General features: G+C 41.4%; 2 protein-coding genes, 2 long non-coding RNA genes and 1 pseudogene across 7 annotated transcripts; 3 read left to right on the forward strand and 2 right to left on the reverse strand.

Moving 5' to 3' along the window:
- The first annotated feature begins 36,674 nt into the window (after positions 1 to 36,674).
- LOC144027459 (uncharacterized) lies at positions 36,675 to 38,196 on the forward strand. Of its 2 annotated transcripts, XR_013285466.1 has the most exons (3): positions 36,675 to 36,986; positions 37,684 to 37,927; positions 38,028 to 38,196. It is a non-coding gene; the product is annotated as an uncharacterized LOC144027459 (long non-coding RNA). The 2 variants fall into 2 exon arrangements; XR_013285465.1 differs by having other exon boundaries at positions 36,675 to 37,927.
- A 42,523-nt stretch (positions 38,197 to 80,719) lies between these two features.
- Positions 80,720 to 197,502, reverse strand: LOC144026874 (contactin-associated protein-like 4). Of its 3 annotated transcripts, none has more exons than XM_077533956.1 (24): positions 197,291 to 197,502; positions 186,327 to 186,437; positions 160,439 to 160,632; positions 155,222 to 155,369; positions 154,382 to 154,576; positions 140,611 to 140,786; positions 140,079 to 140,222; positions 139,489 to 139,756; positions 137,413 to 137,556; positions 133,012 to 133,183; positions 128,173 to 128,279; positions 124,186 to 124,305; positions 122,635 to 122,832; positions 121,529 to 121,691; positions 121,253 to 121,377; positions 120,314 to 120,484; positions 111,329 to 111,547; positions 108,188 to 108,427; positions 102,368 to 102,592; positions 100,263 to 100,396; positions 99,957 to 100,044; positions 86,673 to 86,888; positions 82,847 to 82,918; positions 80,720 to 81,689 (listed from the first exon to the last, which is right to left on the reverse strand). In XM_077533956.1, the coding sequence occupies exons 1-24, from the start codon at positions 197,364 to 197,366 to the stop codon at positions 81,493 to 81,495; spliced, it is 3,903 nt and encodes a 1,300-aa protein (XP_077390082.1). In that variant the 5' UTR covers positions 197,367 to 197,502; the 3' UTR covers positions 80,720 to 81,492. The 3 variants fall into 3 exon arrangements, with proteins under 3 accessions (XP_077390082.1, XP_077390084.1, XP_077390083.1); XM_077533958.1 differs by lacking the exon at positions 80,720 to 81,689 and adding an exon at positions 86,008 to 86,190 and having other exon boundaries at positions 82,853 to 82,918; XM_077533957.1 differs by lacking the exons at positions 80,720 to 81,689; positions 82,847 to 82,918 and adding an exon at positions 85,719 to 86,190.
- LOC144026875 (uncharacterized) lies at positions 90,560 to 92,768 on the forward strand. The gene is made up of 4 exons (XR_013285324.1): positions 90,560 to 90,778; positions 91,455 to 91,509; positions 91,615 to 91,663; positions 92,143 to 92,768. It is a non-coding gene; the product is annotated as an uncharacterized LOC144026875 (long non-coding RNA).
- Positions 197,503 to 248,555: 51,053 nt separating the features above from the next.
- LOC144027245 (uncharacterized) lies at positions 248,556 to 251,770 on the forward strand. Its single transcript, XM_077534633.1, has one exon. It carries the CDS (start codon positions 248,765 to 248,767, stop codon positions 251,663 to 251,665), a length of 2,901 nt encoding a protein of 966 aa, XP_077390759.1. The 5' UTR covers positions 248,556 to 248,764; the 3' UTR covers positions 251,666 to 251,770.
- Positions 251,771 to 260,871: 9,101 nt separating this feature from the next.
- On the reverse strand, positions 260,872 to 264,553 carry LOC144027134 (uncharacterized; annotated as a pseudogene).
- Between the last annotated feature and the right edge of the window lie 5,921 nt (positions 264,554 to 270,474).

Below are 270,474 nucleotides of genomic sequence, written 5' to 3' on the forward strand. Positions count from 1 at the left end.
GGGGAGGGGCCGCAGGGCAGACAGGGAAGGGGGGGGGGGGGCGGGGGAAGCGGGGAGAAGACGACAAGAAGGCGAAAGGGCGGCTGCAGGGCAGGAGTCGGGGGGGGGGAGGAGGAGGGAGGGCGACAAGGGAAAAGGGACCGGGAGGCAGAGGAGGATGGGCGGGAGGAGGCGAGGAGGGAGAGGCGACGGGGGGGAGGAAGGGGGAGGGGAGAGGGAACCACGGGGCACACCGGAGGCCCACCCACCCCGAACCGCGCCGCCGGGCACGGAGCAGCGGACCGCGCCGGGACGGCACCGCCCCGGGCACCAGGGGAAGCACCCCAACACCGCACCCCACAGGGGGCCCAGGGAGCGGCCAAGACGCAACCGCCACCGAGCAGACAAGGGGGGGGGGGGGGCAGAACCACCCCCGCCCGACCACAGGGGACGGCGTCAAGAAAATTGACTAATTAGCATGCAGTAACACCAAGTGTTGATGCTTAGTGCCCACTAGAAATAGATCTTAAGGAGTTATTGAGTATAGTGTCGTATAGTGTGGTATGCTCGAGCCCACTAGCAGCAACTAGGTTCCTGACTATATAAAAATAAAAACAATCAGATACAAAATACCAAATACAGGAGCAGCGAAAACAGAAGTTGTAACGATGTGGTGGCTCTCGTTAACAGGCAGAATCTTGGCAGGATTAAGTTGCCAAATTGAGATTAAAATATTCTATGTACATAGACCATATTTGTTTAAATCTTGATACTTGATTTTTATTTAAGGCAGAGATTTTTTCCATTGAGATATAATTTATTAGTAAGTTTAACCAGTGGTCGATATTTAGAGATTGTTTATTTTTCCAATTGACAAGGATTATTTTTTTAGCAATAGTAAGGGCTATAAATATAGATTGAGATTGTTTACATGGTAGCTCAGTTATTGTTAAGTCACCTAGTAAACACAATCTTGGAGATAAAGGAAGCCTACAGTTTAATATATCAGCGAGCTTTTCCAAGATTTTAGTCCAGAAATGCAGCACTGGAGTACATGACCATAAAGCATGAAGATAAGTATCGGCAGTGTTTTGTGAGCACTGGAGACAAATGTCGGAGTCAGAGAGTCCCATTTTTTTCATCATATATTGTGTAATATATGTTCTATGAAGTATCTTATATTGGATAAGTTGCAAATTTGTCTGTTTGGTCATTTTAAATACATTTTCACAGATTTGGGTCCAAAAGTCTGGTTCCGGAACTATAGACAAGTCTTTTTCCCATTTTAAAGTCGGTAAATACGTTTTATTTGTGTATAAAAATAACTTATATATTTTTGATATTTTCTTTATTGTTGTTGGAGAAAGCTTTATGATATCTTTAGCTAAGACAGGCAGTTGGAGCGTATCCTGAAGTGTTGGGATTTGTTTCTTAACCATATTTTTAACTTGCAGATAATGTAAGAAATTTCCCTTTTTTATTTCATATTTCTGGACCAAGTTTGTATACGACATAAACTTATTATCTGAGAAAAGATGATGAAGGTGTGTAATTCCTTTCTGCTCCCATAGGCTTAAATGGAACGACTGATTATTAAATTGAAAGTCGGGGTTATGCCAAATGGGAGAGAGCCCACAGGGCGCCAATTGGGAGTTTGTAATTTCTAATGCCTTCCACCAGGCAGTCAGGGTGGCGGCTATCATTGGGTTTTTAAAACAATTATGTCGTCTTATTGATTTTGTAATAAAGAGTAAATCTGACAGTCTAAGATTATTACAATCCTTCTGCTCCAATTCCAACCAACAGTTAGTATCTCTGTTGGGTTGTGTCCATAGCACAAGATATTGTAGTTGATTAGCTAAATAATAGTACATAAAGTTTGGTGCCTCTAAACCTCCTTTAGATTTACTTTCCTGAAGAGTAGATAGACTAATTTTGGCTTTTTTTTTATTGCAATAGAATTTTATGATAGCAGAGTCCAGCGATTGGAACCAGTTAGACGTAGGTTTAAATGGAATCATTGAAAATAAATAATTAATCTTTGGTAAAACTTTCATTTTTATAGTAGCTATCCGTCCTATTAAAGAGATCGGAAGATTATTCCAGCGCTCCAGGTCACTACGGATACTATCCAATAATGGTGAAAAATTTAAAGAAGTTAATTCAGTTAACTTAGGTGAAATTTTAACACCTAAGTATTTTAAATTACCTGTAGGAAAGGAGTAGTGTGGATCCTGACTTGTAGGATTCCATGAATTTTCTGTAATAGGTAATAATGTTGATTTTGTCCAGTTAATAGAGTAATCTGATAAGTGAGAGAATTTAGTTATTAATTTAAATGCTTCCCCTAGCGAGATAGCAGGTTCTTCTAAATAGAGTAATATATCATCGGCATATAGATTAATTTTATGTTCTATTGTCCCGGAGTGGATTCCTTGGATCCGTCTATCCTGACGTATAGCTAATGCAAGCGGCTCAATAAATATAGCAAATAATAAAGGAGAAATTGGGCACCCTTGTCTTGTTCCCCTTTGTAAAGTAAAACTCTGTGATGTAATCCCATTAGTAGTAACTGTAGCTTTAGGAGAATCATATAATATTGAGACCCATTGAATGAATGACTCCCCGAAGCCGAATTTATTTAAGACAGCAAAGAGGAAGGACCAGTTAACTTTATCGAATGCTTTTTCTGCATCCAGCGAAATAACAACTGCCTTTTTATCATACCGCTGTGACATACTAATCAAGTTAAAGAGTCTCCTAATATTATTAGTAGAATGACGACCTTTAATAAAACCTGTTTGATCACTATGAATAATTGTCGAGATTACCGTCTCTAATCGAGATGCCAAGGCCTTAGCGATAATTTTAATATCGGTATTAATTAGTGATATCGGTCGGTAACTTGACGGGAGGGTAGGGTCTTTTTCTGGCTTTAATAAAAGTTTAATTGCTGCTATATTCATATCTTGACGTATATCACCTTTACTTTTAATTTCAGTTACTACTCTTAGAAATAATGGAGCAAACATTAACCAGAAATGTTTAGGCATACTATCTAAAGCACGATACAACTCATCTATAGTAAGCGGGGTATCGAGAATATCTTTATGTTCAATAGATAACTGAGGTATATTTAAGCTGTTTAGGAATTCCTCAATATATTCAGGGTTAGGTCTATTAATTTCTGTGTATAGATTTCGATAATAGTTATAAAAAATATGGTTAATTTCTTCTGGTGATTGTGTGCATTCACCATTTATATCTTTAATAGCCGTTATAAGAGATTTTTCCCGATTCCGTTGAAGTTGATTTGCCAGGAATTTACCTGATTTATTATTATGTTCAAAATTATTATATCTCAACTGTTGTATTATAAACTCTGTCTTTTTAGATAACATGTTATCTAACTGTATTTTTATATTCTGTAGTTCTATCCATATTTGATTATTTGGGTTTAATACATATTCATCCGTTAGTTGTTTAATTTTATCTTCCAGGTATTTTTCTAATTTTTGATCCTGTTTCTTTTTATAAGTTGAATATGATATAATTTTCCCTCTGATTACCGCTTTCCCTGCTTCCCAGAGAAGAGATGGAGATATATTTGGAGAGTCATTTATTTCCAAAAAATCTGCCCACTCCCTTCTAATAATTTTATCAAACTCTACGTCTTTCAGTAATGAGATGTTAAAACGCCATATCGGGGGAGGTTTAAAGGTAGAGTCAATTTGTAGAGTGAGGGAGACTGGTGCATGATCACTTATAATTATAGAATGTATTTTTATAGCAGTTTTATCAACAATAGAATTATTATTAAGGAAAAAATCAATTCTTGAGAATGATCGGTGCACAGCAGAGAAGAAAGTAAATTCCTTCTTAGTTGGGTTTTGAAGTCTCCAGCCATCGCTGAGGCCAAAATCCTCCATATATTCATCTATTACTTTAGCGGATCGTAATCGCCTTGTATATATCGTATTGTTAGAACGATCTATTAACGGGTTCAAGACCGTGTTAAAATCACCTCCAATAATAATAGTAGAATTTGTTGCTAAATCGAGTAACCGAGAGAAAAATTCATGGAAAAAATCAGGGTCATCATTATTTGGGGCATATAAATTACCAATTGTATATACTTTATTAAATATAGTTACCTGGATAATAATATATCGGCCCTCTAAATCTGTTACTATATTATTTAGAGTAAAGAATAAATTCTTATGTATAAGTATAGAGACACCTCTTTGTCTACTATTATAGGAGGCAGAGTAAACTTGACTAAAATTTTTATCTATAAATAATTTTTCTTCTGATTTTTGTAAGTGGGTTTCTTGTAGGAGACAAATATCTGCCTTAAATTTTGAGAGATGGTCTAAAATTTTTATTCTTTTTGCCTGGGAGCGAGCGCCACACACATTCCAGGAGACCAGAACTAATTTCTGCATACAAGCAATATAGACTCAGTCTTATGTATACATCTATATAAGCTGCTTATTAATATTAACATATTGTAGGATAGCAAAAGAGTAATTAGGCAATTTATATAATTTATATAAAGAGAGAGATAGCAAGTAGATAAGTATAATAGTGAAGAAACGTGGGGGGAAGTGAGTGTGAAGGAAATCTGTGGGGGATTCAACATAACAATACACCAGTAAATGGTGACCTAAGCGAGATTATTATTATTATTATTAATTTATTTTTTTTAAGAATATATTTTTATATTATTATTATTATTATTATTATTATTACTATATAGCCTATGCGTAATATAAATTCATATTCTATTTCGTAACCCATTATCCATACATATACATATACATACATATACATATACATATATATACATATATACACATATACATACACATACATATACATATACATACGTCAAATAATCACACAATGCTCGGCTCTACCAATTGTCAGTTAGAACAGCCAAGGGGTCGAGGTTGGGTTTCGGAATAGCTGGCCGTCGATATATAATTTATCAACGACCATCGAAGTCCGTTTACCCTCCTGTCTATTTTGTTTCATTATAGGAAACAGTACTTTTCGCCGCTCGTTTATCTCTCTTGGGAATTGATCATTCATCCCGAAAGATGTCCCTTTGAGCTCCCGTCCTTTACTTTTTACCAATTCTTTATGTTTAAAATGTTCGAACTTAGCAATAATAGGACGGGGCTTATTGCCCTTACGAGCTCCGAGCCGGTGTACACGGTGAAAAGAGATATTATTTACCGTCTCCTGTGGGATCTTTAGCGATGATGTCATGAATTTTTTTATCTCACTCTCTGGATTATCTGGAGAATTTTCGGATATACCTGAGAATATTAGATTTTCCCGCATACTACGGGATTGAACATCTAAGACCGTTTCCTTTAGCATTTTATTTTCCTTTTTAATCGTCTCCAACTCGGCTGTGACAGCGACGAGAGAGGAGCGTAGCTCGGAGTTATCGCATTGGAGATCGCTTACCTGTTGGCTAACGAATTCCAAACTTGCCTTTAATTCTTTGACGTCCTCGCGGATAAGACAGAGGACGTCAAGTTTTTTATTTATGGAATCCAGCATACTCACCGATACGTCGGCGGTTGCTAAATCGTCCGTGTCTGTTGACGAGTCATTTTTCCTTTTTTTTTTCGAAGGATTATCCCGACTAGCCGCCGGCTCATCCATCGCGCAGCTATAAAAATAATCGTCAATAAAACGTTCGAGGTCGTCCACACTGGATAATATTTCCGATCTTTCTTAGAAAAGAAAAAAATCGAATTTATCTAATCATTAAATTCGGGTTTAATTAGAAATATAAAGCTAATTCTATTTTAGCAGCAGAGCGCCGCCATGTTAGATTTTCCCAGTCTCGCTACCGGTCACGCGATAGTCACAGCATCTCGCGATGGGAAATGTAGTTCCTATCCCTGTTCTCCACTTTTTTGCTTCCCTGTTCTCCTCTCAGCTTGAGAGGAGACACCTGTTGGCCGGAAATAAACCTGCTGCCTTGGTGGGTTACCTTACGCCTGCGTCTGAGTCCTACCTTACCTCGTCGTGTCAACATGTATTTGTTAAATAAGCAAAACGTCACCATCACAGTGCATAATACAATTTTTTCCCATAACACAAATAAGTCCTTTGTCAACACTATCAATACCACATAGAGCATGACGTAACATTTCTCTTTCCATCATAAAACCCCATATTAGTAAAATTATCATAAACACAATATAATTCAAAGTGTTGTCTTCAAAGTGCAATCAATTGGTTGTTGCTCTAATGTGTGTACATTATCCAATGTTTATAATCCAGTGCGCGCAATGTCCAATGTTTCTGTATGTAATTCTCAGCATTAATAATTCAACCAGCTGTCTCTCTTCCTCTTCAAGATGGCCCCAAAAACAAACATCAAAATAAAAAAGACAGCCCCAACTGAGTCTGATCGCATCTTACTCTCCATTTGATTCAGGAAAGGGACTCGTCTCCTTGAATTGTCCCTTCTGACACATCATGCACAATAGACAGGCCCTGGACTTCACAGCGGTTGGGGAAACTTCGAGGGTACCAAACAATGTGCTCCCAACCTCTTCACTGACTTACTTGGTCAGACTTTCCACAGCTAGTCAAGCTGCTTGTTTCTCCTCTGACCTCACTTCAGTCAGGCTTTGCTCCGCAACATGGCAAGCTGTTAGTCAATGGTACCTGTTTTGTGCCATGTGATAGGTGAATCCAAGAGAGTCGTTCAGCGATCTTCACAACCTTCGGGGCCAACAACACTTACAAAGGCCTTCCCACCTTGGGCTGGACCTTTAATCAAAGTCAGTCACTACCCTTGATGGGAGGCTTGCCTTCCTGCTGAGATAGAGAGTCATCTGGCATTCGATTAAACATTTTCACTTCCTTATCATTTAAACAATCTTCTCATATAGTCACTTAAATCAATTTCTTTCATCTGTACGGCTTAACAGGTTATTACATTAGGCAAATTTAAATGGTCTACCACACGAAATTTCAAACGAGCTTAACTGTCTTATTCCTTTTACAATTTCCCAAATTACTTAATCATCAATTATCTTATCTCCATGCTTTGATCATGTATTTTTCTCTCTTTTCTGTTTTTCCCTTAACAATGTAACATATAAAGTGACTTTCATTCATTACTCCACATAACTAGTATGTCATATTAGAGACATGATCTATTCACACAATGCTTCTACCATAATAACAACAACCAGTTATTTTTCTGGAACAATTTCAACTCATTGTTAAATTTTTTAAGAAAATTTAAGAAAAAAAGAATTTTTTTTTACTTGTTAATATTGACATTGTCTTACTTTTTGTTTAATTCCATAAAATCCATAGCCACTAACAGAAATTGTAGAATATTAGAAACATCAATTCCATGTATAACAAAATTCTAAAACAAAATTCCAAAAACGTAAAAACATGAAAAATTAAAAACATAAAATTTGTATGCGGTATTGCAGTATTGTTACAAACTCCCCCCTTTTGAGACATCTTTATGGCTCACAACTCAAAATCATTATCCAACCCACTTAAATGTTCACTTCATATAATCTTATGCTATTTACATGCAATTTAAAATAATTTCACAATATTTCCAAAAGGTTTTCATTTTTCCCTTTTTTTCCCACTACAGTGTTCCCTCGTATATCAGTGGGTTAACCTTCATTCAGTCATTTTCCTCTTCTCAAAAAATTACACAGTTGTTAAAAAATCCACAAAATCAGCACTCCCCCCCCCAAAAAAAACAAAAAAACAAAAAAACTATGGAATTTAAAAACAATAGGGACCCCATAGCCTTCACTGCTCTGGCCCTAATTTGCGAAAGAACACTGTCGTTCACATGTCTTGGAGGGGTAGAACGTTATAATCTGCCCATAGCATACTAGTAGTCTGGCATTTCTTCAAAACTAATTGTATCATACTACATCTTGTATTGTTTACAACCATATAATCAAATTTAAATGTAACACATCTTTCCCAAAGTTATATGTAGTCAATAACAAAGCCACCATGAATATCAATCATCTTTGTAAACAATTAATATAAAATACTGGCTTAAATTCTACTTCATGCATTCTAAACAAAATTCATAACCATGTCAGCAATCAATTGTCTGTTCAAATGGCCTTCCAATATCTTCGTAAAGCCACTACTATCATTGTTCAATTTAAATCACAAACTGCATTTTTCACATTCATCTATCTATTCAAATTTGTCAAACATTGTCGTTGTCATCAGTATCTCAATTCAATTTCAGTAGTAACATTGTTAGCATAATTATCCACCCAATTCATGTATAATTGCACAGCCCCAAAAATCAACCTGTGGGTGTTTTCGTTTTAAGACAGCATAATCACAAACATCAAAAGTTCATAATAGGTCACAATTTCACTCAGGAATTTAAGATATCATTTTGTAATTTGTTTCAAATCTTAGGGCCGACAAAATTACTTCGTTTATCGTTGGGTCGCCATCATAACCACTTTACAATCAAAACAATCTAAATATTACACCCTTGTTGCACAAAAGTGTAATATACCTTTATTTACATCAATCTCCAATTTCTTCTTTCTTTTTAGCCGTTGCTGGTGTTCATTTCACAGCTCAATTTTCTATCATGCCATAAAAGAATTTTGTCCATGCAAGTCAAAATCTGACTTCCCAATGTACCCAAACAATTTCTAATTGCTTGAGAGGGTATTGTGGGACATTCACAATATCCTTGTAGTAACAATATATATATATATATATATATATATATATATATATATATATATATATATATATATACGTATGTATTTATATTTTCCTTCCAGTGCAAATTTAGACCAGAATATACAATTTGGGTGTACTGTTATAGTACTTATTCATTGCTTAAATTTTCATCAAGAATCCAAATTATCTAATAATATTTTTAGTCAGTAAGTTTAGTATTTTCAATCAGCACTCCTGCCCTTTACAAGTCCTTAATCACTAGTCTAATTTATCTCCAATTCAGCATTTTAATTCAATAAATCATCTTTAGCATATATGATATCTGATCTCTTTGCTCTGATTTCCACTTACTCACATGTTCTCAAGAAACTCAACATCAGAATGAATGAATGAATGAATGATGAATTCATAAGGAAGCAGGTTAAACAGTTCCTCATATTTAGTTTTAAAGAAAAACAAAAGTTCTGTCATCTCTATTTGTTCTGCCATAATTGTTATATGCGGTGTCACTGCATCAAAATCATCATCAGTTTACAGGTAGTCAGTCAACTGTGACACTCGTAGGTGTCAAGAACTCGGAAGTGTGGTGGTGGACCCAAATGCAGGAGGCGGACGAGTCAGGGAGGCAGAGGTGCGAAAAAAAAAAGAGTAAATTTAATCCAACAAAAACTAGAGTGGCAAACAGGGCTTGGTGACAAAGAATACAAAAATACCAAAGGGAAAAACTATACAGGAGCAGACTAAACTATGACAACATGAACGTGGGGAAACAAGAATAATGAACCGACAAACACTGAAACAAAAACCGATAACTAAGTACACACACTAATTACACACGACGAGTCACAGCTGGGCAAGACACAAGTGGAAGGGGGTGCTGATTGGTTGGCACATGAGGAAGGGCAGGCAAACACAGGTGGACATGGAAAGGCTTAACGAGACTAGGGAAGACCAGGAAATCAGAACATAAACATGACAAACTAAAAACCCAACAGACAAAGCAAAACCCACCCTAAACAGAACCAAAACATGACAGTACCCCCCCTTCAAGGGACAGCTCCCAGATGTCCCATAAGGTCCATAAACAACAAAAACAGGCGGGAGGGTGCACGGCCCACTATCAAGGGCAGTCCAAAAAACCAAACAAAATGCCAAAACCCTAGAGGTGGCCAGACGAGGAGTGCCCAGAGGGCCAGTCAGGTGGGCGTACCGGACGGCAGACGAGGAGTGCCCAGAGGGGCCAGTCAGGTGGGCGTCCCGGACGCCAGACGAGGAGTGCCCAGAGGGGCCAGTCAGGTGGGCGTCCCGGACGCCAGACGAGGAGTGCCCAGCGGGGCCAGTCAGGTGGGCGTCCCGGACGCCAGACGAGAGAGTTCCGTCGGAGCCGGTCAGGAGGGCGTCCTCGACGCCCGACGAGGAGAGCCCGGCGGGGCCGGTCAGGAGGGCGTCCCCGACGCCCGACGAGGAGGGCCCGGCGGGGCCAGTCAGGAGGGCGTCCTCGACGCCCGACGAGGAGGGCCCGGCGGGGCCAGTCAGGAGGGCGTCCTCGACGCCCGACGAGGAGGGCCCGGCGGGGCCAGTCAGGAGGGCGTCCTCGACGCCCGACGAGGAGGGCCCGGCGGGGCCAGTCAGGAGGGCGTCCTCGACGCCCGACGAGGAGGGCCCGGCGGGGCCGGTCAGGAGGGCGTCCTCGACGCCCGACGAGGAGGGCCCGGCGGGGCCGGTCAGGAGGGCGTCCTCGACCCCGATGAGAAGGACCCGGCGGGGCCGGTCAGGAGGGCGTCCCTGACGCCCGACGAGGAGCAGAGGTGGCGGCGGGGTGTTCGCTGCCAGACGAGGAGCAGGAGGCGACGGCCTCAAGTCGTGCGCCGCCAGGGTAGAAGCTGGTGGAGGTGGCTGCTGACCGGGCGCCGCCGGAACTGGTGAAGGCGAAGGCGGCCGCTGGCCGGGCGCCGCCGGAACTGGTGGTGGAGATGGCGGCCGCTGGCCGGGCGCCGATGGAACTGGTGCAGGCGAAGGCGGCAGCTGGTCGGGCGCCGCCGGAACTGGTGCAGGCGAAGGATGCCGCTGGCCGGGCGCCGCCGGAACTGGTGGTGGAGATGGCAGCCGCTGGCCGGGCGCCGACGGAACTGGTGGTGGAGATGGCAGCCGCTGACCGGGCGCCGCCGAAACTGGTGCATGCGAAGGCGGCCGCTGACCGGGCGCCGCCGGAACTGGTGCATGCGAAGGCGGCCGCTGACCGGGCGCCGCCGGAACTGGTGCAGGCGAAGGCGACCGCTGGCCGGGCGCCGCCGGAACTGGTGCAGGCGATGGCGGCCGCTGGCCGGGCGCCGCCGGAACTGGTGCAGGCGAAGGCGGCCGCTGACCGGGCGCCGCCGGAACTGGTGCAGGCGAAGGCGGCCGCTGACCGGGCGCCGCCGGAACTGGTGCAGGCGAAGGCGGCCGCTGGCCGGGCGCCGCCGGAACTGGTGCAGGCGAAGGCGGCCGCTGACCGGGCGCCACCGGAACTGGTGCATGCGAAGGCGGCCGCTGACCGGGCGCCGCCGGAACTGGTGAAGGCGAAGGCGGCCGCTGGCCGGGCGCCGCCGAAACTGGTGCATGCGAAGGCGGCCGCTGACCGGGCGCCGCCGGAACTGGTGCATGCGAAGGCGGCCGCTGACCGGGCGCCGCCGGAACTGGTGGTGGAGATGGCGGCCGCTGACCGGGCGCCGCCGGAACTGGTGGTGGAGATGGCGGCCGCTGGCCGGGCGCCGACGGAACTGGTGCAGGCGAAGGCGGCCGCTGGTCGGGCGCCGCCGGAACTGGTGCAGGCGAAGGCGGCCGCTGGCCGGACGCCACCGGAACTAGTGCAGGCGAAGGCGGCCGCTGGCCGGGCGCCGCCGGAACTGGTGCAGGCGAAGGCGGCCGCTGGCCGGGCGCCGCCGGAACTGGTGCAGGCGATGGCGGCCGCTGACCGGGCGCCGCCGGAACTGGTGCAGGCGAAGGCGACCGCTGGCCGGGCGCCGCCGGAACTGGTGCAGGCGATGGCGGCCGCTGGCCGGGCGCCGCCGGAACTGGTGCAGGCGAAGGCGGCCGCTGACCGGGCGCCGCCGGAACTGGTGCAGGCGAAGGCGGCCGCTGGCCGGGCGCCGCCGGAACTGTTGCAGGCGAAGGCCGCCGCTGGCCGGGCGCCGCCAGAAACTGGTGCAGGCGAAGGCGGCCGCTGGCCGGGCGCCGCCGGAACAGGTGGTGGAGAAGGCGGCCGCTGGCCGGGCGCCGCCGGTCGAGGAGCAGGAGGTTGCGGCCCAGGCGAAGCGGCCAGGGGCTGCGGCGGCACAGGCGAAGCGGCCAGGGGCTGCGGCGGCAGCGGCACAGGCGAAGCGGCCAGGGGCTGCGGCGGCAGCGGCGCAGGCGCAGCGGCCAGGGGCTGCGGCGGCAGCGGCGCAGGCGCAGCGGCCAGGGGCTGCGGCGGCAGCGGCGCAGGCGAAGCGGCCAGGGGCTGCGGCGGCAGCGGCGCAGGCGAAGCGGCCAGGGGCTGCGGCGGCAGCGGCGCAGGCCGCGGCTTGGGTCGCCTCTGCCTCCTCCTTTGTTTGCGGGGAGCTGGGGCTGTCGTCACACCAGCCTGTTGACCAAGGGACCGGGAAACTCGAGACAACGGGGAACCATGTGACGCGGAAACAGGTGCTACTTGACGTGACGGGGAACGTGAACACAAAAAACTATAAAAGCTATCACTCGCACTCCAACCAAAATCAGTGTGCTCACTCACTTCACATTCATCCTCTAAATCTGAATCAAAATCAAACTCGGGAACGTGGCCTACAAAAACGTGGGGTGACAAAATTGTGTCATAAAGAAGTGCACTGGGGGAACTACTTGGTGAACAAAAACTGGTGTCCAAATCAGAATAGTTTAACTCGGTGTCTGTGAGCTCGAAATCAGAATCACTTAAATAACTGTAAAGGGAATCACAAGGTGGTGAACTGGGTGAATATGCTTTAACGGGTGAGGAGGACACGGAGACACAAGAACCAGAAAAGAAAGCTGAACCTACACAGAGGGAACGGGGTTGGTCAACAGGCTGATGGGTCTGTCAAGAACTCGGAAGTGTGGTGGTGGACCCAAATGCAGGAGGCGGACGAGTCAGGGAGGCAGAGGTGCGAAAAAAAAGAGTAAATTTAATCCAACAAAAACTAGAGTGGCAAACAGGAATTGGTGACAAAGAATACAAAAATACCAAAGGGAAAAACTATACAGGAGCAGACTAAATTATGACAACATGAACGTGGGGAAACAAGAATCATGAACCGACAAACACTGAAACAAAAACCGATAACTAAGTACACACACTAATTACACACGACGAGACACAGCTGGGGCGGCACGGTAGTCGAGTGGTTAGCACGTCTGCTTCCCAGTTCTGAGGTCTTGGGTTCGAGTCCAGGCTCGGACCTTCCTGGGTGGAGTTTGCATGTTCTCCCCGTGCCTGCGTGGGTCTTCTCCGGGTACTCCGGTCTCCTCCCACATTCCAAAGACATGCATGGCAGGTTAATTGGGCGCTCCGAATTGTCCCTAGGTGTGCTTGTGAGTGTGGATGGTTGTTTGTCTCTGTGTGCCCTGCGATTGGTTGGCAACCAGTCCAGGGTGTCCCCCGCCTACTGCCCAGAGCCAGCTGAGATAGGCGCCAGCAGCCCCCGCGACCCTTTGTGAGGAGTAAGCGGTCAAGAAAATGGATGGATGGATGGAGACACAGCTGGGCAAGACACAAGTGGAAGGGGGTGCTGATTGGTTGGCACATGAGGAAGGGCAGGCAAACACAGGTGGACATGGAAAGGCTTAACGAGACTAGGGAAGACCAGGAAATCAGAACATAAACATGACAAACTAAAAACCCAACAAAAACAAAGCAAAACCCACCCTAAACAGAACCAAAACATGACAGTAGGTGTGGCATTGTTTTCGTTCTCACATTTATGCTCAGAGTGACATAGTTTGTCATCTGCCATTCTATCTCCCTTCTTTACAATCAATTCCCTCGCTTTTTGTAATAAGGCGTCAGCTACCATTTAAGAATTTATTTAGGATATAGACTACGTCGTAAAAATGCAAAGATCACATAGAGATATCCCTTTTTCTACTCCCATCTAATGTAGACACTAAGACTAGCCTAATCCAATTTAATATAATTCTGCTTACTAGTTTCGTTTCATCTTTGTTTTTATGTTCACCTTATTCAAATAAATGGGCGTTTTTCCACCAACAACAATTACCAGGGTAATTAAAATTCCCCAGGGGGCATCCAAGTACTATCTTGGCAGCAGGGTCTCACTAACCTAGGCTGGTTACTTTGAGGGGTCAGTATTTTTACATCAGCTCGTCTCAATCAAACTCATTTAAATTAATTACAGAGAACTCCAGGACACTGTAAAAACACTTTTCTTAATTCCCTGCTGAACTTTTACAACCAAAAACTCACTTTACCCAGAACTAAAAAATCCTGAGCATGTTGGTGGAAAAGTAGCTATTAATAATTGTGCTCTTTTAAGAACATTCCAATTCAATTATAAATGCCATTTTTCATTTTAATCAAATACAAATCTCAGCTATTCATTTATTTTAAATAACTCACCACTAATAATATGTTTGCCTTCTAAACCATTTTAATAATCTTTTCCCTTCAATGCCTATTTTACTTATCAGGTTCTGGTGAGGGAGAATTTGTTAAATTTCACAGTCAATCACAGCAGGAGCTAAATCAGAATTCAATTAGGAAAACATAACTCCGTGTAACCAATCTTTTATACAAACTTTAGGACTATATTCAAAACAACATTGTAAAGGCTCTTTCTTACAATTTTATGTTGTTCTCTAATCTGGATCTGCATGAGTCACACCAAATCTATTAGTAAATGTAAACACCACAGTAATGAACTTTTAGAACATTTAACTCCTAGTAAGTATTTTCAACTTCAGTCAATAAGGTTTAAATTACTACCTGTCTTACTTTGTTAGAAAGTCATGAAATCATTGCATTTCCATTTAGAAGCTTCTACTATCAGTGTGATATCAAGGCCTTCCCCATTTGGCAATCTGACAAATGGTGCCTCTACACACTTTACAATAAAGTCATAGCTGAAAACCATCTTTACTTACTTAATTCAAAGTTTCAGATTTCTTTAAACTAGTATTTAGTAGACCAGATTTGCATTATTTATCAAATAGTCTATATAATTTGCCTTAACTTTATACACTCATTCGAGGGTTCATTACCATAATTTAAACATACTCTTCTAACCAAAGTCTGTAATCAAGAATTGTTCTGCCTCTTTACATATAGGAATTTTCCACTTAGATCATAAATCTTTCACAGGAAGGAGAGACTTGCTAAATTCTTGTTCACAGAAAGTGGAGGAGGGTCACGCTCTCTGAGGGGTCAGACTGCACCTCCCCACTTCATGTCTTGTGCCAAATGTTTCTAATTTAATTACTCAGCCTTATTGTCAGTTGTCTTCTGTGTAAACTTTTATTAGTACATTTTCATAGGCACAATATAGTTTTAGTTTAGAAGTGACTTTTCCCTCTTAGCTATCCTCTCTTTTGGAGTGCTTTTAATTAATTTTATTTTATAGCCTTTGCTTTTCCCTCAAAATGAAGTGTTTTATATCCATAAAAGGTCAATTCTTATCTCTGCGCCTGAGTCCTAATTTTGCCACTCCCTGTCAATCTTTAACATCTGGAAATCTATCCATTTTTATTTAATTTTATCAACATTCAAACGTACAACCATCAGAGCTCCACATCCACCTAATGTAGTGAGGTAGCATAATATTAGGTATAAAAATGTCTTTATTGCTTAACTGTCACGCCGCCACCGGCGTGACGGCCCATGCTTTTATTTTTCATAGTCATGTTTCCTGTTTTATTTTGATATTTTGATTCCCTTCTCACCCCAGGTCACTTGCCCTTCCTGCCGCTCCCTAATTACCGGTTCCCTCCCATGATTATCACCACCTGTCACCAATCAACCCACATAATAAAAGCCACCTGCATTCTCCCCTCAGTGCCGAAGTGTCACACATCTCAGTGCATGGAAGCGTCCTCACAGCCCTCGTACCACAGTCCTTGTTTTATGCCTTGCCTTGCCTTGCCTTGCCTTACCTTACCTTGCCTTGCCTTGCCTTGCCTTGCCTTGCCTTGCCTTGCCTTGTCTTGCGCCCTTATTTGCCCCTTGTTTTCCTCCCTAGTGGAGCGCTTTCTGTTGTCCCTGTTTTTGAGTGCCCTTTTGGTATCTCCAGTTTGGAGCTCTTTTTGTTCAGCCTTTTTTCCCTCTTTAAGAGGCGATTTGAGTCTCCAGTCATTAAAGCTGCAGCCTTGTTGGCCAACTTTGATTGATTTGATTTGATTTGATTTGATTTATTTGTTCATTTTTCCTTTTGGACAGCATTGTGACAAACAAACATTTCAACATACAATTTTAACATATGATAACCGAAAAGAAAAAGGGCTGGCAGGAAGAAGCAAAAAAGCTTATAAATTCCCGCCCCCATACTAATCTAGGACGCATAAAATCAAGAGTAATAGTTAAGGATCAGCAGAGATTATAAAATTTCACACAGTTCATCAAGTCCATGAAGTTGATTATCCAGTTGATTACATTCGGAAACTTTTGATTCAGGCAAATGGATTATAGAAAGTTCAATCAGTTCATCTTCACCAGTGATTTGATCGTAAGTAGTTCATGAGAGAAGATTCGTTCAAATTAATTGTTGATCACTTGTTGATTAGTACCATGTGGATTATCACAGTCCAGCAGCTTTAGATCACTGGGCATAGTGAAAACCATGTGTCCGACACCTCCGTCACTCAGATCCGTCTTCATCACGATTTTGACTCATCGCGACTTTTTTCTCCAGCTCGAGCAACCTTGAGGCCATGTCTCTCCTCATTCCGTTCATGGCGAGGTTGAGTGCTGCAAGGTCGTTTTTCACCAGAGAAGTGTCATCACAGGCCTTGGTTCGGCCGGCTTGCACGCCAGTGATGGCTCTCAGGGTGGCCGCAGCCATTTCCTCTGCATTCTTCTGCCGATCAGACATTTTTCGTAGCGTACGAAACAGCCAGTGGAATCCAATCCCCAGCAGCATCAGCATAACCACCAGCACAGCCAGCAGGTACAAATCTTCGACATCCTCCAAATCCAGAACTGTCAGACACAATGGTCTCCACTTAGCCCAGGAATCTTCAGCATATCCAGACATGTGAGTTCCACTTGGACATGAACGCTGAGTAGGTCCAGGTCTCATCGTAGAAAAGATTTTGTCAAACGCACTTAGAGACCAGCTAATTAGATCCATACTGGTTTGTCGAAAGTTTTTGGAGCAGAGTGTCCTTTTCTCAGCACTCAGCACAGATGCTGTTTTCAAATAATTCAAGATTGAATGTCCTTGCACTTCAACAACATAGTCAGACGTGTTTACATTTTGGTGTTCCAGCTCCTTCCTTGTTATTAACCCAAGAGTTATTGCTCTCACACACAAAAATAAAACAAAAGTCAGGTTAGACACTTTCTTCATTATAACTAATTAATACCAATTCTTTATATTTTTTCTTAAATCCAGATAGTGTCTGTATTCCAGTTAGTCCACAATCTAATGAGTTCCATAATTTTACACCCATACAGGAGATCGAAAATGACTTTAGTGTAGTTCTAACACGTCTCTGAACAAATACAAATTTCTCTCTCAAATCATATTTCGATTCCTTCTCCTGAAAGCATGTTTGCAAATTATAAGGGAGACAGTGTCTAGCCGCCTTATACATTATTTGAATAGTTCTATAGTTTATTAGATCATATAATTTCAATAGTTTAGCTTCAATGAACAATTTATGTGTATGTGCATTATAAGGAGCACTATGGATAATTCTTACTGCTCTTTTCTGTAATACCATCAACGGCTGCAATCGACTTTTATAAGTATTTCCCCAAATTTCAACACAGCAAGTCAAATAAGGCAAAATCAATGCATTATAGATTATTTAGAGTGCCTTTTGACTCAATATTTTTTGAGTTCTGTAGAGGATGGATATACTTCTTGCCAGTTTTTTTTTTAACTGTGTTATGTGAGGAATCCATGTAAGCATCTCGTCAATAGTTATTCCCAACACATTGTGTTGGCTTACCCGTTCAATATTTACATTAGAAATTTGTATGCAGATATTTTCTTTAGTTCCTTTTTTACCAAATAAAATAAACTTAGTCTTGTTAAGATTAATAGACTATTTGTTGGCATTAAGCCATTGTTGTAGTTTATGTAATTCCTCATTTATTATTTGCACTAGCTTCTGTATATCCTCACCTGTACAGAAAATGTTTGTATCATCAGCAAAGAGTACCATCTTTAGCACAGTAGAAACTTTACATATATCATTTATATACAGTATAAACAATTTAGGGCCCAAAACCGAGCCCTGAGGTACACCACATAAAACTTCCATTTTATTAGAAGTACTCCCTCCAAATATCACATACTGATATCTTTTGGTTAGATAGCTTCGTAACCAATCTAATACAGTGCCCCTAATCCCCATTCTAATTCTAATTTATTCAATAATATTTTGTGATTTACAGTGTCAAACGCTTTTTTTAGATCAAGAAATATTCCAATAGTATATAATTTTCGGCCAATAGCATCTGTGATTATTTCCATAGATTCAGTCAGGGCTTGGGCCGTAGAATGTTCTTTTCTAAAACCATATTGGCTATCATCTAAGAATTTATGATTGGTTATAAATTTATCAAGTCTATTATTAAAAAGTTTTTCTAAAATTTTTGACAACTGTGGCAAAATTGAGATAGGTCTATAGTTACCATAATCATGAACATCACCAGTTTTATATATAGGAATAATTTTTGCTATTTTCATTTAATCTGGGAATATCCCAGTCTGAAATGAAAAATTACATATATAAGTTAGTGGACATAGAATTTCATTTATTATACTCTTAATTAACTTCATATCAAAACCGTTTGAGTCACAGGAGTTTTTTGCTGTGCATTTGGCTACCAAGTGTCTTATCTCGGCGTCCATGACTGGCTCCAAAAACATAGAGTGTAAGTTTCCTGTATAACTGTTCTCATCGTGAGAGGAGGATTCTGGAATTTTCTTGGCGAGATCAACTCCTACAGTTACAAAGAACTCGTTAAAATTATTAGCAATAATTTCTGTATTCACTACTTTTTTATTATTGACATTAAAATATTCAGGATAAGATAGTTTATCCTTTTTATTCTTTCTTATAACTTCATTCATAATATCCCATAATTTACAAGTAAAGTTTTTGTTTTCGTCTAATAATTTAGTATAATATTGTTTTTTACAGACCCTTAAAATAGAATTTAACATTTCTATATCTTTTATATCTATCCTCTGTCTGTTTAGTTCTTAGATTGATAAATATCTTGTATAAATTATTCTTTTTTCTACAAGCATTTATTAAAGACTTACTCATCCATGGTTTAGATTGTAAATATTGTTTCAAATAAACCTTTTTTACTGGACAATGTTTATCATACAATTGTTGAAGTTTGTTTATGAAGTAGCCATAAGCCATATTCACATTTATTGCATCATAAACACAACTCCAGTTTTGGGTCAACAATTCATTTCTTAATGCAATAATATTCTCTTCTGTCCTAAATCTTTTATACATAGCTCGTACTTGTCTAATACCATTTTGATACCATGAATAATTAGCAAATATTGGAAGATGATCAGTTATATCATTGATCAGTATACCACTATTAATTTCATTTAACTTTATACCTGCGTCTGAGTCCTACCTCCTCTCGTCGTGTCAGTACACTTCGGCCAGCATGGACTCAGCAGATAAGTTGGAGGCCGCACTGCGGAGGCAGGCCACTCGCTTGTCGCACCTGGAGGAGATCCAGCAAGCCATGGCCACCCGGATAGGTGAACTTGCTGGACAGGTGCAGGGGCTGATGAGCCACCTGCAACACTCCACGCTACCCACCACGAGACAGGAAACCACCGCTGAACCACCGACCACAACTCCAGCATTGGCCGGAGTAGGTCTGAGACTGGCTCCCCCGGAGCGTTACTCGGGAGAACCAGGACACTGCCAGGCATTCCTGACTGAATGCGATATCCATTTTGAGCTTTCACCACAGGCCTTTCCAACAGACCGTTCCCGCGTGGCCTTCAAGATCTCGCACCTGACTGGACGAGCCAGGGACTGGGCCACCGCGGAATGGGCACGAAACTCCCCGACCTGCTCAACCGCAGCCGGGTTTTGCATGACTCTCCGCCAAGTTTTCGATCCAGTCAACATGGATCGAGAGAAGACGCGAGAACTCAGCTATCTCAGACAAGGCAGAGAATCGGTTAATGATTACGCCATCCGATTCCGAACTCTAGCAGCCAAGAGTGGCTGGACAGACACAGCTCTTTTTGACCACTTTTTGAAGGGGCTCACAACCTCCATGCAGGAACTCTTGCTTCCAAGTGATTTACCCGGCGACCTGGACTCATTGATTTCGCTTGCCATCCGCACTGATCATTGGAGGCGGGAGCTCAAGCAGAGCAGCGGACTCCAAAGGATACCTGGTTCGGGACCCCTCCAGCATCCACTGGCAAGTGAGTCTTCAAGATATGCATTTCCCCAGTCATCCACCGCAAGGGAGGTCAGTGGAAATGACGAGGAACCCATGCAGCTTGGTCGGACCCAGCTAACCATCGAGGAGCGACAGCGTCGCCGCCAAGAAGGCCGCTGCTACTACTGTGGTGAACTTGGTCATCTGGTGGGATCTTGCACCGTGAAAAGAGGTCCACCGGTGAGTTTCCCGTCACCCCGTCCTGCTAAGACTCAAAGAATCACGCAAGTCCGGATAAGCCACCATGCTATGACCATAGACCTGCCAGCCCTCATCGACTCCGGTTCCGACGAGAGCCTCATGGACTGGGGCCTCGTGAAACAGCTACGGGCCACCACCGAACCCCTTCCCCTAACCGTCCAGGCCAGAGCGCTTAATGGCAAGGAACTCTTTTGCATCACCCATATCACCGAACCCCTAGAAGTACTAATTGGACAACATATCGATAACCTCCGTTTCCATGTAATCCAAGCTGCGTCACCCACCTTGGTTCTGGGACACCCTTGGCTACGTCAACACAACCCCCGAATCGACTGGAACTCCGAGAACGTACTGGAATGGGGAAAGGACTGTATGGATCACGTCTTGGACCAATCAGCAACCAGTGCATTCTCAGCCGCAGTCAACCAGTTGACTCTTGAACCTCTCATTCCCGAGCCTCGCCAGGCACCGCCTCAAGCCCCCGAGCCTCGCCGGGCGCAGCGCCAAGACCCTGAGCCACGCCAAGTTTCTGCATCATGTCACGCCAAGTCTCTGCATCAAGTCACGCCAAGTCTCTGCATCACGCCGCCCAAGCCAAAGCCGTCAAAGCTGTCAAACCCAAAGCCGTCCTCGCCAAAGCCGTCCTCGCCAAAGCCGTCCTCGCCAAAGCCGTCCTCGCCAAAGTCTACCATACCACACCAGGTCGGCCAAGCCTGACACGCCTCGCCAAGCCTGCCACGCCTCACCAAGTCTGCCAAGCCTGCCACGCCAAGTCTGCCACGCCTGCCAAGCCTGCCACGCCTCGTCAGGTCTGCCAAGCCTGCCACGCCAAGTCTGCCACGTTTGCCACGCCTTGCCAAGTCTACCAAGTCAAACCGGTCCACGAGATTCCCGTGGTACTTTCCGAATCTGATCCTGCGTTAAAGGTCTTCTGAACGGTCCCGACGGGACTCTAGTCTGGCGTCATGGACGCCCTCCCGAACTGCCTTTTTGTCGGGGACGGATGGGTGGGTCGTGTTCCCACCTCCGTGCCCCCTTCCGCCCGCCCTTGTTTTTGGACTCTTTGTTGAAAGGCCGTCAGGAGCCGGCCATTGAGGGGGGGGTTCTGTCACGCCGCCACCGGCGTGACGGCCCATGCTTTTATTTTTCATAGTCATGTTTCCTGTTTTATTTTGATATTTTGATTCCCTTCTCACCCCAGGTCAGTTGCCCTTCCTGCCGCTCCCTAATTACCGGTTCCCTCCCATGATTATCACCACCTGTCACCAATCAACCCAGACAATAAAAGCCACCTGCATTCTCCCCTCAGTGCCGAAGTGTCACACATCTCATGCATGGAAGCGTCCTCACAGCCCTCGTACCACAGTCCTTGTTTTATGCTTTGCCTTGCCTTGTCTTGCGCCCTTAGTTTGCCCCTTGTTTTCCTCCCTAGTGGAGCGCTTTCTGTTGTCCCCGTTTTTGAGTGCCCTTTTGGTATCTCCAGTTTGGAGCTCTTTTTGTTCAGCCTTTTTTCCCTCTTTAAGAGGCGATTTGAGTTTCCAGTCATTAAAGCTGCAGCCTTGTTGGCCAACTTTATACCTGCGTCTGAGTCCTACCTCCTTTCGTCGTGTCATTAACATTAAATCATTCCTCCACTACATTTCAAATATAGTAATATTTGAAATCCGACTCAATATCTGTACCACTTAGTTATTATCCCAATAATAACCAAAAATCTTCTCAAATGCCAGTCATCAATGTAACACTTAATGCCATCTATACCAAATTCAAACGTACATTTTTCATATCTTAAAGTTGTGTGATTTAACTACACCTCATACTGACTCAAATTAATACTGTGTATCATATACATCCAAAAACCATAACAATGGAAAAATTATGTTAAGATCTCTTATAGCCCTTAAGAACTACATTTAGTTATTAAATTCTATGTTATAACACCTTCTTCTTCCTAAAGTTATTGGTTTTTTTTTGTTTTTTTTTAAAGAATCATTCACCTAAATAATCATCACAACTACACATTTTGCCTGTCATCTGATCACAATTTTTAATCACCATTTAAACCTAGAATAGAAATTGTATAATTGTGTAATCAATCACTTACATTGCTTCCTATCACTGTCAATTTTCCATGAAAATCATATTATTTCATTTATATGACTAAAACAGCAGTCCTTTACCGGTTCTGTGTTTTTCTAACTCCTCTAATAATTTTAAACTATCCATTTTATACTTTTGAGGCTAAACACTTCACAAATCGCACTTTAAAATCATCCACTAATTCATCTTCTCTTCGTCCAGTTGTTCTAATTCTATCATAATCAATTCTACTTTCACGTTTCTCTCTTACTTTTATCATTTCCCATGCTCAAAACAATCCAACAAAAAGGATTTTTTTTTTCTTTTGCTGTCACAAGCTCAACAACTTTTCATCAGTCACCTACTTCACTCACTCTCAAACAATTAGCTTTGCCATCCAAAAACAAAAATACACCATTTTCACCTGAGGACCAGGTGATGACCCCTTCTGGGACCAATTTTTTGGTCCACGCACCTCATATTTGATACAGATCAAAATTTCTCAATTTCACCGTTTTAACATAGTTATGTTAGAAACGATCTAACAACCCCTTATACACAATTTAAACCCTTTTAGCCGTCATCTTTAGACAATATGACACACAGACACATACACAAGAGCTCACAGAGACAAACACAGTGAGAAGCCACACACATACACTTTTACAGACAATACACTTATGCCTCGATATCATTAGGCTGTTAAAGCTCCAACTTTCCATTGCATTTTATTCCTTATTTCATATTGTAGTGGATTACCATTATTATTGTTATTATTTTTACTCTTGTAAATTAAGCTGGCCAGCAAAAGTATATCTTGTAATCCACGTATTTAAATGCTATATTTTAGATGGATCAAAATTTTCTATGAACTCCTTACTCCTTACTGGATAGTTAATCTTATAGCTCACTTTTCCAGTTTATTTTCCCCCATTTTATATGAATTTGGTACAGTCCGCGAACCTAGAGTTTCCTAAGGACTGATATGTTCGAATAACAGGGTGACAAGAAATTTCCCACTGTGGTAATTCTCAAGCTTCTACCCAACAGGGCGGAGAATTCTTGCCTTTGCTTCCACAATGAGTTGTCACTTACATTCCTGTTTGTTTAAAATGAAGTGAGTATCAAGTGACACTACACTTCCATTCCCTTCACACACTCACACAAGGCCTTTTCAATATATTTTTTTTTTCCAGCATTTCACGGAATTTAAGTACGCACACGACTCCGCCATCGTCTCTTTACACGGACGTTACTGGGCTCCGTTCCCTTTACTTGCCATTGACTAGTATTCACAAGGTTTTTCCTCCCACACAGTACCTTCGTGCAGGCTGCGACAGTACCTTCGCGCAGATTTTACGTCGACATTCATTCACACTTTCCCCCGGAAAGTAAACTTTTTCTCACCCAGATGTCTTCTCTCCATCGGAAAGCCGTCAGCCTGAAGATCCCAGCTGGCGGGCAGAATTTCCAGTCCTCAAAAAAGGATCTTAGGCTCACTCTAGGGAGCCTGTGCCATGGCCATGGTCTTTCTGGAGTCCACCACACCCGCTGGAATCCTTAGGCATCTTGGCTTCCGGCTCTTCGAAGGACCAAATAAATGTCAGGTTTAAACACCATCTTTGACATTTTTAAACTGCACAAATAAGGAGACAGACATTAAAATGAGAAAAACAAGGCCTTTACTTGTACAAGGAGAGATGAGCAAGAGATGTGTGCTTTTCACAATCCTCTGGCCCACTCTGGCACACATTCACATTTCTTGTCTTTTCATGGAGTTCGCTAACAAATGGTCACAAAAGGAGGTGGAGACATAGCAGCGGTGTGGCATCACAAAATAAACACAGGAGGCATCCTCTAACCATAAAGCAGATTTTTGGGTATGTGTGGGTATTATCGCGGATTTTGTCTGAACTTTCTGATGTGGTTTCTCCATTTACTAGCCTAGTAAGCCCAAATGTTGCTTTTGTGTGGTCACCTGATTGTCAGTCTGCGTTTAAGGCCGCAAAACTGTTGTTGTGTAGTGCTCCTGTTCTTGCAGTGCCATTTAAGTTGGAAGTAGACGCAAGTGCTAGTGGCGCAGGCTCAGTCCTCTTAAAAGAGGATGAGCATGGTTTAGACCATCCCATTTGCTACTTTTCTAAAAAGTTCAACCGACATCAACTGAACTATAGTACTATTGAAAAAGAGCCCCTTTCTCTGCTTCTGTCACTGCAACGTTTTGAAGTGTATCTCGGGTCCGCTGTACATCCAATTTGTGTTTACACCGACCAGAATCTGCTGGTTTTCCTTAATAGGATGCGAAATTCTAACCAGCGGTTGATGCGCTGGTCCCTGCTGTTGCAGGATTTTAATTTAAAGATCTTGCACAAGAAGGGATCTGAAAACGTCTTAGCTGACTGTTTTATCTCTGGCCTTGCTTATTAATTAAACATGGGTGGATGTTTAATTTTTGGGAAGGGGGGTGTTATGGATTATTTTAAGTTCTGTCTGCACAGGTGCACCTAATAAGATCGAAGTGGCTCAACATGCTGCTCACCGATTGGTGGAGGATGGAAGTGCTGCCTTTTAAGACCACTGACATCAGGAGCCACCAGAACCCTTCTCCCTCTCCTCCCAACCAGGCACAACTGCGAATTGTTTGTTTCTTTTGACAGTCCTGTGTTTGAGTAGGGGTGAACTGCCATTTCTGTTCATTGCGTTTTCCTCTGTTTTTCTCAGTTAGAAAGGTAAGATTGCGTTCTTCTTTTTACTTAACTATTTAGGTTAGTTTTTTTACTTTCCTAGATAGGGTTGTTTTGTTTATTTTGGCCTTGGTTCACCCTGAAGCCTTACTTCGATTAACTGTGTATGGATGAAAGATATGACAAACATCCTGGAATAAATTATTGTTTATTCTATTTTGATGACTTTGAGTGGCTGCTTGGGATGTGAGGGAGTTGGGCCCTAGTTTTTTATGTTGCGCACTGCATCCTCTAGGTGGGGTGTAACAGTTTTTACAACAGTGTTCATCACATCGCCCAGCTGGACAGTCTTGGCACACAGTGCTTCTTGGTGGATTATACAGTGCATCCTAACAGCCTCACCTCCGCTCTCTTACTTTTGCGCACACCATGGATGCCATTCCTTTGCGCTCACCCGTCATGGCCGGAGCTCCATCCGTTGTTACTCCACAGAGCTTGTCCCATTTAAGCTCCATCTATTCAACTGCCTCCGACACAGCTTCAAAAATATTTCCACCCGTCGTTGTGCCTTTTAGGCTCATCATATCAAGCAGCTCCTCCGTACAGCAAAAATTATCGACTCCCCGCAAAAAATTAACAGCTGTGCAGTTTCTGTGCTCTCATCGCATGCTATCTCGTAAAAATCAAAAGCACAAGCTTTGTCTCTCAGCTGAAATTTCACGTTGGCTGACTAGTACTCGATTCTCCGCACCACTGTATTTCTGTCTAAGCTTACGTTGTTAAAATCCTGCACCTTTTCCGGGCACATTACTTTTGTGACTTTGAGGCACTGCTTTATGAAATCACCGTCTGAGAATGGTTGACCATGCTGGGCAAGAAGTTTAGTGACTTCATAGCTTGCTGTGGTAGCATTTTCCTGTATTTTGTTAGCACGAAAAAAAAAAACTGAGCTTGCAGGCTAGCTGCCATTTCCTTGAATTTTTGTGCTCGTTCGGCACCTGTGTATGATGCGTACCTCTGATGCTTGGTCTCATAGTGCCGACGGACATATTCATCATGGCAACAGCTTCAGTGCAAATCAAACAGACACACTTTCCGTTGATTTGTTTGAAGAAATATTCATTTTCCCACCGTGTTTGAAATATACACTCTCTTGCTATCTTTCGTTTCTTCTGTGCCGCCATTTTTTTAATTTTTTTTATTTTTTTTTAGGTTGATGTTTTTTTTGTTTTGTTTGTTTTTTTATTATTTATTGAAAGAACAGTAATATAAAACACAACAGCCAGGGGGAGACAAATACATATGAAAATAAACTTCTACGAAAATAAATTGTACAGTTCACATAAATATAGGGTTTTGCTTGCTTTCTTATTTGTAGAATGACCAATATACTTAATATATTGTTTGACTTCATTTTCGAACATGAAAAAACTAGGTCTCTGCTTAATGTATCGACATTTGTGTATGTGCCATTTTGCCAATATGAGAACAAAATTAATTATATGAAAAGCATCTTGAGATTTAGATGGATAACTATTGAAGCCTAACAATATATTTTCAAAACAAAGAGAAAGTTGTGGTTCTACAATAATGAAAACAGAATTATAAATATCTTTCCAAAATGTTTTGGAAAACGGGCAATCCCAAAACAAATGAAATATATCCTCAGGAGAATTTTCACAAAAAGAGCAGTCGGTGTTAATATTTTTCTTCATCCGCTGTAGAAAAACTTTGCATGGATAACATCTATGAATTATTTTAAAATATACTTCTTTCACTTTGTTATTGATCAAATATTTGGAAGGCAAATTCCAGATTTTGGTCCAGTCAAGGTTATTAACAAGATTATTCCAATAAAACACAACATAAGGTACAGAAGCGACATCTTTCTGGAACAACTTTTGTACATTGCAATTATTATTTCGTTTATGGGAAAAACAAATCGCACCAATTTCTGTTTTGGTTGGATCAACAGACAGAGTTAGGTTGAAGTTGTAACCAACTAAACCTTTAAACAAGGTAATAACACCAGTAGGAATTGCATTTACAACGGCATTAAAGTCAGAGACAGAAATCGTGACATTATACTTCAAAACAAATTCCTGGTAAGTCAAAAACAAGCCATTTGAATTAAACATTTGACCAACAAAAAGAATATTATGAGAGAACCAAACGGGATCAAATAAGGATTTACGCTTATGTATAATATCTGCATTATTCCATAAATAATATCCATGGGGTGAGAAGTTATGTTTATAAATCAAAGACCATGAAAGAAGCATCTGCTTATGGAAATTAGACAATTTAATGGGAAGTTTTGGAATGCTGTAGTTGCAAAACAAAAGAAATTTGAGGCCTCCAAGCTGCGAAAAAAACAAAATTTGGGATCAAATTCCAGATTGAAAATGGGTTCCTTAAGAATTGTTTCAACCAGTTTATTTTGAAGGTATTATTTAGAGTTCGAAAATCCAAAAAATTAAGGCCACCTCTATTATAGGAGTTCATCATTACAGATTTTCTAATGTAATGAGTTTTATTTTTCCAAACAAAATTAAAAAGCATTTTGTCTATAACACTCAAAATCTTTTTGTTGACATCAAGAGACAGAGCAGCATATATGAGGCGGGATAATCCTTCAGCAAAATTCTTCCTTTTAGTGATAAGTCGCGTTGCAACCACTGATTCAGTTTTTTCTGAGTTTTGTCAATAATCATATTACAGTTCAAGTTGCACCTAGTCTCTTCATCTTTGGAGATGGTAATACCCAGGTAAGTAATAGAGTCTTTTACAGGTATATTACATATAGCAGGGGTGTCACAGTCTTTGAGCGCAAAAAGTTCACATTTCTTTATATTCAAGCAAAGGCCGGACGCAGCAGAGAATGTATTAATTTATTCAATAGATAAAGGTATCTGAGAGAGATCTTTTAAGGACAATGTTGTATCATCTGCCAGCTGGCTAATAATAATGTTGTTATCTGTTACTGAGATACCCTGCAAGGGACTAAGTTTAGTATAATCAGTGAGTAATTGCGTACAAAGTAAAAAAAAAAGATAAGGGGATAGTGGGCACCCCTGCCGGACTCCACGTTTCAGAAAAAAATGTGGAGTAGTACCAGAATGCAACTTGATTGAGCAATTACCATTAGTGTACATTGTTTTGACAGCACTGCAAAAATATCTCCCAAAACCAAATTTTTCCAAGGCACAATAAATAAATTTATGTTCTATTGTGTCAAAAGCCTTATAGAAATCTAAGAATAGGATAAAACTATTATCAGGACATAAATATGAATAATCAATTAAATCTAATACTAATCTAATATTATTGGAGATATGTCTATTTTTCATGAAGCCAGATTGAGTTTAATCAATTATGGAATCTAGAACAGTTTTAATTCTATGAGAAAACACTAATGCAAAAATTTTATAGTCATTATTTAATAAGCAAATTGGACGGCAATTATCAATTAGAAGAAGATCTTTCTTTGGCTTCGGAATTAAGGTTATTAGACCTAGAGTTAGAATAGGAGGTAGAGATCCCTTATCTATACATTCTAAAAACACATCATGGAGGAAGGGTGCCAATTGTTTCGAGAACATTTGATAGAATTCTGATGATATTCCATCAGTTCCAGGAGATTTATTAAGTTTGAGATTATCTATAGCTTGGGTGATCTCCTGCAACGATATTGGTTCATCACATGAAGCTTTAAAACCGTAATCAATTAATTTGGTTTCTGTGAGAGATTCCAAAAATTGACAAGTGACATCTTCATTATACTTTGATTCATATAATTTGGAATAAAAATCAGAACAATATTTTGTAAATTTATTATAATCATCTGTAATATCCCCATTAATATTCAATTTATGAATTGTGTTATACTTGGCATGAAATCTTTCCAGTCGAAAAAAGTAGGCAGTGTTCTGTTCTCCTTCCTCCAACCATCTTCTTCTACTTTTAACAAAGGCCCCATCAGCCCGCAGTTTATAAATGTCATCCAATTTGTTTTGCAAAGTCATTAAGCGTTGTAACTCGTTTTCAGACAAACTTGACGGTGCTTTTTGAGATATTGCAGTTATTTCAGAAATTATACTTTCTTCTTCCACTTTTTTAGCTTTAGTTACAGAACTCCCATACTGTCTTAAAAATTTAGCCAATTCAAATTTAAGAAGTTCCCAATTACAGCAAAATTCCTTTTCTAACAAAGACTTATGTCTAAAACGATGAATTAAAGATTGAACTGACTTAAACACTACCTCATGCTTTAAGAGAGAGTTGTTCAACTTCCAATATGAGCTCCTACGCTGTGTGTTAGGACATAAGACAATATGGATTGTGATTGCTTTATGGTCTGTTAGTGGGGTAGGGAGAATATTCACATTAATAGCATTGCTATCAAAACAATTGGAAACCAACCAAAAGTCTATGAGAGATAGAGAAGAATGTGTTTTATTACTCCAGGTATATGATCTCCCATTGGGATTTTTCTCCCTCCAAATATCCACCAGATTAAATTTATGCATAAATTGTTTTAAATTGGCAGCCATGTAATTACCAGCTCGTGGAGGCCATCTGTCTCGGAGACCGTCTAAAGTAATATTGAAGTCCCCTCCCATTACTATTGTCGCATTGGGGTATTTGGATAACCAGTGTATTAAACGGGATTCTAGGGTATTAAGTAGCATGTCATTGTCAGACTTTAAATTATACCCATGTAAATTGGTTAAAAGGACAAGAGTATCACAAGTATTGATAATCAAAATAAAATAATGCCCTTCAATATCTCCTTCAGAATGTAGAATGTCACCGTTAAAAGAATTTTTCAAGATAGCAGTACCTGCCGCTCTTTCTGAGCCATGTGAGAGCCAAACATCATGACTCCATTGTGCTCTCCAAAGTTGTTCATCATTTTTAACTGAGTCTCCTGAAAAAAAGAAAAATCAGACTTTTGCTGTTTAGCAAATAGAAATAAGGCTTTGCGTTTAAGATTATGTCTCAAGCCCCTGGAACATATGAAAGAAGTACTACGAACAGGTACTATGAACAATAATGAGAGAAAAAAAAAGATGTGAGGTGCTTAAAAGTTTCAGAGGCACCATCACTATCCCTTACCATTAAAGCATAGATAAAAATAAAACAAACATTCTTGTTTCTCAACAGTATAACAGCAAACGGTGATTGCATAACCTCGGTTCTTACAAAAATAATAATAATAAAGGAACAGAGGGTGGTGGTGCACATCCACACAGTCTGTCAGTCTTTTAAAGTCCCAATCGCGATGTGTCATTTTCATCCAGTTGTCTTTACACCTTCTCAGAGCACAGCCGGTGTCCCAAAAGTCCGAACTAATGTTATCTTCTTTTTTCGTCCTCTTCTTAAAAATACAAAAATCATAAATGTCAAGTCAACACCTGCAACATTTAAAATACACAGAAGAAAGAATGAGAAGACACAAGGATTTGATTACTCGCGAGGAGAAGCTGACAGAGAGTTGTGCGCAGATCACAAGCTCCCAGCCCCTTCTGACACAACTCCCTACTTCTCCTCTTTTATGTGGGATTCTCTAACATACACAATAGGCCACACACTTGCCTCTGAGGAAAATGGGAGTACTGGCAGCAATGTGATAAGCAACTCCAGCAGTCGTAAAATACAGAGGACATCCTTTAAATCGTCACGACTACTAATCCTTGAAGGCTGTAGTTCTTCATTCCCACATTCCAGATGTCCTCAGGTTGAATAAACATGCAGCAGCTCCACACCCATAGTGAAATACTGAATTCATAGTTAAATACTGAATACATAGTTTACAACTAACTCTGTAATAAGAGAAAATATAGAATAATATATACACAATAACTCTAACAATAAAGCATAGATAATAACCTTGTCTTGTTTTGTCTATGTCTTATGTGTAATTCTGAAAAGTTTCCATCACTCGATCGTTCTTTGAGAAGACAAACAGGAAAAAAAATGAAAAAAATAAAAATATTCAAAAAACAGTTCAAAGTTCAAAAACAAAAATAGTGGTGGCGAACAGGATCAACTTCTGCAAAGGCAAAATCAATCAACTTCTTCAAAGCTTCAATGCCTACTGCATTCCGGGTAATCATGCCCTCCAGGTTATCGGCACGTTCATTAATTGCAGTGAGAATGTTGCTTTGTAATTCTTCCAAAGAAATTTCAGGTTTCTGCCGTTTTCTTTTTGGTTTCATCGGTGTGTCTGGGTCAGATTGTAACAACGGAGTATCCTCAGGAGCTGAGCTACGCGTGTCAGAGCTGCATAATCGTGGTCTTTGGAGAAAACAGCCGTTGAAAAAGTAGTTGAAGAACTTTCTTGGGTCATTTCAGCGTTTAAGGGCACTCCAAAAATCGTATCTTCCTTGCAAAAGCTTCCTGTATCCTTTCGTTTTTTTTCTTTGTTCGTTTGGCATCGTGTAACGCAGTGTAGCACAGCAAAACTAGCACAGTAGCTATTTTAGCATAACTGTGCAACGCGTCAGGAAAAAGGCAAAAGTCAAAAAAATCGCGAGAGAACCAAAGTTTGCAATATGGTGAGATTCTTAACACATTATAGAAGGATCATGTAAATAGTAGCAGTACTGGTAAGGGGCAGAAATGTAAGGAAATACTCAGCCACTGAAATGTGCGTCTACCTCGGTCGCCATCTTGGCCCCTCTTCTTCTGTGCCGCCATTTCTGGTGACTTGTGGTAAATATTTTTCTTTGCTTAATTTTGTGTAGTGGGAAAGCACCTTTTTATCACTGGCGCCATCTAGTGTTGAAACTGAGAAGTGCAACCGAGTTGAGCTCAAGCGCCATGTGCGGGCCATATTCAACTATATTTTCAGAATTTGCTGCGGGCCAATAAAAACAGACCGCGGGCCGTAGTTCCGTTTTTATTGGCCGTAGTTTGGACACCGATGCTGTATTTAGTTTATTCTAGCATCCGGATGATGATTATTGTAGCATGAATTTGTTTGGGCACGTTAATTTTTACGATTTTGACACGTTCACCTCAAATGTACAATCATGCACTAAAAACGCATTTGGAGCTATAAAAAGATGATTATGGCTGTCAAACCTATGCCAAACTTTGTGCACTTGTATCGCTTGCTATATTTAGTTTATACTAGCATCCGGATGATTGTAGCATGACTTCTTTTTGGGGGTTGGGCACATGTTAATTTTTAAGATTTTGACACATTCACCTCAAATGGACAATCATGAGCTAAAAACGCAATTGGAGCTATAAAAAGATGATTATGGCTGTCAAACCTAGATGCTAGAATAAACTAAATACAGCAAAAGATTTGAGTGCACAACATTTGATTTAGGTTTGACAGCCATAATTAGCAATTGTGAGGTGTATGTGTCAAAATCTTAAAAATTAACAGGTGCCCAGTTTCATGCTAGAGTCATCATCCGGATGCTAGAATAAACTAAATATAGCAAGAGATATGAGTGCACAACGTTTGGTTTAGGTTTGACAGCCATAATCATCTTTTTATAGCTCCAAATGCGTTTTTAGCGCATAATTGTACATTTGAGGTGAATGCGTCAAAATCTTAAAAATTAACATGTGCCCAAATAAATTCATGCTACAATCATCATCCGGATGCTAGAATAAACATAACAATACAAGATGTCATGGCTAGTGGCTTGCCATCAATCTCGTTCATCCAAAAACAAAACAAAACGATATGAAATGTAGACCGTAAGGTGTTTTCACTTAACCTCCACTAACAGAGTATAAAACTGAAGTGTGCAAACTGAGTAATTAAACTCATTTCATGCATCTCCAGTTTGTGATCCAGCAGACATTATTCACAATTAGTTGAGATGCCCCACATGCCCTCCAGTTATCAGTCAGCAGGCCACCTTTAGCCCCCAGTGCCAAGCGGCTGAGTATTGTCTGCATTTCTCGGCAGGCCATTAGCTGTCAGGATTTATTTCCTGAAAAGTGTAACGCCTCCGTAGGGATGAAATTAGGAACTTGGACTGTCATTCACCTTTTCCACCCAGGCAACCACATGCTTACATTCCAGTCTACATGGAAATAGCACCTTGTCCACCTGCTGTTGTGGACTTCACTAAGTTCTCACCTATCTGACACAGAATCCTCTCAGGTGTCATCTATTGCAAGTCACGAGTACATAGTCTCTTGCTTCTACAGTGGTATGAAAAAGTATCTGAACCTTTTGGAATTTCTCACATTTCTGCATAAAATCACCATCAAACGTGATCTGATCTTTGTCAAAATCACACAGATGAAACAACAGTGTCTGCTTTAACTAAAACCACCCAAACATTTACAGGTTTTCATAATTTTAATGAGGATAGCATGCAAACAATGACAGAAGGGGGAGGAATAAGTAACTGAACCCTCTGCCTAAGGATACTTAAAGAGCAATTGAAACCAATTTTTACCAAACAATTTAAGTCAGGTGTGTGCCCAATCACTGATGAGTGGCTTAAAGCTGCCCTGCCCACTATAAAACACACACCTGGTCAGAATTGTCTTGATGAGAAGCATTGTCTGATGTGCACCATGACTCGCTCAAAAGAGCTGTCGGAAGACCTGCGATCAAGAATTGTTGGTTTGTATAAAACTGGCAAAGGATACAAAACCATCTCTAAAAGTCTGGATGTTCATCAATCGACAGTCAGAGAAGTTGTGTACAAATGGAGAGAGTTTGGCACTGTTGCTTCTCTCCCAAGGAGTGGCCGCCCACCAAAGATGACGCCAAGAGTTCACCTCAGACTACTCAGAGAGGTAAAAAAGAACCCTAGAGTGTCTGCTAAAGACTTACAGAAATCACTGGCACAGTCCAATATCTCTGTGCATGCATCAACTATATGTAAAACATTGGCCAAGAATGGTGTTCATGGGAGGACTCCACGGAGGAAGCACTGCTGTCTAAAAAAAACATTGTTGCTCGTTTGATGTTCGCAAAAAGGCACTTGGACACTCCACAGAAGTTTTGGCAAAATATTTTGTGGACTGATGAAGCCAAAGTTGAATTGTTTGGGAGGAACACACAACGTCATGTGTGGAGGAAAAATGGAACAGCTCACCAACATCAACACCTCATCCCCACCGTGAAGCATGGTGGAGGGTGCATCATGGTTTGGGGCTGTTTTGCTTCCTCAGGGCCTGGACAACTTGCAATCATTAATGGAAAAATGAATTCAAAAGTTTATCAGGATGTTTTGCAGGAAAACCTGAGGCCGTCTGTCAGACAGTTGAAGCTAAAAAGAGGATGGATGCTGCAACAAGACAATGATCCAAAACACAGAAGTAAATCAACTTCAGAATGGTTTCAGAAGAACAAAATACAGGTTCTGGAGTGGCCAAGTCAAAGTCCAGACTTGAACCCCATTGAGATGCTGTGGCATGACCTCAAGACAGCAATTCATGCCAGACATCCCAGGAATCTGACTGAACTACAGCAGTTTTGTAAAGAAGAATGGGCCAAGATTAGTCCTGATCGATGTGCCAGACTGATCTGCAGCTACAGGAAGCGTCTGGTTGAACTTATTGCTGCCAAAGGGGGGGCCACAAAATATTAAATGTGATGGTTCAGTTACTTATTCCTCCCCCTTCTGTCATTGTTTGCATGCTATCCTCATTAAAATTATGAAAACCTGTAAATGTTTGGGTGGTTTTAGTTAAAGCAGACACTGTTGTTTCATCTGTGTGATTTTGACAAAGATCAGATCACGTTTGATGTTGATTTTATGCAGAAATGTGAGAAATTCCAAAAGGTTCAGATACTTTTTCATACCACTGTATTTATTACAGAAATGCATATACGGTATATTAATCCCAGGGTTAGGACTGAAGGGATTACTTTTCAAATGTATTCCAATACAGTTACTAGCTACCAGTTTAAAAATTTGTAAAATTACCATAATAATACAGTAATGTAACTTTTACATTAGCTTCTACTTTACATTACACTTTTAATTGTTTTTGGGTTACTCCTGTCATGGCCTGGGTCGCATGCGCCAGAGTTCATGACCTGTTATGTGTCTGTTTAGGTACTAATGTAACAAGTGTGTTTACAAAACGTGATGTTTGTGATGTCAACCTTTAATCCTTCAGGTGTCGTCTGGACCTATGTGATGTCATTCTTTCCTTTACGATTCACTGTCTGTGGGTGCAGTCTGAGAATTGTGTGTGGTTTGCCGGATTATTGTCCACCTGTCCTGGGAACTGCGTCTCTGAGTTTCTACCTCTCGATGTGAATAAACAGATAAAATCTTATTTGTGTCTGCATTCTGGGATCCAACCCTTCAGCACACAACAACTCCATTAACAAATAAATACACAAATGAAGACGAAATAAGAATACATATCGCTACAGTATATAATTGTATACATTTGGCCACCGCTATATGCGGGAGGGAGCTAGCCTGCAAATAGCGAAAATCTGTATCTAATTGACGCCCAATGATAGAAAGGAAGGAAGGAAGGTAGGTCATGGAACAAGAAACAAATCACACGAGACAAGATGTCTCACAAAATTGAGTCGACAAGACTAGATGTATTTATTTTATTTTTTTTTAAATTGTAATATAAAAAAATGGCTAATATAAATTTGAAAAGACTGAAAGAAAATGTGTGTTCTAGCTCTATGGTGTAAATGTAAATATAAACAGGAGAGACACTAAGTTTTAGGGTTATACAATAACAGCTGCAGCTGAGATCTTTCCTTTTACTGAATAGTTTTAGGGCTGCAGCTATAGAATATTTTGGTATTCAGATATCCTGCTGAAAAATCTTTTGAATATTTTTTGCACAAAGAACACAATTCAAATTATAAAAAAAAAAGGCAAAAAAACCTTTCCCATTTTTTTTTTTTTTTTTTTTTTAAACCAAGTGCTTAGCAGTGCACGATTTTCCTGTCTAGGAATTTTTCTCCATAGATTTTAGTCTATGGGACGAGGTGATGTGAGAGCTACAGTAGCAATTTTGCAGGCTATCAGCACAGTTAAGTAAGCCTGGTTTGTTAAAAGGTGATCAGCACGTCATGTGAGTCAGGCTGTCGGCGTCAAAGTGCGCACAATCATTTACACATTTCAAAAGTAATCAAACGCCCCTCGCACATGCTGAGCAATGCTAGCTGCGTTAGCATTAGCAGCACTAGCTGATTTAAAGGTACACTCAGTATTATACAGTGGCATCTAGTGGTGAAACAATAAATCATTCGAAAAAAAAAAATTTTTTGTGTTAGTAGTATGTAAAAAGATATGTTGTATCGCATAGACGTACTTTTTTAAAATATAACGGTTAGTCTAGAAATAGCAAATTATCTTACATGTCCGGGCCGCGGCTTCTAGTGTCCGCCATGTTTCGCCGCCATCTTTCTGCTACGGGTGCCGTCAAAGACAAATTTCAGCGCTCCATTTCTTAACGCGTTTTTGGAACGCACTTCCGGTTTGTATGGCGACCGCATGTCCACGAAGAAGAAGAGTTTCCGGTCCCCGAAGAGAGCATTATCAAGCATCACACTTACTTTGGGAATGTATTTTATTTCAGCGCGACAAAACAAGAGTTTATATTGTAGCCGCATTTGCCAGATGGAGAGAAATGAGGAACAGACTAGGTTTGGGACGTGCCGGTGCCTTCGACTGCTTTCTACTTGACCGGTAAGTAAGAGTACATTTGTGTTTACGTTTTGAGAGTGAGAGAAAAAGTATACACCGTACTAATTAATACGATGTTCGTACCTTTGTTTTACGATCACTGTATCTGTTGATTAGCAACTCCGCACCACTCGAACGATTTCGTTATGTAGCTACTTGCTTTGAAAAAAAAAAAAAGATTCCCGCTGGCACGTTATATTTAGAGTAAATGCGCAAGTTATTGTGTAATGTAATGTAACTGTGATTTCGGAGGTATATTTGCCCATAACTTCAATGGAGAATCTAAAGCATACTGTATTAGTGGAGGAGTTGAAAATTATTTTCGTTGTGGTTGGTGAAAATAGTGTTCTCGAAATTAATTTTCGGCAGGGAATAACTTTCTGGACTTAAATGCTGGCTGTACCGTAAGCACTGCTTGAGTCTGAACTCTCTCACTCAAGTGTGTACTGGTCCATTGTGTAATTGGGTGCACAAGAATTTACAGGCTGCCACGTTTTCCACGGAAATTCAACAAGCAAGCAGCCTTTGCATATTCTATGCAGTCAAGTTACTTTTATCTAGCTAATACAATGTTTTGGGCCCAAAAACTAAAGATCTTACCTCTATTTTGGGGGCTTTGTTGGAAAGTTGGTGACATATAGTAGTATCATCAATTATTTTATTTTATTTTATAATTTTGTTTTTGTTTGTGTCACACTAGATCAACAGCCAAACTTGAGGGGTTCCAGAACCATATTCTGATGTATACAAGCATTCATGCACCGTTTAAATACATCACCGACCTGCAAGAAAAAAAAATATCAAGGGGAGAGTCAGCAGCCATATTGGAATGCCCCGAATGAGGACACTTGAATGGAGGACCCCAGAAGGCTTCGGTGTTGTACCACCAGTATCTCCACCTACCATATCTGAGCTGCAACAAACTGAAGTCAGCCGACGTCTTGGTATGTCATTTACATATGGACGGCATTGCACACTACATGAACTTTTTGTGTGAAGCAATACGGAATGGTCACATGTACAAGCACCACTTGTTTTACACAGGACCTGCTGACCAGGTGTCTGAAGCCATGGAGTGACTCCTCCCTCACTTTCCTCAGCAAGCCTTTGAAGAATATGATATCATCGTTGGTGGGAACATGCCCTCACTCCATAACATGTACTTGTGCAGTCAAGGAGCATGTCAAACTTAATAAAACCAGCAAACATTGAAGTGGCTTCATTTTTACTGCAGTCTGTTCACACAATCAATGGACAAGCCTTCCTTAATTTTGCCCCAATAACATCATAGAGTAGGCGAAAAGTAGTGTTACAGATCATACTGTGGTCGGGAGAGTTTGAGGAATGTTGCAATGTTAATGGGGGGCAATGTCAGCACACACACAAAAAAAAAAAAAAAAAAAACATCATGGTATTGAGTTAATCAGTGTAACGATTATCGGCCGGTTGTAACTTTTTGCAACCTCAGTTCCAAAGGAATTGAGCTCCTGTGGCCTGAACATGCCACTGTGGGGGGTGGGGAGCACAAGAACATCCCCCACAAACAGCCACAAATGCTCTGATTGACACGCGCACGCGCACACACACACAAATCAGAACAGTAAAAGCCTTCTTAGAAACTTGACTTTCTTATTTTGCAACAGAACAATGAATTATGAAATGTTATGTTTGCCATTTGTGAAATGTTGACTCCATGAAATGTCATGAAAATGTTCCATTGCAGTGGCAGATTCTCCACTAAACTTTCATGTGTATGCACGTTTTAACAGTGTAAGCTAGGTAACATTTCATTTGAGGTATTCAATTGTACGTGTTGCATTGGTTGAATTCTGACCTTAGAATCTTAACACACATGGGATCCAGATTCAATCTGATTAGTCTACCAAAAATCTCCCCCAGCTGGTAACTTTCCACTGTGGTCTCAACCGGCCCCCCTGGTGTGGAGGCCGCCGCCTTCCCAATTTAAAAGCACGCTCCCTGCGTGCTGCTAGCTCTCTTTTCCGCTGCTTTGGCTCCCGCTTCTTCGCTGCTCCTTGGCTCCTTCCTGGTCTCCATCGGCGCGGCTGCCAGACAAAGGGCTAGCCCAGCTAGCTTAACCTCCAGCACACGGCAACGCACAGAAGCCATCGCGTGTTGCGACAGGCGCAGCGAAACACGCTGCTTTTGGTCCCTGCACAAGGCTCAAACGGATGGTGCCTTTCCAGGCACACTAGGCCTCAAACCAAAAAGGGCCCTTCCCAGCCAGCAGGTTGACCCCGTGACGCTCAGTTGGCCAGCCGGACGACCTGTCTCTCCCTCTCCTGAACTGAACCTTCTTCATCCCTTCTTCAAACGAGCTTGGCGAGTCTCCATCCAGGGTCCTGCTTCTCAGACCAACCCCATCTGTAAGTGCAACTTTGCAGGCCTTTGCCCTAGTACAAATTGGTGCAAACTAGGTTGATTGTGGGTCCCATGTTGGTTTGATTTAAGAAATCTATCACCTTGGTTAAGACCGTTTCTCTTTTCTTCTTTTCTTCTCCTTTGATTATTTTTATTATTTTAGTTCTCGTTTCATTTCCTATCATAGTAGTTAGTTTTGCTTCTTGAAATTCTAAGTAGATTATCCCACCTAGGTTAGAAAATAAACGTGCACAAAACTCAACCCCTGGTTTACTGTGTGTGTGTTTCATCAATTTATAGTGACCTCTAAGCTGAACAAAGAACTCACAAAATTGTAGTAAGGGCACAACCTTCATTTTAATGACTGATTCAACGAGGTTCTCATCTGTTATCCTGATAAAATTATCAAAAAGAGATGTGGTGCTCCGCAGGCAAGCTCAACTTAATTTAAATATTAAGTTTGAGTCTCCTTCAATTAATGAGCCAATTGATTATTAATTTAATAATTAACAATTATTGATTTAATAATTAATTGGACCGATTTCCCTTACATAATGGTGCCCCGTGTGAGGCCAATTTATGTTACATATTTTGTGAAACACACACATGTAACAATCCAAAAACAGCTTAGTGCAGCGTGTTCTTCTGGGAAAATTTCAGCTAGTTTCCATAGCAATCTAACTACAACTTTATGCCAGAGCCAATCCGCTGTATAAAAGCAGTGTATTTGAAGCGCTAAATAACAGTCTAACGACTAGTTATTGAGAAGAGAATGAATTTGTCGACTATGTGAATGTTACACACACAAAAGTGGAAGAGTAACGATCACATTTTTTCTATTGCATGCAAAACTTTTTAGGCCTGGGAATGTTTTTTCTAACTCGTCACGAATTCTGATTGGGTTAAAAATATATTCCAAACCTCACGTGGCGCAATCAGCTTAGCTACCTGATTACGTACAAGCCTTTAGGCTGAGGAAATAGTCTAGTGCACGAAATTCTGCATTCAGACCACCATTTGAGTCACAGCACATTTCTCAAGGTGTTAAGTTGACTCCCTTTTGTCGGCTTTAGCGTAAGGCACATGGTGCTAAAACTGCTAGCCTTTTGTGTAAAACACACGTGTTAAGATCCGCCATCTTTGGAGGCGGATCCTTAACTTAACTGGGATTCAGGTAACCACCCCTTGAAACCAGTCGACCAATAAACTAATTTGAGGGGCGGGCCCAACGGCCAGACTTCCAAGTCGCTCCTCATTTGGCTGTGGCCTCCAAGAGAGGATCACGTCTCACCACGTGACCCCCCACTGAGAGCCCAGTCTCTGCCAAATTGTAGCACTGAATAACTAGTTATACAGTTCGCTTAAATTGTTGAAATTAGATTTCCATCTGATTAACACTAAAGTGTACTGTTTGCTTAATACTCATATTGCTACACGGCCAGCTGCCAAACTACAGCTAGTATAGTTGATTCCTGCTTTGTAGCAACTCACGTGTGAAGAGGGACACATCGCAGCCCCCTCTCCCCCCGTGAGCCTACTGTCTGCCTTCTTCAACATCGCATTCAAAGCACTTTATAATTTAAATAATCAAGTTACCGTGATTTGAAACTAATCGAGGGATTTAAATTACTACTGTACCGTCCTAACCTATGATTCTTACTGGATTTAAGACAATTTAACATCACGTGTCTTCGCCACTCTTAAACGTTACATTATAATATTTTTCCTACTCCTGTTTCACCAAGTGTTTACACTGAGTTTAGGGTTAATATTTTTGTACGTTTTGCACTTTTTAATCTTCATTAATTCCGTCGTGTTTAATGAATTAACACCGTTTTACAGTAAGTAGTAGTTTTTCCCTTTCCCCTCGGCGCGAGTCCTTACAGGATACTAGCATCGCGATATAAACCCATGGGAATTAAAACGTTTCCGTGGTTTCCGCTCCTTGATTTATTTAAATTATAATTATTAGTGTCTTCTTGATAATTCGGCGTCAGTGCCGCGCATAACAACACGCGCGATTATCCGTAAGGAGTGAATTTAACGTGTTTGACAGATTGACAGCTGGCGACACACGCACGCGCAACTTCCGGTGACGTGCCACTCATTGACAAAGTTTACGTTAGCTGCGTGTTGCTAACAACTTTGCTTGCCAAGTGCTACGATTTTAAAACTTGTGCAAGGTATTTAAACACTCGTTTTAAGACACATTCTGTGTCACTTACGAGCGACGGAGTTGTTTTGTCTATGCGGTAAAGTCATAAAACTTTATTGATCGAACAAAAGTACGACTCTATACTACACACAGGAGCCTCGTTGCGTTTTAAACGCCGACGGCGTCCTCCTGTGGCTATTCACGGTACCGCAGCCGAGGAACTTTTGCCAACAAAATTAAAACGCTTGATAACTTTAATTATTGACTAACCAAAGAGTTTGTTTAAATAATTAACCACCGTTTTCAAGTACTTAATTTTGTTTTAATTAAAAGCAACACTCAACTAGTAGTGTATAGCTTTTCTCGTTGTAGTAAAAGTGTTTACCCAATTTTTAGGCACTTTTGGAAACCTCTATTGAATTAAATGTAATTTTAATTTAATGTGACTGTCCTTAGTAGAATTTTGTTTCCTAAAACCTGTAACCTCAAACGTATGCTGTGGTTAATAGTAATTTAACAGACTAAATTGCTTAACATAATACTTTGTTGAGGGTCCTCAATTATTTAATGCATTGCCATTTAAAATAATTGGTAACATATTTGGATACCATCCTTTAATCTGTGCCTTAAGAATTTTGGTAAAACATTTTGAATCAACTAATTGGGCCCAAAAAGCCAATCTTTAAGCATTAAGCATTTCCAGCATTGTCTAATTGGCTAACAATTAGTCCTTCCAAATTGAGTAAAGTGAGCTTACGCATATCTTTGATATCATAACGCTACTTTTAACAATGGATGCTTTGGAAAATGCCCTTGCGACCGTGACTAACAATCTCATTCCAGGCTATGCCGACGCGACAGCCAGCGCTAGCACAGAGATTCTTGACACCAACATTGCGCAACTCGTTTGCGACGCTCAACAAGGGTCGTTAACCCACGAAGATATGGCACAAATCCTCAGCCGACTAATGGTGAATTTAGTGGCTAGGTGGAAATTGAGTGACCATGAACTCGAACAAGTGAAAAGCGTTCTGACAGCAGAACAGCAAATTCACGCCCAAGTTAGCAGCAAGCTAACAGAGTTGGAAGCATGGTTGCATGAATCTGACCGCGTGAACTTGGGAAACCAAGTTACAAAATTGACACAGGAACTTAAAGTGAGTACACAAACTGCCCGCACGCATGAACAAAATTGGCATAATGCCACATCTGAAATTCGTGAGCTAAAAGAATGCATTGTAGAACTATCAAATCAGCCCACTGAAGCCCATTGGATTGATCTCCAAACTGAGCATGAATTTGACAAGTACTTGCTAGCTCTCGCGAATGATGAAATTGCGGAATTAACTCAAAAGATTAGACTTTTGAAAAATGAACGCATTGAAGGAAAAAGGCAGACGTTTCGTTTGAAATCTGAGTTGATGGCAATGGAAGAAAAACTCCGGCGATTGCAGCATCCATCCTTCAACACTGGCCGGGATGACGAGTCACCCCATGCTGAACCAAAATTACAGCAAGTCCCACAAGGTAACACCAGGTGTCCATTGACGCCGTCCCAAACCACTGCTTTGGAGGTCCCCGTTCAGGACCTGTCTCAGGTGAACTCTCCTTTGCATTTTGATCCACTTGTGGTGCACGCACCTGTTCCTTTTTCAGACGCTGCCACGTTGTCTGATGTGCTGCAGACTTCCTCTGCAAATCTTGGACCTGTTTCTCAGCCACCTGTGCTACTTCCGCTTCCTACTCGCTCCATGGCAAGCACGTCTCCAAGGGCTGCTCAACACACACAGGGGCCCCCTCCCTCTGCAGTGTCACTGAGAGGAGCAAGCCCACCTGTCTCTGTGCTTCTACCAAGAAGCACACTTCTTGTTTCGGCACCCCCGCTAGGCGCCACGCCTTCTTGTGTGTCTCCAGTTGCTGCCAACCTTCCTTCTCCTGCTCAACAAGCAGATGCTTCTTCACCTCATCATGTGGCGCAACCAGGCATGTCTACAAAAGAGTTGGACACGATTGCCAAGCACATTCAGAAATTTCAGCCAAAACAAGATTGCTCTGATAACACTTCTGTGTACCTCAAAGACCTTGATTTTCATTTGAGGAGATTCCCACAGGCAACAACGGAAGACAAGATTTACCTCATGAAATTGACGTCCACTCGAGAAGTAAGTGATTGGATCGACCGCCAGCCGATCCACATCTTGAATGATTATCGAGCACTATGTCACGCATTGTCTCGTGAATTTGATGGCCCAGTATCAGCAATGAGCTTTCTTGCTGCCTGGTCAGTAAAACAAGGCCGAAAGGAATCACCCAGCCTGTATTATAGTCGCCTGCGCAAGGCATACTTTGGGCATCGTAACGAACCCAACATGGAAGAACAGGTAGAATTCAAAACACTATTTTTGAACAACCTCCACCCAAACACAAGCCGCCTCTTGGGTGTGACAACTTGTCCTCGCACGCTAAGTAGCCTAGAGCTACGTGAACTTGCATCCAAGGCCTTTGTGTTTTTACGCGAAAACGCTGCTAAATCAGTGGAATCCTCTGTTTACCATGTTGCAGGTGGTTCAGACGAGGTCGAACGACAGTCCGAATCACAGCAAAGCGACGATGACATCGCCGCTTCCCCATCAAATCCTGCACAACGGCCTCAAAATGGTTCTCATCAGAAGCACCAGTACGGCCGCAGTGCACCTGCGCGGTTGAGTCATAGCTCCAGCCGTGGTTGTGAACGGGAGAAACCCTTTGCGAAAACAAAACCTCGCAAAAAGAAACCTCCCCGCACAAATAGTCCTCAGGAGCCCCCATCCACGTCAGGTGACTCCTCAATTGACAGCAGCGTCTGGACAAAAGTTCGTGATGGGCTGCGCAAATTGTCCAACGAAAGTCAGCCGACAGCCATCAATGAGCCAGAGGTGTCGGACAACACCGTTCTTTCAGTCCAACTGGATCCAGCACCTTCTTTGCCTTCTGCCAGTGCACCTGTTACCGAGTCGAATCAACCATTCAAACAGCTCTTAGGTAACCTCAAGATTAAAGGTGCATCGCGTAAGTTCTATTTGAGGACGACACTTGAACAAACATTAGACTATGACGCTTTGGTTGATCCTGGCGCTGACATTACAGTAATGTCCAACACGCTCTTCAACCAACTTCAAGCCATGCTGAAGAACAGTGGCCGGATGCTCCGCCTCAACCACTGCTCATTGGAGATCGGTGCGTTTGCACTGACTAACACCCATCTGGACTCCATGGCAACGTTACACTGGACGATTGGACCACACACATTGGTCCACCCTGTGTACGTGTCTGCTGTGGAATCAGTCCCGCTCCTCATTGGTCAAGATCTGCTGGGCCGCTTCAAGCCCCTGATAGATTACGACCGACGCAAAATCTGGTCACAGGTGCGGCAGCCTCTGCCTGCAGCACCGCTGACCAAAACTGCCAATTGTTATGCACTAAGCCTAACAGAGCCTTCTTGTGAACCGGTTCTGAGTGTACAAAACTTACACCAGGACTCTCACCCAGCTCAAGGGGGGACCATGCCTGTTGTCTCCGAGATGCCCTCAAGAGGTCACCTTCGCAACACCAGCTCTCCCCTCGGCCAAGTTGAACATCCCACTCAGGGTGTACAACTCTGCCACCTTACGGAATGCGACTTGGATTGCACCTCCGAGCTACGCATGACACAAATTGAGGCCGTTGTCCTCACTTTTGAAGCAAACCATTCAGCTTCACCGCGGACTTTGAACTTGAAATCGCACTTGAAATTGTCATCGAACAACCCAAACAACACAGTGGTTGTTCTTTGCAATCTGCTTGCCGCGTTGTGCCTATTTCTGAGCAATTTGTTACCCACCCTGCCCACCCTTGCAATGCAGATGGTGCGCACCACTGCCCTGCCATTCACTGCCCCCGCGTTCGCGCCTGCAGTACTTCTTTTGGGCCACACGTTGTCAGCCTTTGTGCTCAACAACACTTATCTGATTTCAATGAACTTGCAGTCCATTGATCTTCTCTTGCTTTTGCTCATTTTGTGGCTCACCGCCACCGCGTGCCTTCCTCGTTCGCCTGTCGACGGCTCACCTGTTCATGCCAAGACATTCGCTTTTGGTGGTCACCTTTTGCTTCCTGTCATGGGCTTTCTTCTTGCTCCTCCGTGGACCGCACATCTCTGCCGTTCGTGGCTCCACGTAGCCGAAGGGGGGGTCATGACATCATACGCCCATGACATGACACATAGCTGTCAAAGGGAGGTCATCACAACAGGACTGGACCAGCCAATCAGGTCCAACCTCCATGACCTCACTTCCTTGGTTACAATTGAGGGACGAACCTCGCCCATCTTTGTTGACCATCATCAGCAGGTACAAGATACACTTGTGATTCTTCCTGTGGTTCATCCTCAAGATGACTTGGAGCTTTTGGCTCCCACCCATCAGGCACCTATGGGTGTATTTGCCTTTCCAACTGATGCAGGACCCGAACGGTCCCTTTCCAAACAGTGGTTTCAGACACCCTGGCGCCTAATGGCTAACAAATTTTTGCTGCTGTTGTGTATGAATGCGCTCACGACATATTTAAAGTGGCTAGGGCCAAACCTAACCGCCATATCGCCATTGAATAGCCAATTAAATTTGTGCTTCACCCATTCGCACACCTGCACTCATACTTATGACACCATGTGCATAAACAAACACCCTAGAAAGTGTACAGTGACTCAAATGAACTTCAGCAGACTCCCCAAACAACTAAAGTGATTGGTAAGAAATGTGCCTTTAGCTACTGCTTTTATTAGCTTCTTATTTAAAATAAGAACCTTAACTGTTAACGCTGTTAGTCCAAACACCGTTAACTTGAAAATGGCGAAACACGCGAGTCACGACCGAGATTCCTTTTGCCTAACAACGCGTAGCAAACAAATTACCAATCTACCGTCTCCCGACAAAACAACCAAAAGGACTACGCTAGTCCTCAATCTGCCTAGCATCACGCTAAGCTGAACCAAACTAACCACAAGACTTTGTTTCTTCTCGGTGTCCCAACCAGAGCACGCTCACACGCAAGATGTGACCGCGCTGAGACTTGACATGCTGCACTAATCTGTTTGATACATCAACAGCTCAGTTGTGAGAATGCCTTCTCAGCCTGCATGCTCCCTGAATACAGCTCTCTTTTGCCCTAGAAAGACCCAAAGTCATAGTAAGAACCGAAAGTGCCCCCCTTTCAGTCACATTGACATGACATTCCTACACAGGCCTCTAGACAACTATTGGACTTCTATTTTTCACTCTCGTGTTCTTCTCCTGTTGCGTCTGTTACTTTCCCCTTCCACTCTATACACGACACGTAGTGTAGACCTAGAGGGAAAGATAACATCATAGCCAACTGCCGAGTCTAGCTTTAGCAAAGGGAGGGGAGGGGTGGGTTTGCACCAACTTTGTACTCTGGTAACTGCATTGTTGTGCTTCACCTGTCCACCTGCCGATGCCACGTCTAGAAGTGCCGACCGAAACGTTCTGTCGAAGAACGTTTCCATCGCCAAAGGGAGGATCTGTAACGATTATCGGCCGGTTGTAACTTTTTGCAACCTCAGTTCCAAAGGAATTGAGCTCCTGTGGCCTGAACATGCCACTGTGGGGGGTGGGGAGCACAAGAACATCCCCCACAAACAGCCACAAATGCTCTGATTGACACGCGCACGCGCACACACACACAAATCAGAACAGTAAAAGCCTTCTTAGAAACTTGACTTTCTTATTTTGCAACAGAACAATGAATTATGAAATGTTATGTTTGCCATTTGTGAAATGTTGACTCCATGAAATGTCATGAAAATGTTCCATTGCAGTGGCAGATTCTCCACTAAACTTTCATGTGTATGCACGTTTTAACAGTGTAAGCTAGGTAACATTTCATTTGAGGTATTCAATTGTACGTGTTGCATTGGTTGAATTCTGACCTTAGAATCTTAACACACATGGGATCCAGATTCAATCTGATTAGTCTACCAAAAATCTCCCCCAGCTGGTAACTTTCCACTGTGGTCTCAACCGGCCCCCCTGGTGTGGAGGCCGCCGCCTTCCCAATTTAAAAGCACGCTCCCTGCGTGCTGCTAGCTCTCTTTTCCGCTGCTTTGGCTCCCGCTTCTTCGCTGCTCCTTGGCTCCTTCCTGGTCTCCATCGGCGCGGCTGCCAGACAAAGGGCTAGCCCAGCTAGCTTAACCTCCAGCACACGGCAACGCACAGAAGCCATCGCGTGTTGCGACAGGCGCAGCGAAACACGCTGCTTTTGGTCCCTGCACAAGGCTCAAACGGATGGTGCCTTTCCAGGCACACTAGGCCTCAAACCAAAAAGGGCCCTTCCCAGCCAGCAGGTTGACCCCGTGACGCTCAGTTGGCCAGCCGGACGACCTGTCTCTCCCTCTCCTGAACTGAACCTTCTTCATCCCTTCTTCAAACGAGCTTGGCGAGTCTCCATCCAGGGTCCTGCTTCTCAGACCAACCCCATCTGTAAGTGCAACTTTGCAGGCCTTTGCCCTAGTACAAATTGGTGCAAACTAGGTTGATTGTGGGTCCCATGTTGGTTTGATTTAAGAAATCTATCACCTTGGTTAAGACCGTTTCTCTTTTCTTCTTTTCTTCTCCTTTGATTATTTTTATTATTTTAGTTCTCGTTTCATTTCCTATCATAGTAGTTAGTTTTGCTTCTTGAAATTCTAAGTAGATTATCCCACCTAGGTTAGAGAATAAACGTGCACAAAACTCAACCCCTGGTTTACTGTGTGTGTGTTTCATCAATTTATAGTGACCTCTAAGCTGAACAAAGAACTCACAAAATTGTAGTAAGGGCACAACCTTCATTTTAATGACTGATTCAACGAGGTTCTCATCTGTTATCCTGATAAAATTATCAAAAAGAGATGTGGTGCTCCGCAGGCAAGCTCAACTTAATTTAAATATTAAGTTTGAGTCTCCTTCAATTAATGAGCCAATTGATTATTAATTTAATAATTAACAATTATTGATTTAATAATTAATTGGACCGATTTCCCTTACATCAGATATTTTAGCTGTGTACAACACATACCTGCTCTGTAACACTACTTTTGGCCCAAACCTGTATGTCTATTTTCCATATTTTGAAATGCACAGCGTATTGGTAAAATTCTGGAACAACTGCAATTCATGTAGCTCATTATATTCTAACAGCATTTTTATTTATTTTTTAGTTAATATGTTCATTTCATGTAGACTTTTATTTTACTTTATTTTATTCATTCATTTTCATGTACTGTACCTTACATTCATTGGCCAATGAAGAATTCCTTGTCATTGCAAGCATTTATAATAATTCTCCAGGCTTTTGATGTTTTACATTTCTGGTCATGTAAAATAGTGTTAGGTTAGGTGTCGAATGAAAACTGCATGTTGACGCCAAAGGAAATAGTATTTTTTTAGTTATTCAAAATGTACAAATTAACACACAACAACAATATACAAGTTATACAAACTACAACAACAAGTGTCAGACATGGACTAATTATATGCCAGGTAAAAAACCTTTGTATTGTCCTCAAGGATCTGGGAAAGTGTCACTTATTTGCTACAAGTCCACCAAGGTGCTGCAGTCTGGGATCCAGGTACAGGAAATCATGGTGGTGCTGATGTGGGATCCAGGTACAGGAAATCATGGTGGTGCTGATGTGTCAGCAATGTGTCAAAAAGTATTTCTTGGTGTCAGTCTATCAGCTGGACTTGGATATCTTCATGTTCCTCCATGGTCATTTCCTGTACGAGTCTCTGCAAGAAGGTAACAATTGTATGTCAGATGAGGTACCAAACAATGAACTGAAAGTCACTGAGCCAATGAAGTACATTATTACATGAGCAAGACTATTTGTGAAAGCCATGTAAATTCCTGCACATCGAAGTACAAGGAAGCTGTTGTATCTTCAATCAAAACTAATTAAGTTGCTTAGTGATATTTATTAGGTAAAATTGTTCAACATGGTGACAAATCGATATCTGAGTAAAGGGTTTCAAATGTTTTTGTAAGCAGCACTTTTCTGAGTGGTTAGTAGCAACAAGACACGGGGGGGTTACGAGTCTGAGTTGCAGATGTGTAGTTCAGTTAACACTAGGGGTGTCACGATTCGCCAACTCCACGATTCGATTTAAATTTCGATTTTGGGGTCACGATTCGATTTTTTTTTCGATTTTTTTTTTTTTTTCCGCTCCCCCACTTTATAACACAGAGGCATATGCTTCTGTAGGCTAAGGCTAGTCTATGATCATTGGTTCTATTCATTGTACAGTAAATCTTATTTCAAAAGATCGGCTACATATAGGTGATGCAATTTCCATATTATTTTTGTGTAAATTTATGTAATATATGATAATTGACATTAGGCAGGAATGATCAAATTCAAAGAATTTATTTACAATATAAAGTTAACCGTCTTGTTCTTACTGAAGTGTAAAATAAAAAATAAAAAAACAAAAACAAAAAGTCACAGTGGGTGCCTGCCATCTATTGACTGTTTTTGGTTACAACAGTGTGCTGTGCGTTCCTCTTAAAATAATGTGCAATGTGCAACAACAACAAAAAATATATTGTATCCAAAGTCATGGAACAAATACAGCCTGAACAAACTATATCCCAACATTTACAGTTGCTGGGCATACTGTAGCGTGGTTCAAGTACACTAATTAAATGTTTGAATCCAGCGTTTTCCAAGGCTGCAGGTCTGCTGCTATAAATAGACCTATGGATCTGGCGTTTCGCGCGAGCTGAAGTGTGTGGAAGTTTCACTGTAAATGAGGATGAAATAGTTGGTTGGACCGTTGTTTTCCCACTTCTAGTTGAATTTGATAAATCTAAATCTTTGTGATGCCTGCGTAAATGTCCCGTCATGTTTGTCGTGTTTCCCGTTGTTACGGCTGGCGGCTCGGGCCCGCCGCCGGCTCCGCTCCCCTAGTATGTATGTGTGTGTTTGTGTCGGCTGGTGCCCGTATAATGGTACTTCAGTTTGAATGCGCCAGCGCGACACTCTGATTGGAGGACTGTGCCAGCGCGACACTCCGATTGGACGACTGTGCCAGCGCGACACTCCGATTGGACGACTGTGCCAGCGCGACGCTATTGTGTATCCGTGTATTATACCCCTATTGGTTATTGTTGTTTCTCCTCCGTTCTGTCAGTTCTGTCAAATGCGGTTATTATTTGTTCACCTTCCACTTTCACTCCCTTGTCAAACCCCTGCCTGAAATTTCAATTAAAACTACTCAGATGTTAAAGTCGACCCGTGTTTATCTACTCTATATTTTCTGTTATTGTGTTACTTCCCTTCCCCTTGACGAGCCGGGCGTAACACCGTGGCCGAGTACAGTACGCGCACATAGCATATCTTGCAACTGTGGTCTTTTTATCGACAACGTGAACGTTGTCGACATAACTCACCGGGAACGCAAAATGTTTCCAAACTGGTGACGAGAGAAGCGGGAGCGGCTTGAAGCACCATTGCTGTGTCTGTCCGCGCTTGCCATCATGACTGCAGGAGAAGTCAGCTAACAAGTGCCGTTAGCTAGTAGCTGAATGGCTGCGTCTCATTTGCTTTCCTGGGAGGTGGCGGTGGCGGCGGTGGCGGCGGGCGCGGGGGGGGGGGCATCGAATCGTGTGTCCTCTCTTCTATTTCGATGCTCGAAATCGTGACGTAATTTCGATCGATTTCGATAAAAAATCGAAATCGTGACACCCTTAGTTAACACCATTATTTTTGCACGATATACTAAACATATCAGCAAACGATGTAATCTAAATACCACATATTCCAAGCAAAGGTATGTTTTGAGCCATTCACATGCATGCTCGAATGGAATTATTTTTCCATGATGACATAATTGTACGTTACGAGACACCGCGTTCTCTTCCCCGTTCTCTTCCTCGTCGTCTCCCTCGCCTTCTTTGAGATGGTCCACATGTCTATAAAACATAACATAACTGTGTGTTCTCTGTTGCATGGTTTAGTTGCACTAACAAATATGAACATAGATAGCCATTATCATTAGCTGACGTACAGTATTTCCAAACAATGCCGACAAAAATATTAATTCTGAAATTAAATGACTAAATCACAATTATTAGGGATCTGTACAGTATGTCTAACAAATGCAATTCACTTACGTCATCACTCGAGGGATACCAGAAGTTGTTTGCGTTCTGTTACGGTGAAATTGGTGGTAGGCTGTTGAAGTAGGGTCTCTCTGGGACGCCGTAGTTCGTGTGCTTAAAATCATTGCATTATCTTGTTTGACCGATAGATGGCGGTCGTGAGCTACACACTGGGGCTTTAAGTATTAGTGATGGGATTTTCGTCTCTTTTCGGTGAGCCGGTTCATTTGGATTGGCTCAGTGAAAAGCCGCGTTTGTGTGTCGTCCTTTCCTCTCCTGTTCTCTTCTCCTCCTGTCTCTCTCTGTCTGCGGCTGCGCAGACGAGGCGGAACGTGCTCCACGTGCATTACCACCTCCCCCACCCCCACCTTACCCTCTCCTCCTCCTCCCTCTCTGAGCACAGCAGCTGAGATACTGGCAAACCTTGCTTCGGACACGTGCGTGAAAGAGAGAGAAAGAGAGAGAGAGAGAGAGAGAGAGAGAGAGAGAGAGAGAGAGAGAGAGAGAGAGAGAGAGAGAGAGAGAGAGAGAGAATGACGAAGCCGGCTCTCGAGGGAGGGTGCTCTCATCGTTCACTTCTTCGTACCAGCTCGTTCGCGACCGACACATCACTAATTAGCATTGAGGCGCTGAAGCTGGCAACAGGGTATGTATAATACAGTGTCAGCGTAATTAAATACATTTTTTACCGTCTGTAAATATCGATTGAAATTGATTTCATTTCAAGACTCAAGTAAAGAGAGCGAACACTCGAGGAATGAGGAAAACCAGGGATGCGCGATAATGCTGTTTTCAACCGATAGTGGTTAATCTATAATTCAGAAAGTGCCGATATAGATAACCGAAAAGCCAATAATTGTTTGCAAAATTAGCTTGAATACAAACATTCTTTCGAGTCCTACTATAAGTCTAACATGTACAAATAGATTGAAACATTGTGTAAAAACACCATGAAGCTGAATGTTATTGATCTCTGCTTCAAAAACAACCAGTAACTCATTTTGAGTTTGCCAAAACAACACAGTCCTGTTTTAAAAATGCAACAAAAAACTGCAAAGTTAACATTTTGGGAAGACACAGTAAAGCCCACACTGGCGACTACCATGTCGCAATAATGCATCTTCTGTGACCACGAGGTTGCACGCATTATGATGTCATAAATATGTGACACTACTATAGGAGGGGGGAGAGGTTGAGGAGTTGGGCGCCACTTGAGCCACAACCACAACAGATGGACCAGCGCGGCAAGTCGATTATTATCGGCGGAATTCTTTATTATCTGGTTTATCAGTATGATGTCAAATTGGTCGATAATTATTGGCGGATTTCTTTATTATCTGGTTTATCAGTTTGACGGCAAATTGGTCAATAATTGCCGATAATTATTGGCCACCGATATTATCGTGGATCCCTTAGGAAAACATTCCATGTCTTAAAGTATTAAAAGCTCAACTTAAAACAACTACATATGCATCAAATAAATAATTTTTATTTATACAATTTCAAATCAATTTTATAAAATTACATTAAAGCACCTACGATTGGCTGGCAACCGGTCCAGGGTGTACCCCGCCTATTGCCCAATGCCAGCTTAGATAGGCTCCAGCAGCCCCCGCGACCCTTGTGAGGAATAAGTGGTCAAGAAAATGGATGGATGGATACATTAAAGCAGAGCTTTTTAAAATTTTTATCTAACTTTACTTCTAGACAACAAAATAAACTACACAGTGTGAATTTAAAGATACAGTGTGTAATAAGTGACTACTAGATGTCATGCACAGAATGCAGCGAGACGCATGCATTTAGAAGCACGCACACTACGCTGGCACAGAGAGACCACACGCCGCAAGCCTAACACTAATTCTTATTTTGCGTGAGCAAACGAGCATCTCGGCAAGGCACGCCAACATGGCAGCCATTGTGAAGCTCGGCAAGTGAGGCCAAAAGCCCGAGCAAGCCAGATTTAGCCAAAGCAGCTGACAAGAGCAGCTAGCGGAAGTTAGTCGGCACCATAAGCTGGAGTGGCTAACAAGACTAGCGGGAGAAGCAAGTGGGGGAAAAAAAAGGCTAGTAAAATCTTGAGAGCAAGGCATAAAGTGACAAGTGATGGGAGCCCGAATCACAGGACTATTATAGAGATGCACAAGTCTTCCTCCACGTTCCCGTTGAAATTCAGCAGCTCCTGCAAACTGTGAGCCAGCTCCAGCATGATCTGCTGCAGGTCGTCCAGGGTGAGTTAGTGATTACTAAACCTAATTATAGAAAAAATGTACGTAGATGTGATAGAACTTTTTTGGGGGGGGGGAAATTATTGATATCAATAGTTTTTTTTATTTTTATTGAATGAATTATTAGCGGGCGGCACGGTGATTAGCACGTCCGCCTCCCAGTACTGAGGACTCAGGTTCAAGTCCAGGCTCCGGCCTTCCTGGGTGGAGTTTGCATGGTTTTCTCGTGCCTGCGTGGGTCTTCTCCTGGTTCTCCGGTCTCCTCCCGCATTCCAAAGACATTACATGGTAGGTTAATTGGGTACTCCAAAATGGTCCCAAGGTGTGCTTGTGCCTTGTGGATGGTTGTTTGTCTCTGTGTGCCCTGCGATTGGCTGGCAACCAGTCCAGGGTGTCCCCCGCCTACTGCCCAGAGCCAGCTGAGATAGGCTCCAGCACTCCCTGCAACCTTTGTGAGGAATCAGCGGTCAGGAAGATAGATGGATGAATTATTAGTTCACTACTTAAAGATTACACACTGTGGCTTTAAGAAACAAAAACTATTGATTCTAGAAAAAGGAAAACCAATCGTTCAGTATGTTGTCACATTTTTATTATTTAATAAAACCCTTGCTCTGGTTCCCTGGGATTAACCTGCAAAAAGATCAATTTAAAAAATTGCTCCTGAAATGATGTAATTAATTCGCAAAACTTCTTCGCAAGGAAAACAATTATTCTAACTTTGCCTATGTTTACAAGCTGTGGGTCATGACTGTAAATACAAGCACTCGAACAAGATATAAGAGGCCGAAATGAGTTTCCTCCGCAGGGTATGCCGGCTCTCCCTTAGGGATAGGATGAGAAATTCGGTCATCCGGGAAATACAGTCAAGCTGCTGCTATTCCACTTTTCGAAGATCCAGATGAGGTGGCTTGAACATCTGGTTCGGATGCTTTCTTAATGTCTCCCTGTGGTGAGGTGTTCCGGGCATGTCCCACTGACGACTGGAGACACGCTGAAGAGACTCTGTTGGGCTGGGAATGTCTTGGGATCCCTCAGGAGGAGCTGGATGAAGTGGCTGGGGAGATGGAAGTCTGGCCTTCCTTGCTAAAGCCGCTACTCCCGGGACCCAACCACGGATAAGCGGTAGAAAATGGCTGAATGGATGCATGGACTTGACAATAAAGGAAATGATATTCAAATAAGGGGGTAGTCCTAAGTGTGTCTTAGGTTGAACTATTCGTTTATTGTTTGATTGAATGTAAGTGCAGATATCAGCCACAGTAAGACAAAATCAGTACATGACTCTCAGTGGTAAATATGAATGCAATTTCAAAGGATCTCCATTTGTTTTTGGATATTGCTGATAAATCGTCCCAGGATTGTCTACTGTTCCATTTTGACCGGTTAGTGCCGTGCAAAGGTGACGCAAACCTTTCATGAATATGCCCCTGAGTATTTCTCAGGAGGAAAGCAATGGCACATTATCAATGTATTCATGCCAAAGCGAACAAACAAATACGTATTGTTTCAAATTTTGGAAGAATATTTATTGAATTTATTTAAGGGCTTGAGTTGTGCGGACCAAATGTTTCAAAATTCATTTTATTACTCATTAGTATTTGCTCCATCATTTAGATTTTAATGTGACCTTCACAGTATAAACTCATAACATTTAGACTAGGTTATTATGTCCCACTGGGAAGCTTCTGGCTTGCTTTAGGTCTGACAGTTGGCCTTTGATAAGTATGCTGCTTAAAGAGCAGAATAATAATCGCTTTAGAGTTCAGCGTACACCCAGATGGGGGACATTTCAGTGCCACTCATAATGAGTTCAGAGGCAGGACAACGTATTCATTGGCAAGCTTGACAAATGAAGTATCATAATGAGAATACTCTTTTTTTTTTTTTTTTTTCTTTTTGTGGAAGTGGGGAATACTGTAGGCTATCTTGTAAAATGCACTCTTCCTTAGTATTCCTTCAGAAAAGAAAAGATGTTTGACCACAGTGTATGAAAAAAACAAACAAACAAACAGGTTCACTTATCTTTACAGTGTAGCGAGCAGTGACGAGAGTCGGAGGCAGAGTGTTGAAGTCCGGAGCCAAAGACCGGCGGTTTATTGATATCAGCTTCTCATCGTTTAACAGCAACAACAACACACTCTGTGTGAGGCTCACAGACCTACCAACATTTTGTTCTTTTATCCTTTCATCCTTTCATCCTTTCATCCCAACAAACTCCCCCTTCGTCCCAACGTTCCGTGGGTGAATTATGTTCTAATCACTACACAAGCCCCCCCAGAATTCACCCACAATCAAACTCCGGATGACGGGGCGGCAACTGCCGGGCCCCTGCGGGTACATGACCCAGGGAGCGAGGGCGGGAGGGACACAGCAGAAACACCAGAACAGTCCCGCGCACCAACTGGCGGGGATGCAGGAACAACTGGAAGGGACCCCACACGGACCACAAGGCGCAGCCCAGGGGGGCGGCCGCGGCGGGGGGGCGCGGGGCACGTCCAAGGGTCCGGCCAGGTCAACATGAGCCGGTTTAACTTGCAACCCGGTGTCGGAGCCCCGAAGCGACTGGGTGTCACGGTCGGAAGCCTGGTCGGCCGCCATCCGGGAAAAGTCGAGGCCCAGCTGTATCGTGTTGACGGCTGCTCTGGACAGACAATCCGCGACCACGTCGTCCTTGCCAGCGATATGTCGGATGTCCGTGGTGTATCCAGATATGAACGGCAACTGTCGCTGTTGCCGCGCGGACCACGGCTCGGACAACTTCGACATGGAGAAGGTGAGCGGCATGTGATCGACGAAGACCGTGAACTCACGGCCCTCCAGGATGAAGCGGAAGAGGCGGAAGAACCTGTGGTAAAAAGTCACCATCCCGAGGAACTCCCGAAGACCCTGGGCCGTCCGGGGTCGAGGAAAAGCGGCAACAGCTTCCACTTTTGCCGGGAGCGGGGTGGCGCCTTCCTCGTTGATGAGGTGGTATTGGATGGAGGGCACACCAAAGACACATTCTGTCGTAGTGCCGTAGGTCCGGATCGGTGCATCGTTGGCCGCTGACAGGTGCGGGCCGTGAGCGCCCCCGGCAGCATCTTCAGCCGAGGCAGGCAACACGCTTCTGCGGGCGCCGGAGTCACAGAGGAACTTGAGTCTGGAGAGGGTGTCCATGATAAACAGCAGCCGGCACTCTGCGCCCCCACTCACAGCTGCAACTGAGTGGAGGCGTCGCCGTTTCCCGACGCAACAAAGGAGCAAGGGGTGCGGCACCTCTTCGCCTTATGAGGTGCCCTTGCGGCCGCCGGGACTGGGAAGGCGCGTGCAGAGGCCAAGACCTCGTGGTTGTGCCGCTGGGTGGCCAGGAAAAAGCGGTCGGCTTCTTCCGCCAGAGCACGTGGCTCGGAGATGGTAGTGTTCGCTAGCGCCGTAGCTCTGGCCGCCGTGGAGCTCCCGAGCGCGGCCTCGACGTGGTAGTAGCGCGTGGAATCGTCCGTAATTCCCCGGATGGCAAACTGAGCTTCAGCATGTACAAACCACGTCGCCGCGGCCGACTCCCAAAACTCCGGTAACTTGAGATCAGCGGAGTTCGCCATGTCGCTCAATTCGATCAAATTCTCAGCCTCGGAAACGTCAACGAGGCGGATGTCGGGGTCACCAATGTAGCGAGCAGTGACGAGAGTCGGAGGCAGAGTGTTGAAGTCCGGAGCCAAAGACCGGCGGTTTATTGATATCAGCTTCTCATCGTTTAACAGCAACAACAACACACTCTGTGCGAGGCTCACAGACCTACCAACATTTTGTTCTTTTATCCTTTCATCCTTTCATCCTTTCATCCCAACAAACTCCCCCTTCGTCCCAACGTTCCGTGGGTGAATTATGTTCTAATCACTACAACAGATCCTTGTGATTATTTTTATGGCATTGTTTTGTGTAACAACTATGGCCGATGGCCCAATCCACCCTCTAATTTTTTTTTTTAAAGTTTGCTTCTCCTAAAGCAAATTCTCTGCAGTCGCATAAATATTCCACTGCCCAGACAGGATCCAGGCTTGGCTAGCTCTGCAGGTGGTCATCCAACCACCAACAAGGCTCTTTTGAAGCCGCTGACCAGGTGACAAAGGAATTTATGCGTCTGCCAAAGGAGTGTATTCAAGCCGGCTTCTCGGAGCCCGAACAAATGGCTCCAATGATTTGGAATACACAAATGACCGATCAAAGGAATGTTCATGACTTCTTATCAATCACAAAGGGTATTCTGGCGCCTCGCCCTTCCTGGAACGTCTAGATGGAGCAACAGCACCGCCAAGTGGTGAAACTTGGAACTATCCTTAGTGACAATTCACATAAGTAACCGCATTTTACACATTTATACCATGATAATTCTTGACAGACAACTGAACTACGAATGATTCATGTTATATCTTTGTGTGTATGAACATCCTATTTCATTTGTACTCCATAAAGAATGAAAGACAGTCAATATCTCTCAGTTCAGTCAGATTAGACAAGTAGAAGTTACCTCACAAGTTAGTTTATGATGCATTAATTACGATGTGTGTTAAACGGGTTGTGTGGGAAAACTGATTTGCCAGACTGACCAAATTTAATGCCAAATTATTAATCTCTTTAATAATTTTTTTCTTAAAGTCTGCCCGAGCGAGCAGAAGGTTGTGCCACCACCCACTGAAGCCCCGCCCAAAGACTTTAAAAGGGCGAGGAGACCCTCGCTCATCCTCTTCCCTCTTCCTGCTCTCCCGCCTCTCCCCTCTGGCTTCCAAGCCTCTTCCAAAAACTCTCTGGCACGACCTGCAAGTGTCCCAGCCTGCTCGAACTCTTTGTTCCAAGAAACTTGCCAACCACGTGGCCTTTTCTTTTCTGGCAGCAACCGTTGCCGAGAGCGGACCCTCGCTCCACGCCACGCCAAAGCAGGTGCAAACTGCAACGCTGACTAAAGACTCTTTTGCTTTTTTTTTGTTTTGTTTTTTGTTCCACCATCGGTGCTTGCCCGCCCGGACTCCGCGGCCCCGGCGTACACTTGCAACGTATAGCCGGACTCAAGGTTGTGCACCTAAGCCGCGCACCTCACCTGCTATTCGGTGGCGCTCCGCCGCAGTGCCAACGCACCTCCAACGGCTGGCCTTCCCTGTACGCAGGCGCGTACTGACCGAGCTGCAACACCTGAACTCGGACAGCTGCCAGGCAGAGCCAACCTTGGCGAGAATCAACCTCGCCGGATCGCCGACCAATCAAGGGACGAGCCGCGCAACTACGTCAGGCCCCTGAGCGGCTTTCCCTTGCTCACCTGTGGAATAAATCCCTTTTTTTTTATTTTCTTGCCTTTTTGGAACGAACATTGACTATTTTTCCCCCTTTTCTTTTCAAGACCTTTCTGCTCATTCGACGCAAACGATTCTCGTAAGTGTGCGTTTGATTTCTAGCTCGGCGTATCCACTGTGTGCCACTTACGTTTGAAACATATCACAAATCTGGCAGGTCAAATTTCTCTTTTCCCTGTTTCTTTATTCATTTGCATTCCTTCCTTATTTTCATTCGCTTTATTTTATTCCTTTTCTTCTGACGGTAGAATAGTTAGATAGGCAGTGTTTTGATTCTGTAGTGTAGCAATCGTGAATAAATGCATGTTTTATGAACTCTATTCCGCCTAAGTCATCTGTGTTTCCGAGTGGATTATTATTCTTTTGTTAGTACAACGAACCACTGAATATCGAGTGTGGCGACTTTAGATTATCAATGACTGATGAAAGAAGGATTTTGGTCGTTGTTTGCTCCTGTTAACCCAAAGCAAAACCAACGTGGTGCCCCAGAGGTTATCGAGGTAAATATAATTTACCTCTGTAACGTCCAGATTATTAATTCGTCTAAAAGACGACCCAATTATCGCTACATTTGCATAGGTTACAGATCATGTAGTAAATATGGCTCACTCACTTAACTTCTATGCAGGCAACATGGTGCAGTACCCACTCGGTGGTATATGATATTAATTGGTTATCTGAATGTTTCCAGTGATTGATTTGCTGCCAATCCACCAGGGTGGACTTTCACAATTAGCTGGGATATGCTCCAGCTTCATAAAATCATGTCCTGGTACAATGGAAATATTGGGTTTTTAGAAAATGTTCCACATGAGGTCAGAATGTATTTGTACTGAGACAACAAACATAATGACAATATTTGACAATTTCAGTTCATAAAGTAAGGTTATCAAATTCATTATGAAGGGTCACATCATTGTAGTAGCGGTCACAGTGCCAACTGTAGTTAAGAAACCACAATATAAACAACATTCGTCATTATTTATAAATAGCGCTAAACAAATCAAGCAGGTTAAGCAGCAAACAAAAAAGGTGGCAAAATATTGCTGAGCGGTAGACTTCTTTTAATTGGTTCGAAGGGTTTTCTCATAGCTTTCTTCGGGGTTTGAATATTGATCTATCGTTATCAAATTTGTATGAAATGACCCATTAATGGTCTAAATAATGCATATTAACTTGAAATATAGATTTTCTTTTATTTATTTATTTTTGTGTGCACCCGCCCAATAAACGCCCCCCCCCCCCAAAAAAAAAAAAAAAAGAGTCTCATTTCATTGTAAAGAAGTATAGGCCAGGGAGTACGTTCCATCGACCATGCTTTTACTGTGCAAAATATCAATTTTGTGTATTTAGGAGTGGAGCCCAGTCAGAGCCCACTTATTATTGCTCATTCTTCGTTTGGTTTAGCCCACCTACTTCTCAAGTGCAGCCCAACAACAAATCCCACTCTAGTGCCGTGGCAACCCTCGATAGGACTAACCCTAAAGTCGCAAAACTGAAAGTTAATAGTATATGAGTTCAATGTTTGCAATGCATTTTTCCCCACAAATTAGTACAAAGTAGACCGAGAACAAAATAAAATGGTATTCTTCAAACAGAACTATGCCTAACAAGTCAACTGAGTTTTTAAAGGGATCCAAGTACAAATCAGTCATCGACACAAAGTTATTAAATGACTCTTATTTCAGGTAACTGTAGTGTGCATAAATTAGCTAGATGCATTTGAATCCCCTTTATAGACACAAGTGTACCATTTTGCTAGACTAGAGCCTCCCTGTACAATCATTAAAACCTGACTGTTCCGATTATTAAAACTAACGTAAAGCTGTTAGCATCTACTCGTCATTAGACTCAACCAGGGGAATTGAGTGTAGGCAGAAGCATCCTGGAATACAACTTACATATGCACAATAAAGAGAAAGAGAGAGAGAGAGAGAGAGAGAGAGAGAGAGAGAGAGAGAGAGAGAGAGAGAGAGAGAGAGAAGCATGATGCACTGAGTTTGATTGTATAATATTTATGTCACAACCTAAAAGGGCATATGGAAATTGTACTTTTTAATTGCTTGTAAAGTGTGGCTGGATCAGTGGAGTGCCTGTTCATCAAGTACTAAACAACCCAGTAAATTTGTTATCTACCTTTTTGTCTGTGATTGAACTGTTCTGAAATTCATTGTATACATTAGGGTTGCCAACTGACCCGTATTATCGGGACACCCCGTATTTTTGGGCTAAATTGTTATGTCCTGTCGGGACCTCAAAAGTCCCGTAAAATAATTCTCAATTCTTACACGAAATGCAGAAAATGGCATCTTTGCCATTTTTGGACCACAGCTGCTCCCGAAGGTTTGACAAGTAACAAGGAAGTTGCTCGTAGCCAATAAAATGAGTCGCTTGGTGTGACGTTATGTGGAGATCTTGCAAGGTAAGAGAGGCAACTAGAGAGAGACAGAGAGAGGCACTTCCTGGTTTCGTCACAGCTTCATGTCGCCTAAACTCTAAATGCCGATCTTAATACGTCGGCTGCGAGCGTATCAGCGGGAGCAATACAAGATGTATTCTCGCACTATTTATGAACAAATACTGCGAGAATTTAGCTTGCTGGCAAGTTTCGCAATCAGCACTTAACACAGCAAACCGCACTCTACAGGTCCTAGATCAGCTAAAACGACAATGTCAAGAAGCACGGCACCTGTCAGCCAATCACAGGCATCAGGCATCATCACGTGCATTTGTTGTAGTGGCTTCTACTGCATAAGTGGCTAGAATATAATAATAATAATAATAATAATAATAATAATAATAATGTGTAGTGTTGTCCGGTCGGTTAGGAAGAGAGAATGGATAAACCTGGAAGAAAGAAAAGTCTCCTGGAAAAAGTAAATTTGGTGAGTCACGCTCCTCTTTTGCATTTCATTTTTTTCACCAGGTTTTTTTTTTTTTTTTTTTAGGTAAAGAGATAAATTGTGGTTTCTTTGAGGATTTGTATGAGGTTACATAATGATGGATTGCAGTAAGGATTAAAGGGAATGTACAAACTTTGTGCATTTCAAATCTAATCAGAATATACACTGATTTCACACGTCATGCTTGCACCACTATTGACACCGGGCCGTGCACCTGTCCCTTATTTCGGGATGAGAAAGTTGGCAACCCTGGTAAACACCCATGATATTGACCAGGTAGGCCACCATTGTGGCCAGAGTCCGTCACGTGAACGACACAGAAGCACAGCAGAGTTAGCATAGGTTAAGGCCTCAGTATGCTTCTGCGAGAGGCTTGCGCGGAGGCGTCACGGCGTAGCTCCGCTCGTGCGTTTGCCTTCCGACTTGTGCGCAATACACATCTGTGTTTGCTGGAGTTTCACACCAAGTCCCGCTGTTGCTATGGCTGGGACGCCACAGAGTGGCCTCTGCATTTTATGACGGATTCAGGAAGTTCAATTTAATTCAGAAACACGAAACAAAGCCGGGGGGAGAGTAAGTTCATCACCGTGGCAATTAATTATTGCCAATTTGCACCGGTGTCGTCCGTAAACTCGCCAAAACGCAACAGCCATGCGCTTAGCGAACAGTTTTTTGTTTTTTTTTTAAGTTATTGTTGTTTCCGCCTCTCGTCCCAGGCACATATCCACATGCACAGCCGTGGTCTCCGAGCAGGAAGTCGATTTGCGCCGCCAGTTGCCTTCACGGAAACTATCTGGGCGGGGGGGGGGGGGGGGGGGGGGCAGGGAGAGCGAGAGAGAGAAAAAAGAAACGCCATCAAACGGACCAATCAGAAGCGAGCTACGCCCCGCCATCTACGGCGTTCAAGGATTGGCAACGTGTGCACTGGCCACGAGTGACGCGGCACTTAAAATTCATGAACGCCATAGATCATGTGATCTACGGCGGTCATCAACGCGAGAGCAAACGTGGAGGCATAAATTAGGCTTTAGCGTTAACAGCGTTACCAGTGTTAGCTGCTTCTAACTGGCACATACTTGTGTGCGTATTGGAGTAGGCATAGGGGTTATTTGTGTGTGGCAATGCATTGAGCTACTGCACGTTAATTGTAAAAGTGTAATTCACTGGCTTTGTGATGAAATATTGCCTATGAGAAAAAACTATGAAATCATTATGGGCTGTTGCATTATGAGGTGGCATATGGTTAAATGTACAATCTGGAGGCGGAGGTGAGACTACTTTGTTGGCCTGGACGGTATCTCAGAACCTCAAAAAGTCTCCAATAACGCCACACAAAGTTGCTGGCCCATTTACGAGTGTTAATGGATTAGCATAACTGCAATAGGAGCTGTACAGACTAGTTGAGTAGGCCGAAAAAAAGCCAGGCTCCAGCAGGAATTATAACATCAAAGTCAAAGAAGAGCAGGGAATTATCCCAGTGCTTAAAAAGAGTCCTGTGACTGCAAGCTTTTTGTTTTTTTAAACACTGTAAATTCCCACCCAGACTGAGGACAGGTTTACCATTTGGTCAAGTTGTGCATACATTACCTGTCAGTCTCAGCATCCAGTACGGCAAGTGAAAAAAGTTTTTTTTTTTTTTTTTTGTCTGCCTGTGTCAAAATCCCATCACATCATCGGTGGTAAGCCCAGACCCGGCGTCATGGGTGGGCATTGGGGGTCTCTGCCTGCCCTGAGAGTCAGCCGTCCCTGGCCTGCATTGGAAACTGTATGTAGAGGCCAAACCTCTATTACTCTTCCTATCTTGGTCCGTCATCCTTCAATTCAACCAATCCAACTAGCAAATGAAGACAACTGCTCGCCAATCACAGATAGAGAGGGTGCGCGTTCTAAAGTCATTCATTCACTGACATGGTTGTTTGCAGAAATACCGAATGGCTCTGTTGCTAATTTAGCATGCACATTCGGATTTTGTTTCTACAGTTTTTTTTCCAATTGCTAAAACACAAAAATGACTTGCATAGCACAATTATTTAAACTGGCACACAGAGCGCAAGACCTCTTCTCAAGTCTGTTTCTGCTTTACACATATTTTCCATTTCAAAATGCCACTTTTTAAATGGACTGAACACAATTCACCTGCAAAAGACACAACAATCTGGCACAAGGTCACGTTTGCCATTGCAACACACTGCCATTCAAAATCACAATACATGAGCTAATTGGCTAATATATGTGCCTCCTGGCCAAACACCTCAATGGTTAATTGATTGTTAGCACCTCAATCAGGAAGTATAAGCAATTCACTATACAAAGGCCACAGATGAACAATTCTTTTTCTTGTTTTATTTTTTTTACAAAAACAATGGAATACATGGCAGAGAGAGAGAGAGCGAGTGGAAGAGAAGCTAAGAATGAGGGAGTTGGGGGAGGGGTGTGTGTGTTTAATAGAGCTGTTAGAGGATTTCATGGCCAAGACAGCAACTTTCAAATGAAATCAAAGCAACCTTAGTTGATCATCTCATCAACCATGGGCTGACAATGCGATGCGAGAGGTTGCCTAATTTTTGGTTTTGAATGGATGGATAGCAAAATACCAAAAGAAGAAGAAAGAGGAAGTTAATGGGTCATTATCCCAGGCAAGGAAAAGCTCCCAATTTTGTTGAAAATATGCACTGTTCTGATAAAACTATTTCTCTGACAACTTCCACCTCAAACATGAAATATGTTCATGATTGGCGCGTTCAAGTGATATAGAGATATATTTTCCTGCAATTTTCTTTCTGTTTACTGTTTTGTGAACATATATTTGTTCACTTCAATGTAAACATATCTGCTGTGCATATGTTGTACTGACTTGTGAAAATAAAAAAAGTAAATTTAAATTGTTAAAAAGTTTGAACAGCATATATGTATATTGAAATATGTCTGTGCTTGTGAACAATCTGACGAATGTTCTACATTATGAACTATTTTAGTATTATGGCTGTTACGGCTGGCGGCTCGGGCCCGCCGCCGGCTACGCTCTCCTAGTATGCATGTGTGTGTTTGTGTCGGCTGGTGCCCGTATAATGGGACTGCAGTTGAATGCGCCAGCGCGACACCCGGATTGGACGACTGCGCCAGCGCGACACCCGGATTGGACGACTGTGCCAGCGCGACGCGCTGATTGGACGACTGTGCCAGCGCGACGCGCTTATTGGACGACTGTGCCAGCGCGACGCGCTGATTGGACGACTGTGCCAGCGCGACGCGCTGATTGGACGACTGTGCCAGCGCGACGCTCTGATGGGACGACTGTGCCAGCGCGACGTGCTGATTGGACGGATGTGCCGGCGCGACGTCCTGGGCGGTGGTCGTCCTCCCCTACGCCCTCGGTGGAGCAGCTCCAGCCCTCTCCGCCAATCGCCGACTACCACCTGGCCGGACTGCTCCACAATAAAAAGCGCTGCATTGCCGCTCCTCGGGGCGGCTGGAACTTCTCAGTGCAGCTCGCCTCGTTCGTGTCTCTTTCGTTTTGCTATTGGTGTGAGACACTCGCTAGACCCGTGAGCTGGGTAAACCCATTTTGTGCTCTTGTGTATCCTTGTATTATTCCCCTTTTGGTTATTGTTGTTTCTCCTCCGTTCTGTCAGTTCTGTCAAATGCGGTTATTATTTGTTCACCTTCCACTTTCACTCCCTTGTCAAACCCCTGCCTGAAACTTCAATTAAAACCACTAAGATGTTAAAGTCGACCCCGTGTTTATCTACTCTATATTTTCTGTTATTGTGTTACTTCCCTTCCCCTTGACGAGCCGGGCGTAACACATTGCGGGCTCATCCGGGACCCAAACTCCCGCGACAATAATAATAGTAGATTTAATTTCCGGGTAGGGGACAAACATTATTAAATATACATTAATTGTAACCGGACAGGCCAAAGATGGCGTCTTTTGATTTAAGAGAGTTTTTATTAAATCCCTCAATGGAGGATCTGCACAATTGTAGGAAAGTGGACCTAATAGAAATTGCGGAACATTTTTCTATTTTTGTTCCGAGCCAAATTCGAAAGGATGCATTGAAAGCCCTTGTCAGGGAGGGGTTGGTGGAATTGGGCACTTTGCCAGCAGAGGAACCACTCCCTCCACCCAACACAGGGTTCACAACACCTCCTCAGGACAGTACGAGGCCCGTCCTGGGCCCCCCCATGGCTGAGGCAAAGTCCGAGGGTGATGGACGGCCCGATCAACCGTTCCTTCGCTCTCGTTTAGACCGCTCATCCAGTGGGACAACCGGCCACTCGTCTACTGAGGCGCGGCTGAAAGTGCGCCTAGCCCGCCTCAGAATAGAGGCCGAGGAACGGGAGAGTGCAAGAAAAGCCCATTTGGAGTTGGAGGTTCGGAAAATGGAAATTGAGGCGGATAAAGCTGTTAAATTTAAACGGCTGGAGCTTGAAGCTCAGCGTGGCCTCCCGAGCCCCGGTCCTGCTGCAGCCCCGCCTTCCACCTCTCAACCCTGCTCCGCTTTCGATGTAGGCAAATATCTTCCCCTCATGCCCGCTTTTAGAGAAAGCGAGGTGGACTCATATTTTTTCGCTTTCGAGCGTATTGCAACGGCCCTGCAGTGGCCGCGTGAAGTTTGGCCTCTCTTGTTACAATGCAAGATACAGGGAAAAGCCCAGGAAGTGGTTGCTGCGTTGCCACTGGAGGATAGCTTATGCTATGAAACGGTGAAAGCAACTATTTTACGCGCATATGAACTCGTACCTGAAGCCTACCGTCAAAAATTTTGGAACTACAAAAAAGCCCCAAACCGCACCTACGTTGAGTTTGCCAGGGAGAAGGGAACCCTTTTTGACAAGTGGTGTTACTCAGCCAAAGCCGATACTCTCGCTACTGTGCGGGAGCTGCTCTTGCTTGAGGACTTTAAGAAAAATCTCCCTGACCGGGTGGTGGTATATCTAAACGAACAAAAAGTGAAAACCCTCGCCGAAGCCGCTGTGTTGGCCGACGAGTTTGTCCTGACACACAAAAATGTATTTAATGTTTATGTAGACAGACCTCGTGTTCCATTTACGGGTTCTGCTGAGAAACCCGCTGCCGATAAAGTCAAAAACACTGACCGAGAGTGTTATTACTGCCACAAACCTGGGCATGTCATCGCGTTCTGCCCCGCGCTAAAACGTAAAATGGGTCAGCCCGCTTTAAACCCAAAAGGCGTCGGGTTGATTAAATCAGACCCGTGCACCTTAGTACCCGACGCCACCAAAAATCCTGACCCTTGTTTTAAACCATTTATTTTTCAGGGATTCGTTTCTTTTTCGGGAAAAGCCTCTGACCAGCGCCCCATCCATATTCTTAGAGATACCGGGGGCTCACAATCCGTTATTTTAGCCAGCGCCCTGCCTTTTTCTCCCGAGTCAGCATGTGGTTATGGGACGGTACTGCGGGGGATAGAGATGGGATATATTCCTCAGCCTGTTCACCTTATTCACGTGCAATCTGATCTCATTACCGGATTTTTCCCAGTTGCGGTGTGTCCCGAGTTGCCCATCGAGGGAATACAAATGTTAATGGGAAATGATATAGCCGGGGGTAAAGTTACTCCAGCCCTGCAGGTAGTAGATTCCCCTCAAAGAAACGATGAGGGTCCCCCAGAACTATACCCCATCTGTGCCCTCACGCGCGCGCAAGCCCGGAAAAATCCTGATATTGATTTGTGTGATAGTATTTTTGCGTCTACCATGTCTGACTCATCCCATTTTATACCTGATTCTAAAAAGTCAACGACCGTGTTGCGTTTGTTGCTTCCATTTCCACAGCAGGGATGGCACGCTCGGAGTTAATGAATGATGCTCATCAGACTTCAGGGATAGGGATCTTTTGGTATTTATTTTTCGTTCACACAGTGCTAGAACAATACACCTGCAGCCGTGGCGCGCTCAGCTCGAAAATCAAACTTCCGCTGTCGCTTCTCTGCTCAATAAACGTAAAGTGTCCGCACGTACATGACGAATGTTACGAACTTACGACAGTGACGTAATATTCATACATTGCAGTACATAACCAGTACAAAATAAATGTACAACAATTTAACATTCAAGCATATATATACATGTATTCAACATAATAACACATTTTAATAGAATGAGAGCACATAACTTAACACCCTCCCTTGCTCTCATCATCTCAAAACAAATACACCTTTAACTTCCAAAGAACCAATTTTTGAATTTGGCAATCCTAATCCGAGATGTTGGTTTTGTTAGTATATCTGCCATCATGTTCTCTGATGGGCAGTACACAATATCTATCTTGCCATCATTCAGTGCTTCACGAATAAAGTGAAATTTAACATCTATGTGTTTGGTCCGTTGTCTGTTCACCGGATTTTTACTCAAAGCAATGGCACCTTGATTGTCGCCAAAAATCTGTGTACAATTGTATCTTGTCTTATCCATGCCATTTAACAGCTGAGTAAGGTACATGCTTTCTTGAGTAGTAGTTGCTAAAGCAACATACTCAGCTTCACAAGTCGAAAGTGCCACTGTAGGCTGTTTCTTCGACTTCCATGAGATTGCAGGTCCATGTTTGGCCATGCTGAAGCAGTACCCTGTAGTACTTCGTCTATCATCCACAGATGAAGCCCAATCAGAGTCACTAAACGCAACTAGGTTTAAATCTTCATCATTTTTCTTGAAAATTAATTCGTAGTCAATTGTCCCTTTTAGATATCTCAAAACATGTTTGGCCGCCACTAGGTTGTCGGTGTTTGGCTTTGCCAAAGTTTGTGACAACTTGCTCACTATCCAGCTGATATCTGGTCTTGTACAAGTCATGGCATAAATCAGGCTGCCTACAATCTCATGGTACTCTTTTGGATTGTCAACATCATTTTTGTCATGTTCATTCATTTCTAGTTTTGGTTCACATGGTGTATATCTGGGTTTACACTCAGACATTCCAAACCTTTCAAGCATTTTTGTAATGTACCTTTTCTGACTCATTTTGATTTCATCACCCTCTTGTTCAAACTGAATGCCCAAGAAGAATGAGATTTTGCCTAGATCTTTCATGTTGAATCGAGATTTCATTGTCTCTTTGAACCTACTGAGTAAATCACTATTGCTCGCTGCAATTAGTAGATCATCCACCCAAATGATGATAATGATCATATCATGTCCAATGTGTTTTCTATATACACAGTGATCAGATAAATTTCTCACAAAGTTTTCTTGTTCCAAGTGATCATTTAGAAGTTTGTACCAGTTCCTCCCAGATTGTTTAAGACCATAGAGGGATTTCTTTAGTTTATACACCAACTTCTCTCCTTCCTCTGACATCTTTTCAAAACCCTCTGGTTGCTCTAAGAAAATTTCTTCATCTATTGGTGCGTGTAAATATGCGGTTTTGACATCCATTTGATGGACGGTGAGATTGTTTTGGACAGCAATTTGCATTAAAGCCCGTACTGATGTAATGTTTGCTGTTGGAGCAAACGTCTCATGGTAGTCTATTCCTTCTGTTTGATTGTAACCCTTGGCGACGTATCTAGCTTTATAGACCTTTCCTCTTTCAGCATTTTCTTTTAAGGCATATACCCATTTCCCTCCTATTATGTTTCTGTCTTTTGGTAAAGACACCAGTTCAAATGTTTCGTTTTCTTGAAGTGATTGGATTTCTTCCTTCATTGCGTGCATCCATCTGGGAGCCTCGACTGACATCTGGGCTTCACTGTATGTTTGCGGGACTCCACATATGGCCCTGTAACAATAATCAACATTTGAGTTGATTATATCATTATCACTGATTTCAGTTAGATAGTCATCTAAGTATTTTGGAGTTCTCTTTTCCCTTCTTGGATAGCGATGGCTCATACTGTATTCAGGGCCTGAATCTGTCTTGTTTTCATTGACTACTTCTGAAGTCTCGTTATATTGTGAGGCATCTGTGTCTATCATGTCCTCGTTCTTATTTAAGTCCTGACTTTCTTTGCTAACTTCATTATGCGGTTTATCTTCCCTCTCCTCTGTACTAGACTTTCTAGTCATGCGTCCCAGGATTTCTGATTCATTCTCATTTGTCTGTTTGTTTTTCAACACTGTTATTTTTGATGAATTTTATCAGTCTATGTTTTGACACTTTTTCTGTTTGTGGATTATACACCAGATATGCTGGGCTGTTCCTACTGTATCCAACAAATATCCCTTTCTCACATCTGGCATCTAATTTCTTGTGATCATGCTTGTATGCATAACAGTCTGATCCAAAAACCCACATTTTGGAAAGATCGGGTTTTCTTCCTGTCATCAGGAAATATGGAGTGTTTTTAGTCCTGTCATTGTAACATCGGTTACGGATATGAGCAGCATTTTGAACAGCATAAGGCCACAGCACTTTTGGTAACCCCTTTTCTAACAACAGGCACCTCCCCATTTCAAAAAGTGTTCTCCACTGTCTTTCGGCAGTACCATTTTGGTGTGGGGAGTATGGAGATGATGTTTCATGTCTAATGCCTTTATCCCTTAAGAGTGATTGAAATGCATTGCTGGTGTATTCTGTACCATTATCTGACCTAATGCATTTGACATTGCCATATGGTGCACTGTCTGCAAAGAATTTTTCTGTTGCTAATGTTGCGTCACTTTTGTTTTTGAGAAAATAAACAGACACTGCACCTGAAAAATCATCTGTGAATGAGATTGCATTTTTGTAGCCATCTTGACTAGTGGGTTCAATGGGACCTGATAAGTCAGTATGTACCAACTCAAGAGGTGCACTAGCTTTTGCATCCGATTTCTTATTTCTACTGTTGATGAATTTTCCCTCTGTACATACATTGCATTCTATTTTTGTGTTGCCTGTAATTTTCATACCATCTACCACATTTGGTAATTTCAACACATCATCCACATTACAATGTCCCAAAATCTCGTGCCATGTTTTGACATCACACGTTAGACTCACATTGTCCTTTGACTCCATGTCATTATATGACTCACCAAAATGTTTGTGGTTATTTACCGTTCTCATGTAGTATAGTCTTTCATGTTCCTCAATGTTGAAGATCGTTCCATCTTTGGTTATAAGTTCATTTTGTCCCTCTTCAAATGTCACTTTGGCTCCATCCATCGTAGCTGCTTTCACTGAGATGATGCTTTGTGGATACGTTGGTATGTATAAGGCTTTCTTCAAAGTGACGTCCAAACATCTTCCTTTCTTGTCCTGCAGTACCACCTTGGCATCTCCTCTTTTCAACGCCACATTGTTTTGTCTTTTTCCGTCGGCTAGTTCCATATAATGTTTTGCTGGGTTGAAAGTCTCATCAAATGTTGTGAATTTGTCTTCCTCATTTATAATATGTGATGTTGCTCCACAATCCACCATTAATCCATTTTTCTTAATGTTGTCTGGCAGGTATTGTTGACTGACCTTGAATACGAATGTCTTTTCCTCCTCTTGATCCTGTTGTTTTTCTGCTGCTTGTTTTGCTTCATCTTTCTGTTTGCTTTTTCTTCTGCATGTCTCATCGCTGTGTGTAGCACTTCTATGGTAGTTGCACCATTTCGTTTCTCCTTTTTGACGGCAGTCTCTCGCAAAATGTCCAGGGTTTCCACATGCGTAGCAGGTCACCGACGATATGTTCACTTTCATCACATTGTCCACTTTAGGTTTGTCGTTGAACTTTTCTGTCTCCTCGTAGCTTCGTAGTTTACTTTTGAACTGTGTAAACGTTAAGTCATCGCTGCTTTGTGTTGTGTGAATGCAAAAAGGCTTGTATGATTCTGGTAGACCCTTCAGAATCATAGCTATTATCAGCCCATCACTTATTACCTCCTTTGCATTTCTCAGGGAGGTTACTGCCTTTTCAGCACGGATGATATAGTCAGTTATAGTTTCTTCAGGCTCTTTCTTCAAGGAAGTTAATTCTGTATACAGGGCGATAATTCTTGGCTTACCCTGACTGGCGTAATGGCTGCGTAGTATTTCCAGAGCCCGCCTTCCGTCATCCGCCGCTTCCCTCATTACCAACGATAAGCTTGTGTCGTCGAGGAACTGAATTAGCTCCGCGTAGCATTCTGCATTCTTTTCCGGGTCTGGTGCGGCGGTAGATAGTATAATGTCCTTCAATCCAAGTAGTCTTAAATGTCCGAGGAACTTTACCTCCCAAAGTTCATAGTTGTTTTCGTTCCCGTCGAAAACTAACCGTTGCCATCTTCCTCCTCCCGCGCCGTGCCTGGGCCCATAACCTGTTGCGTTTGTTGCTTCCATTTCCACAGCAGGGATGGCACGCTCGGAGTTAATGAATGATGCTCATCAGACTTCAGGGATAGGGATCTTTTGGTATTTATTTTTCGTTCACACAGTGCTAGAACAATACACCTGCAGCCGTGGCGCGCTCAGCTCGAAAATCAAACTTCCGCTGTCGCTTCTCTGCTCAATAAACGTAAAGTGTCCGCACGTACATGACGAATGTTACGACAGTGACGTAATATTCATACATTGCAGTACATAACCAGTACAAAATAAATGTACAACAATTTAACATTCAAGCATATATATACATGTATTCAACATAATAACACATTTTAATAGAATGAGAGCACATAACTTAACAGACCGCATCCCGGATCCAGGCTGAATCTCCAACATTCACTCGTCTCCTGAAGGCTAACGAAATAGCCAAATCCTCCCTTGCAAACGTTCAGTCAAAAATGAAAAGTCGTTTTGACAGAACAACTGTGAACCGTAGTTTCAAGGTAGGTGATAAAGTACTCGTGTTACTTCCTGTTTCGAGGGGCGCGTTATCTGCAAAGTTCTCCGGTCCTTACATGGTGCAACAACAACTTAATAAAACTGACTATGTAATTAGTACGCCGGATAGGAAACGAAAAACCCGTATATGCCACATAAAAATGCTAAAACAATATCATCCCCGCGAACCCAACATAGAAACGGCCAAAAGTGGCCCGCCCCCAAAACATATCGACGTACCGGATGCAAAACCTATCCGTCAACGTTCCTATCGGGTAAATCCCACCAAACGCCTTCTAATGAAACAAGAAGCTGAATACCTATTGAAAAACGGATTAGCCAAACATAGGTTTAGTGCATGGAGTTCGCCTTGCTTGGTATCTCTATTGCTGTCTCTATTGCTCGCTCTCCAACACTTCGAGGTATACCTTGGGTCCAGCTCTTTGCCGATTACTGTGCATACCAATCATAACCTACTTGTCTTTTTTGTCACGCATGTACAACCACAATCAACGACTTATGCGGTGGGCGTTGCTAGTACAGGACTTCAACCTCACCATCCGCCATAAAAAGGGGTCGGAAAACGTTTTTGCTGATGCCCTGTCCAGGTTGTAGGTATGTTTTGTTGCACGGTGTTTATTTGATGTACTTTGACTTGTATCTTAAGGGGGGGAGTGTTACGGCTGGCGGCTCGGGCCCGCCGCCGGCTACGCTCTCCTAGTATGTATGTGTGTGTTTGTGTCGGCTGGTGCCCGTATAATGGGACTGCAGTTGAATGCGCCAGCGCGACACCCGGATTGGACGACTGTGCCAGCGCGATGCGCTGATTGGACGACTGTGCCAGCGCGACGCGCTGATTGGACGACTGTGCCAGCGCGACGCGCTGATTGGACGACTGTGCCAGCGCGACGCGCTGATTGGACGACTGTGCCAGCGCGACGCGCTGATTGGACGACTGTGCCAGCGCGACGCGCTGATGGGACGACTGTGCCAGCGCGACGCGCTGATGGGACGACTGTGCCAGCGCGACGCTCTGATTGGACGGATGTGCCGGCGCGACGTCCTGGGCGGTGGTCGTCCGCCCCTACGCCCTCGGTGGAGCAGCTCCAGCCCTCTCCGCCAATCGCCGACTACCACCTGGCCGGACTGCTCCACAATAAAAAGCGCTGCATTGCCGCTCCTCGGGGCGGCTGGAACTTCTCAGTACAGCTCGCCTCGTTCGTGTCTCTTTCGTTTTGCTATTGGTGTGAGACACTCGCTAGACCCGTGAGCTGGGTAAACCCATTTTGTGCTCTTGTGTATCCTTGTATTATTCCCCTTTTGGTTATTGTTGTTTCTCCTCCGTTCTGTCAGTTCTGTCAAATGCGGTTATTATTTGTTCACCTTCCACTTTCACTCCCTTGTCAAACCCCTGCCTGAAACTTCAATTAAAACCACTAAGATGTAGGGGTGTCACGATTCGCCAACTCCACGATTCGATTTAAATTTCGATTTTGGGGTCACGATTCGATTTTTTTTTCGATTTTTTTTTTTTTTTTTTTTTTCCGCTCCCCCACTTTATAACACAGAGGCATATGCTTCTGTAGGCTAAGGCTAGTCTATGATCATTGGTTCTATTCATTGTACAGTAAATCTTATTTCAAAAGATCGGCTACATATAGGTGATGCAATTTCCATATTATTTTTGTGTAAATTTATGTAATATATGATAATTGACATTAGGCAGGAATGATCAAATTCAAAGAATTTATTTACAATATAAAGTTAACCGTCTTGTTCTTACTGAAGTGTAAAATAAAAAATAAAAAAACAAAAACAAAAAGTCACAGTGGGTGCCTGCCATCTATTGACTGTTTTTGGTTACAACAGTGTGCTGTGCGTTCCTCTTAAAATAATGTGCAATGTGCAACAACAACAAAAAATATATTGTATCCAAAGTCATGGAACAAATACAGCCTGAACAAACTATATCCCAACATTTACAGTTGCTGGGCATACTGTAGCGTGGTTCAAGTACACTAATTAAATGTTTGAATCCAGCGTTTTCCAAGGCTGCAGGTCTGCTCGTGTGTCCTCTCTTCTATTTCGATGCTCGAAATCGTGACGTAATTTCGATCGATTTCGATAAAAAATCGAAATCGTGACACCCTTACTAAGATGTTAAAGTCGACCCCGTGTTTATCTACTCTATATTTTCTGTTATTGTTACTTCCCTTCCCCTTGACGAGCCGGGCGTAACAATGGCAAAGCATACTAAAGATGACAGTGTTGTGCATTATGCCCAACAGTGTGTAGTTGATGAGACATAAATCTGGTGACATGAATGACTCGTGTGCCACTTGGAACAAAAGTTTGATTTTGGCAAAGCTATATGTAGTTTTGGTTGCAGTGCTTCATTTTGGAGGATATGAGAGGGGTTTTGCAATGTGTGTGGTTTTGTGAATTGTGTTATCATTTTTGATAAAATGCCTAGTTTGCAAAATGGTGTTTTAGCAATTGGAAAAAACTGTAAAAACACTGGACAAGATGTGACAAGACCGTGAACGAGAGCGAGCAGGACGTAGTAGCACTGCTATCCCCTCCTAAAAGCACGGATGTTGAACTGAACACTAGGGTGGCCAGACGTCCGGACTTAGGGAGACAGACCTAATTTTCAGTGATGTGTCAGGCGTCATGAGCAACCCTAAACCGGACGCTGGTTTGTCCGCCTTTTCAGCCGCGTTGAGTTTATTAGTGATGTGACGTTCACGAATGAATCGAGTCTTTTGAACGGCTCTTCAATATGAACGATGTGAAACATGTCTTTATAGAGAGCCTTATTCTCTGGGGTCCTGCAGAGCTTGCTGATGAGAAAACAAAATGTGTTGAAATAATAACAAATAAAATCACAGTAGCGTATTTGAATTTTGTAGAAATAGCGGCACAATTAAACTACAGCTTAAATATAATATTGTACCCCCAAAAAAATATCAGAACTATTCAGTTCATGACCTGTTATGTGTCTGTTTAGGTACTGATGTAACAAGTGTCTGTTTACAAAACGTGATGTTCGTGATGTCAACCTTTAATCCTTTAGGTGATGTCGGGATCTATGTGAAGTCATTCTTTAGTCCTTTACGATTCACTGTCTGTGGGTGCAGTCTGAGAATTGTGTATGGTTTGCCGGATTATTGTCCACCTGTCCTGTGTCTGGGTTTCTGCCTCTCGATGTGAATAAATGGAGAAAATCTTATTTGTGTCTGCATTTGGGATCCAAACCTTCCAGTACACAACATTCAGCTCCTGCAAAAATCCATCAAAAATGTTTATCTCATAAACTTTTTATAAGAGTTTATTTTGTTCTCTGCCCCAACCTTTTTCCAGTTCTGACATTCAGTTTGAGGTGAGTTGATCTGATCTACTGTATCTGAGGGATGAATTCCAACTGTGTGCATGCCGAATATCAATAAAACATGAGGGTTTTATCTATGGAACTTGTTCTGCATAAATATGCTGAAGATGTAATCAGCGGTGCGGCAAGGCCTGGTAAGCTACTGTGCGTTGGTGCCCTTGTCACTAGGTTGAATGTTGGACACTCGGGGACGAGATTTATTAAAATTAAAAGTGCAGTGACCTACGCTAGTAAGTATGTATGCAATGGCAAACATGAGGGCCCATATTCATTAAATTCTCTCAGAGTTATCCTATCTCTTAGTCTTGGTGATTTTGCTCTGTGGCTTAAGTAACCACTGCGCTACATTGGGGGATGCAGGTGGATGATGACCCTCAGGCTTCCATATTGGTCCTCATGCTGAAAGTAGCATTAAACTCCTGTCTGATTAACCAAAAGGTATTCACATAATTCTGCCATTCTTCACTGTAAATAAAAACATGAAAAGCTGTGTTTATTGGTTTGACTTCTACGGAGCCCCTAAGGTGACATGGTAGGGGAAAAAAATGTTTCGTTCTCTCACTAAGATTGCGAGATAAAGCTTTTTTCTTTTTTTTTAAACGAGTTCATGTACTTCCGGGTCATCTTCCGTGCGACGAAATGCGACGAGGATGGAGGTGTAAACATTAAACAAAGCAGTGGGAAACTTTCCCAAAGCGACGAAGATGGAGCGTGTCAAGATCCGGTCCTCGAGGGCCAGAGTCCTGCATGTTTTCGAGGTTTCTCTACTCCAACGCACCTGATTCAATGATCAGGATAATTCTCTGGCTCCTGCAGAGCTTGCTGCTGAGCTTAAATATGAATCAGCTGTGTTGAAAGTGGGAAACCTCCAAAACCTGCAGGACTGCGGGCCCTCGAGGACTGCAGTTTGACACCTATGGTTTACACGATCCTCGTCGCTTTTGGTCACACGGAAAATGACCCAGAAGTACATTAACTCGTTTACTTACTTAGCCATTTTTGGCAGTCAAACATTAACATTTTGCCTATAACAAATGTGATATTTTCTTTATTTTTCATGTACAATTAGTACCTTTAAAAACACATTTTGCAACTTGCTGTCGACTGAAAATCACATCACAAGGGCTCAGGGCCACTTGACCAAAACTAGAAACCAGGTGAGCTGTGTTTGGTTACCTGAGCCCTTGTGATGTAATTTTCAGTCGACAGCAAGTTGCAAAATGTGCTTTTAAAAGTACTAATTGTACGTGAAAAATACTGAAAGTATCAAATTAATTATAGACAAAATCTTACATTTTTATTGCTATAATATGGAAGCCCATTCCCGCCAGTAAAAAAAAAAAAAAAAAGGGGAGTTTATTTTTTGTTTTGCTCCCGGCAGAAAAAAAAAAAAAAAATCTTTTTTTTTTTTTTTTACACCTTCGAACGAGAATCCGCCAGTGGGGGAAGAAAAAAAAAATCTAGCGGACTTCCATGCGGCACCTTGCACCCTCCAGTGCCGAGGAAAGTTTGAAACAATTATGAATACCACGTCACACTCAACGACAATCTAAGTCGTCTTTATTATTTATTTTATTTTATTTTTTTTTAAGAGCTCAGAATTGTTCATTCGGTAGTCTTACCGATTCAACGTCTTATCATCATTGCTCTTTTTTTTTTTTTGTGTGTGTATGTGTGCGTGCGTGCGTGTGCATGCAAATATGTATATTTATACTAATTAATTCACCTAAAACCTTATAAAAATCCCATTACCCTTCACCTTAACCAGGTACTTCAGAGTCTCGCCAGAGTCGTGAGGTTCAAATGGTCAGGAGACCAGAGAAAAGGTCAGAAAAGATAAAAAGAAAAGAAAGATAAATCAAAGTGAAATCCAGAACCGACCAAACACTTCCTGCCTTCCCCATGGTTACAAAAACAAGGTCTTACGCCAACACCAGAAGCCTCTAAATTCCAACAAATGAACGAGATCTCAATAGACCAGAGGAAAAACTAAAGAGAGGAAGGAGGGAAGGATCGATGAGGCAGAGTGAGATCCATAGAAACCAGTACATCCAGTCCATCAAAGTGAAATTCAGCACCAACCAAACACCTCCTGCGTGGTTACAAAACCAGTCTTATGCCAACCCCAGAAACCTCAAACTTCCAATAAATTGAGGAGATCTCAAGTGACCAGAGGAAAAACTAAAGAGAGGAAGGAGGGAAGGATAGATAAAGCAAAGTGAGATCCACAGACACCAGCACCCACTGATTCAACGAGCTGCGGGAGGGAGAGGCGAATTCTGTTTGAGTTTCAGTAGATGCTGTGTGATGGATCTGGCATGTATAAGGACTGCCACCAAAGAAAGAAGCTGTCAACCGCGGCCCAGCAAAGTGAGCACCGCCCCCCCGGAACCCCCCAGGCCGCGGCAGCACCAAGGCCACCCCCACGCCACCCGAGCGGACACCGGTCGGCGAGCCGACCCAGATGAACACCCAGCCCCGGCCCCCACCCTCAAGCCCAAGGCCGCAGAACGAGGCCCAGCGGGCCCCCACAGCGCCCCACCGGTCCCCAGCCCCCCGCACCCCACCCAAACCCGCCACAACCCAGGCCCGGCGCCCAAACCCCAGAACACACCCGACCCCCAACACCCCCCCCCCCCCCCCAAACAAGCCCCCCCCCCCAAACCACCACCCGCCAAACCCCGCAAACCCCCTCCCCCCGAACCCTGCCCCCCCGGAAACCGGCACCGGGCAGCGGCAGCACCAAGGCCACCCCCACGCCACCCGAGCGGACACCGGTCGGCGAGCCGACCCAGATGAACACCCCCGTCCCAGCCCTGGCCCACACCCTCAAGCCCAAGGCCGCAGAACGAGGCCCAGCGGGCCCCCACAGCGCCCCACCGGTCCCCAGCCCCCCGCACCTCACCCAAACCCGCCACGACCCAGGCCCTGCCACCCCCCGGCACCCAAACCCCAGAACACACCCGACCCCCAACACCCAACACACCTCGCCGACTGGCGAGCTCTACCCTTACACCGTGAATGTGGCCCCACCCAGTGTATATACAAGTGTGTGTGTGTGGTGCATTAAAATTGGGAGCAGGTGAGTTGGAGCAGAGGGAAAAAAAAAATTCCCCTACTCCAATCCACCCGCATCCCAAAAAAAATGAATATGTATATATGGGACCACAGCGCTGCCAGGCACTGCAGTCTATCCCCCCTGATAGCTCCCCACCCCAACTCACCCCTCCCCTTGGACGTGAAGTGTATTAAAATTGGAGGGGAGTTGAAGGGTGAAGACGGTGTTTCCACCCTTCCCCACCCCACCAAGAAATGTGTTGTGTGCCCTATGTGTATATTTACAAAGTGTATAGTGCAAAACTAGTGAAGTGAGTAAGAGGAGCGACCAGCGGGGCCTCCCCCAACCCGGCGGGTGTAGGTGCCCCCCCCCCCCCCCACACACACACACACACACACACACACAACCCCCCCACCCCACCCATCCGGCACCCAGAAAGGCGGACAGGGCCAGAGCAGCAAAAAAAACAAAAAACTATCAGACTTCCATGTTGCACCCTCCATTGGCGAGCAAAGTTTGAAACAATTATGAATACCACGTCACACTCAACGACAATCTAAGTCGTCTTTATTAAAGCGAGAATGGGTTTCCATACCATGCGGCAAGCGCAAGCCCTCCATCGGATTCAACCACACACGGATTCAAATTTCAGGGCATTTTTACGTGCTGACGATGCAGGCGCATCAACCAAAATGAGTGTAATGGCAATCTGAGGAAACCGAAACCGTGGGTCAATGGTCACCCGTCCAGTTTGTGCAACCTTGCTTCAACGTGATGGGCTATTATCGCATATAGGTCTATAACACCACAAATCACATCATTATAATACATGTTGCCAAGTACAATTGTACAATCATTTAATACAGTCGACTTTTAGATGCTCGTTGAGTGTGACGGGGTCTTTATAATTGTTTCAAACTTTGCTCGCCACTGGAGGGCGCAACGTGCCGCATGGAAGTCTGATAGATTATCATTATTATTATTATTATTATTCCCCCCCACTGGCGTTCAAACGTATTTTGAAAAAAAAAAAAATCCACTGGCGGTTACTGGTGGTGTAAAAAAAATAAAATAAAAATAAAAAATTCCACTGGTGGTTTTTCTGACGGCGAAAAAAAAACAAAAAAAAAACTCCCAATTTATTTTTATTTTTTTTTACTGGCGGGAATGGGCTTCCATACTATATAATGGGCTAAATAAGTGAAGTATCCCTAAAAAAAAAGCGTCCTTGCGCATAATAAAAAAAACAACAAAAAACAAAAACCTGCGTTATCTCGCAGTCTTTCCATTATCCCGCAATCTTTGCGAGATAACACAGTTTTTTTTGCGAGGGAACGCAAAGCTTTTGTTTTGCATTGATCATTTTCCACATGCAACGAATAACGAGCCAAACTAAAATAACCAAATTTCTGGGATTCTTTATTCATTTTACATTTTCATCCAATGCACATTTATATTATATAATGAACCCAAGAGACCCTGAAGTATTATAAACAAAGAACACCACCCCACTTTTACTTTTTAGGATGTCATAACAAATATAAATACAAATACTTGTAAAAAAAAAAAAAAAAAAAAAACCGAACTAGACAATTATGTATGATACAGTATGTATAAAAATAGTAAAGATAGCGAACCAAGGTACCCGATCTGATAGACACAGTGTGTATATGGGTTAGCACACCTCCCACACAGTTTGAAGTTGTGTGTTTGAACCTTGGCTATGACCTCTCTTAATGGAGTTTGAGAGACTCATGACAGTCCATAACTGGATCTCCACTGCAGAAGTAGCACATTCTGACCAGATGCCTGTCACATATTCAGCTTGCAGAAAAACATGACAACATCAAGACACACATTCATTGATAAGACAACTTGAATCCTCCCTGTTATGTAACAATAATAGTTGTTTTGGAATAATCTCAGACACTATGCAACTGGGTTGGTGCCAAAGTGTTGCTTTTATGGAGATCCACATGATTAAAATGAGAATAATGACATCTTAGAATCCACGTATAATTGATATTTTACCAGTGTGTGCAAAACATACAATATGTACAAATCAAGTTGGAAAACGTATAGATAATAGATCCATGGCTCCTAGAAACAGTGTCTTATAAAGGACATACGGACGAGGGCCGCTTTGTCTTGTCAGTCATAAGTCCTTTATATGTAAAACTCCCTTTGGTTGTCACTGCGAGCACTCTGATAATTAGGCTCACCACTTAAGTGGACATCGTTGACAACGTCAGGCTGTGATGATTTCACATCCGTGTTCCGGTACGTCTGAAGTCTGCTGCAGGTGATTCTGCCGATGATGGCCATCGCAAACACAGTGATAAAGATCACCAGTGCTATAACACCTACAAACAGTGGCACGTGGTAAACAGGAATAAAAGCAGGCTCAAAGGAACCAAACATCCATCCATCCATCCATTTTCTTGACCGCTTATTCCTCACAAGGGTCGCGGGGGCTGCTGGCGCCTATCTCAGCTGGCTCTGGGCAGTAGGCGGGGGACACCCTGGACTGGTTGCCAACCAATCACAGGGCACACAGAGACGAACAACCATCCACACTCACACGCACACACACACCTAGGGACAATTCGGAGCGCCCAATTAACCTGCCATGCATGTCTTTGGAATGTGGGAGGAGACCGGAGTACCCGGAGAAGACCCACGCGGGCACGGGGAGAACATGCAAACTCCACCCAGGAAGGTCCGAGCCTGGGCTCGAACCGGAGACCTCAGAACTGGGAAGCGGACGTGCTAACCACTCGACTACCGTGCCGCCCAGGAACCAAACAGCCAGATATATTTTGTTCAGATAGATCAGCATCAACATGTTATTTTAGCATGGCCATGAACATACCATATCTGGAGAGGTCCACGTACTGTAATGCGAGATTCTCCACATGTACTTTATGTTTTATACTGTACATCATTAAGCACATGTGTAGAATTTCTTATGTACCTACTGTACGTAAAGCATTTACCAAACTTTTTTTTTTCTTAATTCTGATACAATTGCACTGATAGATGCATAACGTATGTACTGTTACACAAGTATTGCCTATTGTTTACATTATAAAATTGTGATACATATTATTTATGCTTCTGTATTGTCATATGTATACAATTAGTCAAGGGACAAGAGGGTTACAAGGGTTGTTTTTAAACTTGAAAGAATTTATATTATTCAGTACATTACAAAATTCAGATTTTGCTGACAAAACACATACTGAAAACATACCGAACTGAGAACCTATGGCTGCAAAATTATAGCTATGATGTACTTACAATTTTAGGTAGTTTTTGCCCTTGAAAATGGTATTCAACTGCAAATTCAAAAATTCAAAAATGGCATATGCGATCTATTGGGGCAGTTGTATAAAATTAACGTCATAAAACTCTGTCATTGTCCAAATACTGAATGTAACTATGTTTTATTTTCTTTATGATAAGCAATGCATCCTCCTGACATTATTGCTTTAGAACTTTAAAACATCTGTTATGGTACCTCCAATTAGAGCTGTGCCACTCCTGATGGTATTGACTAAGGGTTGACTTGGATCCAGTGAAGCAGGTGGGTCTGGACACAATGAAAAAAGAAAGATGAAGACAAAAAAAGTCAACAAAATCTGTAGCTCTTAGCAACAACAATGCTTCCAGCAGAAGTACTGTTGCTGACATTATTGTATATTTTATTCAGATATACTATGGTGTGAATGATTGTGTATTTGTATGCCCTAAGATTGGCTGGTGACCTCAACTCAACTCAACTCAACTCAACTCAACTCAACTCAACTCAACTCAACTCAAGTTTATTTATATAGCGCTTTCAAACAGCCTGAACTGTCACAAAGCGAATGGATACTATATGTTTTCATTTCCCAGAAAGAAATATTTCGCATCTTACTTACATATATTATATCTTACTATTAGAGACAGGTAAAGCGCAGGGTTGAATAGTCATCAAATGACATATGGTGGGCTAGTGAAACATAGACCTCCTGATTTGGTTGTCATACATGGAACAATAGTGTGGTAAATACTACTACTACTACTACTACTACTACTACTACTACTACTACGAATAATAATAATAATAATAATAATAATAATAAACCCTTGGGACCAAACCAATGAAAGCCTGAACTGGAACTGTAGCATCCTGGGTTGAAATAAAGGTGGTCTCTCCACCTGATAGTTCACAATCTTTTATTTTACCTTCCCTTATTGTGAACACACAGTAAGAGCTACAATACAAAATAAAATAAAATACCATTAACAACTCAAACGACATGTTCTGTGCACACATTTTACCTTATTTAAACCCTGTACTATAAATGAATTGCCTTATTGTTCTATAGCCTTTACAATATATTTTTGCCTATAATTAACATAGTATATACAAACAAATTTTAACCTTCCCCTTTGTCATTTCCTTATAACAAAAAATAAATAAATAAATCATACAGAAATACAAATTCTCGGGAAACAAAACAATCTTGAGCAATAGCATTGTGCGTTAGCGCACCCTAGTGGGTGAAAGCGGTAGTGATTTACTATGCCGTGACTCACACAAACAACGTGAAATGTAACAATAGTTAAACAATAAACATGACTATTACGCACCTCGTTCCCTTCTCAACCAGGTGCTAATAGGTTGGTGAATCTTATAACTTTAGCTGTTCTCTCTGGCGCGCACACGTCTTTCTTGACCTTGGAAGACGACGCTAATGGCGGTATGTCGGTTAGTTACGTCATTTCCTATCGAATTATGACACCACTTCCTGTTTACTCAAAAATAAAATCGTCACCTATATTACAATAGCACAATGCAACAAAACAATTCTATAGTACAAAAAATGCTATACCAAAAAATAGCAGGTTCATTTACAGCAGTGTTTCTCAATTCCTTTCCTCAGGCCACCCTAACCCCGGGTTTTCACCGGATGCGGTTGCGGTGCGGTTGCGGTGCGGTCCGGCGACGCAAGCAATTAGATTCCATTCATTCGAATGGTGCAGTTTACACCGCTTGCGGGTGCGTTGCGTGTCGACTGCGGAAGGCCTGCGGCGTGCCGCAAGCCTTCCGCAAGGATAGACCTATTTTCTATTTTTGCCGGACGCCGCAGCGGTAGGCCTCCGGCAAATGGCAAGCTAGCACAAAACACATCGAGCGGGACAGGAAGACCGAGGCAGTTTCAAAATAAATTTCCGGTTACCTTTCAGAATAAAACACTCGCCAGCTCCTATTTCGCAAGTTTTTCAGCAAAACGTGACGTGGGCGTCGCCGGGCCATGTGCTCATTCACGGTTTAGACACCAGCGAACATGGACGAGGAGAGGTTTATATTGGAGGTGGAAAACCACAAAATAATATATGACACGGCACATCCTTTTTATAAGGACTGTAATGTATTGTGAGTTTGATGTTCGCGATTGCTTGTTGTGCCCGTCTCGCTTGCCGTACTGAGCGGCAGCCGGACGCGGAAGACAGAAATAAAGAGTGGACCCGCACTGACCCGACTCTCGTTATTAATATACTTTACAAGGACAACCAAAAAAAGGATGCTGCATGGAATCTCATAGCAGAAGAAGAAGAAAAGGTTAAATCAAAAGAAGTCCACCTCTCGTTATGAAATGCCACATGATCGCGCGCGCGCGGTCCCGCGAGACACGTTGGGAAGTGGGCGGCGACGGAGCTGCCGGACCGCAGCTGTGCGGAGCCGGTGTGGATTGACAAAAAAATTGACCCGTCCGGAGCACGCAGTCAAGACGCACCGCACCGCAACCGCACCGCAACCGCACCGCAACCGCACCGCAACCGCACCGCAACCGCATCCAGTGAAAACCCGGGGTAAGCCAGCCTGTTGTCCATGTCTCCCAATTGCAACGCAGGTGAGGATCATTATCAGGCTTCTCCAGAGCTGGCTGATTAGCTGTCATTGGAATCAGCTGCATTTGGAATTGGGAGACATGGAAAAAAAGGCTGGCTCGGGGGGCCTGAGCACCGGAATTGAGAAACACTGATTTACAGGTGTCACGCCGCCACCAGCGTGGCGGGTCATGCTTTTATTTTGTCCTCATGTTTCCTGTTTATTTTGAAAATCTCTAACTCCCTTCTCACCCCAGGTCACTTGCCCTTCCTGCTGTTCGCTCATTACCGGTCCCATGATTACTGCCGCCTGCCACCAATTATCCCCTGCAATAAAAGCCATCAGCCTTTCTCCCTCCGTTGCCGAAGTGTTATGTCAGTGCATGGAAGTGTTCCACAGTCCTCAAGTCCTCAAGTCCTCAAGTCCTCAAGTCCTCGAGTCCTCGAGTCCTCGAGTCCTCGAGTCCTCGATCCTGTTGCCTTTTTGCCTTGCCTTTTTGCCTTGTTTTTGTGCCTTGTGCCTGTTTTTTCCTCCCCAGCGGAGCGCCTTTAGTTGTCCCCTGTGCCTTGTGCCTGTTTTTTCCTCCCCAGCGGAGCGCCCTTAGTTTCCCCTTGTGCCCTGAGCCTGTTTTCCTCCCCAGCGGAGCGCCTTTAGTTGTCCCCTGTACCTTGTGCCTGTTTTTTTCCTCCCCAGTGGAGCGTTTTTGTTCTCCACTTTTTGATTCCCCCTTCTCCTCTCAGTCTGAGAGGAGACTGCTGCTGATTACTGTGGCCTACCTTCTCCCTGCGTCTGAGTCCTACCTCTCCAGGTCGTGTCAACAGGAACTTCAGATGCCTCAACAGGTACAGCTCACACAGACTGGCCCATAAAGCTGTGCCAGTTAGACAATTTGAGTTGAGTTTTGGCTTTCCAGATGATCCGTCTAGCCCCCACAAAAAAGGTCACGTAGGATGTACAAATTCTTGATATCACACCATTTGAACCTTTGGATGTGGAAGCCAACATGTTATCGATTTGTCTTAGTGGGTATCAGAAAATATGAATATAGGTTAATTCTCAATTCTCTGGCTGTTAAAAGCAAAAGCTCCTTAGTCTTTTGTCTTTCCATTTGGAGGTTTACTGAAATAGATGATTAAAGAGGGAGGAGACCAGACCTAATGAGCACAACAGAAAAAAAATGATGTAAACAAGTATGAAGAATGATAGAAGGGAAAGGTACTTTCAATGTTTGATCACCTGATAGTGATGCAGACATCCAGCATGCCATTCATTCATGCATCCGTTAGCAAAATTGGATGTTCTGTGATAAGGTATGAGGTGCATTGTACTACTAGAACCACTATGTCCGTTTATCAACATACAGCACTAAAAACAAGACACTGTACATTCCTAGAAGGGAAGACGGGGGTTCACTTGCATACACAGAAATAAATATGGGTTGCAGTGCACAACAATACTTAAGTACCTGGTAACGAATGTGTCATTTCTGATGATTGGGGATTAGCAGAGGACAGAGAACCACAATTTGACTGTGTCAGTGGGCCTGTGACGGCTACATGGCTGTCAGGTTGGAGAAGAGCTGCTTTCAGAGGACTGATGGAGTTAAATTCAACTGCTGACAGACAGCCGGTGAAGCCAAGAGTGGCCAACCTGGCCAGCTTCATGTCAACCATATCAGCCGCTGGAGACACAGACGGATAAAAACAGACAAGGGGATATGAGTTTGCATCACCCGGTGATTTGTTTTTGACTGGCTTCAGTCACTATATGAATAGTAACTTTTCAAATGTAAAACATGTTTTAAACAAGCAGATTTTAGTCAAAATTGAAATTAGGAAGACAAAATATTATCAGACAATACAGGGAAAAAAACAAACTAGGAACTGTCTTGGTTTACTAACTTTTATTACACAGCAGAGTTTTCTCACCAATGAATGTGTCTCAAGTACAGGTCGGTAATATGGCACGTGGGTGTGCGTGTTTTTATTACAAATACTGTAAATTAATTGTTTGAGGTGCGAATTAGATGATATGCATGAAACAGTAAATATTTCATCGTATGCCTATTCTTAATATGTAGAAAATAAAACAAAAAAACATAACTCTTTTGAAGTCTTATTTGACCAGTGAATATTGAGTAAATAATAATGACATTAAGTTGTAAGACCAACCTTTCTTGGTCCCACGATAGACTTAAAAAAACAAACAAAAATTTAAATGGGGGTGAGGGGTTTGGGATCCAACCTGCACCTTGACCATGCCTCCAGTTTGTGAGTGCACTACCAGCTTAGAACCTTATTTGAACGCTAAGGAAGCGACGTACAGACTTCTTCCTATTAAAAACATAGTCTTTTACTTTTTTTTTTTTTTTTTAATTAACATGCACACACAAAAAACACAATTTTTACCCCTCAAACCACTTGTGTTTATATTTCAAATTCAAGTCTCATTATTTCGTATTGTAGCGTTGCAGAATAAATCGGCTATGTGCCTAACCAGCAACAAACTTTTTAATGAAAAGAAAAGAAAAAGACTACTGTTGGCCGTAACCGCGCCAAAACAACACAAACTGGTGCATAGCTTACAGTTTCCTCTCTCCCTTACCTCTTCCCTGCCCTCCAATGTCCTCTCTCTTGTTACTTCATGGCCCTTGAGATGATAGGAAACCACCAAACTTGTGAAGCTTGCTAGAAAATGTATGTATTTTGTTTTGAAAGAGAGCTCAGTATTGTTCATTCGGCAGCCTTATTGAATCATGTCATTATCATCGCTCTTGTGGGGGTGTGTGTGTTGGTGTATGTGGGGGGTGTGCTTGAGTTTGTGCTCTTTCATTCACCTAATACCTATAAAAAAAAAATCCCATCCCCTTTACCTTAACCAGATACTTTAGAGTCTCGCCAGAGTCATGAAGTTGTCAGGAGACCAGGGGAAGGATCAAAGGAAAGAAAGATGTAACAAACTGAACATCAACACCAACCAAACACCCCCTACCACCCACAGAGTTACACAACCAGAATCTTTCACCAACCCCAGAAACCTCTACATTCCAACACACTAGGGAGACCTCAAGAGACCAGAGGAAAAACTAAAGAAAGAAAGGAAGGAAGGATAGATGAAGCAGAGTGAGATCCACAAACACCAGCCTCCACTGATTCAGCGACCAGTGGGACAAGAAAATTCTGTTGGAATTTCAGTAGATGATGGTGTGGTGGATCTGGAATGCATGAGAACCTCCACCAAAGAGGGGAGCCACCGAACCCGGCCAAAGAGGCAAGCACAACCCCCCAAGGCCTCCCAGTCTGTGGCAGCATCAGGGCACACTCCCCCAGGCCCCAGGCTGAGTCCTCTGAAGGCCGAATTTGTCGGCTGCATGACGTCACTCTCGGCGTAACTCGACAGCATGCACAGACTTACACATGAATGGATTGTCAATGCTGCTTATCGGGAGCACGTTGACCAACAGTCCATTCATGTGTAAGTCCACGCGAGTTACGTTGGGAGTCACGTCCTGTAGCTGACAAATTCGGCTTTTGGAGGACCCAGCCTTGTGAATTTGGACACAGGAAATGTCTCCCTTTTTCTCGTTAAGTATGATCTTGTCTACCTATGCTTGTCTTCCCTCCTCTGTATGTCAACCAATCAGTGCCCTCAGCCACTTGTAATCACGTCCAGGTGTCTCCATATTTGCCATGATGGGCAATTATGGGAAGTGGCTGCTTAGTCTTGGAGAATTAAAAGGTGCTCTATGGTTCGGCCCATGGTCTACCACGGCTTCCAGTATTTAATGTCCTGGACCGTCACGTTCTGATGATGTCCCTCACATTTTGTCCTAGATTTTTACAGCTGAAACATGGCCGCTGGCCTTGGCAGAGGTATGTATCAGAAAGATGATCCAAAGTGGGTCATTGTATGGAAAACAGAGGCACTAAAATACAGTTAGGGCCTTCTTTTCATGTACAATAAATTGTAAATTTTCATGGACAATAAAATTAACCTGTCTTCTATTACAGTAAATTTGTTAATTATTGATCCAGACATACATTAAAAAAACACACCAATAAATGTCAATAAAAAGTTTGAAAAAAGAATTTAAAGCAGCAGATTCCTCATATATCTAACTGTATACTGTACTGCCTAGCTCATTTTTTTTGCTCCACCTGTGTCTCTTCCTGTGAAAACCTTTTCTTTCCTGGTTTATGAATTAATCTGATAGGTGACAGGAATGGCGGGGACTCACAGTACTGCATATCATTTCAGCATATTTGATATTGATGCCAATATGACATCCTCAGTCTTTTGGCTCAAAAATGGAAGGCAGGGTGACATGAACTAACTGGGTCCAAAGTACAGAACAACTCAGATTTTTTTATAGGTTACATTTCTTGTTTCAAACATAAGTAAATTATTGTTGCGTTTACTAACAGACTACCCAAATAAAGTTAGGACTTGATGGTGATGGTGGGAAAGAACATGTATGACGAGAGATGTATACACTCTTTGAGTGCTGCCAGCACATACAATACTCACAAATTATTAGAATCATAATCATATTACGCATTTGGTGCGAAGTTTTATGATGAATCTAAAATACATTATGACCACTACAGGTGAACTTCATTTGATTGACGATAACATTTTGTGGAACTTGCTATTCTCAGACAAGTGCTGAACAGCAAAATGTGTTTGGTCCAGAAATCAACCCCACAAAAAAACTGTAGATCAATTACAACTGTTATTCAAATAGTCATCTTAATGCTGTTCTCATTCTTACGCCATGTGACCAACAGTTGAACAGTACTCGCCATTGTGAGGCATCAAACATGATATCTAAAAGGCAAGTGGCCACTGTGAGTGTCACGGGGGATCAGCAGTAGGTTGACAGAGATATAGAGATGCATGAGTCACAGAATGTCATAAACCCAAATCTATTGAATATAAACTTAATATCTATGTTATGTTCATTTTGTGCTTGCCTAAGTATGTACAAGCAATACTTTAACTGTCGTCTCATGGTCTTTGAAGGGCTTATTAGGACTAGCTGGTCCATGGCTGCAGTTAACTCTTTACAACCCGCAGACAAGAAGTCTCGTCACGTGACACCCGGAAGTTGTCAGCCGCAGACAAGAAGTCTCGTCAACTGTGTGTGGGGGTTCGTGTGTGTGTGTGTGTGTGTGTGTGTTTTAAGAAAGGGTGGATGAGACTCTTGGGCAACTTCCCTCTGAGTATTGAGCCTGGGAAGCACTGTAGTAACTAACTGTGCCCTCTTGATGGCAGTGGTGGTGTCTTTCCATAAGAAGGATGTAATTTCCTAGCAAAGAAGAAGAGCAGAGTTTTGTGGAGTTGTGGTGTGGTGGGGAGGAGAAAGGACAAGTGCTAACTGGAGGACGCTAAAAACAAGCCAACTACTACTTTCAAGCAGCTCACGCTTTTGAGCAGAGCCTTTGTCACGATCAGTCAAGAGGTGACGAAGAGAAAGATCAAGGAGCGGATTCAGCAGAAGAAGGTGTGAATAGTGACAGACACGTCAGACGGGCGTCCACTTCAAAAGCCACCGCCTCCGGCGTTCTCAAGGCACGTTTGCATCGTCGTATCTCTTTCTTTTTCTTTTTTTTTTGTATGTGTGCGTGCGCGTATGTGCGTGCGTGCAAATACGTGCAAATTGATACTTAAACCTAATAAAAATCCCATTGCCCTTCACCTTAACCAGATACTTCAGAGTCGTGAGGTTCAGACGGTCAGAAGACCAGAGAAAAAGTCAGAAAAGATAAAAAGAAAAGAAAGATAAATCAAAGTAAAATCCAGCACCAACCAAACACTTCCTGACTTCCACATGGTTACAAAATCAGAGTCTTACGCCAACCCCTGAAACCTCTAAATTTCAACAAATTAAAGAGATCTGCATCGTCGTATCTCTGACGATTCAATGTCATCTGACGAAGAATCCGATGACGAATTTGGCGAACTCACGCCGCATTCATCAATTGAAAGGTTCCCTTCAAGTCTGGCAGCAGTAGCAGCAGCAAAGATTTATCCCCGGAAGCTTTTGGAAGCCGCGGAGTTAAGCTAACGTGTAGCATTTTGCTCTGTGCTTCTGTAAATCAAGTGATCACAATTGTACTAGTTCAGTATATTGAATGTCACGGGAATGAAATGACTTGTATGGATGAGAATATTCACAGTCATGCTTCTGTAAATGTGCAATGTCTGTACCACATACTAATGAAAATTATGCAACATTCAATTACAGTTTGTGCAGCGTACACAGATGGCCCCTTCGCGGTCCCACGCAGTGCGACCGAGAGGTAAAAAAAAAAAAAAAAAAAAAAAAAAAGTACAATACCTTGCAACAATAATGAAAAATTACATATTGCTGGAAACTATATACAGTATTTTTCTGTAATTTACAGGTAGACCCAGAAGCAGGACAACACTCCCCTTCGTGGCAGAGGCACAAAGGTGTGCACATCTTGCAATATCCCCTTGCACACAGGAGAATGCTTCACACGCTATCACACAAAAAGACACGATTGAGTTGCATGCATATATATTTTGTAAATAACCAAAAAATTTTAGTTGATCAAATGTGAAAATGTTGCTGTTGACTTTGTATAGTATGTAAATAGCAAACGCACGGGCATCCACACACGAGCACTAACCCCTCCCCCCCCCCCCCGGCACACACACACACGCACGCACACCCCTTCCTGTAAATGGTCAACATTTTGTAAATATTTTGTCAAATGTGAAAATATTGCCGTTTACACACTTTATCAGATATGTAAATAAAATCCTTATTTTGCTATCTAAAACACATTTTCATTGTTTTTGTTCATGTTTTCTTGAAGGCAAGAACTGTTAAGATGTTGAGATATTTGGGATGTCACTAAACCTGTCATGGTTCGGTTCTCAGCCTGTTGTGCTTCTCTCTCTTCCAGTGCCAATAACGAGGGAGGCGTTCACCAGCTCCGCACCTGCTTCGCGTTAAGCAATCAATGCTTTAAAAGGACTCCGAGCTGCCCTCTCCGGTGTCGGATTATTATTTGCTCACCATTGTGTCCAAGTGTTCTCCGCGTTCTCCAGTTTGGTAAAGTCATAGTATCTGTTTTTGTCCTCGGTTAATTCTGTATTCACGTGTGTATATCCGCGTCGCTTTCTGTTGTTTACTCCGCCTTTGATTGTTTCCGCATTCTATTTCGTGTAGTCCTTGCCGGGTGCAAGTGTTTTGTGTTTGCTATTCTGTCCTTGCCTTTTGCAAGTGTTTTTTGTTACATTCGCGTTCCTTGCCTTTTGCAAGTGTTTTATGTTACATTCGCGTTCCTTGCTGTTTGCTAGTGTTATGTGTTACATTCGTGCTCCTTGCCTTTTGCAAGTGTTTTTTGTTATATTCGTGCTCCTTGCCTTTTGCAAGTGTTTTCTGTTACCTTCGGGTTCCTTGCTGTGTGCAAGTGTTTTTTGTGATTCTCGTTATCTTGCCTGCGAGCAAGATTTGCTTCTTCGGTTTAACCAAAGAATAAATCAAGATTGTTTTCCTTCTCTGAGCCTGCCTTTCTGGGATCTGTTTTTCATCGACTCGGTCGAGTCGTGTCAGAATAATCCGACCATGGATCCCGCAGACTCAGAAAAGGTGAGAAGGGCATTGGCCAGTCAGGGACAACGGGTCGGGCAAACCGAGACCACCTTGGCCGGTCTTCAAGAGGTGGTGGGCAGGCTTGTTCATCGTTGTGAGGAGATGTTCGGGAGGCTCGAGCAGCTCAGTTCCCGCGGGGTGCAGAACCCGGAACTTCCGCGTTCGGACACTGCCATTTCGGCGCTCCCGGTTACACATAGAGAACCCGTTTTGCCCCACCCGTCACGCTACGATGGACAGCCTGGAGGTTGCGGTCAGTTTTTGCATCAGTGTTCGCTCATTTTTGACCAGCAACCATTTACTTACGCTCGAGATCAGTCCAAAGTAGCGTTCATTATGAGCCTCCTGACTGGTCAAGCCGCTACATGGGCGATGGTGGTGAGCAACGCGCGACCAGACCTTCGGTCCTCTTTCCCCAATTTTGTTGGTGAATTTCAACGCGTGTTCGATCATCCGGTTAGGGGGAGAGAGGCCGGGGGTCGGTTGCTAGATTTAGTACAGGGGGTGAGATCGGTCGCTGATTATTCGATCGAATTTCGTATTTTGGCCGCCGAGAGCGGGTTTGGGGACTGTGCGTTGCGGAGTATCTTTCGTCGGGGACTGAATACGCAACTTAAGGATGAACTGGCAGTTCGCGATGACACGAGCTCTCTAGAGGGACTTATTGAACTAACGATCCGTTTGGATAACCGGGTACGGGAACGTTGCCGGGAGCGTGCTGTTGAGCGGCGTGGAGCGGCCGTCAACAACGACACGTCCAGACTCACTCTCAACGACGTCGCTGAAGCACGCACCCTTCCAGGACCTCCGGACGACGGAGGGGAGCCCATGCAAATGGGTGGTGGACGCCTGCACCCTGAGGAGTGTCGTCGCCGGTGGCGCGCTGGAGCCTGCCTCTACTGCGGTCAACCTGGGCTTCGAGTGGCGTCATGCCCAGCGCGACCTTCACGCAGGACGCGGCCGACCGCTCGATTGGGGTGCCGTGCCGATGAGTCCCTGGAGTCCGAGAAGGATGCAAATCAATGTAAGCATGAACCGGGGGGAACCGAACCAAGCCCGTCGGCGGAGTCTACTCTCAGTGATAAACGGCTAGAATTGTCGGGGGAGCTGTCAGGATACGGGTTGAGTCTTAGGGTAAGTGCGCTAATCGATTCAGGGGCAGATGATTGCTTCATAGACCCGTGTGTTGTAGAAGCGTTAGGAAGCCCGGTAGAGACCTTAGAGAAGGTCAAGAAGGTTTTCGACCTCAACGGGCGCCTGCTGGCGGAGGTACGACTGTCAACTGGTCCTCTCATTTTGAGACTCTCGGGTAATACGTGGAGAGAAGGAGGTTTTTTATTATGCCGTCCCGTTCTGCGCCCCTAGTGTTGGGCCTTCCCTGGCTAAAAACGCATAATCCTGATATCGATTGGGAGAAGCCGGCTTTAGAGAACTGGAGTCCCTTCTGCCATGCCCACTGTCTGAAGTCGGCAGGAGGGGCAACATCGGTGCCAGCTAGCTTAACTCCCGAACCGGTATGCCTTGACCACGTCCCCGAGGAATACCATGATCTTAGTAAGGTCTTTAGCAAAGATCGTGCGCGAGCATTGCCGCCCCATCGGCCGTATGACTGTGCGATTGAGCTGATTCCCGGTGCACCATTGCCTGGTTCACGCTTATATCAGGTGTCCCAGCCGGAACAGGACGCTTTACGGGAGTATATTACCGAGTCGCTAGCGAATGGTCAGATACGGCCGTCAAAGTCTCCCGTAGGAGCTGGATTTTTCTTCATCGAGAAAAAGGATAAGACACTCCGTCCTTGCGTCGACTATCGAGGTCTGAATGATATCACTGTTAAGAACAAATATCCCCTTCCCCTGCTTGACTCAGCATTCGCCCCGTTGCAGTCGGCCCGAATCTTTACGAAACTAGACCTGCGAAGCGCCTATCATCTGGTGAGGATACGGGAAGGGGACGAGTGGAAGACCGCATTTAAGACACCACTTGGACATTTTGAGTACTGTGTAATGCCCTTTGGTCTGACTAACGCCCCAGCAGTGTTCCAATGTTTGATTAATGATGTCCTCCGGGACATGCTGAACATTTTTTGTTTTGTTTACCTAGACGATATCCTGATTTTCTCACGCGACGTACACGAGCATAGACAACATGTCCGCTTGGTCCTCCAGCGCCTCTTAGAAAATCGACTTTATGTTAAAGCAGAGAAGTGTGAGTTCCACGCTAAGTCGGTGCAATTCCTGGGTTTTATCATTGAGGGAGGGCAACTACGGGCAGATCCGGTTAAAACTCAAGCCGTGGTCGATTGGCCGACTCCCAAAACTCGTAAGCAGCTACAACGTTTTCTGGGATTCGCTAATTTCTATCGTCGCTTTATTAAGGATTATAGCTTACGGGCAGCCCCCCTTACTAAACTGACGTCTAGCAAAGTACCTGTTAGGTGGTCACCTTGCGCCGAAAATGCATTTTTGGAATTAAAGCAGCAGTTTGTAAACCCGCCAGTGCTTATCCACGCTAATACGGATTTGTCCTTTGTGGTCGAGGTTGACGCGTCGGATTCAGGAGTGGGGGCGGTCCTGTCCCAGCGGTCGCCAGAAGACGGGAAGCTCCATCCCTGCGCCTTCTTCTCCCGGCGACTGAGTCCCGCAGAGGCCAACTACGACGTCGGGAATCGGGAACTGTTGGCGATTGTCTTGGCTCTGCAAGAATGGCGACACTGGCTGGAGGGCGCCAAGGAACCCTTTAAGGTTTTGACGGACCACAAAAATCTGGCATACCTTCGGTCAGCCAAGAGACTCAACTCGCGACAGGCACGCTGGGCATTGCTATTCACACGGTTCAACTTTGTCGTGGACTACCGCCAGGGATCCTGGAACCAGAAGCCAGACGCTTTGTCCCGGATACACGAGGCCGCCACGCCTGAGGCCGGAACTGAACCGGTCCTATCCGCACATTGCTTCGTGGGTGCAGTTCGATGGGAAGCCGAGAAGAAAGTCACGGAAGCACAGGAGGGGATCGCTGTTCCGGAAGGGTGCCCGGCCGAGAAACTGTTCGTCCCTGACCCAGTGCGGGCGGAGGTCCTACGGTGGGGTCATACCTCACAAGTTGCCTGTCATCCAGGAATTAACCGGACTCTTGCCTTGATCGGCCAGCGATTCTGGTGGGCCGACATGAATAAAGACGTTACGGAGTTCGTCAAGGCATGTACCGCTTGTGCATGCGGGAAATCGTCCCACCAGCCGCCGATGGGACTGTTAAGGCCGCTACCCATTCCGTCGCGGCCATGGTCGCACATCTCACTGGACTTCATCACCGGTCTTCCTCGATCCAGGGGAAATACGGTGATTATGACCGTGGTTGACCGGTTTTCAAAGCTGTCTCACTTTGTTGCCCTCTCCAAACTGCCGTCATCCTGGGAAACTGCACAACTCCTCGTCCGTCATGTCTTCAGGCTTCACGGCATCCCGGTGGACTTGGTGTCCGACCGTGGACCACAATTCATCTCCCAGGTCTGGAAGAAGTTCTGCAGGCTGTTGGGCGCCACAGCCAGTTTGTCGTCAGGGTATCATCCCCAAACCAATGGCCAGACTGAGAGGGCCAACCAGGACCTCGAAGCTGCCCTCCGGTGTGTTTGCCTGCACAATCCTGAGTCCTGGTCTTCGCACCTCTCCTGGATCGAGTACGCCACGAACACTTTGCCGTCATCGGCGACAGGACACTCACCCTTTATGGCAGCATACGGCTATCAGCCACCCCTGTTTCCGTCTCAAGAAGGTCCCATCGAACTACCCACTGTGCAGCACCATCTACGGAGGGCCCACAAGGTATGGCGGGAGACCCGAGCGGCGCTATCCCGTTCAGCTGCCCGTAACAAGGAGATTGCGGATCGTCGGCGGCGACCGCAACCCACTTACCGGCCAGGGGACAAGGTTTGGCTCTCATCCCGGGACATGCGCCTGGCAGGGTGCTCAAAGAAATTGGGTCCGCGCTACATCGGACCCTTCGAGATACTTACCGTCATCAATCCAGTGACTGTGAAACTCCGTCTTCCACCTTCACTCAAGGTGCATCCCGTGTTCCACGTTTCCCTACTCAAGCCAGAGACTCCCAGCCCGCTGAACCCACCTGCACCAGCTCCGCCTCCTCCCCGTGTGGTCGATGGGGATCCGGTCTACACGGTCAAAGAAATTTTGGACTCAAGGCGCAGGGGCCGGGGCTTCCAGTACCTGGTCGACTGGGAAGGTTACGGACTTGAGGAGCGGCAATGGGTCCCTCGCTCCTGGATCTTGGACCCATCGTTATTAGACACCTTCTATGCTGCTCACCCAGATAAGCCAGGTGGTCCGCCAAGGGGCGTCCGTTAAGGGGGGGGTACTGTCATGGTTCGGTTCTCAGCCTGTTGTGCTTCTCTCTCTTCCAGTGCCAATAACGAGGGAGGCGTTCCCCAGCTCCGCACCTGCTTCGCGTTAAGCAATCAATGCTTTAAAAGGACTCCGAGCTGCCCTCTCCGGTGTCGGATTATTATTTGCTCACCATTGTGTCCAAGTGTTCTCCGCGTTCTCCAGTTTGGTAAAGTCATAGTATCTGTTTTTGTCCTCGGTTAATTCTGTATTCACGTGTGTATATCCGCGTCGCTTTCTGTTGTTTACTCCGCCTTTGATTGTTTCCGCATTCTATTTCGTGTAGTCCTTGCCGGGTGCAAGTGTTTTGTGTTTGCTATTCTGTCCTTGCCTTTTGCAAGTGTTTTTTGTTACATTCGCGTTCCTTGCCTTTTGCAAGTGTTTTATGTTACATTCGCGTTCCTTGCCGTTTGCTAGTGTTATGTGTTACATTCGTGCTCCTTGCCTTTTGCAAGTGTTTTTTGTTATATTCGTGCTCCTTGTCTTTTGCAAGTGTTTTCTGTTACCTTCGGGTTCCTTGCTGTGTGCAAGTGTTTTTTGTGATTCTCGTTATCTTGCCTGCGAGCAAGATTTGCTTCTTCGGTTTAACCAAAGAATAAATCGAGATTGTTTTCCTTCTCTGAGCCTGCCTTTCTGGGATCTGTTTTTCATCGACTCGGTCGAGTCGTGTCAAAACCAAAAAATATTAGTGTCAAAGTCACTGTTGTGCAGAAAATGCATCACTTCACATAAAACTTATTTTCTCTTCATTTTGCCTGAGATTGTTGATTTATGTCCAACTGAGCCATTTTCAAATGATAATCATGATTACTAAAGAATGGAATGAGGTAGAACCATACTATTTTTTTTCTTTGCTTTTACACATACATACATATATATATATATATATATATATATATATATATATATATATATATATATATATATATATATATATATATATATATATATATTAGTGCTGTCAAAGTTAAAGCGTTAACTAGTTAATCACAAAAAATTATCGCATTAATCATTGTATTACCACAGATTAATCACACTATTAATTTTGACCGCAGATGATCCTTTTTAGCCGCCAGTGGATGGTTACATTAAAGGTAGCTGTTGGAGTTTGAGCAATAAACATAACTACATGCATTAAAGTAAAGCATTTAATACATTTTTACATCTGCCATAAGTCTTTTTTTCCCCCCATTTTAAATTATGCAAATAATTGATTAGAAAAAGCAGGATGAGCGTGTGTAGTGGATATTAATTTTTGAAGACGTCCTCATTTCAAAAATATTAATAAGAGGTGCGCTTCAAATTTAGCGGGCAAAATATGTTGGGAAAAAAAAAGCCTATTTAAGTCAGTGATTAATCATGATTAATCAAAATTCTAAGATGTGATTAATCTGATTAAAAAATGTAATCGTTTGACAGCTTTACTATATATATATATATATATATATATATATATATATATATATATATATATATATATATATGTGTGTGTATATATATTAGTGCTGTCAAACGATTACAATTTTTAATCTGATTAATCACTTTTTAATTTTGATTAATCACGATTAATCAGCTAAATTACTCGCGTAATATAAAATACAAAATACCGTAATATTTTGACATTAACACATTTTATTATCTGAATGTCATTTGCAAACATTGATTAAATGCATGTACGCAATTGCATGCATGCGCGTGTATTGCTCAAAACATAACAGCATCATATCAATTGGGTGCCATTCAGCAATTATTAATTAATTAAACACAAATTACTTTTGTTTCATCTAAAGTCCCGTCGAAGTGTTTTTTAAAGCGAAAATTACCACCGAGCACTCCAGCTGGAGTCACCCCGCTCATCTTGGAACAACAGGCGTAGGAAATGCCGTGCATTTACCGAATCACTGACCTGCGCAGCCTTCAATGTAACCATCCGCAGTTATGTTCAAGGCTCAAGTGCGGTCAAAAAAATAGTGTGATTAATCTGCGTTAATACGTGATTAATGCGACAATTTTCTGTGATTAATTAATCTATTAACGCTTTAACTTTGACAGCCCTAATATATATATATATATATATATATATATATATATATATATATATATATATATATATATATATATATATATATATATATATATATAAGGCCTGGCAAAGACATTTATATTTTAGAGGCTTCTTGTCCTATGTGACAGTACCCCAACGTGGCCAGAGTTGCGAGGACAATTTCCAGCTGCTCGCAGCTCTAGTCTAAGGTTATTATCGCAACCATTATTATATTGAAAGCCACTCGTAGGCAGACATGAAGTACAAAGACATTGAAGTTCAACACTAACATAACATAACAGACAAAAGGCCACTAACATAGAGTACACTCATTATGTCTGAACTTTTGCATTAGGGGAAAAAAAATAACAGTGCTGTCATATGCTATGTACATTATTTCACTCTTCCACGTGGGTAAAAGAGCTTTTAATGCATAATTAATGTAAGGGGGTGGCTCCATCTTCAGTGGTTTCTTTGTTTTCTTATGTCATCTTTTTGGAGTGAAGTGCTTCTTATGTGACCATGAACGTGTTAAAAGTGCCTGCTCTATTTGTTGCCGTTACTTTTACTGCTAGACTACAACAGCAAGCAGCAAAAAAAAAAAAACGAACAGTAACAACTTATATAGCCAAACAAAAAAGTGTACTGTACATCAAAATTGTACAAGACTTCCTCGCTTACCACGTGCTCTTCCCAGAATAATCACGTTGAAGCTGTTGAATTCGACATCAGATGCCAGCATGAAGCTCTCACTGTCATTCTTGTCAATCTATGAAACAATATCTCATTATTTCACCTTCAAATGTTCACTCAAGGAACTTTAAAAGACAGCTGTGAAGAAAATCTCCAATGTAACCTGAACTGTTTCCATAAAATGGGCATTTTCCTATATCTCCTTGTGTATGATAGCAGAAACAACAGGAAAGAATAAGGCGACTGCATATGGAGCTATTGTTCAGTTAATTTATGGGAAGCAGCTGCATGTACCTGAATGGAGATGGAGTCTCCTTGCCGCTTAATAGCCACCGCATGCAGGCTTCCATCTGCCAGGTTCATGACATTGCTTGCAAACACTTCCACGTCTCTGCTGTTGTGCAACTTGTACCTTAACTCCAGTTCACCTAAAAAAAATAAAAAATTAAAAATTAAAAATAAAAATAAAAAAATAAACAAACTCATATAACAAAAACATTATGTAGTGTTCAAAACGATATAAGTGACTATTCAGCATGCATCATCAGAATTGTTAATGGATGGATGGATGGATGGATGGACAGAAAAGAAACCACAAACATCCTTTCAACAAATCAATTAACCGAAAAAGGAATAGCCTGAAGCAGTGTCCCATACTGTCCCATGTATCACATAGAATTACAACAGGGAAAATTAAATAAATACTACACTCACATTAAATATATTACTTTAATTTTTTTTCTTAAACCCCAACAGAGAAGTACACAGCTTCAACGCACCATCCAGTCCATTCCACAATTTCACACCCAAAACTGAAACACGTGTCTTTCATATTGGCCCTCACTTCACGTTTCAACTTTCAAACATAAATAAACGTATATTACAGTTTCCTTCTCTTAATTTAAAGAAATTCTGAATGCAAACGCAAATGCGAAGAAGCATTTCCAGTGTCTTCACATAGGCTACATGATGTCCATAAATTTTAAAATACCAGATCCTATAAATGATTGATTACCGGTAGCACTTTTTCTGTAATTTAATAATTGCGTCTGTATTTGTTTTATATACATTTCACATTTCTCCAAACTTCAGCGCAATATGACATGTGAGGGAACACGAGAAGAGTCCAATATATTTACTAGGGGTGTGCTCAAAAAATCGATACGGCAATATATCATTGCGAGTAGGGGTGTGAATTGCCTAGTACCTGACGATTTGATTCGTATCACGATTCACAGGTCACGATTCGATTCGATATCGATTAATCCCGATATGAATTTATAAGTCGATTGTTGCGATTTTTTTCATTCAAATTTAGAAAATGCTAATCAGTAAACTTGTAGAGTGTAAGATTTGTATGAAAATGTATTATTTATTTATCTGAAACTTCAGTCTTATACAGGTTGTAATCTGTTTCATGCTTGAACAGCATTAAAATTAAATATTAAGGCTTAATGTTACGTTCATAAAGCATTCTTCCATGCTTAAGGTGTGAACCCTAACCCAAAGTAAGATGTTTTATTGAATATTTTTCCATTAAAAATGGAAGTTTAAAAATCGATTCAGCCGCCTATTGAATCGATTCGAGAATTGCGCGATGTAGTATTGTGATATATTGCCGAATCGATTTTTTTTAACCCCTAATTGCGAGTCTCATTACAATACACGTATGGATACGCAGGCGTCAGAATCAATATTGCTCGTTAATGTTTAAATACGCAGTTTACGTTTGCCTTTGCAGCTTGCATTATACCTAAAAAATAAAAACCAGCTGCGTCTTTGAAGTTAATTGCCTTCAATTAATGCAAAAATAGCTCACCGGTGATTGGACACTGTGTCTTGCTAAGAAAAATGAAAGCAGAGGAAGAATATCAACATTTATTTACTTATAAACTTAACATGGCACGTGTCTCAATATACCAATTTTCCTATATTTTGTTTAAAAAACAAAATAGAATGTGTTACATGAAAAAAAATGTTTTTATTTCCCCAAATATTTCAAATAAGCACATTTTAGAGCTGTAATTTTAATACTTTGATATTTTTGCTCATATCGGCTCATACCTATTAATAAATTTTCCCGGTGTGTCTGTGAAAACTGCTCCTTGCTCTGCAGTACATACATATTTATACCAGGCATGCCGCTTGGTGGTAAACCAGAAGAGCTACTAACAAAAAACATTTTTGTCATCCAGCATAATAAACATATCCTTTAAGTTTACGAGTCCACAAGAAATGCACAAAATTTTTTGTTTTATTTTTTATTTTATTTTTTTATGAAAATTAAACATATTCTAATCACCTTGAGGGATGAGTCAATACAGTAGTGAAGCTCAGGCGTAAATAATCCCCAAATAGTGGGGATCCATTTTACTTTAGCAAGCCATGAATGTCCTTACCATATCTGTTGATGAGCAGGGTGATGTATTCCCTGTAGAGTGACTTGACAAAGAGCAGCAGTGCAGGAGTCTGTCTAGTCCTGAAGTTCAGCGAGATATTTTCTCCTCTCAGTGTCATTTTAGAGAAGATAGATGAAGGCAAGGCACTATGGTTTTGGCTCCGCTCAAAGGGCTCCTTAAGAGTATATCTTATGGATGTCGTCGACTCAAAGTTGGCAGAAATCACTAAAACAGATTAGAATTTCCAGTAAATTGGGCCTCCCATGCATTATGTTGTCAGACAATTGTAGCTTGGACTATGCTCAAAGAATAAGTCATGCAGGAAATGAATTGCTTTCATTTGTCACATGGAATTTGCTGAGCCGAATCTGTTTCACTGTAGGATTTTTCTACCCTTGAGTGACGTATCTCAACAAAAAGAAATGCATAATGTAGTTATAAGTTGGGTTAAGTTTTAGTAGGTTAATACTAAATAGCATTACTCATAATTTGATGTACTAGGGCCCGACCGATTAACTCATTTGCTCCCAATAACGTGTAAATACGTTTTTTTTAATGTTCTAAGTGTCCCAAAGACGTATTTACACATTTTTTTTTTTTTTTTTTAATGCTAGCTAGAGCATACAGAAGGCTTTGATTCAGCCTCTCAACTGCAAAGATCGGTTGCAGAAATGGTAGTTATTACACAAACGGCCAGCAGGTGGCAGCAGAGCAAAGGAGATCAACCAGGGCCATGTAGAACAAAAGCTCAATTACTTACAATTTTAAATAGATTTGTGAAAACTGATGAAACTTAGCTCTCTTTGAATGCTAATTGCTGCAAAACGGAAACAGATAGAAACATACTTTTTTTTTTCCTGATGAAAGAAGAGACTTTAATCTTTCTTTTGATAGGTTCCATGCTCTTATAGCCATAAAACACAATATTCTGTGGGCCTTGCAAAATCAGTCAAAATCCAGTAAAACAGCCGGGAGCGAACGGGACTACTTCTGTGAAAATGGCTGGGAGTGAATGAGTTAATTGGCCACTGATCATAATCGGCCGATTATTGGCCTTCAAACATCGGCCAAAATAAATCAGCCAATTGGGCCAAATGGCCGATTATTACCGTTTTCGAAGAAGTCTGAAGTTTCCGACACTGTGAAAGTATCTTGAATGCACCATTTTGCTTATGTAGCATTAGCAACTAGCAAGTGTGTAGCGTATGTTATTCTGCTTCTTCTGGTGTCCCTAAGCATCCGCAGTTGGCGTTAACTGTAAAACTAAATACACAATGTTAAGAATCACATCCACTGTATATTAAATACAAAACTTGCTTCGTTTTTAAAACATCGCTAGCCTAAATCAAACAGGAAGTTAGCAAATGCTAACAGGAAGTTAGCTTCGACTTTGGGAGTGTTTTTCCTTCAAATAACGAATATCCACACACAAATCTTGTGAGAACACATACCCACAGATGAGATAACACTACTCAAAGGCACACATTCTTCCCAATGTGTGAAAAACGATTATTATTTTAACAGAATTCAATCGCAACTTTCTTGTGTACTCACTTCAAGTATGTATGCCATGGATGCACGGCACCACACTTCCCCCAAGAGGCCAAAACACACACGAACAGTCAGTATTTGTTCAGTTTTTTTTTTCAGTTGCTATTGGTTGAGTTTATTCTTATTATTATTTATTCTTATTTTACTTTTATTATTTTTATTTTGTCATTGTCCTTTCAAGTATAATATATAATCGGTAGATTAATCGGTATTTTTTTTCTGCCAAAAATTGATATCGGCATCGGCCTAGAAAATGCGTATCGGTCGGGCCCTAGTACATACATACTGTAAGTCATATATAATTACTATTTTTTTAAACTGGAACATTCTGACACTACTGTACAAACCTTGATAATTATTACTATTAAATTACTCCTAGTAATTATGTTTAGTAAATTAATATTAGAATTGACCTTATTTCTCACCAACCCCAGACACTACTGTGCAGCATTTGGACATTTTGTTGACTGTCTCGTTAGACCAGTGAAGAATTGCATTTTAGGTAAAATGGCATAATGTATGGAGGACCAAAAGTGCCAACATTAAATAAATAAATACACCATTAAATAATTAAATAAAAGTGTCATTAATTAATTACCCTGTGATTATTTAATTATTTATTAATTTATTTATATATTTATATATTTATTTATATATTTATTTATTTATTCATTTATTTATTTCTCTATTTAATTATTTCATTGTCGCTGTTTTGCGGTGTTTCGTGAATTTATTTTATCTGTCAAGCTCGCCCGTCAAAGTTAGTGGGCGGGGCTGAGGCCTGATTCACTCAAATCTTGTCTAAGCGACTGCTTCGGCCTGAAGTGGTTGTCAACATGGCGGCTATGGTGATAGATTTTTTTGCTGATATAGAGTGATAGAGGCTTGTTGTGCAAAACCAACATCAAAATAAAAGCGATATTTCTTTTATTTCGATAAAGTACAATTTTGCCTTGTAGGCATTTCCATTCAAGAGTAATTTGCTTCTGAGGCGTAGTTCTCGTAATGTCCCGCCTCAACTCTCGCGAGATCTCGCAGTTCATGTAGGCGGTCGCATCATGCAACGTCACGAGAATAAATTGTTTGCGTGTTTCAGACTTGATACATTTAAGGGATTTTAAATATATCTCAAATTCTATTAGAAAAAATATTATAGATAGATGCAGGGAGATTTAAGAAGTCTTGTTTATGATGCCTGGAAACAACAGTGGCGCGGGCAGCAAGTCAAACAGCGACATCTGCTGGCTTTTAGGTACACACGTTTGGAATGTGATAGAGTTTACTGTTTGTATGTTGTTAATTTAATGTTTTAATTGTTTTCGTATGTTTGATTTGTATTCCATGTTGGCGACAGCAGTTTTCATTGCAGCGATTTTTTTAAGTGATCTCAAAATAAAGGTGAGCTGAATTTACTATTGTTAGTAACGTTTTACATACATAAATGCAAATTTTGTTTTGTGTGTGTGTTTTGTTTTGTTTTTTTCAATGTTTTGATTGCTTTGGTGATGTTTGTTGTTGGACTTGCAGCAGTTGTTCAATCGAGCATTTTGCACCGTTGTGGCTTCTCGCTGAGCCACTGATCCTGTACTTCCTTTTCTCCGTGACCGGGCGGAGTCACATGACTAGTAGGAAATGCGGGAAAAAAAGTGTTTCCGTTAAAATTTTGCGAAGAACTACCATTTCAGCACGTCTCAAAAAGCACCTAATGAAAGCGTAAATCTAATGTCTAATGGAAACGCACCTATTTAGGTGAAAAGCGCCACCCAGCCTATCAATTGTGTTTACTAGCCACGAACACTGCATCAATTGACTATTCTGAAATGGATTTGCCTTGACTTGATGAGCAGATTGACCAATCAGGTGTTAGGACCCGCCCACTAACTTTGACGGGCGAGCTTGACAGATAAAATAAATTCACGAAACACCGCAAAACAGCGACCATGAAATAATTAAATAGAGAAATAAATAAATGAATGAATAAATAAATATATAAATAAATAAATATATACATAAATAAATACATAAATAAATACATAAATATATAAATAAATAAATAATTTAATAATCACAGGGAAATGAATTAATTAATGACACATTTAATTAATTAATGGCACTTTTATTTAATTATTTAATGGTGTACTTATTTATTTAATGTTGGCACTTTTGGTCCTCCATAATAATGAGGTAGAAGAGTCCTTTAAAGTAAGTTTTATGCTTGACCTTGTGAAAAGGGTTTTCATGTTGGTGTTTTCAAAGCCTCTCTTGAAAAACTAGACAGTGTCAAAGTGAACAGGACCGTGCTTCAGGGTCAGTCTGACATCTGCTGACTGAAGGATCTCCTTCTGACGGATCACGGTTCCTTTCATTAATGCACCGGGTCATGGTAACTTAACATAATTGTGTCTTGTGCTAATTTAACCTGACTCAGTTTGTCACTCAAATGAATATTAATGCTTCTTAATTTTCAATGAGTTTTAAGACCTCTACAGAAGTACAGTTTGCATGCATCATTGGGTGTAATGCAATCTGAGGGAATTATAATTATATCAGCATAAAATATCAATATGTAAATACTCTGGCTGCAACCAATGATTATTTCAATAATTGATTCATCTTGATTATTACGCCAATTAATTAATGAACCAGATTAAAAAATTTTTTTGTAAATTCCTATTCCTTTATTCAAAAAGGATATTATTCAAATTGACTGTGCAGAATGTGCAAAAACAGAAACTAATTATAATTCAGTTCCTGGTTCAGCCTTTTAACTCCTTTACCCCCATATTTTTTCCACTGGGCAATTTTTATTTTATTTTTTATTTTTTAATTGATTTTGACTGTGGGTGGCACGGTGGTCGAGTGGTTAGCACGTCCGCCTCCCAGTACTGAGGACTCCGGTTCGAGTCCAGGCTCCGGCCTTCCTGGGTGGAGTTTGCATGTTCTCCCCGTGCCCGCATGGGTCTTCTCCGAGTACTCCAGTCTCCTCCCACATTCCAAAGACATGCATGGCAGGTTAATTGGGTGCTCTGAATTGTCCCTAGTTGTGCTTGTGAGTGTGGATGGTTGTTCGTCTCTGTGTGCCCTGCGATTGGCTGCAACCAGTCCAGGGTGTCCCAAGCTTACTGCCCAGAGCCAGCTGAGATAGGCGCCAGCACCCCCCGCGACCCTTGTGAGGAATAATCTCAATAAAAATAAAATCTCAGCTGGCTCTGGGCAGTAGGCGGGAGACACCCTGGACTGGTTGCCAGCCAATCGCAGGGCACACAGAGACAAACAACCATCCACACTCACACGCACACCTAGGGACAATTCGGAGCGCCCAATTAACCTGCCATGCATGTCTTTGGAATGTGGGAGGAGACCGGAGTACCCCGAGAAGACCCATGCGGACACGGGGAGAACATGCATACTCTACCCAGGAAGGCCGGAACCTGGACTCGAACTCGAGTCCTCAGAACTGGGAGGCGGATGTGCTTTCCACTCGACCACCCATCATCTCCAAACATTTTTGTTTTATTTTTATTTGAACTGAGTCAAATGCCATTTTTAGCATATGTCGCAGGCCACTGAAAAATAGACGGTGGGCCGCAAATGGCCCCCGGGCCGTAGTTTGGACACCACTGGGTTAAATCCATCAGAAAATGGGGAGCAAAATGTTTTTCGTTGTTTTCCAAAGTAAAAGCAGATGATTTCAAACATCTTATTTTAAACACAAAGATAATCAATCTGCTTTCATGGAGGACGACAGGAATGTGATATTCACTGGAGAGGCTGAAATTTTGATTATTAGGGCAATTCTAAGTTAAACAAGGTAAATAAACAATGAACTGATTATCAAAATAGTATTTGATAATCAATTGTTGATTCATCACTTAATTCTTGCATCTTCTTCTGATAGAAGTGTCGACGTACTTATATGGTAAGCCATGTTTGAAAGTCTACACTGTAGATTCTTACCACATTACGGTGGTTGTTACCCCCCTTCATTTGTAAGATTGTGTTGCAACTCAGTTTTAGACAATTATTTTAACACTTTTAAATGTGAGGACATATTTTTTTATTATTATTATTTTTTTTTTCGTGTTGGAGAAGATGCATGCACTTTTAAAAAGAAGTTTATCTAATACAAAATAATCATGTATTAGTTCCAAATTTATCAGTAATTGGTTACGAGAAAATCACCATGTTGTCTGTCAACTGAATCAACTGATAATTTCTCGACAGAATATGATGTATTAATATCACAAAGTCATATTTGAACATCCATACCTTTATGGCAGAAGGCTCCAGTGTAGGCCGACTGACTACAATCACAGTAGAAACCGTTGTGTTTTTCCACACAAAGACCCTGGTTTTGACACAGAAACTCATAGCTGTTGCAGTGACCTGGGCATCCAGGTTGAGCCCCGGGAGTGACCCTTGCCCTCTCCTCCAGATCAAGAGTGATCCCGTTTAACTGCAGAGAGCGGATACAACCTAGAAAACCCTTTTGTCTGGAAGCAGTACCTCCTAAAAAGGGGAACAAAAGAAAAAAAAGGCAGTGGTTACTCTTTATTTCTGTGCTGATGCAGGCTTTATCAGAAATACAGGCTTGTCTGTGTTACAATGCCAAGAAACAGGCTGATGGATGTGCCATCTGGCAGCATTGCACAGTTTACTCTTTTTACAAAGTGAGCCTTTTTCCTCAACAATAAAGATTCTACAGCCTCACATTTTAAGATGTATAACAACCCACCATTATGGCATCGCAACAACTAACAATAAATCCCAATCGCTTGTGGAGTAATAAAAGGTTCTTTCTTGCCTAGTTTCACGTTCCGGATAGTATAGAAGTGTGCTGACAGACATACACATGCATTGCTTGATTAGATGATTGACACATTAACAAGCCTTTCACAAAGGGCAGCAGATGTGTCACAAAATAAATATATTGCGCAAATAGAAACAATTGACAGGTGTACCAAATTACAATGGCACTCAATAGAGCTCATCGCTGGCACAACAAAGACTCATTATGTTTCTTTACTCATTGATTTGGTTTAAACACATTATGCATCTTTTTTTTTAAAAAAACTTTCAAAAAAAAAAACATTTGCACGTGTCTTTTTTTGTGTGTGCTACCAAGATGACCAGGGGCGGAGCTATGGGATTGTAGTAAGGTAAGTAAGGGCTCTGTGTTCAGACGGCAAATCAGTAGTATTAAAATCGCCATATCCCTCACACAAAGTGAGTGCCCAGATTTTCCCTCTTTGAGGCAGCACTCCACCACCCTGCTACCACATTACATTTTTCATTAAGGTTCCTATTTTGGTGCCCAGTGCAAGTTTAGCACAATGTGCAGTCTAACTGTCCACATAGGTGCTTGACTAGCACAGATAGCATAAAGCGTTTTGCACCATTTTGCTCCGTTGTGGGGGATGGAATGCAGTCAACTGCCGGCCAATCGAAGTGGCTCCCCTCATTCCCATTAAATGCACACATGCTAGATATTGCAGAAGCAAACTGACCGGCTGGACTCTGTGCATGAGATTTGTGCGAGCAAATAGCGTTGACTGTATATAGGTAAACTAGAAGATCTCCCCTTGATTTATTCGGCCACACATGATGCTGACGTGGACATTTGAAGATCGTCTTGAACGACCTTATGCATCTATGTTAAATATTGGTACTTTACTTTGCTATTTATATTTCAGGCAACTTTCATTTTTATTCCACTGCATTTCCATTAATCCATTAATTAATTCCATGTAATGGAGGTGTTGGGAAGGAGACCCCCGACTGATTCAGACTGATTCAAATATTCTCAATCTCCTCAGGTGGTCCGGCCTGGCCATTAAATAAGACTTTTCACACTCTCATGCCACTCTTTATTGAGGAGTTGCGTTGATGATGATATTTATAATTGTGATGAATTACTTCTTGAAGCCTCTGATGGAAGATTTGTGTGCGTGTCTGGGTGTGTGTGTGTGTGTGTGGGGGGGGGGGGGGGGGGGGTCGTGTGGGTGTGTGTGTGAGAGAGGAGGATGACGACGTGCCGGAGGAGTCACCAGATAGTCATCAAGATAGCGAGGCCGCTGTACTTCACGGCGAGGACGAGTGTTAGCCATTGTAGAGCTGAGGAAACTGAGAATCCGGCGCAAAGGACCATATGATGGAGGTGTCGGGAAGGAGACCCAAACTGTAAAATGTATACTTTTACTGTGAAGCATTTATCGTAACCATCTTTGTTACTACAAAATAAATCAGAAGAAAACGTTAATTGGCAGAATGCCTGAACTGTTGAGAACAAAGCAGAATAGTCGTGCCCAATGTGAATTGATAACAGTAGAGGGAGGTGGAGACCGATGTGTTCATTTTTTTATGGCAGATACTGTTAGTATTTGTAGTCAAAAAGACACCGACATTTGGAGCCAATATTCATTTGAAGTAAAATGCGTCCCAATTTTTTATTTTTAAACTCCAACTCTTGTTAAAATGACTTCCAACATGTTTATTGAACAAACCTTAAGATTTGCAAAATGTTGACGCTTTAAGATATTTGGCGCCCTGTTGTACAGTAAATAAAGTTTTCCAAAATTTCAAAAACACCGTAATTTTAAACTTTCACATTTGTTGGTTTTTATTTCAAACAAAAACAAAAGTTGCAGAGTTCTCATAGTACCAGTGGTTTAGCTTGGAGAAAATCAGTGGGGTTGGTAAATATGGATTCTCAGGGGGTTGTGAACTTACAAATACTGTGAGAATTCAGCTTGCAGGCAAGGTTAGAATTAGGGATGTAACGATAAGGGCAATATCGTGATATCATATCATGATATTAAAACTGTCACAATATCGTCATTGTCATGTTCACAATATTTAAAAGGAACACATCTGTTAAAAAAGTCAGGTTGATTTTCATTTGTGCATTTCTAGCACCCTCTAGTGGCTAGTTTATTAGTGCAATTTAATTTTCATTAGGGATGTTTTGGCCTTCTATGTTTAAAATCTATGCTAATTGTCAAATGAAGGGGAACCTAATTTGCTTGTGAAGCGATCAATGTGTGCTTGCATTAGCATGTAAGTGCTTCAATATTGTTACGAGAGATTGTTATTCGAGATATGCATTGCTGTTATGTACAAAAGCACAATATTGTTTTTTTTTAGTATGAGCTTCTTTTTTTTTTAAATATTGTGATCTTTTTTTAAATATCGCCATACCCAGCCCCCCCCCCCCCCCCCCCCCCCCCCACACACACACACACACCACACACACACACACACTCACACCCACACAATATCGTGATAATTCTCGGATCGTGACCTTCATATCGTGATAATATTGTATCGTGATCTTTGAATATCGTTACATCCCTAGTTAGAATATCGGTGCTGAGAATCAGTCTCTCCCTGAAACACACAGTGTCACCTCACCTATAAACAGTTGGCTGTTTAGCTGCAGATGAATTTGTCCATCAGATGGCGCCACCTTTGTGGCCGCGGGTAGGTCATCAACGTGAAGCGTCGCCTCTTTTACATTTCGCTCGGCTCGGACGCTGTGCCAGCGGTTGTCATTCAGAGCGACCCTCGTTTCCACTTGGACCTCGAGTGGCCCGTTCCCCACATCAAAAGAGAAGACCACCTCAAAGGGGGCTGCAGTTATGGGAAGAGTTCACAGAATAAAGATGATGATGATGCCAACACACTTGAACTCAATTTAACTGTAATCTGATGTTTGACTTGATTTCATATTCCTGTGGAATCACAGTGAACAGATCCTACCACTGCACTTGCAATGGAATCTCTTGGGTCAGCCCTTTGAAGGGAAACTCTTCCATTTTATTTCACATTTTAAATACGACCTTGTGTTCGAGTGACGATGTGATGTATGAGGATTAATAGTCAATCATTTCTTGTCATGTGGCAGGTGTTAAATTGCACGCTTGCTCAAACAGAATGCATTCACAGTTGATGGGAATGTTGCGCGTTCGGGTTCTGCCCTCAGTTCTGTTATCCTGTTGTGTTTCAGGGGTGGCGTGTCCTGCTGCACTGCACCTGCAGCGCGTTGGCAATCAGGGGACTACTTAAGGCGTGAGCTCCGGCTCAACAACTGTCGGATTATTCTTGCTCTTGCTCACTGCGTATGCTTCAAGTTTATCATCCGTCTCCTCTTCTTGTGAATCTTGGTATTTTGTGTGTAAGTACTTTTGTTAAGTACGAGTTTGTAACTTGTGCTAGTTTATTCCTTGCTGCTTTTTGCAAGTGCTTTTTCCATCCATTTTCTTGACTGCTTATTCCTCACAAGGGTCACGGGGGGTGCTGGAGCCATATCTCAGCTGGCTTTGGGCAGTAGGCGGGGGACACCCTGAACTGGTTTCCAGCCAATCACAGGGCACACAGAGACGAACAACCATCCACACGCACAAGCACACCTACGGACAATTCAGAGCGCCCAATTAACCTGCCATGCATGTCTTTGGAATGTGGGAGGAGACCGGAGTACCCGGAGAAGACCCACGCAGGCACGGGGAGAACATGCAAACTCCATCCAGGAAGGCCGGAGCCTGGACTCGAACCCAAGTCCTCAGAACTGGGAGGCGGACGTGCTAACCAATCAATCACCGTGCCGTCACAAGTGCTTTTTGTCACTCATTATTCTCTTTGCAGCTCGTGTATTTTTTATTTTTTTTTCAGCTTTTTTTTTTTTTTTTTGTTCTCTCTCGTCGTATTCATCCTGGCCTTGTGCACCAGTGATCTTGTTTGTTTTTCTGTAAATAAACATTGTATTTGTCCTTATTTTGGTCTATGTTTGTGGAATTCCCTTTTGAGGTGAATTCAAGTATTTGTAGCACTTCAAGCAAGCAGTGAGTTATGCTGTGAGGCGGAGCTATTTTTATTTGGAAGGTCATTTATTTGGGAGTTGTAGGCAAAGAGGCCAGCAGACCAGCTTGCCATCTCTGTGTGATGGTTTGGCACATGTTTTGGTCATGGTGGTGGAACGTTTGGGGAAAGCGTCACAAATGCAAAAATGTAGTTTGATAGGATGGAATTGGAGTGCTAGTGGAAGAGTAAGACAAACATAGCTATTACAAAATCAATGTCTGATCATTTTGGGGAAGACAACAAATGCATTAAAGCCATGGCTTTGTTAGCTAAACCTGGCCTGTGTGCATGGCAATTGGATGTCGAGTTACATGCCCATCCTGTTTTACGTTTTCAAACTCGAGACAGCACATTTAAAAAAAAAAAACTGCTCTGGGAAAAGTGAACACTGTCACTGGGAATTGAAATGATCCAGATGCATTAAACCCAAATAATCAAATATGGATAGAACTACAGAATATAAAAATACAGTTAGATAACATGTTATCTAAAAAGACAGAGTTTATAATACAACAGTTGAGATATAATAATGAATCAGGTAAATTCCTGGCAAATCAACTTCTACGGAATCGGGAAAAATCTCTTATAATGGCTATTAAAGATATAAATGGTGAATGCACACAATCACCAGAAGAAATTAACCATATTTTTTATAACTATTATCGAAATCTATACTCAGAAATTAATAGACCTAACCCTGAACATATTGAGGTATTCATAAATAGCTTAAATATACCTCAGTTATCTATTGAACATAAAGATATTCTAGATGCCCCGCTTACTATAGAGGAGTTGTATCGTGCTTTAGATAGTATGCCTAATGGCAGAGCACCTGGTCCAGACGGCTATCCGGCTATTCATTCAATGGGTCTCAATATTATATGATTCTCCTAAAGCTACAGTTACTACTAATGGGATTACATCACAGAGTTTTACTCTACAAAGGGGAACAAGACAAGGGTGCCCAATGTCTCCTTTATTATTTGCTATATTTATTGAGCCGCTTGCATTAGCTATACGTCAGGATAGACGGATCCAAGGAATCCACTCCGGGACAATAGAACATAAAATTAATCTTTATGCCGATGATATACTACTCTATTTAGAAGAACCTGCTATCTCGCTAGGGGAAGCATTTAACTTAATAACTAAATTCTCTCACTTATCAGATTACTCTATTAACTGGACAAAATCAACATTATTACCTATTACAGAAAATTCATGGAATCCTACAAGTCAGGATCCACACTACTCCTTTCCTACAGGTAATTTAAAATACTTAGGTGTTAAAATTTCACCAAAGTTAACTGAATTAACTTCTTTAAATTTTTTACCATTATTGGATAGTATCCGTAGTGATCTGGAGCGCTGGAATAATCTTCCGATCTCTTTAATAGGACGGATAGCTACTATAAAAATGAAAGTTTTACCAAAGATTAATTATTTATTTTCAATGATTCCATTTAAACCTACATCTAACTGGTTCCAATCGCTGGACTCTGCTATCATAAAATTCTATTGGAATAAAAAAAAAGCCAAAATTAGTCTATCTACTCTTCAGGAAAGTAAATCTAAAGGAGGTTTAGAGGCACCAAACTTTATGTACTATTATATAGCTAATCAACTACAATATCTTGTGCTATTGACACAACCCAACAGAGATACTAACTGTTGGTTGGAATTGGAGCAGAAGGATTGTAATAATCTTAGACTGTTAGATTTACTCTTTATTACAAAATCAATAAAACGACATAATTGTTTTAAAAACCCAATGATAGCCGCCACCCTGACTGCCTGGTGGAAGGCATTAGAAATTACAAACTCCCAATTGGCGCCCTGTGGGCTCTCTCCCATTTGGCATAACCCCGATTTTCAACTTAATAATCAGTCGTTCCATTTAAGCTTATGGGAGCAGAAAGGAATTACACACCTTCATCATCTTTTCTCAGATAATAAGTTTATATCGTATACAAACTTGGTCCAGAAATATGAAATAAAAAATGGAAATTTCTTACATTATCTGCAAGTTAAAAATATGGTTAAGAAACAAATCCCAACACTTCAGGATACGCTCCAACTGCCTGTCTTAGCTAAAGATATTATAAAGCTTTCTCCAACAACAATAAAGAAAATATAAAAAATATATGTTATTTTTATACACAAATAAAACATATTTACCGACTTTAAAATGGGAAAAAGACTTGTCTATAGTTCCGGAACCAGACTTTTGGACCCAAATCTGTGAAAATGTATTTAAAATGACCAAAGAGACAAATTTGCAACTTATCCAATATAAGATACTTCATAGAACATATATTACACAATATATGATGAAAAAATGGGACTCTCTGACTCCGACATTTGTCTCCAGTGCTCACAAAACACTGCCGATACTTATCTTCATGCTTTATGGTCATGTACTCCAGTGCTGCATTTCTGGACTAAAATCTTGGAAAAGCTCGCTGATATATTAAACTGTAGGCTTCCTTTATCTCCAAGATTGTGTTTACTAGGTGACTTAACAATAACTGAGCTACCATGTAAACAATCCCAATCTATATTTATAGCCCTTACTATTGCTAAAAAAATAATCCTTGTCAATTGGAAAAATAAACAATCTCTAAATATCGACCACTGGTTAAACTTACTAATAAATTATATCTCAATGGAAAAAATCTCTGCCTTAAATAAAAATCAAGTATCAAGATTTAAACAAATATGGTCTATGTACATAGAATATTTTAATCTTAATTTGGCAACTTAATCCTGCCAAGATTCTGCCTGTTAACGAGAGCCACCACATCGTTACAACTTCTGTTTTCGCTGCTTCTGTATTTGGTATTTTGTATCTGATTGTTTTTATTTTTATATAGTCAGGAACCTAGTTGCTGCTAGTGGGCTCGAGCATACCACACTATAAAAAAAAAAAAAAAAAAAAAAAAAAAAAAAAGAAATGATCTCAGACTCACAGAAATGTAGTTTTTTTTCATTTTTGACATTGCATGACTTCTTCTTGTGATTGACTCAAGTCATTATGATCATTCAGAAGCTATGTTATTGATTTGCTGAATAAACCATGATCATTTTTATTGGCATTTTAAAAATATGTACATGAGCAGAAACGCTCTCATTTTGCCTGTGCGACACTGGCAGCACTTTGTAAGTGGCTTATGCTTGCCTATCAGACCCATTATTTAAAGACACAAAATCATCTCACAATTTAGCTCGGGTTTGCATGCTAAATCAACCTACTAGCATAACAAACTGTGCTGCAATGTCGCATGTTATTCAGACTTGTGCCATGTTAGTAGATAAGATTCCACTTAAGACCAATATGTTTGTTTGTTTTTTCTCTTCGATACCAATTATTAGTAGTCATTGAGGCCGATATCAGATATTCAAGCTGATGTTCATCTTCAGTAAGTGGTAGGGATGTAACGATATCCAAACATTATGATACGATGTTATCACGATATGAAGCTCACGATACGATAATTATCACGATATTGTGGGGAGGTTGGCGATATTTACTCATTCACTGCCTTTGACAAGTATACTTGTCAATTGTATTTTTTAGAGCGGTGTTAAATGGGGGCGAATCTGAGCATGCTCCACTGTAAATATCAAACTTGGAAACAACTTTACTGATGCCCAACCACCGGTAGATGACATCATTGCCCCATTTTATACGAAATAAACACAGTTTCAGAGTCCATAGGAGAAATGGCTGTATTTTGGCAAACCTACATTTTTCTGCTGTCAATTATAAAAGAATGGGACGGGGCAAAAAGTAGGGAGTCTATTCTGTTATTTGGTAGATTCGGTTTATATATAATTATTGAATGTAATATCACGTGAGTATTGGAAATGTAAAAATTTTCTATAATGACTGGCAGTGAATGAGTTAAAAAAGGTCACAATATTGTAAAAAAAACAAAAAAACAAAAAAAACAGAGCTCATACTTTAAAAAAAGCACAATATCGTGCTTTTGTACATAACTGCAATGATATATTATTGTTTTATTATTATGTTACGTTATGTTGTTAATGCACGCACACATTGAATTTCTCCACATATAGGCTTTATCCCTTCATCTGACAATTAGTGTAGATTTTCAGCAAAGAGGGGCTAAAACATCCCAAATGAAAATTAAATTTCACTAAAAAAATAGCCACCAGAGGGTGCTAGAACTGCAGAAATGGAAATCAACCTGACTTTTTTTTTAACAGCTGTGTTGCATTTAAATATCGTGAACATGACGATGACGATATTGTGGCAGTTTTAATATGACGATACTGCACTTATCGTTACATCCCTAGTAAGTGGTAATAAAATGATTTTTAAAAATATGAATTCCAACGCTTAACTTTCTTGAAATGTCTTGAAGCATATTTTTATTGAAAAAGTTTTCAGAATTTTACAGTGATTTTATTTTATTTATTTTTAATCTTACACAATATGTTTTAAAATTCGAGAAAAAAGTTCAGGGGCTTCCCAGGGTCATCAATACGAGTGTCCCGAGCCAATATTGACTTTCAATTGTGGTCTGGTATCTGATTATTTTTTATCTAAATCCAAAATCTCCAATATTAACACTCATATAAAAGCAGTCCATTCCAGACTCCGCATTATTAAGGTTATTTCTCAGGGGCCTTTAATTTTTGTTGTGTATATTTTATTCAAGTTCATTATATTATGGTTGAGGTTGAATTTATGTAACCTAAATGTTTAGAAGAAATGTGGCATATTTTCTCATACCTATTACTGGCTATTGTTTGTTTGAATAGTATCACTTGATCAAGTCTCTTCTAATATTTCATGCTAAAACATAAAAGCATCTAACATTCCTGCTGATAACAGATCGGTACCAGACAGTACTTTGGGCTGCAATATCACTATCTTATCGGAAATGAAAAGGGTGTGTCGGGACAACTGTAAGTCACCATCAGTATATCTTAAAATTGTTATGACTTGAGTCATACATACATACATACGTATGTTTGGGTTTTGTCTCGAGTCATGCAGGAGAAATGTTTGGGTCTCGTCTCATGTCTGGGGTCACGCTTGGGGTTAGGTTTGAGTTCATGACCTGTTAATCTAGTTTCAACTAGATTTAGGCTGTGTGATGCTGTAGGATGTTTGGAACTATGTTATGTCAGGAATCTTTAATCGCGTTACTGAAGAATCTTTTATGCTATAGGATGTTTGTTGATGTCAGGAACTATCTGTAATTACTGGGTTAACAGTCAATCAGAGAATTCCATGTCAGTACTGGTATTCACATGTCTAGCCACAACCAATGAGTTTGACTGACTGTCTATATAACGGTATGAGAAATGTGTGTGGTGGCCGGATAATTGCTCCCTGTTCCGCTTCTCCGCAGCCCAAGGGGGCCTGGCGTCTCGTGGTCTCAATGCATTCTCGTTGTTTTTCGTTTCGTCGTTATGTGACTAAATAGTTAAAACCTTATTTGTGTCTGGGTTTTGGGATCCAACCCTTCAGCACACAACAGAATAATCCGGCCACATTGATCCTGCAGACTTAAATAAGAGGTGCCATGCGCTTGGACAACCTCTCGAGGGAGTGTTGGAGAGAACGTCTCATGGAGCAGGTCCTGTGTCGTTTCGGAGAGTGCAACGACCAGTGGAGACCCAGTCATCCTATGCCAGCACCGTTTCCCAATGCTGATGCAATGGCTTCCGGGTTGGGAGAAGGCTCCCACCTCGCGGCGAAGGTGCCGCCGCTTCAAGTCAGCGACCACCCCCGCTCCAGTCACGGACGCTCGGAGGCGTCCGGCTAGAGGCCAACTCGCTCTTGTTCCTGTTCTGGCGACGCTCAGCAAGCGTCCGCCCACCACTCCAGTTCCAGAAGCCATCCATACCAGTCCATACCAGCGGTCATCTCTCCCACGCTTCCGTTCCGGCGACGCTCGGCCAGTTATGTTTGCTGCCGTGACTAGGGTCAGATGCGAGTTGGGTTATGTTTACTGTCATTACTGGGGACATGTACATTTTATGATATGCTTATTTCTGTGACTAGGGTCACATACGGGTTATTTTCATGCCTGGGGTCTTGTGAGGGTTATGTTTAAACCAGTGTTTCCCAACCCTGGTCCTCGGGGCACACTATCCAACCTGTTTTCCATGTCTCCCGATTCCAACGCAGGTGAGGATCCTTATCAAGCTTTTCCAGAGCTTGCTAATGAGCTGTCATTGGAATCACCTGTGTTGCAAATAGAGAGCCATAGAAAACAGGCTGGATAGTGTGCCCTGAGGACCAGGTTTGAAAAAATCACAGCCACCACCATGATTTATTTATAGAGGACAACATTATGATATAAATAGGATGGTGCACTGAATATTCTATTGATATTTTACATTTAGATGTATCAACCAGATGATAATAATAATAATAATAATAATAATAATAATAATAATAATAATAATAATAATAATAATAATAAACACTTTGAAAGCTGGGATCCATCCTGCCTGAATGCTGACGTTGGTGTATTTCACTAATGCTGGTGGGTTAACTGTATGGATGTGGTCATTGAGTTCACTGTAGTGAAATGGTCTCTGAAATGAAGAAATCTCAATTTAGAAATTGAAGTTGAAATAAGCCACAAATTGAATTAGTAAAGAAACTTATTTCTATCATGTGCCAAGTAGAAAAGCAGGCCTTTCTGTGGTCCCATGAGTGTGAAGTGACTTCTTCCCTCTTGTCCATCTGTTGGCAAAACTGGACAGCAGCTGGGCTAGCTATAAGAGGATTTGAAGAAACTGTAGCTCCAGGCGATTATCTGTGCCAGTTCAGTGAAAAAAAAAAGTCTCCATTTTACCATACTTTTGGGACATCAGTCATGTCAATTATCTTCTTTAGTGCAGCTTTACATGACCAACAGGGAGGTAAATATACCAATTGACACAAGCCTCTCAGGTTTGACTCAGTTTCACAAAATGTGGCATTCACACTTGGATAAGGTAGATGTAAAACCTCTGAAATGTATTCTTTTATCTTACAGATTCACACAAATGATTTTCAATATAAATCAGACCTGAGACTCCCCTCCTAATGTGGATTGGTTTCTAGTTCTACACATTAAACATTTAAACTCTATTATTATGTGATAAAGACAGCCAACTTAAACAAGTCTTCTCCATTAATCTTCAAAACTGCATGTTTCGAGATGAAGTCAGCACAGTGTTGACTTGTTTGACACCTGTCCTCTCATGTGGGATGCAGAAAATGGGGGGAAATTGTAGTTAAGGGCTTGTAAAAAATAAATAAATAAATAAAATAAAAAACAAGAACAGAGGCATGTCTTCTAGTGATACTTTAACTTCTAACCACCTGCCGCCTTAATTTCACCCAAATTGGAGGCATACTCTGTTGTGTTTTTGAGTGAGAGAAGGAAATGGAGAAAGACAGAGGAAAAATATATGTAGACACTAGAGGCAAGCTTTGTCACATAACATTGAAACTAAAAACATTCAAATGTTTTAGTGAGGGGAAAGAGCTGAGCTTTCACTTACATCTGAGTTCAATACGGATAAAATCTTTGATGCCCAGATTTTCCAGGAAGACCCCAGAGGAGGCTGTTGTTTTGAATAAAAAGGAGATGTCTGCATTCAGTTCTCCATGAAAGGTAGGGAAGTGAACGTAGGATGTCTCTTTATCAAATAGTGCAGCATTCCAAAAACTTTCTGGAACAAAAAAATGGCACCGGTATGCAAAGTCCCCTTGGTACATATTTATCACAAGGGCAATTTAATACTTGCATTCATGCTTAAAACTAATTAAAATAGGCCTAATAGTTGTTAATGCAATTACCGTATTTTCCGCACTATAAGGCGCACCTAAGAGCCTTCAATTTTTTCAAACGCTGACCATGCGCCTTATAATCCAGTGCGACTTATATATGGATCAATATTGAGCCGCAACAGGTCTCGCTGTCAAGACGCTATCGGTGACCCTGCACGATCGGTGACGCGCTTGCGCAGAAGATCCCGCCATCTTGGATCGCTAGCTAATACTAATACTTTACCTCAGAGAAAATAGTAAAACAGCTGTTTATTCATTTTGGGAGTGAATGGAGTTGTCAGAAAGCTGGTTTGTAATCTATTAATAAAGTTTGACGGATCTATCTGACTGTTTTGTTGACATTCCCTTTAGCGCAGCACCATCTAATGGATGCATAACGTAACCCCAGCCTCTACTGTAGCGCCTTATATATGGAAAAAGTTTTAAAATATATCATTCATTGAAGGTGCACCTTATAATGCGGTGCACCTTATAGTGCGAAAAATACGGTAGTTGGGAGCAAAACAGAAATAAATAAATAAACATGTAGTAATTCAAATACACATAAATTTGAGGGTTACTTGAACTAAAACATATTTTTATTGTGCTTATTGTTTAAACAAGTGAAATCTTCCAATGTTGAAAAATTACATACACGAAATGAAACCTACTGTCTCCATGACAACGTAGAGGTCCCACCTTGTAGGCTGCTTCTGAGTCTGGCTGTATACCGCCCAGTACCAGAGCTCGAACTGGGAGAGTCTCCTTATGAGTGAGGAGACCCGAGTCATTATTCCTGGGGATGGTCAAAAGAGATGGAGAAGCACAGAGATAGAAACAAAAAAATAAATAAGGTGATGATGTGGATTATTTAGTCATCAGAACAAGATTTAAATACAAATGCATTCCTCAAACACTGCACAAAGGAGTATTATAAATGACAACACCATTGTTCATTGTCAGCATCACAGTTGCACTGGACATTTAAATTCAGACAGTTCTTGTGCAGGGCGCAAGCACACTGTCTACTGCCAGGCACATCTCCAGCCCAGTGTGTTTGGATCTGTCCAGGAGCTTGGCCTCCAAACCACCAGCTCAGTTGCGTACTGTCTGAAACACAGAAAACATGTACCTGTATTAATTGCACTCGTGGCCACAGTGGTGGGTAAACCTGCACAACACAATGGTCATTATTATCTTTACAATTTTCATTCTTACATTTTCTTTTAAATAAAGCTTTACAAGTGGTGTGCAAACATTCTGATTTTTTGCAACAAGGGGAGAAAAATTAGTGTCTTTGTCCTAACTGCTCTTTGTGTGTGGTGAGATAACCAACAGACCACCACACACATAACATCTCCACTAGCAATTGTATCTCCCTAAAACCAGATGTCTGATGACTGACTGGTTAGAGGTAGCATCATGCCAGGCGGCCACATTGTGAAGAAAAAGAAAACAACAACAAATACAAATGGCTAAACTAACTGTTAGATACTTTGAAGCTCCAACAAGTCCTCCATCAATAATGACAATTTTGGTCGTTTTACCATGCACCATAATACGACCATGTGTCACGTACTGTAGTTTAGCAACCTCTGTCAGTATCGATCATGTTAAATAGCGAAAAAATACCAAACTGAGACTCGAACCCGGATCATCTGTGCAAAAGACTGACATCTAACTTACTGAGATAACCGTCCAGTGACAGTCACCATGTTCATTTTTATTGTAATGGTTGGGATTAGGATGAGGTTTGAGGTACAGTACATGTTACGTCTTTACATGGGACACTAATGGTTAAGATTAGGAAAAGGCACAGTGAGGTTGTAGATCATTAGAAAACATTTACTCAACACTAAGAAAATATGTAGTCAACACTAAAACAATCACTGCACTTCTTTACATGGAACACAGATGGTTGAGATTAGGAAAAGGCACAGTGAGGTTGTACAAAAGATGTAGTCAACACTAACTTGCTGTTTAATTTTTGCATGTTTACCAAATATTGTGTGCAGTACATTATACTAATTTGACAGTCATCTTAAACATTTACCTGGTTTGTTGAGGAGACGAGCATTCTTGCAATAGTACGACAGTTCCTGCTCACAAAGCTCTGATGCGTTGAGGATCACCGCTAGCTGCTCCTCTTCTGAAGCGTAACGGAAATGGGCTGTATGTTGCTTTATTTTAGAGCTTGAATGCAGTGTGGTCAGTTCTGTATTATTGTGCTTGATCACCATCCATGCCCTGTCTTAAGTGGTCACACAAGACAAAGCATTTCCAAGTGAGTTCATGTAGAAGTAGCACTTCAGAAGCAGAAAATTAGAGAGAACAGATGAAGGAACTTCACTATATTGACACAATTATTCACTCACCTGTCTTGATTTACTTATTTACTTAAATGACATCAATTCGATCCAATTAGATGTGGTTCCACCCTTTGCAGCTCTGACCTCTCTAACTCTTTTGCAAAGTTTGTCCACAAGGTTTAGGAGTGTGTTTATGGGATTTTTTTGACAATTTTTCCAGATGCTTAAATTGTGAGTTCACATACTGATGTTGGACGAGAAGGCCTATAAGTCTATACTCTAATTTATCCAAAGATCAGGTTGAGGTCAGGACTTTGTGCAGGCCAATCAAGTCATTCTCAGCAGATGCTGTCATCCATGTCTATGAGCATTGCTGTGTGCTTGGCAGTCATGTCGGAAGTGGGAGGAGCCAGCTCCAAACTATTCCCACAAAGTGGGGAGCATGGAATTGTTCGAAATCTTGTGGTAAACTTTAGTGTTTACAGTTCTTTTCACTGGAACTTAGGGGCCAAGCCCAGATTTTCACAAACAACCCCACACCATAATCCTCGCTCAACCAAACTTGACACAATTCAGCCAGACAAGTACCGTCCTCTTGGTAACCGCCAAACTCTGACTGGTCCATCAGATTGTCAGATGGAGAAGGTCACTCCAAAGAATGAGTCTCCATTGCTCTATAGAGTCGAGCATCATGCTTTACACCACTGCATTTGATACCTTGCATTGCACTTGGTGATGTACGGCTTGGGTGCAGCTACTCGGTCAGGGAAACCCATTCCATGAAGCTATCCTAAGGTTACACGAGTTTGCAGATCTGTAGCAACTGATGCAACCTTTTCACAATATGTTCCTCAGTAACTGGCTCCGCCAATCACTTGGTGACCGAGTTGCTGTCTTTCCCAAACACATCTAGATCCCAGCTGACAGTTGACTGGAATATTGAGGAGTGAAAAATAATTCACAACTGGACTTGTTGGACACGTGACATCCTTATCACAGTTGCACGCTGGAGTTGATTGAGCTCCTGAGACCGAGCCACACTTTCACAAATGTTTGTAAAAACACAGACTGCATGCCTAGGTACTTGATTTTATACACTTGTGACAATGGGAGTTATTAGAATACATGATTCCGGTTGTTTGCATAGGTAAGCAAATACTTTTTGCAAAATAGTACATGTAATAGTAAAATAAAATAAAAATGTGCAACTTAAATTTAATTTAGCAAAGACGTGATTTAGTAAAATGTAGATTAAAATTGTGTGAATAAATAATGCCATGGTGCGTGCATGTTACCTGTAATGTTACAGTATACGAGTTGAGGTTTGATTGGTCCACTACCATCCACATCCACATAATAATGTCCTGATGTTCTTCCTTTGTATTTGTATGCCTCACAGGACTGCTCATAACTTGCTGTGGAGAAAAATAGGAGAGGTGAGCATGCCGACAATATTGACCAAAGGTCCGTCAATCTATCAATGATGGATGCCCATTTTGACAATAACCGATTCATGAGAAACTTAGAAAAATTGACGGACTAAGCATTGGTGGAAGTAGATGTTCATTTGTAAATGTCATCATCAATAACTAGGTCAGGACTAACAGATCTGGATTCATCATTTGTCAGAAAAGCGATCGAGGCTGAATGGTCCCGACAGGAGGAGCGAGCCCAGCCTTCGAGAGCACTCCAGGAGCAGCAGGCACATCCTGCAGCTGGTGGTGCCTTGAAGAGGGAGGAGGACACCTCCAGCAACAGGAGGCGAAAAGTTGGCCCGGATTTCATGGGTGCACTATGGAGACTGACAGCATGGGCTCCTTCAGTGCCCCATTGCCATCATACACAAAACTGGAGATGTGACGGCAACTGCGTCAAACTACCATGCTACAACATAAAACAATTACCATTGGTGTCACGCCGCCACCGGCGTGACGGCCCATGCTTTTATTTTTATAGTCATGTTTCCTGTTTTATTTTGAAAGTTCTAACTCTCCTCTCACCCCAGGTCACTTGCTCTTCCTGCAGCTTGCTAATTACCGGTCCCCGCCCATGATTACCACCACCTGCCACCAATCAAGCCACAATAAAAGCCACCTGCATTCTCCCCTCCGTTGCCGAAGTGTCACACATCTCAGTGCATGGAAGCATCCCACAGTCCTCGAGTCCTTGTTCCCGTTGCCTTGTTGTCTTGCCTTGTTTTTGTGCCTTGTCCTCCCCAGCGGAGCGCCTTTAGTTACCCCTTTTGCCTTGAGCCTTTTTCCTCCCTAGCGGAGCGCCTTTTGTTGTCCCCTGTACCTTTTGCCTGTTTTTTCCTCCCCAGTGGAGAATTTTTAGTTCTCCACTTTTTGATTCCCCTTTCTCCTCTCAGTGTGAGAGGAGACAGTTGCTGACCGGCAATAAACCTGTTGCCTTTGTGGCCTACCTTTATCCTGCGTCTGGGTCCTACCTCCCCTCGTCGTGACAATTGGCAGCGACAAACCGGGTACTGCAACCACTTGCCGCCGAGACCAAGCAAGCCATTGAGTAGTAATACCATCAGAGTTTTGAAGGCTTGAATGAGAACCAGAGGATCCGACTTCAGAAGCTGTTGGACCCATTCATTGACATCTTTGCTGCCAAGGACAAGCACTGTGCATGTACCAATTTGGTCCAGCACAAGATCGACACCGGGGGATCAGCACCCATCCGGCTCCGGCTACACCACTTACCGTGCAAACAGGAGGCAACTGAATTAAAGATCCAAGAAATGCATAGGCAATGTAATTTTGGTCCAGAAGAAAGACTGGTAATGCCGGTTCTGTGTGGATTACCATCACCTCAACAAGGCCACTTGAAAGGACTCATACTGACTCAACTCAATGACGCCTTTTATTACATCGTAGTGTCCTTGCTGGTTCAGCCCAATTGACCTGCAGAATGGCTAATGACAGGTGGCGTCGGCACCAGAGGCACATCCCAAGACTACATTCTCCATAGGCCAATGACTATGGCAGTTCATGGTGGTGCCATTTGGACTTTACAATGCCCCAGTCAACTTCGAATGGTTGATGGAGAGGGTACTGGGTGACATTCCATGAGATCTGGTCTGCATGGTGTACCTGAATGACCTCCTGGACTATTCTGCCAGCTTCCAGAATGCGTTGTGTTATGTGCTGAGAGGTTTGGATCCCAAAGGCACAGACACAAATACGATTTTATCTATTTATTCACATCGAGGGGCACAGAAACTCTGAGACGCTAGGAACAGTTGGACAATAAGCCGACAAAGAACACACACTACTCAGCCTATATAGAGAATCTCTCAATCTCATCATAGAGCGTGGCAAGACATCGTATGACATGAATTTCTCCTATTGGCTGTCGACCCATACATCACACAGTACCAAAGATTCCTGACACCATACAAATCATCTAAAGGATTAAGGATTGACATCACACAGCCTAAAACTAGTTGAAACTAGATAATGGTTATATCACGGTTATATCAGTACAAAACGGACACTTGACCCCCAAGGTCGCGAACCCAACTTAACAGGACATGAACTCGAACATCACTTCAGTTGAAACTTGATGATGGCCACATAAAACAAAAACATCTCATGAGACAAAACATCATTCAAACATCACCCCTTCATGACACTCTGGACCATTTAAAAGAAGTCCTCATCATGATCCCAAAGGCTGGACTTTTCCTGCAACCGAAAAAGTGCTCCCTGTTCCATGCAAGAGACATCCTGGGACACATCGTTAATGTAGCCGGGCTAGCCACAGTATCCTGAAAAGAGTGAGGTAGTAAAGAAGTGGACCGTGCTAAAAGACCACAGTGAACTTAGCAGTTTTCTTGTCCTGGTATCATACTGCCGCCACTTTGTTAAGGACTCTGTCTTCATCGCCACCCCAGAGCATCGACAGACACAAAAAGTCAGTCCAGTGCAAAAAGGCCTACCGAAACATACAGCGGCCTTTCAACGGAGATACTGACGCCATTACTAGGGGTCTTGAGGATGTGCTGTCCCAGGACGAAGAACACAGGAAGCTCATCTTCCACTACTATAGCAGCGCACTCAGCCAATAAGAACGATCAGCTGACTCCATGGCATGCTGGATCTGTCGACAAAGGCCCTGTACTCCCAAAGGTCCAGCCTTTCACCTGAGACAATCTTCTCCATCTCCAAGCATGAGTTTTAGAAATATCATTTCACAGGCTGCTTTAGTACCGACTAGAACTCTGAGAAGAGGGATGCAATTCTACTATGACGGATATGAATGTCCATTTTTTTTTACATATTGTAGGGATCATGAAGCCACACACTTCCCAGCATGCTTAGCTCCATCCATCCACCAGTCCATCCATCCATCCATCCATCCATCCATCCATTTTTCTTAACTGTTTATTCCTCACAAGGGTCGCGGGGATGCTGGAGCCTATCCCAGCTGGCTACGTGCAGCTGGCGGGGTACACCCTGAACTCGTTGCCAGCCAATCACAGGGCTTGTTAATATTTTTATTACGATAAAAGATGCTCTATTTGCTCTGAGAGAAGTGTGTCTTTGGAGATGGAAGCGCAAAGGAACTGAGGAATAACGGAAATGAAAGGGTAGGAGCGCTATACAGTAAAGCTTGAAGGTTGGCTTAAGTGAGGCAGTGGCCGAGCCCAAGTCTTGAATGTACTTTCTGTACTACTTGTGGGAATGAAGCATCTGAAGAGCATCAGCACAAGGGTGTGACAATATTTAATAATGTAAATTAAAAATCTGAGGACCTTCCTAATTGCTTCCTCTTCATTTGGTCAAATATAACAAATGATAAGCTTGGATCATGTTGCACAGTGAAGTTTGAAAAAAAGTAAAAAGGTTTTTCAAGTAATCCTGAAATATGAGTGTGCTGTGTTAAAATGAACAGCTGTTGTGTGTAATTGTGCGTGTGTGTTTGGGGGTGTGTGTGTCTGTGTGTTGTTTTTTGTGCGTGGAGTAAGCATCACTGTTTACACTCCAGGGCATGTATTATTTTTGCATAATGGCCTTTTGCATTATGTCCCAAAAATATGTTGCAATGTAGAATGTGTATTTACATTAATATACATATTACCCTACCCTAATGCTAATGTTGCTGCATGCCTGCTGAATCTTAATTGGGTTTAATAGAAAGTTTCCCAGCCTCAAAGTAAGCAGAAACAATAATGCAGCTCTTGTATTCAATTATTTGTTTGTGTCTCTTATCACATATCACATTATTCTATACATTTGCAACTTGCATTGCATTGGTCGATATATGTCGCTTACAGCTGTGGCAGGTGGCCCCTCTGTAGCCACTGTTGGAACAGTTACAATGGAAGGTGCGCCACGACTGAGTACATATTCCTCCATGTTCACAGTGACTGGGGGAGCACCTGAGAGGCAAACAAAGGAACAATGAGGAAGGGTTAGAAATCTGTTACCTTACCTCTCACAAGTTTTGCAATAATTTTAGGAAGAAAGATACTGTTTTCAGTTGCTCTGGTAAAGATAAACTAAAACTACACACAAAACCAAAATTATTATTATTATTTTAAGTTTAGTATAGGTGACTGACCTAAAAATTCAACAGAAAGCTGGCCTTGAGTCTGTTGTAACTGTCGGTCTATCACTAAGAGGCTAAACTCAAACTGCCTGTCTCACTCATGGTATTCACGTGTTACATGTTTTCATATTTTTAAGAGCGCAAAGCTAGCTTTTTCTTTATCACATCCGATGAATTGCTTCCAATTCAGGGCACAAGGTACCCTAGATATAAAAAGTTTACACACTGCTGTTTGAATTTCAGTTTTGTTTTGTTTTTTAATACATGTACTGTTTACAAAAAATAAGATAAATCATTTCTAATCCTTTTCCAACGTTAGTAATTTTATATATTCTTGAAAGTGAGGAAGTAAGAATAAATTGAATAATCTGCTGCTCAAAATTAACATCACATTCAACCTCGACACCTTGCACCATCTAAAGCAGGGGTAGGGAACCTTGGTCCTCGAGAACCACCAATAGGGTTTAGCTGCAGACTCCTGGGTGAATTGAGCTGCACAGCTCTACCACAAGTCGCCTCCACTTGTAAGAAGCACCACATACAACTCCACTTGAACAAAGTGTGCAACAAACAACATACTCAAAGTCGGAAACTTGAGGATATATCGGTATTTGGTGGCGCTGTGTCACAATTTTGGTGTTCAAAGTGGAGGTCAGTGTTTCCGATGGCACTCTCGTTGACGAGTTACTTATTTAGTTACTTTTACCTTGCCAAAAGATGGTGAGATGCTGGACTGGTTGCCAGTCAGTCCTGTTTAGATAAAAAAAAAACACTCACGTCCACATTAAGAGCTATGATCAAAGTAGTCTTCAACTAATCTCAGAAATTCCACGTAAGGCGAGAAGTTTCAAACACCATATGCTAGCACCTCTCACCAGAAGATCCATCGAAGAGAGAGGAGATTGACAGAGGCTGAGAATGCTCTTTAATGTCGTCATTTGATGGAGATGGAGACTCTCCTAAAGATGACATCACACCATTGAGAGCATTTGGTCTGTTCCAGGTGTCTGCAGTGATGCGGACTCTGTATCGGTCCGTTGTGATGAAGAAAGAGCTGAGCCAAAAGGCGAAGCTCTCGATTTGCCGGTCGATCTACGTTCCGACCCTCACCTATGGTCACGAGCAGTGGGTCGTGACCGAAAGAACAAGATCCCGGATACAAGCGGCCGAAATGAGTTTCCTCCGCAGGGTGTCCGGGCTCTCCCTCGGAGATAGGGTGAGAAGCTCGGTCATCTGGGAAGGACTCAGAGTCGAGCCGCTGCTCCTCCGCGTTGAGAGGAGCCAGCTGAGTTGTCTCGATCATCTGGTTCTGATGCCTCCTGGACACCTCCCTGGAGAGGTGTTCCGGGCATATCCCACCGGCGGGAAGCCCCGGGGAAGACCCAGGGCACGCTGGAGAGACTATGTCTCTCGGCTGGCCTGGGAACGCCTTGGGATCCCGCCGGTGAAGCTGGTTGAAGTGGCTGGGGAGAGGGAAGTCTGGGTTTCCCTCCTAAAGCTGCTGCCCCCGCGACCTGACCTCGGATAAGCGGTAGAAGATGGATGGATGGATGGATGGATGGATTAGATATGTTGCTTGTGCCTTAATTTGAGTGCAAGAAACTGAAGAATTATCAAAGCTTTTTAAATTTTCTTTCTGTGACCAAATGCATTTGAGAATTAGCAGCCAACAAACCTTAGAAACAGAAGTACGTTCAGCCTAGTAATCATGAGCCAGTGCAGTCAAGTCTTATTGGTATCAATTAATGCCCCAAATACAAAAAAAGTCAAACTGTCAAACAAAATCAAAACAATTCAAACTAAAATGATCAAGAAACGACAAAGGGAGACAGGGATTATGACTAGTTAATTTGAAGTCCTGCGTCATTAACAGTCCATCATACGTCACCATCGGATAGCTGCAAGACTTCCGCAGAAATGTCTCTCGATTTATGGTGGAAACTCCTCGGTTCTCTATCCTCGCACCTCCATGGGCGTTTAAGATGTTGGTGCAAGAACGTCGAGGTCGCTATCGGTGTTTTGAGGAGTGAGGAGCTAGGTGCTATGCAATTAAGAGAGATGAGATGAATCCACTGTCCTGCCTGTTTTCCATGTCTCACTCTTCCAACACAGCTGACTCCAATGATCAGCTCATCAGCAAGTTCTCTAGGAGCCGGATAATGATCCTGTTCATCAAATCAGGTGTGTCGTGGAGGGAGACATGGAAGACAGGCAGGCGGCGGCTCTTGAGAACCAAGATTCCCTTCCCCTGATGCAAGTATCTTTGCTTAACCCAGTCCTTCTTCACAGGGGGGCGCGGTGTGATGCCAGCTGTGGCATGTGTGACAAAGGGTAAAATTTTTTTTTCTATATTAGAATAAAGTGCATATAAAATGCATATCCACTACAGTAGGGGGCAGTGGTGCTCTCATTGTCAGAGAGTAAGCAAGGAGTATTAGCTTCTCTGCAAAGGTGTAATTACAGTTTTAAGTTGTAAAAAACTTTGAACTACAAATTTGCATGAAAAGTGCTTTCTAAAATTTTGATTGATTAATTGAACTAAAATAATCGAGAAACACAGGCTTAACCCCAAATATATTTCAGATGTTCCAGTACCAGTTTCTGCTTGAACTTTCATTTAGGGCTGGGCGATATGGCCCAAAATTCATATCACGGTATAAACTGCATCCCTTCACGGTAAAGGTAGGGATAGAATTAAGTGGGTTTTTTTTTAATATAAATAATTTGCTTCCTGGTTTACATAGTCTTTTTATAAAAGCTAAGTGGATAAAAAAAATAATAATAATAATAATAATAAATTTACTTTGGATAACAACATTTTGTGTGCAAATCTCAAATCATATTTAAAAGTCAGCACTCGGTGTTGACGCCATTGTTATGCTGAGCGTCAGATACGATGATGTCATCAACATGCGGCATGTAATGACATCATCAACATGCGCTCTGGGATGATGTCATCAACATGCGCTACCGCGGTATGACGGTAGAGTCAAAATCTCTACCTTTGGCAAAATTTATACATTGAATATACCGTTTATATTGTCCAGCCTTACTTTCATTTCAAAGTAACTCTTTTAGTTTAAACTATTTTTTCTTCAGTTTCATTTTCAGACTGTTTAATTAAGATATGGTGGCCAAAAGATATGAGGAGTCAGCAGCTGGATAGGGTAATTGTCAGGCAGACCACTACTGCCACATTCAATTATTGAGGTCCAGAGATACCTGGCAGAGAGCAATATTCCAAGAAGCGAGTCTCCTTCAAATATTGGGACAACCAGTACACATGCCAAAATCTCTTCCAGCGGACAATTTTCACACAAGCCTGATCAATGTGATGTGAGTGGCTGTTCACTGTTCATTAAAACTGGAGGACTTGAATCAGAAAAGTGTAATTACCTGCTGATGCTTGAGCATAACTTCTGGAATTATGGCCCAAAAGTCCAACCTTGGATTCATCTGACCATTTTCCGACGTTTGTAACTTTTTTAACACTTTTGTTGTGGCGGCCCTCATGCCACCGTATATACTGCTAGACCAAGTCAGCTTTCGTTACGTACCAGTGGGCTGGATCTCAGCGGGAGAATGTGTACCTTCTCTTCTGAGTCATTGGGCAGTGAGTGTGTGGCGACCAGCTGCTATCTTCTACTTGTAGAAGCAGAATGCGTAAAAAAACAAAACAAAACAAAAAACGTAACCCGTGGAGACTGTATTTCACATGTGTATGTGACGCAGCTCACCTGACTACCTCATTTCCTCATTTATTGAACCACGCAATCGAGTAGGCTCTGCTTCTCAGAAACTATTGATATTAGTTAATAACGAATCTGTGTGTTTAAAACCCTTGTGTGGTATGTGTAGCATGCGCCTTTGGAGATTTCATTGTATTTTAACTCGTGGTGACATTTTGTTTCCAAGCTACCAAATTTGTCAATAATGGAGTGCTTTGACCACTGACACTAACACATTCCAACACCCCACACACCTACGTCGACAGCTGAACATTGTTTTGATATTATCAGAATCTAATGCCGATAACAGTGTTAGCTAATGCTAATTAGGGATAGCAAAATAACACAATGGACATAATGAATAGAGGATGAAACTGAAAACCACTTGACATATAGGGCTCTATTTTCATGACTGATGCAAATCCGGTACAGAATGCGATATAAATATGCAGAGAGGCATGTTAGTGGCTCAATTCAACTTGCGCATATAATAGGTGCAAGCAATCTCCAGTTGACCATTCCCAAATGTTTTGGTTTTGTCCCAGGCTTGCACAAAGCTGTGGGAAGAAATTTTCGATACACTTAAAGTTGCTCTATGTAAGAAGTTGAATTTTGAATCACTACTGCTACTACTAATAATAATGCATCAGATTTATATAGTGCTTTTTTCAATGGATACATTATTCACATTCACATACAACATTTTGTATCACTGGGTTTGTCAAAAAAAAAAAAATCAGCATTTCACTTGTTTTTTAAGTTAATAATAACTATCCATTGTATCGTGGCTTGGTTTTGCAAGCCCAGTGGAATCAATGTATTTTGGAGTTTTACCTGTCGGTGATGCCGCACATATCAATCTGCAAGTGGCTGTAATTTCCCAACAGCCTTTCCTGCATCTTGATGAAGTCCAATGGATGTTTATCCAGAGTCACAAGGCGCATACAACCCTGGAAGGTTGTAACAGGGTTGCTACACTTGTGGTGACCACCTTGTGGAGGGCAGCCTGAGGAACAGCATGCAAGACAATACGGTTAATGGAATACAGGCTTTGCTACCACTATGTATTGTTGACTATTATCTCTTCTGATTCTGGTGCATCATTACCATAAAATTCAACTGAATGATGGTAATTATCTAAGTGTTAAATAGCATCACTCAACTCTGAAATATGCTTATGCTGATTGAATTACTCAAAGAGTGTTCACTGGGAGGCTTTCTGTCATATTACAGTATGTGAATGTGAGCAGACGAAACCTGCAAAAGAGAAATTTCGATTCAAAAATGGTTTACCATAATCTTGAACGGTGATAGTTTTCATTGTTTTGAAATATGATCTACAGCTTGTCTTTGTGGGGGGGGGGGGGGGGGGGGGGGGGAATAAGTGTATGTCAAGCATCATTGGACATTTGCATTTGACAAGAGGGGGCCATCCAAATATATGGTAATTTTCCTGAATATTAGTGGCAGGAACAGCCAAACTATTTTTTAAAAAAGCGTCATTTATAATCCATTTGGTTTAATGGTCTGCCTCAGCTGGGTTTGAATATCTTTTGGAACGTACAGTATCTCTGTGGAGTTTGCAACTTCTTGCCTTGCTTGCATGGGATTTCTTAGATTATTTGAAGACTTTACTTTGATCTATGGCTGCTCGATTATGGACAAAAATAATAATCACGATTATTTTAGAAGTAATTGAAATCGATTATTTTTTTGGTGCAAAACAAGAAAATGTGCATTTAAAAATATTAAAACTTTTTTTTAAATATATATAAAAGTAGTTCTTTTGGACCAAACATAATTTATAATATTTATTTATTTTATTTCTTTATTTATTTATGTTGACAAAAACTTGAAGTTTGAGTGCAGGATGATCTTTTTTTTTTTTTTGGTACAAAACAAGAAAATATCCAGCTTACAAAAAAATATTAAGACAAATAAAATTATTTGAAACACTATAATTATGCAAGTTATTTTGGATGAAACAAAATGTATTAAATTAGTTATTGTAAAATAAAAAAAAAGATTCAAATGTATATAGTCACACAACTCAAAAAGAGTATTAATAATCTTTTTTTTGTTAACGATTATGCTGATTTTGTAATTGTGGTGTGTAATAATTGAAATTGTAATTGAATTCCGATTAATTGCACAGCCCTACTTTGATCATAGCTCTTAAAGTGGAATATGAGTAGTTGTTTGTCTAAACAGGACTGACTGACAACCAGTCTAGCATCTCGCCATCTTTTGGCAAGGTAAAAGTAACTAAATAAATAATAATTATCAAATTTAATCAAATCATTTGCTGAAAATAAATAGCTAAAAATGCAGGTCAGCAACAACTGACTTTGTTTTGTTGTACGTTAACCTGTTACACCTGTAACAAGTTGTGATAAATATTTTAAAAAGTGATCAGAGTTGCAGCTGCTACAGAGGGCTTTAAATTTCCATTAGTGTGGGACTTGCGGGACAATTCAAAATCAATTCAAAATCAGCCACAACACACGACATTTGTTTGTGACACGTCTGTTGGATCAAAATTGGGCTTTGTGTAGTCTGAACTTGGCATAACAAAAACTCCCATGCATGTATCCCCATTCTGTACTTCTGCCGGATTGGCTTTGTTACCTGCCTACCACAGCTCCGTACCTGTGGACCTCTTGCTACCCCGCTGGATCACATTATCCTGGTATCCTTGAGCTAACAATAATCATTCGTCACATTAATCAATCTTTTTGCCTGTGTCTGCTCTTGGGTCCTCTTCCCACGCCACAAATCATAACAAATAGTGCTTAAACTCTTAGCATGGGCTTCGTCAGGTTGATAGAGATCACATCATTAACATGACTTGTATGGTATTAATTAATGAATCAGCTACAGTAGGTAAGGCTACACTGTAAATGTGCTTTCATTTACTTAACAGAAAGCATGAGTGCAGGAAACATAATAGCTACAACAATTTTATTTAGTTTACATTAAATTTTTTGGCCTTATTCGTATTTTGTTTAATTTAATTCAAGTCACTAATACCAAAAAAAATATAAACAGGAAACAGTATGTATGATCTGTCAGATATTTTTTCATGAGTTTGATAGGAGTCATCACACACATTAATTGCTATTCAGGCTACAGGCTCTGTGTTACTCTAATTGCAGTCAGGCCATTAGGTGCAGTTTGACAGCTCCCAGCAGAAAAGGGGAGAGCGAGAGAAAATATTAATTGTGTATTATCACTTTAAATTTAAGGCACTCAAACAGAGTGACGGCAGGGGCGTCTTTGTGACTGTGATACATAATTGCTGTTTTTATATTTCATGGAAATGAGATGGATCATCATACTCATTACACTTTCATGCAATATTCTTACTAATAAAACATTATATGTGCACTTGAAAAGTCCACATGTAAGATATAAAATGTGTTGTCAGCTAATTTTATTCAGTCAAACACACGCTTCAGAGTGTCAAGCAGCAGTCTGGCAAATTAGAGAGAGAAAAAAGTGCATAGAAAAATGACAGGTGGTGTTAGAAAAGTCAAGAAAAATGTTGAAAAAAATAAAGATGACAAAAGGGACACACAATTTCAACGCTAAAGAAAATTGTAGTTTAATATTAAGGAATTCATTTCCATTGAGTCATGTAACAGGCCACTGCATTCTAGATTTAGACACATTCATACAACACTGAAAATGTACTTAATGTGATAAAATAGTAGACATACTGAATCAATAATTTGTCTATATCCGCTTTTAGGCTTTTACTACTACATTTTCTAGTTCTTATTCCTCACACTTTTTTGTCCTTCTACGACTTTCACATTTTTCATCTGAGTAAATTTCATGGAGAATTTTTCTTGAAAAATACTATATTCTGTCCCAGTCTAATCAGATTAATCACATCTTAGAATTTTGATTAATCACTTAATTAAAAAGGTTTATCATCAACATTTTTGCCTGCCAAAGCATCAAAGAACACCTGTTATGTGTTAATTCTTTCAATATTTAATGTTATGAGGATGTCTTCAACATTTTTAAACCACTGCACATGCTCATCCTCCTCTTTTTCTAATAACTTAATTATTTGCATAATTTAAAATGGGAAAAAATGTCCCAAGTAGTTTAACATGAACAAATATTCTAAATGTCATACGCAAACATTTATGAAATTTTTTAACTTTAATGCATGTAGTTACATTTTTTGCTCAAACACAACCTGTGCTACCTATAAAGTAACCATACGTTGTCAAGCTAAAGGATAATCTGTGGTCAAAATTAATAGTGTGATTAATATGCGTTGATACATGATTAAGGTGATTTTTTTGTGATTAATTAATTAGTTAACACTAACTTTTTTTTTCTTCCCTCAAAAACACTCAAGGGTTGAGTAACATCGCAGAACATTCAGGTTGGGAGACTTCCAATCTACTCGCTAAATCAGGTGGAATCCTCGTACCTCCGAGACCATTTTTGGTCTCCTCTTGGACACACCAGCAATCTGTTGACAAACAGTAGGCGTGGCATAGCTCAAGTTGTATATAGTGGTTGCTGATTCTGAAGGTTGTGGGATCGTTCTTCAACCCTTGAGTCATTTTGTATTTTTATATTATACTCTCTTCCATGTGTTAAAGTTTACTATGTTTTAACTGGAACCGAATAGTCTTTTTTTTTCTTTTTTTTTTGTTAAGAGTCAATTTTACGAAATTTACTGTGACATTTTGCAAGCACGGAATAATGAACAGATTGATTGATTGATTGATTGATTGAACATATAAACATAAAAAAAACAGCAGAGAAACAAAAGTTAAAAAAGAAAAGAAGAAAAGAAAAAACAAAAAACAAACTCATCATAGTTTACATGTTCAAAAGGGAGTAGGAAGAAGTTAAAAACTTATCTAGTCCTACCCCTCATACATTATACATTTAAACTTATTTCATTATTAATACAATACTAATTTACTATTATTTAAAATAAAATATTGCATGCATTATCCAGCAACATATATACATGAAATTCCTAGACATATACCATAATACATTTAGAAATCATATACTCATACTCATTATATACAATTTTCATGCTCTTATTTGACATAAGTAATTTTTTTTAACTTTGCTTTTAAACAATTTTTTAAACTCAACAAGTAAGTCACATCTTTTCGAGTCAATTCCCAAATTATTCCACAAATTAACACCTGATACAGAAACACACAGATAAAACAGTATATCTTGTTTCCTTACCACCAAAGAATAGCTGAGCATCAGGATGTGGGATGCCTGCAGTGTGAGCAGTACTTCCTTCATCATTGTCAACTGTGACGCTGAGGTGATCTTGTCCACAGCTAAGCTCCACTGAATGCCACTGACCGTCATTTAGCCCCAAACCTGACAACAATAAATGTCATCTTAAAATCAAGTTTCCCGGTGTGAAGCATTGTTTATTGTGTAAACCCACATCTGATCAAAAGCAGTTAACGTGACATTTCTGAGATATGATCAATAATAGATTAACTTTTCCCACATGAATAAAAATAATCTTTTACAAAGTTCACTCATCATGAGAAGGTTAAGGTACATCTGATTTTAATGTCGTGTGTGACAGAAAGTGTTGGCATGGAGATTGAAAATACAAAAGTTGGATAAATGCTGGAAAGATGACATCAGACTTAACTCAAACCCCTTGACAAGCAAATTAGGTTCCCCTTCATCTGACAATTAACATAGATTTTAAACATAGAAGGCCAAAACATCCCTAATGAAAATTAAATTGCACTAATAAACTAGCCACTAGAGCAGGGATGGGCAATCTCGGCCCTCGAGGGCCGGTGTCCCTGCAGGTTTTCGATGTTTCCGTTTTCCAACACAAGCTGATTCCAATCAACGGGATCGTTATCAGTCTTGTGCAGAGCTTGCTGATGAGCTGATCATATATCAGCTGTGTTGGAAAACGGAAACATCGAAAACCTGCAGGGACACCGGCCCTCGAGGGCCGAGATTGCCCATCCCTGCACTAGAGGGTGCTATAACTGCACAAATGGAAATCAACCTGACTTTTTTTTAACAGATGTGTTCCTTTTAAATATTGTGAACATGACGACGACGATATTGTGGCAGTTTTAATATCACGATATTGCCCTTATCGTTACATCCCTAGTTATCGGCCGCCCTCACAAGTATCCGGTAGCTTGAAATAAGTCCTGTTTAGGCCCAATACTGATACGTACCTTGACATCGGTACTCATCAGTCCCTAAACTTAAAGGTGTATTTAGACCAGAAAAGTCCTTTAGTCCGCTTGGTTGGTCCGGACCAAAAGCGGACTTTCTTTTTTTTCGTTCGTATTCACACCGTGCTTTTTGCAAGTGGACTATATTGCCTAATCACGTCAACCCACGTGATGATCTGTGCTCCCATTGGACAAAAATGAGGAGCGCTGAACGCAAAACAAAACCCGGAAATAGAGGAAAACATGACATTCCGACGTGCTGCATTACTGCGCTGCATATTTGTTGCATTATTAGATGTAAGATATTTGTGAGCGTCAAGGGCAGCTCATTCAACGGAGGTTTCGCCATGCTAATTTTGGAACAAGTCGTCAATTGTGTGCAGTAAACGGAGGAGCAGTTGTGTTCCGTTTACCCCGGCCTCACTACAACATGCTGACAGCAGCGTGGCTAAACAGAATACGGATGATTATGAATGAATTTAGCACAATATTCACTACCGAGCAAAATTCCCCCCCGCGATACTTGACTACGATGCCTTGTCAAGCCCAAAAAGGCGCATATGTCCAGCAGTTGGAGCGGATCAGCCGTGGTTTGTATTCAGACTGCAAAGCGAACCGCGCCGAGTGCGTTTGGAAGCGGACCGAGACCACCTCGAAAAGTTGGTCTCAGTCTGCTTGTTTGGTCCGCCCCAGGATTCGTTTGTGTGTATTCCGACCTGCACAAAAGGTCCGGACCAATGTGGGAAACGAATTCTGGTCCGTTTAAAGCGGACCAAACAATGCAGGTCTGAATACACCCTCAAACAGAATGTAAAGTGCCGGTAAACTGGTTTTAGAAACTGTATGCTGACACGTAGAGTCACAGCAAAAAATTTAAAGTGTGCCATTAAGGAGCGTTGATAACCGAGTGACAGGAACATCTTCGTGTGGGCCTCGAAATGCGTTTTGACTTCCTGTAGCTGAGTGTTCCATTTGGTATTTGTGTATTTGAGTGAATCGCTCAATCATCTCCTTTTATTCACTTCACTCAAGAGGTGGTTTATTAAACTTGTTTTTAAGTCAAACTTTGTCTCGCGGTATACGTATGACCAACCTGTATTGAGGTGGAGCGGTGCCCCGACCGTGTCGTTGATCTGTAGTTGGAGTCTAGCATCACGGAGGTACAGCCAGAGAATTCTGTGCTGCTGCAGAAAGTTAAAGGTGAGCAGCAGTCCCTCCTCGTTCCACGTCCGGAATTGTAAAGCTATAACGACGAGCACCGATGACCCCGCGGTGCGTCCAGGCAACTGGAGGAAGCTCTGGGAGTCTGTGAATGTTACAGCCACTGAAGCTGGCTCAGCACAAGAAAAAGTCACATTGCCCTGAAAAGAAGAAGGTAGCAATGAGAGCGCAATGTGACAAAACAAATGTGACCTTTTGATGACACGTCTCATTTGGCGCTCTCTGAGGAACACATTTACTGTCACGTAACAGGCTCTCTATGTTGCACATTCCATTGTAAACCAACATATTTTTTCCATAGTACATTTCATACATCTCCTGAGAAAAGTGCCTCGTGATATTAGCTGAAACCAGAAATACTACATCTATGTAAAAATCAACAAACCATATACAAGATAAACAAGTCAATAACTATTGTTTTCGCAGTTGAAGCACACAAAATGTGAGAAGATGCAAACTTACCAAGACAATAACATGTGGGTTGTTTTGCTTTACCATGTCTATCAGGTTGAGGTCATTGTAATGCAGATTTTCCACACAGCCATTGAAATTCTTCTTATTGGGGGATGACTTTAGTCCAGGGCGTTGGACAGCTCCTAGACTCAACTGCATAAAATAATCAATACATAAAGAGTTAGCCCATGTAACTTCAAATTGCAGGAGCTACATGACAGACCCTTCTTTGCCATATTCAACAACAAACAAAATATCCATCCAATCCATCCATGTTTTACTGAGTATTTTATTCAAGAAGCTGGAGTCAACCCAAGCTGACTACCAATCACATTCACATTCACACCTAAAATCTATGTAAAGTTCAATAAACACAACACATGTTCCTAAATGTGGGAGCACAGAAGAGTACCCGAGGTGAACCATCATCTCTCTGCTTCCCATAATCAAAACATATAAGACCTCCTTTTAAACAAACAGAGTGAGAGGAGTGTATGACATGTCAAAGCGTGTATTTACTTTGCTGTGTAGTTTTTCTCACCCAGTGAATGTCCCAGTGACTGAGCTCAGCTGGTATGACAACCTGCTGTGTATTCTTATCCACAGTGAGGCGTAGGTGGTGGCCAATTCGCTCTAGCTTTACATGGTGCCATTGTTGGTCGTCAAGCAGACTACCCATTGTTGTAAGGACATGACCACCAAATGATGAACTCAAACCTGCAGCATGGATGACAAGGAACAGTGCACATCATTGGGATGATATTTTCAACTGAGTACAGTACATTTATTTTCTGAAAAGTATGCCTCAGAAATGAACACTCCTGAGCGTATAGACTGGTTGCTGAGTCAAAACAGAATGTACATAGAGAAAAATACACACATTTACACTGAGTGGGAATGGAACACACATGCCTGCGCTATAGGCGGTTTTACAGGATGGTAAGAGATGGCAGATGCCACCTTCACCAAATGCCTTGCCAACCCACATTGTTGAGAAATATGCGTGCTGAAGTGACATGAACCTGCCGCTGGGACTGGCAAAACATCATGCTATCATGTTTGAGGTGGTATCAGAGGGATGTATCACAAGATCGATGTAACAAATTGTGATGTTTAAGATGTTTCAATGTCATGTCACGGGAAAGAACAATATAAAGATGGAATATGAATGCATTGTGATAACGTGGGATGAAGCTTTCAGTTTGAAGCCTCAGAACATAAATCTAAATTGCTTGTTATTCACACCTGACGTAAAGACATATCCCATCCATCCATCCATCCATCCATCCATCCATTTTCCTGACCGCTTATTCCTCACAAGGGTCGCGGGGGATGCTGGAGCCTATCTCAGCAGGCTTTGGGCACTAAGCAGGGTACACCCTGGACTGGTTGTTAGCCAATCGCAGGGCAAACTGTCACGACGAGGAGAGGTAGGACCCAGACGCAGGATAAAGGTAGGCCACAAAGGCAACAGGTTTATTGCCGGTCAGCAGCTGTCTCCTCTCACACTGAGAGGAGAAAGGGGAATCAAAAAGTGGAGAACTAAAAACGCTCCACTGGGGAGGAAAAAACAGGCAAAAGGTACAGGGGACAACAAAAGGCGCTCCGCTAGGGAGGAAAAGGGCTAAAGGCAAAAGGGGTAACTAAAGGCGCTCCGCTGGGGAGGACAAGGCACAAAAACAAGGCAAGACTACAAGGCACCGGGAACAAGGACTCGAGGACTGTGGGACGCTTCCATGCACTGACTGTGTGTGACACTTCGGCAACGGAGGGGAGAATGCAGGTGGCTTTTTATTGTGGCTTGATTGGTGGCAGGTGGTGGTGGTAATCATGGGCGGGGACCGGTAATTACCAAGCAGCAGGAAGGGTAAGTGACCTGAGGTGAGAGGGGAATCATTATTTCACAACAAAACAGGAAACATGAACACAAAAATAAAAGCATGGGCCGTCACGCCGGTGGCGGCGTGACAGTACCCCCCCCTCAATGGCCGGCTCCTGACGGCCATCCGACTCAAAGAGTCCAAAAACAAGGGCGGGCGGAAAGGGGGCACGGAGGTGGGAACACGGCCCACCCCTCCGTCCCAGACCAAAGGCAGTTCAGGAGGGCGTCCACGACGCCCGACGAGAGAGTCCCAGCGGGGCCAGTCAGGTGGGCGTCCTCGACGCCCGACGAGAGGTGAAGGCAGCCGCAGGGCTTGCGCCGACGGGACTTTGGGCGGCGCCTGGCGAGGTTCCGGGACTTTGGGCGGCGCCTGGCGAGGTTCCGGGACCTTGGGCGGCGCCTGGCGAGGTTCCGGGACTTTGGGCGGCGCCTGGCGAGGCTCAGGGTCTTTGGGCGGCGCCTGGCGAGGCTCAGGATCTTTGGGCGGCGCCTGGCGAGGCTCAGGGTCTTTGGGCAACGCCTGGCGAGGCTCAGGGGCGAGAGGCTGCAGCAGGCGAGGTTCAGGGGCGAGAGGCTGCAGCAGGCGAAGTTCAGGGGCGAGAGGCTGCAGCAGGCGAGGTTCAGGGGCGAGAGGCTGCAGCAGGCGAGGTTCAGGGGCGAGAGGCTGCAGCAGGCGAGGTTCAGGGGCGAGAGGCTGCAGCAGACGAGGTTCAGGGGCGAGAGGCTGCAGCAGGCGAGGTTCAGGGGCGAGAGGCTGCAGCAGGCGAGGTTCAGGGGCGAGAGGCTGCAGCAGGCGAGGTTCAGGGGCGAGAGGCTGCAGCAGGCGAGGTTCAGGGGCGAGAGGCTGCAGCAGGCGAGGTTCAGGGGCGAGAGGCTGCAGCAGACAAGGCTCGGGAACGAGAGGCCGCAGCAGACGAGGTTCAGGGGCGAGAGGCTGCAGCAGGCGAGGTTCAGGGGCTTGAGGCTGCAGCAGACAAGGCTCGGGAACGAGAGGCCGCAGCAGACGAGGTTCAGGGGCGAGAGGCTGCAGCAGGCGAGGTCCAGGGGCGAGAGGCTGCAGCAGACGAGGTTCAGGGGCGAGAGGCTGCATGTGGCTCACCAGTTCATGGACCTGGCTTGACACCTCCACCAGCTGCGAAATCACGGCTTGCTGAACCTTTTCCCGGTTGGCAAGCCGGACCTCCAGGCTCTGTAGCCTAGCCTCGACCTTTCCTGCTGGGTCCATGCTGGCCGAAGTGTACTGACACGACGAGGTAAGGTAGGACTCAGACGCAGGCGTAAGGTAAGCCACCAAGGCAGCAGGTTTATTTCCGGCCAACAGGTGTCTCCTCTCAAGCTGAGAGGAGAACAAGGAAGCAAAAAAGTGGAGAACAAAAAGCGCTCCACTAGGGAGGAAAAAACAGGCAAAAGGTACTGGGGACAACGAAAAGCGCTCCGCTAGGGAGGAAAAAGGGCACAAGGCAAAAGGGGTAACAAAAGGCGCTCCACTGGGGAGGAAAAAGCACAAAAACAAGGCAAAAACACTTGGCAACATGAACGAGGACATAAGGACTGTGGGACGCTTCCATGCACTGACTGTGTGTGACACTTCGGCAACGGAGGGGAGAATGCAGGTGGCTTTTTATTGTGGCTTGATTGGTGGCAGGTGGTGGTAATCATGGGCGGGGACCGGTAATTAGCAAGCAGCAGGAAGGGTAAGTGACCTGAGGTGAGAGGGGAATCATTATTTCACAACAAAACAGGAAACATGAACACAAAAATAAAAGCATGGGCCGTCACGCCGGTGGCGGCGTGACACAAACAGAGATAAACAACCATCCACGCACACAAGCACACCTCGGGACAATTCGGAGCGCTCAATTAACCTGCCATGCATGTCTTTGAAATGTGGGAGGAGACTGGAGTACCTGGAGAAGACCCACGCAGGCACGGGAAGAACATCCAAACTCCACCCAGGAAGGGCGGAGCCTGGACTCGAACACGAGTCCTCAGAACTGGGAGGCGGATGTGCTAACCACTCTATCACCATGCCGCCCTGGGTTTTCTTTTTATTATGAAGTGTGATGTAATACAATGTATTAAGAATAGGCAATAATGTTAAACTTTGAAGAAATACTTTTGAGTGGGCGGGAGAGAGCCATAAGTGCTCGAGAGAAGCAGCTGAAAAGATGACGTCACGAATGCAGCGAGGGTAGAAGCAGCAGTGACAGGAGGAACAACCAAATAAGGAAGATGCTCTAGATTTCTTGTGAGAAGGGACTTCTTGTGTCAAATACGACTTCCAGTAAATTACATCATACAGCTTGCCGGCCAAAGAATATAAAAGGCGTCGGTGAGACGGTAGCGATCACAGAAGTTGCACCGGGCACAGGGGCAAAAGACTGCTGCGTCGGCCAGGGACAAAGAGGCCAGGGGCTGCGTCGGCCATAGGGACGGAGAGTCCAGGGGCGGCACAGGCGAAGCGTCCAGTCAGCATAGGCAAAGCATCCAGAGGCAACACAGGTGAAGCGTTCAGAGGTGGCACTGGCGAAGTGGCCCGGGGCTGTAGCAGCACAGATGAGGAAGCCAGAGGCTGTAGCGGCACAGGTGAGGAAGCCAGGGGCTGCAACGCCACAAGCGGGGAAGCCAGGGGCTGCCGAGGCACCGGGATGGGGACTTGAGGCCTCCGAGCAGCCAGAACAGCGACTTGAGTCTGCCAAGTAGCTGTGACGAGGATGTGAGGTTTCCGCAGGGTGGTTAGACCATTCTGTCACGGTTGGTGGGGAGTGAATGTGGTGGATGGACCCAATTGCAGAGACACATGACAGGAAGGGAAATGTGAGGAACCTTATTGACCATAAACAGGTAAAAGACAGGACGGGATGTGAGAGTACTGGTTGCCAAGACTTGACTGGGCAAGGGGAAGCTGGTCGCCATGACTGAACTGACTGAGAGAGGACAGGTTGCCATGATGAGATGTGAGAGGACCGGTCGCCATGATAGGACAAGATGCGAGACGACTGGTCGCAATGACTGGGACGAGATGCGAGAAGACCGGTCGCCATGACTGGAGTGAACGAGAGAGGGATGGAACGTAGGGCAACTTGGCAGAACATGGGCGACTGGACCGTGACAACGATGATGTGATGAAGATGAGGTGGAATTGGACGGAGACAAAGAAAACTTGAGGGTGACAAGGTTAATGATAACGAGACATGGGGAGAACTCAGAACAAAACACTACAAAAACACCCAAAACCAAGAAAATCCAACTACACAGAACCAAAGACATGACAAAAGTGTTTTTTTTATATATATAATAAAGACGAACACCGCCTTGAGAATCGAGCTAGCCATTTATGAAGATAACATGTTTAGATGAGAAGAAGATGATGATTACAATTCTTATGTAGATTGCTGTAGTATTGGATCACCTTGAGCAACAGTATTGTTATTATCTCTACTTTTAAACTAAGATGAAGTAAAGAGCAGAAGCATCAAGATACTTAGAGTTTGTTATTCTCAATCACCTCTATTTCACCCCTATAACTATCTCAGCCATACTTCTAATTACCACTTAGATCTTTTAGCAAACAAACGAATCACCCGTACTATCGGTAACTCATTCCCTGAGCCTATAGTTACTTTGGCTTAATTAAGGTTAAAAAACAAGTCAACAGGTTTTACAAAACCAGCTAGACTTATCTAGGTCTTAACAAGAGCAACCGATCATTCAGTGAAGGAGGCGTTGGAAAAAGCGCATGTTCAGATTTTATCCTTATTTCAAACGGGTTACTCATTAAGGGTTTTATCTGAAGCGAGACCGGGCTGACATTCTAAAATCGGGGCGGTGAGAACCTAGACGAATTCTTCTCGCAGCCGGCTTGGAGAGTTCCCGTCAGCTCCAGAGACTTCACTGCGTTACTGCGGGAGGGAGATAAAGAGGAGCTTTAAACCAATGAATGGAGAGTCGGCAAGGTAAGCGAGATCCGACATGTAAATCCCAAATTTAAGTATAAATGTTCCTAATACTATATCCAAAGAGTGTAAAAAATGTATATAGAATTCACTCTTACTCCGACCCACCCTCCTTTCAAGAAGATAATGGTTGCATCCTACTGTGCCAGTGGTGTCACCAATTAAAGAAAAAAGTCAAGTGTGTTTTAACGTGATCATCCTCAGCTCACCACAGGCAGTCGGGTAAGCTGTAACATATTTGTGGTTGCTCTTGTCCATGCTATTTGGTATTTAATGAGGCACTGCAGTAGGGCTAACTATATGGCTTACTGTACATCAAGGCTTCAGATGCCTGACCATACTAAATACTTTGATTATATATTTTCCAAGGATCATAGGAGATGTTAGTCAATAAGCTAGTGTTTATTAACACCAAAACACAGTTACTGTATGGTCGTAGTGATGACAAAGCTCAAGGAGCATACACATGATCGCTTCCTTGAGACACTCTCTGCCTCCCTCATTCGCACATACTCGGAGTGGTGCGTTCACTCGTAAATAGGAGTACTAAAAGTAAGAGAACATCACACGCTTGCCACAACCCCTCAACAAAGCTTAACAGTAAAATGCAGGTACCCCAGTTTATTAGAATATGCTACATTACATTGCTACCAAAAAACAACAAAACAAAAACATTCTTCCTACCCTTATATTAAAAAGAAAAGGAAAGCAAAATTCAACCTCCAAGCGATATGTGGCTCCAATGGATTATTTTTTCAAGTGGCTCTCGAGTTGCAGACATTAATGTAGTATGTCCCTACTCACTTGCCATACACTGGTTGTGCGCGCCAGCATCCTCGGAACTCCTTATTTACTCAACTCTCAACTCAAATTTATAAAGCACTTTAAGAACAAGCATTGCTGTATACAAAGTGCTGTACATAAACATAAATATCGGTTGTGCAGTAAGAATAAGGTAACAAAACAAGAACAAAGAAAACATGTTGAAGTGCGTATACAAGTTGTAGCTTTTTTTAACAAGTAAATACATTTTACATCAGTAAATTAATGAGAAGTACGCGAGTGAAAAATAAATAAATAATATATAAGTAAATATAAATAAAGTAATATAAATATATAAAGTAAATATATAAAGTAATATATAAATAAATAATATAAAAATAAATAAATACATAGATGCAAACATCATCCTCATACATACCACAAAACACCAAGAACAAGTCTCAAGGAGCGCCAAAAGCCAAAGAATACAGATCTGTTTTAAGACGTGTTGTAAAAGAGGATAACGAGAGGGATTGCCTAATATTTAGTGGAAGGTCGTTCCAAAGGGAGGGACCTGCAACTGCAAAGGCTCGATAACCTCTAAGCCTCCGCTTGGCCCTCGGTACCTCCAATTGAGTCTGGTCTGCTGACCGGGAGGCACCGGGCAGGTGTGTAAGGGTGCAAGAGCTCAGCGGGATAAGGGGGGGCAAGACCATTGAGAGATTTGAAAACAAATAGAAGAATCTTAAAGTGGACTCTAAATTTCACGGGCAGCCAGTGAAGAGAGGCCAGCATAGGGATTATGTGTTCCCTCTTACGGGCACCAGTAAGGAGACGAGCAGCAGCATTTTGGACAAGCTGGAGACGCTGGAGGGAGGACTGGCTGATTCCAAAATAAAGTGCATTACAGTCATCTAGCCGAGATGTAACAACAACAACTATGTACATGTTATACTAAGCCTCCGCTTGGCCCTCGGTACCTCCAATTGAGTCTGGTCTGCTGACCGGGAGGCACCGGGCAGGTGTGTAAGGGTGCAAGAGCTCAGCGGGATAAGGGGGGGCAAGACCATTGAGAGATTTGAAAACAAATAGAAGAATCTTAAAGTGGACTCTAAATTTCACGGGCAGCCAGTGAAGAGAGGCCAGCATAGGGATTATGTGTTCCCTCTTACGGGCACCAGTAAGGAGACGAGCAGCAGCATTTTGGACAAGCTGGAGACGCTGGAGGGAGGACTGGCTGATTCCAAAATAAAGTGCATTACAGTCATCTAGCCGAGATGTAACAACAACAACTATGTACATGTTATACAGACATGTTTTGCCACAGTACACAATACCAAATAAAACTTTCAGCTTTGAAAAATGTGCATGATTCTCGTCAGCCAACACTGACATATTCATCACATAACAGGGCTCGACACTGCGACCAATTCACCTGCAAATATGGCCAACTGTACAGCCTGTGCTGGTAAAAAAAAATCAATCCAGTCGCACTGCGCGAGTAGGCCTACATGTTTTAATTAATGTGGTGCAACGGCTCATCCTTGAGCCGTATGCATCAAGCTGCACGCTTTGGGTCGTTCATACGTAGTCTACGGAATGCGCTGCTGAGGCCAACATCGATGCAATTGCCTTGTTGGTTGTATTTTGAAATTGACCCACGCAGCATGGGGAAGGAGTCGCGGCACAAGGCGGCCAGCTTGATTCGTCCTCACGCGACTGTCGACGTCCAACATCAACACAACGCCACCTCAAAATTATATTTAATTGCCAATTAAAGCTACTATATGGAGGATTTCCCCCCAAAAATATCTTAACAATAGCCTTTTTATTTGACCATTTAAGACTAAAGCATATTATAATTAGTAGATCAACATCTTAGCTGTTCACAATGGGTACTCCTACAAGCCTCTGGCCAATATTATTTAGGAAGCGTCTGGTCCAAATCCTTCGAATTTCCCGCCCTCTGTCTGCGGGGTGTGACATCATGCGTGGTCTCGTCAGTTGTTTCCTGTCGCGCGAAGACGGAACTAGTACAGATTTTCGCTGCCCCAGACACCCGCTGTTACTTCGTGGAAGGCGGCTTAAAAAAAATAAAAATAAAATGAAAACAATGTCAAGTGACACGGAAAAAAAATCTAAACTTGATAGTGACTGACACCGGGCAAGAATGAGAGTGAACATCAGGTTGACATTTCAGCAGTGGAGAGAGCTGAATTGGACTTGGATTTGAAAAGTGATTCACAGCTGGCTTTCTTTCTACTCCAAAAGGTATAGCGAGTGTCTTGAAATAAAAAAATAAAATAAAAAAAAAATGTGTTGTTTTCAAATAGCAGTAACCTCAAGATCGATCACTTCTCGGCCGTAACTAGGGGTGAAAGGAGGTAGACGGCAACATTTAGCGTGAAAGGGCAAGGTTGAACGAAATAGAAAGGAATGACTTTATGAAGAAGATACGTTCCATTCCGCGGCGTTTCAATCAGGCTAAATGTTGCATTATTTTCCTCTTTGACGACTGCCTATTGTAGCTACATCATGCTAGCGGAATGTGAACGCTACTACTGAATGGCGATAACATTCACGGCCGTATCACAAAGCATTGAATGGGTCTATATGTTTTTCTCAATCGTCAGTTTCCATAAATGATGGACCACCTTTCGGCTAATGCACAATGACACTAGCCTCGGGGCGACAAACTAATAATGACTTGAATCAGATTGACGTCTGTCGAGCGGGGTGACTACAATATGAAACTGCATATTGACGTCGGAATGAGGTCCAATTAATTGACGTAATTTGCACATCATTTTGGAGTACAGCACAGGACTGGACTTCGGCCGACTAAAGCAATATGAAAGTCGTTTTATTTACCTTTGTGATGGTAGTTCTTAAGGATGGTAGCAATGGTAGACTTACTTCATTCGCGAGCGTTTCATCGCATAGAGTGTTTATGGAACGGTTGCCGCTCATTCGCGCTTTCGTGCTCACCGGAGCGGAGGAGGTGTGTCCCTTGGTGAACAAGGAAGTGGAGCACTTTAGCGAGTCAACAAAAAGTGAGCACCGCCAACTACTTTCACCTCTTTCCTGAGACTAAACAGCCGTGGCACTATTTTCTCAATTTTTGAGGTACGTGATAGCGCTTTCGCTTTTTTTAGTGGCGCGAACTCCATTGACTACAATGCAAACGCGCCGCCATCCCTCGCCGTCCCTCGCTTTTGGTGAGAACGTAGCATTAGGCTTAACACTAGCCTGTGGTGGGGTCTTTTTCGGTCCCATAATAGCAAAAGTACACTCAATATGGTCCAAAATGTCTATCAAACACAAACCACGTCTGCACTCAAAGAAAGGGGGTGACGAACTGGGACGCAGTGAGCGTGCGTCAGCTTCTTGTGGCCGCCACCGTGGCGCTGTTCGACCGCGTGGTTTGGTTCGTCCGCCGAAAACTAGTTCGTCAGCAGAGACTATATGCTCGCGAATTTAATGTTCTTGAGGCGAAAAGTTCGTGAGTTTAAGCGTTCGTCAGCGGAGGTCTTACTGTATCTAAACAATGTTGGCTTTCTATCAATCTATAAAGGCTAGCATTAATAAAAAATTTTTTACCTTACAATCAATGGTCCAACTAGTTCTGTTTACAATTCCTAATAATCTACTAGGCTTCTATCCTCCATTCTAGTTGTTGGTATGTCTATGAATCAAAATAAAAGATAAACCTGCTATTTTTATATTATTCTTAAATTTGCCATCAAAAACAGGAACACCTTTACAATAGTCCCCTTTAAATAGGTATTAAACAAAATCTTGAACAAGAAATACTCAATCATTGAACAAACTAATGTTCAACAAGCAAAGCCTTTTTTTAAATTTCTTTTAAGTATTATAAAATAATTGACCTTTTATTGCAGATAAATCGAGTTACAGTAAAGTGTTTTGCAGCTATAAGTTGAGTCGCTGTCAGTATTTACGTGATTTGAAACTACACTATGCAAATTGAGACAACTATACATCAGCAAATACGGTCATGCCGTATCTCCCCCAAAAAGGGTGCGACCAAAACCTGTGTGGTGCCACCAACTGAGAAGTTGGTAGCACCAGTGCTACCAGTACAAAAAGTTAGTGTAGAGCCCGTGTACATAAAATTATTTTCAGTAAGATCATGATGACTGTTGCAGATAAGACTGGCCATCCATCAAACAAAATCACACCACTGTTTATTCATATTTTTAATGTCTTATTGATAAAAAACTCAACACTAGTATTTCAAAACACAAAATGATCTACCGATACTATGCTAAAATATAATAACATAAAAAGGTTATTTTTACAGATCCGTCTCTCAAAAGGGGGCAGGGCACAGCCACCTATGGCCCACCCATGGCACTCTAGACCTAGTTTAATCTAAAAATCTTTGTCCAGATAACCAGGGTGACATCATTGGAAACAACATGAACATTTAAAAGTGTCTGTTCTGCTTTTATAGTCAGATACTGTGTACAAAAAACATCTTTCTACAAAACATGCAAAAATAGTCATTGTTTGCATCTCGAATTTGGTCAGCAACACTTTCCACAAAAGCAATTTTCCATAAAGTACAGAGGCAGGACACACTCACCGGCTCGCTGTGTATTTGCTACTGTGTATTACAACTTCACTTGACAGCCAAGAATTGATCTGAATTGGCAAGCAGTGAAGTACATTATAGCGAACTGACATTTTGATGAATGCAAAGCAATGGAGAAATGAGAGTTTTGAAGAGAGGACATAAATCTTAATGAGCTAGTCATTTTATTTCACCTTCTTGGCATATTGAGACGTGCCGTTGCATGAAAGTGTTCGTTTGTCTGTTGTCCTGTTCTCATTTCTGTCTTTCTATGCATGCATGCAATCATCGTTGGCTGGCGCACAAACAAACAAATGCCCTGTTCTGAAATTCCTAATGGACTTTTGTTTAAATGTCTGGGTTAGTTTGATTTCTATGCTAAATTTTGTTTTGCAGCCATCATGTTTTCCACATGATGTGAAATATATTACTGTTAAGAGTGCCTTAGGACAGAGCAGAAAATAAGGAGCTCCTTCAAAGTTCTGATATGCTGCTAGCAATATAATAAATGTCTATATGCTCAGGGTTTTTTTCTCTCCACTCACTGGTGAGCTGACAACAGACAGTGTCTCTGGATGGATGCATCAAGCTATTGAGCTAAATTACACTGTCTGCCGTCTGTAAGCCCGTGGGAGAGTGGAGAAACAGATGTGGAGAGGGGCTCCGTACAAAGAGCATGCAGCTGAAAATGGCCAATAATAAACCTAACAAGGATCAGGGACGGAGCTGGTGCAACATATGAGAAAGGTTGGTAAGCAAGGATAGAAAGTATAGAAAACAAAAAACAATGCAGTAAAAAAAAATAAAAAAATAAAAAAGCTGTCATGGTGATATACTGTAATTGAGTTACATGATGTGTTTTTCTCCCTCTACCATGGAATGCATCACTGCATTGTCATAACTCGTTTCTATTTAGTGACAAATGTATTGTTTATTTTGCCCTCTTCTATCCAGGTTAGCAAAGCTGACAAACAGATTTTGTCATGGAGGGAAATGTGATGGGCATCACATGCTGATAACAGCTAAAATCTCAATAAAGTGGAGTGACAGTTGCTAAAGCCAGCAGGGAATTACAACTCCTCCCACGCTGGGTGAATTCAGAAATAATCTCATTTTATTTTCTTGTCAGGTTCTTTTGCCCGTGTGCACAGTATGGAGGACCATGTCAAGTCACACACCCTCCCTAGTGACAACTATTCAGTTTGCTTGATTTTTATTCCATTTGTGCATTATGATGTCAAATAAAAGAATTCAAAGTTTGAGCCTCCTTGCCCATACAAGTTACGGCCCTTCAAAGTTTGGGTACCACGCCCAATTTTGGCATCTGGAAAATTGTACACTAAATTTGGAGGCCCTCATCTTTTGTTTTAAAGATCCCCTGATATAAGCTTTGCAGTAGTGACACGAACCATCCTCTGAACGCCCTAATACTGTATCAAAAAAAGTGTTCATGAAATTGTACCTTGTTGTAGAGTTGCAGTCTCCACAAGGAAGGTCTACTGTTAGCCTAGCATTAAACGAGCGGATTTTGGTGGCCAAGGCTCGCCAGACTTACGTGTGTTTTTGACAACAAAATGAGTTGGGCGTGGCCAAGTCTCATCTGCACCTGAAGTAATATTGGCTAATTAGTTTCAATAGTCGGTACTGATTCTGGGGTAAGTGAAAGATGTTCTGCTCATCCACGTTTGTATTGTCCCAAATTCCTGAAGCAGTTGTCAGTAAAACGTTTGCCACAAACTGTCAGGGCTGCTAACCCTCCTCACGATGCCCATTTTCCGGGTACAGCTACTGGGATTGACACCCCCGTCCCGGTCGAACCCTAAGTCCTACGGGGAAAATGAACACATCCCCAGAACCGACTCGACCTCGGCTTTCCAACTGCGTCGGTGCCGGCCCTCCACGACCCTCCGGGCCGGATATACGGGACCGCGAAATCGGCCACCCCACTCGCGGGAACTAACACGTTTTGGGGAGTTGCTTAGGCACATTTAATGCATAAATACAGTCCAACCACAAGCCTTTCTGTGGAAGAAGAAAAATGTTTTTCTTGTCCTCTGTACAATCTGGTTCAGACCAGTTCCGCGTAAAACCGACCTGCTGAAACAGCCCATTTGAGAGTGCTGTTTGAGCTAATGTGATACAAACGCCCATAGGAAAGGGAAACATTGGTCGTTTATCTCACAGCTTTGGGGACTTAGTCAGGCTGTGGTAAAGCATACTTATGTCAAAAACACCCCAAAACTGAACATTTCATATGAGGGGACCGTTAAGGTAGGTAGAGAACTGTAAATTGCTATATCTATTTATTCTGGTGATGTCTATTAGAATTTATACTTAAAATACTTTTTTTTTCTTTTTTCTTTTTTTTTTTTTCTTTTTTTTTTAAACATTTTGTGGTTCCATAACTTGAAAATGTTTTGTATTGGTGGGATTTCAACTAATTTATCATTATATTTCAGAACTGTACTATGTATTTAGAGAACTTCATGGCACTCGGGCCTTTGGTGGGTGTACAGGTGGGCTCCAAATATAGCTAAGGGACAAAATTACCATTTACACCACCTACTTCCGGCCAGTAGTTGGCCATGTGGGCAACATTCTGAGTTAATAACAACTTTGAACATCCAACTCCTTCACTATGAACTACATCTTTGCAAATGGTATTTTCTAATAAAAAAAAAAAATCCTAAGTACGGAAACTAGCTAGTGTTTTTTTTTTGTTTTTTTTGTTTTTTTAACTCCTTATTCATGTTTATGGTAGTAAAAACAGAACCCCCCCCAAAAATAAATAAATTAATTAATTAAATTGATAAATTGAAATACTAAAATATGACATTAAATTTGATCGAACCACGATTCATTCATTAAGGGGATACAAGTTCTGAATTGAAAATTGAACTACCAATTGAACCATCACAACCCCAAGATTACAGGACTTAATGAATATACTGTAACATGTTTCAATATTTTGATGGTGATTTTCAGAACTATAGAATGTGCAAAATAGTATGCAGTACATCTACCTAATTACATTATTCATGACTCTTGTCAATTTTGTGCTACATTCAGAATATAAGACAGATATGTCTAATCGTATGATGAAAGAAGAATGTACCTTGTTGGTGAAAGAGAAGCAGCTTCCCTTTTTCCAAAGCCAGACTGAGGCTGTGATCTCCCGTTCCCTCAGCATGGAGCAGGATTCCACAATTCTTCGGGGTTTTCAAATTCAGAGAAATGGCCATCAGGTTGGACTGAGCACTAAGCCTGTACAGCACACTGCTGCTGCCATCAAAGTTTGCTACATCAGATGCTACAGAATTCAAACAAAGAGCAACATCAATACAATATTTTTGCCTCTTGGCACACAAAAACAAATCACAGCTCACAAAATGATCATAAAAAAATCCAATGGATCCTCTTATAAAATATTTCCAAAAATAAAGGCATTGGACCTGAAAATCTTATTGAAGGGGCAACAACAATACAATATTCTGTATAACCATAAATAAATACTGTGAATCATGATGTTAACCCTTTAAAAAAAAAAAAATGTTTATCAGATCAGCATGATGAGTAATCCGAAAAATTCAGATGTTACCATTAAAGACCACTGAAACCTAAAGGGAGAAGTTTTTGGTTCACAGATGGCGCAAGGGAACTTCAAGGTAGTGATTCATATACATTCCAATACAATTAGCATCTCACTTACGCTACATACCCAGTTGCCATTAGGGGTTAACAAATGTCTTGGTCATTCTAAAGTAGTTCCAACCATATCTACCGCATCAAGTGCAATAGTAGTTCAAGACTGTGACTTATTGAGACAAATATATGATATTTATTATGTGATGATCAGTCTAATTTAGCTAGAATCCATAAAAATAATAATCCATATTCTTTTCTGGGAGTAATATGCATAACCTAGAATTTTGATCAGTCAGGACAGGACACTTACCGTAGAGACATCCGTATATTTCTAGTCGAAGTCCAATCCTCCCATTCGGGTTCCAGGCCAGAGGGATGAGGCGGACAAAACGGGCTACCGCTGTCTGTTCAAGTTTGTACTGGACCACAGTGTCAGCGTTGCTGTTGCCTGGCAGAGCCTAGAAAAAGCACATCAAATCAAATGGGACACATTTCACAACATGGAAATATTTACTTCATTTATTTATTTAAATGGAACTTGTAGGTATAATTGTAAATAATAAGCTATCATATATTTGCTGCAATGAAGAATTGCTTCTGCTTGCAATAAAGAATGCTTTTTGCTTTGCACTCAAATTCACATAGCCTAGCCATTTATGTTATCTTATCATATATTTGCTGCCATGAAGGACTGCTTCTGCTTGCAATGAAGACTGCTTTGTGCAAAGAAGAATTACTTCTGCTTGCAATGAAGAATGCTCTGCTCTGTTCCCACTCACAATCACAAGATTACTCAAAAAGCTGAAGAACCACAACATCTAACGCAGCAGAATGGATCAAGCCAGACTGCTGAGGTTGCCTGTTTTCTGTTAAGTAATTATTGTAAACTTGACCACACATGTACTCAGCAATCTTCCACTCACATGCACAACATATAGACAAACAAGTACACTGTGTTCCAACTATGCCTTGCATTTGCATTTTTAGGGTTGGAAGCATGTAACTAGGGGCGTGGAAAGGGTGTGGAAAACCAAATAAATAGAGAGGGTGAGGAGAGGAATCTTCAGAGGGTGCAGGAGTGAATTGTATCAGTCAGTTCCTCTCCTTTCTCCTCGCGAGCCCTGAAATGAGTGTCTTCTCTCCTGTTTGTGTCGTATTTAATAGATGTCAAACAGGTAACCCTGACAGAACTCAATTTAAAGCAACACTTTTTTTTTTTTTTTTTAGCAGCCAAAGAAATATCATAGCATCATATATGGATGAAATAGGCATTCGAGTTCTCAGAGAAACTAAAAGTTTATCAAAAGCTCTATAGGGGATAAGGCATGGCTCTTTTTGACTGGCTCCAAGACACATTTAATGTCACTGTAAAGTGAAAATAAATATATCTTGTAAATTTGATGATACACTACAAAGAACGTGGTGGCCTGAGGATTCCGCCTTCGATGTGGTCAGAGTAGTCAGGTTTGTGGAGTGTACAACACACACACACACACAAAAAAACATTTTCTTTTTAAAAACAACATCCACCCATCCATCCATTTTCTTGACCGCTTATTCCTCACAAGGGTTGCGGGGGGTGCTGGAGCCTATCTCAGCTGGCTTTGGGCAGTAGGCGGGGTACACCCTGGACTGGTCGCCAGCCAATCGCAGGGCACACAGAGACAAACAACCATCCACACACACAAGCACACCTAGGGACAATTCGGGGCGCCCAATTAACCTGCCATGCATGTCTTTTGGAATGTGGGAGGAGACCAGAGTACCCGTAGAAGGCTCAAGCGGGCACGGGGAGAACTTGCAAACCCCACCCAGGAAGGCCGGAGCCTGGACTCGAACCCGAGTCCACAGAACTGGGAGGCGGACGTGCTAACCAGTCATCTACCGTGCCGCCCTTTAAAACAACACTATATTGAAAATTCTGATTTTCAAATGTCAAAGTCATGAGCAACTTGAACACCAAGTCAAAATCATTTGCCTTCGAAGTTTTGGCCAAGCAAGTCGCAAACCCTCAAACTGGCAACTCCAGTCAAGTCAACTGACTGGACTGGCGATTTGACACATCTTTGGTAAATTGTGCTGATCCTGCTGATCACTCTTTCCCCTATGAGATCAATGACTCCATAACCCTAACGCTATCATTTGGTCAGTGTGATAATTGCTTCTAAAATTGTGAATAAACTTTGCAACTGTGAAATGAGACTCTGTTTGACATGAATTTTTTTTTTTAAAAAGACCACGAAAATAACGCATAGAGAGTATAATAGTGTGAATGTGCCATACAATTATTCCAGCTCATGACCTTTGTTTCAAGTATCTTCTTCTCTTGAGAAGTAGAGTGTTTGATAATGTGCGCATGGATGTCTGTTGAGTACAAGTGATGTGCTGCTCTGTGGCTGAAATTGGCTTATCTGGTAGTGCGTAATTGTCATCTCAGTGCCGTCTTCAGCATTCTGAAGGGCTTATCTGTCTGGGCTGCGGAGCGTTAAGTTCACCAAATAGCTCTGAGTAGCATCTCATTTAGTTTTTCACAGCATTTTTGGAGAGATGGGTGCCCTCTGACAAGCCTTCAGTAAGACAGGTCGAGGGTAAGAGCAGTAAGTAAGCAGCAAGAGGAAGAATCACAGATTAAAGATGTATTAAGATACCATCCGATATACACCAACGAGAAAATGTGCTCTTAAACATTAGTAGGATTATTAGAACATTATTTTTTTTTTAGCAATGTTCAGAATTACAATCATGACAGTCTAATCACCATGATTTCTATATTACAGACTATATTTCACTCAGTCAAATTAAAAAATAAATAAAATGAATCAACAACCTCTCAACTGTGAGGCAGATATGCTAACTCAGCTACCATGCCACCACCATTATTTTTATTTCATTTTACATTTATATTACTTATACATTTACTGATAATACACAAATAGAATACATCGTACATACATCATGAATGTTCCAATGGAATTGTTGCTCACCTCTTGGATTTAAAAATACGTATATTAGTCACTTAGTGTCCAAACAACTATTTCTGAATGTATTCAATATTGTTGTGTTGTCAATGGAAGGAATTCTTAAACTTCGACCAATTGTTTACTTCTTCTGCGATAACTGCCTTATTTACATCGACACCGGTGTCGGTGCAAGATGTGATTGGGTTGCCAGGTTGTATCAGGGTCGTCCGCAGATGACTACATGCTACAGGATTGTCCGTTTACAATTGTTCAAAATAACAAAATATATGGACTAATATTGGGCTGCACGGTGGATGACTGGTTAGCACGTCCGCCTCCCAGAATGAATTTCATAGCTTAGTGCTACTGTTGCATTTTTTTTTTTATTGTGCATATGACAAATAAATATAATTAATCTTGAACCTTCACTACGGGTCACCTTGATGACCCCCTTGAGCTTGGGAAATATGTCCAGGAAATACATTTTAGTGGTTATTTCAATAAAAGGGATAAAAGAATCACTTGAACTTAAGAGAGCAAGCAGAAGTGGTGTGGTTAATAATCGATAATAAACATCTGATAATTAGGATGTTAAAAAAACATTGTGCTTGAAATAGTACCTAAGGAGGTAGAAATATAAATGTTGATTAAATTTACTTTTTTCTTTTTTTTTTTTCACAATCATGATTTGATAGCTGACGACTCACGTTCGAGTCCAGGCTCCGGCCTTCCTGGGTGGAGTTTGCATGCTCTCCCCGTGCCCACGTGGGTCTTCTCCGGGTACTCCGGTCTCCTCCCACATTCCAATGACATGCATAGCAGGTTGATTGGGAGCTCTGAATTGTCCCTAGGTGTGCATGTGAGTGTGGATGGTTGTTCGTCTCTGTGTGCCCTGCGATTGGCTGGCAACCAGTCCAGGGTGTACTCGCCTACTGCCCAGAGCCAGTTGAGATAGGCTCCAGCACCCCCCGGGACCCTTGTGAGGTATAAGCGGTCAAGTCAAGAAAATGGATGGGTGGATGGATGGACTAAAATTGTAAAAATGGATATAAACCTAAAAATATAAAAGCATGATACTTAAGAGTGAAAAAAAAAATAGATTGAAGCGCCTTGCCGGTGACATCAGTACAGCAGCGCTAACGTAGTTAGCTTTGATTTGGTTTCTTTTTTAGCTGTTCACAAATCAATCACAATAACAAAAATCAGTCTTAATGATAATAGGAACACATTAACAATCTAAACTGACAATATTTGTCACGTCTGAGACAATATTTTGTGTATTTATCATTTATTCAATCTATTATTTGTTCAATATATTTTGAGTTTATATTCTTAGGTTTATTTACGTTTTTACAATTTGAGTCCGTACATTTTGTTATTCAAATTACATTGATAATATTTTCTTTCCAATGTTTGACGTCAACTGGATAATTTCCAGCCAAACCTGTAGCGGAACGTGTTCATTAGGCAACCCCGATACAGGCAGCCCGATCACATCTGACACTGACACTGGCTAGTCTTCTTTGTTCACCGAGCTGCTCACTCCACCAATGACAGGCAGTTTGTAACGGCAGAGTCTAACCCAAGACGCTTAGGACCGACCCCTCATTTAAATAACATTTCGACTTGGCAATACGGCCCAAAACTGCCAAATTCCAAAATAAATGACTGAATGAATGAATGAATAAATAAATAAATGAATAAATAAATAAATAAATAAATAAGTGACTAAAAGTGAAAATAAAAACAGATATAAAAAGTATAATTCAAAAATTAAATACAAATGTGTTTATTTATGTATATATATATATATATATATATTTGCTCGTTTTATTTCCATTTTTATTTATATATTTATTTATTTTTGGGGATGTAATTTTCAAATTACATTTTTTATATACATTTTTATTTTCACTTTTTGTCATTTATTTAGTCATTTATTTATTTTGAATTTTGGTAGTTTTGATCCTCTTTACTGATCCTGCTCATAACCTTTAAGGATAGTGATAGATCTAACTGCCACTAAGGCATAGAGTGTGTCTGGTTTGGTGGCCTCGGTAATGTAGCTCTGTATTTTGTAGAGGATGTGTTTCTGTTGGATTCATCAAGCCACAAACTCTCACTGGAGCAGTTCACAGCTGATTGTGAAGTGGTTGGGATGGAACTAAGCACCTCCACATCATTCAAATCGAAAGGCAAAGCTCTCAATAAAATTGAGGCTGTACAGCATGGATACATAGATACATTGGGGATATTCAATTGGCTGGTTGAGTGAAATGCATAAACAAAGGACAATTCCTTAGGCAGAATATAAGATCGATTACAAAACTACTGTGGACTAGGACAAAAGACGGATTTAAAGCCATGTTTCTTGTTTACAGTTTGTCACAACATACTGCGCTTTACACTGTCATGTTTATCTTCTATTTTTCCCGAATTGATGTCTTTCTATTATGATGCCACACTATATACAATATGGAAACATCGCTAATGAAAGCTGATCAGAATTTACCAATCCAAACAGCTAGTGAAATAAACATAACCGTATAGGATGGAGACCAAATTACCCCAAAACTGTCTTCTTGACGATGCTGTCTCCAATTGTGGCCCGTGTCGCTAAACATCAACAGGTAGGCTGTCAACCAGTCAGAGCTGCCATAACGTCCCTGAGTGGCAACAGTAGTGATTTGTGTCCTCCTCCCCAGGTCCACCTCCAGCCACTGGTATCTGTCTGAGTTGAGAGGAGACCAACCTCCAGCTCCTGCAAAAGGAAAATGTATCATTTCCTACATTCGTATGAGATAGACAGCAAGGAGTTGTGAAGAGGTCGTTAAAGACAGTAAAGAACTTCAGTGGTGAAATTTGCACTTTTTATTAGGTACAGTTCAGAGGGTTTAAAAAAATAACTAGCACATAGGCCAATAGCAACATTGCCAAATGCCACTCATTCACTATTAATTCTGCAGTAAACATTTCCTGCTTCCTGCCGAGTTGCTACATGGTGCTCATCAGAAAAACAAACTCTATTGCTTTGAATCTCCACCTACGTCCTACGTTTTTACTTTTTGGGAGACTATTATTACTTTTTTGGAGACTATTATTAACATTTGTGAGTTTAAAAAAACTGCACTGTCAAATGAGGTTGGAACAACAGAGGTTCCACAAACACTGGGGTTAAACAAGGCAGCCACATTTCTGGATTCCTATTTTAGCTAGTAACACAAGAAAAACCACCTTGAATGGGGAGAATTGAATAACGATGGGAATTCATAGAAAAACTGGATGGCTGAGATTTTGCATACAATATAGCATTGCTTTCACCAACCAAATAGCAAATCCAGGACAAAATGAAAAGGCTAATGATGAGTAGTGAACGGACAGGACTGAAAGCCAATACCAACAAGTGCAAGATCCTGCGTATGAATACAAGAAACTGTCATATTTTGGTTCTGTGGGGCTGGGTTTTTGTGTAATTTGGGGTTTTCATCTTTTCTTTGTGTGATCTGTGTTTTGTCGTCCTTGTCTCGTCAAGCTTTATGTGGTCCACCTGTCCTTGTTCGCGTGTCAACCAATCAGTCCCCTCAGCTACTTGTGTCTTACCCAGGTGCGTCTCGTCAATTAGTGTTGGTGTATTTAGGCCCCGTCCACACGAAGTCCGTTTCTGTAATGACTCGACAGAGTCGATGAAGAACAGATCCCAAAAACGCAGGCTCAGAGGAGGAAAACAATCTCGATTTATTCGTTTGGATAAACCGATGGAACAAAGCTTGCTCGCAGGCAAGTCAACGAGATTTACAAAAGTGCTCTTGCGCACATGCAAAGAACACGGAGGTAACACAAAACACTTGCAAAAGGCAAGGACGGAATAGAAAACACAAAACACTTGCAAACGGCAAGGAACGCGAACGTAACAAAAAACACTTGCAACAGCAAGGCGGAATAACATAACCAAAACACTTGCAAACGGCAAGGAGAACTAACGTAACGAAAAAACACTTGCAAAAGGCAAGGACTAGAAAAAACTCAAAACACTTGCAACCGGCAAGGACTACTCGGAATGCACACGGAATCAATCAACGCGGAAATACAAACAAAAGGCGACGCGGAAATACACACGTGAATACAACTTAACTAAGGACGACAGCAGATTCAAAAAACTTTACCAAACTGGAGAACGCGGAGAACACTTGGACACAATGGTGAGCAAATAATAATCCGACAGCTGGCTGTTGCTGGTCGGAGTCCTTTTATAATCCTGATTGCCAACTTGATGCAGGTGTGGGGCTGGGGAACGCCCCCCTCGTAATTGGCACTGAAAACACACACACAAGAGCACAACAGGGCTGAGAACCGAACCATGACAGTTTCAATGTTTTTCCACCAACAAGCCCAGGAACTTTGAGGTCTGGGTAAAGGGAGTTCTTGGTTGTTAACGTTCTGCAGGGAATTTATGATTTGTGTTTCCACTGCGCCTTTGAGTTCTTGATAATTGATTCAAATGAGTTTGATGACCTATAAGTGTAAAAACACACCCTCAAATTTGACCAACCAATCAGCTTTGGTCATTGCAGCCCGCCCCCTCAAAGTTCCTGCCTGGCACAGAAAGACCCTGCCGCTGAGGTAGTACTTGGATGGCCCCTGGGGAGTTTTAAATACTCTGGTAATTGTTGTTGGTGGAAAAACGCGAGAACTTAATTTTACCAAGGTAAACTGCAAAGTTCTCCTAAAGTTCCAGCGGTGGAAAAATGCTTAATGCGTCCACACAAGTTTCTATCAATAGACCCTTCCAGCTGAGGTCACTTTACCCAGAATGCTTAGCGACCGCTTACCCTCTTTGGGGTCAAACAATCTATAGAAAGACACGGAGGGAGCATCGTTTTCGGTGAACGATTCGTCTAAACATGACAAATGTACCAAAAAACGTCCATAGTCATCATAGTTACTGCGACACACTAGAACCAGCCGTTCTCAGCCGGTATTGGCAAAAGCTGGAATTGGTTGGAGGGAAAGATCCGTATCTACTTTCACCATCGGCCTGGTCAAAGCAAGCCACAATGTTCCCCCAAGTAACTTATCACAATATTTTAAATTATCTCATTGTACAGAAGAGTGCCTACACATGGGAGGACTTTGACGCCATCAAGATCCTGTATTCTTAGAACTATTTTGTGTCTGGATGGGTGAAGGATGTCGGCTGCGTTCAACACGACAATGTTTGTCTCGTAGCAGCAAAGGTATGTTCTATTTATCTTTTGGTTGACACGGGTTACTGGTGTAAAACGTTATTCATGAAATCGTTTGTGTCCGGATAAACTCGTCTTGCTGTACGTCCGCGGCGCCTCTCAGAACGGTAAACATCCCATAACAAATGAATATAGAGAGCTTGATTTTCAGCGAGCGTTTTCGTTAAAAGGTGGGAAATATGTCAAGTGTCACAAAATATGTCCCGAGTAGGACACTTACATTACTGCGAATCATTGAAACCAGTTGTTTGAAGCCGCTAGCAAAAAAAAAAAAAATGTTGCGTCGTATTTTCATGCTAGCCACCGTGCTAGTCTTTTACTCCTCACTTCCGACTGGTTTAGAATCGCTGCCGGCAGCCGAAAGAATGATCTCATCTCTGTTTGAGCCATTAGAGCATCCATTGGCCGCGCACAAGTTCACCATAGCATTGGTCGCTGATTTATCAACTGTTTGACCTATTTTGTAGCTCACACTGATTGTTTTCTAATTCACTCGCATTGACGCGCTGCCCCCCACTGTTTGGGGCGCACTTCAACGTGACGTCACACTGGAAGGGTCTATAATCCTGACTTGACTTGGGAGTGACTATTACCTGGCTAGCTATTGATAAAACCAAGATGTTAATTGTCAGAGGTGGGCACCTCCGTCAATCGTCAATTCCCATCAATGACGATGCCCAACTTTCACTGGGTGCTTCTGCATTTTTGGTGAATGCTTTATGATGCAAAGCCTTGCAAAAATACATGGAATGCAAAGTGTCATAAATACATATATTCATGTAGGTTCAACAGACTTGGAGGGCAACAAAAGCGGAACTGGCCAAGACATATCAGACTGTTGAAAGATGTGGCTAACTTCCATAAACAGGTAGTAGCTTCAGTTGGGGCTCATTCCGTGTATTTTTTTTAGACTTGGCAAGTTTGCGTCATAGTGCACTCGCCCAAAGGTGGGCATAGTCAGCATTGATGATTGACTTTAGTGCCCATCTCTGTTAATTGTTGACCCTGCCCGAAAATGAAGATGCACCCCAACGAGCACCAGCCTACCAAATTAGGGCCCTTGGTCACCGTTGTGTCATATGCGCATGGTGTGTAATTAATAACACCATCGGTCCACCGGAGCACCCGTGAGGCACAAGCGCAGGCTGCCAAATTCCCAAACACAGTAAAATAGACTTGCCCTAGCAGGAAAATGAAGATTCACCCATTTTTACATTGTAGACGCCTGTCTATGTAAATAGGGCCGTCTGTGTTAAATGCTGCTGACTCGGCAACTGTTGCAGCTTGGTTTGGTCATCCTGCAGAGAGGATTTCCCCCATCTGTGGTCCCTTCTCAAGGTTTCTTCTTTTGTCCCCATATGGGTTTTTTTTAGTTTTGAGACAAACCTTTGAGTTTGAGTGGGTTTAGAATTAGGTCAGGGTATATACACCATTATTTATCAACTATAGTCCTGTGAAGCCATTTCAGACTCGTTTGTAATTAAAAGCTATATAAATTAATTGGTCTTGACTTGAAACACTGAAAAAAAAAGAAAAAAAAGCTTGACCAGGTGAAGCCGGCAGGGCATTATCCGTCAAACATTCGCCCCGCACTGGATAGATTTCAGTTGTAAATTTGACGGAGCAAGGGCTCATTTCATGGAAACTTTTTGTAGACCCCAAAAAAGGTTTACGTGTAGCATTTCACACAAAGTTGGAGTTGCTCCAGCGTAGATCTCTAAAATAAACAAAGATGTGCTGGTAAATTCTCTTGTGGAAGAAATGTCCGTGGTGTAATGCTTGCTGCTTACAGGCAGCTTTTGTGTTAGGATGCATGTTTTGCCTGTTGAATTCATCTTAGCCACGAGTAATCAGACTCCCTGGTTCAATCCCTAGCTCCTTGTGAGGCTGTGCCAAAGTGTCCTCAAGCGAGATTTGCTATCAGTGTGTGATCTGTTGTTAAGCACGTTGAGTGCTTGGCAAACTAGAAAATCCATAATAACATCCCCAATGCACCAACACATTCCACCCAATGCAGAACACTCCTTTTACAACAGCCTACTGCACCCACAGAACCAGAGGGGAAATTACCTGCACTTGTTTCTTCCAGCTGCCATCAGAGGTGAATGGGGATTATTCAATACAGTTCCCAATTGACAACTGCCTCCTTGTTTTATATACTAGCATCTGTGTCATGCAGAACTGATTGCACAATATACAGTAGGCAATACATCAGCTAGCTTTAGCTTGTTTGTTTGCACTTACTTTCTTAGCTGATATTTATTCTTCAATTCTTACTACTGCTATTTTAACATTATGAAACTGTTAAAGTATTAGCTTACCTGGGCTGTTTTCGTATAAACAAATGGCTGGAAGAAAAAAAAGGTTAGACTGCAAGTAAACTATAGTCTCTCTTACTGTCGGATGTGCTTTCAACAGGTGTATACATTATAGAAGTGTAACAGTTTATCAATAAATCAACAACTAATCAATAATCAAATTCATCTAATTATTTTTCATAATTTAATAATCCTTCTGCAGTGTTGAATCAAACTCAAACCTTTGCAAACATTCCTTTTACTTAAGAAAACAGTGATCAACATTTTTGTTGATTTTTCTGATTATGTTGTGGGCTAAACCACTAACTAAATTTTAATTAATTAATGCAGGATGGAAATTATAACATGTTTTGCTGTTTTTGTGTGTGTGCAATTCATCAATTAATTGACAAAGTAATCCACAGATTAATATATTTTTTTAAATGATCATTAGTTATGACCCCAAAATATCATGAAAAAGTTATGTGATCACATCCAGATGGATATGGACAGATATCTATTATAAAACTCTACAATTGCATGTTGTCCTGCATGGTTCCATTTCACAACGCATGTTCAACAAACACGAGACTAACCCTGAACAGCGAGTTGACATACATTGAAAGAGGAAACCCTGTGTTTTCCTTTCCAGGACAGCTGATTTGAGGTAGTTTTATGATCGCAGAGTAGTTTCACCTGGAGTTACCACTACACTGAAAAGACCACATCAACGGAGCCCCGATTCGTCAAGTCACCATGGCAACGGGGAAGCAGAGTGCGGCGCCGCCCTCTGTTTCCGTTTTTTTACCCCTCTTATCTGGAAATCCAAATGCGATCAAACTGCGAATTTGAACGTCTTTAGAAAAATAAAGTGCAACACCGCAGCGCTCCTCATAGAGGAACTGAGGCAGCGTGGGAGAATGTTGCTGCTCGGGTCAATGCGTAAATTTCAATGTAGTCCTCTGCAATCACAATAATATTACAGGGGAAACCTGTTGATATGGTAGCTCAGTAACTCATTTCATTTAGGTGCAATCCTTCGGGGGAGAAGCGCACTTGACTTAAAGGGAAATATAAAAACATTATTCAAACGGTTATACAAAAAAAGCGGAGCACAACACACAATATAGGCTGTGATGTAAGCGCATGACTACGGCGCCGGTAATGTTGCAAATGGAAGGACGGATAAAGTTGTGTATGTAGATGATGGACTGTGATGTGAAACAGTACCGCTCAAAAAGATAACTGTCCCGCATATCTATGCGCGGTCTCATAATCGCAGGGCGAATATTTAATTCCCTGCACCTTCATCAATAGGGTCATTATCAAAAGGACATGCCACGTTCGCGACAAAAGTGGACTTTTTGATTTTTAAAACTGTATTACATATGGTTCTGTTTGACTAAGAAGCCTGTTAACGATTTCTCTTAGCGATACGATGACATATTGTAGATGTCCCCTATATATCAAAAAAGCACTGTTTCATAATGCAGTGCTATTTTCTTTTTCATTGCATCAATTCGCATTTAATGCCACAGTCTCTTGATTTTATTAGTATACTTGTGTTTTGTCTGTGTGCGTGTCTGTGCGGGGGTGGGTGGGGGGTTGCGAGCGCGTGTCTGTGCGTGCTTGTATATGTTGTTGAAAGGTCTAAAACCTTTAGAATATTAAGTTCCATTTTGTTTCTGTTGCAAACTAACTAAATTGTGATTGATTCAAGTGAAAATTGACAAAATTAGTCAAAGGGCATCGTCTCTTGTTTCAGTATCACCAGCAGCAGAGTTAGTCATACACTTCCTGTTCATTAGGAGAGTATCTTAAGGCCACAGCTAATAAGTGCCTCAACAACAGACAAGCCCACTGACAGCACAACAAGAGAGAGCAGACACGCTTGACCTTTGCTTGTTACAGCTGAGTTAGAGACGGAATTGTAGAGGAGTTAGAGAAAGACAGCAACTTACAAAGACACCAAAACAGACTGAGCTCGGTAATACATGAAAATGAACATAACAGAATGTGTTTGATTTTATTTAGGAATAAACAACTCTTTGCTATTTCCCTTTCAATTGATTGATAACTTTGCAGACTGATTAAGTGTGCTTGCAAAGTGCATCTCAAAAGATTGGCTTGAGTTTTGTCATGATTGGAGTCATGCAGGAGTAATGTTTGGGTGTTGTCTCATGTCTGGGGTCATGCCTGGGTTAAGTTTGAGTAGAGTTCATGACCGGGCGCCAGAGTTCACGACCCGTTACGTATCTGTTTTGGTATTGATGTAACAGCATCCAGTTTCAACTAGTTTTAGGCTATATGATGTCTGGACTATGTGATGTCAGGAATCTTTTATGCTATATGATGTTTGTTGATGTCAGGAACTATTATGTAATTACGGAGTCAACAGCCAATCAGAGAATTCCATGTCAGTACTAGCCACAACCAATGAGATTGACTGACTGTCTATTTCAGGGTCTGAGAAATGTGTGTGTTCGCCGGGTTATTGCTCAACTGTTCCTGTGTACCGCTCTCTTAGTTTCTGCCTCTCAATGTGAATAAATAGATACAGACTTATTTGTGTCTGCGTTTGGGATCCTACCTCTCAGCACACAAGTTTACCCAAAATGCTAAAAAAATAAATAAATAAATAAATAAATATTAAAAAGAACAAAAAACAAAGGTTGTGCTCATACTCTACGGGTATGGTGGATGGAAGGTGGTCCTCATTGAAGGTGCTTGGTTGACATTGTATCACATGCTTCGGTGTTCTTTGATGCCCTTTGGTTGATCATTTGTGTACTTTGATTGTGCTGTACTCCTGACAGTGAATGATACAAGTGTCTCCGAAACAGAAACAAAGTTCAACAGAGCTCAGAAAAAAAAGGAAATACAAGGCAAGTGAGACTCACATCTCCTGAGAATAAAGCTGATAGTGTCAAAGACTTTCACACATATTGAGTGATATATACTTCTTTGAATCCACTCGGTGTTTTCTTGCACTCTGACTCCATCTATGTATACGAGTATTAACTCTGTGTGCGTGCGTGCGTGTGTGCAGGCAGAATATCCACAATGTTTGTGGAGTGTGTTGCACTGGGATTTAGGGGGTTAGGCATCAGCAAGTATAGTGTTGTTCGAAATGTTGGTATTGAGTTCTTTATCACTCAGACATTAAAAATATAAAGTATTTTTAAAGTACAATGTTGCTTTGATTGGAATGTGACCTTGCAACAGCCTGTCACACTGCAAAGTGGGCTTGAATTTTGTGTGCATGCTTGTGTTGGCAATATACAGTATATCCCTCTGATGACCCCATCAACAGCACCTGCTATAGCTGGTCATATTTTCTGTAGGGCTCAGTTACAGATATAATCAAAATATTAATAGCCATCCTCCATTAATTCTTTGACCGCCAAAAATGTTTAAGTAAAATCACTATGTATACTGCCATAAACGTTAAGGGATGTCAATAACTTTTTTTAATTTTTATTTATTTTTTTATTATTTTTTTTAAATATATCAGTGTTCAGTGCAACGTCCAAGTGCAGCGCAGCTATGGAGAGAAATTGGTGTCTTTATTTTCAATCAAACAAAAAAGGAATTTGCAATCAAAAAAAAATTTCAATCAAACAAAAAGAGGATTTGCAATCAAAAAAAAATTTCAATCAAACAAAAAGGGGATTTGCAACCTCAAATAAATTTTAATCAAACAAAAAAGGGTTTTCATATAAAATAAAAATTTGCAAACAAAAAAAAACATTTCAAACATGGATTTGTATTTTAATAAAATCTTTTGCAAACATTTTTTTCGTTTTGTTTGCGAATCTGTTTTTTGGTTGCAAATCTGTTTTTTGGTTGCGAATCTGTTTTTTGATTGAAACCTGTTTTTTGGTTGCGAATCTTTTTCTGTGTTGTGTGGGCGGGGTCCTCCGTTCAACCGATGATAGAAGCCTTGTCATTGGTCAGCTTGGAAGCCGCTGCGACAACTTTCATTGGTCAGATAGGAATGGGGGTGTGACAATGTTCGTCTGACTATTTCCTGGTTCATTTTGTCCAGTCGCCGCCAGCATCGAGGTAAATATACCCCCCCCCCCCCCCCCCTCACTTCTAGTTTTCCGTTTTGTTTATCTGACATTTATCTAAAAGCAACCCTTGATCTATCGTTTATCCGGTGATTTGTTCTAACCATTACAATTAACGTAATCACTCACTCAGCATTGCTTAGCCATGTTAGCTAGCTAGGTAACTGATGGTCCGATACATGAGTCAGTCATGAAGCTATGTTGTTGGCAGTCAAAACACAAATATACGACTCATTGGGATAGCGGTTAGCATGAAGGTTTTTGTTTTGTTTTGTTTTTAACTCCGAAAGAAACCTTTGCATTTGCTTTACATACAAGCAGGACTGGGAATCGAATTTATTTACACTAGCTGCTTCCCCTTAATTTTGGATGTTTGAAGTAGAGATTAAATTCGTGATAATTCTGTGATTATTATTTATTGGTCCTGGTTGTTTACTGTATGAGTCAGATTGAAACAGAAGGGGAATCTGAGTTGTAGGTGTACTTTTGCAATTACACTGACTAGATTTTTTATTTTAGAGTGCGAGCAGGCCAAGGGGTAGAAAATGTAGACATAGCGAGATGCATGTTTACTGTAAGAGGAGCAGGCCAAGGCAGTTTTATTGCTGGTAAAAGCGTACATAACCAGAGGAAAAAACTTTATATGAGTAAAAGTTCTTAGAGTTACTGTAGCTTTCATAAATGTATTTGATATTACAGATCCAGCAAGCTGAAGAGGCACTACCCTTGGACCATCACGGTGAACACGGGATCGTTATACCTGACATCCACTGTCGTTTACCTGAGGAAAGACTTGTTGCTTTACGGCAAATCAATCCAAACAAGGAGTCCTTGAGTTTTGGTCGCGTCATTTATTTGCAGACTCTCAATGTTGCTTCTAGTGCTAGTGTCTCGCGGCCCAAAGGGTCATTTAAATTTATGTAAAAAATGAAAATAAATTCCTGTGTAAAACAGTTTGACTTTTATTTCATAAAAAAAAAGCATGCATATGAACTAACAACCAGTCAATTATTCAGCATTTTATAGATTTTATACAGACATTTTTCTCAAGAAATGATTGGCCTGCCAACAAGAAATCAAGAAAGCTCAGAAAATGAACTGTTAAACTTAAAACAAACATTTTGGTAGGAACAGCCTGTAATTACTAAAAAAAAATGAAATGGATGTGATTTTTTTTTTTTTGCCCTTTCAATTACACTGTGTCAAATCTGGCATCAAAGGTGATAGCAGTCAGTAGATGTGATTTAAAGGAATGGTAATCACTCATATGAGCAGTTGGAAATGTAATGGTGTTTGTGCAGGGGGTAACATAATGTGTGACCTGGCATTTGTACCTCACAATTGTGGTCAAAGTTTATTGATATTTTAAATTGCTCTCTGTCTGACATAAGCAGGTGCTTGTGGCCCTGCTCAGTTATCCACAGCATCACCTCATGAAGAGAGGTGACCAACCACCAACTTCATCTTCTGCATCTAAAAAGTAAAGAAAAGTGTGCTTGAATTAAGTACCAAACATGTAAAAAATAAATTCTGACAAAGTTATGTTTGACACATGTTTTGAACATTATTGAAACAGGAAAACTACAATGAAACAATCACAGGAACTAAATGTATTTATATTACGTAATCTCAGTCACTTCCTCTGTATTTCAAACACCCAAGACATAATAAATGTAGCAGAGGCTACTTATTTCAATGACCAGAACTTCTCATAAGTGATTAATAATTAGCATTTTATTAATGTAATGATGTAATGTAATAAAATAATCAGGAATAAGCATAATAACAGCTATCTCAGCAGGCCGTTTATTTGGGCCGTTTCTCGTACCAACAAAACATCACGATTCATGACTAGACTAACCAAAATCAAACATTTACGTGGCCTGGATCCTAGTAGTAGCAGTGTCACCGCTTTGACGGTGCATGAGTTCCCCCTCTTTTTCAACCTGACTCGTACAGTAAACAACCAGGACCAATAAATAATAATCACAGAATTATCACGAATTTAATCTCTACTTCAAACATCCAAGATTTAGGGGAAGCAGCTAGTGTAAATAAATTCGATTCCCAGCCCTGCCTGTATGTGAAACAAATGTATGTATGTATGTATGTATCATGTATCGGACCATCAGTTACCGAGCTAGCTAACATGGCTAAGCAATGCTGAGTGAGTGATTACGTTAATTGTAATGATTAGAACAAATCACCGGATAAACGATAGATCAAGGGTTGCTTTTAGATAAATGTCAGATAAACAAAACGGAAAACTAGAAGTGGGGGGGGGGGGTCATATTTACCTCGATGCTGGCGGCGACTGGACAAAATGAACCAGGAAATAGTCAGACGAACATTGTCACACCCCCATTCCTATCTGACCAATGAAAGTTGTCGCAGCGGCTTCCAAGCTGACCAATGACAAGGCTTCTATCATCGGTTGAACGGAGGACCCCGCCCACACAACACAGAAAAAGATTCGCAACCAAAAAACAGGTTTCAATCAAAAAACAGATTCGCAACCAAAAAACAGATTCGCAAACAAAACGAAAAAAATGTTTGCAAAAGATTTTATTAAAATACAAATCCATGTTTGAAATGTTTTTTTTTGTTTGCAAATTTTTATTTTATATGAAAACCCTTTTTTGTTTGATTAAAATTTATTTGAGGTTGCAAATCCCCTTTTTGTTTGATTGAAATTTTTTTTTGATTGCAAATCCCCTTTTTGTTTGATTGAAAATAAAGACACAAATTTCTCTCCATACGCAGCCGGGTCGAAGAGTTGTTAAATCAAAAACACCCACTAACTATGGCCAGCAGATGGCAGCATTGTATCTCTTTTTAATGGGCTAGTATGGAATTGCTCAACTCAAGTTTATTTAACCTCGCAGCGGTAGCTGCTTGGGCCCTAACTAGAGCTGTGAATTACAATGAAACGGAATCTGATGAAATAGAACGTTTTCAAGGCTGACGTGAATGATCAAAGCGTTTGTAACAATAAACCTAATTTGACAGAACATCACTAAACAAAAAATATTAGTATCAAAGTCACTGTTGTGGCGAAAATGTATCTTTTCTTTTCAATTTTCGCTCAATGTCACTCAAATTTCAAATAGTGATTACTAAAGAACGGAATAAAGTCAAAATATTTTTTTTCTAATGAAAGAATGGAATGCGATCATTCATGTGGTACCCATGTCGTATATGTCGCAAAAGAACACAATATTCTGTTTGCTTCGAAAAATGAGTTAAAATACTCATACTAAAATGCTCGCTGGCATTGGGGGTTATTTTTTGATAACGTGTGGCAGTAAAAGAGTAAATGAGGGTATTTTGGATGTAAATTAAAAAAAAAAAAAAGAAAAAAAAAAAAGACTAAACTGGAGCGAGTGTGCAAATCATGCTCACTTAGCAAAAATTGCAACAAAGCACATTATATTCTACCATGAATATTTTTAGCACATTGGGCAACATTGTTGACGGCACGGTGGAGCACTGATTAGAACGTCCACCTCACAGTGTTGCGGTGCAGGGTTACATTCCGGCTCCGGACTTCCTGTGTAGAATTTGCATGTTCACACCATGCCTGCGTGTATTTACTGTAGGCACTCCGGTTTCCTCCCACGTTAAAAATAAAAACAAAAAACAAAACATGCATCGTTAGGCCGATTGATAACTCCAAATTGTGGGTGCAAATGTTTATTCGTCTATGCATGCCCTGTGATTGGATGGTGACCAGTCCAAAAATAAAGACAAACCACCGTGTGTGTTGTGTGAGGATATGCCATTAAACTGCCTGTGCCAACCCATGTGCCTGACCTGACCGCACGTCCTTGATATAAAGTGATCTTGATTGGTCAATGCAACAAAATGTTTCAATTCATTCACAGAATATTATATAACACAAAAGACCCAAATATGTGATTTTGTGCACACTTCAACAAAATTTAACAAAACAACTAATGAGCTGTAGAAATTTAAGTTTCACGAAACTGTTTTTGACTCATAGTATATGTATAAAGATGTAATGTACCCAGATAGTTTGTTTTTAGTATTTTTTTTAAGCTCAAGTAATTATTGTACGGTTTTTCAGAATTTAATTAGACATACCAGAAAATTAAGTGAGATTAATGGGTAGTTATGAGCATAGTCCACTGAAGTACACAAGCCATTTGGAAGTTAAATACCACGACTGACATTTTCTTATAAATGTTAAGTGCATTCATTAACATTTGGCTGTAACATTGAATTAAATTATCTCAGTGTTTTCCATGTACATTTGGGTGTAATGATGAATAAAACATATTATTACAGTATGAATCAGAAGGAAAGGTAGGAAATAATGGAAAATTCAATTTAAATGAGATGGTCAGGATTTACCAGAAGTATGGCGCTTGCCTTGGTTTTTTAAAAAAGAATGTTAAAAATCTCAAAAAGATGTGAGAGATGAATAGCTACCAAAGAATTAATACTCAAGCCACAGTTTTCATGCAGTAGATGTAAACGGTAAGATTTTGTATTGTCAAAAGGAAAGATTGGTGATATTATGCACCATGATGAATGTATACGAGATGCAAAAAAATGTCAATAAATCAGACTTGGCATTAAAAAAAAAAAAATGTAGATTTGCCTGGATCACAAAAACATGTCCTGACCTTTTCAAACGATCGTCACGGAGGCAAGCCAAAAGCAATTGGATCTGTTCCATTGGAGCATTAATGCAGCTATTATAGCTGGGGTGACTGTGTTATCATCGTAATTACCATAAGCTCAGTGACCTCCTAGCATGGGAAAGGCTTGAGTCTAGGGACAAGGATTTTGCTCACATAAACTTGGATCATACTCATTGACACGACGTGGAGAGGTAGGACTCAGACGCAGGGAGAAGGTAGGCCACAAAGGCAGCAGATTTATTAATCAGCAGCAGCCGTCTCCTCTCAGACTGAGAGGAGAAGGGGGGGTCAAAAAGTGGAGAACAAAAATCGCTCCACTGGGGAGGAAAAAACAGGCACAAGGTACAGGGGACAACTAAAGGCGCTCCGCTGGGGAGGAAAACAGGCTCAAGGCACAAGGGGACAACTAAAGGCGCTCCGCTGGGGAGGAAAACAGGCTCAGGGCACAAGAGGAAACTAAGGGCGCTCCGCTGGGGAGGAAAAAGCACAAAAACAAGGCAAAAAGGCAAGGCAACGGGATCGAGGACTCGAGGACTCGAGGACTCGAGGACTCGAGGACTCGAGGACTCGAGGACTCGAGGACTCGAGGACTGTGGAACGCTTCCATGCACTGACGTGACACTTCGGCAACTGAGGGAGAAAGGCTGATGGCTTTTATTACAGGGGATAATTGGTGGCAGGTGGCGATAATCATGGGCGAGGACCGGTAATGAGCGGGCAGCAGGAAGGGCAAGTGACCTGGGGTGAGAAGGGAGTTAGAGATTTTCAAAATAAACAGGAAACATGAGGACAAAATAAAAGCATGACCCGCCACGCTGGTGGCGGCGTGACACTCATGAGTTTATTGTGTACATTAGTCAGCGTTCCAAGCCTTTTCCCTTTTTATTTTACATAATCTGAAAATTAACTTTTTCCATATATTCTTTGTATAAAGGAGAGCAAAATAATGAATTTCATAGCTTAGTGCTATTGTTGCATTTTTTACTGTGCATATGACAAATAAACAGAATTAATCTTGAACCTTCACTACGGGTCACTTTGATGACCCCCTTGAGCTTGGGAAATATATCCAGGAAATACATATTGGTTATTATTTCAATAAAAGAGGTAAAAGAATCACTTAAACTTAAGAGAGCAAGCAAAAGTGGTGTAGTTAATAATCGATACTAAACATCTGATATTTATGATGTTAACAAAACAATCTTGAAATAGTACCTAAGGAGGTAGAAATATAAATGTTGATTAAATTTACTTTTTTTTTCACAATCATTTTTTGATAGACGAGGACTCAGGTTTGAGTCCAGGCTCCGATCTTCCTGGGTGGAGTTTGCATGTTCTCTCCGTGCCTGCGTGGGTCTTCTCTGGGTACTCCGGTCTCCTCCCACATTCCAAAGACATGCATGGCAGGTTAATTGGGTGCTCCGAATTGCCCCGAGGTGTGCTTGTGAGTGTGGATGGTTGTTCGTCTCTGTGTGCCCTGCAATTGGCTGCACACAGTCCAGGGTGGCCCCTGCCTGCTGCCCAGAGCCAGCTGAGATAGGCTCCAGCACCCCCGCGACCCTTGTGAGGAACAAGTGGTTTTAAGAAAATGGATGGATGGATGAATGGATGGATGGATGGATGGATGGATGGATATTTGATATTTGATAGACTTTTAATATGATTAACTGTGTCACGCCGCCACGCTGATGGCGGGCCATGCTTTTATTTTCATTGTCATTTTTCCGTTTTTATTTTGAAGTCATTAACCACCCTCTCACCTCAGGTCACTTGCCCTTCCTCCTGCACAGTAATCACCGGTCCACACCCATGATTGTCTCCACCTGTTACCAATCACCCCGGTCATAAAAGCCATCAGCCACCACCTGCAGTTGCCGAAGTGTCACATCTCAGTGCATGGAAGCGTCCTCACAGCCCTTGAACCAGAGCCCTTGTTTTATGCCTTGCCTTGCCTTGCCTTGCCTTGCCTTGTCTTGCGCCCTTAGTTTGCCCCTTGTTTTCCTCCCTAGTGGAGCGCTTTCTGTTGTCCCCGTTTTTGAGTGCCCTTTTTGTCTCTCCAGTTTGGAGCTTTTTTTGTTCAGCCTTTTTTCCCTCTTTAAGAGGCGTTTTGAGTTTCCGGTCATTAAAACTTCAGCCTTGTTGGCCAACTTTATATCTGCGTCTGAGTCCTCCCTCCTCTCGTCGTGTCAGTACACTTCGGCCAGCATGGACCCAGCAGATAAGTTGGAGGCTGCACTACGAAGGCAGGCCGCCCGCCTTTCGCACCAGGAGGAGGTCCAGCAAGCCATGGTCACCCGGATGGGAGAACTTGCTGGACAAGGAGCTGGTGAGCCACCTGCAACACCACGCCAACCGTCACGAGACCGGAAGCAGCAGCTGAACCACTGATCCCAACTCCAGCCTTGGCCGGAGTAGGACTGAGACTGGCTTCCCCGGAGCGATACTCAGGAGAACCAGGACACTGCCAGGCATTCCTGACAGAATGCGACATTCATTTTGAACTCTCACCACAGGCCTTTCCTACAGACCGTTCCCGCGTGGCCTTCATGATCTCCCATCTGACGGGACGAGCCAGAGACTGGGCCACCGCGGAATGGGCACGGCCCTCCCCGACCTGCTCAACCGCAGCCGGGTTTAGCGGGGCTCTCCGCCAAGTTTTCGACCCAGTCGACATGGATCGAAAGAAGACGCGAGAACTCAGCAATCTCAGACAAGGCAGAGAATCGGTCAATGATTACGCCATCCGATTCCGAACTCTAGCAGCCAAGAGTGGCTGGAACGACACCGCTCTCTTTGATCACTTTTTAAAGGGACTCACCACCTCAATGCAGGAACTCTTGCTTCCCGTGGACTTACCCGGCGACCTGGACTCATTGATTTCGCTGGCCATCCGCACGGATCATCGAAGGCGAGATCTCATGCAGACCAGCGGACACCAACGGAGACCCGGCTCTGGATTCCTCCGGCACCCATCGGCAAGAGAGTTTCCACAACGTGCACTTCCCCAGTCGTCCACCGCGGAAAAGGCCAGCGAGAGTGGCGAGGAACCCATGCAGCTTGACCGCGCCCGACTGACCCAGCACGAACGTCAGCGACGTCGCCAGGAGGGGCGGTGTTACTACTGTGGAGAACAAGGCCATCTGGTGGTATCCTGTCCCACCAAGACTCCCCGGTGAGTTCGGTGAGTTCCGACTCTCCCACGCAAGTCAAGAATCGAAAACTCATTCACGTCAGGATTTCTTGCCATGCCACCACCACAGACTTGCCAGCCCTCATCGACTCCGGGGCAGATGAGAGCCTCATGGATTGGGGACTAGTGGAGAAGTGATTGAGCACACATTTTGCTTTAATTTCTTTATAACTTGAACTGTGTTAAAACTATACAGTGTTCTGGGGAGAACAGCTCAACAAACAGCAATGCTATAATTGGACAGTCAGTTGGGAGGAGATCAAAAAATATGCTTCCCATCTTTAACAACCTTCTCTGCTTTTTTTCTAATTAACATTGGATGGTTGTTCAGTTTTAACATAATTGCTCCAATAGAATGACCCATGCTAAACCTTTCAGGCAGTGCCATTGTGTAAAAGCTTGCAATCATGTCTTGCTTTTGACACATCGAAACGGCACTCATTCTCCAAGCATATCTCCTTATAAATGCTGACTGGTTCACTATGCAGCATCCGTTCACCCCGCTGTATATCTATTTATCAGGTCTACATGCATGCAAAAGCATTTTTCACACTCTAAACTATCTTAACCCTTGTGCCTTGGAATCAGTGACACCCTCTAAGAGTACATTTTAGCCAAATAAGTAATTCTACTTTGAGGTGTGATAACTAAGTCAATTTTTAACATTTTTTTTTATTTCAACCACTCAAAATGTTCATTGGCATCAGAAATATCCATACATATGAAGTTTTTTTTTTTTTTTATGTATTCCCCCCTCTTAGGACAATACAAGCCCAAAGAATGGACTATGAAGAAAACGAACTGTGCTGTATACATGTATAAAAAATAAATAAAAAATTAATACTTCATATGACATAATTAGAGCTTCGAATAAGGCAATAAGTTATAACAACAATTTTTTCAATGCATGCCAAATTTTTTGACAATGGCAATTTAACTCAGAACACCCTCTAAGAGTACATTTTAGCCAAATAAGTAATTCTACTTTGAGGTGTGATAACTAAGTCAATTTTTAACATTTTTTTTAATTTCAACCACTCAAAATGTTCATTGGCATCAGAACTATCCATACATATGAAGTTTTTTTTTTTTTTTATGTATTCCCCCCTCTTAGGACAATACAAGCCCAAAGAATGGACTATGAAGAAAACGAACTGTGCTGTATACATGTATAAAAAATAAATAAAAAATTAATACTTCATATGACATAATTAGAGCTTCGAATAAGGCAATAAGTTATAACAACAATTTTTTCAATGCATGCCAAATTTTTTGACAATGGCAATTTAACTCAGAACACCCTCTAAGAGTACATTTTAGCCAAATAAGTAATTCTACTTTGAGGTGTGATAACTAAGTCAATTTTTAACATTTTTTTTATTTCAACCACTCAAAATGTTCATTGGCATCAGAACTATCCATACATATGAAGTTTTTTTTTTTTTTTATGTATTCCCCCCTCTTAGGACAATACAAGCCCAAAGAATGGACTATGAAGAAAACGAACTGTGCTGTATACATGTATAAAAAATAAATAAAAAATTAATACTTCATATGACATAATTAGAGCTTCGAATAAGGCAATAAGTTATAACAACAATTTTTTCAATGCATGCCAAATTTTTTGACAATGGCAATTTAACTCAGAACACCCTCGAAGAGTACATTTTAGCCAAATAAGTAATTCTACTTTGAGGTGTGATAACTAAGTCATTTTTTAACATTTTTTTTTCTTTCAACCACCCAAAATGTTCATTGGCATCAAAACTATGCATAAATTTAGTATATTTATTTATTATTATTATTTCCCCCCGCCATAGGACAACAGAAGCCAAATAATAGATTATGAAGAAAATTAACTGTGTTGTATATATGTATAATAAAGAAATAAATTTGAATCTTTCATATGACATAGTTAGAGCATCAGGCAACACGGTAGCTTTGATAGAAAACTTTGGGGAAAAAAGTACTTTTTGTGGGGCTCCGGAGCGGCACCGGGACCCTCCGTGACTTTAGCCGCAAATTGTGTTTGATTTTCGGGTACAGGAAGGCCCGATTTACACCCCCGTATCCGGCGTCGCACTTCAACGAGCCACGTATCTCTTGTGCTCACGGTTCCAGATATGTGTCAGATATGTGTCATTTTCCCCGTAGGACGTACGGTTCCGGACAAATAACGGAAAGAAAAAGCTCCATTACACCGATCCATCCGTTTACTTTACCCGGAAATCGTGCGTGTTTTTCGGATAAATTTACACCGCCTGTATCCAATTGTATCCGGCGAACGGAAGTCAACACAGCGACGAGCTACATACCGTTGGGAAGCTACACGGCCCCCGCGGCATTCCAGGACGTGCTCATATGTTCGTTTATGTTTATTTTGTAGAAGTACTTACTTGCCAACTTGCATTTGCAGCTTTTTGTGTCTCCGATCGCCGTTCTTTTCCTTAGATCCAGGAAGCTCATGTCTCGTGCACGTTAGCCTCTTAGCACGTTAGCACGTTGTTGTGAATACAAACTAGCCGAATAAAAATCGAAGCTTAGCACTTTCACACGTAGAAATGCAACGGCCAGATAAGATAACCGACGAGGAATTCATCTCGACAACCGTTACATGTTACACTTCATAAGTTGCAAAAAAAAAACGTTTTTTTTGTTTTGTCTTATCCCTTCTGCTTATTGTTTTCACCGATCCATGCTCCTTGCCATGTTTTGAAGAATGCACGAAGGGAAATACGTCACCTCCACGTTGCACGCACGTTTGGCCACAATGGCACGCCTGCCCCCTGCAGCCTTGGCAGAGCAAATGTCAATGCTCGGCTGTTCAAAATGGATGATCGAACTGTGCATGCGTGTGGAATATGCACGCTATTAATTCTGAAGTTCTGAAGTGAAGAAAGAGAAAAAAAAAATTAAATAACAGCCTTCACACACTGAGGAAAACCGCTGTATTGCAACGACGCCCACCTCTAACAGTGGCTCATTTTGGGGACATAACAACGGCAAAGAGCATTGCCATTCGACCCCTCCCACTAGGGAACGTGCTTCCCACGTCCATGCAGACAAACAAACAGCATATCCCAACACGAAACATAAGTCAATAGCTCGCAATACCTTTTTCTGCACAAAAATCTAAGTGGCGCGCGTGTACGCGCATCCACGAACACGCACGCGCGCCCACTAACGTGCACGCGCATCCACTAACATCCTGTCGAATGCACAATCAGTAAAAAGCACGAAGAAATAAGTCTGTGTGGAATATGGCGTGCTGGAATCAGTGCGGCGTTTGCAAGGAAAATCATTAATTGGCCTCTACCGCCACCTGGTGGATTTGGGGTGCGAAATCTTTCTCATGGCCATGGCACCGTCGAGGAATGTCCATAGAAGGATTTCATGCAGAAATCACGGAAATTGCAATAAAATACATGCAGTGTCCAATCGGTCCAAAAATGTCACTTATAATGTACATTAATGTTACGCGGTTGGCTAACGCCGATTCCAGGGATATTATAATAGTTATCTCCCTCATGCAATGGCTGAGAAATGTTGGCACACTCGCATTTTGACGGTCCCCCAGTTTTCCAAAGCCGTGGCTCATTTTTTTTTTGTTTTTTTTGTTTTTTTGTTTCCCCCCTGCACAATCAACTCCTAATTTACATATTTGGCTAAGCAAATGGCACAAGGGTTAAACGGTGTGAACGCAGCACATTTGCCTTTGAAGTGTTGTTCCCTGTGTCCTGGAGAGTCAGAAACTCTCTCACTTCTGCAACCCACATCACAGAACAAATCCGTCAGGGGGAACAGGACAGTCGGGGGGACATTGCCTTTCCAACAGCTCAATTTTCAGTCTGTTCACATCAGTTCACTGGCCTGAAGCGTCTTCTTGACAGTCAGTGTCAGCAACTCAGCCAGTGCAAGAAGTTTAAAACGACAAAGGGCAAAACTTTTTATTGATGTTCGCGACTGAAACAATTTGTTCTTTCCATGCACACAAGAGAGAGTAGAGTTAACCACTGAATCAATTTGATCAAGAAAAAACCTTTTGCATATTTGTTGTAATCAGTTCAATACAGCTCCAGTTCTCTTTGGTTTGATAGACTGTGAAAATGCTTAATTCACAAGAGACAAAGAGGAAGGCAGGTGGTGGGAGCAGTGACCACGTCCAACCGCTACTCTGAGCAACTTTAATTAAAGTTGCACACAACAAGTAATAGCTGCTGTTTTAGTTTATTTTCTTGTGATATCTTTTTCTTACATACAACAAACGTTTTGGGCCAATAAGGCATACAGGTCACCTGTATTGCATGTCAAATTGTTACGGTTTGTAGGTGGCATAAGTGATGTGGACCCAAATTGAGGAGACAGATCAGACGACGGGAATGGGCAACTTCGGGTGATTTATTTACAACTGGGCAGGAAGACAAGACTTGACAAGACAAGACAATGCAATGCAATGCAATGCAATGCAATACAATACAATACAATACAATACAATACAATACAATACAATACAATACAATACAATACAATGCAATGCAATGCAATGCAATGCAATACAATACAATACAATACAATCAGCATGACCCACATAACACCATCAATGCGCCCACACCGACTGGACAAACACAACAGGCTAAATACACTAACACTAATAAGCTAAAGAGACACACCTGGGGGAAAGCACAAGTGGCTGAGAGCAGTGATTGGTCACACACTGGGAAGGGAAGACACACTCAGGTGGATGTGGTTTGACATTACAAAACCACCAACCACAGACAAACACACTCAAAAACACCAAAAGAAAACAAAATCCCAACCCCACAGAACCAAAACATGATTGATTGATTGATTGATTGATTTGTTCATTTTTCCTTTCGGACAACATTGTTGACAATCAAACATTACCTCATACAATTTTGACAAACAATAACCGAAAAGAAAAAGGGCTGGCAGGAAGAAGCATAAAGCTTATAGATTCCCGCCCCCATACTAAACTAGGACGCAGTTGACGTGCATTTCTTGCGATTTCTGCATTCTTTTTGGTCAGGTTTTCATTTAGAAAGACATTCTTGCCTTTCAGTTTTGGGCCTTGCTTGAGGAGTGCGATCTTGCTTTTTCTGTCAGTAAGTTTCATGAAGACCATAGGTGGTTTTCTCCCTCCAGATGGAAGTGTATAACACTCTTGAATATGCTGCGATTCCACCGTTATTTCAAATTCCCGTAGCTTGTTTATCACCTGTTGCTCCACAGATTCATTGTCAGGATTTAGGTCAGAATCCTCATCACTTCTCCTGGCCGCGGCTTGTGCATACGTGCGCGGCCTGACTTTAATGCCAGTGATAATGACATCATTGATGCGAGATTTTTGATCAAGCTCATCTACCTGTTCCTGCAAGGTGACAATTTGCAGGTCTTTCTTTTTCATCTCCACCTTCTGGGCTTGAACCACGTCCCGCAGTTGCATCACCTCATCCAGCAATTTCTGGTTAGATTCCTTTATGTTTTTGTCCATTTTTTCCATGGTTTTCTCCATTTTTTGGATAATAGTCTTTAGCTCCTCAATTTCTTCCGATCTTTTCCCACTAGGCATGTTGTAAAAACAAAAAAGTTGCTGTTACAGCTGCGCCGCAGGGAGTAAATCGCAGAGCAATTCAAATAGGGCTGGGTATCGATTCTAATTTCCTCAATCGATTTGAATTCGATTCACAAGAGTTCAATTCGATTCAACTTCTGTATTTTCCGATTCGATTTGATTCACTTCAAATCAAACCAATATTGATTAATTATGGAAACATCAATTATTTTTAAATATCAAGGACATGATAAAAACTCCACAAACATTCATTTCCAAATTTTTGCGGTGGCAGTTGCTGGTTAATAAACAGAACAGGTTAAGGGGGGAAAAAGTAGGATCACACCTTGCTTTTTTTTTGTGCCACTTCTTTCATTCGAAGTAGCAGATGGGTGTTAAGTAGTGTTGTTCCGATACCGATACTGGTATCGGCAGAGGCGCCGATACTGCATTAAAACAGTGGTATCGGCATCGGTGACTACTCACAAGTAACATGCCGATGCAATTAATTCCAACGCTAATACAGGACTTTGGATGCAGCATCTTGTGTCTGGCTCGTGCATGACATTCACTGATATGTGACATGTTCACTGCATGCCGATCTAACATATCCTATTGGCCCTTGAATGCTCTGAACCAATGGAAGGACAGCTTTTTCATGTTGAGGAAAAAAAACCCTTAGGTATCAGTATGGTACCGGTATCGGACGATACTGCAAAGCTGGGTATCGGAATCGGTATCGGGGGCCAAAAAAACTGTAACGGAACAACACTAGTGTTAAGCGAAGAGAAATGTAAGAAATGAAGTGGAGGAATGTACCAGAAATTAAGTCATGTTAAAGGGATGGCCTTCACATTAAGTATTATTAGTCACTAACAGGATAGAAAATAGATGAATTTATATTAACAGGGGACAAAATTTCAAAATATGTTTGACCTCAGAGTACCTGCAATACCATAAACACAATACAATAATAATAATAATAATAATAATAATAATAATAATAATAATAATAACAATAATAATAATAATAATAATAATAATAATAATAATAATAATAATCAACTAACGTTTATCATAGACTTAAATTGGAGAATATTAAAGCCATTTGCTTTTTGTTGATTATGGCGGTACCTTTGGACAAAAGCAGTATTGTTTTCCCTTGAATTTCCATTGAAAGAACCACATTTCCCATGAGGACAAGCGTATACCATCGTGAAATCCGGATGCCAGGTGGCCACAATTGGACTGAATTACATTGTTTCCAGTGGCTATTTTCTATTTTTTCTTTATACAGCACTATAACGTTTCTCAAGTATGTTAACAGCACACGATGGTTGCGATCTTACCTTCTTTATTGTATGCACACACAAACTCTGTGCTCCCCCTCCTTTCCTGCGATGCATTCATAAGCATTCGTAAACAAGAAAGTACTTTTGAGTTGTGCGTGGCTGGTCGGGACAGTGTGGAATGGCGAACTATCAAGCTGATGGCTATTTATTGCTACCATGCAATTTTCTGATAGCTAACATTAGCATCATTATTTTGATTTGAGCATGGAAAGCTACCTACTAAAAAGAGCTGAGTTCCTACAAAGGCAGAGTTGGTTGGAAATCTCGTCTTTGACCTCATGCCAGCGAGTGAAATCCTGTACTGTGCTTTTATCCACATCCAGGTAGGCATTTTATCATTATTATTGTCGCCTCAGACAAAAATTTTCGTTTTTTGGGGTGTTTTGGAGCTTCTGCATGATAACAGAAATCGTGCGTAGACGTTTGACTCGACTTGCCTCTGGAACGACTGGGGAAAGTGCCGTAAAGCAGTCTGCACGTTTGTAGTTTGTTTTGTGTGTTCACACCATCCACCTCAAAGTTATTTATTGCCAGTAAAAATGATACAGACCCGCTCAGACCATGACAAAGGTTTCATTCATCCAGCTGTAAGTCAATGTTTCATCAGCAGAATTATGAAAATATGAATAGTTCACAAAGCATTTAGTGTTATTTTAAAATGTTTAAAATATGCCTCACTCAATTTAGTGACAAAAAATAGCAAAGCGCCCCATCACAGTGAAACCAAAAACAGAAATCAGTTCACCCTAATGAAATTCTGGTCATGGCTGTGTGCAGTCAGCCAAATACATTCTTCCCACCAAATGACAAATTTAACAATGGATCGCCGTAAATAGGTTCTTAAAATAAAGTGACAAAGCGCCTCTTTCTCCGGAAAGTTGGACTCGACTATTAATTAGTTTCATCACCTTTCCCACTTGCTCACTCACTCTTGTTAGCAGATTTTCCTGCTGATGTTAGAAAACTGCAATTCTGAGAAATGACTCAAAGATTAAAAACAGAAAAAGAAAAAAAGTCAGACTTTTAAACCATTCTGATAATCCCAGTAAGTGCCACTTCCTAATATCTGTATATTTTTTTTAAAATCTTTTACTGCCACATGTTATCAAAACGTTATCATTCACGTCATCCTTGAAAACGTTCTATTTCATCAGATTTTGTCATATTTCATTGTAATTTGATACACGGGCAGCCCATTGAAGAGATACAATGCTGCCATCTGGTGGCCATAGTTCATGAGTGTTTTTGATTCCACAACCCATTGACCAGGCAGCGCTGAACTTAGATGTTGCACTGCCCATTGATTTAAAAAAAAAGAAAAAAGAAAAGAAAAAAGTAGTTGACGTCATTTAACTCTTTCACTCCCAGACATTTTCACAGAAGCAATCCCGGCTCTTTTACTGAATTTTGACTGATTTTGCAAGGCCCACAGAATATTGTGTTTGCTATAAAAGCATGGAACCTATCAAAAGAAAGATTAAAGTCTCTTCTTTCATCAGGAAAAAAAAAGTATGTTTCTATCTGTTTCCGTTTTGCAGCAATTAGCATTAGAAGTGAGCTACGTTTCATCAGTTTTCACAAATCTATTTAAAATTCTAAGTAAGTTAGCTTTTTTTCTCGATAGCACTGGTTGATCTCCTTTGCTCTGCTGCCACCTGCTGGCCGTTTGTGTAATAACTACCATTTCTGCAACCGTTCTTTGCAGTTGCGAGGCTGCATCAAAGCCTTCTGGATGCTCTAGCATAAAAAAAAATAAAAATAAAATAAAAAATGTATAAATACGTCTGCGACACTTAAAACAATATTAAAAAATTTATTTACACGTTATTGGGAGCAAATGAGTTAACGTCTATGGCGGCATACATCGTGATTTTGTTTATCGTAATTAATTTTGGCGGTCAATTAATAAGAAATGGTAAACATAAGCATGTCTATTTTTACAGTGAACCATCTTGCATCAATAAAATGATTTCTTTCAAATTGAAATATTGTATTAATCGTGTTTGTTCAGTTCACCCTGATTGTTCCCTATAGATTGCATCATCTGATTGGTAGTCTCACCTTCTCTCTTGTTGACCTTCGCGTAGACCGGTCCATGGCTGCCAGACAGCTGTGAGGAGCTTCGGAATGATGAGTGGGGCAGATTAGACACCAGCGGGCTGTCACAAACATCTGTTGACAAATCAAAAAGGGACGGATGTGGGTTGACAGGAATGCACAAGTTGCATGCAGGTTTTATAAACCTAGCGTTCGAGGAAAACCATTCACTGGTTACTTTCAGGTTACAATGCATTCTCACTGGAGCATGCCACAGAGTTTGCATTTTGCAACCTACGTGAATATTGTAGCGTAACCTGCATGGCAGTCTGACTCAGCATTTATGTATTTCTTTCATAAATGACAATCATCTTTCAAAGAAACGGAGCCCATTTAAATCCAAAACCAAATAAGTGTAATCATAATTAAATCGAAGTCTAGCAGCGTTCTCCGCACGCACACGTCATTGCAAATGTGTGACAAATAACTCATGCCCTATTCAATTTGCTAAGCCATCTGCTAAGATTGGATTGGAATACCTCATATACTTGTTCACTCTTTATTCTGTTTTACTGGGAAACCAAATGGTTTAAAAATAAATAAATAAAAAAAATGCCTCAATAAAGAAAGCTGATTTATCCTTGTTTAATGCTTCCTCTTGCTTTAGTCAATTTTAAAGTGGAAAGCCTTAAAATGGCTCTAAAAGTAGTCAGTATGCTGGGTTAAAAAAACAAAACAAAACATAGAAATCCAAAACGTTGGCCTAATAAAAAAAAAAAAATGTGCAATTTTACATTGTCTGGTTTATGACTGATAGACTATGATGAAATTTTATCCCTAAAAAATGTATTAAACTTACAGAATGAGACTGTCCCCATTATTTTAACGGACTACAAAGAATTAGCACAGCTTCTCAACTGAAGAAACCACGCTGAATATGGAAATTGTGCTTATGCACAGTCTCATTCATTTGGCCGCATCACCAATGCTGGCTCGGCCGTACATTTATGGAGTTAAATTAGGGTAAAAATATTTGCACTTGAAACTGAAAATAGTTATGTTGATCTTAAATTTCGCAAAATATTAAAAAATATTCTTTTTTTTTTTCTTTTTAGATTCAGATTTTGCACAGTTTCTTTATATTTTATTTTTTCAGTTTAAAACTTTTTTTTCCAGTTTCAAATCATTTTCACACTTTCAGATCTTTTTTTCTCAGTTTCAAATCTTTATCAGTTTCAAATCTTTTTTTTTTTTTTTTTCTAGTTCTATACTTTTGACTTGAATTTTACATGGGGCATGTTATCATGGAATCATGAGTGACAGCTGCCCAAAAGTGCTTTGGGACATCCCCCCAGTAACAGTGCCTTGGGGAAACGTAGGAAATATTAAAAATAAAATTCAAGGTCAACACAACAATTTTCAGCTTCAAGATTTAGTTTTCCAAGTACAAAACTTTTGACCCTAATTTAACTCCATACTCATTCAAGTGAATGACGCGGCATGGTGTGTGCACTCGCAATTTAAAAAAAAAAAAAAAAAAAAAAAAAAATACAATCATTAAAAAAATAAAATAAAATCAAAAATCATCCACTAGTACATATTAAATTGTAAATATCGTTCAGCATTGTTGTAAAACACTATTATGCTTATTGTAAATACTGTATTTTTATTTATACCTTTGGCCATGGGTGAAGGGTGACTGTCTCGTTTGCGTAAAACCAGGAAATGGATGTGTGCAACGGAGTTGCTCCATGATTTGTTTTGTATTCTGTATTTGCTTCCGGTCTTTCCGTTGCACTTTTTGATATAGTGCCTCCATAGTGGCACAACACTGCAACTGCAGTTAAAATACATTGCTGCAACGCTGTGTTGAGCGATATCAGTCGCGCAAAATTAGTTGGAGGTGCCCACTTACAAATTTTGAACGAGGACAAACCCTGTTTACATCCAGAATCTACACCTAAATGCCGGAAGAGAGCCAGCAGGTGCTAGATACAGATAATGAATTGAGGAGGCACTGTGAAAACCTCACGTCTTTGTCTTGTCATGTGTCTGTGCCACTGGTGTGTGTCCTTGGCAGGGGAAAAAACTGTTTAAAGAGAAATAAGAGGTTTTCTCACTGGAGTAGTGACACTTATAAGATGAGTGAGAGAAAAAAATTAGGCCTAAAGGAAGCAGCCGACGGGGAAATTTGGCTAAAAGGTTGCTGAACTTGCAGAAAAAGAGTCTGCAACTTTGCCAGGCATTTATAAAGCAGAGCTGAAGGGAATTCAATGATTCACTTTGAAACCCTTCACTGATGAGAGAATAGAACTGAGCAATTAACTCATTGAATCCCAGCCATTTTCTTTGGAGCAACGCCTTCAATACCAGCTGACTTACTAGATTCTGCCTGATCTTGGCCCACAGGATATTGTGTTCTATTGCTATATAATCATGGAACATACCAAAAGAAAGATTAGACTCTTCTTTCATCAGGAAAAAAATAAGTGCATTTCTATCTTTTTTCAATCTTTAGTTATCAGTGTTAGAATATAGCTAAGTTTTGTCGAAATTCCAATTCCTGAGAAAAAAAATGTAGAAAAAGAGCTTTTTGTAAAACAAACATGTCAGGCACAACTTGGACTTTAACGCTACTTTTTTTTTTCTTTTGTGACAGCTCAAACATTTAAATAATGTTTTCCTGCAATAAAACAACATTCCATAAAGTACTTTTTATAACACAATAACCATTTATTACACATAGGGGTGGCATGACTCAGTGGTTGAGTGTCCATCCGGCTCCCATCCGTGAAGTTGTGGGTTTGATTCTCACCCCTGGTGAACATGTCAAAGTGTCCTTGAGCAAGACACTGAACCGCGATTTGCTCCAAGTGGACGTGGCAGCGCCTTCCATGTCAGCAGCCGACCGCTGGTGTATGAGTATGTGTGTGGATGGATGAATATGAGGCTGAAATTGTCAAGTGTTTTGGGTACCATATGGTGTAGTTAAAGCGCTATTTAAAAAAAAAAAAAAAAAAAAAAAGCCATTTACCATGAAAAAAATAAAAATAAAAAATAAATAAATAACAATTGGCTGGTGTGACTCCAGCTCTGCCACAGCATCCAGTGGTCCAAGGGTCGACGTGACCGGCGAAACGAGCCGTTAACACCACGGAATATTGCTCGGCAGCTGCTCATTGTGTTTGCTCGACAAACAAAGCATCATTTCTTGACGTGCAGCAACTCGATCGCCGCCATCATGCTTTGATGAGCTGACTTTTTAAGCCAAAAAGTAATCCTCCATAGTTAACTGTTTTGTTCTGCCCATCGCTTATTTTCTACTTCCTCTGCTCGACAGCGCTACAACACCGTCAAACGCACGCTCGTGATAGAGGACACTTCCAGTCCCAACCTACACTGCCTCCTTCTCTTCTTCTGCAACAAGATCTTTGTGTGATACTGGCTGATCTTGTACTTGCTGTCACCTGCTGGCTATTTATTTTAAATAACATTGCAGTCAAGCCTTCAGTCAGAAGTCAAGTCATCTTTATTTATATAGCGCTATGTATGTATGTATGTATGTATGTATGTATGTATGTATGTATGTATGTATGTATGTATGTATGTATGTATGTATGTATGTGACCCACTCCGGCAAAATGGTCCACATGCCGCGAGGATCAAATCTAGATATATGGACAATATTAGACAGTTGGACATTTTTTGTCTATTTTGAGATTTCTCCACAAATAGCCTCCTTGAGGTCTCTAGTTTCATTTCCAAGCAGCGCAAAAGTTAAAACTGTAATAGAAGTGTATGAAAATAAGCAATTATTAGACCGTATGCATCGTAACTAGGGGGTGTTTTTAGCTAGCTGCTTAGCTAGCGTGCCGCGTCTTGCACAGCTGTTTAAAAACAACCCAAATTTACTAGCCTCAAATGTAATTCACAAATGATTTATATAAATGTTGTGAGCTATGAAATAGGAAACTTGAAGATGAAAATAGTCCTCTCAAGATTCACAGTATTACACCCCGCCCCAAAATACACATAGGCTATATTGACTTGTAAATACAATAGTTTAGTGTCACTTGTGTTGGAGTGGGTTGGTGGGACAAAACAAACAAAACATTTTCATTTTCTTCATGTGACCAAAAGCATTTGATAATAATAATAATAATAATAATAATAATAATAATAATAATAATAATAATAATAATAATAATAATAATAATAATAATAATAAAGTATGGCGTTTGTGACTTTTATTGGTTGTTATGTCTATTTATAAAAATCATTTGTGAATTACTTTAGAGGCAATCAAAGGTATGAAGATCACGGAAGATTCTGACCAATATTCAGGGAACGAGACTTTGGAACAGCAAGTGACACTTCAACTCTTTTTTTTTTCTTTTTTTTCTTTATTTATTTATTTATTTATTTATTTTTTAAAGAGCTCAGAATTGTTCATTCGGTAGTCTTACCGATTCAACGTCTTATCATCATTGCTCTTTTTGTGTGTGTGTGTGTGTGTGTGTGTGTGTGTGCGCGTGTGTTTGCGTGTGTGCGTTTGCGTGCGTGCGTTTGCGTTCGTGCGCGTGCGTGCGTGTGCGTGCAAATACGTATAAATTTATACTCATTAATTCACCTAAAGCCTTATAAATATCCCATTACCCTTCGCCTTAGCCAGGTACTTCAGAATCTTGCCAGAGTCGTGAGGTTTAAATGGTCAGGAGACCGGAGAAAAGGTCAGAAAAAAATAAAGAGAAAAGAAAGCAGCAAACAGCAAATTTAGCGAGATCTCAAGAGACCAGAGGAAAAACTGAAGGACACTTCAACTCTTGTTTATACACCTGCATTGATAACATGTATTGCTGTTCCCGTTTGAATCTAAATATTGTCTGGCTCTAATTCCGTTTGGACATTTGTTGTAACAGTCAAGGCTACATGATAAGGCTGTATTGTGGCTACAATGAATCTGCTATCAATACGCAAAATGGGGGTTGGTGGTCTGGTTCCTGGAATGCGGCTGGCGTGGGCCGCTCTGCTGGGTGAGCTAGGCTGGGTAGTGCTCAGGAGTCATCAATGAACTACAAGCGCTAGCAACAGTGGTGCTAGCTGACCAGAATCGAGGCAAATTTGCTAAAAGCAATGGGCTGAATGCAAGCCCATCTCCTCTTCTGGAAGCCACAACATGTGTGAAAGCTGATCCGAGGTCAGCGAAGACGCTACTGGTGAAAGAGAAGAAATGCGCTTGCCTTGCTGAAATGCTTCAGAACACCGATGTTGACTATCATAGTTATGCAGATGACACACAACTGTATTTATCTATGTCCCCAAATGACAGCAGTTCTATTAACGCATTGTGTCATTCTCTAGAGCAAGTTAACAACTGGATGAACCAAAATTTCCTTCAGCTGAACGAAAACAAAACGGAGCTCATTGTTTTCGGCAATAAAGAAAAGAGGATTGCTGTTAAAAAACAGCTTGAGTCACTGTCTTTAGAAACTAAAGACCAAGTTCGAAATCTTGGGGTACTAATAGACTCAGATCTGACCTTCAGCAATCATATTAAATTCATCACTAAAACAGCCTTTTACCAGCTGAAAAACATATCCAGACTGAAGGACTGCATGCTTCAAGCAGACCAAGAGAAGCTTATCCATGCTTTTATCTCCAGCAGACTAGATTACTGTAACGGTCTTCTGACTGGACTCTCTCAAAAGAACATGAGACAATTGCAGCTCATTCAGAATGCTGCAGCTCGAGTTCTGACCAAAACAAAAAGATCAGAACATATTACTCCAGTACTTAAGGATTTACACTGGCTCCCTGTCAGCTGTAGAATCGATTTTAAAGTTCTGCTACTCGTCTATAAATCACTAAATGGTTTGGGTCCTGAATATATCCAAGAAATGCTGATCGAGTACAAGCCCAGCAGGGCTCTGAGATCTACAGACTTGGGCCATCTAGTGGAACCCAGAGTTCGAAGCAAACATGGAGAAGCTGCATTTAGCTATTATGCTGCACACAGATGGAATAGGCTACCAACAGAAGTGAAGTCAGCCCCGAGTGTAAATGCTTTCAAATCCAGGTTAAAAACTTTGCTTTTTTCTTATACCTTTGATTAGGGACTTTTAAACAGCTTTAATTAAGTGGTTTTTTTTTAATTATTATTTTTATTTTTATTTTTATCATTTTAAACTTTCTTATGTTAAATTTTTTAAAGTTTGTTGAATAATGTTTTAAGATTGTTAGTTTGTAACCTATTTTCATTTATTTTTCTTCCTCTGAATGTTAACTACTGTTTCTTGATGCTTATGTGTTGTCTTTCCTCGTGTAAAGCACATTGAGTTGCCTTGTGTATGAAATGTGCTATACAAATAAACTTGCCTTGCCTTGCCTTGCCTTGCCTTGGCTGCTCGTCTGGCGAGGGGGCCTGCTGCTAGTGGCGTCTGGGAACTGACTCACCAGTTCCAAATGACTGGGACTAGCCGCAATCTACACACGGACATTCAAGAGAAACTGAGCGAGCAGTGTCTGGGATAGTATGGGATGGATAACGATAAAAATCAATGACTATTCTAAACAATGTATATGACTGATGCGTTATAGTAATTGGGTCGATGGGGACGGGTCTCGAATAAGCCTTCTACCCGTCAGCCCTTCTTTTGGATGTCAATGTTGCAAATGATGTGATTCATGTAAGCTGTAATGTGTCCGAAAGGAAAAAAATTAATAAACCAAACCAAACCAAAGGTGATAGTGTATTCCAGGTACATGCTTGAATTTGACCAAAAAGCCAAATATCCTTATCATCTTCTAGTCTAACCTTTAGCGTGATGTGGGGGAAATTGTTTTACTGTGTGAAATGATAGTTTTTGTTTTGTTTGTTTTTTCATTTTATTATTCTGTAACTAATGTCTGTGGTTCCAAATTTCCTCCACTTTTAAACACCAGGAGTGAATGATGACCTCAGCAGAATGTGGCTGATCGTTGGCCCAATAACAAGTCATCTCCTATACTGTAATGACAGGGCCCGTTGATGAATGGCTTTGTTGTCGGTGACTTCCATTTACAGGGAGCAGGCCTTGGCCAAATATAAAATCCCACAGGTCGCAAAGTGCAGATGGATTGACTGCATATCTTTGTCACTTTTATTGCTTAACTACTTGCTGTGGATTAATGAATCAAGATTCACGACAGGCGGCTCCAGACTTGCCCCACCACCTGCTGGTACCTGCTACATAACCTTGACTTAATCACAACCTCCTTTTAACTCCTCTTGTACCAAACACATTGTCAGAATGACACCAAGAAGGGGACGGTGATTTATCCACTACTTATCCCAGATCTCATTAAAGCATAAAGGATGGGGCAGGGGCTTCTGAAATCTCCAGCACATTCACAGCAAATTGATTTTATTCAGAAGTTTATGGTCCTGTGGGGCCGTACAGACTGTTTGCATGTGAAGCAGGGAGCTAAACTCAAACTTAAATCAAACCCTCATGCAGCATATTCAACTTTCTTGCATTGGAGTGAAAATGAATTTTCAGCCCTCGAAGAAAATAACTGCTGATTTAAGTAGCCCCTTCAACCTCAGCTATTTATATAATCAGAACCCACAGCTCATTTTCTCAGCCAATTGATGAAACACTCTACTAGACACCCATAAGGGAAGTAATCAGTATGGGGATAAAGTGATACTGTTGGTAATATTTCAGATGAGGCGTAAGAACCTGCTATGCAGACCTGTCGTGGACCAAAGAATATGCACAGTCTAAGTGTTTTTCAGCACACCCTTAACCATTTCAGCTATCACACTGTTTGCCAGTCCCACATTTTTGGTAACAAAGATGATTGGCGTTCAAACTGAAAACCAAAATAAAACTAAAATAATCTACACATCAGCTGTATGAAACAGATTAAGGCTGCATTGAAAAAGTTCATTGGAGGGCTTGGGCTTATGGACTCAACTCAACTATCAGAACTCTTACAAAAAAAAAAAAAAAAAAAAAAAAGTAGTCAACCCCAAAACGCTCTTTACAATAATATGTTCTATGCAGCCCCTCCAGTCTAAACACGGTATTGCATGTGTGGAATATGAGTTGAGTAGCGAAATGCACCCTTTTTTTATCCATATCAGGTAGAGGCCAATCACGGCTCAGCTTGAGAAAACAGGTGGAATGTGTATATCCCGATATTGTGGGGAGGTTGGCGATATTAATTTTATTTATTTTTTTAAATCCAGCGTTTACTATTCAGCATTCATCGCTGTGGGAAGGGAGTGTGCACGGTGCAAAAATTTATTTTCTCGACCAAGGGGTGCCAAAATGTAGCGGACATTCGAGAAACTCCCCAAATTACTGATAGCCAGTTATTGTTTGCCCGAGACATGCTGCTCATGCAGGCAAGGTGCATTCAAGTAAAGTCAAGTCAAGTCGAGTTTATTTATATAGACCTTAATCACAAAAGAGTCGCAAAGGGCTTCACATGCCCACAATACGTCTTTTAAAGTGCGTTATAAATAAAGTTGAGTTGAGTTATTCATATCAGGCAGCGTTACGTCCAATGGTTGGAAAAAAGAATAAGCAATATAATGACCCGTTCATTCGTCTTTTTGTCACTATTGCTGTAGAAGTCACAAGGCCAAGAGGTTACCGACTAAAAGCAGTCGACTTGTCTGTCTGTGTGTGTTAACATATTTTAGTTGTTACCTGTTTTTTTCTCTTTTCTGAATGGCTTTCGATAGGTAGCAGGCGCCCTTCCATGTTTCCGTCTTTTTCACGGAAAAACACATCTATGAACCGAAACAGGCTAATGACATCCTCCCGTCGCTTCGAACAAACGCCAGCAACACAACGTGACGGCATAATTCAAATAAATCGAAAAATTGAAGTGAATCAGTAGGAAAAAACACACTCACACAGCCGGAAAGAAAACAATATGGCTTGATGAAGTCAAGTATGTTTTGGCAATGTCGAGAGCACAAACTGGGAAGATTTTTGGCGCGTAATTCATAATCCATGAAATACTATATTCTGTTAATATGAAATGATTCAAGGAACCATTCATTGTGGCACATATATTATATTGGTTAATAAAACATTCAAATTTGTACAAATTGTGTCCCATTCACTGTAATGCCTGCTGTTGTCATATAGTTTAGACAACTTTTTGCCACGAAATTGTCAGGGGTATGTCAAAGGACACACCTTTGTTACGCTGGGTCGCCCATCTTGGAAAAGAACAGTCTGCCAAATTCCCAAACAGGTGCAGCAAGGGTTGTGCATACACAAATATCAGGACACGCCAGCATTTCTTCATGTACTGTCTATGAATATGAAAACGAAAATGTGGAGTTCTCCCACTCCACTGACAACCGACAATTGCACTTTTTTCCAGGAGAAATATAAAACTACAGAAGCATGTTTTAAAAGAATATAATCTGACTGACTGATGTTCCGTGGATTTAACATTAGGAACCATTCTGGTTGATATATAATAGTGTTTTTACTGCCATCAGTTTTTGTTGCATAAAGGCTCTAAATTACAGTGATATTTTTGAGTGTAAGATGTTCCTCTCACCAGCTTGCAATGTCAGCAAACAATTCATATTTCAAAATTCAAATGACCTGAACACATTATTCAGATTCAGTTCACCAGAAATATACCTTTAATGTCTAATCATCGGCTCAAAACATCGTGTTCATGATCCAAGTTTGACAAACTATTGATGTTTAAATTAAATGGTGCAGACATTAAGATGCCATTGTCATTATCATTATGATCGTTTGAATCTAAATTGGGGTTTAAGTGTGTTTTCAGTGGGGCAAAAAAAAAAATGTCAAAATGTAAAATCACTGACATAAGGCTGAACAACTAATTATGGGAAAGATCCATTTGTTAATAGTGGTGACATCTGAGACAGTGTTGCAGTTGGAGTATTTGATAAAAATTAACATGTCACATCATGTCATGTCAGACAGGATATAGATCTGATCACTCATATTGAAAGATCTTCCATTATCTCACTCTCGCTCTGTTTGCTTAGTGCAAGCGCGTCATATCTGAAATCATCATGTCATGTCATTTTAGCACTCCATATAATTGCACTATTATAGTATAAGATGGTAGGCTTTTTTCTTAACGGCACCAGGTAAAGGTGCAAGGAAAATAATATCTGAAGATGCTGAATGTGACAATGACATGCACCTTTTACTACATGTGAAATTAATTAGTTCTTGTTGAAGCAACAGAAAATCTACATTTTCATGTACAAATTTGGGACAATGTCAGGCCAAATGTCTATCATTCAATAGCTCATCATTCAAAACGTTGTTGCCTCTTAAACAATGAATACAGTTGAGAAAGACCAACACTTATTTATGCTCACAAACTCCTCTCAAAACTTTTCAAGCTAACAATCTAGATTTAAAGTTTAATGTATGCATGTCTTTTTTTTCTTATTTTCTTTCTAAACCATATAGGGTAAAACTACAACTGAAACAGTTAAGTAAAAACTCTCGAGTGCATTGGGCTGAGCACCTACTGTATATCTTCAAAAATAAATGACAAGGATATTAAGCATACAGGTATGTACTTAATTATAACTCTGCGATGCCTCTTTTTTTTATCACTTTTTTTCATATGAAAAACCTTTTTCAAATCATTAAAAAAAAAAAAAGTGCATGGAATTAACTTGATTTGAAAGTTTGTTTTGTGCCCAGTTACCTCTTGTTGATTTTGATGTATCTGTTTCATATTTAGCTTATTGTTCCAGGCCAGAGAAAGATAAAATATGCCAAGACATCACTTTGGAAATTCTTGACAATACAGGTGAGAAAATATATCAAAAGTATAAGCATTTGAACATTTCAAGGTCCATAAATTGATCTGTTTTTCCCACATACACTTAAAAAAAAAAAAAAACGTATCACAATTGATAATAAATTCTTTCAAAACACCCTACAGCTCAGGTGGAAACTAGAAACTAGACTTCTCACCTGTCCCACGGGAGCCAAGAATCAATGAGGAGATCAGCACAGAAATCCCAAACAGTCTGGTACTCCTCGGAGGCATGTTGAAAGCACGTTACTGCGCACAATATCAGTCCTGACTGAGAGACGGTCCTCTCCTCTCCCATTCGCTGCCTTTCTCTCCTCCAACTATACTCGGTCTGCCAGTGCAGGCGGGGAGAAAGGGGAATTTTCTCACACCGTCTGCACTCCGTCAAGTGATGGAGGGAGGATAAAGAGAAAGAAAATGGTGGGGGGTGGGTAAGGTTACAAGACTATTGCGGTTCTTACACCACAGTGGAGTGGCAAGTTGAGGATTATTATTGTTTTGGGGTTTCACTTTTAACATAGTTGTTCTGCTCACTTACTCTTCTCAGAGCCTTCTTTTATTTCATGTATATGGGGCATCTGGGATGCAGAGAATATTCTCAGCAGTACATCTCCAACACTTGAATAAAACTGTCCAATTCTGAGATGGAAATGGAAATAGAATTTTACTGTCATTGCACATCGCAAGCACAGAGCAAAGGAATTCATTTTACAGTTTCAACCAATCCCCCCCAAAAAAACATTAAAAATTACCTAACGAGGAGACAGAAGCTAATGAATCCATGTATCATTCGTTCATTCATGTTCAAAACAAAACATTAAGCACCAATAAGGAAACCAATAACAAATATCAAAATAAAACGATTGTTCTGTTAATGTCAGAGGTTAAAGTATAGATCGCCATGGGAATTTTGATGACGATTGTAGTTTTACACTGACCCATCTTGTATCTCCCAATTTTAAAATAAATAAAAAGAGCCTCGACTCATAACCCATTAAATTATTTACCGATTTTTGACACTGATTGGCAGGGCCGGCCCTACATGATTTGGTACCCTAGGCGAAAATGTACATGGTAGCGCCCCCCAATCCCATTAAAAAAATTAAAAAAACACAAAAAAAATTATAGATATATTATATTTAATAGTACACCACACAATAAATACCAAATTCCACAAACAAATAAAAATAAGAAAAATAACAGAAGTACAATGCAATGCAACTTTTTATTGCAATTTTTGCAAAATGACAGTATTTAAAACCTCAAAATGTTTTCACTATGTACATTAATAATTGTGTAAGATACAAAAAATAGTAAATGTATCAATATACAAACTTTGATATATCGTAAAACTTTGGCAATAAGGTGATTCACAGATAATGTGAATAGTGTGCAAAAAAAACTTCACTAAATAACTTAGGAACATAACGGCAAATACTTAAAATAGTGCACGCCGGGACCTCCTTGCAGCAAAGGCATCAATTGGTGCGTCAAAGGATAGCTGCCTGGATGCTTCTTGATTGATGCTGATAAGTGGCAGTCTAGTTAGCCGTTCTTGTGACAAGGTAGACCTTAAATAGTTTTTTATTAGTTTAAGCTTGGAAAAGCATCTCTCAGCTGATGCTACAGTCACTGGTATGGTAGCGGCCACTCTGAGTGCTACCCACATGTTGGGATAGATTTCTCGAAGTTTTTTCTCCTCTAGAAAAACTAAAAGTTCCATGCTTGACATATTGGATTTTGGCCAGGTAAGAAATGACTGCATCTCTGCTAAGAGTTTTTTTTTATTTATTTATTTATTAGAGTACATATTGCACAAATAAGTAGACCCCGAGAAAAAGGCTTGTTAATTCCAGGCCTAGCAGACATGTTGCTACCCATAACAGTCATGGAGCTCATAGAAAATACTAGGTGTAGTCGTTTTTGTTGTGGGTTGCTTTTTTTTTTTTTTTTTTTTTTGCATTAGTTAATTTGATTAAATTGAAGATTTTGTAATCTATGCATCCTATTACAACCTTACTTTCATGTTGTGAGTCAAGTGCGTATTCTACAGAAAACATTTTGTCAATATTTTGGAAATTGTTCTTATGTTTATTGAGATATTGAACATCCATCCATCCATCCATTTTCTTGACCGCTTATTCCTCACAAGGGTCTCGGGGAGATATTGAACAAAATCTTTACATTTTTCAAAGGTGGTATACTCATATATGCTGAGCACTGTACATGATGCAGCAATAGCTGATATAACTGAAATAGTCACCTGGATCTAGAAGATCGAGCTTTGTGTCACTCAAAGTACTGCTGATTGGTGCTTGACTGGCTGTTGCTTCAGCTGTACATTAAACAAAATACATCACTTCAAATTATTTTGGTGTTAAAGCAGGGAAAACAAATCCATTTGCATTTTGATAGAATACAATGTCAGAAATTATGGCTGTTTGTATTAAATGCACCATCCATGCACTTACATTCAGTAGCCTTTGGTGAAGATGACACTGAAGGATTGTTTACCACAGCTTCTGCAGGTGCTTGTTGTGGCTGCAAATATTTTCTCACCGCATCTAGTTAAAAAAATAATGCATTTACTATATCGATGTTTACATTAAACCAGCACATAATTCTTATTTTCAATAAATTAATAAATTAATGTGGTTATGTGAAACAATGACTTGTGCAAATCCATTTGCAGGTATCTGGACTTACTGGCTGTTTTAGTTTAAACTCAGCAAGCGTTGCCCCACTCTTGTGTGCAAAGTAGCTACTAGCATGGATGTAATGGTGCAGTAAACAAGTTACAAGCAAGCTAAGAAGCTAACGCTATTTTCGTGTTTATTTTATAAACAATGATGATTGACTGACATACATACCTCTACCCTGGGCCCGTTTTTCCTCCTCCTCCTTTCGCCGCTTTCTTAACTCATTCACTCCCAAAGACGTATTTATACGTTTTTTAGGTTTTTGTTTGCTAGAGTTTTTGTATGATGGCTTTGATGCAGTTTCTGACCTGAAGTGGTCACTTAAAGTGATAGTAGTTATTACAAAAAAAAAAAAAAAAAAAGTGTGCTTCATCTGTTTCATTCATTTTTATTTTTTTTCTGAAGATTTGTAAAATGCTGTACTTTCAGGTGTTGTTGTGGCATGTAACTGTGTCATTTGAAATTGAAAATCAATACCAAAGACAAAACTGGGAGTGGGCACACCACATTTATGTAGGGATTAATACCCACAATGGAATTCTGTCATAAAAAAAATAAATAAAAAAAAAAACAGACCTGTGTGTCTTTTTAGCCATTTTAAACCTCATTTAAAAAAAAAAAAAAAAAGAAAAGAAAAGAACTGAAGTGAAATTATATTTTATCAAAATATTTAATTATTTGACAGACTTTTCAGGAGGATACCCAAATACTAAATCCATTAGCTTCATCCATGAAACCCCTCCGTTATATATTGACATATTTTTATTGTTTAGTGATTTATCTCTGCTCACTGGGATTAACCTGCAAAGAATTGCTCCACAATATTACAAATTTGCTCCTCGAATGACATCAATTAGCAAATATGACTTACTTGGAGCCTTGTCTAACTGGTGATTCTTTTTCAACTTACTATTGTTTACCACATTGTTTACCATTTCCTTACCTCTTTGACTGCCAAATATTTTCCAAAAAACAACCCCAATGGTACCAGCTGATTTGGAGCATTTTCACTCATCTTTCAAAGCAAACAGAATATTGTGCGGTATGACTACATAATACCATGTGGATACCATGTGAAAGATTCACCATTTGATATTAGGTCATTTGAATGACATAAGCGAAAACAAATATAAAGAGATAAGATTTTTGTGAAAAGATAATTTTTTTTGCACAACAGTGACTTTGACACTAATGTTTTTTGTTTAGTGACAAGGCAGCGCTGCACAAGAAGTTGCGCTGCCCATTGAGAGAAAAAAACAAAAACATAATAAACGTAAATTAACGTTTATGGCGGCATTCATTAGGAATTTACGTTTTTGGCGGTCAAAGAGTTAAAAGTCTCAATTTTTGAGAAAAGAAACATTTGGAGCACATACTGATATATATATATATATATATATATATATATATATATATATATATATACATAAATTAATAAGACGTAGGTAAATGAATGAATGAATGAATGAATGAATGAATGAATGAATGAATGAATACGCAAACATCAAATTCATAACAGAATACAGCAGAACCAAGGTAGGGACCGGCCACTGGATTGGGAGTCCCAGAGGACATTTCCACGGCAATGTGGTCGCATCACCAGTCAGCAAGTGCAAGTTTTCGAGATCTTCCACAAATTATTAGGCAATCTCTCTCTCTATCTACTTTTAAAATCCATCTTAAAACCCATCTGTATTCTTTGGCTTTTGGCACACCATAAGACTTAATATTGTTTTGATGCATTGTGATGTCTGCTGTATTTTGTGTTATGAATTTGATATTTGCTTATCCATTCATTCATTCATTCATTCATTCATTCATTCATTCATTCATTCATTCATTCATTCAGTCATTCATTTACCTACTTCTTATTAATTTATTGATGTAAATTTTATTCACATGTATACTGACTTACAATATTTTGTTATGCTCTTATTTTACCGATCTTACTCCTGACAGCAAGACCAATTTCTTTTTGATGTACAGCACTTTATATTCAGCAATGCTTGTTTTAAAGTGCTTTATAAATAAAGTTGAGTTGAGTGGAGTGGAGTTGCATTGCAAGGTCACACAAGCAGAAGTGGGCGGGTGGGTGGGAGGTTGTGTTTGTAGCCGGGATGATGATCACTTTGATGCTAATGACTGGCCTGTCCATTCCCCAGACCCACATCCAATCGAGCAACTCTGGGACCTTCATCAATCATCGGCCATCGTATCAAAACCCAGCCACAACTCAACAAAAAATGTCCCATGAATAATTGATGCCCTGAACCAAATCTGGCACCTGAGAAGACCAGAGGCTACTGCACACCCTGAAAATCACAACAGCATTTTTATATAACCATAAATGTACTTATATTACCAACTCAAATAATGTACTTTTTTTTAAATGGAGTAATCAAACGCTCATATTCCTTGATCAAATGGCTGAGATTTGACAGCTTAATACGATGAGAAGATTTATGTCATGTAGAGTTGCCTCGGCTTGAGTCATTAAGTGCTTCTTAAGTCACCACAGCGATGTACTGTCGAATTAGTGTGTGATTTTACAATAAAAGTATTACAGCACAGCACTGTGACAGCACAAGATGAAAAGTACTCGTCTGGGGTTTTACGTTAAGGGAGGATTAGCTTGAAAACGAATTTCCTCTATGACATTTGGATGTTACAGTAAAGGATCCACCATGCTGCATAAGCCATCAACTACTAAATATCTCAAAAGTCCCAAAACCTTCAGTTTCACAAAGAGCAAGCCAGAGTGGGCGGTATGGCGCTTGCATCATTTCACCTTTGAATACAATGCACTGGCATCACGATGTGCAGCATGATTATATGCAAAAGAGCGTGCACTGTAAGGCAGGATAACTGGGTGCAGAAATTAGAGGTGGCACATGTGGAAAGGACAATGACTCAGAACTGGCCCATGGAGAGAAGGCACTGCAAAGTGTAGAGGAGTAATACCACACACACACATGCTGTAGAAGTATCCCAGTCTCTCAACTGAGAGCACATAAAGGACTCAATTGACTGTGTAATGGCAATAATGTTTCAAGTGCATTACAAAAACAGTATACAGTATAAGACACTCTTAAAAGGTATGAATCACACTTGCTTAAAAAAATAATATAAATATTTTGCACTTGTAACAACAAATTATCATGCACAATTTATCTCCATACATTTCAATATTAGTCAGATATACTATTAACAAAGCAGTGTTTTATTCCAACGCAGTTTCTGGATTATTCGATTAAAAAAAAAAAAAAAAACAGTTCGGTTCAGCCTTCAATTAATTAAACTGAAACAAATGTAACATTGCACAATGTGTGCTGGCATGACCTCTAAACAGGGACGGACTGAGCAACAGGCACACTGGGCAGATGCCCACTGGGCATTGGGCAATATTGACTAGATTAGTTTATTTTTCTCCTCTTAGACTAGGCCACCCCCACCCCCAAGAGGCTCACAATTTAGAGGGAGCAGCCTACGGATCCATTTAGAACTGACAATAACTGAACCAATATGAACATACAGCTAGACACTGGACCACCACGCAGATATAAGGTTTGAGATCAGTTGCGTAGGTTTTATTCCAACAAGGTTGCAACAAAGTTCCACCAAAAAAAAAAGAAAAATAACTCAAAACAACAGCGACAAAACGTTGTTGCAAGGACAAAAAACGATGTGGTACGAAGCTAACAAGAGGTGATGGGCGGAGCCACAGACGAAAGAAGGTAAAAACAGCGGAAAAAATAAATTTTTACACAAAACGACCACAAAATGATCACAGAAATTCTTAGAGGTAAAAAAAAAAAATAATAATAATAATGATAATAATAATAATAATAATAATAATAATAATAATAATAATAATAATAATAATAATAATAATATTATAAAATAGAGGCAAAAAAGAAAGAAAAAAAAAGAAAGAAAAGTCTTAAGTACATTTGGTATGCCAAGGTGAAGTAAAATGGAAACACAAAATAACAGTGGTACTTCACAACACATGCTAAGGATGCTAAGGAATATTCCAGAAGATTTCTTCATTTGGAGCCAAACCTCAATACTAGCCAAGGCTGATTCGAGACAAGTACAGTTGGCTGATTGCGGGTGGTGCAACTCAGGGACTCCAACCACCACTTAACCAAGACTCTGGGTGGAGGCAACGCACACATTACAAACGGGCCAAAACACAGGATATGACCCCTCAACTTACGTCCGCTGGCAAAAGTGTGACTGACTTGGAATTTACAGAGGATTAATGGGTCCGAGATTCAGGAGGACCTATTGACACTCTTCTGGACCATAGCCTTCCTAGTCGACCAGATATCAGACATCCTCTACCCTTCAGTTTGGAGTCCAAAATAGCCCGTACTTTGTAATCAGTCCAAATTCAAAGAGATGTACATTTTTGCTGAGGCTAAAATATCAAGTAATATTGGAAAACACAACAAATCTCTGACGTGGATATCCGTGGTAGGCTATAAATCTGATGTATCCCAGTGGGATCCTGTGACACATTGGGTTTGTAGCCCTTATTTGCCTTTTAGACTTTATTTTCTCAAGGGGGAAAAAAAAAGACTAACTTGATATAAGTGCTGCTATAAAACTGCTTGTGGCACAGCATATACATATATATATATATATATATATATATATATATATATATATATATATATATATATATATATATATATATATATATATATATATATATCCTCAGCCAGAAGATCTCTAATTTTGATCATCACAAAAATGACTACGATTGAAATCAGGCAATTAGTTAACATATTCGAATCAAAGGAACATTCCATTGTTATAGAACAATAAAATGATGAAAAAGATGGGAAAAAGTCATTTTATTTACCTTTGAGTAACATCTCAGCAACTGCATTGATACATTTCTTTATGACTGAAATGTCACTGAATGCTTGTTTCCATTGCCCCAAAATCCAAAATCATCGAAAGTCAGCATTCATTTCGAACAGCTCTACTATACTGCCCTTAAAGTTCACTTTTTTCTTTTCTTTTGGGTTCTGGCCACTAGGTTCACCTCATATGTGTTGTTGAACGATTTATCTTTTATTTGGAAGTACTGCTTAATATTGTTTAAACAATAGTCTCATAACATACAAGACAACAATTAAGAGGGATGGTCCTTCCACTCAATAAAATCATTAAAAAACACTTCCGAATCAGCTTTTCGAAATTTTAGATGACGCCATCAGCATCATATTCCATAAATATCTTCATGTAAACAAATTGTCGTGTGCTGAGAGATTTGGATCCCAAAGACGCAGACACATATAAGATTTCATCTATTCATTCACATCGAGAGGCACAGAAACTCAGAGACGATGTACACAGGAACTGGTGGACAATAATCCGGCAAAATACATACAATTCTCAGACTATTATATAGACAGTCAATCAATCTCATTGTTTGTGGCTAGACATGTGAGGACCAGTACTGACATGGAATTCTCTGATTGGCTGTTAACCCAGTAATTACAGATAGTTCCTGACATCAACAAACATCATATAGCATAAAAGATTCCTGACATCACATAGTCCAGACATCATATAGCCTAAAACTAGTTGAAACTGGATGCTGGGTCGTGAACTCTGGCACACGGTCATGAACTTTACTCAAACTTAACCCAGGCGTGACCCCAGACATGAGACAAGACCCAAACATTACTTCTGCATGACTCAAGTCATGACACAAATAATAAGATTAACTCATTATGGTCGTAATCACAAGAGTGACTGAAAATGAGCTACCATAAATACAGTCTGTGATCGTGGCGTATGTGAGAGAGAGAGACAAAACAGCCGTATGATCATGTGGACTCCACCATTTCAAGACACTTTATATAAGAAATTGAGCATATTCCATCCATCCATTTTCTTAACCGCTTGCTCAAGAGTTGCAGGGGGTGCTGGAGCCTATCCAAGCTGGCTTCGGGCAGTAGACGGGGTACATCCTGGACTGGTTGCCAGCCAATCGCAGGGCACACACAGACGAACGGACGAAGGGACAATTCAGAGCGCCCAATTCGGAGACCGGAATACCAGGAGAAGACCCACGCAGGCACAGGGAGAACATGCAAACTCCACCCAGGAAGGCCGGCGCCTGGACTCATCTTGCGTCCTCAGGACTGGGAGGTGGACGTGCTAACCAGTCAGTCAGTCACCGTGCCGCCCGAAATTGAGCATATTAAAGGGGGAAAAAAACAAACATTGGAGCAATTCAGCCTAGAATTGACCTGGAATAGTTCTGGAGTTTTTCCAGATTTCCAATTTACCAATCGGCCAATGCCCTTGGAAGTTTTCCATGGGTCTATTGTATTACAAAAAATAGTTACAGGATGAGTCAATTCTGTCCATAATGGCGATTTTAACATATGTAAATAAGGCGACATGAAGACTTTTAGTTCACCAGCCAAGGACAAATCCTGTCAAAGACAATAAATCATGTATTGGACTTTTCGTGTTTCTTTCATGTTTGACAAAGACCCTTAACGATCAGAGAGAGAGAGAGAGAGTGCTGTTCTTCCTGAGAGACTAGACACAGTGAGGTAGCTTTTTGACAGTTTGGTTTACTTTTAGCTGTGCTTATGCATCACAAACATTTTGAAGTGGAAGAGATTAGTGAGATTTTGAGGGCTTTAGGGAGGCTGGGCGCTCACATATTTAGGCAAGTTTGGATTTGGAAACCCAGAAAGTCTGTGACTAAATTGGTGATGCATCCAGTTAATCTTCTGTATTGTAATAGTGACTACACTCACAGGACACAATATTAGGTACATTTTCCCAATTTCATATAGAATTTGACTTTCACTGACTTCAGATCACAGGCGTGTAATTTAATCAAATGTTGTCATTGGTTTGGATTTTTTGGAACTGCACATCATGCACTGGAAGGTGTTTCTAATACATTGGTTGAATTATTTCACATCAGATTAAATCAGGGGTGTCCACACTTTTTCATTTAAGGGCCACATACAGAAAATCAGAAGGACGCAAGAGCCACATAGTCCTAAAGATTGCACAAATAATGTATTTGTGCTTTTGCATATTTAGAAAAATACTACAGTATATAAACTAGTTTATTTATAATATGGCAGTAGGGTTATTATAGTCATGGAATTTTTCCATTTTAGTTAGTTTTTATTAGTTTTCAGGGGGTTCTGTTAGTTTTTATTAGTTTAGTTCTTTCAAAAATGCTTAGTTTTAGTTTAGTTTGTTAGTTTCAGTATTAGTAGTTTTTTTTAAGTGTTTTACTTGTGCGCAATATTTAAAAAACACGATGGGAGCAACGTCATCTGAAGGTGCTTTTCTATTGGCTGCTGCTAGATGACGTCACTTCTGTGTGACATACTTTCAAACGTCATTATTCCGGTTTATATCAAAATAAATCTACTTAAAAAAAAAATCACATTTAAAATTAGCCCCAAAGGCTCATGCATTAAATTAATTACCAAAGACTAAAATGAAGGACATGTTTGCTATAATTAGTTAGTTTTAGTTAGTTTTGTAAACATAAATTGTATTTTCAGTTAGTTTTCATTTTTTTAAAAGCATTTTCGTTTTTATTTTATTTCGGGAATGATGTTGTTTTTTTAATTTTAGTTTTTTCATTAGTTTTAGTTAACTAAAATAACCTTTAATGGCACCTGTTTTTCAACACCCTCCCTTCTTACTTTGACCATCTTCAAACATTTTTGTTTTTGTTCATTTATTTTAACTGAGTCAAATGCCATTTTAGCATATGTCGCGGGCCACTGAAAAATGGACGGCGGGCCGCAAATGGCCCCTGGGCCGTAGTTTGGACACCACTGTATTAAATGAATCTCGTGACACCGATGTGTCTAATGTCTACCTTGTCGAGCATTCAGTGAGATTTCACTTTTGGAATATATTTAAATGTAACTGGAAATGAATCAATTTTCATGCTCATCATACTTAATTTTCACTGGCACATTTAACCAACATATTTACATTTGCATCATTTAATTATTGTTAGCAAGGCATAGCATTCACTTCAGTGTCATTTATGATTATATTGAGCTGAAGAAAAATAATCATTTTTGGGTGGTGGGGATGCCTATCATTAGAATTGGAGGTACTTTGGGGCATCGAGTGAGATCACAATCTGTCCTGTACTATGTACAATTGCATCTAATTTTAAAGTGTGTGTGCAAAAACATCTTTAAAACATGATATTCCCAGTGTGTTCACATCCTGCTACAAAACATCAGTTGGCAAGTTACAGGCAATGAGAAGCTGCAGTATTATACCTGGCAGTGTGGCCTATTCAGACACTGAAAATGGTTTCATTTGCTTCCAAAGGATATCAAAATCTTCTTGCTGTTGCTGAACATACTCTGCTTGCCTATTTCCTTCCCATCTGTTTTGCAAAGTGTTAGAGTTATTGTGTATATATTATTCTATATTTTCTCTTATTACATAGTTAATTGCCAACTATGTATTCAGTATTTCACTATGGGTTTGGAGCTGCTGCATGTTTATTCAACCTGAGGACATCTGGAATGTGGGAATGAAGAACTACAGCCTTCAAGGATTAGTAGTCGTGACGATTTAAAGGATGTCCTCTGTATTTTACGACTGCTGGAGTTGCTTATCACATTGCTGCCAGTACTCCCATTTTCCTCAGAGGCAAGTGTGTAGCCTATTGTGTATGTTAGGGAATCCCAAATAAAAGAGGAGAAGTAGGGAGTTGTGTCAGAAGGGGCTGGGAGCTTGTGATCTGCGCACAACTCTCTGTCAGCTTCTCCTCGCGAGTAATCAAATCCTTGTGTCTTCTCATTCTTTCTTCTGTGTATTTTAAATGTTGCAGGTGTTGACTTGACATTAACTTGGTCCTTTCGAGCCGGATCCCAGGACGCCTAAAGGATTCCAGTTGCAGAGTCGACCTCCAGGAAGACCGTGGCCACGGCAAATACTACCCTTTTCTGGGACTGGATTTTCGTCTCTGTGACTGGGATCTGGAAGGCTGACGGGAATCCAAAGGACGAGAAGACATCTGGGTGAGAAAAAATTTACTTTCCGGGGGAAAGTGTGAAGTGAATGTCGACGTAAAATCTGCGCGAAGGTACTGTCGCAGCCTGCACGAAGGTACTGTGTGGGAGGAAAAACCTTGTGAATACTAGTCAATGGCAAGTAAAGGGAACGGAGCCCAGTAACGTCCGTGTAAAGAGACGATGCCGGAGTCGTGTACGTACTTAAATTCCGTGAAACGCAGAAAATAAAAGGGCCTTGTGTGAGTGTGTGAAGTGAATGGAAGTGTAGTGTCATTTGATACTTACTTCATTTTAAACAAACAGGATTGTAAGTGACAACTCATTGTGGAAGCAAAGGCAAGAATTCTCCGCCCTATTGGGTAGAAGCTTGAGAATTACCACAGTGAGAAATTTATTGTCACCCTGTTATTTGAACCTATCAGTCCCTAGGAAACTCTAGGTTCACGGACTGTACCAAATTCATATAAAATGGGGGAAAATAAACAGTAAAAGGTGAGCTATAAGATGAACTATCCAGTAAGGATTGGATGTTCATAGAAAAATTAGATCCATCTAAAATATAGCATTGAAATACGTGGATTACAAGATATACTTTTGCTGGCCAGCTTAATTTACAATAGTAAAAATAATAACAATAATAATGGTAATCCACTACAATATTAAATAAGGAATAAAATGAAATGGAAAGTTGGAGCTTTAACAGCCTAATGATATCGAGGCATAAGTGTATTGTCTGTAAAAGTGTATGTGTGTGGCTTCTCACTGTGTTTGTCTCTGTGAGCTCTTGTATGTGTCTGTGTGTCATATTGTCTAAAGACGACGGCTTAAAAGGGTTTAAATTGTGTATAAGGGGTTGTTAGATCGTGTCTAACATAACTATGTTAAAAACGGTGAAATTGAGAAATTTTGGTCTGTATCAAATATGAGGTGCGTGGACCAAAAAGTGGTCCCAGAAAGGGTCATCACCCGGTCCTCAGGTGAAAATTGTGTATTTTGTTTTTGGATGGTAAAGCTAATTGTTTGAGAGTGAGTTAAGTAGGTGATTGATGACAAGTTGTTGGACTTCTGACAAAAAAAAAAAAAAAAAAAATCCTTTTTATTGGACTGTTTTGAGCATGGGAAATGATAAAAGTCAGAGAGAAACGTGAAAGTAGAATTGATTATGGTAGAATTAGAACAACTGGATAAAGAGAAGATGAATTAGTGGATGATTTTAAAGTGGGATTTGTGAAGTGTTTAGAACAAGTTGTGGTGGTGTAGATGATGATAAGACAGGAAGGTGTAACGTTAGAGGACACTGAGTTAAGAAATTACCCTCAAAAGTATAAAATAGATAGTTTAAAATGATATAGATTATTTGATAAATAATGCTAATCTAGTCTACTAAATACTAGTTTAAAGAAATTTGAAACTTTGAATTAAGTAAGTAATGATGGTTTTCAGCTATGACTATATTGTAAAGTGTGTAATGGCACCATTTGTCAAATTGCCAAATGGGGAAGGCCTTGATATCACACTGATAGTAGAAGCTTCTATATGGAAATGCAATGATTTCATGACTTTTTAACAGGTAGTAATTTAAACCTTATTGACTGACTTGAAAATACTTACTAGGAGTTAAATGTTCTAAAAATTCATTACTGTGGTGTTTCTATTTACTAATAGATTTGGTGTGACTCATGCAGATCCAGATTAGAGAACAACATAAAATTGTAAGAAAGAGCCTTTACAATGTCGTTTTGAATATAGTCCTGAAGTTTGTATAAAAGATTAGTTACACGGAGGAATGTTTTCCTAATTGAATTCTGATTTAGCTCCTGCTGTGATTGACTGTGGAATTTAACAAATTCTCCCTCACCAGAACCTGATAAGTAAAATAGGCATTGAAGGGAAAAGATTATTAAAATGGTTTAGAAGGCAAACCTTTTATTAGTGGTGAGTTATTTAAAATAAATAAATAGCTGAGATTTGAATTTGATGAAGAAGAAAAAAATGGCATTTATAATTGAATTTGAATGTTCTTAAAGGAGCACAATTATTAATAGTTGCTTTTCCACCAACAAGCCCAGGATCTTTGAGTTCTGGGTAAAGTGAGTTTTTGGTTGCAAAAGTTCAGCAGGGAATTTAGAATTGTGTTTTTACAGTGTCTTAGAGTTCTCTGTAATTAATTTAAATGAGTTTGATTGAGACGAGCTGCTGTAAAAATACTGACCCCTCAAAGTAACCACCTTAGGTTAGTGAGACCCTGCTGCCGAGATAGTACTTGGATGCCCCATGAGGAATTTTTATTGCCCTGGTAATTGTTGTTGGTGGAAAAACGGCCATTTATTTGAACAAGGTGAACATAAAAAACAAAGATGAAACGAAACCAGTAAGCAGAATTATATTAAATTGGATTAGACCTAGTCTTGGTGTCTACATTAGATGGCAACATGGTAATAAAAAGATAAGCTGAGTAGAAAAAGGGATATCGCTATGTGAAAGGTGTAGGATCTTTGCATTTTTACGACGTAGTCTATATCCTAAATAAATTCTTAAATGGTAGCTGACGCCTTACTACAAAAAGCGAGGGAACTGATTGTAAAGAAGGGAGATGATAAGCTATGTCACTCTGAGCATAAATGTGAGAACGAAAACAATGCCACACCTACGAGTGTCACAGTTGACTGACTACCTGTAAACTGATGATGAGTTTGATACAGTGACACTGCATATAACAATTATGGCAGAACAAATGGAGATGACAGAACTTTTGTTTTTCTTTAAAACTAAATAGGAAGAACTGTTTAACCTGCTTCCTTATGAATTCATCATTCATTCATTCATTCATTCATTCATTCTGATGTTGGGTTTCTTGACAACATGTAAGTAAGTGGAAATCAGAGCAAACAGATCAGATATCATCTATGCTAAAGATGATTTATTTGAGTAAAATGCTGAATTGGAGATAAATTAGACTAGTGATTAAGGACTCGCAAAGGGCAGAAGTGCTGATTGAAAATACTAAACTTACTAACTGGAAATATATTATTAGATAATTTGGATTCTTGATGAAAATTTGAGGAATGAATAAGTACTATAACAGTACACCCAAATTGTATATTCTGGTCTAAATTTGCACTGGAAGGGAAATATACATACATATATATATTATTACTACAAGGATATTGTGAATGTCCCACAATACCCTCTCAAGCAATTCGAAATTGTTTGGGTACATTTGGGAAGTCAGATTTTGACTTGCATGGACAAAATTCTTCTATGGCATGAAAGAAAATTGAGCTGTGAAATGAAAACCAGCAACAACTTAAAAGAAAGAAGAAATTGGAGAATGATGTAAATAAAGGTGTATTACACTTTTGTGCAACAAGGGTGTAATATTGAGATTGTTTTGATTGTAAAGTGGTTATGATGGAGACCCAACGATAAAACGAAGTAATTTTGTCGGCCCTAAGATTTGAAACAAATTACAAAATGATATCTTAAATTCCTGAGTGAAATTGTGACCTGTTATGAACTTTTGATGTTTGTGATTATACATATATAATTATACATGAATTGGGTGGATAATTATGCTAACAATTCTACTACTGAAATTGAATTGAGATACTGATAACAACGACAATGTTTGACAAATTTTAATAGATAGATGAATGTGAAAAATGCAGTTTGTGATTTAAATTGAACAATGATAGTAGTGGCTTTACGAAGATATTGGAAGGCCATTTGAACAGACAATTGATTGCTGACATGGTTATGAGTTTTGTTTAGAATGCATGAAGTAGAATTTAAGCCAGTATTTTATATTAATTGTGTACAAGATGATTGATATTCATGGTGGCTTTATTATTAACTACATATGGCTTTGGGAAAGATGTGTTACATTTAAACTTGATTATATGGTTGTAAACAATACAAGATGTAGTATGATACAATTAGTTTTGAAGAAATGCCAGACTACTACTATGCTATGGGTAGACTATAAAATTCTATCCGTCCAAGACATGTAAACTACAGTGTTCTTTCGCAAATTAGGGCCAGAGCGGTGAAGGCTACAGGGTCCCAATTGTTTTAAATTCCATAGTTGTTTAAAAAAAAAAAAAAAAGAAAAGAAAAAAAGTGCTGATTTTGTGGATTTTTGTACAGCTGTGTAATTTTTTGGAAGAGGAAAATGACTGTATGAAGGTTAACCCACTGATATACGAGGGAACACTGTAGTGGAAAAGAAAAAAAAGGAAAAAGGAAAACCTTTTGTAAATATTGTGAAATTATTTTAAATTGCATGCAGCATAAGATTTATATGAAGTGGCTTGGATAATGATTTTGAGTTGTGAGCCATAAAAATGTCTCAAAAGGGGGGAGTTGGTAACAATACGGCAATACCGCATGTAAATTTTATATTTTTAATTTTTTAAGTTTTTATGTTTTTGGAATTTTGTTTTAGAATTTTGTTATACATGGAATTGATGTTTCTAATATTTTACAATTTTTGTTAGTGGCTATGGATTTTATGGAATTGAACAAAAAGTAAGACAATGTCAATATTAACAAGTACTGATTGATGGTCTTAAAAAATGTAACAATGAGTTGAAATTGTTCCAGAAAAACAACTGGATGTTATTATTATGGCAGAAGCATTGTGTGAACAGATCATGTCTCTATATGACGTACTAGTTATTTGGAGTAATGAATGAAAGTCACTTTATATGTTACATTGTTTAAGGGAAAAACAGAAAAGCGAGAAAAATACATGATCAAAGCATGGAGATAAGATAATTGATGATTAAGTAATTTGGGAAATTGTAAAAGGAACAAGACAGTTAAGCTCGTTTGAAATTTCGTGTGGTGGACCATTTAAATTTGCCTATTGTAATAACCTGTTAAGCCGTACAGATGAAAGAAATTTATTCAAGTGACTATATGAGAAGATTGTTTAAATGATAAGGAAGTGAAAATGTTTAATCAAATGCCAGATGACTCTCTATCTCAGCAGGAAGGCAAGCCTCCCATCAAGGGTAGTGACTGACTTTGATTAAAGGTCCAGCCTAAGGTGGGAAGGCCCTTGTAAGTGTTGTTGGCCCCGAAGGTTGTGAAGATCGCTGAACGACTCTCCTGGATTCACCTATCACATGGCACAAAACAGGTACCATTGACTAACAGCTTGCCAGGTTGCGGAACGAAGCCTGACTGAAGTGAGGTCAGAGGAGAAACAAGCAGCTTGACTCGCTGTGAAAAGTCTGACCAAGTAAGTCAGTGAAGACTTTGGGAGCACATTGTTTGCTACCCTCAAAGTTCCCCCAACCGCTGTGAAGTCCAGGACCTGTCTCACTGTGCAGGATGTGTCAGAAGGGACAACTCAAGGAGACGAGTCCCTTTCCTGAATCAAATGGAGCGTAAGATGCGATCAGACGCAGTTGGGGCTGTCTTTTTTATTTTGATTTTTGGGGCCATCATGAAGAGGAAGAGAGACAGCTGGTTGAATTATTAATGCTGAGAATTACATACAGAAACATTGGATAATGTACATTATGATATGCTTGAATTATTTTCAGATCCAGCCGACTATGACTAAAGATTAACATTGCCTCTGAGTGTAAAAGTATTTGTTTTCGTAAATATGATCCTGCAGTTGAAAATCTAATTGAAGTAACTCATAGGTGATCTGAGACTTTGAGCAAATATATAATAAACAGGGGGGAATGTTAGAGTTATTGTGTATATATTATTCTATATTTTCTCTTATTACATAGTTAATTGCCAACTATGTATTCAGTATTTCACTATGGGTTTGGAGCTGCTGCATGTTTATTCAACCTGAGGACATCTGGAATGTGGGAATGAAGAACTACAGCCTTCAAGGATTAGTAGTCGTGACGATTTAAAGGATGTCCTCTGTATTTTACGACTGCTGGAGTTGCTTATCACATTGCTGCCAGTACTCCCATTTTCCTCAGAGGCAAGTGTGTAGCCTATTGTGTATGTTAGGGAATCCCAAATAAAAGAGGAGAAGTAGGGAGTTGTGTCAGAAGGGGCTGGGAGCTTGTGATCTGCGCACAACTCTCTGTCAGCTTCTCCTCGCGAGTAATCAAATCCTTGTGTCTTCTCATTCTTTCTTCTGTGTATTTTAAATGTTGCAGGTGTTGACTTGACACAAAGCAAATGCAGTCATCCAAGTGATCAATGTTCTCTTCCTCTAACTTTATATCACAACATCTGCTGCAGGATTCCTGGAGCTTTGGGCAGGTCATTTGGCTGGAAAATATGTGGTGTCTCCAATGCTGCCAGCTCCTGGAAGACCTCAACATGCCCGCTTGCATTAATCTTTCATATTCAAGACTACTTGTTTTTTTTAGGGCCTTGTGTGGCAGACTGACCTGTTAAGCGAGATGCAACACACCCACTGGCATATGTTGCAATCAGAAAATGTATTTTAGTAATGGGTGAGCAGTTTTTGCGCATACTGTAAGGTTAACCTGCCATATTCATTTTCTGTATTTCACAACAGTTAAATTGATTCAGTATCTTTTGGCAGTGAATGGATGTATTTGTAAGTGGTGCTTCACTTCATTTGTTACTCTGCAATACAAAAGCAACAAGTCGACTTTCTTTAACACTGGCTGTCATGAATATTAATCGGCTCCTGTCTGTTAATGTTCATTTCTTAAGGCTCTGCCAAGCCAAGGTGAGCAAGTCACTAGTCAGCAAGCGTAAATGCAGATAAAAGTGGGTGGATGGTCACAGCCAATGCAGGCTGTAATAAATTCTGCGAATCAGTCCAATCACATACTATATGTATCTATTTTCTACAACCATGAGTCATGGTGAGCTGTCGCTTACCCCAGGTGACTTATAGAGGTAGACTGCATCCAATCACTACATATAGAGAAAGATCATTACCACTCAGATTCAAACCATTACTGAATGAGAACAGAAGCCATGCTGCCTATATCGTTGTTAATTGACTACACCAAGGGTGTCAAAAATCTGACCTGTGAATCATTTCCGGCCCAGCGTCCTTTTTTTTTTTCCTGTGCTTCAAGCTCAGTACCTGAGCGTGTTTGTTTAAAGCAGAATGAACAAAGTGAACCCTGTTGTCAGTCATCGAGTCTCTTAGTCTCTTGGGTGGAGGAAGGGGGGTCGCAAGCATACACGCACGCACGCACACAGCAGGTGGCCTTGTGAGGAACAACGCAAGGTAATGTAACAGAAAAAAGGGTGATTACACAGCCAAATGTCAGTTCGAATATTTCCCCTGCAAACCGAATGAGCAAGGTGAGCCCATCAACACGGACGACCCACCATGCCGAATATTTTTTTCCCTCCTGACAGCAAACACTAGTAGCTGTTTAGTTTGCTACGTCGCAAAAGAAATAATTCTCTTCAATACAGTTGAAACGCCAGAAGTGTAGTCTTGTTTGTCAAGACTTGAGACACCAATTCATTTATCGTTTTGTCTATCATTTGATTTTTGAGTGATTTTTCTTTCTTTTTTGTCTTAATATGTATTTTATTGTTTTTGATTGGTGATTTTTATTATTGTGCATGGGAATTTGGGGAGTGGCTTTGTGCCATGCTGGGCAATTAGACGTACCAGAGGCATTTCTGTTGACACGTCTGTAACATACCTGACTATTTGGGGGCTGAAAAAAAGTAGACTAAACTCTATGCTTGCTGGAACCAGGTCTAAATATTGGTGCCGGTAACACAACAGCTGGAACCAGGTCTAAATATTGGTGCCGGTAACACAACAGTGTGTATTGGACTCTCTCTCTCTCTCTCTCTCTCTCTCTCTCTCTCTCTCTCTCTCTCTCTCTCTCTCTCTCTCTCTCTCTCTCTCTCTATCGAGTTAATATTTTGTCTATAATTAATTTGATACTTTCATTATTTTTCACTTTCAATTAGTACCTTTAAAAACACATTTTGCAACTTGCTGTCGACTGAAAATGACATCACAAGGGCTCAGGTAACCAATCACAGCTCACCTGTTTTCTAGGTTTGGTCATGTGACATTCACAAGCTGAGCGGTGATTGGTTACCTGAGCCCTTGTGATGTCATTTTCAGTCGACAGCAAGTTGCAAAATGTGTTTTTAAAGGTACTAATTGTACATTAAAAATAATTAAAATATCAAATTTATTATAGGCAAAATATTCATGTTTGACTGCCAAAAATGGCTAAATAAGTTAAGTATCCCTTTAAATATGCCTTTTTTTGTTTGTTTTTTGTTCAAAGTTGTGAGGTTGTCAAACGTTTTTATCCATTCATCCATTTTCTGAACCACTTGCTCCTCACAAGGGTCGTGGGGGATGCTGGAGCCTATCCCAGCTGGCTATGGGGAGTAGGAGGGGTACACCATGAACAAGTTCTTTTTATATATTTTTACTGTTTATAGTTATAGAAATAGCTATTAATGGTTGTGATTAGAGACTTTTTCTAGAATTAAGTTTAACTAGGTTAAAGTATTTTGACTTATTTAAACATGAACCCAGCATTTGAGGGCTAAGATATGAAATTAACATTTTGAATTAAGAATTATATGTGTATCATGATACTTTCCTTCGTGTCAGTTAAGAGTTTATTTCTTTTTGATAGATTTAACTCTATATCTTAAACTTTCAAAGACGTGATTTTCTTTCTATTTTAAAACTTTTTCAAACAATATGTAAATTCTTAATCATTTATTAAATTTAACAACATTTATCTGGAATATGATTATTACAATTCTTTTGTGGATTAGTGCGGTAATACTTTTAATACTTTTACTTTTAAATAATAAAGTAATATTAGTAATAAAGTAAACTAAGTAAATAGTAAAAGCAAGCAAGGTGTCCCATTTCATACTATTTCTTTTTAACTTCTTTCTAACTTCAAGGTCTATCTCAGTCATACTTCTAGCAACCACCTTGGTCTTTTAGCGAATGAATAACTATACCTTATGCCATCGTTAACTGCTATTCCCTGAATCTATAAAATTACTTCGTCTTATTTTAAATTAGGACAACAAGCCCGAGTCGGTTAACAAAACCCACTAAACTTGTTTAGGTCTTAACAAGTGCAACCGATCATTTAGAGAAGGAGCCGCTGTAAAAAGAGCGTGTTCAGACTTATCCTTATTTCGAATTGGTTACTCAATAAGGGTGTATCTGAAACAAGACCGGGATGACGCTTTAAAACCGGGGCGGTGACAACCTAAACGAATAATTCTCGCAGCTAGCTTGGAGAGTTCCCGTCAACTTTGACACGGTCACACCAGATGGAGATAAAGGGAGCTTTAACCAAGTGAACGGAGAGTCGGCAAGGTAAGCGAGACCTGACACTACCTATTATTGTATTACAGTTTTTCTCTATAGGTTTGGCACATTTCTTGAAACTGATATTATGTTTTCAAAATACCATGGACAAATCCCAAAACCACCTTACAATGTCAATTGAATCACATTCCTCATTGCTCTCATCAAATTGCCAATGTCTTAGTACATATCTTAATTTCCTCAGTGGATCTATGCAAATGGTTGTATAAATTTAACCTACAGTCAGCACAATATGCCTGTGGTGTGATCTTTATAGATGCACTTTGTAGTAGTTTGGTCCACACATCCCTGTGATTTGGTATGTTCCATCTACCCGCGACTTGTAGGTAGCGGGCGCGGGCCAAAGGAGAGTAGCGTGTGGTCCGTTACAATAAAGCCTACAGTGTTGGACCTCGACGCAGCAGTACCCTCTTTCTTTTAGATAGAATTACACAACAGTGCCCACATTAATGAATAGATCTTGCTGATCGAACTGGATTGTTTTTCAGTCTAATGGTTGTCCTCTCCAAAACATGTCAGCAGGATTTCAGTGTAATATGCAAAATCATCTATTCAATTGTCAAAATGTGAATTTACATTGTGACCATCTCATCAGGGGCTGGTTTACCACCCACCCAAGGATGCTCATAGAGCAACTACCACCTTACTCTCTTTTCCTCAATCCAAATGAGAAGGGTTTTTTTTCCGCTTAGAGGTGGAGAGTGTATGAACTAGGGATGTCCGGTTAACCGGCACTAATTTGGTATCAGGGTACTGCGTCATTTAAAACTATACTATACTGCGTTTTGTATAGTACTAGTACTTACAGCGGCCCCGCTCGCCAAGTGACCTTACCAAGACTCGTAACTAGCCCGATGTGGTGTGTGTGTGTGTGGGGGGGGGACAAGTAGCAGCGTGGTTTGGCCCACGCGTGCGCAGCAAGAGAAGAAGAAGGAGCCCATGAATAGGCTGTCACTATAAGAAATTTTGCTTGGCGATAAATTGCCCCTGAAATTATTCTGATAAACGATAAATAATACATCCATCCATCCATTTTCTTGACCGCTTAATCTTCATAAGGGTCGCGGGGGGTGCTGGCGCCCATCTCAGCTGGCTCTGGGCAGTAGGCGGGGGACACCCTGGACTGGTTGCCAGCCAATCGCAGGGCACACAGAGACGAACAACCATCCACACTCACAAGCACACCTAGGGACAATTCGGAGCACCCAATTAACCTGCCATGCATGTCTTTGGAATGTGGGAGGAGATCGGAGTGTCCGGAGAAGACACGATAAATAATATTACAGTTTTATACAATTTTTCAACTAATGTAATGATAATGGTATAATGAATAAATCCAAAGAATTCCCACACATGAGCAGTTGCATTCGGCTTTGATACCAGCTCCATTTGTCCGCATTATTTCCAAATGATGGCTGTCCCTACTCCTCAGGGGCTCTCACGCTGACTCTAATGCGCCAAATGCACCGCTGTTGTGCCAAAGTAGTTACCTCCGAAAAAATGTGTATCCCCTGCCACAGGATCTTATAACTTTTACCACATAAAAGTGGCGATTTTTCGAACATGTTGTTCCTTGTTACTAACCCTAACCATTAGGGGTGTGCTCAAAAAATCGATACGGCAATATATCGTTGCGGGCCTCATGACAATACACGTATCGATACGCAGGCGTCAGAATCGATTTTGCTCGTTAACTTTAAATAGGTAGTTAACGTTTTCCTTTGCAGCTTTCATTGTACCTAAAAAATAAAAACCAGCAGCGTCTTTGAAGTTAATTGCCTTCAATTAATGCAAAAATAGCTCACCAGTGATTGGACACTATGTCTTGCTAAGAAAAATGAAATCAAGGAAGAATATCAACATTTATTTACTTATAAACTTAACATGGCACGTGTCTTAATGTACCAATTTTCATATATTTTGTTTAAAAACAAAATAGAATGTTACGTGAAAAAAATGCGTTTTTATTTTGCCAAATATTTCAAATAAGCACATTTTAGAGCTGTAATTTCAATACTTTTGATATTTTTGCTCATATCGGCTCATGCCTATTAATAAATGTTCCCGGTGTGTCTGTGAAAGCTGATCCTTGCTCTGCAGTGCATGCACATTTAGACCAGGCATGCCGCTTGGTGGTAAACCAGAAGAGCTGCTAATAAAAATATTTTTGTCATATCCTTTAACATTTGACTTATTATAAAATGCAAGAAAATTAATGTAATATATCGGGATACGTATCGCCTTGACGATCAAGTATTGGGATACATATGTATCGCGATACTTATCGTATCGTGACCCCTGTATCGTGATACGTTATCGTATCGTGAAGTTGGCGGCAATACCCAGCCCTACTAACCATCACCTGAAACTTCAAACGTGGAAGAAAACTGAAACCGAAAACCTTTTTCTCTGTATGCTGAGATTTCCTACTGCGTGCGTGATTATGGAACGCACCTAAAGTCCATTGCAGAATGTGAGCGTGTTCTTGATTTTCTTTTGTTTATCTGCGATAATATTCTTTTTTTTTGTTACAAAACCGTGTTTCTCAAACTCTAAAACACATGTGTCTTCTTCATGCGTTTATTGAAAAACATGCGTGCTCGTGGCAGAGGATACAAGTTTTTTTTTCTGGGGTAGCTACTTTGGCCAAGCACCGCCTCCCAGAGTGTGTGTCAAGATGATTCATATATGATATATATTGATATATAATCAATATATATACAGTCAAACCTCGGTTTTCGAAAGCTTCTGTTCTCAACCAAATCGGTTTTCAACCAGAAAATTCGAGAATTTTATGTCTCGTCCAAAAATTCAGCTCCCAACCAAACTGAAAAAAGCCGAGCGTACCTGAACGCGACTCACTCGGGAGCCGAGCTAACTCGAATGCCTAGGATGCTTCCTCCGTAGCACATTCGTGTTCAAAGTTCGTTTGGAGCAGACCTGTTCATTGTTATTTACGCAAATCTTTTTTTTAGTTTTGCATCGTATATTAGCCCCTAATCATGGGTCCAAAGAAAGCAAGTACAAGTGGTAAAGCTGGTGAAGAAAAGAGGAAAGTAGTGCGCAGAACTATTGAATTTAAAAAAGAAATGTTTGCATTTTGTTTTTTTCCCCCCATCATTTTAGATAGGATATCTAAATAAAACAGTGTCTATTTCTACCCTTTTCTATTTATGGTAAACAGTATACAGTGCAGTTTATGGTGTAAAATAGTAAAAAAAAAAAAAAAAAAAAAAAAACCTTGGAAAAGGTTTTTTTAGACTTGGAACGGATTAAAATGATTTACATTAATTATAATAGGAAAATTGTTTCGGATTTCGAACAATTCGCTTTTAGAACAGCCTTCTGGAACGGATTATGTTCGAAAACCGAGGTTTAACTGTATATTAAAAGTAGTTAAGTACATAAGTAAATAAAATAAATATAAATTAATTAATTACACAAAATAGGGCGGGCACCATAAAACACAATGCCAAGTCTCATGTTGAGTCAAAGGCCAAAGAATAAAGATGTGTTTTAAGACAAGTTTTTGTTTTGTTTTTTAAACGTGGATAGAACTGAGTTTTAATTTCACTGTAGATGAAAATTTAACTGAGGAGTGGCCAAAGGAAGTACAAGCTTTTGCACCGTACTTTTGGGATTATGAGATGAATGAAGTTACTAGAATGCAGACTGCGAGCAGTGTGATGGATATTTAATAATGACTCACCATCTATTTGTTTTTGTCATTTATAAGCAACATCCAGTTGGAAGGTCAAAATCCTCATAAAGTGAATGATCAGTGCAATTAAGAATAAGTCAAGCCTTATTTATTACCTACGGAGCCCCTCTGGTCTCAGGGTCAGAATTTTTTTTTTGCTAATCTGTACCCACAGTTTAGTAAACTGTACCCACGGTTTAACAATCTGTACCCACAGTTTACTAATCAGTACCCACAGTTCTAAACCTTACCCCCGGTTTAGCTCTTCTGTGGCGTTATGTAATACGCATGCACAAGCACGTTCGAACGATGCTTCTTTTCATCTTAAACTGTAGATTTATGAATTCAGTTGAGTTCAAGTAAAAGGGCAGAAAACATTTTGATGACGAGTGACAGTCTTAACAGCCACAGACAACCATTCACTTCTACTGTACGTAATTACTTTTAAGCAAAGTCAGCATTCTTTTCCTTTCTGAACGGCCAAATTTTTAAATCGTGTGGAATATGTTCATTCCTAACAAACGCAGACAGATAGAAGAGTTTAAAACATTATCATAAGACCGTAAAAAATGTGTCGGTAAACAAGATAAATACATAGTTCATGAGCAAGTGAGTGCAGAAACTCACAAGAGACAAGAGCTGAGAGTTAGCAAGGTAAACAATTCCAACAAGGTGCAGACAGTGGGCAAAAACTTAAAAAGGTCAGCTATGAAGAATGGCAAGACAGCACAAATTAACAGAAGTTGTACTGTCAGGATGGCATAGGTACCGGTACTCTGGAGCTACAGTGTAGAGTGTACTCAGAGACTTGAGACTTGTGTTGATGCTTTGTGAGCGTGTGTGCACATGTATATGTGCATGTGTGAGTGCTGCCTCTTCCCTCTATAAAAAAAAAAAAAAAAAAAAAAAAAAAAAAACACAAACAAAAAACCTGAAGGAGCCCCATGGATTTAAGTCAGCAGGATCAGACGTCAGACAGATCCTTTTGAGATGGAGAATGCCCAGGTCAACCCCATAACAACAGACCAAGAGATTAAATGAATAGCGGAACATAACTACAATATTCAAGACTTGATAAGCACAGTTTTCAAAAGTGTTTTACAAAATAGCATCCTTTAGCCTTTCACACTCATAGAATGTTCTTGTAGCCTAATGATGGTGGAGGCTGCTGTTCCCTCCAAACATCAATATTCTTACTTTTTTCAAGTCGTTAAAACACTTAAATAATATAGATTAACATATTTCATGTTTAATAAATCACTGTGTCCCTTTCTATATGGAGAATGTGCTATTTGCTTTCGCCTGCTTTGTTGCAATTAAAATTGTCACTTGTGACTGTGTTCTTTTGTGCAGACATGGTGTAATATAGTGACATGTTTCTAGCCATGTATTACATGATCTACATGCTTAGAAGTAAGGGTTCCAAAAGAGTTCTTCGTGAAGGGCAGAGGTTCTATCCAGAACTATGGGCTTCTGGGGAACCCTTTTTTGGTAAAATAAATAAATAAATACATCTTCAAGGGTTCTTTTAAGACTAAGAACCGATTCAATACAGAGAACCCTTTTTGGAAGACGGGGTTCTTCAAGGGCTGTTGAAAACATGGGTATTAGATGATCCTTACCATCAAATTTTCAGATGTATAGTCATGTTTCAGTCAATCATGCCAATCATGTTTGTTCTTGTACTGCATTGCTGTTGTGTCCAAAATGAGGCCAACTTGCAGCTACGAGGATTCCACCTGACACCAGCAATATACGAACACACAGCAGAAGCAGCATGGCTCATTTGGTATACTGGCCGTCCCCAAACCTGAAGGTTGTGGCTTTGTACTTCACCCTTTGAGTAGGCTTTTTTATTTTTATTTTTTTTTTTTAAATAAACTTGGTAAATGTACTCAAAACTATCATTGTACTATTGACTGAGAAATTCTAAGGTTTTTCAAGTCTATTTCTTGTTGCGTGTAGCTTGTGGCTGTGGCCTATGAGATAGAGCTGGTTGTTTGTTAATCAGAAGGTCTACTGTTCAAGTTTCACTCTTTCTATTTTTTGTCAGTGCACTATGCAACTGAGACTGGGATTTGAGAGCCATTTGTCTACAGAAGAACTTTTTTTTGCATGAAAATTTCCCATTTGTGATGTACAACACTTAACCGAAGAATACAATACAAATATATGATGTAGCAACACAATATACTCTCTGTATATTTTGTTCCTGCCGTTTATTCACTTTTGAAAATTGCGGAGTTGACATATTTCTGGTTTTGTGTGAATGGTGGCTGTGGCTCAGGGGGTAGAGCTGTTTGAGCAGTAGGTAAAAAGTCAGCTGTACAAATCCCACTTTCTCCAATTTGTGACATTGAGTCTTTGGGCCAGGCATTTTACACACATTGCCTACAGTTCTGCTCACACTGGTGTACGAATGGTGTGAATGTTTGGTCGTGGTTGTGTTACTCAGGGGAAAAGCTGGATTTTAGTGTATATGTCGTGGGAGCTGGCTGCCATGATAGTTGGGCTGGGCATTGAATGACGATTTTGCTACAGAGTACACGCTCCGCCCTCTTCAAAACAGGTGTGACATATCAGTGGTGATTACTATTCACTCACGTGATCACCTGTCTATGAATTTGTAAGACAAGCTAGATTGAAGTGAAACGTCAAGTGATCGGAAACCTGAAATAATCAAGCTAAGTTAAATCTTATTTCAGCAAGTGTGACTGTAGGACCCTTAACGTTAACATTTGTTTCTCTTTTGTAGACACGCGAGAGTTTGGACCAAAAAAAAAAAAGAAGTGTGCCACTGCCTTCAACAAGTGGATTAAGGGTGACTATTGAACCTCCTTTTCCAGTAATTTATTTTTACTGAACAGTATTTCAACTTTATTAAAAGTAATTAATATGAAAACCTTGTTGGGTTCCTTCACTTTCAACTGATTTTGTGCCAGTGTAGTGTTAAAGTTTGCTGTTTTATATATACGAGGACACACTCAACTGTTTCACTTAACTGGGTTGTAGACTTTATTACAAACGAACAGCGCGTGCGGCACATATACCTCGGTCTCCTACTGATGACGTCACACTCCGCGACATGTTAATGTGTTAGCACATAAACAAATAATATTGCTACATGGAGGCTCTTGTTATAGGAGCCACGCTTATTCAGTCTGTTCCACTGTCACCATTATGATGTGCCGATAAATGAATTAAATGAATGACTGCGTGCTCGGACTGCTCTCATTCGACCATGCATGGCTTTACTTAATTTTTTTATAAATGGCTTCATCTGATGCAGTATGCATGTATGCCTTGTATTGTATTGGTGCTACTGTCTTCTTCTTTTTTTTTCTTTTTTTTTGTATTTTATTTTTTTGTCCTCCCATTCCATGTCGCGATTGCTGGAGATGATCTGAATCCTCCTGCTGAGGACAGCCTGGTGTGCATGGCTTGCATGCACTTCGCTGTCATGTTACTGATTCCACTGGACCTGTGTTCGCTTTTGTCCTGCCCTCCCTCCGAGACCTACATAATAGTTTTTCCTTAGAGAGTCTGCTTGTCCTTATCCATCATTGTTTGAAGATTTTTAAATAATAATAATAAAAAATACTCATTAAAAATAAAAAAAAATTGTTCGTATGTTTCTCAGTTTCAACAATGATTAACATAATTAAACAATAATCTGATCTGTAGAATAGTGTGGTTAATAAACACCCCATATAAAAAACAACAACAAAAAAACTCCTTGCACAGGTTCTAGATAAATCCCTTGAAACATAAAATGGTTGTCAGTATAATTTACTCTGTTCTAGATAATACTGTTGCAATATGAAAGATGTCTTTGAGGAACTTGATGTGAAGATTCTAGATGAAACCCTTGTAATGTAAAAAGGTTCTCAGTAGAACTTCTATGAAGGTTATACATGAAACCTTGCAATATGAAAGAGTTCTCAGTGGAACGTTCTGTGAAGGTTCTAGATGAAACCCTTGAAATATAAAATGGTTATCAGTGGATCTCGTTGTGAAGGTTGTGGATGAAACTCTTGGGACATAACAGGGTTCTCAGTGGAACTCCCTGTGTAAGATCTAGACGAAACCCTTCAAGGGTTCTTTGTTGAACCTCTCATACAGGGTTCTGGGTGGAACCTTTCACAGAAGGTTCTGGGTATAACCCATTATGTTCTCAGTAGAACCCTTTGGTAGGGTTGCAGGTGGAACCTTAATAAATAATTCTAACAGGAACCCAAAAAGGGTTCTCCTATGAGGACAGGCTGGGGAACCTAAAAAGGTTCTAACAAGCACTTTTACTTCTAAGAGTGTAGTCCAACAGATTTCCGTCAAAAATAAAGGCTGGATGTTTTCAAATGAAATTGTAAAGTGGGTGGTAAGGGGCACAGCAACCCTTACAGTCACCGTTTAGTATTTTGTCGCGAAGGAGAGCAGTACTTGACAAGACAAGAGCATAAAGTTGAACAACCAGTTTTTTTTATTGGCTGATTGCAAACTAGATCAACCACTTAAAAAGGTCACAAATAAAACACAAAACAATGCATGCAATTGTCTATTTAATAAAAAGGTAGGGGGTAATGATAGTCAATCAAACAATTAATCCAATGAGTTCACAGTTCCACAGCGGCCTCTGGGGGTCCGTCATCACTGCTCTCTATAGGAATCACACCACCGGCGTCCAGCTTGGCCTACTGGGGGATGAGAGGGGAACAGTAAGCCATCCACTCTTCAAGACCACGAGACGTATCCAGTGTTAAACTGGACAATCACAGCAAACATTGTATTGATTGGGAAACTCACAGCAGTTATCCAGCCTGCAATACACAAATGCCACGCCCTCTTGTGATCCTCGGCTACCGTCTTGGGCAGGGGTCGCACCACCAACGTCTCCACTCGGCAGAGGCTCCCACTTCTGCCACCCGCGCCCACCAGCTTCTCCCACAAGCGTCAGGACAAAAAGGGCAGCAATGGCCTCCACAGCTCTCAGCAAGTCCAGGGCCCCGGCAGCAATCAACAACGATCCCGCCTACCGACTGTCCTTTTAAGGGCCCTGTGATCAAAGTGATCCAGACAGCACTGTTGTGGCATGGAAAAAACTGTATCCCAAAAATACATTGAATACTGTAGTTCTTTTTTTTTTCTTTTTTTTTTTTCTTTTTTTTTTTTTTTCTTTAAGAGCTCAGAATTGTTCATTCGGTAGTCTTACCGATTCAACGTCTTATCATCATTGCTCTTTTTTTTGTTTTTGTTTTTTTGTTTGTGTGTGCGTGCGTGCGTGCGCGTGCGTGCGTGCGTGTGCGTGCAAATACGTATAAATTTATACTCATTAATTCACCTAAAGCCTTATAAATATCCCATTACCCTTCGCCTTAACCAGGTACTTCAGAATCTTGCCAGAGTCGTGAAGTTTAAATGGTCAGGAGACCAGAGAAAAGGTCAGAAAAAAATAAAGAGAAAAGAAAGATAAATCAAAGTGAAATCCAGCACCGACCAAACACTTCCTGCCTTCCCCATGATTACAAAATCAAAGTCTTACGCCAACCCCGGAAGCCTCTAAATTCCAGCAAATTTAGCGAGATCTCAAGAGACCAGAGGAAAAACTCAAGAGAGGAAGGAGGGAAGGATCGATAAGGCAGAGTGAGATCCATAGAAGCCAGTACATCCAATCCATCAAAGTGAAATCCAGCACCAACAAAACCCCTCCTGCGTGGTTACAAAACCAGAGTCTTATGCCAACCCCAGAAGCCTCAAACTTCCAATAAATTGAGATCTCAAGTGACCAGAGGAAAACCTAAAGAGAGGAAGGAGGGAAGGATAGATAAAGCAAAGTGAGATCCACAGACACCAGCACCCACTGATTCAAGGGGCTGTGGGAGGGAGAGGCTACTTCTGTTGAGTTTCAGTAGATGCTGGTGCGACGGATCTGGCATGCATAAGGACCACCACCAAAGAAAGAAAGCCGTCAACCGCGGTCCAGCAAAGCGAGCACCGCACCCCCCCGAAATCCCCAGGCCGCGGCAGCACCAAGGCCACCCCCAAGCCACCCGAGCGGACACCGGTCGGCGAGCCGACCCAGATGCCCGGAACACCCCCGCCCCAGCCCCGGCCCACACCCCAGAGCCCAAGGCCGCAGAACGAGGCCCAGCGGGCCCCCACAGCGCCCCACCGGTCCCCAGCCCCCACCCCCCACGACCCCCCCGCACCCCACCCAAACCCGCCACCCACCACGACCCAGGCCCCACCACCCCCGGCCCCCAAACCCCCGAACACACCCCGACCCCCAACACCCAACCCCCCACCCACCCATACCTCCACCCCCCCAAACAAGCTGCCCCCCCCCCCCCCCGACGACCGCCAACCCCCCCGCGAACCCGGCCCCCCGCGAGCCCCCCCCACCCCCGGAAACCGGCACCGGGCAGCAGCGCAGAGAGGGAAAACGTGCCCACCCCACCTCCAGCCGTGCGAGAGTAGCACAGCGGCGGGAGGGGGGAAGCAGAGGAGGAAGCACCAGGGGAAAAGGCGGAGCACCAGAACACCGAGCCCGGTGGGGAGAGGCCCCGGTCGTCACGCCAGCGTACTAGTGACACCTAACCCTGTTACTGAGTCCGCCAGCTCGCCGACTGGCGAGCTCTACCCTTACACCGTGAATGTGGCCCCACCCAGTGTATATACAAGTGTGTGCGTGTGGTGCATTAAAATTGGGAGCAGGTGAGTCGGAGCAGAGGGAAAAAATTTCCCCTACACCGACACACCCGCATCCCCCCCCCAAAAAAAAAGGAGGGACAAAGTGGTGGGGCAGGGACACAGATGGGGGGGACCACAGCGCTGCCAGGCACTGCAGTCCATCCCCTCTGATGGCTCCCCGCCCCAACTCACCCCTCCCCTTGGACATGAAGTGCATTAAAATTGGAGGGGAGTTGAAGGGTGAAGACGGTGTTTCCACCCTTCCCCACCCCACCAAGAAATGTGTTGTGTGCCCTATGTGTATATTTACAAAGTGTATAGTGCAAAACTAGTGAAGTGAGTAAGAGGAGCGACCAGCGGGGCCTCACCCAACCCGGCGGGTGTAGGTGGCACGCCCGTCCCCCAGCACCCCCCACCCCCACCCGCCCCCCACCCCACCCATCTGGCACCACAATAGGACCGGCCTCCGGAGCCCGCCCGGGGCGCCAGGAGTTCTACCGGAGTGGGGCAGGCCTCAAACCCCCGCCCGGCCCCCGGAGCCCGACGCCCGGGCGGGAGGGAGCCCCAGGCCCAGGGAGAGGGAGGGGGAGGGGGGCCGACAGGGAAGGGGGGAGGGGGAAGCGGGGGGAAGACGACAAGAAGGCGAAAGGGCGGCTGCAGGGCAGGAGGGGGGGAGGGAGGGCGACAAGGGAAAAGGGACCGGGAGGCACAGGAGGATGGGCGGGAGGAGGCGAGGAGGGAGAGGCGACGGGGGGGAGGAAGGGGGAGGGGAGAGGGAGCCACGGGGCACACCAGAGGCCCACCCGCCAAGATTTTAGTCCAGAAATGCAGCACTGGAGTACATGACCATAAAGCATGAAGATAAGTATCGGCAGTGTTTTGTGAGCACTGGAGACAAATGTCGGAGTCAGAGAGTCCCATTTTTTTCATCATATATTGTGTAATATATGTTCTATGAAGTATCTTATATTGGATAAGTTGCAAATTTGTCTGTTTGGTCATTTTAAATACATTTTCACAGATTTGGGTCCAAAAGTCTGGTTCCGGAACTATAGACAAGTCTTTTTCCCATTTTAAAGTCGGTAAATACGTTTTATTTGTGTATAAAAATAACTTATATATTTTTGATATTTTCTTTATTGTTGTTGGAGAAAGCTTCATAATATCTTTAGCTAAGACAGGCAGTTGGAGCGTATCCTGAAGTGTTGGGATTTGTTTCTTAACCATATTTTTAACTTGCAGATAATGTAAGAAATTTCCATTTTTTATTTCATATTTCTGGACCAAGTTTGTATACGATATAAACTTATTATCTGAGAAAAGATGATGAAGGTGTGTAATTCCTTTCTGCTCCCATAAGCTTAAATGGAACGACTGATTATTAAGTTGAAAGTCGGGGTTATGCCAAATGGGAGAGAGCCCACAGGGCGCCAATTGGGAGTTTGTAATTTCTAATGCCTTCCACCAGGCAGTCAGGGTGGCGGCTATCATTGGGTTTTTAAAACAATTATGTCGTTTTATTGATTTTGTAATAAAGAGTAAATCTAACAGTCTAAGATTATTACAATCCTTCTGCTCCATTTCCAACCAACAGTTAGTATCTCATTTGGGTTGTGTCCATAGCACAAGATATTGTAGTTGATTAGCTATATAATAGTACATAAAGTTTGGTGCCTCTAAACCTCCTTTAGATTTACTTTCCTGAAGAGTAGATAGACTAATTTTAGCTTTTTTTTTATTCCAATAGAATTTTATGATAGCAGAGTCCAGCGATGGGAACCAGTTAGACGTAGGTTTAAATGGAATCATTGAAAATAAATAATTAATCTGGTAAAACTTTCATTTTTATAGTAGCTATCCGTCCTATTAAAGAGATCGGAAGATTATTCCAGCGCTCCAGATCACTACGGATACTGTCCAATAATGGTAAAAAATTTAAAGAAGTTAATTCAGTTAACTTTGGTAAAATTTTAACACCTAAGTATTTTAAATTACCTGTAGGAAAGGAGTAGTGTGGATCCTGACTTGTAGGATTCCATGAATTTTCTGTGATAGGTAATAATGTTGATTTTGTCCAGTTAATAGAGTAATCTGATAAGTGAGAGAATTTAGTTATTAAGTTAAATGCTTCCCCTAGCGAGATAGCAGGTTCTTCTAAATAGAGTAGTATATCATCGGCATATAGATTAATTTTATGTTCTATTGTCCCGGAGTGGATTCCTTGGATCCGTCTATCCTGACGTATAGCTAATGCAAGCGGCTCAATAAATATAGCAAATAATAAAGGAGACATTGGGCACCCTTGTCTTGTTCCCCTTTGTAGAGTAAAACTCTGTGATGTAATCCCATTGGTAGTAACTGTAGCTTTAGGAGAATCATATAATATTGAGACCCATTGAATGAATGACTCCCCGAAGCCGAATTTATTTAAGACAGCAAAGAGGAAGGACCAGTTAACTTTATCGAAGGCTTTTTCTGCATCCAGCGAAATAACAACTGCCTTTTTATCATACCGCTGTGACATACTAATCAAGTTAAAGAGCCTCCTAATATTATTAGTAGAATGACGACCTTTAATAAAACCTGTTTGATCGCTATGAATAATTGTCAAGATTACTGTCTCTAGTCGAGATGCCAAGGCCTTAGCGATAATTTTAATATCGGTATTAATTAGTGATATCGGTCGGTAACTTGACGGGAGGGTGGGGTCTTTTTCTGGCTTTAATAAAAGTTTAATTGCTGCTATATTCATATCTTGACGTATATCACCCTTACTTTTAATTTCAGTTACTACTCTTAGAAATAATGGAGCAAACATTAACCAGAAATGTTTAAAAAATATAGCCGAATAGCCGTCTGGACCAGGTGCTCTGCCATTAGGCATACTGTCTAAAGCACGATACAACTCATCTATAGTAAGCGGGGCATCTAGAATATCTTTATGTTCAATAGGTAACTGAGGTATATTTAAGCTATTTAGGAATACCTCAATATGTTCAGGGTTAGGTCTATTAATTTCTGAGTATAGATTTCGATAATAGTTATAAAAAATATGGTTAATTTCTTTTGGTGATTGTGTGCATTCACCATTTATATCTTTAATAGCCGTTATAAGAGATTTTTCCCGATTCCGTTGAAGTTGATTTGCCAGGAATTTACCTGATTTATTATTATGTTCAAAATTATTATATCTCAACTGTTGTATTATAAACTCTGTCTTTTTAGATAACATGTTATCTAACTGTATTTTTATATTCTGTAGTTCTATCCATATTTGATTATTTTGGTTTAATGCATATTCATCCGTTAGTTGTTTAATTTTATCTTCCAGGTATTTTTCTAATTTTTGATCCTGTTTCTTTTTATAAGTTGAATATGATATAATTTTCCCTCTAATTACCACTTTTCCTGCTTCCCAGAGAAGAGATGGAGATATATTTGGAGAGTCATTTATTTCCAAAAAATCTGCCCACTCCCTTCTAATAATTTTATCAAACTCTACGTCTTTCAGTAATGAGATGTTAAAACGCCATATCGGGGGAAGTTTAAAGGTAGAGTCAATTTTTAGAGTGAGAGAGACTGGTGCATGATCACTTATAATTATAGAATGTATTTTTATAGCAGTTTTATCAACAATAGAATTATTTGTAAGGAAAAAATCAATTCTTGAGAATGATCGGTGCACCGCAGAGAAGAAAGTAAATTCCTTCTTAGTTGGGTTTTGAAGTCTCCAGCCATCGCTGAGGCCAAAATCCTCCAAATATTCATCTATTACTTTAGCGGATCGTAATCGCCTTGTATATATCGTATTATTAGAACGATCTATTAACGGGTTTAAGACCGTGATAAAATCACCTCCAATAATAATAGTAGAATTTGTTGCTAAATCGAGTAACCGAGAGAAAAATTCATGGAAAAAATCCGGGTCATCATTATTTGGGGCATATAAATTACCAATTGTATATACTTTATTAAATATAGTTACCTGGATAATAATATATCGGCCCTTGACTTCGGATGAAGGTCGTTGAGTGCGAGCCTGCTTGGCGACTGCTGTGGCAGTGATTTCCCCCTCTTACAGCGCATACAATGAAAATTGTGTGTGAAAACAATGCCATGCGCAGAGACAGAGTAGGAAGGCCGCATGGCAGCTGAGTGGGGAACCGTGTCAAGGATGTGATGTCTGGACAACGACAACAGACCAGACATTCCATGTGCGCAACTTTGGGAGGGGTTAGTCTACATTTCTCAGTGAAATAGTTGTCAAGGATTGTCTTGCAAAAAACATATTTTTGTGTGTTAGTTTTCAGCAACAATGGCGTCTTTGTACAGCTTATCCAACATAAGGACACCAATGGTAAAAATGACATTTCATGGATAAAGTATTTTATTATATTTGATAGCACAAAAGGCACTTGGTTATAAAAGATAATAAATAAATAAATAAATAAATAAATAAATAAATAGCAGAGATGGGCACTTCTGTCTATCATCAATTCCTGTCAATTGTCATGTGCTGAGGTTGGATCCCAAAGCGCAGACATAAATAAGATTTTGACTATTTATTCACATAGAGAGGCATGGAACAAACTTGACTTGACGTGAAACAAAGAAAGTTGCACAGAGAGACAGTGGTAACAGAAGTAATAATCCGACAAAGACACACACTTCTCAGGAGGCTTATATAGACAAGGAATCGATCTGATTGGTTGTGGCTAGACATGTGGGTAACAGGACTGACATGGAATTAGAGGTAAGATTGAACCTAAAAAATCCAGCCCGACCCGACCCAGGCCCGCGGGCATTAAAGCCCGACCCAGCCCGAGCCCGAACCCGACCAATTAACTTGATTTGCAGGCCCAAGCCCGAAGCAAATTTCAATTTATCCCATAGTATTTTTGGCAGAAGGTTAAAATAATCTATATACAGTGGAACCTCTACTTACGAACGTCTCTTCATACGAAATTTTCGAGTTACGAAACGCCTCAACGGGAAAATATTGCCTCTTGTTACGAAAGAAATTTCTAGATACGAAAGGTAAAAATACATTACCGAACGCAACATACTTTCGGCTATGGCTATTTCCTACCATAGGTACCTATGAGCGTAAATACGAGATCGGTGTCTATGCAGCGTCCTCATCATTTATCCTGCGGCCCATGAGGTGTTCCGATATTTTTCGTAAATGTATGAACTAACAGCCAACGAATTTGTGCAAAAAATCAAACAATTGGTGATTGATGAAGGCACAGTAAGTTTTTAATTGCGACGAGATGGGCCTTTTTAAAAAAAATAAATAAAAAAAAAATAAAAAAAAAGATGCCTCGCCATACCGGAAGTTTCCATGAAGTTTCAGAATTTGTTTAAAAGAATCGCCCAGAAAAAGTGTTCACCAGTCGGGCGTTTGCTCACTAAGATGATGTTTGCCTTGGACATTTCCGAAGGATTGGTTTTAAAAAAAAAAAAGAAGCAAACATCCATGGATCAGTTCTTTACAAAACACCAGGCAAAAAAAAAAAAAACACTTCTGAGAAAGAGGAACATGAACCAAAGAGGGCAAAAAACGATGAGGACAGCAGTTAAAAAGGTAAATGACCATCATTTTTATTCTTTACTTTATTCTTTGTTTTTTTTACATTATGCACAACTCTCATTTATTGTGCAATAATCTAATTGTAACATGTATTTGTTACATGTTTTGATGCATTTTTATGCTTTATAAAACATTTATGTCTGAATTTTGGGAGGCTTGGAATGGATTAGGGCATTTACATGGAAAATGCGTCTCTACTTACAAAATTTTCTACTTAAGAACTTTCTTCCAGAACCAATTAATTTCGTAAGTAAATTTTTATGATAATGATAAATACATTTGCACAACGAAATAACGCTGGAACACAGAATAAGAGGCCAGACAAAGAGAGTGAAAGAGAGATCTTGATGCGTGTCATGAATTCACGTATTCATGGAAGTTCAACAACTGGGCTTTATTAACAGACACACGAGGAAACAACGGCAGCACTCCCTCGGACATATCAGACTGTTGTAAGGAAAAACGCTGTCTCCAGGACGGCCATGCCGAAGGCTGGGTGAAGTCAAACGATTCAGGAGAGTGAAACTTAGCCATCACGTTGCTTCAGTCTTGACTGCAGGGCGAAAAAGCAACTTCTGTGCACGCGAGGCAACAACGACAGAACTCCCAGGCTCAGGCATTTCAGACTGTCGTAAAGTGTGGCTACTGCTGTAAATAAGGGGTGATACTCATTCCAAAGACCGCTAACACCTCCTAGTGGCGAGTCGTAGAATAACAGTTTTAAATGACACCACAATGCGTACTCGCTTAATTACGCGGAGAAATACTGCAGCCCACTAGGCTTTAAATAGAATAATGCACCTTACAGCGCTCCTTCTGTTTTATCCAAATTATTTATTTACAAGTATTCCTTAGTTTAGTATCCACGGATTCCACGCATAGTTTTAGTATTCATTTTTCTAAACATATATTTATTAAAAAAAATTTTTTTAAAAAGTCAGTGAGAGAGAAGCCCGGGCCCGACCCGACCCGAACGTAATGATTGACATTTTAGGCCCGACCCAACCAGAATTTCGGACCGGGTCGGGCTCGGGCTAAAGATCTTACCTCTACATGGAATTATCTGATTGGCTGTTGACCAGGTAAAGGGATTAAAGATTCTTGACATCACATAGCCCTTGACATCACATAACATCACATCGCCTAAAACCAGTTGAAACTAGATGCTAGTTACATCAGTACATAACAGACACTTGTCGTGAACCCAATTTAACAGGTCATGAACTCAAACTTAACCCTGGCGTGACCCCAGACATGACATCCATCCATCCATCCATTTTCTTGACCGCTTATTCCTCACAAGGGTCGCGGGGGCTGCTGGCGCCTATCTCAGCTGGCTCTGGGCAGTAGGCGGGGGACACTCTGGACTGGTTGCCAACCAATCGCAGGGCACACAGAGACGAACAACCATCCACACTCACACGCACACCTAGGGACAATTCGGAACGCCCAATTAACCTGCCATGCATGTCTTTGGAATGTGGGAGGAGACCGGAGTACCCGGAGAAGACCCACGCGGGCACGGGGAGAACATGCAAACTCCACCCAGGAAGGTCCGAGCCTGGACTCGAACCGGAGACCTCAGAACTGGGAAGCGGACGTGCTAACCACTCGACTACCGTGCCGCCTCCAGACATGACAGCAATGACAATTTCAATCTTTCGGCGAGTGCACGACGACGCAAAGCCTCGCAAATATACACGGACTGAGCACCGACTGAAGCAGGTTTACGTCCATCGATCGGGGTGAATATAGATAATCCTTCTCATTGTGTTTATTTTTGAGAGGCTTTGCGTCACAAACATTCGCCAAAAATGCGAAGGCGCTCGCTGCAAAGTGGGCATTGTCATTGATGGTAATTGGCCCACCTCTAAATAATAATAATAATAATAATAATAATAATAATAATAATAATAATAATAATATGCCCTTCGATTGTCTGACAACCAGTCCAGGGTGTACCCCGCCTACTGCCCAGGGCCAGCTGAGATAGGCTCCAGCACCCCCCGCGACCCTTGTGAGGAATAAGCGGTCAAGAAAATGGATGGACGGATGGATAATAATAATAATAATAATAATAATAATAATAATAATAATAATTTAAAAAAAAAGAATAAAACAATGTGACCATCCAGCATGAAACCGAACAGAAGATACACGTACGGTCGTATTGCCTATAACAACGGTAGGTTAACAAAGCAGAAGCGAATGACATCATTTGATCGTGATACTAGCAAATGCTTGTAATCTAAATATAGAGATAATCTTCAATCCTGGGATCTATTCCATTAATGAGTTTATTTCTCCATTTAATTTGATGTAGCCTAATCATGCAGAAAGGCAAGTTATGTCACAATACAATCACGAGAAATTTAAACCAGCTAAACCAGAGGAGATTAGAGTATAGCAAGTCGGGATTAAGTGGAAAAGTTTTGAAATGCCTGTCAATGTTTTGATACTCCTCAATGTTGTTAATGTCATGCAACATTTATGAAAGATGACACACCAAATCAGACATGTTACAAGTGTATGGATTATGCTGTTTGAAGGGGAATGAAATTAAAATGTAATATGAACTCTATTAAAATGTCTTGTACATCATACTGTAATGTTTTGATCATGCCTTGATGTCATCATTTCATGCAAGTGCAATGCATCATGTTTCGTTGATTTGGTTTTGGTTGGATTTGAGTTATGTGTTCTTTGTGTCCCTGTTGTCATTGTCTATCTGTCATTGTCTCGTCTATCTCGTCAAGATTTATCATGTCCACCTGTGCTTGTCATCCCAGTCCCTTGTGTCATACAATTGGTTCCCTCAGCCACGTGTGTCTTGTCCAGGTGTCTCTCGTTTCGTCAGTTTCTATTTAGTTCTCTGTTTTCTAACATTCCTTGTTGGTTCGTTGTCATGTCCTGGTCATGTCTGGTTGCCCTTTTGTTGTCTTGAGTTTGACTTAAGTCATTTCCCCATAATCATTTGCACTTGTTTTGAACTTTCTTTATTTTGTGTTTTTGGATAACTTGTCCCTGGTATGGCTTTTGTTAGATTAATATGTACATTTTTAATTAAATGAAATTTTATTCAATTACTTATTTTTAGCATTGATGCCTTGCCACCATGCTTTTCTGCATACCGTATGTGGGGTATTTTTATTTTTTTTTTATATATAAGCCTCAAGGGCTAGGTGGCGCTGTATTTATAACTGAATGTTGTCATAGAGATACCTTCAGGCCTTGATTATAAGCATACATGTCAAGTGTGGGATTTTTTTTGGAGCATGTACCGTGGAGTTATTAAGCATATCCTTCATTCACGATATTGCTTGTCCATAGAGGCTATCAAAAATAAATAAAAATATATATATGTTTGGATAAGTCTGATGCCAGTGAACATTTTGAGTGGTGGAAACTAAAAGAATATTCATAAATGACTTCGTTATCACACTTAGAATGAGTTTACATTTTTTGTACAAAATACCGTATGTGGGGTATTTTTTTTCCATGTCTCAAGGGCTTAGGTGGCGCTGCATATATAACTGAATGTTGTCATAGAGATAACTTCAGGCCTTGACGATAAACATACATGTCAAGTTTGGGATTTTTTGGAGCATGTCCCGGGGAGTTATCAAGCATATCCTTTTACATTGCGAAACACAAATTTTGATGCCCCGCCCTCATCATATAGTATTTCGAAAAGTCAAAATTTTTCCCCCTGTCGTTGGCTCAGGTCTTGACATGGTCCAGGCCAAGTCTTAACTCAGTCGGATGAAACGTGTAGGAGAAGTGGGCAAAAGTCTGCCCCCTGTGAATGTGCACAAATCGTCAAAAATGGGACATTCAAAAATTCGTAGCTCACTTCCTGTTCATTTTAGCATATGGGTACAAGAGACTTTTTTGTAGGTCTTGGGCTCCCTCATACACCTAAAAATATTCGTCGTTCTTGCTTAAACGTACAACCGGGGCTGCTTCGTTAAAAATTTCGAGGGGGCGCTATTGAGTCATTTTTGTAAAAATAGCACAATCAACAATAAAATATTGCTCATTTTACCAGGCCAGATGTGTGTGCCAAGTTTCAGGAGTTTTTGTGCCAGTTTAGGCCCTCAAAATTGGTGTTGTTTTCTTGGCGAACAGCGCTTACCCACGCCCACAGCGATTCGCAAAAACTCACAAACTTCGTATTGTGACATCATGAAGACCGAAACCCTCATCTGAGCAAATATGAGGTAGGTGCAGTTAATGGGGTTGGAGAAAAACATTGAAGAAAAATCGTAAGAAAAAAAATTGCCAGTAGGTGGCGCTATCAGTAAGATGAAATATAAGTACGTAGATGTCTTAAGGGCTGGACTCTCATCAAATGTGTGAAATTTTGAGAGGATAGGATCATCTGGGTCAAGTTAAAGCAGCTTTTATTGCCACGAAAAATTACCAGACTTTGCGGCACCGTAGCGGCCACGCCCTTTGGCGAAAAGTTACAATATTCGGTGTAGGGCATGATCAACATCTTAAGGCTTGTCTGACCAATTTTCAACTGGATCCCTTCAAAGAGCTTGGCACAGTAGCTAAAAACGTAAAGTATGACATTTATTGTCACCACTAGGTGGTGCTATATATATAACAGAATTTTATCATATAGATGTCTTCAGGCCGTGACTATTAAGTTGCATGAGAAGTTTGAGATTTTTTGGAGCTTGTACATGGGAGTTATTCAGCATTTTTCTGGACAAATGAAATTTTAAAGGCAATATTTGATGCCCCGCCCCCGTCATATAGTATTTCAAAAAGTCAAGATATTTTGCCCAGTTGTTGTCTCAGGTCTTGAGATGATACATGGCAAGTTTGAAGTCAACTGGCTGAAAAATATTTGCAAAGGGGGAAAAAGTATGACCACAGTGAATGTGCCAAAATGGGCCAAAATTGGACATTCAAAAATTCATAGCTCACTTCCTGTACATTTTAGGAAATGGCTTCCACTGACTTTGTTGTGCGTCTCGGGGTGCTACACGTGCCTGCCAATTTTCGTAGCTCTAGCTCAAACGGGCCGGGATTGTTTTTTATTTTTCTACGCTAGGTGGCGCTATAGAGTTGCGTTGTTATGACAACTACATAATATCAAATTTTTCACCGGGCACGAAGAGACTGCAAAGTTTGGTGAGTTTTCGTAAATGTTTAGGCCCTCAAAAATGAGATCGTTTACGGAGAAGAAGAAGAAGAATTCTTACAAAAACAAGAGGGACCTCGCAGCGGTCGCTGCTCGGGCCCTAATAATTCTTACAAAAACAAGAGGGACCTCGCAGCGGTCGCTGCTCGGGCCCTAATTAACGCCTGTGGCTTTTGCTAATATGTGGTGGTGACCGGTGAGTTTGTCCGCGACCACCATTCCCCCCACCTGTATTTTGGACTTTTGTTTTGATATAGCCTGTTTCTGGGCGGTTACTCAACGTTTTCTCTCCAGACAATCACAGAGGGGAGGGTATGTCACTGTGGGCTTGCAGGGTGGCATTTGAACAGAGACTGGAGCAACTGCTCACAAATAATGGATGACAGTACCAAAGAGTGAAAATATTCCGCTATGAAACGTACAACCGATACTGGTGGCGAATCTCTGGTTTGCTTTTAACCAGCTTCTGAGCCCTGAATGAGAGAGAGAGGTTTGGACTGAAGAGCAAAGCGGACTTGGCCTGCTTGCTGTTGGACGCGCAAGTCCCCAAAAGAACAGAATGTTAGCCTACAAATTTAGCGACATGCTAGGTTGCAATCTAGAAGCGTCAAACTTTCGAATATCATTATATTTACACCGGGCAATAGGTGAAGCTCAGCAAAAAGGTGACTGATTCTCCGCGTTTTTATTTATTTAGTTTATTTATTTATTTATTTTAAACCTGTAGGCCTACATACCGGACAGGATGTGATTATAAGCCGTGGATCTGTCATATATATTTTTTTAATTATTATTTTTATCTATCAAAAGTCAGGATGTAACGACATCCAAACATCACGATACGATATTATCACGATATGAAGGTCACGATACGATAATTATCATGATATTGTAGGGTGGGGGGGGTGTATTGGGGGTGATATTTAAAAAAAGATAACAATATTGTAAAAAAAAAAAAAAAAAAAAAAAAAAAAAAGGAGCTCATACTAATAAAAGCACAATATTGTGCTTTTGGACATAACAGCAATGCATATAAACCACCTACAATCTCTAATAACAATATAGAGGCACTTTCTTGCTAAAGAAAGCACACATTGATCACTTCACAAGCAAATTAGGTTCCCCCTCATCTGACAAATAGCATAGATTTTAAACATAGAAGGTCAAAACATCCCTAATGAAAATTAAATTGCACTAATAAACTAGCCACTAGAGGGTGCTAGAACTGCACAAATGGAAATCAACCTAACTTTTTTTTTAACAGATGTGTTCCTTTTAAATATTGTGAACATGACGACGACGATATTGTGGAAGTTTTAATATCACGATATCACGATATTGCCCTTATCGTTACATCCCTAATCAAAAGTACTAGTGGTATCAGTACTTGGTATCAGTATCACTACTCATGAGTTGAGTACTCATCGGTCTGGGGGAAAAAAATTGGTTTCGAACATCCCTTGTTTAAATCAAAAATATATCACACACTATGAGTCCAAAACACTTTAAAACTAGTTTTAGAGTCAACTCACAATATTACCCTTAAAAATAAATGGCTTACACATGCTTTGATTTTGAAGGAAAAAAAAGGAAAATTGCGAGAATGCAAACGTGTGGCAATACCTGTACAAAAGAACCCAATCAATTTGGTTTTATGTTGCTACTTTTTCCAGGTCGCTAAAAGTTTTTGTCCACATGGCAGAATTGATAATGTATCAATGGATAGTTTTCATGTAAGAACAACACTGTGTATGTGACTCAAGTCTTAATGTACTTCTGTCGAATTAGAACGTGATAAGGGTGGTTAAGTTGATTAAAATATTGGAGTCAAGGTTTTTAATAGTCAATATGAACTGAAGGTTAATGAAAGCACAACCCTCTGAAATGTGTGTTAGCTGACAGAGGTCTTCAGTGAGTAAGTCGGAGAATCTTACTGAACGCAAGTTGAGCGTGGAGGGTGAGGTGAATCAGTCAGACAGCCGTGGGCTATTGAAAGTACAGTGAAGCATAGACTGAATTATTAGGGTCAATGGCTCCCAACAGGAGGGAGGTGAGTGCTAAAAACCTGCAGGCATACTGTACGTCAGCTTGCAGCTGTGGCTGACAAGGGGTCGGTCGTGCGATCCCACCAGTGCCTTTCTGTGTTTCGAAATGATTGCAGAGACCAAAATCTTTTCCATAGTTCCATTGTTTAAATAGTACACAACTGCATGGGCATCATCTTGTTTTCTTTCCTCTGGTGAGTGAATCACAACTCTTTAAAGGTTTGTTTAAATGAGATATGTCAGGAGCTATGAAGTGTGGTGGTGGACCCAAATGCAGGAGGCGGACGAGTCAGAGGTGCGAAAAAGGAGTAAATTTAATCCAACAAAAACTAAAGTTGCAAACAGGGCTTGGTGACTAAGAATAACAAAAATACCAAAGGGAAAAAAAACTACAGGAGCAGACTAAACTATGGCAGCATGGACGTGGGGAAACAAGAATAATGAACCGACAAACACTGAAACGAAAACCGATAACTAAGTACACACACGACGAGACACAGCTGGGCAAGACACAAGTGGAAGGGGTTGCTGATTGGTTGGCACATGAGGAAGGGCAGGCAAACACAGGTGGACATGGCAAGGCTTAACGAGACTAGGGAAGACAAGTAAATCAGAACATAAACATGACAAACTCAAAACCCAACAAAAACAAAACCCACCCCAAACAGAACCAAAACATGACTTTACCCCCCCTTCAAGGGACAGCTCCCAGATGTCCCACAAGGTCCACAGATAACAAAAACAGGCGGGAGGGTGCACGGCCCATTACCCGGAGCAGTCCAAAAAACAAAACAAAATGCCAACACTAGAGGTGGCCAGACGAGGAGTGCCCAGAGGGGCCAGTCAGGTGGGCGTCCCGGACGCCAGACGAGAGAGTTCCGTCGGAGCCGGTCAGGAGGGCGTCCCCGACGCCCGACGAGGAGGGCCCGGCGGGGCCAGTCAGGAGGGCGTCCCTGACGCCCGACGAGGAGCAGAGGTGGCGGCGGGGTGTTCGCCGCCAGACGAGGAGCAGGAGGCGACGGCTTCAAGTCGTGCGCCGCCAGGGTAGAAGCTGGTGAAGGCGGCCGCCGGCCGGGCGCCGCCGGAACTGGTGCAGGCGAAGGCGGCCGCCGCCGGAACTGGTGCAGGCGAAGGCGGCCGCCGCCGGAACTGGTGCAGGCGAAGGCGGCCGCCGCCGGAACTGGTGCAGGCGAAGGCGGCCGCCGCCGGAACTGGTGCAGGCGAAGGCGGCCGCCGCCGGAACTGGTGCAGGCGAAGGCGGCCGCCGCCGGAACTGGTGCAGGCGAAGGCGGCCGCTGGCCGGGCGCCGCCGGAACTGGTGCAGGCGAAGGCGGCCGCTGGCCGGGCGCCGCCGGAACTGGTGCAGGCGATGGCGGCCGCTGGCCGGGCGCCGCCGGAACTGGTGCAGGCGATGGCGGCCGCTGGCCGGGCGCCGCCGGAACTGGTGGTGGAGATGGCGGCCGCTGGCCGGGCGCCGCCGGAACAGGTGGTGGAGAAGGCGGCCGCTGGCCGGGCGCCGCCGGTCGAGGAGCAGGAGGTTGCGGCCCAGGCGAAGCGGCCAGGGGCTGCGGCGGCAGCGGCCCAGGCGAAGCGGCCAGGGGCTGCGGCGGCAGCGGCACAGGCGAAGCGGCCTGGGGCTGCGGCGGCAGCGGCACAGGCGAAGCGGCCTGGGGCTGCGGCGGCAGCGGCACAGGCGAAGCGGCCTGGGGCTGCGGCTTGGGTCGCCTCTGCCTCCTCCTCTGTCTGCGGGGAGCTGGGGTTGTAGTCACACCAGCCTGCTGACCAAGGGACCGGGGAACTCGAGACACACTAGGGACTAAGTTAAGGGGTGCATAACCAGACGAAACGCGACTAGGAAGGGGTGTAAATGACTTTGACCGGAGTGCCTGAGACAACGGGGAACAAGGTGACGCGGAAACAGGTTCTACTTGACGTGACGGGGAACGTGAAAACAAAAAACTATAAAAGCTATCACTCGCACTCCAACCAAAATCAGTGTGCTCACTCACTTCACATTCATCCTCTAAATCTGAATCAAAATCTAACTCGGGAACGTGGTCAACAAAAACGTGGGGTGAAAAAATTGTGTCATAAGGAAGTGCCCGGGGAGACTTACTAGGTGAACAAAAACTGGTGTCCAAATCAGAATGGTTTAACTCGGTGTCTGTGAGCTCCAAATCAGAATCACTTAAATAACTGTAAAGGGAATCACAAGGTGGTGAACTGGGTAAATAAGCTTTAACAGGTGAGGGGGACACAGAGACACAAGTACCAGAAGAGAAAGCTGAACCTACACAGAGGGAACGGGGTTGGTCAACAGGCTGATGGCGTCTGGGAGCTGGCCGACGTCGTGCCGGTCGGCACCGGATGCTCCCTGCTGGGTCCTTTCGTGTTCGGTTCATTCTGTCAGGAGCTATGAAGTGTGGTGGTGGACCCAAATGCAGGAGGCGGACGAGTCAGGGAGGCAGAGGTGCGAAAAAGGAGTAAATTTAATCCAACAAAAACTAAAGTTGCAAACAGGGCTTGGTGACTAAGAATAACAAAAATACCAAAGGGAAAAAAAAAACTATACAGGAGCAGCCTAAACTATGGCAGCATGGACGTGGGGAAACAAGAATAATGAACCGACAAACACTGAAACGAAAACCGATAACTAAGTACACACACTAATTACACACGACGAGACACAGCTGAGCAAGACACAAGTGGAAGGGGTTGCTGATTGGTTGGCACATGAGGAAGGGCAGGCAAACACAGGTGGACATGGCAAGGCTTAACGAGACTAGGGAAGACAAGGAAATCAGAACATAAACATGACAAACTCAAAACCCAACAAAAACAAAGCAAAACCCACCCCAAACAGAACCAAAACATGACAAGTTCTGCAGCAACATACCATAATTACTGAGCGAATGGAAATCCAACTAAAGGCTACTACATCTCTTGCAGTTTTAAAATGACTGTCATATTGCAAGGTTATTTTTAGTCATAATAGTTTACGATGTGCATCACTTGAATGATCCAGACCTATTATAGGAAATTAATTCAAATTACCATTCAGTAATGAGGCAGCTTCTCATTTGTGCTACATTTGATACTGCCTTGGGCTAATGCCCTCCAATTTCCTCTTTAGATTTTTTTTTTTTTTAAACGTTCCTTTAACTCCTCAGTGGAGACACCGAGAGAGGGAACATGACATACAAATTTACCAATTTTATACTCCACTGTATCAAAAACAAATAAAAACAAAAGGACACATAATTTTCTCAATCCCCAAATTCATATATTTTTTTTAACATGGGTTAGGGTTCGCCTAACTGATTCCAATCAACAGGATCGTTATCATGCTTATGTGGAGCTTGCTGATGAGCTGATCATATATCAGCTATTGGAGAAGAGAAACAACCAAAAACTGCAGGACTCAGGCCCTCGAGGACCGAGTTTGCCCACCACTGGCCTAACCCCAAAGTCTACAATGAAATGTCCCTAAAGCAGTGGTGTCCAAACTACGGCGAAGGGGGCTATTTGCGGCCCGCCGTCCATCTTTCAGTGGCCCGTGACATATGCAAAAAATGGCATTTGACTCAGTTCAAATAAAATAAACAAAACAAAAATGTTTGGAGATGGTCAAAGTAAGAAGGGAGGGTGTCAAAAAACAGGTGCCATTAAAGGTTATTTTAGTGAGCTAAAACTAATGGAAAAAACTAAAATTAAAATTAAAAAAAACATTTTTGTTAACAAAATAAAATAAAAATGAAAATGCTTTTTTAAAAATGAAAGCTAACTGAAACTACATTTTATGTTTTCAAAACTAACTAAAACTAACTACAATTATAGCCAAAATGTCGTTTGTTTTGGTCTTTGGTAATAAATTTAATACATGATTTAATACATGATTTTAAATGTGACTTTTAGTTTTATTTTGATATAAACCGGAATAATGACGTTTGAAAGTATGTCACAGAAGTGACGTCATCTAGCAGCAGCCAATAGAAAAGCACCTTCAGATGACGTTGTTCTCATGGTGATTTTTAAATATTGCACACAAGTAATACACATTTAAAAAAATAATAATAATAAAATAAAACTAATACTAACAAACTAAAGTAAAGCTAAGCATTTATTAAAGAACTAAAACTAATAAAAACTAACAGAACTGCCCTGAAAACTAATTAAAACTAACTAAATTTAAAAAACAAAACTCAAAGCAAAATAAAAATGAGCTAAAATGAAAAATTCCAAAACTATAATAACCCTACTGCCATATTACAAATAAATTGGTTTATGTACTGTAGCCTTTTTCTAAACATGCAAAAGCACCAATGAATTATTTGTATAATTAGGACTAAACACATTTCTCTTCATAACATTTATGAGGCCCTTGCATCATTCTGATTTTCTGTATGTGGCCCTCAAATGAAAAAGTTTGGACACCCCTGTCCTAAAGAGTCCACCCGATTTTTTTCTGTGAGTGTCATTCTCAAGGATTGACTTGTGTGTTTTGTTATTTTCTGTCTTGCTATTTTGTATTCATTGTTGTAGCTCCGTCACGCTGCATTATTCGCAAAATTTTCAATTAGATTACTGCAATGTTAACGTATATGACCATAAAGTATATTTAGTTTCCATCTTTAAATATGCCCCAACTTCTAGACAAAAAAATCCTTATGTTTTAAAATACTGGGCCAATGAGACAATTCTGAGCCAAATCCACTAAGAATTCATTGCGTCCACTCTAGCGCCATAAATTGCTCTTCATTTGCACCTGCAGTTTGTGCCCTCTTAACATCCTATTCACCAAGGATATTGCTCTAATCATATACCGGTGGAAACACGACCACAAAATTTGAGTTGAGTGCAGTTTGCACCTCATTTATCACACGTGACAATGCTGGAATTGCGGCAGGAATACCATTGCAGAATAATAGCAGTTGAGAGAAAGATGAAATGATCAGAAAGCAAGCTTGGACCGATTAGGTGCAAAAGCGGAAACGTTTTCCTCATGAAGCTGTCGTGAGCAGAGAGAAATACGATGATGTCATCCATCCATCCATCCATCCATCCATCATCTTTCGCTTATCCGGGGTCGGGTCTGGGGGGGCAGCAGCTTTAGCAGGGAAGCCCAGACTTCCCTCTCCCCGGCCACTTCAACCAGCTCCTCCGGCGGGATCCCAAGGCGTTCCCAGGCCAGCCGAAAGACATATTCTCTCCAGCGTGTCCTGGGTCGTCCCCAGGGCCTCCCGGAACACCAGGCATCCGAACCAGATGCCCGAGCCAAATCAGCTGGCTCCTCTCAACGCGGAGGAGCAGCGGCTCGACTCTGAGCCCCTCCCGGATGACCGAGCTTCTCACTCTATCTCTAAGGGAGAGCCCAGACACCCTGCGGAGGAAACCCCCTCTGTGAGTCATCACCTTACCGTGGTGGAGGGGTTTGCGTGTCCCGATGACCCTAGGAGCTATGTTGTCTGGGGCTTTATGCCCCTGGCAGGGTCACCCATGGCAAACAGGTCCTCATGATGATAGACAAAAATGGATCTAGTGTTCCCTTGCCCGGACGTGGCTCACCGGGGCCCCCCACTGGAGCCAGGCCTGGAGGCGGGGCTCGAAGGCGAGCGTCTGGTGGTCGGGCCTGCACCAATGGGGCCCGGCCGGGCACAGCCCGAAAAGGCAACGTGGGTCCCCCTCCTCATGGGCTCACCACCTGTGAGGGGGGCCAAAGGGGTCGGGTGCACAGTAAGCTGGGCGGCAGCCAAAGGCGGGGGCCTTGGCGGTCCGACCTCCGGCTACTGAAGCTAGCTCTGGGAACATGGAATTCATTCATTCATTCATTTAATAACCATACAATACAAATTATTGGTGTGATCATTCTGATATTTTCAGAGGTTGATATGGCCATATGTGGAGATGTGCATGTAGATTTTCATATCGCATACTGGAGTGCTAATGCATCACGTGCAAATTGTGATCCTGGGGCCGATTTGCAAAATGAATTGTGTCACACGTGAGGGGCTGGGACCACGGAATGGAGTGTTGCTGGGCAGCAAGGAGCGTGTGGCGCGGCAAGAGGACTTTTGCCATGGCGGTGATGTGCCTGTAATAGGAAAATGTTCAATTTAAGATTGGTGACGTCAGACGAGCGTCAACTGGAGAGGAGTTGGTGGAGTGATTTAGTTTTATTTTGACGGACTTATTTACAAGGAACAGCGTGATTAAAATATCCAAATTTTCACAGAGCTATTAGTTTGTTTTTTTCTCTGCTGAGTGATTGTGCCCTCCTCCTCTTTCTTAAAATGACCAAAGTCAGGCTTTCTGGAAGCCCAAAAGTTTCAAAATTCAATAAATAAAAAGGCCTTTTTGAAATAACTATCCTTTTGTTTAATAACAGACAATTATGTATTTCAAACTGTTTTTATTGTTTTTTGTAACATATTTAACAACAAACACATCCATTTCCATTGTGTGACATAGGGGTGACAAATCACCTCAATACACAGCCCGACATAGAGTAAATTTGCCCCTTAAGTCACTGCCAGTCCACCACATGCACATTTCAGACATCCTTACAAATGGAAAATGGACCCAAGACAAAACCAAAAAGACATGTACACACACACACACACACACACGCACGCACACACACACACACACACACACACACACACACATACACACACACACACACACACACACACACACACACACACACACACACACCCACACACAGAGATACAACAATAATTGAGAGGTGCCAACACTGATGATGTGTCTTAAGCTGCACCAAAAGTGTATATAATAACTATTTAATCTGGCTAAGCCAGCGACCTCCGGGAAAAGGCCGGATGACACCATGGCGACTGCTGGAGAGACAGCTGACAACTGGAAAGACAGTAACCGGGGCAGAGAGGGCCAGCAACCCAAACTGCAGCATCCGTGAGGGTGCACCCACAAACAAGCTACGGAAAGCCATAAAGAATCATACCCCCAGGAGTGCCCGAGAGGGGGGGAGGATGAGCACTCCAATAGGACTGATAACCAGGTGATGAAACGGAACGGAACAACGACAATGAGTGCAGTCTGTCCATGTGGCAAAGTCTGCAAGAACCCGCGTGGTCTGAAGATCCACCAGACCAAAATGGGATGTGTGACGAGGACGCAGGTGGTGCAACGCACAGGTCTAGTACCTGGTGAGACGCAAGAGGAGCCCGGCCGGGAGTCAACCCACAGTGCCCAGACCCTCTACGCCCCACAAGCCCTACCTCGCTTCAGGCATTCTGAACACCGCCGGGTCTTGTGGCCTGCTGCCAATAAAGGAAGAGAGTGGCACCAGTTTGATGAGGATCTTGACCAAATTCTGGACGCTACTGCAAGAGGAGGAGCAGACCAGAAATTGCTGTCGATGTCCGCTATGATCATCAGCATAGGTGCCGAAAGATTTGGCGTCAAAGAACAACGGGCAACCAGACCCCAAGGGGAGCCAAATCGACGGGAGGTGAAAATCAGCCAGCTGCGGCAGGAGCTTAGACTGCTTGGACGGCAGTTTAAGGTGGCAAGGGAGGAGGATAAGGCTGGGCTAGCAGAGCTCCGTAGCATGGTGAGGAAAAGACTAACCACCCTCCGCCGAGCAGAGTGGCATAGGAGGAGAGGCAGGGAGAGAGCCAGGAGACGGGCAGCCTTCATCTCAAATCCCTTCGGCTTCACCAAGAAGATCCTCGGGCAGAAAAGAAGCGGCCATCTCTCCTGCACCGAAGAGGAGGTCAACAACTACCTCAATGTCTCCTATAGTGACAGTGCAAGAGAGGAAGAACTTGGGCCATGCAGAACCTTGATAACCCCGCCAGAACCCACCGTGGCATTTAACACCAAAGAGCCAACTTTGAAAGAAGTTGAGGAGGTTGTCAGGGCAGCTAGATCAAATTCAGCACCAGGCCCTAGTGGAGTGCCATATGTAGTCTTCAAGAGGTGCCCCAGACTCTTGAAGAGGCTATGGAGGATCCTCAGGGTCATCTGGAGAAGGGGGAAGGTTGCCCAGCAGTGGAGACATGCAGAGGGTGTATGGATTCCAAAGGAGGAGAGCTCAATAACTATCGAGCAATTCAGAATCATCTCACTCCTCAGCGTAGAAAGCAAGATATTCTTCAGTATTGTTGCCCGGCGCATGACGGAGTTCCTCCTGAGGAATACATACATTGACACCTCGGTGCAGAAGGGAGGAGTTCCAAAGGTCCCAGGATGCATTGAGCACACGGGAGTTGTCACCCAGCTGATCCGGGAGGCACGAGAGGGCAAAGGAGACCTGGCAGTCCTTTGGCTTGACCTCGCCAATGCCTACTGGTCTATCCCACACAAGCTGGTGAAAGCCTCGCTTGACCGACACCATGTCCCAGACAAGATCAAGGACCTCATACTGGACTATTACAGCTGTTTCAGTTTGAGAGTCACTTCTGGAGCTGTGACATCTGCGTTTCATCGCCTTGAGAAGGGCATCATCACGGGGTGTACCATTTCTGTGGTGTTGTTTTCCTTGGCTATGAATATGCTGGTGAAGTCAGCAGAAGTGGAATGCAGAGGACCACTAAGCAACTCAGGTGTGCGACAGCCCCCCATCAGAGCGTTCATGGATGATCTGACGGTAACGACAACATCAGTCCCGGGTTGTAGATGGATCCTCCAAGGCCTCGTGCATCTCATCAGCTGGGCCAGGATGAACTTCAAGCCAGCCAAGTCCAGGTCTCTGGTGGTGAGGAAGGGGAAAGTCTCAGACAAGTTCCACTTCTTTATAGGAGACACCCAGATTCCATCAGTGGGAGAGAAGCCAGTTAAGAGCCTGGGGAAGATCTACGATGGCACCTTAAAGGACATCGCAGCACTCCGTGCAACTTCAGAGGAGTTGAGGGCCTGGCTGACAGCGGTGGATAAGTCAGGGCTACCAGGCAAGTTTAAAGCTTGGATATACCAACATGGCATCTTGCCTCGACTCCTCTGGCCAATGCTGGTCTACGACGTGCCAATGACCACCGTCGAGTGCCTCGAGAGGAAGGTTAGCTCTTTCTTGAGGAAGTGGCTGGGCCTTCCACGAAGCCTCAGCAGCATCGCACTGTACGGGAGGAACAACAAGTTGACTCTGCCCTTCAGCAGTCTGAAGGAGGAGTTTATGGTGACCCGAGCGAGAGAGGTGCTGCTGTATAGGGACTCAAGCGACAACAGAGTCTCCTCGGCTGGCATACAGGTGAAGACCGGCTGGAAGTGGTGCGCTCAAGAGGCAGTCGACCAGGCTGAGTCCCGCCTGCGGCACAGCGAGCTGGTGGGACCAGTGGCATGCGGACGAGCAGGACTTGGGAGCAACCCAAGATCTTCCTACAACAAGACACAGGGGAAGGAGAGGCGCCTGCTTATCCAGGAAGAGGTTCGGGCAGGGGTGGAAGAAGAGCGCTGCAGTAGGACAGTAGGAATGCGGCAGCAGGGGGCGTGGACGCGGTGGGAAGAGGCAGCTCGCCGGAAGATCTCGTGGACAGAGCTTTGGCGATCTGAGCCACACCGGATCAAGTTCCTCATCCAGTCGGTCTACGACGTCCTACCAAGCCCATCCAATCTCCACCACTGGGGCCTGGCTGAGAACCCACTGTGCCCGCTTTGCCAAAGGGTCGGATCGCTGGAGCACATCCTGAGTTGCTGCCCACGAGCACTGGGAGAGGGACGTTACCGCTGGCGTCACGACCAAGTGCTGCGAGTCATTGCGGAGACCATCAGCTCAGGGATCTCCACCAGCAAACACCAACAGCTAGCAAGGCAATCCATCGCCTTCGTCAGAGCTGGGGAGAAACCACAGCAGCATCGGGGTGAAGCAGTTGGTCTCCTGGCAACAGCCCAGGACTGGCAGTTGAAAGTCGACCTAGGGAAACAGCTCAAGTTCCCAGAGAACATCGCGGTGACCACACTCAGGCCTGACATCGTCCTTGTGTCAGAAACAACAAGGCAAGTGGTCCTGCTGGAATTGACTGTTCCCTGGGAAGACAGGATGGAGGAGGCTTTTGAGAGGAAGAGAGCCAAGTATGAGGAGCTGGCAGGCGAATGCCGAAGTAGGGGATGGAAGACCCGGTGCACTCCCATAGAGGTCGGATGCAGAGGATTCGCTGGTCAGTCACTCGTCTGGGCACTCAAGATGCTGCGGGTGAAGGGACTGCACAACAGGCGAGCCATCAAGAACATCAGTGACGCAGCAGAGAAGGCGTCAAGATGGCTGTGGATCAAGCGGGGCGACACGTGGTCACATGCTCTTAAGACACAAGCCGGGACTTGATCAACCCCGGCTGGGTCCCCTGGGCGAGGGTGTCTGTTGTGAGACCCGAAACACCCAATGAACCCAGGTGCCAACACTGATGATGTGTCTTAAGCTGCACCAAAAGTGTATATAATAACTATTGAGAGGGGGAAGAAAAACAAAACAAAACAGAATTTTATAGAGATGAAGCCACACAACAATTAACCTAACCGATTTGCATCAAAGACCTCCTCATAATTCAAAAATCCATGCCAGACCTCGCAAAAATTTTGAAGTGAATTGTGAACTGAGCTGCGAATCTTTTCAAGTTGGACATGCGCCATAATGTCACTGGGAGTGTTTTGGAGGTATTGGTGACTTCCAGTTCTGAAGGATCAGGCGGCGAGCTAACTAAGCAAAATGCAAAAAGTTGTGAATGACTTATTGAAACTCCATCACTTGCTAGTGCCACTCCAAAAATCGCAGTGTAAGGATTTGGGATTATTACCTTTTTACAAATATAGGAGAATGTCTTAAAAATTTCAGACCAGAATAGTGTAAGGCTTGGACATAACCAGAACATATGCGCCAAAGAGGCCGGAGCTTGATGACAGCGTTCGCAGATCGAATCTACAGAAGGATAAATTCTGGCTAATCTAACCCTGGAGAAATGCAGCCGGTTGAATTCTTTAAATTGCAACAATCTGTGTCTAACACATATAGATGATGTATATATCCTCTGAACTCCCCTCTTCCATATTTCCTCTGATATTTCCATACCCAAATCCTCCTCCCACTGTCTCTGCAGTGGAAGCAGAGAAGGTTCATTCAAGGATTGTATAACTGTATAAAGCTCAGACACACCCCCTGATTTGTGAGGTCTAATCATTAAACAGTTATCAAGAGGACAAATGGCTGGTGCGGATGGGTATGATAGAAATTTGCTACGAACAAATTGTCGTATTTGGATATCTAAAAAAAACTCGATGTGGCTAATTTGTTATCTCTGACAAGGCGATCGAATGACACGAACGTGCCATCAACAAACAAATCTTTCACACTTCGTATGCCTTTTTTGCGCCCATAGATGAAAAGTCTTATCCATCAGAGAGGGTTCAAAAAGAAAATTAGCATGTAAGGGCATTGACACCAAAGCTTGGGTGTGACCAAAGTGCTTTCGGAATTGGGTCCATATACGTAAACAGCCTCTTATAATCGGATTATTGGTATATGGGGCCACCGCTAGAGGTAAAGGTGCACATAATAGCGAGGCCAGAGAGGTGGAAAGGCAAGAGTGTTGCTCCATAAGAGGCCAATCCGGGCCACAGCCCTCCAGCGACGTTCTGTACCACACAACCAATTTGTCTAAATTCGCTGCCCAGTAGTAATGCAAAAAATTAGGTAAGGCCAGCCCACCAGACACTCTATCCCTTTCTAGAACTGCCTTCCGCACCCGAGGGACAGTCTTGTTCCAAATAAAGGTACTAACATGTCTATCAAGTTCTCTAAAAAATGATTTCGGGAGGAAGATTGGGACTGTTTGGAATAAATATAAAATTTTGGGAAGGACAATCATCTTTACTGAATTAATACGCCCAGCTAGCGACAAAGGTAGGCTGTGCCACCGCACAAGGTCTTCCTTAATACCTCCCAAAACATTATAGAAATTATGATGGAGTAAATCTCTGTAATTCTTTGTGACATTGACACCAAGGTATTTCATGGGGCCTGTCGTAACCTTAAAAGGAAAGGTGGTAAAAGAAAGCTTTCGAGCTGAATCATTGATAGGAAATAGCACACTTTTATCAAGGTTAATCATGTAACCAGACACATTTCCAAAATGAGAAATAATGTCCAAACATTTCGGTATTGTAGTAATTGGATTAGAAATAAACAACAATAGGTCATCTGCGTATAATGAGACTTTATGTATCAAGCCGCCTCTAGTTATGCCATGTACATCCACATTAGATCGTAGAGCAACAGCGAGCGGTTCCAAAGCTAAATCGAAAAGGAGAGGTGATAGGGGACAACCCTGTCTCGTGCCTCTTTGAAGATTAAAATATTGTGAATTAAAATTGTTGACCCTTACTCTGGCATGGGGTGACGTATAAAGTATTTTAATCCATGAAATAAAGATGGGGCCAAAACCAAATTTATTTAAAGTTTTAAAGAGATGGCAGTATTCAATACAATCAAAGGCTTTATGTGCATCTAATGAAATTACTATTTCAGGCGAATTTGAATTTTGATCAGAATATATTATATTAAAAAGGCGTCGGAGATTCAGGAACGATTGCCTACCCTTTATGAAACCTGTCTGGTCAGGATGTACAATATTTGGCACTACTGTCTCCAACCGTCTTGAAATAATTTTTGTTCGAATTTTATAATCATTATTGAGCAGGCTAATAGGGCGGTAGGAGTCACAATTTCTAGGATCCCTGCCTTTTTTGTGATTTACAGAAATAGTAGCTTGTGTCATGGACGGGGGGAGTCTCCTTTGTTCAAATGCCTCCGAGTAAACTAATTTTAATATGGGTATCAATTTGGTAGAAAATGTTTTATAGAACTCAATTGAGTACCCGTCTGGACCACTAGCTTTCCTATTCTTCATAGTTTTAAGTGCCTGGGCGATTTCGGCTTCTGATATAGGTAGTTCTAAAGCAGCTTTAAACTGATCATTCACAGATGGTAATGTTATATTCTCAAGGAAATCATGGTCTGCGGTACTATCAGATGAGTATAGGGCTGAATAAAACAATCTGAATTGTTCATTTATATCTATGGTATAAAATTTTACGTCCCCATCCGCGGTTTGTATTTCGGTAATGAAACTAGCCGCGGAACGTTGGCGCAATTGATGAGATAACAGCCGACCTGACCGTTCCCCATGTTCGTAATAAATTTGCCTGGATTTCAAGAATTTCTCACCTGCTTCTTTAGTTGTAAGAAGATTAAACTCTGTTTGTAGCGCTATCCTTTTCTTACGGAGGTCAGGTGTTGGCAAAGCAGAATATTGTTGATCAACCTCTTGTATTAATTTGCGTAGCTCTTCAAAATGTCTAGATCTGTTCCTGTTTAAGTGGGACGTATATTCTATTATTTGACCTCTGATGTATACTTTAAGAGTTTCCCACAATATCATAACATCAGTCTCTGGCAACTGATTAGTTTCAAGAAAAAATCTATCTGGTCAGACATGAATTTAACAAAAGCATCATCAGAAAGAAGGTAAGGGGTAAAACGCCAATTACTCTGAAATGGAAGATTATTTTGGAGCCATAGCTCAATAATCACAGGGGAATGGTCAGAAATAACGATACTTTCATAGTTACACGACTTAACCTATTGAAGTAATTTTTGGTCTATCAAGAAGAAGTCTATGCTAGAGTACGTCTGGTGTGCTCCGGAAAAGAAAGAGAAAAAATCTTTGAAGTGGGGTTTTTAAACCTCCATGGATCCACCACCCCACTGGACTGGCAAAAAGTTTCCATGACTGTTGCAGATTTAGACAGGTGGCTTGATGAGGTTTTGGAGCGATCCAGCGATGGATCAAGAACCGTATTAAAATCTCCTCCCATAATTAAGTGGTGTGTACCCGACTCAGGTAATCGGCCCAATAATTCACGAAAATAATTTGGGTTGTCCCAGTTTGGTGCATATATACTAGCTAATATCACCGGAATATTATAAAGCCTACCTTGTAAAATAACAAAACGACCATTTTTATCACTAATAACTTTAGTGTGTATAAATTGTATATGTTTACCAATCAGAATGGCCGTACCACGAAATTTTGAATTTAGTTCTGAATGATAGACTTGTGATATGCCTCCTCACTTCAATTTCGCGACATCTGCCGTACGAAGGTGTGTTTTTTGGAGGAATATTACCTCTGCCTTGAGTTTCTTCAGATGGGCGAATACCTTGCTCCGCTTAATGGGATGATTCAGTCCTCACATTCCAGCTCACAAATTTAGTCGATGGCCTGTTTACACCAGGAACGAAGCTCATTGCTGGTGTCGAAAAAAGAATTGATTAAATGAAGAGGTAAATATGCAATATTGAATGGCTTCATCTCCAACAAAAACAAAAAAGGGGGAGAAAGGAAAATTACGAAATATACCACTAAAAAAAGACTACATAATACACACACAAGAACTCCAAAAACCTCATTAACAAAACTACCCCTTGCTGGTCCCTCCCCAAACTAGAGACTGTACCCATCCCTCCTCCCCAGCCACTATGAAACTTCAAAACACAAACCAAGTTGAACTGAGGCCCCACAATAACCTTATGTATGCAAACATGTCATTAGCAACAAAACTGTTATAACATATAGTGTTAGAAAAACCGAATTGTATACGAAAGAGAGAAGAAAAAAAAATTATTTATATATATTTAAATATATATATATATATATATATATATATATATATATATATATATATATATATATATATATATATATATATATATATATGTGTGTGTGTTACCAGGTGGACTAAAGTTTGACTGATGCAGTGACTGTTGTCTGTTATGAAAATTGTAGCACTGTCACTTTAAGAGGAGCCCTGTGTAAAGTCACGTGAGAACGTGTAGCGTGAGCTGGACTTATATCAGGAAGGGAGGGAGAACGAAATGCCCGCGAACATAGATGGTCTTTGAGCTACGTTTATACTGCAGATTCCTAACAAAAATACCTGGAGACACCGTTGTAATCCGGCAGATTTTAACTCATTCACTGCCAATGACGACTATAGACGTCAAAAATCCAAGCAAACAGCTAGTGCAAATTTTGACAAGAAATTTGAAGTTACTTTTAGTTTTTCATTGTTTTCATTCATAGTTATTAATCATTGTTGTTGTGAATAACAATGATGATAACAATTTCATTGCTAAGTGCTACCATCGTGCGTAGAACGGATTCCTGTTACCCTACAACACGGGCGTTGCGTTCTTGTGATCGGTCTTGGTCTTACTGACACCACATACTGGGTCTTGGCCTCCAAAAGCCAATTTTAGTCGACTAAAATTGCTCTTTATTTTTGTTGACTAAAATTGGATTAAAACTAAAATACAATCAGGTACTGAGTTATGACTAAGGCTTTAATTAAATTTAGTCAGAAGACTATAACTAAAACTAAATTATTATTTTTTAATTAAAATTTTAATTTTAAATGTTCTTTTTTTCAAACTTAACACTGGCTGTTTGATTGGATTTTGACATCTATAGTTGTCATTGGCAGTGAATGAGTTAAGGTAATCGATTAAAATGGGGTACGAGTAAGCAGATGAAGCGATTTATTTTGATTGATGCCGTACTATTTGGATGATATTTGTACAGTGAAAACTCGTGTTTCGGGGAGCTTGATCACTGCAGTGCCGACGGTCATATGAACAGCGGTGCAGCGTAAGTGGTGTTGAACTGCTCAAAATGATGAAAATGTGATGTTATGTTAACTGTGAATGTAAAAGCACACTGTTTTGTTGTATGTTGTTTAGAGGGGAGAATTAATGTGTGTGTTCCACGTGTGTCTCACTCACACATGCCATGCTGAAAACACATTAAGTGTATTTGTTCTTCCAAAAATATTGGACCGTGGCTTCAAAAACGGTAGCTTAGAAAATATTCATTTGTGTTTTTGTTTTCTTTTCCAGCAAGCCACTACTGTTGGCTATTACTGACTATTTTCCTATAATACTGTTGTTGTCTGTCAGATTGTGAGGCCTTTTTTCGTTTGTAAAAATACAGCTATTATTTGAGATTAATCCTAGTTGTCAGATATCTCAGGTTTTCTTTTATTAATGCTGTACATTTTTAGTCGGGAATAAAGCCCACGTAAAAAATTATTTTGTGCTTGGTCCAGTCCTTACACAAACCTGGCCATATATATATATATATATATATATATATATATATATATATATATATATATATATATATATATATATATATATATATATATATATATATATATATATATACAGGGCCGGCGCTAGCCATTTTGGTGCCCTAAGCATAAATGTTTTGTGGTGCCCCCCCCCTCCCCCCAACACTCCGTCCGCACACCCCATCACCCCTCCCCAATATCTGAGTATTGGTCAGTTTTGCTTTATTAAACAAAATAACTTGTAAGTAGGGCTGGGTTTGAAATATCGATATATCGCTATCATATCGATACACCTTTTCATATCCCAATATCGATACATAAAACCATGTATCAATATATCGACCCCCCCATTTTTGTCAATTTATTTACACAGCCTGTGCTGTGGTTGTAATTTATTTAAATTATTATTTATTGTTTTTATAAGGCCATGTTAAATGAAACAGATTAATGTAACTTCAATGGATTCAATTCCTAATGTAAATATTCATATTCTTAATAATGCATTAAATTAGAGCAAGAAGTTTCTACTCTTTGCGGCATTGGTACTTTTGACTGTCTAAAATATGTGCTGCAAGAATTTCTCAACTGAATCGAAAATCGTTGTGAATCATGAATTGAATCGGGCCCTTGTGAATCGAATGAAATCGATTCTGGAAATCTGAATCGATACCCAGCCCTACTTCTAAGTGTCAATATTGAAGTTTTAAAAATGTTCACAAAAATAAGTGATAAATAATAAGTCTTTATAAAACTAACAATGACACCAAATACTCAAAAAACAAAGCTAAATGAATTAAAATAAAACTCAATGCCACTACTATTAACAAATAAACATCGGGAAATAAACAAAGTGCAAGCAAGTTAGTAGAGGCCCTACAGAGGCACATGTCTCCATTTCTGGGCTGCAAAATCAGCTATCAGGTCATCATATGACAGCTTTTGTGCAATTTCCGCATTTATGTTAGGGTATGAAATGCTCCTTGAACATATTGAAGCATTGATCCTGTATTCAGAAATACAAGACAATATTCAGGGATTCTACAATGAAATATGGTTTTGAACCAACCATGGTACAAACATTTTCTAAATTGATTAGGATTATGGTATTGTGCAGGCCTATATTTAAAACACAGGTACATGAAAATTTTAATAATCTACCTTTTTAGAGAAGGACTGATAGGGCACTATGTAAAAATTCTGGACATAATGTTAAAACTATGAATATGAAATGAGGAAATCTACTTAGCCTTAACATGATTATTATTATTATTTTCAAATTACACTTTTACCAGTACATCCCGTCTTGGCCGTTCCATATGAAACAATATTGTCTCGTCACATTCCATTTAACATACCGTATAATGAACGTGCTGGTCACAACCATTCCACTGCGGCGGTTTGGAGTGTTTTTGTTTTTTTGTTTTTTTTTGCTAACTGTGGTCATGTAAACGTAGCTGCTACAAAATAAACAAATTGTCATTGTCATACCTGCAAGTGACGCGCGAGCATCATCTCATTGTTTTTTCTTTTCCGCCCCCAATTCTTGATGCCTTTTTGATGACATGTCCAGATATCCAAGAATAAACTTCTGCCAAATTTGCGATTGAAGCATAAAGTATACCCCACCCTCCTCCCCCTTTCCCTAGTAGTTTGTTTCGTTGGAGCAAAAGTGCACCCCGCTACCCTCCCCCTTTCCCTAGTAGTTTGCTCCGTTGGAGCAAAAGTGCACCCCGCAGCCCTCCCCCTTTCCCTAATAGGAACAAACTACTAGGGGAGGGGGGGCACCAACGTAGACCAGCGATACCGCTCCTCGAGTAAATAATGCTACGTTATTTTTTGTATTTATTAACATGCTTTACAAGCTTTTATTTTAAATATTAGACACTGATATTATAATTACTAATATGATTATTTTTACGGGCTTGATTTGTTTTTTGGTGCCCCCTTAGGCAGTTGGTGCCCTACGTGCAGTGCGTGGTAAGCGTATGCGGAGCGCCGTGTCTGTATATATATATATATATATATATATATATATTGGTTGGCAACCAGTACAGGGTGTCCCCTGCCTACTGCCCAGAGCCAGCTGAGATAGGCGCCAGCAGCCCCCGCGACCCTTGTGAGGAATAAGCGGTCAAGAAAATGGATGGATGGATATATATATATATATATATATATATATATATATATATATATATATATATATATATATATACATACATATACAAAACTTTTTCCTCTTTTCCTTTTTCCCCTCTCCCCTATTTTTTTCTTTTTTTTCCTTTCCCTTCACCCTTCTTTGTCCACGTCTTCCTTTTCTTCTTTTCCTCCTTCCTCCATTCTTTTTTGCTTCCCTTTTCTCTTAAACCAATCCAACATGAGGCAGTAAGCTGCCAACAATCAATTTCCAACTCCAATCATACCCCATTATGTATCCTACATTTTCAAACGTGAAAATAAACCTCTCAAACTCTTCATTTGTCTACACATCTCTTCGGTCTGCATCTCCGCCTTTTTCATCAATCTTGGTCATCAATTCGGTTTTCATGGACTTGATTTCACGTAACAATGCCGCTTGTCCCAGGCCGGCGTCAGACGTCGATTGATTAGCTTTCGTGTTAGCAGCCTTCAGTGCCATGGTTAAGGGTCCCCAAATTTAACGAATGCGTACACAATCTGGATGAATCTTTACGGAATTCAAATTTACACAGGTCCCATCAGGTAATGGATGAAAAGAAGCCGTCTTGTTGACCAAATCACGGTCAATGTGGGGGAGCTCAGCGAAACGCGTCTACATCGCTTCAAGGCTCAACCGGAAGTACCACAGACAATTATGTAATATGGCCATTAAATTGTAAAATAAGGCATTAGTATTATTATGAAAAGTGTTCATACTGTTCTTTAATATGTAAACAAATATTTTATTTTGATTAAATATTTCATAACAGTCTTCTTTTACATAATGGCGTTTACAGCCGAATGACTTGGCCTGTCAATCAAAGTCAGTGGGTGGGACCACCTGTTTGAGCCTCGATCGCCGTGACGCCTACCCCGTAGCCTGACGCAGAAGTTTAACAAGGCCTTTATGATCCGATTCTAAATGATTTGCTACTTCTTGGAGTACTTCTGAAAGTGACTTATCTCCTGCATCCATGCTTTTGCAAGCCTGTGACCGCCGCGGCTCCTCATCAGGCGCTAAACTCTCCACGCGTGAATCGATACTGCAAGTGCTGCTGCTCATGTCTGTATAAGGGACTTAGCCAATCACGTAACTGGCTCCGCCTCAAGTCATTTGATTGACAGACCAAGTCATCCGGCTGTAAAATGCAATTATGTAGTTGTTATATACACTTTTGGTGCAGCTTAAGACACATCATCAGTGTTGGCACCTGGGTTCATTGGGTGTTTCGGGTCTCACAACAGACACCCTCGCCCAGGGGACCCAGCCGGGGTTGATCAAGTCCCGGCTTGTGTCTTAAGAGCATGTGACCACGTGTCGCCCCGCTTGATCCACAGCCATCTTGACGCCTTCTCTGCTGCGTCACTGATGTTCTTGATGGCTCGCCTGTTGTGCAGTCCCTTCACTCCCAGCATCTTAAATGCCCTGACGAGTGACTGACCAGCGAATCCTCTGCATCCGACCTCTATGGGAGTGCACCGGGTCTTCCATCCCCTACTTCGGCATTCGCCTGCCAGCTCCTCATACTTGGCTCTCTTCCTCTCAAATGCCTCCTCCATCCTGTCTTCCCAGGGAACAGTCAATTCCAGCAGGACCACTTTCCTTGTTGTTTCTGACACAAGGACGATGTCAGGCCTGAGTGTGGTCACCGCAATGTTCTCTGGGAACTTGAGCTGTTTCCCTAGGTCAACTTTCAACTGCCAGTCCTGGGCTGTTGCCAGAGGACCAACTGCTTCACCCCGATGCTGCTGTGGTTTCTCCCCAGCTCTGACGAAGGCGATGGATTGCCTTGCTGGCTGTTGGTGTTTGCTGGTGGAGATCCCTGAGCTGATGGTCTCCGCAATGACTCGCAGCACTTGGTCGTGACGCCAGCGGTAACGTCCCTCTCCCAGTGCTCGTGGGCAGCAACTCAGGATGTGCTCCAGCGATCTGACCCTTTGGCAAAGCGGGCACAGTGGGTTCTCAGCCAGGCCCCAGTGGTGGAGGTTGGATGGGCTTGGTAGGACGTCGTAGACCGACTGGATGAGGAACTTGATCCGGTGTGGCTCAGATCGCCAAAGCTCTGTCCACTAGATCTTCCGGCGAGCTGCCTCTTCCCACCAGGTCCACGCCCCCTGCTGCCGCATTCCTACTGTCCTACTGCAGCGCTCTTCCTCCACCCCTGCCCGAACCTCTTCCTGGATAAGCAGGCGCCTTTCCTTCCCCTGTGCCTTGTTGTAGGAAGGTCTTGGGTTGCTCCCAAGTCCTGCTCGTCCGCATGCCACTGATCCCACCAGCTCGCTGTGCCGCAGGCGGGACTCAGCCTGGTCGACTGCCTCTTGAGCGCACCACTTCCTGCCGGTCTTCACCTGTATGCCAGCCGAGGAGACTCTGTTGTCGCTTGAGTCCCTATACAGCAGCACCTCTCTCGCTCGGGTCACCATAAACTCCTCCTTCAGACTGCTGAAGGGCAGAGTCAACTTGTTGTTCCTCCCGTACAGTGCGATGCTGCTGAGGCTTCGTGGAAGGCTCAGCCACTTCCTCAAGAAAGAGCTAACCTTGCTCTCGAGGCACTCGACGGTGGTCATTGGCACGTCGTAGACCAGCAGTGGCCAGAGGAGTCGAGGCAAGATGCCATGTTGGTAAACCCAAGCTTGCCTGGTAGCCCTGACTTATCCACCGCTGTCAGCCGTTGCACGGAGTGCTGCGGTGTCCTTTAAGGTGCTATCGTAGATCTTCCCCAGGCTCTTAACTGGCTTCTCTCCCACTGATGGAATCTGGGTGTCTCCTATAGAGAAGTGGAACTTGTCTGAGACTTTCCCCTTCCTCACCATCAGAGACCTGGACTTGGCTGGCTTGAAGTTCATCCTGGCCCAGCTGATGAGATGCACGAGGCCTTGGAGGATCCATCTACAACCCGGGACTGATGTTGTCGTTACAGTCAGATCATCCATGAACGCTCTGATGGGGGACTGTCTGTATGTAAAAGGAGACCACTGTGGAAAAGGACATTATAAAATTAAATCTGACTTTGTAAAAAAAATAAAAATAAAAATAAAAAACAAAAAAAACCCAAAGGTTTCTTATCTCGTAAAACCTTGAAACATAATTTGTCATTATTTTTTAAAAGTATGACGTTAAAATAATCATTATGAAATATTTAATCAAAATAAAATATTTGTTACATGTTAAAGAATAGTATAACACGTTTCATAGTAATACTAACACCTCATTAAAAATTTAATGGCCATATTACATAATTGTCTGTTATTTATCGACATGATAGTTATTTCAAAATGACCTTTTTATTTATTGGATTTTGACACTTTTGGGCTTCCATATTCTGTTGCCACATTGACCGATACAGCTTGCAAGATGTGGTCAAAAATCTCAGTTTTTGCTTTCTGGCTGGATTGCATCAGCACTTCCAAATATCAACATGCGAGGAAGGGGTAATTTTGCATTGCCACGCGACACCTTCAGACTGACAAATGTATCTACTCTACGCATATCAAGTCAGAATACAGGACAAGCCATTCTGAAGAACAGCTCCTTCTTCCTTCTACAGTTTGGATGAAGACACCTGAAGACAGCAAAGAGTTGAATTACAGTGTCACGTTGACAACCATATAAACTCAAAACCAATGAGTACAAATGTCATATATAACAAAAGTTTCCCTGATGATAATATTAAATTTGGAGGATTATATGTTTCTCCGTTGATGGTAGTATAATTTGTGCATCTGTTTAATGGCATTGGGTAATTTTCTTAACACATTAAAATGTTCTTCGTCTCCCCTCTCAAAAATGTGCTTTGTTATAAATGCCACAATGTAGAAAAAGAAAAGAAAAGACAATTGCAAAGTAAAAAGTCAACTGATGTGCTTTTCACATTCATTAATGCTAATGTTAATTCATAATCTATTAGGTATTCAACAAACTTTTAACTGTAACAAAACAACTTATTAAACTTCCCACACAATGAACTCGCCACATCTCTTGGGGAGCAAGTTGGATTGTGTTCATAAAGGATGGTGACAGTTCATAATGTGAATCATAATTAAATGCGTAGTCTGCACAATAATGGAACCAAATTCTCCAGCTTTGTTCCAAAGGAATTAATTTTGTTTACGAGCAAGAAAACTGCTGACAAAACTCTGTTGTATCAAATTAATGTCTTAAATATTACCATAGATTATTCTATGAGGAAAAAAAAGCATGTAGCTGATGATGCATAACTACACCCAACTTCCAAAGCAAAGCCCCATTTAGACCAGGCTAAATGTGGACATTGTCAATGACTTAACAAAATAAATAAAAAATAAAAATATTAATATATTTAATTGCTCTGATCATGAAAATTAGTTTTCCACTTAAAGTGAAATATGCGATAGCCTATTCACTTTTCAACCATTTAACAATCTGAGCACTAGGGGGTGTCACGGCGCAATGCTAGGTGGCAGCACATGTGACTATATAGGGTACATGCTCGTCCATCCATCCATCCATCCATCCATCCATCCATCCATCCATCCATCCATTTTCTTAACCGCTTTCTCCTCACAAGGGTCGTGGGGGGTGCTGGAGCCTATCCCAGCGGGCTTCGGACAGTAGGTAGGGTCCACCCTGAACTGAACAGACACGAACAACCATCCACACTCACAAGCACACCTCGGGACAATTCGGAGCGCCCAATTAACCTGCCATGCATGTCTTTGGAATGTGGGAGGAGACCGGAGTACCCGGAGAAGACCCACGCAGGCATGGGGAGAACATGCAAACCCCACCCAAGAAGGCCGAAGCCTGGACTCGATCTCGGGTCCTCAGTACTGGAAGGCGGACGTGCTAACCAGTCATCACCGTGCCACCCGACATGGATCTCTAAAAATATGTTTTTATTATTACATTTTTCAGAGCAGCTAATTTTGTTTTAAAATACTAATGGTTAGTTGTCACTAAGACATTAAAAAAAAAATGAAACAGTGGTGTGATGTTGTTTGATTGATGGCCAGTCTTATCTGTAACGGCCAATCACGGCCTTACTGAAAATAATGTTAGGTACGCTGGCTTATACGCGACGAATACGCTAATGTTGACGTGCGAGAGTCATACATTTTTCAAAGTGAAGCTGTAATTTTTTTTGCTTGATATTGTGTACTGTGGTATGGTAAGACATGTCTGTATGTATAACATGTACGTAGTTGTAAATAATAGGACTGGGAATCTTTGACTGTCTCACGATTCGATTCGATTACGATATTTGGGTCTATGATTCGATTCAGAATCGATTCTCGATTCAAACGATTTTCGATTCAAAATTATTTGATTGAAAAATGATTTCTGCTTCAATTTACAGATATGCACAACATTGTCATGATCTACTCCAGTCTGCTTTGCAAGACAAAATGACAAATAGAGACATTAAAGTGTCTTTTTTTTTTTTTAAACATTTATTCATTTTGTATTCTAAGTGCCTTTTTCCACAAAAACAGCATGTGGGCTCCAACTGCCTTCGCCCCTTCTTCTTCATTTCTAATTTAAATAAAATCGATTTTTGGATATTAATATTGATTTGATTCGATTAATAAATGAGAATCTCGATTCTTTTATGAATCAATTTTTTGGCACACCCCTAGTAAATAAGGAGTTTGAGGACGCTAGCGCACATGATCAGCGTACGACAAGTGAGGAGGGACATACTACAAACTACATTAGTGTCGGCAACTAAACAGCCACTTGAAAAAGAAACTAAGGGAGCCACATATCATTTGGGCATCTAAAATGAGGTTGGATTGCTTTCCTTTTTTTCCTTTTTAATTCTGCTGAAGACATCTACAGGCATCGTTCAAACAGGTGGCCCATTCAAGGCGATGTCAGTGCATCTGCCATATTGAATGTGGCAATTGTATTCAGCAAATAATTAGTCAGATTGAGTTAGAGTTGGATGATACAATCAAAGGTTCCTTATTAATCCAATGAGTTGTGACTCGATGATACATCTTCAAGGAAAAAGTCTTCAAGGATAAAGTGAACGAGGCATCTTTACAAATACTTTCACTTTGCCTCATCCAATATGGCTGCGCCATCAACATACGCAAAACAGCGTTGACGTCTGCACTGTGTGTATGAACTGCAAATGCTGTGATTATACTGCCATTTCATTTGCACTTAAGCCTGGGCTCTGGCAATGGGTCTGACTTGAGTCAATCATTGCTAACGACCATAACACTGTAGGCACAATAAAAGAAAAATAAACATGCAAGATAGCGGACTAAGATTATCTAGCAACAAACAATGTTGTGAAACCTTGTTGCATGTGCATTTCGCCTGCAAAGAAATCTACTCTGGAGCCATACAACAACAAGACATGGGCTCCATTTTAGAATTTGTGCTTCAGTGGAAAATGTTAGTGGGCAGTTAGGCCAAAGGTGAAATTGTACAAGGTTTTGTGCAAGCACATGCAGCAGACTTCAATAAATTTGGTGAAAATGTGGTATCTTCGATGCCCATTCTGAATGATGCTGGTTTCCACCATACACTCTATGAATGATTTAACAATGAACAGTACGTTACGTTATGCGGGTGCAAAAACACTTGCAAGTAGTGTTTCCACTAACGTATATTTTAATTGAGTTTAAGCATATATATATTTTTAATCATGGATGGGTCATTCAGACATGGGCTGTGTCTGTGAGAGAGTTCCACCCTGTTAGAGACGTATGTCCTGCATTTAACTTTTTTTTTTTTTTTAAATAGCTACCTTATGTGCTACTATTCATTTTTTTTTTCCTTTTTTGAATAATAATGAAGAGAGAATTGTTAAATACAATGTGTGTTCAGTATTTAGGAGTTGGGGCCACCCAAAAATATTCAAGAATTTAAAAAAATAAAATAAAAATCAGCAAATTAACTGATCACAATTAGATGGCAAATGTAGTTGCTCTGTCTTAAATTTTAATTATTATTATTTATTTTTATTTTTTATTTTTATCATTATCATTTTAAACTTCCTTATGTTAAATTTTTTAAAGTTTGTTGAATAATATTTTAAGATTGTTAGTTTGTAACCTATTTTCATTTATTTTTCTTCCTCTGAATGTTAACTACTGTTTCTTGATGCTTATGTGTTGTCTTTCCTCGTGTAAAGCACATTGAGTTGCCTTGTGTATGAAATGTGCTATACAAATAAACTTGCCTTGCCTTGCCTTGCCTTTAATGGTAAAATAAACATTCAGGGACAGTCTGAAGCTACACAACATTTGTTAGCGGACAGGTACTCACGAATGTGCAACATTTGTGCATATGGGAAAAAAAGGTTAAAGGTTAAAGTACCACTGATTGTCACACCCACCTAAGTGGGGCAAAATTCATTCTCTGCATTTGACGGTATGTTCTTTAGAAGATTTTTGCCAAATTTCACCTCCCAATCCCTGATGGGTGTCATGAAACTTAAAAACAGAAGCTATTTTTATCCCATAGTCTATTTGTCAAATGTGTTGTTTATAAAATGTGTATTATATATGAACAGGATAGATCGGATTGGCTTGTTAAATTACAAAGAAGCATACAGTGCATACATATAGACAGTATCGCAGAAAAGTGATAATATATATATATATATATATATATATATATATATATATATATATATATATATATATATATATATATATATATATATATATATAGAGAGAGAGAGAGAGAGAGAGAGAGAGAGAGAGAGAGAGAGAGGCGGCACGGTAGTCGAGTGGTTAGCACGTCCGCTTCTGAGGTCTCCGGTTCGAGTCCAGGCTCGGACCTTCCTGGGTGGAGTTTGCATGTTCTCCCCGTGCCCGCGTGGGTCTTCTCCGGGTACTCCGGTCTCCTCCCACATTCCAAAGACATGCATGGCAGGTTAATTGGGCGCTCCGAATTGTCCCTAGGTGTGCGTGTGATTGTGGATGGCTGTTCGTCTCTGTGCGCCCTGCGATTGGTTGGCAACCAGTCCAGGGTGTCCCCCGCCTACTGCCCAGAGCCAGCTGAGATAGGCGCCAGCAGCCCCCGCGACCCTTGTGAGGAATAAGCGGTCAAGAAAATGGATGTATATATATATATATATATATATATATATATATAGATATATATGTATATATATATATATATATATATATATATATATATATATATATATATATATATATATATATATATATATATATATATATATATATATATATATATAATTGGACAACACTGAAGAAAATTTTAACCTTGCTTCAATGTGCCTGTTTAAGCAATCAGTGTACAACTTTACAACCGTATACGTGCACTTTCACTCAAAATAGCAACATACACTCATGAATGTAACACTGGCAACAAAAGTATACCTGTAGGTGAAAATTAGGGATGCAACGATAAGCGCAATATCGTGATATTAAAACTGCCACAATATCGTCGTCGTCATGTTCACGATATTTAAATGCAAACATCTGTTTAAAAAAAAGCCCGGTTGATTTCCATTTGTGCAGTTCTAGCACCCTCTGGTGGCTAGTTTTTTTAGTGCAATTTAATTTTCATTTGGGATGTTTTGGCCCTTCTATGTTTAAAATGTACATTAATTGTCAGGTGAAGGGAAATGTAATATGTCTGTGAAGCAAGTCAGTATGTGGAGGAACTCAACGTGTGCATGCATTAACAAAATAACATAATAACATAATAATAATAATAATAATAATAATAATAATAATAATAATAAATGATTATAATAACATAATATTGATGTTATCTACAAAAGCACAATGTTGTTGTTTTTTTAATATGACCTAATTTTTTCCCCCAATATTGTGACCTATTTTTTAATATTGCCAACCTCCCCACAATATCGTGATAATTATCATATTGTGAGCTTCATATCGTGATAATATCGTATCGTGACATTTGGATATCGTTAAATCCCTAGTGAAAATTGGAACAAAAATAATAATAATAATGATGCCCAATTAGCCATTTGCCCTCACAGGGGTATAATGTGACCAAGATAGTGTTGCACGGTCTCAGGTGTGAATAGTGAGCAGGTGTATTAACTTTGGTGTTATCACTCTCACAATTTCTCATAGCGGTCACTTTAAGTTCACTTAGGCACCTCAAGGCAAATGATTGAGGATCCACCAAAAATAGAAAGAAATGTTGCTCTGCATAAAGACAACCTACGGCCCCAAGCTTATAAGAAGATTGCCAACACCCTAAAAGGGAGTTCCAGCACGGTAGCCAACAGCATACTGAGAATTAAAGGTGGATTCAATGATGTTCTCGAAAAATGGAAGCCAAACATCTGTTTGTCACGTTCAAAAAACTGCGCATGCAGAAGACCATCCTATCATTGTTCCGCTGCTGATGTTAGCTCCTCCCACCAGAAAGCCCATTGAGGAGTGGAGGATATCACCTGAGGATCGAGGACAGACAGATGTTTGGATGCCCACCAAGCCACTTGTTTGCTGCATGTGTTTTGTGACTGGTAAATATGTCTACAACACCATTCAGATGTTGCGGTGTACCATGCAATCAACAAAGAAATAACTTCAATCTCAAACACATCCGGCCAACTTTTACTTGCTCGGCCAGCTACATTTTGTTGTGCTCAACATGCTTCATTAGGAGAGAAACCTGACACAGGGAGGATTGCGGTGATCAAAATTGGTGCAGTATTTGGTGTGATAGAAGATGGCATTTTTCTTGCCCATTAGGTGAGCAAACACTCATTGAAATGAATGAAGGCGGCCGCTGTTTACGCACCGGCTACGTCATTGCTATCATGTGACTGGATAATGGCGCTGCCCAGGTTATGTTATTTTGATACTGATATTTTGATACAAGGGTCATGTTTGGGTCATGACCGTGAGGTCAAGTGTCTGTTTTGTACTGATGTAATAAGTGTCTGTTTTGAGCTGATGTAATCGGCATTAGCTATGTGATGTCATGAGCTATTTGATGTCAAAACCCTTTAACCTCTTTTTCTGGCCAACAGCCAATCAGATAATTCCACGTTAGTCCTGTTACCCACATGTCTAGCTACAGCCAATCCGATCAATTCACTGTCTATTTAAGCCAAACCGAGAAGTGTGTGTTGGTCGGATTATTACCTCTGTTCCTCTGTGCATCTCCACAGCCCAAGGGGGCTTGGCGTCTCGTGATTCTCATTGCATTCTCATGGTTTCTCGTCTAGTCAAGTTGTTCTACGCCTCTCAATGTTATGTGAATAAATAGTTAAAATCTTATTTGTGTCTGCACTTTTGGGATCCAACCTCAGAACATAACAAAAACATACAATTAGACATTAAAATCTCTCAAATTGGACAATGTTAGCTGTTCACGTGAATTTAAAGCTACTCTATGTAGGATTTCCAAAAAAAATATCTTAACAATAGCCTTTTTATTTGACCATTTATGATTGAAACATATTCTAACTGGTAGATCAACATCTTCGCTGTTCACAATGGGTACTCCGACAAGCCTCTGGCCAATATTATTTAGGAAGCGTCCGGTCCGAATCCTTCGAATTTCCCGCCCTCTGTTTGTGGGATGTGATGTCAATCGCGTCATCGTCAGTTGTTTCCTGTCGCGCGAAGACGGAACTAGTACAGATTTTCGCTGCCCCAGACACCCGCTGCTTAAAAAAAATGAAAACAATGTCAAGTGCCAAGAAAAAAAATAATCTAAACTTGATAGTGACCGACGTCGGGCAAGACCGAGAGTGAACATTGGTTTGACATTTCAGCGGTGGAGAGAGTTGAGATCGGACTTGGATTAGAAAAGTGATT

This window comes from Festucalex cinctus, chromosome 10 (assembly GCF_051991245.1).
Source record: "Festucalex cinctus isolate MCC-2025b chromosome 10, RoL_Fcin_1.0, whole genome shotgun sequence".
Classification (NCBI taxonomy): domain Eukaryota; kingdom Metazoa; phylum Chordata; class Actinopteri; order Syngnathiformes; family Syngnathidae; genus Festucalex; species Festucalex cinctus.

Coding starts and splice junctions, on each gene's coding strand:
- LOC144026874 (XM_077533956.1), bottom strand. CDS start 197,366: ATGCCTCCGAGGAGTACCAGACTGTTTGGGATTTCTGTGCTGATCTCC. Junction 133,184..137,412: donor TGCTCAGCTATTCTTTGGTG/GTAAGGAAACAA, acceptor GCTGTTCCTCAG/GCTGCCCTCCACAAGGTGGT. Junction 121,692..122,634: donor TCGTCTCCTCAACAAACCAG/GTAAATGTTTAA, acceptor TCTGTGTTTCAG/ACAGTACGCAACTGAGCTGG.
- LOC144027245 (XM_077534633.1), top strand. CDS start 248,765: ATGTCCGCTATGATCATCAGCATAGGTGCCGAAAGATTTGGCGTCAAA.